The 288,358-nt window shown below is 47.5% G+C and overlaps 1 protein-coding gene across 1 annotated transcript; it reads left to right on the top strand.

The window, feature by feature from the left end:
- Positions 1-136,919: 136,919 nt before the first annotated feature.
- RBM41 (RNA binding motif protein 41) lies at positions 136,920-266,702 on the top strand. Its single transcript, XM_085607690.1, has 7 exons — positions 136,920-137,003; positions 175,926-176,042; positions 214,080-214,272; positions 218,887-219,091; positions 226,896-227,314; positions 230,742-230,889; positions 262,070-266,702. The coding sequence occupies exons 1-7, from the start codon at positions 136,996-136,998 to the stop codon at positions 262,183-262,185; spliced, it is 1,206 nt and encodes a 401-aa protein (XP_085463816.1). The 5' UTR covers positions 136,920-136,995; the 3' UTR covers positions 262,186-266,702.
- The last annotated feature ends 21,656 nt before the right edge of the window (positions 266,703-288,358 follow it).

Raw genomic sequence — 288,358 nt, 5'->3', positions numbered from 1 at the left:
AAAGCATTTCCCATTCTATACTATGGGCAAGATAGCCTTTCAATAGTGAAAAAACGAAATTGGTAGTATTTCACTATCAACAACAACAATATGACTTTATGCGATATAAAATGACATAAAAGTACACCAGTGTGGACAGCATAAATGCCATGCATTGTACATCATATGGCAATATAAAAAGATATAAAAAAAAGAGAATATATACATATAAAACCATGGATACAGTATCCACCATGCATACGGACTGGACCTTAACTTCTGGGAGCCTGACTCTTGAGGACATTAACATTTTAGTGCGTATCAGCCAAGCACACCCCAAGTATTTGGCTACCCCACATACTGTGGCAAGTACAGAAGCATCAGTTAAAATAAAACATAGTGCCACCCTATAATCCGCAAAGCCCAAATTCCTGCAGATTGGTCGCAACCACTTCCTCCTCGCTGTTTTATATGCCGGGCACGCGAAGAGAAAGTGGGGAATGGATTCAAGGTGGGCTGGGCAGCCAGGGCAATTAGTAGCTGTCACTCTCGAATTCTTCCAACTTGCTACAAAGATATTGAGCGGGAGTGTGCCAAACCTGAGCCTCATATAGAGCATTCTGTCTCGTGGAGATAGAATGAAATCGAGATATTGCTCAATTTTGGCCTCAAGCTTGTGCTCTAGAAATTGATCTGTGAGAGTTCCACGGTTAGTGTTTCTGGCTTCCACTCCCCAGACCCAGTCCCAGTATGCTTTCTTTATAATTTGCTTAGTAGGTGGGATCTGTCTAGACCAAGCCTCCCCGAATCCAATTTCTGTGACCAGCTGTTTTAGTTTATGGATCCATTTGATCTTGTTGCCTGTATTTATATGGATGATCTCATTCAAGGCATTGGCATAGCTGGCTAATTCAGGGGTTTGTCTCAGACGGACCCAGAATAGCAGCGGTCGCAGTCTGGCTATGTCTTTAATGGATTGCTTGCCCAAATCTTTCCGAAGTGGTGTCAAGGGGGTACAAAGTGGAAGAGAAACCAGACTTCTTTTTTTTTTTTTTTTTTTTTTTTTTGAAAAACCTTTATTTAAAAATCAGGACACAGCTATTCAGCCGACACCCCGAAGGTTCGGCAGCATCGATAATTAGAAACAGTGATGCGTCCCCAGTACAGTACAAAGAGAAGTGCAAAGGTTCAATTTTAAACAAACACAAAAAAGCACAGCAAACCCCAGCAAGGCAAGAACACTAAAAACCATGGTGAGAGCCCCCAGGGGAGGCCGGACCCCACTCATCTACCAGTTACAAGATAGTGTAAGGAGGAAGAGGGGGGACAGCAGAGGCCCAAATAGTTCACAAACCAGACTGTGCTGGAAAGAAGGTCAGGGGGAAAGCTGTTCCTCGGGCGGTTCCAGATCAGGGGCAAGACATATTCCCCCCCTGTATTGATTCCACCGCCCCCAGATGGCGCGCCACTTCCGGGGGCGGCCTCTAGAGCAATAGACCGTCTTCTCCCTAAACATGCTCCAGTCCATGTTCTCTTTCCACGCAGTCAGTGTGGGAGGCCCCGAGGAGCCCCACAATCGCGCGATATCCCTCTTAGCGACCATGTTACCCAGAGTCACCCATTGGGTCCGCGCCTCATCGAGATCAGTGGGCCCCCAGACATTCAGGAGACAGCACCGCGCCTCCGGCTGCACAGCAATGCCTGTCACCTCCCCCATAACTGCATGGACTCCCCTCCAGAATTCCACAATGACACCACACTCCCAAATGATGTGCAGGAAAGTACCCACCATACCACACCCCCTCCTGCACAGGCCGTCCTCCGAGAACCCCATGTGGACCAGCCTTGGCCCCGTCACATACACTCGGTGCAGTATTTTAAGCTGCACCAGCCTCAGACGCGACGGGATCGCAACCTCCTTAGGAGAAGAAACAGCTGACTGCCAATCCTCATCATCTAACTCGAGGCCATCCCTAGTCCACTGGTCCCTCAGCCCCAGAAGCATGTCCGCCCGGACGTTTATCAGTTTCTTATATATGAGCGAGATCGTGCTCTCGGGCATATGGCCATCAAGGACCCGGTCCTCCAAAGGAGAGGACTCAGGCACCTTCTCACCCTCCACGAGGACTGATCGGAGGGCGTGGCGCATCTGAATATACCTGAAATACTCGGAGGGCCCCAGCTCATACTCAATCTGCAACTCCTCAAAGGACTTCACCTTCCCCTTATGCAGCACATCACCCACCCTGGAGATGCCAATCAGATCCCACTTATCAAAGCCTTTTGAATGCCAAAGCCTTCCCAATCTCTCCGATTCAAACAACGGGGTAGCGAGGGTGAGCCTATCCTTCCAGCCCAGCGAGTCAGTTGCCATCTTCCACACCCGCACTGCCACACCGGTGGGCCCCGTGAGGGACGAGTCTAGGGACCGCGAGTACAACGCCCTGTAGTAGTTACCACCACGCAGCAACCACCTGTCCATGGCATACCCAGGGCTGAGGGCAGGGCCATAAAGCCCATGATTGATCGCGCTCAGCTGTGTGGCCCAATAGTACCGTCGGATGTCTGGGAGCGCAATGCCCCCGTCGTACCATGGAAGCGTCAGCTTTGCAATAGCAATTCGCGGCCGCCCATCCCACAGCAACGTCCGTTGGAGGCCTTCGACCTCCCGAAAGTATTTGGCCGGCACCCAATCCAAGGTATTCTGTAAGGCGTAGAGGAAGCGGGGAAGAGACATCATTTTGAACAGGGCCGCACGCCCAACGAGGGAGAGCGGCAGCCTCCGCCAGCCTTCAACATCGCGCCTCAGGCGTGCCAGGGGGGGGAGCAGATTCTTCTCATAGTGCACAGCAGATTCCATGGAGATAAAGATCCCCAAATACACGAAACCCTGCTGGGCGATCTGTATCGAACATGTTCTAGGGATCGGTGGAACCTCGCCACTAAGAACATACAAGTACGATTTGCTCCAATTGATGACGAGACCCGAGTTCCTACCAAAAGATGTGAGTACGTCACAGACCACTATAAGTGACTTCTTAGGTGAGGCAAGATACAACAGGATATCATCGGCAGACTTCTTAAAAAATTATTCTCTGATTTCTCCAGCTCGCTGATGTTCTCAAACCCCCATAACTCGGCCCCATATAATGCTGAGGGTAGTGCTTTCCCGTCATAGACTGTGAGTGCCGGAGAAACTAATCTGCTAAAAGAAAGACGCTGTTCGCGTAAAATAGCCCCCACCACCCTCTTGTGATTAATGAGCATTTTGGCTAAATGACTATTCCATTTCATCTTGTTATTGAGCCGGATACCCAAATAGTCAAAGGAATCGACACTATCTAATAACGTGCCGTTCAGTGTGATGTCATTCCTGAAGCGTTTCGATGGGGATAGTGCCATGAGCTTAGTTTTAGTAGTATTAATCACTAAGCCCTGTGCAGCACAAAACTGGCTAAACCTGTCTAATAGCTTTTGCACACCACTTGGTATTTTGGACATCAAAAGGGTGTCGTCGGCAAAGAGGAGGGTAGGAGATTTCTCTCCAGCCAGGAAGGGGCATCAGATGGAACCTCTTTTAAATAGTCGACTACCCCGTTTATAAAGTGGGAAAACAGGGTTGGAGCCAGCACACAACCCTGGCGTACACCCCTGTTCACTGCAACCCTTTCTGTCAACTGGCCCTGGTTTCCCCACCTAATTCTTGCGTAATTCTCCTCATGAAGACGCTTGATGATGTCAAGTAACATAGGGGGAAAACCCAAATCAGACAGTATCCGACAAAGTTTGGCACGAGGGACCAGGTCAAACGCGGTCTTGAGGTCAATAAAGGTCAAGTATAAACTGCCTTTCCCAATGACCACTGTTTTCCAGTAAGTCATATAAAACCGTAAGACCTGGTCCATCGTGCCCACCCCCTGTCTAAAACCCGCCTGGAAGTGCAAAAGCACATTATCCTCGTCCATCCATGACCTCACCCTCATAAGAAGGACCCTACCAACCACCTTCTGGATTACGTCAATTAAACTAATTGGTCTGTAGTTGGCAGGATCCTCCCTATTCCCCTTTTTGTATATGGTAACCACTTCTGCACCCTTCCAGGAATCTGGAACAGGGTGACCCCTGGCAACAAGATTCAGTATAGGTAGAATGAGGTCGGCCCATAATTTAGGTTTGTGGAGGAGGAGATCGCCAGGAATGGCGTCCGGCCCCGCTGCCTTACCAGGAGCTAACCCTTCAATTGCGGAGAAAACTTCGCTAAACTTGAAAGGGGCATTTAGGCTATCCACCTCATGGGGTTCGTCTAAAGGAGAGACCATCAGAGGTGGCGAGGGTCCTTCAAGATTTATAGACAAAAAGCCGTTACCCTCGCTATAAAGGGCAGAGAAATGTGAATGCCATTGTAGTTCCGTTATGTGGTTAGGTAACACATCACCCCTTTGACTGCCTTTGTGAATAAGACTCCAGAACAATGTAGCGTCCTTCCGAGAAGAAATTTTTTTTAAGATCTTGCCAGTGCGCTTCTTCCCAGAGTCGCTTGGCTTGCTCAATTGCCCTGGAATACTCTTTTCTGGCCAATCTAACCTGAAGAGTATCATTACTTTGGAGGGCTATAGACAGCATGCGTCTCTTTTCTCTACAAGTATTAGAGTACCATGGATTGGAAGGCCTAGGTGGCTTTTTAGAATCAGAATAATCCAGTGTGGTAAAATACGTTCCCAACTTATCGATGATTTTTTGGTAAAGAGATGGGAGTAGAGAACTCTGGGTTCCCTCAGCGGTTGCTCCAATCAAATTGATCTCCAGAGCCATCAGCTCTATAAGGTCTCTTATTTTGCACAATTTGTCTTCCTGGAAAGAGACCCTGTGCCATTTAAGGCGTTGTTTACAATTAGAGGGTACTACTTCTTCTGTTACCAATTCCATTTCATTATGTGACCTGGAGGCTGTCCAGTGGTTATTTAAAAGCATGCATAGCGGATTGTGGTCACTGTCTTGTGATGGTAAGATTTCCATATCGTCCAAGTCCTGCCAGAGCCGAATGTCCAGTAGGATATAATCAATCCTTGATGGACAATTGGCCCTATTGTATGTGTTGGCCCCAGACTTATCCGAACGTGTCCTACCGTTCACAGCTCTTAGATTATGCGCCACAGTTAGGGCATTCAGTTGTATGGCCCGTTGTGACCACTTCTTTATTGGGACTAGGCTGAGAGGGGGTATTGAGAATTTATTGTCCTGTTCACCCAAGCCCAAAACATCCTCGGAGCAAAGGGGTTCGAAGGTACAATTAAAATCACCAGCTACAATGACAACTGATTTAGGATTGATACTGGACAGCTCACTCTCTAAGGCTGCTATAGTGGAGGAATCTATCAAGACATGTCACACACACACACCAGTACATGTCCTACCTTTAACACAGACAGCATCCTGCCCAGGGGGTTACCTTGGGCCTACCATAGGGGTGCCTTACATGTGAGAAAAGGGAAGGTTAGGGCCTGGCAAGTGGGTGCTCTTGCCAAGTCCACACGTCAGTTAACAAACTGTGGACAGACACTGCAGTGGCAGGTCTGAGAAACCTTTTCAGGGTTAGTCATGTGGGTGGCACAATTAGTGCTGCAGGCCATCTAGTAGCATTTGATTTACAGGCCCTAGCACACTTCAGTGCACTTTACTAGGGACTTACCAGTAAATCAAATATGCCAATCAGGGAGAGCCAATTGTAACCACAATTTACACATGTGGCCTTGCACTTTGACACTGATCTGCAGCTTCAAAGTGCCCAATGCATCTAAGCCAGCAAATACGAAATCCAGCACAGCATCAAAAATACAGGAGGTAGAGGCAAAAAGTCAGGGGAAACCAAGCCAAAGATACCAAGTCTAACAGACCTGCATCCTTTAGTCACATTAGGGTTGTGTATCCTTGGACTGCCTGCATCCTTTAATCACATTGCGGGCTGTGTATCCCTGAAATGCGTAATATCCTTTATTCACTTTATGGGCACGTTATTTTGGTGTTGTTTGGGGATTGTGTATCCTTGGATATTCGGATTCCTTTATGCTCATGAACTGTGTATCCTTGGAATGCCCTGCATCCTACATTTAGGGGCTGTGTATCCTTGGACTGTCCTGTAGCATTTACTCACATCATGGGCTTTGTATACCCAGACAGCCCTGCATCCTTTAGTCACATTAGGCGCTGTGTATCCTTGGATTGCCCTATATCCTCTATTCACTTTAGGGGCAGTGTATACGTAGACTGCCCTTCATCCTTTATTCACATTAGGAGCTGTATTTCATTGGAATGCCCTGTATCCTTTAGTCACATTAGGGGCTGTATTTCATGGGAATGACCTGCATCCTTTATTCACATTAGAGTCTGTGTATCCTTGGACTGTGCTGCATCCTTTAGTCACATTAGGGGCTGTGTATCCCTGGACTGCCCTGCATCCTTTAGTCACATTGGGGTCTGTGTATCCTTGAAATGCCCTATATCCTTTATTCATTTTAGGGGGTGTGTATACTGAGGCTGCCCAGCATCCTTTATTCACATTAGGAGCTATGTTTCATTGGAATGACCTGCATCCTTTATTAACTTTAGGGGCTGTGCATACTTGGACTGCTCTGCATTCTTTATTCACATCAGAGGCTGGGCATCTTTAGATTGCACTGCATCCTTTATTTAGGGGATGTTTGTCCTTGGACTACTCAGCATCCTTTATGCACATCAGGGGCTGTGTATCATTGGACTGCACTGCATCCTTTGGCACATTAGGGTCTGTGTATCCCTAGACTGCCTTTTTATCTTCTATGTAGGCTCTTTGTATCCTTGGTGTATGCTTCATTTCCAGATGTTCTTCTACCCACTCGACCTCTCAGCCGCCTTTGATACGGTTAATCATGGGCGGTTACTCACTCGTATGCAGTGGCTGGGAGTAACAGGGATGGCTCGTCAGTGGCTCACTTCCTTTCTGGAAGATCGCCAACAGAAAGTCCAGTTGGGTGACGTCATGTCCAAACAGGGCACTCTTCATTGGGAGGTCCTGCATTGTTCGGCATTGTCCCCCCTGCTCTTTAACATCTACCTCAAACCCCTGATTGAGGCCCTGGCTAAGTTAGACTGCCAGATGTTTAACTATGCGGACGATACCCAGCTAATAGTCCGCATTAATCACATCTGTGACTCACAACGGAATGTTCAGAACATTCTTAGGTACACCATGAACTGGATGACCTTGAATTCTTTAAAGGTGAACCCAGACAAGACCGAAGTCCTGGTACTTTTTCCAGACTCCTCCCCTTGGTCCAGCTTGTACTGGCCTCAAGAGCTTGGCACTACTCCTACGCCAATGCCGACCGTGAAAAGTCTAGGTATAAAACTAGACACCGGACTGACCATGAAGAATCAGGTTTCCGCTGTGGTGGGAAGCTGTATCAGATTACTGCGTCAGCTCCGAAAATGATCGGTCCTTCTGTCATCCACTACCATGCAGGCAGTGGTAACTGCTTTAGTATTGTCTCGCCGAGACTATGGTAATGCAGTCTATATTGGCCTCCCTGCATCACTCTTGAGGAAACTCCAGGTGGTCATGAATGATGCGGCATGGTTGATATTTAAGCTGCCTCGAAAAACGCATGCTACTCCCTTGCTGCGCCATCTGCACTGGCTACCTATTAAACAAAGGGTAAGCTTCAAGGGTCTGTGCATTGCACACAAGTCCCTGTTTGGTGAAGCTCCCAAATATATTAAAGATCGTCTGAAGCCCTATGTACCGGGCCGTCATCTTCATTCCTCGCAAGCCAGTCTTCTTACCTGCCCCCGTTTTAGCATGACGACACTTGGTGGTCGAGCCTTCTCAGTCTCTGTACCCTAGATGTGGAACAAGCTCCCAGAGGATTTGCGCAGGGAAGCTAAACTACTCCCATTCCGGAGGAGACTGAAGACGATGTTATTTTTGGAGGCATTTGTTTAGGCTTATTGGGATTCGGCTAAACTTACTGTTGTTGCTATGTTAGATCTGTCGTTTATGAGGCAGCGCTTAGAGACCTTTGGTGATTAGCGCTATACAAATGAAAACAAACATAAACACTCCAGAGCTATGTTTGACTGAGTATAGCACTCAGACACCCACCACGTTTTTGTAATGTAAAAAGCTTCAAAATAAATGTGTCAATAGGAGCCCTTTGCCATGCTACCTATCCCTGTGTATTACTTCCACTATTTTCTCTCTCAGCCCTGGGATAATCAGTGATGTTTACATATAGAATTATAGATGAGTAACAGTGATTAGTGGGATGTTTTTCACCAAGGGGTTCTGAGTGACATCAAATAGACGAGAGCAAAGTTCAAGTTGTCTATTCACTCAGTACCCCAAAGGGAAAAACATCCCTGTAATCCACTTTTTGACCATCTATAATTTTATGTTACGTATGGCCACGGACCTAATCTGCCATGCTTTCAACTGCTACGCTGGAGCAGAGGAGCAGTGAGAGACCCATATATAACATGGACTCTGCTATGTATCCCTGTTCAAAACGTAAAACAAATAAAAACATACCCGCTGTCCTTGACCAACCAGCACCACCTTCCCTGCCGTCCTTCCCTCTGCTGCAGCTGTGCTTTCTGCTTTTGTTCAAAGCTGACACGCACAGCTGCGCTGACAGGCTCTAAGAGAGCTATTTTAGCATAGAAACAGTGGGTAACAAGAATTGTTATCAACTGCTGCTACATCATAGCAGTGAGTTATGACATTTGGAAGCTGAAATAAATTATAGCAGCTCTCTATTAGAGCCATACATAACAATGAAGTACTACCCCTACAGTGTTGTACAACATTACTAGCATCCCAAAGCGTATTACAGACACGCTTCGTAAGCACTAGAAGGGTTACACCAGCCCACGCCTTGATTAGCCTAATTAGGTAGCCTGCATAAGCAAGTATACTGTTAGTTATTTTAAAACTGTCCCTTAAAGGACATTCTTGCATAATTGTCACACAACTAAAGGTCACATTTGCACTGATTCAACCAAGGCTGCTTCTTTTGCCACCATAACTCACGAGGACATGTAATAGAGTGGTAACTGGAATTGATTCTCTCCATTCATTAAATGAGGCCCACCAGGGCCTTCACCCACCTTATGTGAAAAGAGAATTTTAGAATCACTGCACAACTGTCTCCTTCAAAGCCTGAAGAGGCAGAATGGGGAAGCTGAAGGTGGGAGGAGGAGGGTGGAGGGTTAACCGACTGTTACAGCCAGAGCACGACAAATATCAGTCTTTGACTATCTCTCAGAGAAATTGTGTGGTGCCTGGACTACAAAGCGCCAAACAACAATCTTTACAACGTGAGTTCAGTTATGGTACTGACGCCATCTTTGAGAGGGTACATCGCAAAACTAAGCGTCTCTGTTGTTGAAACCTAAAAGAAATGGAGTCTCTAAGAACGTGAACATCGATTTATTCATTTTATTTACTTACATAGCTAACAAAGTGTGAAGGTGTCTTCTTGGGTGCTGGAGCGCTGTACAGAGGTAGTGAACCACAAGAAGAACACACATACAAAGTTCAGTACAAATGACAGTGCCCAAGGGGTAAAAGAGTACAAGAGCCAAGCAGAGCAGATTAGCCTGCCCCTCTCTAACGTGGAGAGAAGCAGCCTTTATCATTCATAAAATTGCCCTCAAAATTAAGTAATTCGTGCAAAACAATTCCTGTCATCTTGCAGCACAGTCCAGGGCCCCACAAAACTGGTTTTCCCAATAGCACATCAATCCACTGATATTTCTGCAGCACAAGATTATTTCATCCTTTCTTGTCCTCCAGCAGTGAAGACTCCATAGCGACATCATCGTCAAGGGGCAAACAGCAGACCACCGCATGCTAAGATTCAACGTGTCTTGAGTACCTGCTCAGATATTGATCAATTTTCAGTTCATGGAAGTAAGTTCAGGAGGGCAAACATTTCAATAGGAGGTGAGAACAACTATTCCTGTGTCCCTAACACATGTGATGGGTGTTTGACTGAGCACAGCAGGCAATGATGCTTCCCCTCTCATTGGTTTCAGGTTTGATCTCAAGTTCTACAGGGTCACGTACCAGTTTCTAAAAGAGAGCTGCATTTTGCCATTGGTGGGTATCTTTAAATGAATCCCTAGAAAATTCCCACATCCCCAATCTGACTACTATCCTGGCTGGACATGAATGCTGCCTTATGACAGGTAGTATCTCCAAGAGCACCCTCCAGGCAAAGTCTAACATAGCAAGCCAATATCAAAAGCATATGGTATCACTGTAATTGTATAACATGGAAATCAAAAGCTTGGTGGATCACCAGTTCAAGAAAGCTAGGTGTCAGCATGGACTGAAGCCTGAGCTGAGGAAAATGGTCAACTGGAGTCATTTAAAAGTGCCAATGGGTCTGCTCTCCAACAGAGGAGATGTTGGTATTTCATTAATCCGCCCTGGATCAGAAAGGCACAGTAGCTTTTCAATCATGAAAGATAAAATACATAATCCAACTCACCACCGATTTTAATTTGGAAATAATTTATGTAGAGATCCTATACAAATTTCAATAAAAATTATAAGTAAGACTTTATTTAAACTTGTTAAAATGTGTTATTCTACTCGACCACCAACATGCTTGGATGTCTGGGAATTTCATCTGAGTCCAAAACAGCAACATATCAACCGAGTTCCATGACACGTTTCTTAGTTTAACTTATGCAAACAGTTGGCAATCAACATTGGAAGACAACATGCACCCAGTTGCTGGCACTATTAGCATTAACACGTAGGAAACAAACATGTAATCAGAGGAACTTCATCAATTCCCACAATACTGTATAAACATATGATCAAATGTGTATAAAATATTTTATTTACTGGCTTAGCCGACAAGTGGTTATCGTCTTTGCCGGTCATTTCGATGTCAATTACAGAAACTTTGAGTATGCAAACATCACCACTTGTAAATCTTTTGGTGTTTACATAACCCCTTCGCCGCGGCAGGAATTCCGCCGCGGCGCTGGGGGGATTTGGGGGCAGTTGCGGTGGCGCTGTGCTCATGACGGAACCACTCCGTCACGAGTCACGGGTGAGCTGTGCTCATGATGGAGTGGTTCCGTCACGTCTCCGCCCACTGCGCTAATCGCCCGCAAAGGCGGGGAATTAGCGCCGCGTGGGCGGAGCGGCTGCCAACGGCCACAGCATGACGGAACCACTCCGTCATGAGCACAGCGCACCCGTGGCTCATGACGGAGTGGTTCCGTCATGAGCGGGGAAGGGGTTAAAACAAGCTCATTCTTTGTGTTCAGATCTCTGTTTTAAATTTGCAAGAAGTGATCTGTATCCTAAGAAAGACTCTTACCTGATCTTACCTGAGCATTCTGCTATTGGAATACACTTGATTTTTATCGGTCTGAGGTCTGGGATCTACAAAATGTAACATCTTTCTCTGTCAGAGCTGGCCCTGCTAACACAGAACTGGTCTCACAGTGTGACACCTCAGTAGTATAGAAGTGGGAGGCTTCAGGTATCAATAACCGAGATTGCAAATGGGCTTTATTAGCACTGGCCAACCAACGTCTGATCATACATGTGCTTAGGTTATGAGGCTGGAAAGAGTGCAGCATTTTCTCTTTATAGGAAGACATCTGTCATGTTACTTTTTATGGCATGAAAGCCAGAGGCGTAGCTAGAGCTTGTGGCGCCCGGGGCTATCCCACAGATTGCCGCCCCTGTGGAGGGGGGGTTGCTGGGGAAAAAGGACGGCGAGCACTTGAAAGAGGTCCTAGAGACACGTAGTATCTCCGCTAATAGTTACCTCGATCATGCAAGTTACATGCACATACATGACACGGTCCAAGACTACACAGTTGAATACACCGGTGACTGGCAGTGACTGGCAGTCCAAAAGAGAACACACAGACTGCATGATCTATCTGGGGACTCAGAAAAACCGCATGTGACATCCATCAGAGGGCTGCGTGAATAATTACCTGGTAATCCCCTCAGCACAATGCAAACATGCACATACATGACACTGTTCAGGGATCCATCATCTACAGCTGACATTAAATGACCATTCATCATTGTCCCCCCATTAAAGCAGTGCACTTTGTGATCTGCATGGTACATGTTCTTTGCAGCAGGCACATTAACCCTCTGTGCTACCTTTCCAGGAGTCAACCCTTCCACTAGACAAAACTCTGATCTCTCTCTAGGAAGAACATTAATCACTGAAGTTATCATGACATTTTTATTGTTTCTGAAAATTGCTGGAGGCCAGGAAGGAGGCAGCAAGTTATTTTTAAACCATGATATACTTGCAAACACTACGCACCCACCCGAAATAGGTACCCAGTGCAGTCACACCATTCGCATCGCCCTAACCTGCTCAAGGTTCATGTGACCTCAATGACAGAGTCACAGCGACTGGATCACTGTTGCTCTAGGGTGTGCTGCTTCGTAGGCCTGCCTGCAAGACTGGAGATGTACTTCAGTATGGATTGTGGTGGACAGGCCTTCATGTTTAACCCACAATTGTCACCACTAGGGTACACCTGCTTGTGCTAAGACATCAAGCCTTCCAAGGTCTAGTGGGGCCTTCTAAGGTCTAGCATGGGAATGTGCTCCCTCAGTAGAGTGGGCTGATGGACTGGTCATGAAGGCTGAACCCGGTTCCCCAGTTCCAAATTCGACAGCTCTGGCCATAGTGCCACATCCTCTCCCCCACTGAACACCATACTTCCCCACTGAGAGAAACTCGCACTGCCTTCAGCTATAACCTAATTGTGCCCGCTATAAACACTTGGATGTGGCTCAATTCAAATTATGCACTTGATAAGAGTAATATGCTGCCTAAAAAAAAAAAGTAAAAGCAACCACTCATAGGGAATGTAAGATTAAGTAAAGCCTGTGAAATGTAAGCAGAAACAACATGGTTACCTTAACGATCTCTCACTCACTATTCAGAAATCAGCGAGTGGTTTTTCCTGAAAAGTTAAGGACATGACTAGAGGGCCCTTAATGGAATCGTTTCAAAGTCCATTGCTTTTATCCTTACAAAACGTAAGCAGTATGGTTTAACCCCTTCGGTGCTCATGACGGAACGGTTCCGTCATGAGCCACGGTTGAGCTGTGCTCATGACGGAACCGTTCCGTCATGACCACGCCCGCGCAAGAAACCGTCAGCACAGCGGCGGAATTTGCGCAGCATGGAAGGGGTTAAAAAGACCACATCCATAAACACAGAGCCATGGTACACATTTTGTTTTCCAATCCACCCATCAACCAGGTATTGCAGTACCTCCAGGAATGGTACACTTTCCCACCTGGGAACAACAATGCTGTTCAAAGAAAGACGAGAAAACAAAAGTAGCACTTCACTGGCAAACTCTGTAAAGTGATGCTGATGTATTTGGATGTAAATAAAACCAATATGGCCACTTTGCAACCACTCTGTCTTGTTTTATTTAGTTATGTATTTATTTTTCATATTTAAAACCTTCTATTTCTCTCTATCCCGCTGCACTTTGGAATAGAAAAATGTCAGAAAAAGGGCATTTCTTGCAAGAGTGTTTTTCTTTTTTGGATCCATTTCACAGGGAAGCAAATAAATGTAAGAAGGAAAGAGAGGTTGTGAACCGTTTCTTCAAGTCACGGTTTTCAGTAAGTGAGAGCAAGACAGAAAGAGAGGGAATAATAGGAAGAGAGGGGGGGACAGCTGCCATCACAAAAAAGAAGAGGACATTGCCCGAGTCCTATTCCTTCTCTGCCCGTCCCCGAACGTCCACGAAAGCAAGCCAAGCCTTATCTGAATGCCTTTGTCCTCCCCCAAAATAGTGCCGCCTGGGGCGGACCGCCCCGCCCTAGCTACGCCACTGATGAAAGCTGCAGGGATGCATCCACCTCCAACTTTCTCCCTGCTAAAAGGAAATGTGTTAATACAACTCAGAGTTACTCTCTAGCTTTCTAATTAGGGTGGAAACTTATGGGCTTATTTACAAGCCCCTTCCGCCACCAGCGGGTCACTTTTAATATGGGAAAAAGTGACGTACCGGCGGCGCATCTTAGTTTAAATGTAAAAAGTGTTCAGTCCTCTGAGACTCCTCGTTGGCCTTTTATGAAAAAATGCATTAGAGGCCATGCGTCCTGCATCCCAGTATTGCTGGCCCCAAAACCTGATGCATACCACAATCAGTCAACACCTTCCTCCCGAATATGACTCAAGCATGCAAACTCACAAATCTATACATCAGAGGTGCCCAGTGTAGATCCAGGGGGCTGGATCCAACCCAGATTTTCAGGATAACCACTGTCTGAGTAAATTAGCTCCATTTGGATTCATTGAATATAAACGAATCTGATGTGGACATCCTGAAATCTGGCATGGTCTTGGCACTCTTAGGCCAACACTAGGCACCCTTGAAATAAAGAGTGCTTTTTAAATTGCAGACACACTTTGGAATTAGATCACACATGTAGGCGTTCTGGAGCAGGGGGGGGGCGTTCCGGCGCATGAACGCCTCCTAAAAGTGGCTGAGTGAAATCTACAAGATTTCACTCAGTCACTTTTAAGGCCATGCTGCGCCAAAACCCTGCGCCTGCTTGAAGCAGGCGTAAGGATTGACGCAGCATGTAAGGGATAGGGCACCCCCGAGCCTTGCTAGCGCTGCATCGCGCTTGCGACGCAACTCCAGCAATGCGCCGCCTTTCCGACAGGAGATGCGTCACGCATCTGCCCATCCGTGTGCCACGGTGCGCCGCATTGTAAATGCGGTGCATCAATGGTGGCGCACGGGTGGGCAGATGCGTCGCAACTCTTCTGGCGCATCTCTGCTGATTAGCAGAGATGCGCCAGACGTCATAAATCTGCCCCTACGTTGTTTGTCTTTACGTTCTGAATGTACTGCTCGCCGTAGTGTTGGAGTGTTGCTCACGTTTAATAAACATGTACCAAAAAATAAACATTAATGCGTTTAAAAAGCTCAGCACTCCATTGATGGCACTTTCGAATTCAAATCAAGTGGACAAGTTTTTCCCCTCTTTGCATCCAAATGTTAAATTAGAAAGAATCTGAAAATGAGCCCTCTAGACAGCATCACTGTTTCTCATTTCCGGTGTGACATCCTTAGTATCAGAATGCTAGTGTGCAAAATTATACCAATATCTGATAGAATGTGCTTCGCAAATATCTGATTCACAAATATATTTTAAGCGCAACGCATTTGGAATAGTTAGTAGACAGTGCCCCCGGGTGGACACAATTATAGTTGAAACTCTCTTATGCTATCGCGTGGGGTCAGTCAACTTTTATGATACAAGTAAAATTTTCTAAAATATTCGGGACAGTTAAGAAAAAAAAACCCAATAAAATCTAAATTAGATCATTTTGACCGCCCAGTGATGTAGCAAGAATGTAAAGGGCCCTAATACAGCAAGCAAATAGGCCCCATCCTTCGTTTTGTACTGAAATACAGGGATTCAGAGGTCTGGAATGCCAGGAATGTGCTCCAACCCTTACTGCTGGTCGGTGCCCCTCTTACCTCAGAATCCCAGTACAAGTACGGCTGCTGCCACTGACAACCAGCGCTGTACCCGTCGCTGTGCGAAGAACAACGGTGTTGCACATCGCCATGGGCACTAGAACTGCGGCCAGTGATTGTAGGCCGGACGGTGAAATCACATATACTATCCTCAATATATGGAGCTGGCTTGTGCATCCGTAAACAGATAACATAAACAACATTCTCTAAATTATTTAACAACGTCTATGCTACGGAGGGAATACACTGCCGCAATAATGCAGCAAATGTATCCGAAAGCAAAAATCAATAGGCATGGAAAATGTGAAATGTGAGAGATGCATTTTTCTTTTTCTGTCTGTTTTAGTTTACGACTAGACCAGCACACTTTAGAAATAGTAAACAAGCACTGGCCTTGTTGAATGCACGTGCATACAAAAAGACGCACGAGCAACCAAGAAATGTATGTACATGACCCATGTACGCAGACTTCAGAGAATGGCTCTGAGAAGGACATTAAATCTTATCAGTCATGCACGCAGACCAGAGAAACAAATGACAAAAAACGCCGTGGGATTGGCGAGCAAGTGCCTGCAGCGGCACGGTTACAGAGAATCAAATTAATTATACGATACAAAGAACTCCCTCTCCCTGTTGGTTGAAAACGTGAGGAGCGGCAACTCGTCCACCGAAAGGGTTTTGGCGCCACCTCATGGTTTGAAATGATAAGAAATGGTAATTGCAAATCAATTCCTGCGGAAGCACCGTTTCGAAGCTGTAAACGATATTATGCCAACCTGACAAGCAAGCAAGTTGTGTTAAACGATTGGCTTCTGCTAGTAAACTCAGCCGTAAATAATTTCCAATACCTATTTCATAAAAACAATATTGATGTACTGGACTTAAATGAAAACTGTCTCACCTATATGTGAGGACCTGTAATAGTTGTGCCCCACAATCCACGAACATTGTTAAACCAAAGGAGGGGGCGTTCTGACGCTGATTTACTTTGAAAGTAGGGCAGGTTTTTAACAATGATATCTATGAGAAATTAGGTTGTTGGTTGAGGGGGGTGAGCCCCTACACAGGCAACAGCCACAAATCTTCTCAGTGTGAACCACAAAAATAGTCAGTAAATTACCCTCTGCTTAACCCTCTAGCAGCCTGGCACAAAAGCAGTCAAGCTTAACTTAGAGGCAAGGTGTAAAGTATTTATGCAATCCTTACACAGCAATAAAGTGAAAACACAAAACAAGAAAAATCCCACACCAATTTAGAAAAATAGAGTAAATTATATTACATTATTTGACACCAAAACAACAAAAATCCAATCAACAGAATCGGAGTTATTAATTTTGAAAGATTGAAGTGAAAAATTAGCTCTTAAAAGATGAAAGCCCCAACCGTGGGCATGTAATCACTGAGACCGGGGCAAAGTTGAAAGTTATGGTGAACCGCGATGGAGCATGGATACATCAAGTGGACAGGACCTGGTCTCCATTTAGAATTAGAAGAATTCTTGGGAAAAAATGTCTGAGAAGGTAAAAGTGCCCGAGAAGGAGGCGTCACCATCGAGGAGCCGCTGGGCGAGGTCACGGTGAAAGATTTCCACATTCAGATTTAGCCTCTTTTTTGGAAGTCAAAAATCTTCAGCAGGACGAAGCTGGAGGCTGTAGCCAATTAGGGCTTAGCAAGGCCAGATACTCTTCAGGACTGGAGCTGCTGAACAGAATTTGCAGTAGCTCCCGCAGAGAAGAACTCTGAGGGAGCTACTGTGATGTCAGGCCAACCAGGGATGCACATTGGGCGCATCGGCAAGAAGGTACGTCCCGGTCTCCTCTTCGTTGGCAGGGTACTTTTTGGCAAACACATTTCTAAGTTCAAAGTTTTCAATTTGGGATATCAGGACACTTTTAGCACCACTTTCAAGCTACAGGATTGGAGGGGCACCACTTGGAGGGTCAAACTCTTGCAGACTGGGTCCAGTTAAAGGTTTAAGATAGTTTGAGCCTTTTCTGCCCCTAAGGCTCTGCTTTGGAAGCCAGTCAACTAGAACTTGGAGTCACTCTGGAAGTTCAGGTTTAAGCAGAAAAGCAGGTTTCATGCAGCAGGGCAGTCCTTTGAAGGCACAAGGCAGGCTTTAGGCAGCCGGGCTGTCCTCTGAAGTGCACAGCATGCCACAGGCAGAAGGGCAGTCCTCTGAGAGTCCCCTCCAGGCTCAGAAGGGAACTGAACACTGGGTCTCAGGGTCCAAATTTTATACATGGTGCCAGCATTGAAGTGGAAGAAAGTTCTGGAGTCTTCACCCCCAACCTGCCCCTTAATACTCCCTACCCCATAAATGTCCTGAAATTCCTGCCTCCCTGTCCTGGTTCCAGGATATCTGCAGTAACAAAATGCTAGTATGAAGTTCTTTGTGTAAGAGCAGAGGTACAGTCTTTTAAGTAGAAGTGGCTCTGTGCACAGCTCCACCTTCCCCCATCCCTGCCAAAACACCTGGTTCACCTATTGTGTAGCTGTCTGGGATAAATAAATAAATGCTAGTTGCCAACTACACTAAGTCTTGTGACCCAGGAAGAGGCTGCTAGCACTAAATGGTTAGGACAAGAAAATAGCAAACTTCTTAAAGTTATTGCCAGAACGGGTGACTTTTGCGCCCCCTGCTGCTGCACTGCTATAATGAGGATGCTCCCCTCTTGAAGTAAACCAAGTTCACCACTTTTTACCAAGTAGTCCAGAGTAATCTGTAGTAATCCACAACATTAATCAATAATTCATCCATCCTTCTTTTAATCACTCCGGAGACAGCGATAATGACTTAGAATGTTTTATTTTAGTTTGCATTTTCAAATTAAAAGAAGAGAAGGTGTGCACTCGCTATTTCACATTCACTTGCAAACTTCTTAAAGTGGCATTTTCAGAACTGTGACTTAAAATCTGACATTTCAGTTAAAGAGGACTTTAAATTACAAATCTTTAGACACCAAACATGATATTTCTAGCTGCTCCCAAACAAAGGTTATCACTTATTAAATGTTTAGGAGGATTAGGCCTCACAGAAGTGAATAACAAATTTATTAGTTTTTCACTACCAGGACATGTAAAACTTAAAAGTACATGTCCTACCTTTTAAATACAATGCACCCTGCCCTATGGGCCATTTAGGGCCTACCTTATGGGTGACTTATATGTAAAAAAAAAGGAGTTCTATGCCTGGCAAGTGGTATTTTGCCAAGTCGAATTGGTAGGTTAAAACTGCATACAGGCTGCAATAGAAGGCCTGAGACACGTTTTAAGGGGCTACTGAAGTGGGTGGCACAATAAGTGCTGCAGGCCCACTAGTAGCCTTTAATTTACCAATCGTGGGTTGGTAAATGAATTGGGTAGACCAGTTTAATATAGACTTATAAGCAAATTAAATGTGCCTATCAGGTGTAGCCAGTTTTACCATAATTTAGAAAGTGAGCACAAGTACTTTAGCACTTGTTAGCAGTGGTAAATTGCACAGAGCCCTAAGGCCAACAAAATCAAATTCAGCAAAACAGGAGGAGAAGGCAAAATGCTTAGGGGAAGACCACCCTATCACTGACAGGTCTAACAATATTCTTTACTAAAATGTTCTGTGTTAAAAGTTCCCTGTTCACAAGAAGTTCATGGGATTGCCTTTTAGTTCATAGCCCTCTCCCCGGGGAGTAACACAGGCCCTTGCAGCCCCTGTGGTGCAGGAGGCCATAGTCCTTCAATGGACCCTCAGCCCTTCAGTGGGGCCCCATTTATTCCAAGATCAATGAATAACTGTGAGATATCGGAAGGCAAGGGGACTCTCTTTGCATTAATCAATTTGTGTTACACCACTGCCTCTCCGAGGTACCTGTCTGTTCAATATATGCCTTGGCAGTTCCCACCTCAGAGTCAACAGTACAATATTGCTTGGGGATTTAAACAGTTCTTTTGATGACATTCCCCTTCCCTTAAATGCCACTAGAGGGATGTTTCTCGACTATTCATTCTTGTTCAATGTAACACTGGATCCAAACCTTTGACATCGTCTGTACTAATATTGCAGCAGTACAGAGCCAAAGTGTTAGAAATTGAGGTTCCTGCATGGCAAAGTATACACTCTGGCCAAACAGGAGCCATAATCCTAATCAGGGTAAGTCAGATAAACACTCTACATTAACCTGTGCTCATCCTCCGGTAGCTTGACACAGAGCAGTGTGTACATTATTTGTGCAACACTTAAAATATACTATGTTTATTTTCTATTAGGGGAGATCCCATAGTTGGTCAAAAGATCTTCAGGTGACCCCTCATCACTTATAGACACGCTAAATCTATGTGAGACAATTTAGTAAAGAGAGATATTAAAGAGCATAAGCAACATGAGACATGGCTGTCACCTTCAAAGGGATTTGAAAAGTGCAACAAATGTAAAGACTGTAAGCTGGCAGTCAATATAACCACAGTTAAAACACCTTTTAATAGGAACATTAAGAATAGAGGTAGACTGACTTGTAAAAGTACACATGTGGTATATCAGTTGATGTGTCCTTGCCCTAAAATATACATTGGTAGTACCACTCTACAAGGGCATAAAATAAATTTACAACTTCTCAGGGAAATCAGAAATGAGGATTTCAGTTACCAAGTGGACATACATTTTAGCAGATTCCATGGAGGTGATGAGTTACTCCACGACGCTAAGGGAAATAACACCAGTGGAAGATTCTGGAAAATGGTTAACAATCTGCAGATCCCAAGAAGACCCAGTATCAACTCTCATCTAACTGAAGAAGTTTGGTATGATTACCTTTTGCTCCACTTTAACATGGTTCCAAAAAACACCACGACGAGGCCACCAGAATCTGACAGAAATACCCAAAATTGCTCCTCAACAGCAGAGACAACAACATTGGTCTTCACAGGAAAACAAATTACAAGTAGGATAGCGAAAGGTAAGACATAGGGAGCGCCGGGCCCCAATGGAATCCCCCCCATTCTGTACAAACAAAACCCGGAATGCTGGGCAGCGGCGCTAGCTCCACTCTGCAAACAGATTATAGAAACCAAAATAATTCCTGACTCATGGAAAAGCTCAATAATAGCTCCAATTCACAAGAAAGGCAACATAAACGATCCGAAAAACTACAGATTGGTTGCCTTAATCGATAATGAGGCCAAATATTATGCTGGCCTGTTATTAGAGGAGCTTACAGAATGGGCGAATAAAAATGCTGTGATTCCCATTACCCAGACAGGATTTCGGAAACACATGGGAACAATGACAAACATTCTGGCTTTATCACTTCTAATAGACGCTGTCAAACTCGCCAACTTGCCTCTTTTCGTATGTTTCATCGATTTTACTTCAGCTTTCGATAATATCAATAGAAAGCTATTATGGGAGAAGCTGGCCAACAGGAAAATACCATCAACCCAACTAGCACAACTGATGCTATTACATACGGATACGTGGAGACAAATTAAGCTGGGAGCAGGCGACTGCCTGTCAAGGAAAATACGGACGACCAAAGGCCTGAAACAAGGGTGTGTGCTAGTTCCAACACTTTTTAACATCTTCATGTCAGACCTTTCACAGAAGCTAGACAAAAGTAACGCACATGCTCCAAACTTAGGAGGACTCAACCTCTTGAACTTGATGTATGCAGACGACATTGTGCTTATTAGCCGCACGCCGATAGGGCTACAACGTCTAATCGACACAACATTTAATTATTCGGGAACGAATGGTCTCAGTATTACTCTCTCAAAAACAAAAGCCATGAGAATAAACGCAAAGACGTCTTCATCCAAGTTTTCCTGGCAAATAGGAGGCCTAACACTTGAAACTGTGGAGGAATATAAATATCTGGGCATAATTATTGACAGAAAAGGGTCATCCCAACCACAGAAAGAAGCAACACAAAGGAGAGGAACCACAATAGCGGTCGCACTGAGGAATCTCAAAAAGAAAGCTGCTGGTCGAAGCTTTACGCCACTATTACAAGTGATTAAAGCAAAATTAACACCGGCCATTACTTACGGGAGCGAATGCCTCCGAGGGAGGGACGCGCAGATACTGGACAATATAACAGCAAGGGCAATGCGAATGATATTCAACCTGCCTAATTATACCTCACAGGCCCAAATAAGGCTTGAATTTGGCCTAACGAATCAAAGAGTAGAAAGAATGGGCGCTTACGCCAAAAGCAGGCATAAAATACAGAGAGCCGAAGTCTCAAGCTTGAATCACCATCTCTGGAAGGAGTTAGAAAGAAAAAATAAGTGTGCAGCTGCAAATTATCTAAAGCACTCAATAGACTCCTTGAAATTACAAGAAGCCTGGAAGAGCATTGGTTCTCATAACACCTTCAAACGATTAGTAAATAAATCTGTAAAGGTAATTTCGCTAGTGGAAGACAAAGCAACACTAGCCAACAGGGCTCATGGCTGGATTGTCATCCAAAATTACACGAGCAGCACCTGCCAAAGCTACCTAGGAGTTGGTTATACACGGATTACAAAGGAGAAGTTCATACGACTAAGGCTGGGGATTCTTCCATCTCAATACCACCTTCCCCCGTGGAAACAACCCCAAACGACAACAAATTGTCAGCTATGCGGGGACCCAAAAGAGGATATCCTTCACCTAATATGCATTTGTAAAGGACTGGCAAAGGAGCGTAGACTCCATTTAAAACCAGCATTAAAGAAATTGGGAATAAGAACATGTCGGCAGGCGGTCAAAGCATGCTTTGACGGGAAAAACATCCAACTAGTAAGTCATCTCGTCAAATTTATGGAAAAAGCGGAAAAAAAGCAGAATGCCAGAAGGGAGAGTCCGGACGAAGTAAACCCATTAAACGTTTGAGCCCAACCGCCCCACTTGGCAATGTCAAGGAACAACTCTATGTAAAGCCTCGTAAGAAATGGCGGTGTTGCTCAAAACTGTCCCAAGAACCTGCAGGTGTGAACATTTTAATATAGACACTTTGGGCATATAACGTTTCATTTTTATCTGTTTCTTGGACAGTGCCAAAGATGCTTAATTTGATTTTTTAGAATGCACTTTCTTAACCTTATGAAATTTCGCTCGATGTTTTCTTTTTCTTTTTTAATGAAATTTTAACAAACTTATTATAAAAACTGTATTTTAAGGTTGTTTATACATATTATATGTAGCTGATTGCAATGGTTTTAATTAACTGAGCAATAAAAGAATTACTTACTTACTTAAAGAGTCTCTGTTCGGATATAGCAGTTTGGCACAAACACTGAAAAATGTGAGGGGATGATAGAGAGCGTGAATTAAGGCAATTGGAGACTAGGTATATCCTACAATTAGACAGCCAAGAACTGCATGGGCTTAACATTGATGAAGAGTTATATACATTTATTTGATAGACCTATTTGCAATATATATTTGTTGCCAGGTCTCCCACTGGACTGGAGACACCCTTATGTAAGTGTTTAAAGAACATATCATGTGAGAGATTAGTAATGTATATACAGTTTACCTATTGCTGTGGTTTTAAGAATTTCTTTTTTCCATTCATTTGTTACAGATGCCAATGCAGCTAAGGATATAAATTGTACTTTCAAAAGCAAGCACACTGAGGCTACATGAGAAACATAACAACTGAGTTACAAAAATGGATTATAGGATGAATTTGGACCCACATTGTCTGACTTAGTTTGGCTGATGTTTATGATTACATGTTGAATTATGATTTTGGCTTGTGCACTTTTTGATATTCATTTGAGAATTTAAGATGGATATACTATTTATTTAGGTAATGTGTAAGATGGTGCCCGGTTATTATGAGCTTGGTTGCATTTCAATTGCTTATTGCTTGAGGGGAGTTGATTGTTAGAAAAATGCATGCTCAATTAATTGACTTATTTAAAATGTATGGTGACATTTCTTTAGTTTTACAGCAAAACTGAAGGCTCATATTATCATTTCTAGTCTTGCCTTAATTTAAATAGCAGCAGTCAAGATAACTTTAGAAAACTACTGGTCTCATAAGACTTAGGAATAGAAGCCAATGGGAAAGCAACTTCAGAACAATCATTAACGACATAACTCTATAATTCCTATCTTGGCTGCAAATAGTCCTCTTTTCTTGCTGCTCGCAGTCAACATAAGTATTAATTATCTGTGTTGTCATTACTTTTCCGGCTGTGTGTATATATACATGTGTAATGGCTTTTATTGTTAGAAACTTTAGGTTTGATTCGTATAAGTTGGCTTTTCTATTAGTGAAAATTGTGGCAGCAACTGTTTTTCATATCATTCGACCCTTATTACCTGAAGGCTGTTTTTTCACTGTGTGCGTTCATTCCTTCTCCACTCTGCCTACACAAGGTTTACCACGTATGTCTTTCCTTGGCCCACTGCATGCAATATTTCCAACAGAGCATGCTCTGTAGCTTTTCCCTCTTCCGCGCCTGGTTTTTCCTTTTGCTGAGGAAAATTTCATTGAAGCTGGCTTTCGCTCTGATGGGAGACCTTCTTTTAGGTAGGTGATGCCTCCTTTAGGTGCAGCCTTATTGAGCACCACCCTCAGCCTCAGCAAGCACGGATGCTTTCTTCATTCTGTCATGGTTGCATTTCCCTCGGGGGACCAGCCTTTCCCCTAAGCTCAGCCCATTTCTTTCAAACAGTTAGTTTAACCCTTTAGATTCTGGATAAAACACAATTCCTATTCATTGTCCAACACATTTTGAATTCTCTTAGAGAGTACCAAAAGCAATGAGTGAGAAGAGTAAGGAATCACTATTCTTTCCTAATCAAATCTAACAAACCAATTAAAACGAGTGCTACCAAAGTTCAAAACATATTGAGATGCCCCTCACTCATGTGGGTTGGGAAACCACTTAGGTTTTTTAAAGCATCCTCACTCATGTTGGAAGTTGGTTTTTAGTAGGTGCAGGTAGGTACTTACGGCTAGTAAAAACACTACAATCACAAATATGGTCAAGTCAAGTCTCAATAAACTAATCCTTGGTCAATCCTTGGTAGCTTAGCTCACAAGCAGTCAGGCTTAACTTAAGAGACAAGTGTGTAAAGCATTCAATATCTCCAAAAAAGTAAATAAGTGAGATGCTACACAATATAAATCCAACAAAACTTTCTAAAAATATGAACCAATTTTATGAATAAAATGACACTAAAAAGACAAAAATACAATTTAGGGAACCAGAGATATGAATTTTGAAAGATTAAATGTAAACATGCTTTCTAGCGCCAAAACTTAAAAGCTCCAACCACGGCTATCTGGCCACACCTCACCAGATCAAGTTTTCAGGCAGGCCTCGATGGAGTTTATGTAGGTTGGTGGTTGGAGCTGGTTAAAATTTTACCTTCGCACTTAGTCACTTTTTTAGTTCTTTTTCCTTCGACTTCGAGCGATCCTCCTCGGCAAGCCAAGTTGCAGTTCAATGATGGTAGCCTGCTTTAGAAAGATGCTTCGTTGCCTCCTGGAGGCCTTTGTCTTTGGTGGCAAAGAGCTCTGGGACTTTCAGCGGGGCAAACCTGAAATGCAGACCGAGTCGTGCTTTGATGCCACTGTCTTGACTGTCGCCGTCAAGGTTGGTGAAGTTATGGAGATTTTTCACAAAAGTTGTCCAAATGTTTTAAAACTTCTGGATCTTCTTCCAGAGGTCTCTTAAGGGTCCTTGGGGTCCCACAGCACCAGCCAATGACCCAGAACCTCTGAGTTGCCTCTTGGAGTTTTGGTAATATAATTCCTACAATGCACCTGTTCAAATCCTTTAAGGTCCAGGTGAAGCTGGTAAACTGGGCTTGTCTGGGTGGACTTGTTGCAGGTGACTTCTTGAAGTTCTACCTGTTGCTTTCAGGGAGTACACTCCTTAATCTTTTCAAGCAAGGCAAACTCCAATTTGGAGGAACCCAGAGTGTGCAGCTGGTGCAGTGCTCTCTTGGTGCAGACCAGGGGCTAAGTAGGGCAGTCCTTCTCTTGATATTTCCAGGCAGGGATGTGAAGTGCTGTGCAGCTCTCCCATATTTATTGCAGTTTCTGGGCTGGCAAGGAAAGCACCCTCCGTTATTACCACTTCCTTAGAAGTGTGCCATATTTTTGTCCCATAATGCACTATTTACAGAAAGTGAAAATGGAGAAAATCTCTCCTGGAGGTTCAGGTCTAACCTTTCCCTACACTCTCCTTCCAGACCCTCTTTTAATTTGGCTGGGTGTGTAGAAAGTGGGGGTGGACCTTGTTCCTATACTATCCGTCTTTCTCTCTTTGAAGACGTTAGGCTACCCAGCCCCCTTCCTGTCCTGCCATCTGCAAATCTCCTGCCATCAGATGGCTTATTTGTTTCAGCCCAGGCTACTTCACCCCTAATCAGGAGTTTGGTTCAGCCTATCAAATGATGGCTGTTAGAAATGGGGGTCTCTAGTTGGCAGAGGTTTGCACCTTAGTCCACGTAGGGACCCTTCTTCCTAGTCAGGGTAAGGGGGATACACTTCTAAAATAACCCCTGCTCTCCCCCTTGGTAGCTTGGCACGAGCAAGGAAAAAAAATCCAGATTACAAAACTCCTTAAAAATAGTTACTGTGCAAAATAACCTTTAAATTGCAAGAGAAATGTGAAAATACAGTTCTTCCACCTCAGTAGCTCCGTCTGGGGCTACCGCAATACTGAATACGACAGAGTCTAATAATTCTAGCCAACCGCGTTGATACGGGTTAACTACAGAGTCGGCAAACTTGGAGACAGTACCTTTTGTTGTTGAGGCTGACACGATGGTACGAGCCGGTCCAGGGCAACCGTTGCGATGTGAGATGGAAGCGTTGCAGCATGCGGTGTCTTCACGGCTCGGTGCAGGCAGCGGCTCATTGCAGACTGAGACAGTGCTCGATGCGGTGCTGGCAGGTCACGATGCGGCGACAGAGCCGGTCGATGTTCGAGTCGGGCAGCAACAGAGTCGGTGACGTCAGTGCAGCGTGTAGTGAAGCGGTGCGGAGAGCAATGCTCACAGGACGCAGTGCAAGCAGCAGCTCGTTGACAGAGTCAATGAGACCAGGGTTGCGTTTTGAAATGAGGCAGTGCTCTCCACGGTGCCGTCAGGACATGAAATCCTGCGACTGACTCGGTGACGGAGTCAGTTACCGTTTCGTCTCTAGGCAACTGAAACCAGCGGTTCCAGAGACTGTGCCCAGAAGCTTGGTGAGATCTTTGATGTTGCTGAGACCTCGTGAAAAGGAGGCAAGCTCCACTTCAAACCCTTGGAGATCTTCCTCAAGCTGGGGACACAGCACACAGCAAAGTCCTTCTCCTTTCCTTGGCAGAAACAGCCACTGCAGGCCAACCCCAGACAGCACACAGCAAAGGGGCAGTGCTTCTCCAGTTACTCCAGCTATTCTCCTTGGCAAAGGTTCTTCTTGGTTTCCCAGAAGTGATCTAACATTCTGGGCCCCAATATTTAAACTACAAAACCGGTTCTGTCCTCACTAGTGCAGCTTCCTGGCAGGAGGTGGAGACAGCATGTAGAAGGCAGACCAGGCCCATTCAGGTGAAAGGAAATATCCTCCCCCTGGTCTAAATGCAGCCCAGGTCTATCAAGACCATCACTGACTCATCAGGCTCTCTGGAGCCACTGATCCTCCCCAGCTCCTGTCAGCCAAAAGCCAGACATGCAATACACAAACCTTGCAGAGGCCCACTGGATGGCTAAGCAAGAAAATACCTACTTTCTAAAATTGGTATTTTCAAACACAGAATATAAAAATCACCCTCACTAAAAGATGCATTTTAACAGTCTGAGTTCAGGCATACTAAACTTTATTTTCCTACCTTGTTCCCGGGGGTAGTTATGTTTATGAGCTGTTATAAACAAACTCCCTATTCTATCCTATGGGTACAGGTAGCCTTGCAATAGTGAAAAACTAAATTGCCAGTAATGCACTATCAGGGAATGCCACACACACCAGGGCATGTCCTACCATTCACATACACTGCACCCTACTCACAGGGGTACCATGGGCCTACCTTGGGGTGACTGACATGTAAGAAGAGGGAAGGTTAGGGCTTGGCAAGTGGGTACACTTGCCAAGTCGACATGGCAGTACTAGACTGCACACAGGCTCTGCAATGGCAGGCCAGAGTTACATTTACAGGCTGCTTATGTGGGTAGCACAATCAGTGCTGCCGCCCACTAGCAGCATTAGATTTACAGGCCCTGGGTAATCACAGTGGACTGTACTAGGGACCGACTAGTAAATCAAATCAGCCAGTCACGGAAACACCAATCCATAACAACAATTTACAAAGCGAGCACCTGCACTTTGGCACTGAACAACATTGGCAAAATGCCCAAAGCATCTAAACCAGCAAAACGGAATCCAACACACAGCAAAAACACAGAAGGCAAAGGCAAAAAATGCAGGGGAGACCCATTGTTAGACCTGGCACCTTGGCGTGAGTCTCCCTTCCTCTTTTTGTCGCTGTGCCTCATGTGCTTTTATGGTGTTGGCCGCTCAGCGCGCTGTGCCACTGCCAACCAGTGTCGCGGTGCGAGTGCTCCCTATGTAAATTATATATGTTGGTTGGATTCCATGATTGGATTGTTTGGTTTACTGTCAGGCCCCAGTAAAGTGCGCCAGGAGCGCCAGGGCATGTAAATGCAAACACCGCTAGTGGGCTTGCAGCACTGGTTGTGCCACCCACAGAAGCGGCCGGTAAAATATGTCTAAGGTCTGCCATCGCAGAACCTGCGTGCAGTCTGGTACTGACATGCTGACTGGCAAGTGCCCACACTTGCCGGTCCCTAAACCTTCCCTTAACTTCATGTTAGTCACCCCTCTGGTAGGCCCACGGGCAGGGTGCGTTGTAAGCATAAGGTAGGACAAGCCTGGATGCGTGGCATGTCCTAGTAGTGAATTACCGCCATCTTGTTGTTCACTACTGTAAGGCTACCCTGTTCTCATAGGCCAGCATGGGCGGCTAGGATTGTTACATCCTATGATCCTAACCGACCCAGGGAACATGGTAGAAGATCGAGTTTAGTATGCCTGAACTCGGAATAATAAGGTACATCTTTTCCCAAGGTTTATTTTAATATTCCGCGTTTGCAAATGCCGCTTTTAGAAAGCTGGCCTTTGCTTGCCTAAACATTTCAGCCCGCCTCTGCGTGATGTGTATCTGATGTCTAGCTGGTGTGAGTGACAGGGCTGGGGGAACCCAGATGGGCAGGGCTAGGTAGCCTGGTGGTGAATAGGACGATCGACAGGTAGATGGGTGGGAGGAGTACTCCTAGGCTCTGAATAGGACAGTGCTCTGCCACCACAATGCCGGCTCCGCCCCCTGTGGAGCGTCTGATGACTCTGCCCTGCACTCTGAAAGAAGAAGCCTGTATCACGTAAACAAAGTGCTCAGAAACCGGACTGGACAATCAAGGGCCCCCCTGGCTTGGGAGAACAAAAGATTTGCTGTATAAATGTAGGAGCCCTGCTCCTAAGAAACTAGATCCGCTTTTGACCAAGAATAATCTCTGCCTGAGGAGGAGGCACCGGGAAAGCTGTAAGGAGGAAGACTGTCCCTATCCGGGGGGACTGGCCTGCAGTGGTGACCTTGCTGCCAAAGGAGAGAAGAGGAACCTTTTGCTGAAGACTTTGCTTTATTTTTACTTTCAAGACTTGTGCTTTTCAAAACGATCTCCAAGGGCCTGAAACGAGCTTGTCCCCTGAATTGAGCCCCAGGACCATTGGGCTCTACCTGATCTTCACTCGCCTGCCGCTGGACTGTGGTGTCCTTTCCCTCGCCGGAGCTGTGACCCTCGTGCCCCAGTCCCTCCTTGAGCCGTGACCAGGACTGCTTAGCCGCCCCCGCCTTGGGAAGAGCCTCGCTCGATCTGAGCCGCTCCCCCTACGCTGTGCTGGGCTGCCCCTGTCACCTAGCTCGCCGGAGGCTCGCTGCGCACCTTCACCCTCCCGCCGGAATCGGCGGTGTGAGCATCTCCATGCCTCAGACGGCCCGGACATAACCTGCGTGCCCGGCTGCCCCGCTTTGTTCACTCGCCACCTGCAACACCCCGCTCTTGTCGTGAGCCTGAAGATCAGACCCCCATCGTGAAGTGTGGGAGCCCCGGACACCGCCTCGCCCTTCTGTCGAAGAGCCGCTGAAATCCCGCACCCGCCTTTGCGTCAAGAAACAAGGTACTGTACTTACGAACTCGACCGCGAGCTCGCATCGGATCCAGGGTCCGCAACGCTCTAATTTCCCTGTCATCTGCCGTGTGCTTCCCGGTCGCCGCCTCAGCACGAAGTGCGCTGAGGCCCACAGTTACATTGTGCCCGCCTAAGAACTTTCCGTAACAAAGAGAACTTTACCGTATTCCTAAGAGTTGTGGCCCCATCAGTTTAACGTTACTGGGCCTTGTATTGAATCTGCTGAATCTACATAAAAGTTTATTTTTATATACTTCCTGATTGGTGTCCATTTGTGGTGCATGCAAGGGGTTTACTGTATGTGTAATTGCACTTGTTTAACCGTGTACGCCTAAGACTTAGCCTAGACTGCTCGCGCCACGCACCTAGAGGGTGAGCAGGGGTTATTCTGGGGAGTCATCCTTTGCCCTGACAAGAAGTAAAGGGTCCCTGCTTGTTGTGGGTACACACCTGCACCAACCAGAGCCCCCTCATTTCTAACATTGGTGGCAGCAGTGAGGTTTTACGGATTTGCATTTGTGGTTTGCGTATAGTGAACCACTGATCACCACGTAGTGAGAGCAGACCAGTAACACAGCCACAAGACTAGTAATTGTTTTTGTTGTGCCAAGAATCTCCGTTGTTAAAAGCCATGCCTGGTTCACTCCCCGCCGGAAGGGCAGCCTCTATAATCTCTGGATTAGATGACATAGATTGGGGAGAAGGCGCACTTCAGAATCATACCAATGAAGAATTGAAAGATTTTTGCTCCAAGTTCAGAATTGCCCAAACTGGATTGAAAAACAAGGCCCAACTCGTGAAGGCGCTGAGGGCCTGGTATGAGTCAAAGGCACCAGAGAATCAGGTGGAAGTGGTTCCACCAGAAAGTGTCCATGAGTTTGGCAGAGGCCTGTCGCCAGAAGAGTTGGCAGACAGGGCAGCAACCCGGGCACATGAAGTGGAGATGGCAAGACTTAATGGGCAGATGGATATGGAAAAACAAAGATTAGTCATGGAAGAAAAGAAACTACAATTAGAGCATGAAATGAAGCTGAGGGAGCTGGAGCTGAAAGCAAAAAGATTGGAGCCTAATCCCTCTGGTGGCAGCACACCGCCAGTACCGGCGGAACCAAGAGTTTATATTCCCAAGGATGTAGTTAAGGAGTTCTTTAACAATGATGACATCGGGCAGTGGTTCAGAGCCTACGAGGTAGCCATGTCTTCCCACCGGGTTCCTGAGAGAGATTGGGGAGCGGGGTTGTGGGGACGGTTCCTGAGTGAAGGGCGGGACACACTGTTAGATTTACCTTCTGATGTTCATAATTCTTACGCCCATATGAAGGAAGCCTTGATGACTAGGTATGGGTTGACCCCTGAGTTATATAGACAGAGGTTCAGGGGTTGCACTAAGATTCCCAATAGTACGTATGTGGAGTATGTGACTTTCTTTTGCAGAGCGCTGGATGGTTGGGTAAAGGGTAGTAAGGTAAATGATTATCAAGGGCTTCTTGATTTAATGGCATGGGAGCACTTGTCCAGTAATTGTTTTCCTGAGCTACGCCAGCACCTGATAGATAGTAGGCTGACTAACCCTAGGAATCTTGCTGAGGAGGCGGACCGCTGGGTCAGTACCAGGGTCCACAAGGGTCACGTGGGAGATTCCGCCAAAGGTGGGCAGGGTCCCCAGCAGAAGAGTGGGGGGGACAGGGGTAAACGGAAAGAGTTCTCAAAAAGGCCCCAAAGTAATCCCCAAGGGAACCAAGGGAAAGGTTCTCAGCCTCCCCCACCCCCGAAACCGACCGGGGCCCCAACAGGTCCTCCTGTTCAGAAGGGACCCGTAAGATGTTACAGGTGTAACAATTTGGGGCATTTTGCCTCTGATGTAAAGTGTCCATTGTTTGGTAAACCAGCATCCACTGGTGCTCCACCCCGGCAGGTGACTAGTGTAGCCTTGGGGGAGGAGAGGGGTATCCAAGGTGGGTGGGGTCCCGCAGAGATGTCCCTTGTCTCGCTAGGAGACCGTAAAGTGGTCCCTCCAACCCAGCTGCCTGAGAACACTAAGAAGTAGAGGCAGTGGGTGACCATAAATGGCCATAGAGTGGAAGCTCTCAGAGATACAGGAGCCAGTGTGACAGCTGTCAGGTGTCACCTGGTGTCTCAAGAGCAGGTGGTCCCCAATGCATTCTATCCTGTTGTTGCCGCTGACAACACAGAGAGGCACTGCAAGGTGGCTCAGGTTCCCTTTGAGTGGGGGGGGGGTCTCTGGTACTCTTCAGGTAGCTGTGAGGCCTGCCATGCCTGTAGACTGTTTGTTAGGGAACGATTTGGAGAGCTCACCTTGGGCTAAGGTGGAGCGGAGTGCTCACCTGGAGATATTGGGTATGCCGGATTGGGCGTGTGTCACCACACGGTCCATGGCAGCCAGTAGAGGTACTCAAGAGGTCCTGGAGCCTGAGAGGGAGGCCCAGGAACCGGCCTCAGAGAGAAGGAGCAAGGGGCGTGGGAAGCCGGCCCCTGAACTTCCCACGGTCCAGGAGGAAGCAGACCTTGAGGGGGATGCCCTGGGGCCTACAGGGGAACAGATAGCTGAACTGGGAGACCTGCCGGAGCTGACCCATTGGCAGCAGGAAGGAGGTCCCACCAGGGAGGACTTTTGTAAGGCGCAAAAGGAATGCCCTTCTCTCGTGGGTATGCAGCAGCAGGCTGCAGACCAGGCCGCAGGTGATCAGTCAGAATCCCATTTCATTTACTGGGAGAACAACCTCCTATATACAGAGCCTAAGGTTGCTGAGCCTGGGTCAGCCCTTGCGCTGGTGGTACCCCAGGACTTCAGAGCCTTCCTACTGGGGCTGGCTCACGATGTGCCATTGGCAGGGCATTTGGGGCAGGACAAGACCTTTGAAAGGCTTGTCACCCACTTTTATTGGCCTCAAATGCGCAGGAGTTCAGATACTCACTGCAGGACATGCCAGACTTGCCAGGCAAGTGGAAAGAGTGGAAGGAAGCAGAAGGCTCCACTCCAGCCATTCCCTGTGGTCAGTACCCCATTCCAGCGAGTGGGGATTGACATTGTAGGGCCACTGGACCCCAGGACAGCGATGGGCAATAGGTTCATCCTGGCCCTGGTGGACCATGCCACCCGGTACCCGGAAGCCATTCCTCTGAGGACAGTGACGGCCCCCGTGGTGGGACGTGCACTGATGGGAATTTTCTCCCGAGTCGGATTCCCTCTAGAGGTGGTGTCTGACCGAGGTACCAATTTCATGTCCAAGTACATGAAATCCCTTTGGCAAGATTGTGGTGTAACCTACAAGTTCACCACACCTTACCACCCCCAAGGAAACGGGTTGGTTGAGAGATTCAACCGAACCCTCAAAGGCATGATAATGGGCCTAGAAGGACCCATGAGGCGTAAGTGGGACGTCCTCTTACCATGCCTTCTCTTCGCTTACCGTGAGGTGCCACAGAAGTCTCTGGGGTTCAGTCCCTTTGAGCTTCTGTATGGTCACCAAGTCAGAGGACCTCTAAGTCTGGTAAAGGAAGGATGGGAGCAATCTCCCAGGAAACCTCCCCAGAATGTATATAGTTACATGCTGGCCTTCAGGAATCAGACTAGGCGATTCAGGCAACTTGCTGAGGCAAATCTGGAAGCCAGCCAGGAGGAGATGAAGCGGTGGTACGACCAGAATGCCACTCTGGTAGAGCTTCAGCCTGGACAGAAGGTATGGGTCTTGGCCCCCGTGGAGCCGTGTGCGCTCCAGGATAAGTGGACCGGTCCCTTTGAGGTGGTGGAGCGCAATAGTCCTGTTACCTACGTGGTGGACCTGAAGCCTCCTAGGAACCCCTTAAGGGTCCTACATGTCAACCGCCTCAAGCCCCACTTGGAGAGGTCCCAAGTGGGCATGCTCTTGGCAACAGATGCTGGGATGGAAGAGGAGACAGAACCTCTTCCTGACCTCCTGTCAGCCAAGGAGCAAGATGGGTCAGTGGATGGTGTCATCCTCTCTTCCGCCCTGACCCCTGAGCAACAGAAGGATTGTCGCCAGTTGCTGGGACAATTTTCTGATCTGTTTTCCCTGGTTCCCGGTGTCACTGATTGATGTGTCCATGATGTGGACACTGGGGATAGTACACCTGTGCTGCACAAGGCCTACAGGGTGACTGACAGGGTGAGGACATGCATCAAGGAGGAGGTCTCCAAGATGTTTGCACTCGGGGTAATTGAGTCCTCCAGCAGTCCTTGGGCCAGCCCAGTGGTCTTGGTCCCAAAGGCTGCAGTGCCGGGAGCCACACCCGAACTCCGGTTCTGTGTGGACTACAGAGGACTCAATTCAGTCACTAGGACTGACGCACACCCCATCCCCAGAGCTGATGAGCTCATAGATCGGCTAGGGGCTGCCCACTACCTCAGCACGTTTGATTTAACGTCTGGGTATTGGCAGATCGCCTTGACCGAGGAGGCCAAAGAGAGGTCAGCATTTTCCACCCCAGATGGGCACTACCAGTTCCGGGTTATGCCCTTTGGGATGAAGAATGCCCCTGCCACCTTTCAGAGATTGGTCAACCAGGTGTTGGCTGGGCTGGATTCGTTCAGTGCAGCCTACCTGGATGACATCGCGGTGTTCAGCTCCACTTGGGAAGAACACCTGCGCCACCTCTGGGAAGTGTTGATGGCGCTGTGCAAGGCAGGCCTCAAGATCAAGGCGAGTAAGTGCCAGATCGGGCAGGGTTCCGTGGTGTACTTGGGGCACCAAGTTGGGAGTGGCCAGGTGGCACCCCTTCAGCCCAAGATAGAAACCATCCTGAATTGGGAGTCGCCCAAAACCCAGACAGAGGTGAGAGCCTTCCTAGGTCTCACCGGGTACTACAGGAGGTTTGTCAAGGGGTATGGCAACATGGTTGCCCCCTTGACAGCGCTGACTTCGAAGAAGCAGCCCAGGAAAGTGATTTGGACTGACACCTGTCAGAAAGCTTTTGAGGCCCTGAAAACTGCTATGTGCACGGCGCCCGTGCTCTTGGCTCCCAACTTCTCCAAAGAGTTTATCGTTCAGACAGACGCTTCAGAGCATGGTGTGGGGGCTGTTCTTTCACAGATTAATGAGGAGGGCCTAGATCAACCCGTAGCCTTTCTTAGCAGGAGGTTACTTCCACGGGAACAGAGGTGGAGTGCTATTGAGCGTGAGGCATTTGCTGTGGTCTGGGCGCTGAAGAAGCTAAGACCCTACCTGTTTGGGTCTCACTTCCGGGTTCAGACGGACCACAGGCCCCTCAGATGGTTGATGCATATGAGGGGTGAGAATCCAAAGCTGTTGAGGTGATCCATTTCCCTACAGGGTATGGATTTCACGGTGGAACATCGCCCTGGTACAGATCACGCCAATGCTGACGGTCTGTCCAGATTTTTCCGCCTTAGTGATGAGGAACTCCCTGGGGTAGGGTAGTTCTCCCCACTTTTCAGCTGGAGGGGACACGTGTTAGACCTGGCACCTTGGCGTGAGTCTCCCTTCCTCTTTTTGTCGCTGTGCCTCATGTGCTTTTATGGTGTTGGCCGCTCAGCGCGCTGTGCCACTGCCAACCAGTGTCGCGGTGCGAGTGCTCCCTATGTAAATTATATATGTTGGTTGGATTCCATGATTGGATTGTTTGGTTTACTGTCAGACCCCAGTAAAGTGCGCCAGGAGCGCCAGGGCATGTAAATGCAAACACCGCTAGTGGGCTTGCAGCACTGGTTGTGCCACCCACAGAAGCGACCGGTAAAATATGTCTAAGGTCTGCCATCGCAGAACCTGCGTGCAGTCTGGTACTGACATGCTGACTGGCAAGTGCCCACACTTGCCGGTCCCTAAACCTTCCCTTAACTTCATGTTAGTCACCCCTCTGGTAGGCCCACGGGCAGGGTGCGTTGTAAGCATAAGGTAGGACAAGCCTGGATGCGTGGCATGTCCTAGTAGTGAATTACCGCCATCTTGTTGTTCACTACTGTAAGGCTACCCTGTTCTCATAGGCCAGCATGGGCGGCTAGGATTGTTACATCCTATGATCCTAACTGACCCAGGGAACATGGTAGAAGATCGAGTTTAGTATGCCTGGACTCGGAATAATAAGGTACATCTTTTCCCAAGGTTTATTTTAATATTCCGCGTTTGCAAATGCCGCTTTTAGAAAGCTGACCTTTGCTTGCCTAAACATTTCAGCCCGCCTCTGCGTGATGTGTATCTGATGTCTAGCTGGTGTGAGTGACAGGGCTGGGGGAACCCAGATGGGCAGGGCTAGGTAGCCTGGTGGTGAATAGGACGATCGACAGGTAGATGGGTGGGAGGAGTACTCCTAGGCTCTGCCACCACAATGCCGGCTCCGCCCCCTGTGGAGCGTCTGATGACTCTGCCCTGCACTCTGAAAGAAGAAGCCTGCATCACGTAAACAAAGTGCTCAGAAACCGGACTGGACTAGGCAAGGGCCCCCCTGGCCTGGGAGAACAAAAGATTTGCTGTATAAATGTAGGAGCCCTGCTCCTAAGAAACTAGATCCGCTTTTGACCAAGAAGAATCTCTGCCTGAGGAGGAGGCACCGGGAAAGCTGTAAGGAGGAAGACTGTCCCTATCTGGGGGGACTGGCCTGCAGTGGTGACCTTGCTGCCAAAGGAGAGAAGAGGAACCTTTTGCTGAAGACTTTGCTTTATTTTTACTTTCAAGACTTGTGCTTTTCAAAACGATCTCCAAGGGCCTGAAACGAGCTTGCCCCCTGAACTGAGCCCCAGGACCATTGGGCTCTACCTGATCTTCACTCGCCTGCTGCTGGACTGTGGTGTCCTTTCCCTCGCCGGAGCTGTGACCCTCGTGCCCCAGTCCCTCCTTGAGCCGTGACCAGGACTGCTTAGCCGCCCCCGCCTTGGGAAGAGCCTCGCTCGATCTGAGCCGCTCCCCCTACGCTGTGCTGGGCTGCCCCTGTCACCTCGCTCACCGGAGGCTCGCTGCGCACCTTCACCCTCCTACCGGAATCGGCGGTGTGAGCATCTCCAAGCCTCGGACGGCCCGGACGTAACCTGCGTGCCCGGCTGCCCCGCTTTGTTCACTCGCCACCTGCAACACCCCGCTCTTGTCGTGAGCCTGAAGATCAGACCCCCATCGTGAAGTGTGGGAGCCCCAGACGCCGCCTCGCCCTTCTGTCGAAGAGCCGCCGATATCCCGCACCCGCCTTTGCGTCAAGAAACAAGGTACTGTACTTACAAACTCGACCACGAGCTCGCATCGGATCCAGGGTCCGCAACGTTCTGATTTCCCTGTCATCTGCCGTGTGCTTCCCGGTCGCCGCCTCAGCACGAAGTGCGCTGAGGCCCACAGTTACCTTGTGCCCGCCTAAGAACTTTCCGTAACAAAGAGAACTTTACCGTATTCCTAAGAGTTGTGGCCCCATCAGTTTAACGTTACTGGGCCTTGTATTGAATCTGCTGAATCTACATAAAAGCTTATTTTTATATACTTCCTGATTGGTGTCCATTTGTGGTGCATGCAAGGGGTTTACTGTATGTGTAATTGCACTTGCTTAACCGTGTACGCCTAAGACTTAGCCTAGACTGCTCGCGCCACGCACCTAGAGGGTGAGCAGGGGTTATTCTGGGGAGTCATCCTTCGCCCTGACAAGAAGTAAAGGGTCCCTGCTTGTTGTGGATACACACCTGCACCAACCAGAGCCCCCTCATTTCTAACACCCATGCCAATGGTGCCAGGTCTAACACATGTTTCCTCCAGCTGAAGAGTGAGGGGAACTACCCACCCTCTTGGGAGTTCACTTCACTAAGGCAGAAAAATCTGGACAGACCATCAGCATTGGCGTGTTCTGTATCAGGGCAGTGTTCCACCCTGAAGTCCATTCCCTGTAGGGAAATGGACCACCTCAACAGCTTTGGATTCTCACCCCTCATCTGAGGGGCCTGTGGTCAGTCTGAACCCAGAAGAGAGTCCCAAACAAGTAGGGCCTCAGCTTCTTCAGCGCCCAGACCAAAGCAAATGCCTCACGCTCAGTTGCACTCCACCTCTGTTTCTGTGGAAGTAACCTCCTACTAATGAAGGTTACAGGTTGGTCTAGGCCCTCCTCATTTAGATGTGAGAGCACAGCCCCACACCATGCTCTGAAGCATCTGTCTGCACAATGAATTCCCTTGAGAAGTTGGGCGCCTGAAGCACGGGTGCTGTGTACATGGCAGATTTCAGTGCATCAAAAGCCTTCTGGCAGGCATCAGTCCAGTTCACCTTCCTGGGCTGCTTCCTGGAAGTCAGCTCTGTTAAGGGGGCCACAATGGTGCCATACCCCTTCACAAATCTCCTGTAATACCCGGTGAGCTCAAAGAAGGCTCTCACCTCTGTCTGGGTCTTGGGGGGTTCCCAAGCCAGTATGGTATCAATCTTGGGCTGTAGGGGCACCACCTGGCCGCTCCCCACCTGGTGTCCCAAGTGCACCACAGAACACTGCCCGATCTGGCACTTACTTGCCTTGATTGTGAGGCCTGCTCTCTACAGAGCCTTCAACACTTCCCAGAGTTGGTGCAGATGTTCCTCCCAAGTGGCACTGAACACTGCTATGTAATCCAGGTAGGCGGCACTGAAATCATTCAGTCCAACCAACACCTGGTTGACCAACCTCTGAAAGGTGGCAGGGGCATTCTTCATCCCAAAGGGCATCACCCGGAATTGGTAGTGCCCCTCTGACCTTGAGAATGCTGACCTCTCCTTTGCCCAATCGGTTAAGGCAATCTGCCAGTACCCAGATGTTAAGTCAAAACATATTGAGGTACCGGGAAGGTCCCAACCAACATATAAGCTCATCAGCTCTGGGGATGGGGTGCACATCATTTCTGTTGACTGAATTGAGCCCTCAGTAGTCCACACAAAACTGGAATTCTGGCATTGGCCCTACGTGCAGCAGCCTTTGGGACCAAGACCACTGGGCTGGCCCAAGGACAGTTTGAGGGCTCAATCAACCCTAGTGCTAACATCTTGGAGACCTCCTCCTTGATGCAAGCCTTGGCCCTATCAGTCACTCTGTAAATGTTATGCTTCACAGGAGGACTGTTCCCAGTGTCAACATCATGGACAAACCACTAAGTTACACCAGCGGTCAGGAAGAACAGAGCAGCAAACTGTCCCAACAGTTGGCAACAGTCACTCTGCTGTTCAAGAGTCAGGGGGGTGAGTGTTACACTGTCCACTGACCCATTGTGCTCCTTTGAAGACAGGAGGTCAGGAAGATGCTTAGTCTCCTCCTCCATTCCAGCATCTGTTGCTAGGAGCATGCCCACTGCGGGCCTCTCCAAGTGGGGATTAAGGCGGTTCACATGCAGGACCCGCAAAGGGTTCCTTGGAGACTGCAAGTCCAGCAAGTAGGTGACTTTACTCTTGCGCTCCACCACCAAATGGTCCGGTCCACTTATCCTGAAGTGCACAAGGCTCCACTGGGGCCATGACCCACACTTTCTGGGCTGAAACTCGATCAGAGTGGCATTCTGATCATACCAACGTTTCATCTCCTCCTGGCTGTCTTCCAGATTCGCCTGAGCGAGTTGTCTGAAGTGTCTTGTCTGGTTCCTTAAGGCCAGCATGTAGCTATATACATTCTGGGGAGGTTTACTGGCAGCTGTCTTACAACCTTCTTTGACCAGACTTAGAGGTCCTCATACAGGAACTCAAAGGGACTGAACCCTAAGGACTTCTTCAGTACCTCTCTGTAAGCAAACAAAAGGCATGGCAAGAGGAAGTCCCACTTACGCCTCATGGGTTCACCAAGACCCATAATCATGCCCTTCAGGGACCGGTTGAATCTCTCAACCAGCCCATTACATTGGGGGTGGTAAGGAGTGGTAAACTTGTAGGTAACACCGCACTCCTGCCACAGGAACTTCATATACTTAGATATGAAGTTGGTACCACGGACAGACACCACCTCTCTGGGGATACCCATACGGGAGAAAATCCCCATCAACGCATGACCCACCACGGGGCCGTCACAGTTGGAGAGGGATGGCTTCCGGGTACTGGGTGGCATGGTCCACCAAGACTAGGAGGAACCTGTTACCCATGGCTGTTTTGGGATCCAGAGGCCTCACAATGTCAATACCCACCCTCTCAAAGGGGGTGTTGACCACAGGGGAAAGGTTGGAGAGGAGCCATATACTTCCTCCCACTCTTACCACTTGCCTGGCAAGTCTGGCAAGACCTACAATGAGTATCAGAACTCTTACGCATTTGAATCCAGTAAAAGTGGATGACATGCCTTTCAAAGGTCTTGTCTTGCCCCAAATGTCCTGCCAAAGGCACATCATGAGCCAGACCCAGTAGGAAGGCTCTGAAGCGCTGGGGTACCACCAGCACTTGGGCTGACCCAGGCTCAGCAACCTTAGGCTCGTTATACAGGAGACCATTCTCCCAGTAAATCCAATGTGATCCAGACTGATCACCTGCTGCCTGGTTGCAGCCTGTTGCCGCAAACCAACAAGAGAAGGCACTTCTGCTGCTCCTGGCAGAATTCATCCCAGGTGGGGCCCCCTTCCTGCTGTCAATGGGTCAGCTCAGGCAGGTCCCCAGTTCAGCCACTTGTTCCCCTGTAGGCTCCAGGCATCCCCCTCAGGGTTTGCATCGTCCTGGACCGTGGGAACTTCGGGGGCCAGTTTCCCACGCCACTGCCTCTTCTCTTTCTGGTAGGCACCTGGGCCACTCTTTCAGGCTCCAGGTCCTCTTGAATGCCCTTACTGGCTGCCATTGACAGAGTGGTCACAAACACACCCACTCAGGCAGAGCCAACATCTCTAAATGAGACATCCGCTCCACCTTCGCCCAAGGGGAGCTCTCCAAACCATTGCCTAGCAGACAGTCAACAGGCATGGTTGGCCTCACAGCAACGTTCAAGGTGACCGAGTCCCCCCCCACTCAAAAAGAACCTGTGCCACTTTGCGGAGGCACTCTGAGTTGTCAGCGGCAACTACTGGGTAGAATGTGTTGGGGACCACCTGCCCTTCAGACACCAGCTGACGACTAACAGCTGTCACACTGGCTCAGGTGTCTCTCAGAGCCTCCACACTATGGCCATCAATGGTCACCCAATGCCTGTACTTCTAAGTGTTATCTGGCAGATAAGCTCTTGGGACCATCTCAATGTCTCCTAAAGAGACCAGGGACATTTCTGCGGGACCCCACCCCTCTTGGGCACCCGACTCCTCCCCCATGGCTACACTAGTTATTTCCCGGGGTGGTGCATCACTGGGTGCAGTGGTAACCTTCTTGGGACAGAAGGATCCCTTTGGAAGTAACCCACCGGACCAAAACCAAACATGCCTTGGAACCCTTATGAACAGGCTTACCTTTCAGGACCCATGGCTTCTATTCAGTGGGAGGCTGGGAACCTTTCCATTGGTTCCCTTGGAGATTACTTTGGAGCCCTTTTTAAAACTCCTTTTGTTTACCCTTGTCCCCCCCCACTCTTCTGCTGGAGACCCTGCCTACCTTTGGCGGAGTCTCCCACATAACATTTGTGGACCCTTGTACTGACCCAGCGGTCCGCCTCCACAGCAAGCTTCCTGGGGTCAGTCACCTTACTGTCAAGCAAATGCTGGTGTAGCTCTGGAAAACAACTACTAGACAAGTGCTCCCATGCAACCAAATCATAGAGCCCCTGCAAATCATTTACCTGGCTTGCCTTCACCCAACCATCCAGTGCTCTGCAAACATAGGAAATGTACTCCACCCAGGTGCTTGACTCCAGTTTCTTACAGTTCTTAAATTTCTGTCTGTACAGCTCTGGGGTCATCCCATACCTCCTGATTAAGGCTTCCTTCATGGAAGTATAAGACATCTAATCTTCAGTGGTTAAGGCTAGCAGGGTGTCCCTCCCCTCTGAGATAAAGCGGCCCAACAACCCCGCTCCCCAGTCTCTCTCAGGGATTCTATGGGACCTCATTGCTACCTCATAGGCCTTAATCCACTGCCCAATGTCCTCACTCTTCACAAAGTGCTTAATTACCTCCTTGGGGATGTACACTCTCCATTCTCCAGGCACTGATGGTGTGCTGCCACCATGGGGATTGGATTCTATACTTTTTGCTTTCAAATCCAGCTCCCTCAAACCTCTCTCATGCTCAACCATTTTATTTTCCTCCATGGCCAATTTCTGCATCTCTAACTCCAACTTCTTATTCTCAATGTCACTCTCCTTCCTGAGCCTGAGCTTAGCAAACTCCAGCTCATGCACCGTATGTCTTTCTCTGTCCTCCACCTGCTCTGAAGACAGCCCCTTTGAAGAAACACTGGTGCCATCTCTGGAAGGTACCCTCCGCCCGGGCAGATTCAACAGTCCCTCCAGCTGCCCACCCAAATTCTCTGCATCCAAAGGAGGCTCCTAATCCTGCCCACTGGCATTTTTGGATTCCAACCAGGCCCTCAGCGCCTTTTGGTATTCATCTTTTCTGGTGAGGCCTTACACAGAGATTTAAAATTTCTTTCAGATGGCTTTAAGCTGAGACACAGTGTAGGTTTCCACCTTATCATCTTCAAATTCAATATCGATAGATGCGATGGATGCTGGCTTGGTCATGATGAAAAAATTGGCAGTTCTCAAGTTGCAGAAAATCCAAAAAGAGTTCAGTAATAGTATGTGGTTGCGTAATAGTCTGCACTATGCTAGTAGTGTACACCAATTACTGTATGTAAGGCACAAATGCAAGTCCAGATCCTCACCGCTGAACACCAATGTTAGAAATGGGGGTCTCTAGTTGGCACCTTTGACCAAGTAGGGACCCTTCTTCCTAGTCAGGTTAAGGGGATAAACTTCTAAAATAACCCTGGCTCATCCCCTTGGTAGCTTGGCACGAGCAGACAGGCTTATCTCAGAGGCAGTGTATAAAGCATTTGTGCATGCATACAGAAACACAGTGAAAACACTACAAATGGACACCACACCAGTTTAGTAAAATAAGCAAATGTTATTTAACCCAACAAGACCAAAAGCGACAAAAATCCACCATACAATACTCTTAAAAATAGTTACTGTGCAAAACAACCTTTAAATGACAGGAAAAACCTGAAAATACAATTCCTCCGACTCAGTAGCTCCGGGGCTACTGCGATACTGAATACAACAGAGTCTAACAATTCCAGCCAACCGAATTGTTACGGGTTAGCTACAGCGTCGGCAGACTCGGAGACAGTACCTTTTGCTGCTGCAGCCGACACAATGGTACTAGCCGGTCCAGGGCCACCGTCGCGGGTGTGATGTGAGATGGAAGCGTTGCAGCATGCGGTGTCCTCACGGCTCGGTGCATGCAGCGGGTTCATTGGTGGAGTTGGTAAGAAAAAGGCTTGCGTTGCAGGGTGAGAAGATGCCCGATGTGGTGCTGGCGGGTCACGATGCGGCAACGGAGCTGGTCAATGTTCGAGCCGGGCAGCGGCGGTGTCGATGATATCAGTGCAGCATGTAGCAAAGCGGTGCGGAGTGTGATGCCCACAGGAAGTGGTGCAAGCAGCGGCTAGTTGACGGAGTCGGTGAGATCAGGGTTGTGTTGCAATACCTTCAGGACACGGAATCCTGTGATGAACTCGGTGAAAGAGTCAGTTACCCTTTTCTTCTCAATGCAACTGAAACCAGCGGTTCCAGAGACTGTGCCCAGAAGCTTGGTGAGATCTTTGATGTTGCTGAGACCTCGTGAAAAGGAGGCAAGCTCCACTTCAAACCCTTGGAGATCTTCCTCAAGCAGGGGACACAGCACACAACAAAGTCCTTCTCCTTTCCTTGGCAGAAAGAGCCACTGTAGGCCAACCCCAGACAGCACACAGCAAAGGGGCAGTACTTCTCCAGTTTCTCCAGCTATTCTCCTTGGCAAAGGTTCCTCTTGGTTTCCCAGAAGTGATCTAAAGTTCAGGGATCTGGGCCCCAATATTTATACTACAAAATCTTTTGTTCTCTGGTGGCAGAGAAGCCCTGTGCTTGGTCAAAACCGGTTCTGTCCTCTCTGGTGCAGCTTCCTGGCAGGAGGTGGAGACAGCATTGTAGTAGGCAGACCAGGCCCATTCAGGTGAAAGGAAATCTCCTCCCACTACTCTAAATGCAGCCCAGGTCTATTCAGCCCAGCCCTGACTCATCAGGTTCTCTGGAGCCACTGCTCCTCCCCAAACCCCTGTCATCCAAAGCCAGACATGCAATACATAAAAATCACCCTCACTAAAAGATGCATTTTAACATTATGAGTTCAGGCATACTAAACTTTAATTTCCTACCTTGCTCTCAGGGGATGTTATAAACAAACTCCCTGTTCTATCCTATAGGAACAGGGCACCTTGCAATAGTGAAAAACAAAATTGGCAGTAATTCACTATCAGGGCATGTCACACACACCAGGGCATGTCCTTCCTTTCACATACACTGCACCCTGCTCACAGGGGTACTTTGGGCCTAACTTAGGGGTGACTAACATGTACAAAAAGAGAAGGTTAAAACCATGGCAATTGGGTACACTTGCCAAGTTGACATGGCAGTACTAGACTGCATACAGGCTCTGCAATGGCAGGCCAGAGATACATTTACAGGCTGATTATGTGGCTGGCACAATCAGTGCTGCAGCCCACTAGCAGCATTTGATTTACAGGCCCTGAGCACACACACTGCATTGTACTAGGGACTGAATAGTAAATCAAATCAGCCAATCATGGAAACACCAATCCATAACAACAATTTACAAAGGGAGCACTTGCACTTTGGCACTGAACAGCAGTGGCAAAGTGCCCAAAGCATCTAGACCAGCAAAACAGAGTCCAGCAGTCGAACACAAAGCAAAAACACAGTAGGCAAAGGCAAAAAATGCAGGGGAGACCCACCTCAATGGTGCCAGGTCTAATGCTGGCCAATCAGTAGAGGCTGTTACAGGGTTGTTTCTGGTAACTTCAGGAAAACAAGTTCTGTAACTTATTTCCTGCAATAGTTATATCAACTCTGACCCTGGCAAGCTGTTGGATTTATTTTAACTCTTATTTTGATACTTTGAATTATTGTTCTAGCTTACTCCTGTCAAAGGTTAAGCTTAATTAAAGTTTAAATTAGGCTCTCCAATGTTAGCCTTTGGAGCTAGCACACTACAATGGTGAAAATGAAATTGGCAGTTTTCCCCTCACCTGGGTATATAAAACATATGTTATAATGTCCCTGCCTATTAAAACAATGCACACTATCCTCGGAGCACCTAGGGTGGACCTTAAGGGTTACTTTTATGTAATAATAAGGTCGTTTTAGACTTTGGAAGTACTTTCAAAGTCGAATTTGGATATAAAGTTATTTTTAAAAAAAAGCAGCCTGCAAGCCAGGGCTGCCTTTAAAATGACAACAGACACTACAGTAGTGCACACTTAAGTGCATTACATCCACTGGGGTCTCTAAACCTACATGCCCTACCATATACTAGAGATTTAAAGGTAGGATGTCAGAATCAATTGTAATTATACCTAATTACCATATACCTTTTCAGCACTGGCCCTGAGCAAAGTTAGCAGAGCCCAGGGCATATTCAGAGTCAGAAAACAAGCATATAGTAGTCCAAATGGGGTCAAAAAGTGGAGGGCAGCTGCAAAAAGCCCTTTCTTCTTCCACCCACTAAAGCTAGTTATTGGCATGCTTCATCATAGGGTTCCCATCCGAGACAATTAGCTCATCGGGGTGTGCTTCAATGCCTGAATATTAGCAAAGCCGTGTTTTTTCAGTTTGAGTTAATTTTAATCCTCTGATCCGTGCATAATTCTAGAAAAAACCTGCTTCCCTGAAATTCTGGAGTTACAGCACACCCAGATGTGCTAGGTGTCTCAAGTGGGAACCATATGATAAAGCATGCCACTAACTAGTGTTAGTGGATGAGGGTTCTTTTAAAAACTTAAAGGGTTTCCCAACTCACGCGAGTGAGGGGCATCTCAAGATGTTTTGAACTTTGGTAGCAAGCTTGTTTTCATTGGTTTGTTATTCTCAATTATTCTAATATGTTTACCTATTAATATTTATAATATATATATTTTGTTATAAAGTTTACTAATACAACACTTTTCTATGATGATGAAAAGGGTGAAGATTCAAATTCTTTCATTCAATCCTCAGTAGAACACCTATGACTAAACAAAAAATATTAAAAATACTGTAAAAATATTATATCAAAAAATACTTTGGCCCATTCTGCGAGGGATGCAGAAAGCACAAGACACATGCTATGTTGGTTACAATAACTACTGTACAGAATAATTATTTCACTTCTAATTTGGGAGGATGTGCCTTCAAAAAAATCTAAGAATTGTTTGATGAGAATTCCTCGCACATGGTAGAGGACGATGTTCCCCCAGGGCATCCTTCAAAGGAGGTGAATTTATCTCCTATGATTAAAAATGTACCTCAAATTTTAATTAATGAAATACAGGATATAGATGATGGCCACTTTTGTCCTGACACAGATGATGATAATGACAAAAATGATAATTCAGATTTTTGGGTTGGTCCCAAGAAAAAGAAAGTCAAATCTCTTTTTCACCTAAAATCAATACCTTTACTTCAAAGTTACTGTTGGACACAGAGGGCCAACCAATGTTTGAACCTAAATTGTTTCACCAACCCAATTCTACTGAATGGTTACCTATCGACCACATAAGAGACTATAAAACAAGCATATAACATTTAGCCTTGGATAAACAGACCAGACCTAAACTCAAATCAGAATGTTCCCGGTCTTCATTACCTTCCACTATAACTTCCACCCCTTCTATTGACCTGACTATGTTAACATTCTTTTCAAAGTTTGGTAAGGATCCAAGAAAAGGCGTAGATATAGCCTGGTCTAATTGCCAGGCAAGATGCTAGACATGGTGGGTCCTCTTGCTCGTATTCTGCATATGGATGAGTTAGCTAGGTAGGAGTGTTCGATAATAGATACTGTTGACTGTCGAGTTATCCTTTTGTACTTAAAGGGCCATTTGTCTTTTGGGAAAGGCTAATTCTGCTATGACCCACAAAAGGAGAAAAGTACTCCTCCTAAAACTGGATCAGAAGTTGTCAAATTTAGGTTTGGTAGTTACCGTAGTTAAAGCAGGTGTACTGTTTGGGGATTCTTTTATAAAATAATTGAGTATGCCTGTTACTATGTTTGAATCTCTGGACAAAGCCTAGCAATCTCTACATAAGGTTTTCAGACAATGGGTTTTTGTCAACGCCAGCAGAGGTAGGAGCTGCTTTGCCTGCCGTTTCCACAGGAATCAAAATTTATGAGGCCCTCTCGACCACAGTTCTTAGGACTTCTGACCCCAATTCTACTCTCAACGAAGCAAAGGATTCCACAGTCAGAGTTTTAGAATTTATAAAGCCAGAAACCCAACAGGTAAGTTGAACTTTTGGCCTTCTTTCTGTTAGGGGTCATTTAAAATGTTTTATCCACAAATGGCAATTCATAACAGCAGATCCTAGGGTATTTGGACACAGTTCGGGGCTATTATATAGAGCTTTATACAATTCCTTGTCAGAAGTTTCTTCCTTTACCTTTAAAATATTGCATACCTTTAAAATTTTCCAAGGCAATCAATTCTCTATTAACCAATGAAATTAAAAGTCTTTTACACAAACAGTCCATTCAAGAGACTTCCTTACATCCAACAGGTTTTTAAGCACTATGGGGCCTATGCATCAACAATGCCATTTGCGATTCCTTATTAGCGAAAAATAAGGAATCGCTAATAAGGAATAGCAAAAGGCTATGCATGTAGGACTCGCTATTCAAATAGCGATTCCTTAATATTCCTTATTACCGAATCGGTAATACCGAATCGGTAATAAGGAATACCTACCCATTCATTCCTATGGGCTTGGAGGCCCGTAGGAATGAATGTAAAGCCAGTCTGTATTAGCGATTCGGTATTACCGAATCGCTAATAGCGGGAGCACTTTCAAGGGTGCCAGGGTGTCAAAAGGACACCCTGTTGCACCCCTGAAAATGATATGTGCACATATGTTGCATACACACATGCTCTAAGGGCATGTGTGTGCGCAACATGAAACTTTGAAAAATGCACAAAAGTGCATTTTTCAAAGTTTTTGCAAATTACCATGCAGTTCATCTTCATGGTAATTTGCTCCCCCTATTAGCGAAATCGCTAATTTTTTAACTTTGATGCATTGCATTTAAGGAATCTCACTTTGGGATTCCTTAAATGCAATCGCTATTTAAGGAATCGGTATTTAAGGAATCCCTATTTAAAGAATCGCTATTTAAGGATTCCTTAAATAGCGATTTCTGCTTTTGGGTTGATGCATTGGGATTGGGTATTTTTTACTTAATACCGGGAGCTATTACCGAATCGGTATTTTACCGACTGGATTTTGGGTTGATGCATGAGGCTGTATATTGTTAGTCCAAAAGAAAAACCAAAAATTGAGACCTGTGATAGTTCTAAGGAATTTCAATCAGTTTGTCGTGTATCATCACTTTAAGATGGAGACTATCATTCATCTCAGGGATTCACTGTTACAAAATGATTCGATGGCTCATTTAGATTTGCAGGGCCCATACTTAACCATCCCAATACATTCTCAATTCAGGAAGTATCTTAAGTTTCAATGGAAGGGAAAACATATACATTATCTGCCCTGCTCTTCTGTTTGTCGTCAGCACCTTGGTATTTCACAAAGGATGATGAAGCAAGTGGTTGCTCATCTTAGATGCTAAGGTGTATGTCTGATCATTTATTTAGACAACATTCTTTTGCTTGCTCAAAATATTCATATTCTCCACTCTCAGATTCAGTCAACATGTTCCCTTCTACAGGATATAGGGTTCATTATCAACAAAGAAATATCTATTCTCATTCCTTCCCTAGGTTTTCTAATAAAGTAAGAAAGCTCCACTCTTCATTTACCTGAGTCCAAGGAAAAGGTGATAAACTCAGAAATATTTCGGACTCTTCAGGTGTCTTCCATTTCTCTAAAAACTCTTGCAAGGATTGTATGTCTTCTTTCCCCAATTATACAGGCTATATTTATGGGACCTCTACATTATCGAGCTTTCCAGAGATTAAACATTTGACAACTTCACAGAGCTCTCACTTATTCGGACTTCATAGATTTCAATGGTGGATAGATCCCTTTGGTGCCTGGAATGGTAGAACAATTTTCGCCTTGGCCCCAGATCTTGTATTAGAATCAGATGCAAGTCTGGCAGGTTGGGGCGCAGAGTGTGGTAAGATCTCGCCTGGAGGTACATGGTCACTTTAGGAGTCGACAATGCATGTACCTTCTTTAGAGATGCTTTCACACTCATTTGCTATACAGAGTTTTTTCGAAAAACAAGGTAAGTTCTTTGTATGGACAATCTCACAGCAATGAGAAAAAATCATCTTGAAGGTACGAAATCCAGTCCCCTGGCAAAACTCGCAAAACGTTTCTGGGAATTTTGTCTTGCTCATAAAATTTTGGTAAGGGCAGAATATCTCTGAGGGTCTCTCAATACAATCACAGATTGGCATTCTCTGTACCTTCAAGATACGGGCGATTGGAGACTTCAGCCTTCCACATTCAAGAACTGTTTCTCAAAGGGGGTCCATTAGAAATAGATCTATTTGCTTCCATGTGCAATTCATTTCTCCAGATGTTTTTCAGGTGGGGACCAAATTTCTTACACCTAGCATCGGCGGCCTTCCTACAGGATTGGTCTCAAGGAATCAATTATGCCTTTCCTCGTGATCAACAGGGTCCTGTCTCAGGTAAAAACATCAGAAATCCTAGTTAGTCTTTAGTCTAATAGCTCCTCTATGTCAGTCACAGATATGGTACCCTTCTCTCTTGGAACTCTCAGTATATTTCCCAATGATAATCCCATCTTTTCCCACTCTAATTTTGAATCCAGGGGGTCACATGCATAGCTTAATATTGGACAACATTTCAATCCTTATGGCCTGGAAGGCAACAGGACAACCTGGGCTGCTTCAGACATTTTGTCAGAAGCTGCAAATTACATCAGTTAGTCCTGGCCTCTGGGAACTACAAAGGCATAGCAATCCGCTTGGACTGTTTGATCAAGCTGGTGTTTGAGAAAATTTGTCAATCCCTTTTCAATAGATGTCACCCTAATTGTTAATTTTCTGGTGCCATGAGCTAGTGAAGGAAAAACCTACAGAAGAGATCACATGTATCGCTCAGCAATTACAGTGACCCATACACATATTAATGGGAAACAAGTAGGAGAACATCCTCTGGTATGCTGACTTTTAAAGGGAGTGCAATTTTGTAATCCTCCTCTTCTAAAACATATTCAATTGTGGGATGTGAATTTGGTTTTTCAAATGTTCCTTAGTTGGCCAGAAGACCTTTTTCTATCTCTCAAAAAGCTTTCTTCAAGGTTAAGCAAAGTTAAACAATGCTACTATGTGTACTTTTTATCAAACGTCTTTCAAGTGTAAGAGCCTTAGATACTTCTTCCAGCCTTTTAAATCCCACACAGATTTTGTTTAATATAAGGAAACACACAAAACGTAATCTGATTACTCTGTGTTATCCCTATTTTCCAACTCAATCCAAATTGTGTGTAGGTAATTGTTTAAAAGTATATGAACAAAAGACCATGCATCTCAGTACATCCTCAGACACCCAACTCTTTATCTTTTTTAGGAAACTGCACAAACCAGTCTCTTCCCCCACGCTTGTTAGGTAGGTTAGATGGACTATTTCATTAGTGGGTATTGACACCTCCATCTTTGGAGCTCACTGTTCCAGGGGTGCTGTGGCATCTAAGGCCTTTTGGGCAGGTGCATGTTTAGAGGATATTCTGAGATCAGCTTACTGGTCAAATGACAGTACTTTTATTTGTAAACCTATTAATACTGCTCCTTCTCTGGTTGTCAACATGCATTAAACAAGAATCATATGAGCTTACGGTCCTGGCATAAAATGTATATGTTCCAAGTAATTCTAAAGGAAATTCTTAATTTTATTGAAGACACTGAGTTACGTATTATCCCACCACACAATTCTTGTGACTGTGTTTTCCCTCCCTCTAGTGTCAACCTCTGCAACGACTACCTCTACATAAGAAGTTTACAGAGGTATTCTACAATAACAAGCCTGGTTCATCTCCATCTTCTACGAGATTTTCGGATATTACAAGACAAACTGCGTTGTTTTCTCTAAGAACAGTTTCCTAGACTTTCCCCAAGAATTGTTTACATTGTTGTTAGCGGTTTATATTATTTTTTCTAATATAGCCTATGTTTCATAATTGTTTGTAAATTCTATACTTTTTCATGAATTCTCGCTGAAGAAAAGAGAGCTGTCAAGATTGGAATTATAGAGGTATCTCGTCTCTGATTGGTTAATGATTGCTCTAATGTTGCTTTACCATTGGCTTTTGATCCTAAGCCTTATACGAATTGTAGTTTTCTAAAATTATCTTGACTGCTGTTATTTAAATTAATGCAAAAACAACAGTTGATGGACAGAATGCAGAACAATGTCATACAGTCACCCCAGTACAGAGATTTGGGCCTAAATCCATTGTTTTTTTGCTCGCCATTCCAGTTTGAACCCAGCCATATGCAAATCAGTCTTGACCCTGTGCCTCATGGGAACAGTCCAGCCCGAACTGCCAAGTAAGGTCCTCCCTGGACTGGAACCAAGCAACCTAGGACCGGTTTCAGGGTTTCACCCCTCTTCAGCCAGGATAGCTTGATTCCAGTGGCATGGAGAGCACGGGACTCACGTCTGAGCATACCCGTAGCACTCGGGGTGACAAATGCAAAAACAACAGTTGATGGACAGAATACAGAACAATGTCATACACTCACCCCAGTATAGAGATCTGGGCCTAAATCCATCGTTTTTTTTGCTCACCATGCCATTCCAGTTTGAACCCAGCCATATGCAAATCAGTCTTGACCCTGTGCCTCATGGGAACAGTGCAGCCCGAACTGCCAAGCCAGGTCCTCCCTGGACTGGAACCAAGCATCCTAGGACCAGTTTCGGGGTTTCACCCCTCTTCAGCCAGGATAGCTTGATTCCAGTGGCATGGAGAGCACGGGACCCACGTCTGGGCATACCCGAACTTACACATACTTGCTACTTCTAGCATCAAACCACTGGTATGGCTACGATACATTGATGACATATTTATAATATGGAATGCAGGAAGTAGAACATTGGAACAATTTACAGCTTATATCAACAATATCCATCCTACCATCTAATTTACCAGCAGCAATACTAAACAGAAGCCTCATCTCCCTTTTCTGGATGTGCTACTCACCATTCATGAACACAAAATTACAACTGATCTGTACCACAAGCCTACAGATGCTCATTTGTATCTATACTGGACTTCATGTCACCCTAACCACACTAAACTGAGCATCATCTACAGCCAAGCACTCAGAATAAGACGCATCTGCAGCAATGAGGAAACCTGTAAAGACCATCTACAGGAGCTTGCTACATTATTTAAGAGGCGACGCTACCCTCTGCATATCATACAGCAACAAATTGACAAGTCTTTGCAGTTACCCAGAGAAGCACTTATTTGGAATACCAACGGCAGAAACAAAAGTGACAGAACTCCATTTGAAGTTGACTATCATCCATCAGCTCCTAACTACAGAAATATAATACAAAAAACATTTCCCTTACTATCCACTTGTGAAAAATTGCAAAAGGTTTTTCCAAAACCACCAGTCATTGCTTACCGCAGTGCTCCAAATTTACGATCTCTTATTGTGAGAGCTGAACTCAAGCAAGCTTTAACAAATGCAGGGGTTCATTGCTATGACTCTAAAAGGTGCATCGCGTGTGAATATCTTTTACAAACATCATCTGTAACTAGTTCTGTTACGAGAAGGACCTATGCAATAAGACAGCATCTTACATGTCGTTCAACATGCATTATTTATGTGATTCAGTGCCAACGGCAAAGCTGTAAAAAACAATATGTAGGCCAAACAGTGAATGACCTCCATACACGATTCAGGAACCACAAATCTGCAATAATTAATAAGAAAATTGACCAGCCTGTAGCGAATCATTTCAACCTTGTGGATCATTCACTATCAGATTTGAAGATTTTCCCCGTGGAACATGTTTCAAAGGAAGAACTACTAGACTCCAGGGAAAACTTCTGGATGTACCATTTTAAATCACTGCATCCAGATGGACTAAACATTACTGACAACACAACCTGATTACTGTATATCTCAAGAGCTCTCAGGACTGCATTGATTCCACATTCCAAATGGAATCTTCACTCATGATGCTTTTTGAAAATTCAGCTGTGTCATCTATGCAGCCACAGAGCAAATCATCTTGCACTATCTGAGGAAGGCGGAAGCTGAAACGTTGTAGTGGAAATATATTTGTGTTCTTTGGTGAATCTATCTGTTTGAGTCACTTCTTTCTTGAATATTTTATTTCTTTGTGACTCATTGTATCCTTTGGGATCCAGATTTTTGCACTGGCTGGCTTTGTTTTCTTGTGATCCTTCATCTTCAAGTATACTGTTTTTGGGATTGAAACCTGTATCCTCCCTGGATCCGATACTCAAGCCAGAAGCAACCACCATGTCAAGAACAAATATACATCCTAGATATGCGCTGTTCATCCAGGAGAAAATCAGTAAGTGCCAATTTACAATAGCACATTTACAAATCTATAAAAAACTTAACATCTATCCTATGGGGTTGGAGGTTAAATCTAAACCACCTTTTAAACTAACTAGTTGTGAATGGTCCTCCTATTGGTATCTATTAAAGTAACCATTAAAAAATGCAGATGCTTAACCCGTTCTGTGCCCATGACGAGCTGGACTCGTCATGGAGCACAGTTGCGATGTGCCCATGACGAGTCCAGCTCGTCATGACACCCACCCACGGGGGAAGCGCTGGCGCTCCCCCCGTGTGTGGTCGATCCTTTTTTTTTACTGGGAAGGCAGGGGAAGACCTTCCCCTGCCTCCCCCCGCCCACCCCCCACGTCATCAATGACGTCAGCGCGCGAGCCGCGCTGACATCATTAGAGGTTTCCCCTTTGTTCTCCGTCGCGCAGGAAGCCATTTGCTTCCTGCACATTGGAGAGGAAAGGTGAGTTTTGGGGCTGGGGAGGGGGGATTTTCGGTGATCAGTGGCGTAGAGAGGGTGGGGCGGTGGGGGCACTATTTTGGGGGAGGACAAAGGAATTCAGTTAAGGCTCGGCTTGCTTTAGCGGACGTTCGGGGACGGACAGAGAGGGAATAGGACTCAGGCAATGTCCTCTTCTTTTTTTGTGCTGGCAGCTGTCCCCACCTCTCTTCCTATTATTTCCTCTCTTTCTGTCTTGCTCATCACTTACTGAAAACCGTGACTTGAAGAAACGGGTCACAGTCTCTCTTTCCTTCTTTCATTTAGTTGCTTCCCTGGGAAATGGATCCAAAAAAGAAAAACACTCTTCCGAGAAATGCCCTTTTTCTGACATTTTTCTATTCCAAAGTGCAGCAGGATGGAGAGAAATAGAAGGTTTTAAATATGAAAAATAAATACATAACTAATTAAAGCAAGACAGAGGGGTTGCAAAGTGGCCAGATTGGTTTTATTTACATCCAAATACATCAGCATCACTTTACAGAGTTTGCCAGTGAAGCGCTACTTTCATTTTCTCGTCTTTCTTTGAACAGCATTGTTGTTCCCAGGTGGGGAAGTGTACCATTTCTGGAGGTACTGCAATACCTGGTTGATGGGTGGATTGTAAAACACAATGTGTACCATGGCTCTGTGTTTATGGATGTGGTCTTTTTATACCATACTGCTTACGTTTTGTAAGGATATAAACAATGGACATTGAAACGGTTCCCTTCAGGGCCCTCTCGTCATGTCCATAACTTTTCAGGTAAAACTACTCGCTGATTTCTGAATAGTGAGTGAGAGATCGTTATGGTAACCATGTTGTTTCTGCTTACATTTCACATGCTTTACTTAATCTTGCATTCCCTATGAGTGGTTGCTTTTACTTTTTTTTTTAGGCAGCATATTACTCTTATCAAGTGCATAATTTGTATTGAGCCACATCCAAGTGTTTATAGCGGGCACAATTAGGTTATAGCTGAAGGCAGTGCGAGTTTCTCTCAGTGGGGAAGTATGGCGTTCAGTGGGGGAGAGGATGTGGCACTATGGTCAGAGCTGTCGAATTTGGAACTGGGGAACTGGGTTCAGCCTTCATGACCAGTACACCAGACCACTCTACTGAGGGAGCTCATTCCCATGCTAGACCGTAGAAGGCCCCACTAGTCCTTAGAAGGCTTGATGTCTTAGCACAAGCAGGTGTACCCTAGTGGTGTCCATTGTGGGTTAACCTTGAAGGCCTGTCCACCACAATCCATACTGAAGTTCATCTCCAGTCTTGCAGGTTTTTTTTCCCCTTTTTTAGGTTTGGGGTTGTTTGTGGGAGCGGCCCCTTAGTCAAGGGTCGCTCCCCTTATGGCCACATTATTTTTTTAATATTTTAAAGTGCAAACAAAATCAAAGAGGTAGCAGACGATACGTTACAAGAGGAAAAAGTGATGTGTGCATGTTACAAAAGAGTACAAAATACAAGTAGAGGTAAAATACTGCAATAAATGGCAGACACTCAGAAAACAAGAGCAAACGTTACGTTACATGAGGCAATGGTGGTAATTGTGCATGTATCAAAAGCAAACAAAATGCAAGAGGTAGCAAACAATACGTTACAAGAGGAAAAGTGACATGTGTGCAAGAGTACAAAGTACAAGTAGAGGTATAAAAGTGCAATAAATGGTAGACACTCAAAACACAGGAACACACTGGGAAGGCACTTCTATAGGCATGGAGAACAGCATTTCCTATGATGTAAAGACTTCCTTCAGACAATAGAGAGGGCATGAATTAAGTTTGGAAGTGTCTTTGCAGGAGGAGAACTTTGAGGTCAGTTTTGAAGGACTGGGACGAGGGGGTGGTCCGGAGTTGAGGCTGAGTTCCAGATTCTCGCCGCGTTGCCTGTAAAGGATTGGGCCATCGATCTTTCCTTCTTGAAAGTGGGAGGTTCAAGCAATAAATTTTGCGCAGTATGTGATGGTCAAGAGCATTATATGCATATGTGACATTAATGTGTTTTTCTCCTTTTTATTCTAGTCTATTCTTTTGATTCCTGTTTCCGGTTTCGACAGTGGTTGTTCTGCAGTTTTGTGTAGTTGCATTTTTTTGGTAAGAATTTTTGTTGTTGTTGTATTTACTCCAAATGAGTAATATTGTAATGTTTGAATGAATTTTTTTGTAAGTGATGTCATAATGGCAGCATATTTAGTTAGTGGTTTGAGTATGAAATTCTTTGCGATGTGTTTTGTATAGTCTTATATGTAATTTCTTTTCTCTTTCTTTTTTAGTGGGATATTGTTGATCCATACTGTGTCTGTGCAGAGTAGGTGGTGGTGAGTAGTTTAGCTGCCTCTGGCAAGTGAGTGGTATTGTTTTGGAGTATATATGTGTTTTTGATAAAGGTGCTTTTTGTTTATTACTTATTTTACAAAGTGTTTGTTCTTGTTGACTTGTTTGACAAGTTACCTTTATTAGTAAGCATTATGGCTAGCCGTAGAATGACTGCTCAACAGGTGGTTGGTATGCTTCTTGAATCTTCCTCTGAGCATGATTATGAGACTGACAGTGCATCTGAGGGAGAGGAGGGAGGGGAAGATTCTGGCAGTGAGTTTTCTCTCAACATGGAATCATCGGATGATGAAGGTACTCTCAGTGCAGCTGAAGGTACTCTTGGTGTGGATGAAGCAACTCTCAGTGCGGATGAAGTGCCTGTCTTAGAGGAGGAAACTGCTATGCCGATGGTGCAAGAGGCATCTGGATTGCAGTCTGAGGCTGCTAGGCTTCCTACTGGAAGTGCTGAACTTTGGGTTGATCCAAACATGGTGCAGGCGTTGTTGCCTGCCTTTAGCGGTGATGCAGGGTGTAGAGTGGATTGTGAACATTTTTTGCCTATACAGTTTTTTCAGTTGTTTATGGATGATGTATTTTTGGGTGAGATTGTTGAGCAGACAAATTTGTATGCTGATCAGTTTTTGAGGGACAACAGTGACAAACTTAGGCCCCAGTCTAGAGCTACCCGGTTGACTCCGACAAATCTGGAAGAGATTAAGAAGTTTTTGGGTTTGACTTTATTGATGGGTGTGGTAAGGAAGCCAAACTTGGCTTCATATTGGTCTACTAGCCCCTTGTTGGCAACTGCCATATTTCCTGCAGTTATGACTCGTAATCGGTATTTACTTTTGCTACGTATGCTGCATTTTGTTGATAATTCTATGGCGTTGCCACAAGATCACCCTGACTGTGACCGTCTTTTTAAGATTCGGCCCGTTCTTGATCACTTTGTAGATCGATTTTCTGAGATCTATACTCCAGGGAAAGAAATATATATTGATGAGTCTTTGGTCTTGTTCAAGGGCCGTTTGGTTTTTAGGCAGTACATCCCTAGGAAGAGGGCACGCTATGGAATTAAGCTGTATATGTTGTCTGAGAGTAGGACAGGATATGTTTTTAATTTTCGTGTGTACACTGGTAGAGATTCTACTATTGACCCCCCAGGTTGTCCGTCCACTTTTGGAGTTTCAGAGAAAATTGTGTGGGATCTTGCTAGAAGACTGTTTAACAGAGGCCACCATTTGTACCTTGATAACTTCTATACTGCTGTGCAATTATTTAAGGAATTGTATAAAGTGGACACTTTTGCATGTGGCACAATCCGCTCTAACCGTAAAGGTTATCCGAAAGAGCTTGTTTGCAAAAAACTTCAGAGGGGGAAGTGCAGTTCCTTGCATAGTGATGAACTAATAGCTGTAAAATTTGTGGACAGGAGGGATGTGTACATGCTGACTACCATCCATGATGAGAGTACTTCACCTGTGGCTGTTTGGGGTCAGGTTGCTGAAGTGCGCAAACCTGTGTGCATTCTAGACTACAATAAGCACATGGGTGGTGTTAACAGAGTAGATCAGAGGTTGGAACCTTACTCTGCTATTCAGAAGGCTTATGTTTGGTATAAGAAGTTGGCCATCCGTTTCTTCAAATTAGCACGTTTCAATGCTTTTATTGTGTTTAAGGAGTGTTCTCCTACGTCAAAGTTGACATTTCTTCAGTTTCAGCACTCTGTGATAGCTAGCCTTGTTGTTGTGGAACAGGCAAGTGTTCCTAGATTTGGAGTGGTGGAGGATGTGGCTTGATTAAAAGATCAATTACATTATCAAGTAGTGAGATGCACACCATTCTTTCTTGCATTTCGAATTTTTCAAACTCTGTATTCTCATGCTTGTCCATTACGAATTTGTGAGGCGTGCAAGCACAGTTTGCGCCCTGTCCCCGTTGCGCGTATTCAACAAGACAAAATACGAAGGAACCAATCTCTGGAACCTATACCGGATGCACAGCCAATCATGGATTATGATGAATCCAATAAATCAAGTTTTCCGTTCCACCTCTTTTGATCTCTTCTTATTTTTTCACGTACCCTTTTATTCTTTGCTTTCTTTTTCTTCAATTTATTCTACTCATTGTTTTAGAGCGTACCACATGCAAAAGAAATTTTGGGAGCTTCCATGAGTGGTAAAGTGAACTGCCTGGTCTGTATTGTTTAAACAAATTATTCTGTTTCAAGGTTGGCATTAGTGCAATGTATTTAGTTTCAGATTTTGTGTTAGATGATTTGTATCTATTTGCAATTTGTTTGTGTTTTTTTGTATATAAAATCCTAAATGTGATGGTGGTGTGTGTAGGTTGGCACTTGGCTGGAAGTGTGCATGGACTGGCGCTTGGCTGGCGGTGTGTGTGTTCTGGCGCTTGGCTGGCGGTGTGCGTGGACTGGCGCTTGGCTGGTGGTGTGCGTGGAGGGGCGCTTGGCTGGCAGTGTGCGTGGACTGGCGCTTGGCTGGAGGTGCACGTGGACTGGTGCTTGGCTGGTGGTGTGCGTGGACTGGCGCTTGGCTGGCAGTGTGCGTGGACTGGCGCTTGGCTGGAGGTGTGCGTGGACTGGCGCTTGGCTGGCGGTGTGCGTGGAGTGGTGCTTGGCTGGCGGTGTTTGTGGACTGGCGCTTGGCTGGAGGTGTGAGTGGACTGGCGCTTGACTGAAGGTGTGCGTGGACTGGTGCTTGGCTGGTGGTGTGCGTGCACTGGCGCTTGGCTGGCGGTGTGAGTGGACTGGCACTCGGCTGGCGGTGTGTGAGTAGTGACTTGCTGCTGGTCACTACACACACTGCTGGCTGAGTGCCACTCCATGCAATCCATCAGTTTGTGTAGTTGCTGTGTCAGGAATGTGGGCATGTGGAAGTGAATAGCGCTGTCTGCTGGTGTGAGTGTTGTAATGTGATGGGCCCGCGGCTGGCGGCGTGAATGTTTTGTATGTGTCACATGTATGAAAGGTGTATGAATGGCCTGTAAAGAGGTTGGTGCCTTGTCGTGGCTTTACAGCTCACGAGCCGTGAGTCAATGGTTCAGTTTCTCGTCCTTTCAATTATTAATAGTGCATTTCATTTTTATGAAATCACTTGCTAATACAATTGTATATACTGAACCATTACTCACCCTCATGCCAAATCCAACCAGTATGTGTGTGTGCTTTAGGATTAGATGGCTGTGCAGTAATATTTGTATTTTTTGTCTTCCTGAAGCAGGGTGTACCTTGTCCCTTTTTGTGAATGTTGTGATGTGTTGGTTTTGTGCCTGGTGGTGTGAATGGTCTTGTGTGTATCACGTATGAAAGTTGTGTGAATGGCCTGTAAAGCAGTTGGTGCCTTGCTGTGGCTTTACAGCTCACGAGCTGTGAGTCATTGGTTCAGTTTTTTGTCCATTTAATTATTGACAGTGCATTTCATTTTTGTGAAATCTCTTGTTAATAAAATTTAATATACTGAACCATCACTCGCCATCGTGCCAAATCCAACCAGTATGTGTGTGTGTTTGAGGAATAGATGGCTGTGTCTTTTTAGTTTCTCTGCCAAGGTGTATGTTCCATGTAAGAATAACCCACCAACTGTAGATATTGTCGTAAACCCATGGGAGTTCATGGTGATGTCTCTCTTGTGAATTCCAAAAAGTTATTTTATCCACAATGTCCTGCAAACCTCAAAATGTCTGTCACATTTTCTTTGCCACCTCCCAGCGTTCCCCCGGGTCTCCCGGTACAAATGGTGCCTCACTTGTGTGGGAGGCCCAAGTACCCGCGACAGGCAAGGGCCCAAAACATTTTTTTGATAGGCAATGTTGATGTCGCCTCAGTACGTTTTGGGCCCTTGCCTGTCGCGGGTATTTGGGCCTCCCACACAAGTGCGGCACCATTTTTACCGGGAGATCTGGGGGTATGCTGGGTGGTGGGAAATTTGAGTGAGCCCAGTGATGCCACAACTTTCCCACACAAAAATGTGTGAAAAAAGTGAATTTTTCAGCTAAGATTGAGGTTTGCAGGGGATTCTGGGTAAGGAAACGTTGGGGGATCCACGCAAGCCATACCTCCCTGGAAGCCCCGGGTGTCTAGTTTTCAGGAATGTATGTGTTTGGTAGGTTTCCCTAGATGGCCACCGAGCACCGGGCCAAAAACCCAAGTGTCCCCCATTGTAAACCCAGGTGGTTTTGAGATAGGCAATTTTGATCTCGCCTCAGTACGTTTTGGGCCCTTGCCTGTCGCGGGTACTTGGGCCTCCCACACAAGTGAGGCACCATTTTTACCAGGAGACCCGGGGGAACGCTGGGTGGTAGGAAATTTGAGTGAGCCCGGTGATGCCACAACTTTCCCACACAAAAATGTGTGAAAAATGTAACTTTTTCAGCTAAAATTGAGGTTTGCAGGGGATTCTGGGTAAGGAAAGATCCACGCAAGCCATACCTCCCTGGAAGCACACAGGTGTCTAGTTTTCAGAAATGTATAAGTTTGCTAGGTTTCCCAAGGTGCCCTCAGAGCTAGGATTCATAAACTACAGCTAGGCACTTTGCCTAAAAAGGGTCATTCTTCACTGCGAAATTGAGGTGTGACCACATTGCGTTTTGCGCCGTTTCCTACCTTGCTTTGTTCGCCATAAGTTGGCAGGGTATGCTCAGACGTGAGTCCCTTGCTCACTTTGCCACTGGATTCAAGCAAGCCTAGCTGAAGACGGCTGAAATGCCAGAAACCGGTCCTAGGAAGCTTGTTTCCGGTCCAGGGAAGACATGGCTTGGCAGTTCGGGCTGGACTGTTCCCATGAGGCACAGGGTCAGACTGATTTGCATATGGCCATGTCTGAACTGGGGTGGCAGAGTGGGCTAAAGAACGGTGATGGATTAAACCCAGATCAGTTGACTGGGGGTGAGTGCTTGCAATGTTCAACACTCCGTCCATCATTTCCTTTGGTTTTTGCTTTGTTCGCCATAAGTTGGCAGGGTATGCTCAGACGTGAGTCCCTTGCTCACTTTGCCACTGGATTCAAGCAAGCCTAGCTGAAGACGGCTGAAATGCCAGAAACCGGTCCTAGGAAGCTTGTTTCCGGCCCAGGGAAGACATGGCTTGGCAGTTCGGGCTGGACTGTTCCCATGAGGCACAGGGTCAGACTGATTTGCATATGGCCATGTCTGAACTGGGGTGGCAGAGTGGGCTAAAGAACGGTGATGGATTAAACCCAGATCAGTTGACTGGGGGTGAGTGCTTGCAATGTTCAACACTCCGTCCATCATTTCCTTTGGTTTTTGCTTTGTTCGCCATAAGTTGGCAGGGTATGCTCAGACGTGAGTCCCTTGCTCACTTTGCCGCTGGATTCAAGCAAGCCTAGCTGAAGACGGCTGAAATGCCAGAAACCGGTCCTAGGAAGCTTGTTTCCGGTCCAGGGAAGACATGGCTTGGCAGTTCGGGCTGGACTGTTCCCATGAGGCACAGGGTCAGACTGATTTGCATATGGCCATGTCTGAACTGGGGTGGCAGAGTGGGCTAAAGAACGGTGATGGATTAAACCCAGATCAGTTGACTGGGGGTGAGTGCTTGCAATGTTCAACACTCCGTCCATCATTTCCTTTGGTTTTTGCTTTGTTCGCCATAAGTTGGCAGGGTATGCTCAGACGTGAGTCCTTTGCTCACTTTGCCGCTGGATTCAAGCAAGCCTAGCTGAAGACGGCTGAAATGCCAGAAACCGGTCCTAGGAAGCTTGTTTCCGGTCCAGGGAAGACATGGCTTGGCACTTCGGGCTGGACTGTTCCCATGAGGCACAGGGTCAGACTGATTTGCATATGGCCATGTCTGAACTGGGGTGGCAGAGTGGGCTAAAGAACGGTGATGGATTAAACCCAGATCAGTTGACTGGGGGTGAGTGCTTGCAATGTTCAACACTCCGTCCATCATTTCCTTTGGTTTTTGCTTTGTTCGCCATAAGTTGGCAGGGTATGCTCAGACGTGAGTCCCTTGCTCACTTTGCCACTGGATTCAAGCAAGCCTAGCTGAAGACGGCTGAAATGCCAGAAACCGGTCCTAGGAAGCTTGTTTCCGGTCCAGGGAAGACATGGCTAGGCAGTTCGGGCTGGACTGTTCCCATGAGGCACAGGGTCAGACTGATTTGCATATGGCCATGTCTGAACTGGGGTGGCAGAGTGGGCTAAAGAACGGTGATGGATTAAACCCAGATCAGTTGACTGGGGGTGAGTGCTTGCAATGTTCAACACTCCGTCCATCATTTCCTTTGGTTTTTGCTTTGTTCGCCATAAGTTGGCAGGGTATGCTCAGACGTGAGTCCCTTGCTCACTTTGCCACTGGATTCAAGCAAGCCTAGCTGAAGACGGCTGAAATGCCAGAAACCGGTCCTAGGAAGCTTGTTTCCGGTCCAGGGAAGACATGGCTTGGCAGTTCGGGCTGGACTGTTCCCATGAGGCACAGGGTCAGACTGATTTGCATATGGCCATGTCTGAACTGGGGTGGCAGAGTGGGCTAAAGAACGGTGATGGATTAAACCCAGATCAGTTGACTGGGGGTGAGTGCTTGCAATGTTCAACACTCCGTCCATCATTTCCTTTGGTTTTTGCTTTGTTCGCCATAAGTTGGCAGGGTATGCTCAGACGTGAGTCCCTTGCTCACTTTGCCACTGGATTCAAGCAAGCCTAGCTGAAGACGGCTGAAATGCCAGAAACCGGTCCTAGGAAGCTTGTTTCCGGTCCAGGGAAGACATGGCTTGGCAGTTCGGGCTGGACTGTTCCCATGAGGCACAGGGTCAGACTGATTTGCATATGGCCATGTCTGAACTGGGGTGGCAGAGTGGGCTAAAGAACGGTGATGGATTAAACCCAGATCAGTTGACTGGGGGTGAGTGCTTGCAATGTTCAACACTCCGTCCATCATTTCCTTTGGTTTTTGCTTTGTTCGCCATAAGTTGGCAGGGTATGCTCAGACGTGAGTCCCTTGCTCACTTTGCCGCTGGATTCAAGCAAGCCTAGCTGAAGACGGCTGAAATGCCAGAAACCGGTCCTAGGAAGCTTGTTTCCGGTCCAGGGAAGACATGGCTTGGCAGTTCGGGCTGGACTGTTCCCATGAGGCACAGGGTCAGACTGATTTGCATATGGCCATGTCTGAACTGGGGTGGCAGAGTGGGCTAAAGAACGGTGATGGATTAAACCCAGATCAGTTGACTGGGGGTGAGTGCTTGCAATGTTCAACACTCCGTCCATCATTTCCTTTGGTTTTTGCTTTGTTCGCCATAAGTTGGCAGGGTATGCTCAGACGTGAGTCCTTTGCTCACTTTGCTGCTGGATTCAAGCAAGCCTAGCTGAAGACGGCTGAAATGCCAGAAACCGGTCCTAGGAAGCTTGTTTCCGGTCCAGGGAAGACATGGCTTGGCAGTTCGGGCTGGACTGTTCCCATGAGGCACAGGGTCAGACTGATTTGCATATGGCCATGTCTGAACTGGGGTGGCAGAGTGGGCTAAAGAACGGTGATGGATTAAACCCAGATCAGTTGACTGGGGGTGAGTGCTTGCAATGTTCAACACTCCGTCCATCATTTCCTTTGGTTTTTGCTTTGTTCGCCATAAGTTGGCAGGGTATGCTCAGACGTGAGTCCCTTGCTCACTTTGCCACTGGATTCAAGCAAGCCTAGCTGAAGACGGCTGAAATGCCAGAAACCGGTCCTAGGAAGCTTGTTTCCGGTCCAGGGAAGACATGGCTTGGCAGTTCGGGCTGGACTGTTCCCATGAGGCACAGGGTCAGACTGATTTGCATATGGCCATGTCTGAACTGGGGTGGCAGAGTGGGCTAAAGAACGGTGATGGATTAAACCCAGATCGGTTGACTGGGGGTGAGTGCTTGCAATGTTCAACACTCCGTCCATCATTTCCTTTGGTTTTTGCTTTGTTCGCCATAAGTTGGCAGGGTATGCTCAGACGTGAGTCCCTTGCTCACTTTGCCACTGGATTCAAGCAAGCCTAGCTGAAGACGGCTGAAATGCCAGAAACCGGTCCTAGGAAGCTTGTTTCCGGTCCAGGGAAGACATGGCTTGGCAGTTCGGGCTGGACTGTTCCCATGAGGCACAGGGTCAGACTGATTTGCATATGGCCATGTCTGAACTGGGGTGGCAGAGTGGGCTAAAGAACGGTGATGGATTAAACCCAGATCAGTTGACTGGGGGTGAGTGCTTGCAATGTTCAACACTCCGTCCATCATTTCCTTTGGTTTTTGCTTTGTTCGCCTTAAGTTGGCAGGGTATGCTCAGACGTGAGTCCCTTGCTCACTTTGCCACTGGATTCAAGCAAGCCTAGCTGAAGACGGCTGAAATGCCAGAAACCGGTCCTAGGAAGCTTGTTTCCGGTCCAGGGAAGACATGGCTTGGCAGTTCGGGCTGGACTGTTCCCATGAGGCACAGGGTCAGACTGATTTGCATATGGCCATGTCTGAACTGGGGTGGCAGAGTGGGCTAAAGAACGGTGATGGATTAAACCCAGATCAGTTGACTGGGGGTGAGTGCTTGCAATGTTCAACACTCCGTCCATCATTTCCTTTGGTTTTTGCTTTGTTCGCCATAAGTTGGCAGGGTATGCTCAGACGTGAGTCCACTGCTCACTTTGCCACTGGATTCAAGCAAGCCTAGCTGAAGACGGCTGAAATGCCAGAAACCGGTCCTAGGAAGCTTGTTTCCGGTCCAGGGAAGACATGGCTTGGCAGTTCGGGCTGGACTGTTCCCATGAGGCACAGGGTCAGACTGATTTGCATATGGCCATGTCTGAACTGGGGTGGCAGAGTGGGCTAAAGAACGGTGATGGATTAAACCCAGATCAGTTGACTGGGGGTGAGTGCTTGCAATGTTCAACACTCCGTCCATCATTTCCTTTGGTTTTTGCTTTGTTCGCCATAAGTTGGCAGGGTATGCTCAGACGTGAGTCCCTTGCTCACTTTGCCACTGGATTCAAGCAAGCCTAGCTGAAGACGGCTGAAATGCCAGAAACCGGTCCTAGGAAGCTTGTTTCCGGTCCAGGGAAGACATGGCTTGGCAGTTCGGGCTGGACTGTTCCCATGAGGCACAGGGTCAGACTGATTTGCATATGGCCATGTCTGAACTGGGGTGGCAGAGTGGGCTAAAGAACGGTGATGGATTAAACCCAGATCAGTTGACTGGGGGTGAGTGCTTGCAATGTTCAACACTCCGTCCATCATTTCCTTTGGTTTTTGCTTTGTTCGCCATAAGTTGGCAGGGTAAGCTCAGACGTGAGTCCCTTGCTCACTTTGCCACTGGATTCAAGCAAGCCTAGCTGAAGACGGCTGAAATGCCAGAAACCGGTCCTAGGAAGCTTGTTTCCGGTCCAGGGAAGACATGGCTTGGCAGTTCGGGCTGGACTGTTCCCATGAGGCACAGGGTCAGACTGATTTGCATATGGCCATGTCTGAACTGGGGTGGCAGAGTGGGCTAAAGAACGGTGATGGATTAAACCCAGATCAGTTGACTGGGGGTGAGTGCTTGCAATGTTCAACACTCCGTCCATCATTTCCTTTGGTTTTTGCTTTGTTCGCCATAAGTTGGCAGGGTATGCTCAGACGTGAGTCCTTTGCTCACTTTGCCACTGGATTCAAGCAAGCCTAGCTGAAGACGGCTGAAATGCCAGAAACCGGTCCTAGGAAGCTTGTTTACGGTCCAGGGAAGACATGGCTTGGCAGTTCGGGCTGGACTGTTCCCATGAGGCACAGGGTCAGACTGATTTGCATATGGCCATGTCTGAACTGGGGTGGCAGAGTGGGCTAAAGAACGGTGATGGATTAAACCCAGATCAGTTGACTCGGGGTGAGTGCTTGCAATGTTCAACACTCCGTCCATCATTTCCTTTGGTTTTTGCTTTGTTCGCCATAAGTTGGCAGGGTATGCTCAGACGTGAGTCCCTTGCTCACTTTGCCACTGGATTCAAGCAAGCCTAGCTGAAGACGGCTGAAATGCCAGAAACCGGTCCTAGGAAGCTTGTTTCCGGTCCAGGGAAGACATGGCTTGGCAGTTCGGGCTGGACTGTTCCCATGAGGCACAGGGTCAGACTGATTTGCATATGGCCATGTCTGAACTGGGGTGGCAGAGTGGGCTAAAGAACGGTGATGGATTAAACCCAGATCAGTTGACTGGGGGTGAGTGCTTGCAATGTTCAACACTCCGTCCATCATTTCCTTTGGTTTTTGCTTTGTTCGCCATAAGTTGGCAGGGTATGCTCAGACGTGAGTCCCTTGCTCACTTTGCCACTGGATTCAAGCAAGCCTAGCTGAAGACGGCTGAAATGCCAGAAACCGGTCCTAGGAAGCTTGTTTCCGGTCCAGGGAAGACATGGCTTGGCAGTTCGGGCTGGACTGTTCCCATGAGGCACAGGGTCAGACTGATTTGCATATGGCCATGTCTGAACTGGGGTGGCAGAGTGGGCTAAAGAACGGTGATGGATTAAACCCAGATCAGTTGACTGGGGGTGAGTGCTTGCAATGTTCAACACTCCGTCCATCATTTCCTTTGGTTTTTGCTTTGTTCGCCATAAGTTGGCAGGGTATGCTCAGACGTGAGTCCCTTGCTCACTTTGCCACTGGATTCAAGCAAGCCTAGCTGAAGACGGCTGAAATGCCAGAAACCGGTCCTAGGAAGCTTGTTTCCGGTCCAGGGAAGACATGGCTTGGCAGTTCGGGCTGGACTGTTCCCATGAGGCACAGGGTCAGACTGATTTGCATATGGCCATGTCTGAACTGGGGTGGCAGAGTGGGCTAAAGAACGGTGATGGATTAAACCCAGATCAGTTGACTGGGGGTGAGTGCTTGCAATGTTCAACACTCCGTCCATCATTTCCTTTGGTTTTTGCTTTGTTTCCTGCCGCGGGCACTAGGCCGACCTGCACAAGTGAGGTACCATTTTTCTTGTAAGACTTTGGGGAACGCGGGTGGGAGGAAATTTGTGGATCCACGCAGATTCCGGAACTTTCCACCACAGAAATGTGGGGAAAATGTGGTTTTTTTGACAATTTTTTAGGTTTGCAAGGGATTCTGGGTAACAAACCCTGGTGGGAGGCAGTCAAGTCACCCCATCCTGGATTTGCCTGGGTGTCTAGTTTTTGAAAATGTATAGGTTTGCTAGGTTTCCCAAGGTTCCCGCAGAGCTAGGGTTGAAAAACTAGAGCTAGGCACTTTGCCTAAAAAGGGTCATTTTTCACTGCGAAATTGTGGTGTGACCACCTTGCGTTTTGCGCCGTTTCCTGTCGCGGTCACTGGGCCGACCCGCACAAGTGAGGTACTGTTTTTCTCGTAAGCATTTGGGGAACGTGCGGTGGGTGTAAATTTGTGGATCCACGCATATTCCGGAACTTTCCACCAAAGAAATGTGGGAGAAATGTGTTTTTTTTTAAAAGAAAATTAGGTTTGCAAGGGATTCTGGGTAACAGACCCTGGTGGTAGGCAGTCAAGTCACCCCATCCTGGATTCCCCTGGTGTCTAGTTTTCAAAAATGTATAGGTTTGCTAGGTTTCCCAAGGTGCCCGCAGAGGTAGGCTTCAAAAACTAGAGCTAGGCACTTTGTCAAAAAAGGGTAATTTTTCACTGCGATATTGAGGTGTGACCACGTTGCGTTTTGCGCCGTTTCCTGACGCGGTCACTAGGCCGACCCGTACAAGTGAGGTACCATTTTTCTCGTAAGACTTTGGGGAACGCGGGGTGGATGGAAATTTGTGGCTCCACGCAGATTCCGGAACTTTCCACCACAGAAATGTGGAGAAAATATGTTTTTTGGACAATTTTTTAGGTTTGCAAGGAATTCTGGGTAACAGACCCTGGTGGGAGGCAGTCAAGTCACCCCATCCTGGATTCCCATTGGTGTCTAGTTTTCAAAAATGTATAGGTTTGCTAGGTTTCCCAAGGTGCCCGCAGAGCTAGGGTTCAAAAACTACAGCTAGGCACTTTGCCAAAAAAAGGGCCATTTTCACTGCGAAATTGAGGTGTGACCACGTTGTGTTTTGTGCCATTTCCTGTCGCAAGCACTAAGCCGACCCGCACAAGTGAGGTACCGTTTTTCTCATAAGACTTTGGGGGACGCGGGGTGGGTGGAAATTTGTGGATCCACGCAGATTCCGGAACTTTGCAGCACAGAAATGTGGGGAAAATGTGTTTTTTGGACAATTTTTTAGGTTTGCAAGGGATTCTGTGTAACAGACCCTGGTGGGAGGCAGTCAAGTCACCCCATCCTGGATTCCGCTGGGTGTCTAGTTTTCAAAAAGGTATAGGTTTGCTAGGTTTCCCAAGGTGCCCACAGAGCTAGGGTTAAAAAACTACAGCTAGGCACTTTGCCAAAAAAGGGCCATTTTCACTGCGAAATTGAGGTGTGACCACGTTGTGTTTTGTGCCGTTTCCTGTCGCAAGCACTAGGCCGACCTGCACAAGTGAGGTACCGTTTTTCTCATAAGACTTTGGGGGACGCGGGGTGGGTGGAAATTTGTGGATCCACGCAGATTCCGGAACTTTCCACCACAGAAATATGGAGAAAATATGTTTGTTTTGACAACTTTTTAGGTTTGCAAGGGATTCTGGGTAACAGACCCTGGTGGGAGGCAGTCAAGTCACCCCATCCTGGATTCCCCTGGGTGTATAGTTTTCAAACATGTATAGGTTTGCTAGGTTTCCCAAGGTGCCTGCAGAGCAAGGGTTCAAAAACTAGAGCTAGGCACTTTGCCAAAAAAGGGTCATTTTTTCACTGCGATATTGAGGTGTGACCACGTTGTGTTTTGCGCCGTTTCCTGTCGTGGGCACTAGGCAGACCCGCACAAGTGAGGTACTATTTTTCTCGTAAGACTTTGGGGAACGCGGGGGGTGGAAATTTGTGGCTCCACGCAGATTACAGAACTTTCCACCACAGAAATGTGGAGAAAATATGTTTTTTTTGACAATTCTTTAGGTTTGCAAGGAATTCTGGGTAACAGACCCTGGTGGGAGGCAGTCAAGTCACCCCATCCTGGATTCCCCTGGGTGTCTAGTTTTAAAAAAATGTATAGGTTTGCTAGGTTTCCCAAGGTGCACGCAGAGCTAGGGTTCAAAAACTACAGCTAGGCACTTTGCCAAAAAAGGGTCATTTTTCACTGCGAAATTGAGTTGTGACCACGTTGTGTTTTGCGCCGTTTCCTGTCGCAAGCACTAGGCCGACCCCCACAAGTGAGGTACCATTTTTCTCGTAAGACTTTGGGGAACGCGGGGTGGGTAGAAATTTGTAGATCCACGCAGATTCCAGAACTTTCCACCACAGAAATGTGGGGAAAATGTGTTTTTTTTGACAATTGTTTAGGTTTGCAAGGGATTTTGGGTAACACCCCATCCTGGATTCCCCTGGGTGTCTAGTTTTAAAAAATGTATAGGTTTGCAACATTTCACTAGCTGCCGGCAGAGCTAGTGTTCAAAAACTACAGCTAGACACTTCGCAAAAAAAGGGTACATTTTCATTGTGAAAATGTGGTGTGTTCACGTTGGGTTTTGAGCCTTTTCCTGTCGTGGGCACTATGCCTACCCACACAAGTGAGGTACCATTTTCATCGGGAGACCTAGGGTAATTCAGATTTGTAAAGGAACTGTTATTACCTAATGACTTTCGATGCATTTCTGTCTTCCAAATGAAAGACATTGTGTAAAAAAGAAGTCATTCTAAAAAATGACTGATAATTCTCATGCTAGTATGAGTATTCCCAATTTCGGAAATGTGCAAATATCTACTGTTTCTAAACTCTATATTTTGTTCCCATTTCAGAAATACATAGGTGTCTTTCATACCGGTTTTTCCATGTACACATTTTTACAGAATAATTACTATATACCCGGTACATAATAAAAAACCATTGCAAGTTGTTGCTCAGTTTTTGGCTCTGGGTTCGTGGGGTTCTTGGTGAACCTACAAGTCCTATATATCCCCACAACCAGCAATGTGCAGCGGATGTAACGGTATATTGCTTTCAAAGAGCTGTCATAATTATAAGAAGTTACAGGTGAAAACGTTGACACAAAAGGCTGTTTTTTTCAACTAATTTTCAAATTATGCTATATTTAACTGTTAGTTTCTATAAAGAAACCTTGATGGATCTACACAAGTGACCCCTTGCTGAATTCAGAATTTTGTCTACTTCTCTAAAATGTATAGCTTTCCAGGATCCATTATTGCTTTTGTACCCATTTCTACCATTAACTGGAAGGAGGTCGAAAGCACAAAAATAGGCTATGTCCCAGAAAAATGCCAAAACTGTGTAAAAAATGTTGGGTTTCTGACAAAAGTCTGGTATCCCCTAAAAGCTGGGAAAATGGTGATTTCAACACATTTTTTTATTACATTTGCAGAGAAAAACCCAGATGGTTTCATTTGCAGCCCGTTTTTCCCATTTTTCGGAAAAAAAAAAAAATTGTGCTGTATTTTGGCTCATTTCTGTGACCCCTCCAGGGAAATCCACTAACCCTGAGTACCTTTAGAATCCCCATGATGTTGGAAGAAAAGGACGCAAATTTGGCGTGGATACCTTATGTGGTCAAAAAGTTACAGGGGCCTCATTGCGCACTACCCCAAATAGCCAAAAAAAGGCTTGGCATAGGAGGGGGAAAAGGCCTGGCAGCGAAGGGGTTAAAGCCAAGCTACAAAAAGAACTGGAACTTTTAAAGAACACAAAAAGTAACTCTGAAGTGGCACACATACTACAGAGGATTGCAGTAGTAAAAAAGATGACTGCCAGGAAAGCTATTGAAATTAAATCTGCAAAACTACAGAGAGATATGTTAAGATTTCATATACCTCCTCTTCCAAATCACCACTTCATAAATCATTCTGTTTTTGGAGATTTTCTTGTCAGTGAAAGCCCTGTGAGTAAACAGCATAAAAAGAATAGAATATTTATAAGACAAAAAAGGCTGCATAGCATCAGTCAGCTACAACCCTTCCAGACATCCAACCCAGTTATTGACTTGACTGGAGGACTCCTATCACCAGGCGAATTGAACCTCTTGAGCAAAAGCCTCTATTTCTGTCCTGCACCGAAGGTCCATAATACTGCCAACATGATGAGAGACCTAAAAACCTTCGAGAGAAGATGCAGACTTGCAGAATACTTTTACAATAATTCTAATGTTGATCTGCCAAGCTACCTTCCAGATCCATTTAAGAAGTTCCGCCATCCCAAATCATGGACTCCTCAATGTGGTAGAAATCCTGTCCTTGATACATACATTTTATCCATCAAGAAACTCATCAAGGAATCGAACCTAAAAGGATTTTTTATAACATCACCCGAGAAGAAAGACAAGCTCTCCACCTCCTTCAACAGAGAATGGATGTCATTATAAAACCAGCAGACAAAGGTGGTGCAGTGGTTGCCATGAAAATAAGTGATTATATTGAGGAAGGAATGAGACAACTAATGGATACCAACACTTACAAACCTTTAGAAACTGATCCCACAGAAGACTTGAACAAAGAAATTAAGAACATGGTTGTAAGATACAGTAGCTTAAACCTCATTGATGAAACAACAGCAGATATGCTTGTTCATCCCAAATCAAGACCGTGGAGATTTTATATGCTTCCCAAAATTCACAAAATGAACAATCCTGGCCGTCCCATCATCTCTGGCAATGACACAGCCACTGAGAGACTATCTTTATTTGTCAACCTGCACCTCCAGCCCATTGTACAGGAACTTCCATCATTTGTTAAAGATACCAGTCACTTCCTTCAGATTATTGAAAAATTAAACCAAACCTACACATTTGATGATGATACTCTTCTGGCTACATTTGATGTTACATCATTATACACCTATATACCACATGAGGATGGGCTTATGGCATTATCTGAAGCTCTTAATAAAAGAACTGTGAAAAAGCCATCAACAAATGTGCTTACCAACTTTGCAAGAGTTATCCTTAAATCCAACAATTTTACATTCAATGGTAAACACTATCTGCAGATAAAAGGGACTTCCATGGGCACTCGGATGGCTCCATCCTATGCAAATATGTTCATGGGCAAACTAGAGAACTGTATACTTGCTACTTCTAGCATCAAACCACTGGTATGGCTACGATACATTGATGACATATTTATAATATGGAATGCAGGAAGTAGAACACTGAAACAATTTACTGCTTATATCAACAATATCCATCCTACCATCAAATTTACCAGCAGCAATACTAAACAGAAGCCTCATCTCCCTTTTCTGGATGTGCTACTCGCCATTCATGAACACAAAATCACAACTGATCTGTACCACAAGCCTACAGATGCTCATTTGTATCTAAACTGGACTTCATGTCACCCACACCACACTAAACTGAGCATCATATACAGCCAAGCACGCATCTGCAGCAATGAGGAAACCTGTAAAGACCATCTACAGGAGCTTGCTACATCATTTAAAAGGTGAGGCTACCCTCTGCATATCATACAGCAACAAATTGACAAGTCTTTGCAGTTACCCAGAGAAGCACTTATTTGGAATACCAACGGCCGAAACAAAAGTGACAGAACTCCATTTGTAGTTGACTATCATCCATCACCTTCTAACTACAGAAATATAATACAAAAAATTTTTCCCTTACTGTCCACTTGTGAAAAATTGCAAAAGGTTTTTTTCAAAACCACCAGTCATTGCTTACCGCAGAGCTCCAAATTTACGATCCCTTATTGTGAGAGCTGAACTCAAGCAAGCTGTAACAAATGCAGGGGTTCATTGCTGTGACTCTAAAAGGTGCATCACGTGTGAATATCTTTTACAAACATCATCTGTAACTAGTTCTGTTACGAGAAGGACTTATGCAATAAGGCAGCATCTTACATGTCGTTCAACATGCATTATTTATGTGATTCGGTGCCAACGGCAAAGCTGTAAAAAACAAAATGTAGGCCAAACAGTGAATGGCCTCCGTACATGATTCAGAGACCACAAATCTGCAATAATTAATAAAAAAATTGACCAGCCTGTAGCCAATCATTTCAACCTTGTGGATCATTCACTATCAGATTTGAAGAATTTCCCCCTGGAACATGTTTCAAAGGAAGAACTACTGGACTCCAGGGAAAACTTCTGGATATACCGTTTAAAATCACTGCATCCAGATGGACTGAACATTACTGACAACACAACCTGATTACTGCATATCTCAAGAGCTCTCAGGAATGCATTGATTCCACATTCCAAATGGAATCTTCACTTATGATGCTTTTTGAAAATTCAGCTGTGTCATCTGTGCAGCCACAGAGCAAACCATCTTGTACTACCTGAGGAAGGCGGAAGCTGAAACGTTGTAGTGGAAATATATTTTTGTTCTTTGGTGAATCTATCTGTTTGAGTCAGTTCTTTCTTGGATATTTTATTTCTTTGTGACTCATTGTATCCTTTGGGATCCCGATTTTTTCACTGGCTGGCTGTTGTTTTCTTGTGATCCTTCATCTTCAAGTAATATATTCTCAAGGAATCGAAATCCGGCGAAACAGATTGTTCGAGCCCACACAATCAATTTCTGCAGGTAAGTTTATTCGATTTGCAGACAAGGATGATGCATTTCGACCACGTATATATATATATATATATATATATATATATATATATATATATATATATTATTGCTCCCAAGGTGCCCACGTGGCAGGAAAGCACTCCAGAACCAGCGATGCCTCTCGATGCCCCAGCAGAGGAACAATGCGGCCAGACGCGTTTCGAGTTCCTATCTCTTTTTCAATGGCCGTTCACCTGTGTCCTGTGGCCATGCCCCGCCTACAACCACTGCTACTGCCTCCTGATAGGCGAGTGTGTAACTGGCAGTTCCCACAGAATTGTGGTTAATGTAGTGCGGCACAAAAATAAAACCCTGAATGGGTGCCGAAGGATCAGGATCACTCATGCACGCCCTGGATGGGCTGACCCCTCTGTTGGCTTCTTCTCGGCTTAGGTTCCCTCGTGGAACTGGGGAGATCCCCAGCTGACGACCCGCTTGTGTTTGTGCGGTGGTGCTCTCCTCGCGGCTGGACTAGCCGCGTGTCAATTATTGCTCCCAAGGTGCCCACGTGGCAGGAAAGCACTCCAGAACCAGCGATGCCTCTCGATGCCCCAGCAGAGGAACAATGCGGCCAGACGCGTTTCGAGTTCCTATCTCTTTTTCAATGGCCGTTCACCTGTGTCCTGTGGCCATGCCCCGCCTACAACCACTGCTACTGCCTCCTGATAGGCGAGTGTGTAACTGGCAGTTCCCACAGAATTGTGGTTAATGTAGTGCGGCACAAAAATAAAACCCTGAATGGGTGCCGAAGGATCAGGATCACTCATGCACGCCCTGGATGGGCTGACCCCTCTGTTGGCTTCTTCTCGGCTTAGGTTCCCTCGTGGAACTGGGGAGATCCCCAGCTGACGACCCGCTTGTGTTTGTGCGGTGGTGCTCTCCTCGCGGCTGGACTAGCCGCGTGTCAATTATTGCTCCCAAGGTGCCCACGTAGCAGGAAAGCACTCCAGAACCAGCGATGCCTCTCGATGCCCCAGCAGAGGAACAATGCGGCCAGACGCGTTTCGAGTTCCTATCTCTTTTTCAATGGCCGTTCACCTGTGTCCTGTGGCCATGCCCCGCCTACAACCACTGCTACTGCCTCCTGATAGGCGAGTGTGTAACTGGCAGTTCCCACAGAATTGTGGTTAATGTAGTGCGGCACAAAAATAAAACCCTGAATGGGTGCCGAAGGATCAGGATCACTCATGCACGCCCTGGATGGGCTGACCCCTCTGTTGGCTTCTTCTCGGCTTAGGTTCCCTCGTGGAACTGGGGAGATCCCCAGCTGACGACCCGCTTGTGTTTGTGCGGTGGTGCTCTCCTCGCGGCTGGACTAGCCGCGTGTCAATTATTGCTCCCAAGGTGCCCACGTGGCAGGAAAGCACTCCAGAACCAGCGATGCCTCTCGATGCCCCAGCAGAGGAACAATGCGGCCAGACGCGTTTCGAGTTCCTATCTCTTTTTCAATGGCCGTTCACCTGTGTCCTGTGGCCATGCCCCGCCTACAACCACTGCTACTGCCTCCTGATAGGCGAGTGTGTAACTGGCAGTTCCCACAGAATTGTGGTTAATGTAGTGCGGCACAAAAATAAAACCCTGAATGGGTGCCGAAGGATCAGGATCACTCATGCACGCCCTGGATGGGCTGACCCCTCTGTTGGCTTCTTCTCGGCTTAGGTTCCCTCGTGGAACTGGGGAGATCCCCAGCTGACGACCCGCTTGTGTTTGTGCGGTGGTGCTCTCCTCGCGGCTGGACTAGCCGCGTGTCAATTATTGCTCCCAAGGTGCCCACGTGGCAGGAAAGCACTCCAGAACCAGCGATGCCTCTCGATGCCCCAGCAGAGGAACAATGCGGCCAGACGCGTTTCGAGTTCCTATCTCTTTTTCAATGGCCGTTCACCTGTGTCCTGTGGCCATGCCCCGCCTACAACCACTGCTACTGCCTCCTGATAGGCGAGTGTGTAACTGGCAGTTCCCACAGAATTGTGGTTAATGTAGTGCGGCACAAAAATAAAACCCTGAATGGGTGCCGAAGGATCAGGATCACTCATGCACGCCCTGGATGGGCTGACCCCTCTGTTGGCTTCTTCTCGGCTTAGGTTCCCTCGTGGAACTGGGGGGATCCCCAGCTGACGACCCGCTTGTGTTTGTGCGGTGGTGCTCTCCTCGCCACAGGACACAGGTGAACGGCCATTGAAAAAGAGATAGGAACTCGAAACGCGTCTGGCCGCATTGTTCCTCTGCTGGGGCATCGAGAGGCATCGCTGGTTCTGGAGTGCTTTCCTGCCACGTGGGCACCTTGGGAGCAATAATTGACATGCGGCTAGTCCAGCCGCGAGGAGAGCACCACCGCACAAACACAAGCGGGTCGTCAGCTGGGGATCTCCCCAGTTCCACGAGGGAACCTAAGCCGAGAAGAAGCCAACAGAGGGGTCAGCCCATCCAGGGCGTGCATGAGTGATCCTGATCCTTCGGCACCCATTCAGGGTTTTATTTTTGTGCCGCACTACATTAACCACAATTCTGTGGGAACTGCCAGTTACACACTCGCCTATCAGGAGGCAGTAGCAGTGGTTGTAGGCGGGGCATGGCCACAGGACACAGGTGAACGGCCATTGAAAAAGAGATAGGAACTCGAAACGCGTCTGGCCGCATTGTTCCTCTGCTGGGGCATCGAGAGGCATCGCTGGTTCTGGAGTGCTTTCCTGCCACGTGGGCACCTTGGGAGCAATAATTGACACGCGGCTATTCCAGCCGCGAGGAGAGCACCACCGCACAAACACAAGCGGGTCGTCAGCTGGGGATCTCCCCAGTTCCACGAGGGAACCTAAGCCGAGAAGAAGCCAACAGAGGGGTCAGCCCATCCAGGGCGTGCATGAGTGATCCTGATCCTTCGGCACCCATTCAGGGTTTTATTTTTGTGCCGCACTACATTAACCACAATTCTGTGGGAACTGCCAGTTACACACTCGCCTATCAGGAGGCAGTAGCAGTGGTTGTAGGCGGGGCATGGCCACAGGACACAGGTGAACGGCCATTGAAAAAGAGATAGGAACTCGAAACGCGTCTGGCCGCATTGTTCCTCTGCTGGGGCATCGAGAGGCATCGCTGGTTCTGGAGTGCTTTCCTGCCACGTGGGCACCTTGGGAGCAATAATTGACACGCGGCTAGTCCAGCCGCGAGGAGAGCACCACCGCACAAACACAAGCGGGTCGTCAGCTGGGGATCTCCCCAGTTCCACGAGGGAACCTAAGCCGAGAAGAAGCCAACAGAGGGGTCAGCCCATCCAGGGCGTGCATGAGTGATCCTGATCCTTCGGCACCCATTCAGGGTTTTATTTTTGTGCCGCACTACATTAACCACAATTCTGTGGGAACTGCCAGTTACACACTCGCCTATCAGGAGGCAGTAGCAGTGGTTGTAGGCGGGGCATGGCCACAGGACACAGGTGAACGGCCATTGAAAAAGAGATAGGAACTCGAAACGCGTCTGGCCGCATTGTTCCTCTGCTGGGGCATCGAGAGGCATCGCTGGTTCTGGAGTGCTTTCCTGCCACGTGGGCACCTTGGGAGCAATAATTGACACGCGGCTAGTCCAGCCGCGAGGAGAGCACCACCGCACAAACACAAGCGGGTCGTCAGCTGGGGATCTCCCCAGTTCCACGAGGGAACCTAAGCCGAGAAGAAGCCAACAGAGGGGTCAGCCCATCCAGGGCGTGCATGAGTGATCCTGATCCTTCGGCACCCATTCAGGGTTTTATTTTTGTGCCGCACTACATTAACCACAATTCTGTGGGAACTGCCAGTTACACACTCGCCTATCAGGAGGCAGTAGCAGTGGTTGTAGGCGGGGCATGGCCACAGGACACAGGTGAACGGCCATTGAAAAAGAGATAGGAACTCGAAACGCGTCTGGCCGCATTGTTCCTCTGCTGGGGCATCGAGAGGCATCGCTGGTTCTGGAGTGCTTTCCTGCCACGTGGGCACCTTGGGAGCAATAATTGACACGCGGCTAGTCCAGCCGCGAGGAGAGCACCACCGCACAAACACAAGCGGGTCGTCAGCTGGGGATCTCCCCAGTTCCACGAGGGAACCTAAGCCGAGAAGAAGCCAACAGAGGGGTCAGCCCATCCAGGGCGTGCATGAGTGATCCTGATCCTTCGGCACCCATTCAGGGTTTTATTTTTGTGCCGCACTACATTAACCACAATTCTGTGGGAACTGCCAGTTACACACTCGCCTATCAGGAGGCAGTAGCAGTGGTTGTAGGCGGGGCATGGCCACAGGACACCGGTGAACGGCCATTGAAAAAGAGATAGGAACTCGAAACGCGTCTGGCCGCATTGTTCCTCTGCTGGGGCATCGAGAGGCATCGCTGGTTCTGGAGTGCTTTCCTGCCACGTGGGCACCTTGGGAGCAATAATTGACACGCGGCTAGTCCAGCCGCGAGGAGAGCACCACCGCACAAACACAAGCGGGTCGTCAGCTGGGGATCTCCCCAGTTCCACGAGGGAACCTAAGCCGAGAAGAAGCCAACAGAGGGGTCAGCCCATCCAGGGCGTGCATGAGTGATCCTGATCCTTCGGCACCCATTCAGGGTTTTATTTTTGTGCCGCACTACATTAACCACAATTCTGTGGGAACTGCCAGTTACACACTCGCCTATCAGGAGGCAGTAGCAGTGGTTGTAGGCGGGGCATGGCCACAGGACACAGGTGAACGGCCATTGAAAAAGAGATAGGAACTCGAAACGCGTCTGGCCGCATTGTTCCTCTGCTGGGGCATCGAGAGGCATCGCTGGTTCTGGAGTGCTTTCCTGCCACGTGGGCACCTTGGGAGCAATAATTGACACGCGGCTAGTCCAGCCGCGAGGAGAGCACCACCGCACAAACACAAGCGGGTCGTCAGCTGGGGATCTCCCCAGTTCCACGAGGGAACCTAAGCCGAGAAGAAGCCAACAGAGGGGTCAGCCCATCCAGGGCGTGCATGAGTGATCCTGATCCTTCGGCACCCATTCAGGGTTTTATTTTTGTGCCGCACTACATTAACCACAATTCTGTGGGAACTGCCAGTTACACACTCGCCTATCAGGAGGCAGTAGCAGTGGTTGTAGGCGGGGCATGGCCACAGGACACAGGTGAACGGCCATTGAAAAAGAGATAGGAACTTGAAACGCGTCTGGCCGCATTGTTCCTCTGCTGGGGCATCGAGAGGCATCGCTGGTTCTGGAGTGCTTTCCTGCCACGTGGGCACCTTGGGAGCAATAATTGACACGCGGCTAGTCCAGCCGCGAGGAGAGCACCACCGCACAAACACAAGCGGGTCGTCAGCTGGGGATCTCCCCAGTTCCACGAGGGAACCTAAGCCGAGAAGAAGCCAACAGAGGGGTCAGCCCATCCAGGGCGTGCATGAGTGATCCTGATCCTTCGGCACCCATTCAGGGTTTTATTTTTGTGCCGCACTACATTAACCACAATTCTGTGGGAACTGCCAGTTACACACTCGCCTATCAGGAGGCAGTAGCAGTGGTTGTAGGCGGGGCATGGCCACAGGACACAGGTGAACGGCCATTGAAAAAGAGATAGGAACTCGAAACGCGTCTGGCCGCATTGTTCCTCTGCTGGGGCATCGAGAGGCATCGCTGGTTCTGGAGTGCTTTCCTGCCATGTGGGCACCTTGGGAGCAATAATTGACACGCGGCTAGTCCAGCCGCGAGGAGAGCACCACCGCACAAACACAAGCGGGTCGTCAGCTGGGGATCTCCCCAGTTCCACGAGGGAACCTAAGCCGAGAAGAAGCCAACAGAGGGGTCAGCCCATCCAGGGCGTGCATGAGTGATCCTGATCCTTCGGCACCCATTCAGGGTTTTATTTTTGTGCCGCACTACATTAACCACAATTCTGTGGGAACTGCCAGTTACACACTCGCCTATCAGGAGGCAGTAGCAGTGGTTGTAGGCGGGGCATGGCCACAGGACACAGGTGAACGGCCATTGAAAAAGAGATAGGAACTCGAAACGCGTCTGGCCGCATTGTTCCTCTGCTGGGGCATCGAGAGGCATCGCTGGTTCTGGAGTGCTTTCCTGCCACGTGGGCACCTTGGGAGCAATAATATATATATATATATATATATATATATATATATATATATATATCCCCCTCCACTGTAAAACTACAGTACAGACCAGCACTCGCCATGGTATTTAATCCAAGTTAGGATTTAATAGCGTGCACAGAATTCAATAAACAGATGCGTTTCAGCATAAGCCTTCGTCAGTGTCGACGGGCGCCGTAAAACAAACAAACATATAGTCGTTACTTTTCAATAAAACAAACATAGGACAAAATCATGAATGTCAACAGCGCTCCATTTTAGAATGTGCAAATTACTGCTAATATCTATTGGAGAAAGACATTTACACAATTCATCATGTCTTATATTCTCAACTTGACAATAATTTATTCATTATGTATGCATGAATTAATCGAATAAAGACATTAAATTCATCATGTCCCTATTTCCCCACAATTGAATCCTACGATACGGATAATCACTCGAAGCTCTCTACTTTTTACCATATAGGTAGGTCTGTAACTTCGATGTATGATATGCCCCTAATGTATCCAATAATGCTTTCCACCAACATGTCCTAAATGGGCAGCTCCAAATTATTATATCCAGGCATATTATCATAACTATTATACCGCCCTGTATGGGCCTTCTGCCAAATTTGGTGTAATTCCATTTTGAAGTTTTTGCAGTAGCATTGCCTAAAGAAGTCTATGAAAAATGCATGGGGAAATTTACTTTTGGGCCCCCCTTTTTTTCAGCCCCCACTTGAACGAGCACCTCAACACTTTGCAGGAAACAGCTGAAGTTAATTTGTGTTTTATGTTTTTTTATAAGGTTTCGCGAAGATTCGACAAACTATGCCAAAGTTATTAGCAACCCAAAAAACGCCTTCTCTATGGAAAAGCAATCCTAAATATAACTACCCATTGGCAACCCTTGGGGCACATTATGATCCCTGGCAAGCCTGGGTAGGGAAACATACGTTTGCTCCCTCCTGGCAGGGTGCATTTGGAAAGGAGAAACCTTGCTTTCCCGCCAGCACAGCTGTGCGGTTAGGAAAGGCATGTCCACTCCCAGTCGGCAGGGGAGTTTAAACATGGTTCTGCCGGGTGGGGGCAGAACTTCTGTTTCCCTGCCCGTACTCCTGCAGGCAGAGAAACAGAACAGATATTGCTCCTGTCCGGAGGGAGCATGCACAAACAGCTGCTCTTTCTGGGTATGAGCAATGTTAGCTCCCGCAGCATGCAGGGATCCAGGCAGCGGCTGCAGGGGTCCTTGGGCACCCCCCACAATGCTGATTGGTGAGTGTTCTGGTTGGGCACCCATCTATAACTAAGAATCTGGGGGATTGCATCCCTGGGGCCACAGAAGGCTCAGGGAGGGGGGTAGCAGCCCCATTCCCTATTTTAATGTCATGTGGCACCAGGGGTTAGAAACCCCAGTGCCTAAAAAGACTTGGGTAGTGGGGTTGTGGGGGCCCTCTCTTCTTTACAGCCCCGGAGGATGGGGTCCCGAAGCCTAATAAGGCTATGGCGGCGTCCCTAGCCCATTTTAATGTCATGACTGCCTGACCCACTGCTTCAGAATCTTGTGGCATCCAGGTAGTAATGCCTAAATAATGTATGTCTGTTATTCCATGTAGCAGCCCTCTATATCTCAGGTAAAGATAACCAGCAAACAACGTAGTAAAAGTGGCTACATTTCTTGTGGAGATTCTGCAAGCCAAAGGGCTATATTACTTATTGACAGAGCATGTCCCTTTCTTGAAGGTGCAAATGGGGTAAGGAGTTGATCAGACTTTCTGAATCTTTTAGTTCTTATGTATCGCCTGTCGTCCAAGGTATAAACTGTTCTTTCTGCTGCGTTGGTCGGATTTTTAAAGCAAGCCTTCAAAATTATCGGCTTACCAAGATGAAAGTCAGATGGGGATTTAGGGATAACTATCTTTGAATTGCATGTAAGGCTCCTTTATAGTAAAAGATTGAAATTCACTGATTCTTCTGGCAGAAGCGAAGGCTAGCAATAAAGCATCTTCTAAGAGAGATGTTTTAATTGTGATTTGCTAATAGGTTCAAATAGGCTTCTTCTTAGTTGTGCTAGGACTGCATTCAATTGCTAAGTAATAGAAGGTTTCTTAATCATAGGGAGACCCCGCTAATAAATAAATTCACCAACCTATTAGACGATAGGGATGTCTGATATAACGATGTATGAATTTGTGAAAATTATAGCGAGGTGGACCTTTACTGATTTATAGTAAAGACCTGATTGTGTCAGGTGCTGTAAGTATGTCAGAATCTGCTTGAGAATAAACCAGAGAGGATTAATGTCATTATGAGAGCACCATATGCCAAAACAAGTCCGTTTTGCCAGATATCTTATTTGTTTCAGCGCTTCCCGGAGCCAAAATTTCTATACATTCCTGAGAAATATTTAAGAGATGGAATTCACTGTAATCAGGAGCCATGCCAATAAATTGAGAGACTCTGGTTTTGGATGAACAACTTGGCCCTTGTTCATTGTCAAAATTCCTGCCTCTGGTCTGAGCGGGATGTGATGCTGTTCTGACAGGAGAAGTAACTCAGTATACAAGTATTGCCTAGGCAACATTGGAGCCACAAGAATAATCCAGCATAGAACTCTCTTTGTCTTGTTTAGGAGTCATAGTATTAATGGAAGGGGAGAAAATGCAGAAGCGAATATCCATGTTCATTCTATCTGAAAGGCATTCCACCATGATCCCTTGTGTGGATATCTGCTGGGGTAGAATTAACATTTGTAGTTGAGAGCTGTCGCAACGAAGTCCTGGTTTGGACTTACACAATACTGAAAGAACTTCAACAAGTTATTTTGATCCAGTTCCCAATATTTGCACACTCTTGATGTTCTGCTGAGAATGTCCTCACACAAGCTGCCTATACCGAGAATGCGGTTCACTTTCAAGGTAATTTAGTTTTGTAATATATATTTCCAGAACATTTGAGCTTCCTTTGGACAGCACTTGCAACTTTGTCCATCCCTGCTTGTTCAGGTAGTACATAGTGGTTATATTGTCATACGGACCAGTGCTACTGAGTTCTTTATTCTTGGGAGAAAGGATTGAAGACCTTAAGTGACTGCTATCAGCCCCAAAAGATTGATCTGCGTCTTTGTTTCCTGAGATAACCATGTTCCAATGACGTTGAGGTCTTGCAAATGTGCTCCTCATCCTTCTTGGGATGCATCGGGGATCAACAAAAACTGAGTAGAGAAATGGCAGGCCTGATGATACGTTGTTTTCCAGAATCCACCAGACCATAGCTCATTTCATTTCTGGAGTGATCCTGATGATGTCTTCAAAGAATCCTAGAGTCTGAATACACGGTTTGTCTATCTCCCCCTGCAATGGCCTTACACGGAGGAGACAGTTCGGTATAGGTACATAATTCCCAGCAATGATTTGTACATCCAAACTGACATGCAGCTTCTTTTTTGATCAGGAAGATGCCAAATGTTTCAGCCATTGAATCCTTTCTTTCGTGGGAAAGGCCTCGCATGAGACTATGTTCAAAATTGCTCCCAAAAATGTCATCTGTTAGCATGGTTGGCCACAGGGTTCTTCCTTGTTTAATTTTTGGCCTAGATCCATGAAAATCTGAAGACAGGTTCTTGTGGACTGCTTTGCTGAGTGGAACAAAGGACCATTCATGAGCCATTAATGGGAAGATCTGGTGACCATGTTTTCTCAAGTAAGTCGCTACTGGGGCTATACATTTGGTGAATATCCGAGGATTGGTCTTTAGACCAAAAGGAAGGACCATGAACTGATAATGGCATCTGGCCACCTCAAACCTTAGATGTTTTCTATGTTTTTCAAGAATAGGGATATGGTAATACCCCTCCTGGCGATCCAGGATTGTCATGAAATCTCCTGGGTTTAGTAATTGGAGTATTTCATGTAGGGTAACCATCCTGAACAATTACTTCTTTAGAAATGTGTTCAGCTCTCCTCAAATACAACATCTATCTCAATTTGCCTGACTTTGTCATTGTTAGACGGACCGGGAGGGTCGGCCGAGGACAAGGGGAGAGGTCTCCGGGGAGAGCCGTCTCCAGCGATCGTACAGACGAGTAACTTCCCCCCCACAGATGTACACCACACAAAGATAAGGTTTTGCCGTTCTTTATAAGCAATCTTTAGGTACGATAGAATGGTACAAGGAGGTCAGGACTCAGGGGTCCCCTCGATTCTAGTCTCTTGGTTGGGAAAGGGGGTAGCGTGACAGTCTTGTTACCAATCTGGTAGCTGAGATGGTATGATGGATAGCTCACAATCCTCGAGCTCGGCGTTCTAGATGGACGGGCCGCGGCGGCGCCAGCAGGTCCCGGTGAAGGTGGTAGTTACAACGGTCCACGGCAGTGCCAGCAGGTCCCAGTGAAGGTGGTAGTTACAACGGTCCGCGGCAGCGCCAGCAGGTCCCAGTGAAGGTGGTAGTTACAACGGTCCGCGGCAGCGCCAGCAGGTCCCGACGAGGATGGAGGATGCAGAAGGCCGCGGCAGCGCCAGCAGGCAGGACGATAGTTTGCAAGGCAGGGCTACGGCAGCGCCAGTAGTCCGTCAGGGATGAGTTCTTCACAGTGTCTCTCGACTCCAGGATACAACTGCCTTCCTGCTCTGGAGCTGCCCCAGTTATAGGTCTGGCGCCCTTTGATGTCCGGACCCTCGCACTTGGAGGTCGGGAGGTCCGGGATGAGGGAGTCCAGACACCCAGCAGGGGGGTGGAGCCAGCGCCCGGGGGAGCTGGGGGGCGATCGGCACCTGGCGGGGGAGAGCCATCGACACTTCTTTCTCCCATCGACCTGCCAAGTGGTCCGTTCACCTCCTGGGTGGATGGTGGTGCCGGGATGTCGGGGCCTGGCCAGGCCCAGGGTTAGGGTCGAGCCGGTAGTGGTTCGGCCCCATGATATAGAGATGTCCGGGGGCAGGAGTCCCGTCTGGAGACGGGGTGCGGGTTGTTTCTGTGGGTAACACCTGGAGGGCCAGGGCTCGGGCCCTGACATGCGGGGAGGGAGCAAGCCCTTCATGTGGCCTGTCCAACATGCGTCCCCCCAGCTGAAGGCGGGGAGAGTCACCCATCCTCTTGGGGACTCTCCTCGTCGAGGCGGAAAAAGCGTGACAGGCCATCTGCGTTGGCGTGGTCTTGGCCCGGTCGATGTTCCACAGTGAAGTCCATCCCCTGCAGGGAGATGGACCAACACAATAGGTTGGGGTTTTCCCCCCGCATCTGCATTAGCCACTGCAGGGGTCGATGATCTGTTTGCACCCGGAAGTGGGTACCGAAGAGATAGGGCCGGAGTTTTTTGAGGGCCCACACCACTGCGAAGGCCTCCCTCTCGATGGTGCTCCAGCGCTGTTCTCGGGCCAGGAGGCGTCTGCTGATGAAGGCCACCGGTTGGTCAAGTCCCTCGGAGTTCAGCTGGGAGAGGACCGCCCCGATGCCATGGTTGGAGGCATCTGTTTGTACGATGAATTCCCGACTGTAGTCGGGGGCATGGAGCACAGGGGCAGTGCACATGGCGGCTTTCAGCTTCTCGAAGGCCGCTTGACAGTCTGGGGTCCAGTTGATCTTCTTCGGGTGGTTTTTGGATGTGAGTCCCGTGAGGGGCCCCACAATGCTGCCATAGTCCCTCACGAACCGCCGGTAGTAGCCGGTGAGCCCCAAGAAGGCTCGGACCTCGGTCTGCGTGACTGGGGGCTGCCAGGACTGGATGGCAGCTATTTTGAGTTGCAGAGGGGCCACCAGACAGCTTCCCACCTGGTGTCCGAGATAGGTCACGGACCCCTGACCAATTTGGCACTTGCTGGCCTTGATTGTGAGGCCGGCCCGTTGGAGGGCCTGCAGGACCTCTCGGAGGTGGTGGAGGTGGTCGGACCAGTGGCGGCTGTACACAGCGATATCGTCCAGGTAGGCGGCGCTGAACTCCTCGAGCCCCGCCAAGACCTGGTTCACCAGTCGCTGAAAAGTAGCTGGGGCATTCTTCATGCCGAAGGGCATGACTTTGAAGTGGTAGTGGCCATCGGGGGTAGAAAAGGCGGATCGTTCTTGGGCCCGGGGTGTGAGACCGATCTGCCAGTAGCCCGCTGTCAGGTCGAAGATGCTGAGGTAGCGTTAGAGGCCAGTCCTCCTGACTGGCCTCTAACTCCGCGATTCTCTGTTCACTGTACAATAGGTCGTTGTCCCAATAGATCCAATGGGCTCCGGTGGTGTCCCCTGCGTTCAGGGCGAGGGCTTGCTGGCGGAGTCCCTCGAGGGAGGGACAGGTCTTCTGTTCTTGACGGAACTGTTCCTGGGTGGGCTCCCCTTCTTGACGCCACTGAGCCAGGTTGGGAAGGTCCTGGGGCTGAGTGAGCCCTTCGGGGGTTTGCTCTGGGGGGTCGGTATGGTCGGTGTCCTCTACTGGAGCGATCGGGGGAGGAGGTGCTGGCCATTCTGGTTCTTCTGGTCGGGGGATGGCACGGGCGGCCATGGACCGGGTGGTTACGCACGCCCAGTCCGGGAGGCCCAACATCCCCAGGTGCTCTCTTCTTTCTACGGCGGCCCACGGGGAACTCTCAAGATCATTCCCCAGGAGACAGTCCACGGGGGCATCATCTCGGACCGTCACCTTCAACATGCCGGAGACTCCTCCCCATTCGAAGGGGACGCAGGCCATCTGACATAGACTCTCCGAATTGTCGGCTGAACGGACGGGGCAGAGAATGTTCGGCAGGATCTGCTCTGGTTTTACCAGGTGACCGCGGACGGCCGTCACACTGGCCCCCGTGTCACGTAGTGCTTCGGCCCGGCGTCCATTAATGTTCACCCACTGACTATATTTTCTGGTGTTGGCGGGTAGGGGAGCCCGCGGGACCATGTCTCTTCCCCCTAGGCACGCTAGAACCATGGCGGCCGGTTCCCACTCTTGTTGTTCCTGCTCGTATTCTTCCTGTTCTTCGGAGATTTGTTCTCCCCCCAGGGCGGCGGCAGCTATCTGGCGGGGTCTCGGAGTTTGGTTCTGTGGACAGTTCGGGTCATTGGGGTAGTGGCCGACTCGCTGGCATCGGTGACACGTGACATTGGCTCGGAACCCCGGGCGCATCGGGGGGTTGCCCCGGCTGGCCGGGGGCGGGGTGCTGGCAGCGGGAGCGGCCGGGACGGTGTCTCTTCCTCGTCCCTGGCCTCCTCCTCCTCCTCGGGGACGGTGCTGACCTTGGTTGTTCCGGTTCTGTTCGTGCGGCCCTCTCCGGCCCACTCGGGTGCTTTCCCACCGGTCAGCTTCGGCGGCGAGTTGCCGTGGGTCAGTCAATTTACTGTCAAGGAGGTGCTGCCTGAGCTCGACGAAGCAGTTGTTAGAGAGGTGCTCCCACACCATGAGATTAAAAAGTTGCTCGTAGGTCGTTACGTGGCTTCCCTTGATCCAACCCTCGAAGGCTCGGCTGAAATAGTTGACATATTCCACCCAAGTTGTACCCGGGATCCGGGTGCAGTCTCGGAACCTCTGGCGGTACATTTCGGGTGTGAGCCCATATCGGGTGAGGAGGGCAGCCTTCATGTGGTCATAGGATGACATCAGATGGTCTGGGAGCTGTAACAGGGCATCGCGGCCTTCATTGACGAACCTCCCCCATAGACCGGCTCCCCAGTCACTTCGATCGATCCGGTGGGAGGTCATGGCGATCTCGTAGGCCTTGAACCACTGTTGTATGTCGTCCTCTCGGACATACTCTCGAACGACATCCTTGGGGATGTGGACTTTCTTTTCTGTCGCTCCCGGGGTGCGCGGTCGCTCGGGCACCTCCAGTTCTTTGTTCTGCTTCCGTAGGTCTATTTCTGCCAGTTTGCGCTCGTGTTCGTATGCTAATCTCTTTTCTTCGAGCTCTCTCTGCCTCTGTTTTTCTTCCCGTTCTTCTCGGAGCCGCAGATGCTCTAGGTTCAGTTTTTGTTCGGCTAATTTTAGTTCACCGTCCATTTTGAGCCGTGCCATTTCTAACTCATGTAGTCTGTTTTTTTCTCTCTCTTGGATCTCTTCCTGCGACAGGCCCGTTCTTCGCTCTTCGGGAGCCGTGGTGTTCCTCTCTGATGCTGCAATGTTTTGGTCCGGGGATCTGGCGGCCCCGGTTTCTGCCCACGACTCAATGGCGTGCTTGAAATCGTCTTTGGTACTCAGGCCGGTGGTAGCAATGCCTAGTTCAATGCAGAATTGTTTCAATTCACGATGGCTGTACTCTTCCAATTTCTCCATCTGGAATTTCTCGGTGGATCCGCTCTCTTTGGTTGACATTGTGGTTTCGTCGTGGGGTGAGCTACTCTCTGTACGATTACGCGTTGATTCGGATCGCGCCGCTGGCCACCAATGTTAGACGGACCGGGAGGGTCGGCCGAGGACAAGGGGAGAGGTCTCCGGGGAGAGCCGTCTCCAGCGATCGTACAGACGAGTAACTTCCCCCCCACAGATGTACACCACACAAAGATAAGGTTTTGCCGTTCTTTATAAGCAATGTTTAGGAGTCATAGTATTAATGGAAGGGAAGAAAATGCAGAAGCGAATATCCATGTTCATTCTATCTGAAAGGCATTCCACCATGATCCCTTGTGTGGATATCTGCTGGGGTAGAATTAACATTTGTAGTTGAGAGCTGTCGCAACGAAGTCCTGGTTTGGACTTACACATTACTGAAAGAACTTCAACAAGTTATTTTGATCCAGTTCCCAATATTTGCACACTCTTGATGTTCTGCTGAGAATGTCCTCACACAAGCTGCCTATACCGAGAATGCGGTTCACTTTCAAGGTAATTTGGTTTTGTAATATATATTTCCAGAACATTTGAGCTTCCTTTGGACAGCACTTGCAACTTTGTCCATCCCTGCTTGTTCAGGTAGTACATAGTGGTTATATTGTCATACGGACCAGTGCTACTGAGTTCTTTATTCTTGGGAGAAAGGATTGAAGACCTTAAGTGACTGCTATCAGCCCCAAAAGATTGATCTGCGTCTTTGTTTCCTGAGATAACCATGTTCCAATGACGTTGAGGTCTTGCAAATGTGCTCCTCATCCTTCTTGGGATGCATCGGGGATCAACAAAAACTGAGTAGAGAAATGGCAGGCCTGATGATACGTTGTTTTCCAGAATCCACCAGACCATAGCTCATTTCATTTCTGGAGTGATCCTGATGATGTCTTCAAAGAATCCTAGAGTCTGAATCCACGGTTTGTCTATCTCCCCCTGCAATGGCCTTACACGGAGGAGACAGTTCGGTATAGGTACATAATTCCCAGCAATGATTTGTACATCCAAACTGACATGCAGCTTCTTTTTTGATCAGGAAGATGCCAAATGTTTCAGCCATTGAATCCTTTCTTTCGTGGGAAAGGCCTCGCATGAGACTATGTTCAAAATTGCTCCCAAAAATGTCATCTGTTAGCATGGTTGGCCACAGGGTTCTTCCTTGTTTAATTTTTGGCCTAGATCCATGAAAATCTGAAGACAGGTTCTTGTGGACTGCTTTGCTGGGTGGAACAAAGGACCATTCATGAGCCATTAATGGGAAGATCTGGTGACCATGTTTTCTCAAGTAAGTCGCTACTGGGGCTATACATTTGGTGAATATCCGAGGATTGGTCTTTAGACCAAAAGGAAGGACCATGAACTGATAATGGCATCTGGCCACCTCAAACCTTAGATGTTTTCTATGTTTTTCAAGAATAGGGATATGGTAATACCCCTCCTGGCGATCCAGGATTGTCATGAAATCTCCTGGGTTTAGTAATTGGAGTATTTCCTGTAGGGTAACCATCCTGAACAATTACTTCTTTAGAAATGTGTTCAGCTCTCCTCAAATACAACATCTATCTCAATTTGCCTGTCTTTGTCATTGTTAGACGGACCGGGAGGGTCGGCCGAGGACAAGGGGAGAGGTCTCCGGGGAGAGCCGTCTCCAGCGATCGTACAGACGAGTAACTTCCCCCCCACAGATGTACACCACACAAAGATAAGGTTTTGCCGTTCTTTATAAGCAATCTTTAGGTACGATAGAATGGTACAAGGAGGTCAGGACTCAGGGGTCCCCTCGATTCTAGTCTCTTGGTTGGGAAAGGGGGTAGCGTGACAGTCTTGTTACCAATCTGGTAGCTGAGATGGTATGATGGATAGCTCACAATCCTCGAGCTCGGCGTTCTAGATGGACGGGCCGCGGCGGCGCCAGCAGGTCCCGGTGAAGGTGGTAGTTACAACGGTCCGCGGCAGCGCCAGCAGGTCCCAGTGAAGGTGGTAGTTACAACGGTCCGCGGCAGCGCCAGCAGGTCCCAGTGAAGGTGGTAGTTACAACGGTCCGCGGCAGCGCCAGCAGGTCCCAACGAGGATGGAGGATGCAGAAGGCCGCGGCAGCGCCAGCAGGCAGGACGATAGTTTGCAAGGCAGGGCTACGGCAGCGCCAGTAGTCCGTCAGGGATGAGTTCTTCACGGTGTCTCTCGACTCCAGGATACAACTGCCTTCCTGCTCTGGAGGTGCCCCAGTTATAGGTCTGGCGCCCTTTGATGTCCGGACCCTCGCACTTGGAGGTCGGGAGGTCCGGGATGAGGGAGTCCAGACACCCAGCAGGGGGGTGGAGCCAGCACCCGGGGGAGCTGGGGGGCGATCGGCACCTGGCGGGGGAGAGCCATCGACACTTCTTTCTCCCATCAACCTGCCAAGTGGTCCGTTCACCTCCTGGGTGGATCGTGGTGCCGGGATGTCGGGGCCTGGCCAGGCCCAGGGTTAGGGTCGAGCTGAGGCCACGCGGCCTCGTGGTGCAGTGTCCAAGATGGCGGCCGGGCCGGGCGAGGGAGCCGGTAGTGGTTCGGCCCCATGATATAGAGATGTCCGGGGGCAGGAGTCCCGTCTGGAGACGGGGTGCGGGTTGTTTCTGTGGGTAAAACCTGGAGGGCCGGGGCTTGGGCCCTGACATGCGGGGAGGGAGCAAGCCCTTCATGTGGCCTGTCCAACATGCGTCCCCCCCAGCTGAAGGCGGGGAGAGTCACCCATCCTCTTGGGGACTCTCCTCGTCGAGGCGGAAAAAGCGTGACAGGCCATCTGCGTTGGCGTGGTCTTGGCCCGGTCGATGTTCCACAGTGAAGTCCATCCCCTGCAGGGAGATGGACCAACGCAATAGGTTGGGGTTTTCCCCCCGCATCTGCATTAGCCACTGCAGGGGTCGATGATCTGTTTGCACCCGGAAGTGGGTACCGAAGATATAGGGCCGGAGCTTTTTGAGGGCCCACACCACTGCGAAGGCCTCCCTCTCGATGGTGCTCCAGCGCTGTTCTCGGGCCAGGAGGCGTCTGCTGATGAAGGCCACCGGTTGGTCAAGTCCCTCGGAGTTCAGCTGGGAGAGGACCGCCCCGATGCCATGGTCGGAGGCATCTGTTTGTACGATGAATTCCCGACTGTAGTCGGGGGCATGGAGCACAGGGGCAGTGCACATGGCGGCTTTCAGCTTCTCGAAGGCCGCTTGACAGTCTGGGGTCCAGTTGATCTTCTTCGGGTGGTTTTTGGATGTGAGTCCCGTGAGGGGCCCCACAATGCTGCCATAGTCCCTCACAAACCGCCGGTAGTAGCCGGTGAGCCCCAAGAAGGCTCGGACCTCGGTCTGCGTGACTGGGGGCTGCCAGGACTGGATGGCAGCTATTTTGAGTTGCAGAGGGGCCACCAGACCGCTTCCCACCTGGTGTCCGAGATAGGTCACGGACCCCTGACCAATTTGGCACTTGCTGGCCTTGATTGTGAGGCCGGCCCGTTGGAGGGCCTGCAGGACCTCTCGGAGGTGGTGGAGGTGGTCGGACCAGTGGCGGCTGTACACAGCGATATCGTCCAGGTAGGCGGCGCTGAACTCCTCGAGCCCCGCCAAGACCTGGTTCACCAGTCGCTGAAAAGTAGCTGGGGCATTCTTCATGCCGAAGGGCATGACTTTGAAGTGGTAGTGGCCATCGGGGGTAGAAAAGGCGGATCGTTCTTGGGCCCGGGGTGTGAGACCGATCTGCCAGTAGCCCGCTGTCAGGTCGAAGATGCTGAGGTAGCGGGCAGCCCCCATGCGGTCGATCAGTTCATCCACTCGGGGGATGGGATGAGCGTCGGTTCTGGTAACAGCATTCAAGCCCCGATAGTCGACGCAGAATCGGAGCTCAGGAGTGGTGCCGGGGGCAGCAGCTTTGGGGACCAGCACGACCGGGCTGGCCCAGGGGCTGTCCGAGGGCTCGATGACCCCGAGCGTGAGCATCTTTGATACCTCCTCTTGGATGCAGGCCCGTACCCGATCTGGTACGCGGTACGCCCGGTGTCTGATAGGGGGACTGTCCCCAGTGTCCACGTCGTGCAAGCACCAGGGGGTGACCCCTGGGGTGAGGGAAAACAAGGTAGCAAACTGCAGCAGGAGGTCCCGGCAGCCTTGGCGCTGTTCCGGGGTGAGGGCATCGGAGAGCCGGACCCCGTCCACGGAACCATCTTTCTCACGAGTCTTCAGGAGATCAGGGAGAGGCTCGGAGTCTTCTTCCGCTCCACTGTCTGTAGCCATCAGGAGGCTGAGCTCCGAGCGCACAAAGTGGGGTTTGAGTCTGTTGGTGTGGAGGACCCGGAGGGGGTTCCGTGGAGATTCCATATCGATGAGATAGGTGACGGGGCTCTTGCGTTCGACCACTTTGAAGGGCCCCGTCCACTTGTCCTGCAAGGCACATGGTTCGGTGGGGGACATCACCCACACTTGTTGGCCAGGTTCGAATTCGATGGAGGAGGCATTTTGATCGTACCATTTTTTCATGTCCTCCTGACTGGCCTCTAACTCCGCGATTCTCTGTTCACTGTACAATAGGTCGTTGTCCCAATAGATCCAATGGGCTCCGGTGGTGTCCCCTGCGTTCTGGGCGAGGGCTTGCTGGCGGAGTCCCTCGAGGGAGGGACAGGTCTTCTGTTCTTGACGGAACTGTTCCTGGGTGGGCCCCCCTTCTTGACGCCACTGAGCCAGGTTGGGAAGGTCCTGGGGCTGAGTGAGCCCTTCGGGGGTTTGCTCTGGGGGGTCGGTATGGTCGGTGTCCTCTACTGGAGCGATCGGGGGAGGAGGTGCTGGCCATTCTGGTTCTTCTGGTCGGGGGATGGCACGGGCGGCCATGGACCGGGTGGTTACGCACGCCCAGTCCGGGAGGCCCAACATCCCCAGGTGCTCTCTTCTTTCTACGGCGGCCCACGGGGAACTCTCAAGATCATTCCCCAGGAGACAGTCCACGGGGGCATCATCTCGGACCGTCACCTTCAACATGCCGGAGACTCCTCCCCATTCGAAGGGGACGCAGGCCATCTGACATAGACTCTCCGAATTGTCGGCTGAACGGACGGGGCAGAGAATGTTCGGCAGGATCTGCTCTGGTTTTACCAGGTGACCGCGGACGGCCGTCACACTGGCCCCCGTGTCACGTAGTGCTTCGGCCCGGCGTCCATTAATGTTCACCCACTGACTATATTTTCTGGTGTTGGCGGGTAGGGGAGCCCGCGGGACCATGTCTCTTCCCCCTAGGCACGCTAGAACCATGGCGGCCGGTTCCCACTCTTGTTGTTCCTGCTCGTATTCTTCCTGTTCTTCGGAGATTTGTTCTCCCCCCAGGGCGGCGGCAGCTACCTGGCGGGGTCTCGGAGTTTGGTTCTGTGGACAGTTCGGGTCATTGGGGTAGTGGCCGACTCGCTGGCATCGGTGACACGTGACATTGGCTCGGAACCCCGGGCGCATCGGGGGGTTGCCCCGGCTGGCCGGGGGCGGGGTGCTGGCAGCGGGAGCGGCCGGGACGGTGTCTCTTCCTCGTCCCTGGCCTCCTCCTCCTCCTCGGGGACGGTGCTGACCTTGGTTGTTCCGGTTCTGTTCGTGCGGCCCTCTCCGGCCCACTCGGGTGCTTTCCCACCGGTCAGCTTCGGCGGCGAGTTGCCGTGGGTCAGTCAATTTACTGTCGAGGAGGTGCTGCCTGAGCTCGACGAAGCAGTTGTTAGAGAGGTGCTCCCACACCATGAGATTAAAAAGTTGCTCGTAGGTCGTTACGTGGCTTCCCTTGATCCAACCCTCGAAGGCTCGGCTGAAATAGTTGACATATTCCACCCAAGTTGTACCCGGGATCCGGGTGCAGTCTCGGAACCTCTGGCGGTACATTTCGGGTGTGAGCCCATATCGGGTGAGGAGGGCAGCCTTCATGTGGTCATAGGATGACATCAGATGGTCTGGGAGCTGTAACAGGGCATCGCGGCCTTCATTGACGAACCTCCCCCATAGACCGGCTCCCCAGTCACTTCGATCGATCCGGTGGGAGGTCATGGCGATCTCGTAGGCCTTGAACCACTGTTGTATGTCGTCCTCTCGGACATACTCTCGAACGACATCCTTGGGGATGTGGACTTTCTTTTCTGTCGCTCCCGGGGTGCGCGGTCGCTCGGGCACCTCCAGTTCTTTGTTCTGCTTCCGTAGGTCTATTTCTGCCAGTTTGCGCTCGTGTTCGTATGCTAATCTCTTTTCTTCGAGCTCTCTCTGCCTCTGTTTTTCTTCCCGTTCTTCTCGGAGCCGCAGATGCTCTAGGTTCAGTTTTTGTTCGGCTAATTTTAGTTCACCGTCCATTTTGAGCCGTGCCATTTCTAACTCATGTAGTCTGTTTTTTTCTCTCTCTTGGATCTCTTCCTGCGAGAGGCCCGTTCTTCGCTCTTCGGGAGCCGTGGTGTTCCTCTCTGATGCGGCAATGTTTTGGTCCGGGGATCTGGCGGTCCCGGTTTCTGCCCACGACTCAATGGCGTGCTTGAAATCGTCTTTGGTACTCAGGCCGGTGGTAGCAATGCCTAGTTCAATGCAGAATTGTTTCAATTCACGATGGCTGTACTCTTCCAATTTCTCCATCTGGAATTTCTCGGTGGATCCGCTCTCTTTGGTTGACATTGTGGTTTCGTCGTGGGGTGAGCTACTCTCTGTACGATTACCCGTTGATTCGGATCGCGCCGCTGGCCACCAATATTAGACGGACCGGGAGGGTCGGCCGAGGACAAGGGGAGAGGTCTCCGGGGAGAGCCGTCTCCAGCGATCGTACAGACGAGTAACTTCCCCCCCACAGATATACACCACACAAAGATAAGGTTTTGCCGTTCTTTATAAGCAATCTTTAGGTACGATAGAATGGTACAAGGTGGTCAGGACTCAGGGGTCCCCTCGATTCTAGTCTCTTGGTTGGGAAAGGGGGTAGCGGGACAGTCTTGTTACCAATCTGGTAGCTGAGATGGTATGATGGATAGCTCACAATCCTCGAGCTCGGCGTTCTAGATGGACGGGCCGCGGCGGCGCCAGCAGGTCCCGGTGAAGGTGGTAGTTACAACGGTCCGCGGCAGCGCCAGCAGGTCCCAGTGAAGGTGGTAGTTACAACGGTCCGCGGCAGCGCCAGCAGGTCCCAGTGAAGGTGGTAGTTACAACGGTCCGCGGCAGCGCCAGCAGGTCCCGACGAGGATGGAGGATGCAGAAGGCCGCGGCAGCGCCAGCAGGCAGGACGATAGTTCGCAAGGCAGGGCTACGGCAGCGCCAGTAGTCCATCAGGGATGAGTTCTTCACGGTGTCTCTCGACTCCAGGATACAACTGCCTTCCTGCTCTGGAGCTGCCCCAGTTATAGATCTGGCGCCCTTTGATGTCCGGACCCTCGCACTTGGAGGTCGGGAGGTCCGGGATGAGGGAGTCCAGACACCCAGCAGGGGGGTGGAGCCAGCGCCCGGGGGAGCTGGGGGGCGATCGGCACCTGGCGGGGGAGAGCCATCGACACTTCTTTCTCCCATCGACCTGCCAAGTGGTCCGTTCACCTCCTGGGTAGATGGTGGTGCCGGGATGTCGGGGCCTGGCCAGGCCCAGGGTTAGGGTCGAGCTGAGGCCACGCGGCCTCGTGGTGCAGTGTCCAAGATGGCGGCCGGGCCGGGCAAGGGAGCCGGTAGTGGTTCGGCCCCATGATACAGAGATGTCCGGGGGCAGGAGTCCCGTCTGGAGACGGGGTGCGGGTTGTTTCTGTGGGTAACACCTGGAGGGCCGGGGCTCGGGCCCTGACATGCGGGGAGGGAGCAAGCCCTTCATGTGGCCTGTCCAACAGTCATGATAAGGAAAATATTTGATAGGAACCTCTGTTTAGATGAGCGTAGCAGCCTCTACATCTTGCTTGTGGAAGAGTAATAGAATTAACTTTTTTGACAGACAAAGATGTTGATGAGACTTCCGAAGAGTGAATTTCGAGGAGGTTTGTAACCAAATTCTAGGGTGTGACCATGCTGACTTAGACCTAACACCCAGTGATCTGAAGACATGGAATTCCATCTATTATAATAACTGGAAAGGCTTTCTCTTTCAAAGTGAGGTGTAAGAGAGGGGTTGACCAGTGCCTGAAAGTGGTCACTAGTGCCTTGATGATCCTTGTACCTTAGCGGAAACTGCAGATCTTTTTCTGGGAGGCTGTCTTGTAAAAGCAGGAGCTGGTGGAAGTCTGCACTGCTGCTGTGAGTATTGTTGAGGACAACTCTGTAGTGACCAAGAGGAAGATTGATACCTGTTAGTTTTTAAGTTTCCACTGTTTGTCTATCTCCCCCTGCAATGGTCTTACACGGAGGAGACAGTTCGGTATAGGTACATAATTCCCAGCAATGATTTGTACATCCAAACTGACGTGCAGCTTCTTTTTTGATCAGGAAGATGCCAAATGTTTCAGCCATTGAATCCTTTCTTTCGTGGGAAAGGCCTCGCATGAGACCATGTTCAAAATTGCTCCCAAAAATGTCATCTATTAGCATGTTTGGCCACAGGGTTCTTCCTTGTTTAATTTTTGGCCCAGATCCATGAAAATCTGAAGACAGGTTCTTGTGGACTGCTTTGCTGAGTGGAACAAAGGACCATTCATGAGCCATTAATGGGAAGATCTGGTGACCATGTTTTCTCAAGTAAGTCGCTACTGGGGCTATACATTTGGTGAATATCCGAGAATTGGTCTTTAGACCAAAGGAAGGACCATGAACTGATAATGGCATCTGGCCACCTCAAACCTTAGATGTTTTCTATGTTTTTCAAGAATAGGGATATGGTAATACCCCTCCTGGCGGTCCAGGATTGTCATGAAATCTCCTGGGTTTAGTAATTGGAGTATTTCCTGTAGGGTAACCATCCTGAACAATTACTTCTTTAGAAATGTGTTCAGCTCTCCTCAAATACAACATCTTTCTCAATTTGCCTGACTTTGTCATGATAAGGAAAATATTTGATAGGAACCTCTGTTTAGATGAGCGTAGAAGCCTCTACAGCTTGCTTGTGGAAGAGTAATAGAATTAACTTTCTTGACAGACAAAGATGTTGATGAGACTTCCGAAGAGTGAATTTCGAGGAGGTTTGTAACCAAATTCTAGGGTGTGACCATGCTGACTTAGACCTAACACCCAGTGATCTGAAGAAATGGAAATCCATCTATTCTAATAACTGGAAAGGCTTTCTCTATCAAAGTGAGGTGTAACAGAGGGGTTGACCAGTGCCTGAAAGTGGTCACTAGTGCCTTGATGATTCTTGTACCTTACCGGAAACTGCAGATCTTTTTCTGGGAGGCTGTCTTGTAAAAGCAGGAGCTGGTGGAAGTCTGCACTGCTGCTGTGAGTATTGTTGAGGACAACTCTGTAGTGACCAAGGGTAAGATTGATACCTGTTAGTTTCTAAGTTTCCTCTGTATGACTATTGTCCACTTCCTCTAGTGTCATGAAAGGGTTGATAACAACCCTGTAGTAACACTGCCAAAGATCTTGCCATCTCTATTCGATTTTATGGATTGGAGGGCATCATCAGTATGTTTATCAAACAGAGCCTTGCCATCATATGCCATCTCCAATATTTTTGTCTGAACCTCTAGTTGGAAGTTGCTTTGAGCCATCTTTGACTTCTTAAAACAGATGCACCAATAACCTGCAGAAACCCGGTAGAGGCAATGTCCCTGCCTTATCAATTATCATCCTCTTGTAAGATTGCTCTTGCCTCATTATTAAGGGTGGACGGAACTTGAAAACTTTCATTCTGCAGAATTATAGAACAAATCTGCGAGATTTCGCAGAATTCCACCAACTGGCTATAAATATGCAGCTTGTGCTGCTCGTTCTGTTTAGCGCTGGTATCTCTGAAAATCAGGGTGAATGGCACCATGAAGAATGGATTAAATTTAAGCGGCCCATAAAGGCACAGCTTTTGCCCATGCCAGGGTCAACAAGACTACTGATCCTCCTTAAACAATGTAAGCCACTCATGCCGATCAGCTATCAGAAAACATGTTTTTCAATGCACAGGCTGACAATTAATTAAACCACCGACTGTAGCAAGGCCGCCATCAGTCCCTTTGAGATACTTTATCTAGATCATATTGATCTACTTCCCCTGGTGAACCAATACCAGCACTCATTAGCTAACATAGACTGTGTAATTTTCCTCATACACAAATCTGCCTACTCACTATACGAGATAGTAAAGCAAATATACAGCTATAGCGCCTAACAATGTTGTTGTGTGCTTGTTTTCAAAATGATAATATGCGACGAATACAATGCTTCCATATCAAAACAATTGCTTACAAAAATTTCCATAACCCCAATTTAATATTTGTTATTAATGTGAGGTTCACCAACACCTTCAAAGCTGAGTTCTTGCGTTCTTGAAAGAAATCCTGAAGATGTCTAGCTGGCATTCCTCCTTGCAGTGCAACAGGGCATTAATCGATAGAGCACAGCAGCAGGTTACCAGTTGTGCGTCGATGGATCTAAATGCGAGATCCCTAGTGCTCCCATTTAAGTGCTCCTTATCGTAAAAAATTTCCACATCTGATGTGGCCTTCTGGGTTTGTCCTACTGTTGTCCCGTTAATGACTCACCATTGCATGGCCCTCACCCTCTCTGTGGCCCTGTTACAGATCAACCCCTGTCGCGGTGTCTATGGAGGCATCCCAGTCAAAACCAAAAGTACCCATCAACAAGCATTGTCATAGCCAATAGGTCTCGCTTTTGGGACCTTCTAAGTAATTAGTTATGCAGCACAATATCCTTGGTGCAACCACATCAACTGTTGCATGACTAAACACTTATAAGGTCCCAAAGGTGAGACCTATTGGCTATGCCAATGCTTAGTGTGGTTGTGTGTGTGTGGTTGTGTGTGTGTGTGTGGTTGTGTGTGTGTGGTTGTGTGTGTGTGGTTGTATGTGTGTGTGTGGTTGTGTGGTTGTGTGTCTGTGGTTGTGTGTGTGGTTGTGTGTGTGTGTGGTTGTGTGTGTATGGTTGTGTGTGTGGTTGTGTGTGTGGGTATGGTGTGGGTGCGGTTGTGAGTGCGGTTGTGGGTGTGGGTGCAGGTGCGGTTGTGGGTGTGGGTGTGTGGTTGTGTGTGTGGTTGTGGTTGTGTGTGTGGTTGTGTGTGTGGTTGTGTGTGTGGTTGTGTGTGTTTGGTTGTGTGTGTGTGTGGTTGTGTGTGTGGTTGTGGTTGTGTGTGGTTGTGTGTGTGTGTGTGGTTGCGTGTGTTGTGTGCATGGTTGTGGTTATGTGTGTGTTTGTGGTTGTGGTTGTGTGTGTTTTGTGAGTGGTTGTGTGTGGTTGTGTGTGGTTGTGTGTGTGGTTGTGTGTGGTTGTGTGTGTGTGGTTCTGTGCGTGTGGTTGGGGTTGTGTGTGTGTGTGGTTGTGTGTATGGTTGTGGTTGTGTGTGTGTGGTTGTGTGTGTGGTTGTGTGTGGTTGTGCTTGTGGTTGTGTGGTTGTGTGTGGTTGTGTGTGTGTGGTTTGTCTGTGTGGTTGTGTGTGTGGTTGTGTGTGTTTGTGTGTGTGTGGTTGTGTGTGTGTGGTTGTGTGTGTGGTTGTGGTTGAGTGTGTGTGGTTGTGTGTGGTTGTGTGTGTGTGTGTGTGTGGTTGTGTGTGTGGTTGTGTGTGTGTGGTTGTGGGTGTGTGGGTGGTTATGTGTGTGGTTGTGTGTGTGGTTGTGTGTGTGGTTGTGTGTGTGGTTGTGTGTGGTTATGTGTGTGTGGTTGTGTGGTTGTATGTGTGTGTGGTTGGGTGTGTTTGGGTGTGGTTGTGTGTGTGGTTGTGTGTGTGTGTGGTTGTGGGTGTGGTTGTGGGTGTGTGGGTGGTTATGTGTGTGGCTGTGTGTGTGGTTGTGTGTGTGGTTGTGTGTGGTTATGTGTGTGTGTGGTTGTGTGTGTTGTGTGTGGTTGTGGTTGTGTGTGGTTGTGTGTTGTTGTGTCTGTGGTTGTGTGTGTGGTTGTGTGTGTGGGTGTGGTTGTGTGTGTGGTTGTGTGTGTGTAGTTGTGGGTATGGTTGTGTGTGTGGTTGTGTGTGTGGTTGTGGTTGAGTGTGTGTGGTTGTGTGTGGTTGTGTGTGTGTGTGTGTGGTTGTGTGTGTGGTTGTGTGTGTGTGGTTGTGGGTGTGTGGGTGGTTGTGTGTGTGGTTGTGTGTGTGGTTGTGTGTATGGTTGTGTGTGTGGTTGTGTGTGGTTATGTGTGTGTGGTTGTGGTTGTATGTGTGTGTGGTTGGGTGTGGTTGGGTGTGGTTGTGTGTGTGGTTGTGTGTGTGTGGTTGTGGGTGTGGTTGTGGGTGTGTGGGTGGTTATGTGTGTGGCTGTGTGTGTGGTTGTGTGTGTGGTTGTGTGTGGTTATGTGTGTGTGTGGTTGTGTGTGTTGTGTGTGGTTGTGGTTGTGTGTGGTTGTGTGTGGTTGTGTCTGTGGTTGTGTGTGTGGTTGTGTGTGTGGGTGTGGTTGTGTGTGTGGTTGTGTGTGTGTAGTTGTGGGTATGGTTGTGTGTGTGGTTGTGTGTGTGTGTGGTTGTGTGTGTGTGTGTGTGGTTGTGTGTGGTTGTGTGTGTGGTTGTGTGTGTGCAGCTGTGTGTGGTTGTGTGTGTGCGGTTGTGTGTGGTTGTGTGTGTGGTTGTGTGTATGGTTGTGGTTGTGTGTGGTTGTGTGTGTGTTTGTGTGTGTGGTTGTGTGTGGTTGTGGTTGTGTATGTGTGGTTGTGGGTGTGGTTGTGTGGTTGGGTGAGGTTATGTGTGTGTGTGGTTGTGTGGGGGTGTGGTTGTGTGGGTGTGTGTGTGGTTGTGTGTGTGGTTGGGTGTGGTTGTGTGTGGGTGGTTGTGTGTGTGTGGTTGTGTGTGTGGTTGTGTGTATGGTTGTGTGTGGTTGTGTGTGTGTGTGTAGTTGTGTGTGTGGTTGTGTGTGGTTGTGTGTGTGGTTGTGTGTGTGTGGTTGTGGGTGTGGTTGTGGCTATGTGTGTGGTTGTGTGTTTGGTTGTGTGTGTGGTTTGTGTGTGGTTGTGTGTGTGGTTGTGGGAGTGTGTAGTTGTGTGTGTGTGTGTGTGGTTGTGTGTGGCTGTGTGTGGTTGTGTGTGGTTGTGTGTGTATGGTTGTAGTTGTGTGTGTGGTTGTGTGTGTGTGTGGGTGTGGTTGTGTGTGGTTGTGGGTGTGTGTGGTTGTGTGTGTATGGTTGTGTGTGTGTGGTTGTGGGTGTGGTTGTGGGTGTGGTTGTGTGTGTGTGTGTGTGTGTGGTTGTGTGTGGTTGGGTGTGTTTGTGTGTGTGGTTGTGTGTGTGTGGTTGTGATTGTGTGTGTGGTTGGGTGTGGTTGTGTGTGTGTGGTTGTGGGTGTGGTAGTGCATGTGGCTGTGTGTGTGGTTTTGGGTGTGGTTGTGGTTGTGTGTGTGGGGTTGTGCGTGGGGTTGTGTGTGGTTGTGTGTGGTTGTGTGTGTGTGGTTGTGTGTGTGTGGTTGTGTGTGTGTGGTTGTGTGTGTGGCTGTGTGTGTGTGAGGTTCTGTGTATGTGTGTGGTTGTGTGTATGGTTGTGGTTGTGTGCGGTTGTGTGTGTGGTTGTGTGTGGTTGTGGTTGTGTGTGTGTGGTTGTGGTTGTGTGATTGTGTGTAGTTGTGTGTGTGTGGTTGTGTGTGTGATTGTGTGTGTGGTTGTGGGTGTGGTTGTGGGTGTGTGGGTGGTTATGTGTGTGGTTGTGTGTGGTTGTGTATGTGGTTGTGGGGTTATGTGTGTGTGGTTGTGTGTGTGTGGTTGGGTGTGGTTGGGTGTGGTTGTGTGTTTGGTTGTGTGTGTGTGGTTGTGGTTGTGGGTGTGTGGGTGGTTATGTGTGTGGCTGTGTGTGTGGTTGTGTGTGTGGTTGTGTGTGGTTATGTGTGTGTGTGTGTGTGTGTGTGTGTGTGGTTGTGTGTGTGGTTGTGTGTATGGTTGTGTGTGGTTGTGTGTGTGTGTGTGTAGTTGTGTGTGTGGTTGTGTGTGGTTGTGTGTGTGGTTGTGTGTGTGTGGTTGTGGGTGTGGTTGTGGCTATGTGTGTGGTTCTGTGTTTGGTTGTGTGTGTGGTTTGTGTGTGGTTGTGTGTGTGGTTGTGGGAGTGTGTAGTTGTGTGTGTGTGTGTGTGTGGTTGTGTGTGGCTGTGTGTGGTTGTGTGTGGTTGTGTGTGTATGGTTGTAGTTGTGTGTGTGGTTGTGTGTGTGTGTGGGTGTGGTTGTGTGTGGTTGTGGGTGTGTGTGGTTGTGTGTGTATGGTTGTGTGTGTGTGGTTGTGGGTGTGGTTGTGGGTGTGGTTGTGTGTGTGTGTGTGTGTGGTTGTGTGTGGTTGGGTGTGTTTGTGTGTGTGGTTGTGTGTGTGTGGTTGTGATTGTGTGTGTGGTTGGGTGTGGTTGTGTGTGTGTGGTTGTGGGTGTGGTAGTGCATGTGGCTGTGTGTGTGGTTTTGGGTGTGGTTGTGGTTGTGTGTGTGGGGTTGTGCGTGGGGTTGTGTGTGGTTGTGTGTGGTTGTGTGTGTGTGGTTGTGTGTGTGTGGTTGTGTGTGTGTGGTTGTGTGTGTGTGGCTGTGTGTGTGTGTGAGGTTCTGTGTATGTGTGTGGTTGTGTGTATGGTTGTGGTTGTGTGCGGTTGTGTGTGTGGTTGTGTGTGGTTGTGGTTGTGTGTGTGTGGTTGTGGTTGTGTGATTGTGTGTAGTTGTGTGTGTGTGGTTGTGTGTGTGATTGTGTGTGTGGTTGTGGGTGTGGTTGTGGGTGTGTGGGTGGTTATGTGTGTGGTTGTGTATGTGGTTGTGGGGTTATGTGTGTGTGGTTGTGTGTGTGTGGTTGGGTGTGGTTGGGTGTGGTTGTGTGTTTGGTTGTGTGTGTGTGGTTGTGGTTGTGGGTGTGTGGGTGGTTATGTGTGTGGCTGTGTGTGTGGTTGTGTGTGTGGTTGTGTGTGGTTATGTGTGTGTGTGTGTGTGTGTGTGTGTGTGGTTGTGTGTGTGTTGTGTGTGGTTGTGTGTGGTTGTGTCTGTGGTTGTGTGTGTGGTTGTGTGTGGTGTGGTTGTGTGTGTGTGTGGATGTGGTTGTGTGTGTGTAGTTGTGGGTATGGTTGTGTGTGCGGTTGTGTGTGTGTGTGCGGTTGTGTGTGCGTGTGTGTGGTTGTGTGTGTGCGGGTGTGTGTGGTTGTGTGTGGTTGTGTGTGTGCGGTTATGTGTGGTTGTGTATGTGGTTGTGTGTATGGTTGTGGTTGTGTGTGGTTGTGTGTGTGCTTGTGTGTGTGGTTGTGTGTGGTTGTGGCTGTGTGTGTGTGTGGTTGTGGGTGTGGTTGTGTGGTTGGGTGTGGTTATGTGTGTGTGTGGTTATGTGTGTGTGGGGGTGTGGTTGTGTGGGTGTGTGTGGTTGTGTGTGTGGTTGGGTGTGGTTGTGTGTGGGTGGTTGTGTGTGTGTGGTTGTGTGAGTGGTTGTATGTGTGGTTGTGTGTGGTTGTGTGTGTGTGTAGTTGTGTGTGGTTGTGTGTGTGTGTGAGACCAGCCTCGTGGCGTGGGCCCTCCCGACCAGCAAGCAACCCTGCAACCGCACCTGATCCCCGATGTCACAGGCTTCCGGCCACCATGACCCAACGAACCCGATGGCCGGCCGGGGCCCCAGCCGAACCCACAACACTACCACGCATGCCCGGCCAAGGGAGCAGGAAACCCCCAAGCAAGACCAGGAGATGCCGTCTCGGTCACACCTCTGATCTCCTCCCCAAGGAGGGTTTCGATCGGCCACCAGGCCCCCGGTGAGCGGGCGCCTCACATGCTGGGCGTCTGGAGTCCCTCCCAGGCTAACCTGAATAGATCAGAGGGTCGAGCGGCTGGAAATCCCGACACACCGCCCCCAGGCTCCAAGACCCCTCTCCGCGAGGACTCCGGACTTCAAAGAGGAGGGGGAGTATAACAAGGGGTGCTGAAGGGACGGGAAGCAGAGAAGACCTGGACCTACATGAGCCCTGCTGACGCTGTCGCGGCTCCCCGAACTCTGAACCATCTGAGCCCTGCTGACGCTGTCGCGGCTCACCGAACTCTGAACCATCTGAGCCCTGCTGATGCTTTCGCGGCTCCCCGAACTCTGAACCATCTGAGCCCTGCTGACGCTGTCGCGGCTCCCCGAACTCTGAACCATCTGAGCCCTGCTGACGCTGTCGCGGCTCCCCGAACTCTGAACCATCTGAGCCCTGCTGATGCTGTCGCGGCTCCTGAGAACCCGAAACCACCTGTGCCTGCTGAGAGACTCGCGGCGCTCCTATCCAGAAAGATCGGCGGAGATTGCCGAGTGAACCCAAATCCCCCAGCTCGAGGATTGAGAGCTGTGTGAAGGATACTCCGCAGAGACACTGAACTTAAAGACTGTCCTGCTACCCCAATACCCCAAATCCCGAGACCGCCGCCGCTTGCGGCCTTGATCTACAGCTGTATCACGGGTCATAAAGATCCCCTGACCTTCTGATAAAGTATTCTGTCTTACTAAGAACTACTGTGTGGTGTCCCTCTGTCAGAGAGTGTAAGTTCAGCGTGTACGATCCTAGGACCGAGTCCCTTCCCGGAAGGGCCTCCCCGCCAGTGCTCAGCCTAACTCTGGGAGAGGTGGGTCAACGGGTGGTCAGGAACGTATTCCGAAGCCCCCCGGAGAACGCCCCTTCCAACATTTGGTGGCAGGCGACGGGATCCGAGCCGACACCTAGAGATCGTACAGTAAACGGCTGACGCACTACCAAAAGGAGATGGAAGGAGAACTCACCGTGAGTACCACAGGAACCAACACAAGCCCGTCGTTCCGAGAGGACCGGTTGGAATATTATACGCATCGAGAACTAAAACAGTTCTGCAAAGACCTTGGAATCGCTACCACCGGATTAAGCACGAAAGAAGATTTCCAGGAAGCATTGAAAACCTGGGTCGAGGCAGGAGCTTCCCTGCCCCAGACCGAAGGGGACGGCCAAGAAAAAGAACCACCAACCGAACCACGAAGCATCCCGGTAAGGAGCCACGCCCCAGAGGGGGCCCTATCCCCGGAAGAGCTAGTGGACCAAGAGAGGGGCCGCAACCATGAACTAGAACTAGCCAAACTAAAAATAGAGGGAGAGCTAAAATTGGCCGAAAAGAAGTTAGCCGTAGAACAATTACGCTTACAAGGGAAACTCGAGGAAAAAAAACACCAGCGAGAACACAAAGAAAGGAAACTTCAACTAGAACACGAACCCAGCCTAAAAGAAATCGAACTCAAGGCCAAGAGTGAGGAGTCCAGAACCACGGGAAACCAGCCGACCTCCTCCGCCATGGAACCAAAGGTCCACATCCCCAAGGATGTGGTGAAAGAATACTACAAAAACGACGACATCCAGCAGTGGTTCAAGGCCTACGAAGTCGCCATGACCTCCCACCGAGTTCCGCAGAAGGATTGGGGGGCTGGCTTGTGGGGTCGGTTCCTGAGCGAGGGGAGAGATACCCTGCTGGACCTGCCTTCCACGGTGCTGAATTCCTACAGCCACATGAAAGAGGCCCTACTAGCCAGATATTGACTCACCCCCGAGATGTACCGGCAACGGTTTCGAGACTGCAAAAAGATACCCGGTACTACGTGGGTGGAGTACGTGAACTTTTACAGCAGGGCCTTGGACGTGTGGATCAAGGGCAGCAAGGTCTCCACCTTTGAGGAACTGTTTGACCTAATAGCATGGGAACACTTGTCCGCAAATTGCTTTGTGGAGTTACGCCAGCACCTCCTGGACAGCAAACTCACTGACCCTCGGAAACTAGCGGTTGAAGCTGACCGATGGGTGAACACCCGGGCCTCCCGGGGTCCCGTGGGGGACTACGGTCGCAACAGCCAGGGACCCCCCCACCAGAGGGGCGGAGGGAACCAAGGCCGACCGAGGGAATTCCAGACGGGTTCCCAGCATAGTCCCCCCAGAGGCCAACTCCCAAACTTTCCAGCCCCGCCTCCAGCCAGCACAGGGCCCCCGGGGAGGCAGGGACCCCGAGTCAAGATCACCTGTTTCCGCTGCCAACAGACCGGACACTATGCCAGTGACCCCCAGTGTCCCATGTACCAACGACCCGCAGCGATGGCCCCTCCAGCACGACAAATGGCCTCCGTAGCCCTAGGAGAAGAGATGGAAGACTCCGAAGAGTGGGAACCGGCAGCCATGGCCCTGGTCTCCCTCGGGGACCGAGAGATGGTTCCCGGAACACCCCTACCCGCCAACACGGAAAAATACCGACAACGAGTGACGGTCAACGGCCACCGAGTCGAGGCCCTCCGCAACACCGGGGCGAGTGTCACAGCGGTCCACTGCCACCTGGTATCCGAAGACCAGATCCTGCCCGACGCCTTTTGTCCAGTCATATCTTCGGACAACTCCGAGAGCCTCTGCCGAATGGCCCTGGTACCCTTCAAATGGGGGGGAGTCACCGGTAAATTAAGAGTGGCAGTCCGAACCTCCCAGCCAGTAGACTGCCTCCTGGGCAACAACCTCGAGAGCTCCCTGTGGGGACAAGTGGAACGAAGAGCCCATCTGGAAATGATGGGCCTACCCGAGTGGGTATGCGCCACCATGCGCTCCATGGCTGCCCGCTCGCCGTCCCCCGAGGGGGTTGAAGCCTTACCCCTGAACCCAGTCGCTGTCCCCGAGGACCGGGACGCGCTACCCGAGCCCGACGACCCTCTTCCGGAAGAAAAACCCGTTCCCAATCACGGGTCAGTCCATCCAGACCCCGAACAACCGACCGAGCTCGGGGACCTACCCGAGATGGCTCAATGGCACTGCAAGGGAGGTCCCTCCTGAGAAGAATTCTGCAGGGAACAAGCCACCTGCCCTTCCCTCATTGGAACCCGACAGCAGGCCGAAGCCCAGGCAGCAGGCGACCAGTCCGGAACCCACTGGGTATATTGGGAAAACGGCCTCCTGTACAGCGAACAGAAGTCGGCCGAGCTGGGATCGGCCCGGGTACTGGTGGTACCCCTGCGCTTCCGAAGTTTCCTCCTAGGCCTAGCCCATGATGTACCCCTGGCAGGACACTTAGGCCAAGACAAAACATATCATCGCTTGGTGACCCACTTCTATTGGCCCAAGATGCGAGCGAAAGTAGACGCCCACTGCAAGTCATGTCTCACGTGCCAGGCCAGCGGAAAAAGTGGTGGGAAGCGCAAGGCTCCACTACAACCCTTCCCCGTTGTTAGTACCCCTTTTGAGCGGGTGGGGATTGACATCGTGGGAGCCCTGGATCCCAGGACCGCCCAGGGCCACCGGTTCATCCTCGTCCTGGTGGACCATGCCACCCGATACCCAGAGGCCATTCCACTCCGCACCGTGACGGCCCCCGTGGTGGGCCGGGCCTTGATGGGGATCTTCTCCCGCGTGGGGTTCCCTCGCGAAGTCGTGAGTGATCATGGCACAAACTTTATCTCCAAGTACATGAGGTCCCTATGGCAACAATGCGGGGTGTCGTACAAATTCACCACCCCCTACCACCCCCAAGGCAATGGCCTAGTCGAACGATTTAACCGGACCCTGAAAGGGATGATCATGGGCCTCGAAGAACCCCTTCGCCGGAGATGGGACGTCCTCCTCCATTGCCTCCTGTTCGCCTACCGGGAGGTTCCCCAAAAATCTCTGGGGTTCAGCCCGTTCGAATTACTCTACGGACACCCAGTCCGGGGACCCCTGAGCCTGGTCAAAGAGGGCTGGGAAACTTCTCCCCGAGGAACCTCTCCCGATGTCTTCGGTTATATCATGACGCTCCGCAACCAGACCCGGAAGTTCCGGGAGCTCGCCGAGGCAAACCTCGAGGCTAGCCAAGAAGAGATGAAGCGCTGGTATGACCAGAATGCCACGCTGGTCGAGTTTCAGCCGGGCCTACAGGTCTGGGTAATGGCCCCGGTGAAACCCTGTGCCGTCCAAGACAGATGGACTGGACCCTTCAAAGTGGTCGAGCGGAAGAGTCAAGTCACGTATCTGGTTGATGTTCAGTCTCCTCGGAACCCCCTTCGGGTCCTCCACGTAAACCGCCTCAAACCCCACTTCCTGAGGACGGAGTTGAGTTGGCTTCTGGCCACCGACGATGGGACGGAAGAAGACACAGAGCTCCTTCCGGACCCCCTGTGTGCTAAAGAGAAGGATGGCTCCGTAGAGAGAGACTGTCATCCACCCTCACTCCCCAACAGTCCGACGACTGCCGCCAGCTATTGAGACAATTCACAGACCTCTTCTCCCTCACCCCTAGAGTCACCAACTGGTGTGTCCACGACGTAGACACCGGCGACAGCCCGCCGGTGAGACACCGAGCCTACCGGGTCCCTGACCGGGTCCGGACCTGCATCCAGACCGAAGTAGCCAAGATGTTGGCCCTAGGGGTGATTGAACCCTCCGACAGCCCCTGGGCCAGCCCGGTAGTCCTGGTTCCGAAAGCAGCCGCCCCTGGTGTTGCCCCCGAACTGAGATTCTGTGTGGACTACCAGGGACTCAATGCGGTCACCCGAGCGGACGCTCACTGTGAGACCGGCCTCGTGGCGTGGGCCCTCCCGACCAGCAAGCCACCCTGCAACTGCACCTGATCCACGATGTCACAGACTTCCGGCCACCATGGCCCAACAACCCGATGGCCAAGAGAGAGAGAAACCCCCGAGCCAGACCAGGAGACGCCGTCCCTGTCACACTTCTGGTCTCCTCCCCAAGGAGGGTTTCGATCGGCCACCAGGCCCTCGGTGAGCGGGCGCCTCGCCTGCTTGGCGTCTGGAGTCCCTCCCAGACCCATCTGAACAGATCAAAGGGCCGAGCAACAGGAAATCCCGACACACCGCCCCCAGGCACCAAGAACCCTCTCAGCGAGGACTCCGGACTTCAAAGAGGAGGGGGAGTATAACAGGGGGTGCTGAAGGGACGGGAGGCAGAGAAGACCTGGACCTATGAGAGCCCTGCTGACCTGTTCGCGGCTCGATCGATCCCTGAACCGAAGAACGCTACCCGAACTCTGAACCACCTGAGCCCTGCTGACGCTGTCGCGGCTCCCCGAACTCTGAACCATCTGAGCCCTGCTGACGCTGTCGCGGCTCCCCGAACTCTGAACCATCTGAGCCCTGCTGACGCTGTCGCGGCTCCCCGAACTCTGAACCATCTGAGCCCTGCTGACGCTGTCTCGGCTCCCCGAACTCTGAACCATCTGAGCCCTGCTGACGCTGTCGCGGCTCCCCGAACTCCAAAACCACCTGTGCCTGCTAAGTGACTCGTGGCCCTCCCCTCCAGGAGAATCGGCAGAGATTGCCGAGAGAAACGACATCCCCCAGCTCGAGGATTGAGAGCTGTGCGAAGGATACTCCACAGAGACACTGAACTCAAAGACTGTCCCGCTACCCCCATACCCCCATCACGAGATCGCCGCCGCTTTTGGCACTGATTCAATACCTGCATTTCGGATCGTAAAGATCCCTTGAAACTATTGATAAAGTATACTGTCTTATGAAGAACTACTGTGTGGTGTCCCTCTGTCAGATAGTGCAAGCTCAGCGTGTGCGATCCTAGGTACGAGACCCTTCCAGGAAGGGCCTCCCCGCCCTTGCTCGGCCTAACTCTGGGAGAGGTGGGTCAACGGGTGGTCAGGAACGAATTCCGAAACCCCCCGGAGAATGCCTTTCCAACATTTGGTGGCAGACGATGGGATCCGAGCCGACACCTAGAGATCGTGCAGTAAACGGCTGAAGCACTACCGAAAAGAGATGGAAGGAGAAACCTCCCTAGGTGCCGCAGATACCAACACAAGCCCGACATTCCGAGAGGACCAGTTGGAATATTATACACATTGTTAGACCTGGCCTTGTGGCATGGCCATCCCTGACCCCTAGCCTCACCCCCTGACCCGTACACCTCATTTAGTCCCTCAGTACATGGCCTAGCTGGTCCTGCCCACCATGACCCACACACACCCGACCCGGACTCCCCTGTCCGTGCCCTCCATCTTCTCAGCACCACAGGGCCCGCGTGCCCACTTCATGCACCTACGATGGCCGCCCGGCCCCAGCACAACCCAGGCCTAGAGGCGACGCCCCGGCTGGCGAACATCGCGCTCCCATGGAGTGAGAGAGGGAGGAGCAGTTTCCATCGCACCTCTGGCCTCCCCTCGGGAGATGGGTTTTGATCGGCCCTCCGGCCTCCCTGAGGGCTGGCTCCACGCCTGCTGGGTGTCTGGGACTCCTCCCGACCCGGCCCTGAAAGGATCAAAGGACAACATGGCAGGAAACTCCAACGAGCGGCCCCCAGGCGCTAAGACCCCTGCCTACACGGACCCGGACTTCAAAGAGGAGCTGACCTATAACAAGGGGTGCTCTGGGACTATTAGGCAGATTCGACTCTGGAACGACGAGAGCCCTGCTGACGTGGTCGCGGCTCCCTTGCAACCTTGTGCTTGAGCCCTGCTGAGTGACTCGCGGCTCCCCTGAAGATCGTAAGACCTCTGAACTTGTGCTTGAGCCCTGCTGAGTGACTCGCGGCTCCCCTGAAGATCGTAAGACCTCCGAACTTGTGCTTGAGCCCTGCTGAGTGACTCGCGGCTCCCCTGAAGATTGTAAGACCTCCGACCTTGCGCTTGAGCCCTGCTGAGTGACTCGCGGCTCCTAAAGACTCCCCTGGTCCGGCTGGACCGTAGCGTGTGCCCCGGCTCGAGGATTGTGAGCTGTGCATTGGGTACGCCCCTGCAATTGATCCGGATCCCCAAAGACTGTCCCACTACCCCCTTTCCCTACCGAGACTCTCTGAGCCCGTGCTCTATTTGTACATATCCACCTTGGTGATCATAAAGATCCGACGAAGCTGAGTAGATAAAAGATCTGTTCCCAAGAACCTACCGTGTGGTGTCTCTTTGTCGTGTGGTGCCGTGTGTGCGATCCTAGATACGGGACTCTTCCCCTGAGGAGTCTCCCGCCAGTGCCCGGCTACGTTACCCCGAGGGTAGGTCTCATGGTGTTCAGGTAACCTCCCTGTCTCCCCTGGGGTCGCCTTCTAACATTGGTGGCAAGCGACGGGATTCGGGCCCATCATCTAGAGATCGTACCGTAAGCAGCTGACGCACTACCGGCAAAAACGGCAGAAGGAAACGCCATGAGTCTCACAGAAACCAACGCGAGTGCTGTATTCCAGGCGGAACAACTGGAAGAGTACACGCACAAAGAACTGAAGCAATTCTGCAAAGAACTAAAAATCGCTACCACTGGTCTCAACACCAAACAAGATATGCAGAAGGCACTGAAAGCTTGGGTGGAATCCGGAGACCCCCGAACAGAAGGAGCGGTGAAGCTCCACGACGAAGCTGGACTCTCCCCAAGAGAAAGCAGCAGCAACCAGGTACGAAGCTTCGTACCAGACGGGGTCTATCCCTGGAAGAACTCGCAGACAGAGAGAGAAGTCGTGATCACGAACTCGAACTGGCCAAACTGAAAATTGAGGTCGAGTTGAAATTAGCTGAGAAGAAGCTAGCAGTGGAACAGATGCGAGTACAAGGCGAACTGGAAGAGAAGAAACTCCAACGAGAGCACGAGGGACGAAGACTTCAACTGGAGCACGAACGAAGCTTGAAAGAAATCGAGCTCAAGGCAAGGAGCGAAGAAGGTCGACCCCCGGAGAACCGGGGGGCGCCACCACCGGCAGAACAGAAGGTCCACACCCCAAAGATGTGGTCAAGGAATATTACAAAAACGATGACATCCAACAATGGTTCAAGGCCTACGAGGTCGCCATGACCTCCCACAGAGTCCCGCAGAAAGATTGGGGGGCCGGGTTGTGGGGCCGATTTTTGAGCAAGGGGAGAGACACCCTGCTCGACCTACCATCCTCCATGAAGACCTCCTACAGACACATGAAGGAGGCCCTCCTCACAAGGTACGGCCTCACCCCGGAGATGTACCGCCAGCGGTTCCGGGACTGCAAGAAGATCCCCGGCACCACATGGGTGGAGTATGTGAACTTTTTCAGCCGTGCATTCGACGGGTGGATTAAGGGCTGCAAAGTAACCAACCTGGACGAACTAACCGACCTCATGTTATGGGAGCACCTGGCGGCAAAACTGCTTTGTGGAGCTACGCCAGCATCTGCTCGACAGCAAGCTCACGGATCCGAGGAAGCTGGCTGTCGAGGCGGATCGCTGGACCAACATCCGGGTCTCCCGGGGCCCTGTAGGAGAATACCCCCGAGCCAGTCAAGGACCACCCCGCCAGAGAGGGGGGGGGGAACCAGGGAGGGCAGAGGGAATCCCAGTCCAGTCCCCCGAAAAGCCAACCTCCGCACTTCCCGGCACCCCCACCAGCTGTATCCGGTCCACCTGTGAGACGGGGGCACCGGGTGACCATCACTTGTTTCCGTTGCCAGAAGCCCGGGCATTACGCCAATGACCCCGAATGCCCCATGGCCCTGCGCGTCCCCACTACAGCCCCCCCAGCCAGACAGATAGCCAATGTAGCCCTAGGGGAGGAGATTGAGGAGACCGTAGAATGGGAACCCGCCGCCATGGCCTTGGTATCATTAGGAGACAGAGAAATGGTCCCTGGGAGCCTCCTGCCCTCCAACACGAAGAAATACGGGCAGCTAGTGACGATCAATGGCCAACAGGTAGAGGCCCTTCGTGACACCGGGGCGAGCATCACCGGTGTCCTCAGCCACTTAGTACACGAAGACCAGATCCTCCCCAATATATTTTGCCCTGTAATTGCAGCTGACAACACTGAGAGTCTCTGTAAGGTAGCCCTGGTGCCTTTTGAATGGGGCGGAGTGGTCGGTAAATTGAAAGTAGCAGTAAGAACCTCCCAGCCGGTCGACTGTCTCCTGGGGAACGACCTGGAAAGTTCCCCCTGGAAGCAAGTCGAGTGCAGGGCCCACCTAGGGATGATGGGTCTCCCCGAGTGGGTGTGCGCCACCACCCGATCTATGGCGGCCCGACTGCCTCCCCCTTGGGGAAGTCGAGGACGCACCTGCCAACGAGGACAGGATTGTCCCAGCCGAGGTCCCCCACATCTCCCCACGTGGAGAATCTGTCGCCAGCGACGAACCCCTACCGTCCGACCCCGCACAGATCGCAGAGTTAGGCGATCTGCCCGAGTTGGCCCAGTGGTGCCACGAGGGGGGCCCCTCCCGAGAGGAGTTCTGCCAGGAGCAAGCTACCTGTCCCTCCCTGGTCGGACCCCGACAGCAAGCAGAGACCCAAGCCGCGGGCGACCAATCTGGAACACACCGGCTATATTGGGAAAATGACCTTTTGTACAGCGAGCAGAAGTCGGTGGAGCTAGGATCAGCCCGGGTGCTGGTGGTACCCCTACGCTTCTGAGACTTCCTCCTGGGCTTGGCCCACGATGTCCCCCTCGCGGGCCACTTGGGCCAAGACAAAACCTACAGTCGCCTAGTGACTCACTTTTACTGGCCTAAAATGAAAGCAGATGTAGAAACCCACTGCAAGTCCTGTCCCACGTGCCAGGCTAGTGGGAAAAGTGGAGGAAAGCGCAAGGCTCCCCTCCAACCCTTCCCTGTCATCAATACCCCGTTCGAACGGGTCGGGATCGACATCGTGGGGCCCCTGGACGCCCCAACCTCACAAGGTCACCGCTTCATCCTCGTCCTAGTGGACCATGCCACCCGATACCCGGAGGCCATTCCCCTACGCACCATCACCGCCCCCGTGGTGGGCCGGGCGTTGATGGGGATCTTTTCCCGTGTGGGTTTTCCCCGCAAGGTCGTAAGCAATCGCGGGACGAACTTTATCTCCAAGTACATGACGTCCCTGTGGCAACAATGTGGAGTGTCCTATAAGTTCACCACACCGTACCACCCCCAAGGAAATGGCCTAGTAGAGCGGTTTAACCGGACTCTGAAGGGGATGATCGCGGGCCTGGAAGAGCCCCTCCGGTGCAAGTGGGACGTCCTGCTCCCCTGCCTTTTGTTCGCCTACCAGGAAGTTCCCCAGAAATCCTTGGGGTTCAGCCCCTTTGAGTTACTCTACGGGCACCCCGTCCGGGGGCCCCTCAGCCTAGTCAAGGAAGGGTGGGAGGTGGCGCCCCGAGGCCCCCCCGAGATGTGTTCCGATACGTTCTGACCCTCCGAAACCAGACTAGGAAGTTTCGAGAACTGGCCGAGGCCAACCTGGAGGCGGCCAGGAAGAAATGAAGCGCTGGTACGACCAGAATGCTACTCTGGTCGAGTTCCAGCCGGGCCAGCAGGTATGGGTCATGGCCCCCGTGAAACCTTGCGCCCGCCAGGATAAATGGACCGGGCCCTTCAAAGTCGTTGAGCGGAAGAGCCAGGTCACGTACTTGGTGGACGTCCAGTCACCTCGGGACCCCCTTCGGGTCCTTCACGTGAACCGCCTCAAGCCCCACTTCGTGCGGACGGAGCTGAGTTTGCTGCTGGCCACCGATGACGGGGCCGAGGAGGAGTCAGATCCCCTCCCTGACCTCCTGTGTACTAAGGAGAAGGATGGCTCCATGGAAGGAGTGAACCTCTCTCCATCCCTCACTTCCCAGCAACGCGAGGACTGCCGCCAGCTCTTAGGGCAGTTCCCCGACTTATTCTCTCTCGTCCCCAAAGTCACCGACTGATGTGTCCATGACGTGGACACCGGAGACAGCCCGCCGGTGAAGCAACGAGCCTACCGAGTCCCTGATCGAGTCCGGTCCTGCATTGAGGCCGAGGTCTCGAAGATGTTGACCTTGGGGGTGATCGAACCCTCAGACAGCCCCTGGGCCAGCCCCGTGGTACTGGTCCCGAAAGCAGCGGCCCCCGGTGTCGTCCCAGAACTCCGATTCTGTGTGGACTACCGGGGACTCAATGAAGTCACCCGAGCCGGCGCTCACCCCATTCCCCGAGCAGACGAGCTCATTGACCGTCTCGGGTCGGCTCATTTCCTCAGCACATTCGATCTAACCTGCGGGTACTGGCAAATTGCACTCACAGAAGAAGCCAAGGAGCGGTCCGCCTTCTCCACCCCGGATGGGCACTCGCATTTGCGTGATGCCCTTCGGGATGAAAAATGCCCCGGCCACCTTCCAGCGACTGGTAAATAGAGTCCTGGCCGGGCTAGAAAAGTTCAGCGCCGCATATCTAGACGATATCGCGGTTTTCAGTTCCGAATGGAGTGAGCACCTCCAGCACCTCCGGAGGGTGCTAACGGCCTTGCGCCAGGCAGGCCTCACAGTAAAAGCCAGCAAGTGTCAGATTGGGCAAGGTTCGGTGGTCTACCTAGGGCACTGAGTCGGAAGCGGGCAGGTCGCCCCTCTGCAGCCTAAGATTGACGCCATCCTAGCCTGGGAACCACCCACTACCCAAACGGAGGTCCGAGCCTTCCTGGGCCTCACCGGCTACTACCGGAGTACGGCAGCCTTGTCGGCCCCCTCACAGAACTCACGTCCAAGAAACAGCCCAAGAAAGTGCAGTGGACCTCTGCCTGCCAGGAGGCGTTCGATGCCCTGAAAGCGGCCATGTGTACTGCCCCCGTGCTCCAGGCCCCCGACTACTCCAAGGAGTTTGTGGTACAAACTGATGCCTCCGAGCATGGCATTGGGGCAGTCCTGTCACAGGTGAATGACCAAGGCCTAGACCAGCCCGTAGCCTTCCTCAGCCAAAGGCTGTTACCCAGAGAACAGAATTGGAGCACCATTGAGCGCGAGGCGTTCGCCGTAGTCTGGGCCCTCAAGAAGTTACGACCCTATCTGTTCGGCACCCATTTCAAAGTCCAAACCGACCATCGCCCCCTGCGATGGCTCATGCAGATGCGAGGGGAAAACCCCAAATTATTACGGTGGTCAATCTCCCTCCAGGGGATGGATTTCACCATAGAGCACCGCCCTGGTACTGACCACGCCAACGCTGACGGCCTCTCCCGGTTCTTCCGCCTCAGCGAAGAGAACCCCCAAGAGGATGGGTAGTTCTCTCCCGCTTTCAGCTGGGGGGGACACATGTTAGACCCGGCCTTGTGGCATGGCCATCCCTGACCCGTACACCTCATTTAGTCCCTCAGTACACGGCCTAGCTGGTCCTGCCCACCAGGACCCACACACACCCGACCTGGACTCCCCTGTCCGTGCCCTCCATCTTCCCAGCACCACAGGGCCCGCGTGCCCACTTCATGCACCTACGATGGCCACCCGGCCCCAGCACAACCCAGGCCTAGAGGCGCCGCCCCGGCTGGGGAACATCGCGCTCCCATGGAGTGAGAGAGGGAGGAGCAGTTTCCATCGCACCTCTGGCCTCCCCTCGGGAGATGGGTTTCGATCGGCCCTCCGGCCTCCCTGAGGGCTGGCTCCACGCCTGCTGGGTGTCTGGGACTCCTCCCGACCCAGCCCTGAAAGGATCAAAGGACAACATGGCAGGAAACTCCAACGAGCGGCCCCCAGGCGCTAAGACCCCTGCCTACACGGACCCCGGACTTCAAAGAGGAGCTGACCTATAACAAGGGGTGCTCTGGGACTATCTGGCAGATTCGACTCTGGAACGACGAGAGCCCTGCTGACGTGGTCGCGGCTCCCTTGCAACCTCGTGCTTGAGCCCTGCTGAGTGACTCGCGGCTCCCCTGAAGATCGTAAGACCTCCGAACTTGTGCTTGAGCCCTGCTGAGTGACTTGCGGCTCCCCTGAAGATCGTAAGACCTCCGAACTTGTGCTTGAGCCCTGCTGAGTGACTCGCGGCTCCCCTGAAGATCGTAAGACCTCCGACCTTGTGCTTGAGCCCTGCTGAGTGACTCGCGGCTCCTAAAGACTCCCCCGGTCCGGCTGGACCGTAGCGTATCCCCCGGCTTGAGGATTGTGAGCTGTGCGTTGGGAACGCCCCTGCAATTGATCCGGATCCCCAAAGACTGTCCCGCTACCCCCTTTCCCTACCGAGACTCTCTGAGCCCGTGCTCTATTTGTACATATCCACCTTGGTGATCATAAAGATCCGACGAAGCTGAGTAGATAAAAGATCTGTTCCCAAGAACCTACCGTGTGGTGTCTCTTTGTCGTGTGGTGCCGTGTGTGCGATCCTAGATACGGGACTCTTCCCCTGAGGAGTCTCCCGCCAGTGCCCGGCTACGTTACCCCGAGGGTAGGTCTCAGGGTGTTCAGGTAACTTCCCTGTCTCCCCTGGGGTCGCCTTCTAACACACATTGAGAATTAAAACAATTCTGCAAAGACCTTGGAATCGCTACCACCGGATTAAGCACGAAAGAGGATTTCCAGGGAGCATTGAAGTCCTGGGTCGAGGCAGGAGCTTCCATGGCCCAAACAGAAGGAGAGCCGCCAAACGAACCACGAAGCATCCCGGGGAGGAGCAGCGCCCTAGAGCGGGGCCTATCCCCGGAGGAGCTAGCGGACCGAGAAAGGGGCCGCAACCACGAACTAGAACTAGCAAAACTGAAAATCGAGGGAGAGCTAAAACTGGCCGAGAAAAAGTTGGCGGTAGAACAATTACGCCTACAAGGAGAACTCGAGGAAAAGAAACGCCAGAGAGAACACGAAGAAAGAAAACTCCAACTAGAACACGAACACAGCCTGAAAGAGATTGAGCTCAAGGCCAAAAGTGAGGAGTCCAGACCCTCGGGAAATCAACCACCCTCCTCCACCGTGGAACCAAAGGTCCACATCCCCAAGGATGTGGTGAAGGAATATTACAAGAACGACGACATCCAGCAATGGTTCAAGGCCTACGAGGTTGCCATGACCTCCCACCGAGTTCCGCAGAAAGACTGGGGGGCTGGTTTGTGGGGCCGGTTCCTGAGCGAGGGGAGAGATACCCTGCTGGACCTGCCCTCCACGGTGCTGAACTCCTACAGTCACATGAAAGAGGCCCTAGTAGCCAGATATGGGCTCACCCCCGAAATGTACCGGCAACGGTTTCGAGACTGCAAGAAGATACCCGGTACCAAATGGGTAGAGTACGTGAACTTTTACAGCTGGGCATTGGACGGGTGGATCAAGGGCAGCAAGGTCTCCACCTTTGAGGAGCTGTTCGACCTAATTGCGTGGGAACACTTGTCCGCCAATTGCTTTGTGGAGTTACGCCAGCACCTCCTGGACAGCAAGCTCACTGACCCTCGAAAACTGCCCGTCGAAGCTGACCGATGGGTGAACACCCGGGCCTCCCGGGGTCCCGTGGGAGACTACGGTCGCCACAGTCAGGGACCCCCCCGCCAGAGGGGCGGGGGGAACCAAGGCCGACCGAGAGAATTCCTGGGGGGCTCCCAGCACAGTCCCCCCAGAGGCCAACCTCCGCACTTTCCAGCCCCACCTCCAGCCAGCACCGGGCCATCGGGGAGGTCGGGACACCGAGTCAAGATCACCTGTTTCCGCTGCCAACAGACCGGACACTATGCCAGTGACCCCCAGTGTCCCATGTACCAACGTCCTGCAACGACAACCCCTCCGGCTCGACAAATGGCCTCCGTAGCCCTAGGAGAAGAGATGGAAGACTCCGAAGAATGGGAACCAGCCGCCATGGCCCTGGTCTCCCTAGAGGACCAAGAGATGGTCCCCGGAACACCCCTACCCGCCAACACGAAGAAGTACCGACAGCAAGTGACGGTCAACGGTCACCGCGTCGAGGGCCTCCGCGACACCAGGGCGAGTGTCACAGCGGTCCACTGCCACCTGGTCTCCGAAGACCAGATCCTGCCCGACGCCTTCTGTCCAGTCATATCTTCGGACAATTCCGAGAGCCTATGCCGGATGGCCCTGGTACCCTTCGAATGGGGGGGAGTCACCGGTAAATTGAGGGTGGCAGTCCGAACCTCCCAACCCGTAGACTGCCTCCTGGGCAACGACCTCGAGAGTTCCCCTGTGAGGACAAGTGGAACGAAGAGCCCATCTAGAGATGATGGGCCTGCCCGAATGGTAATGCGCCACCACGCGCTCTATGACTACCCGCTTGCCTTCCTCCGAGGGAGTTGAGGCCATACCGCTGAACACGGTCGCTGTCCCCGAGGTCCGGGACGCGCTACCCGAGCCCGACGACCCTCTTCCGGAAGAAGAAACCGTTCCCGATGACGGGTTAGTGCATCCAGATCCCGAGCCACTGACCGAGCTCGGGGACCTGCCCGAGATGGCCCAGGGGCACTGCGAGGGAGGTCCCTCCCGAGAAGAGTTCTGCCAGGAACAAGCCACCTGCCCTTCCCTCATTGGACCCCGACAGCAGACCGAAGCCCAGGCAGCAGGCGACCAGTCCGGAACCCACTGGATATATTGGGAAAACGGCCTCCTCTACAGCGAACAGAAGTCGGCCGAGCTGGGATCGGCCCGAGTACTGGTGGTACCCCTGCGCTTCCGAAGTCCCCTCCTGGGCCTAGCCCATGATGTACCCCTGGCAGGACACTTAGGCCAAGACAAGACCTACCAGCGACTAGTTACCCACATCTATTGGCCCAAGATGCGAGCGAATGTGGAGGCCCACAGCAAGTCATGCCTCACGTTCCAGGCCAGCGGAAAAAGTGGGGGGAAGCGCAAGACTCCACTACAACCCTTCCCCGTTGTTAGTACCCCTTTTGAGCGGGTGGGAATCGACATCGTGGGACCCCTGGACCCCAAGACCGCCCAGGGCCACCGATTCATCCTCGTCCTGGTGGACCATGCCACCCGCTACCCCGAGGCCATTCCCCTCTGCACCGTGACGGCCCCCGTGGTAGGCCAGGCCTTGATGGGGATCTTCTCCCGTGTGGGGTTCCCTCGCGAAGTCGTGAGTGATCGTGGCACGAACTTTATCTCCAAATACATGAGGTCCCTATGGCAGCAGTGCGGGGTATCATACAAGTTCACCACCCCATACCACCCCCAAGGGAATGGCCTAGTCGAGCGATTTAACAGGACCCTGAAAGGGATGATCATGGGCCTCGAAGAACCCCTACGCCGGAGATGGGACGTCCTCCTCCCTTGCCACCTATTCGCCTACCGAGAGCTTCCCCAAAAATCTCTGGGGTTCAGCCCGTTCGAATTACTGTACGGACACCCCGTCCGGGGACCCCTGAGCCTGGTCAAGGAGGGCTGGGAAACGACTCCCCGGGGGAGCCCTCCTGATGTGTTCCGCTATATCCTGGCGCTCCGCAACCAGACCCGGAAATTCCGAGAACTCGCAGAGGCAAACCTCGAGGCTAGCCAGGAAGAGATGAAGCGCTGGTATGACCAGAATGACATGCTGGTCGAGTTTCAGCCGGGCCAACAGGTCTGGGTCATGGCCCCGGTGAAACCCTGCACCCTCCAAGACAAAAGGACTGGTCCCTTCAAGGTGGTCGAGCAGAAGAGTCAAGTCACATATCTAGTTGATGTGCAGTCCCCGCAGAACCCCCTCCGGGTCCTCCACGTGAACCGCCTCAAACCCCACTTTGTGAGGACGGAGTTGAGTTTGCTCCTGGCCACCGACGATGGGACTGAAGAAGACACAGAGCCCCTTCCAGACCCCCTGTGTGCTAAAGAGACAGATGGCTCCGTGGAGGGGGTGAGACTGGCAACCACCCTCATCCCCCAACAGTCCGACGACTGTCGCCGGCTACTAAGACAATTCACAGACCTCTTCTCCCTAACCCCTAGGGTCACTGACTGGTGTGTCCACGACGTAGACACCGGCGACAGCCCGCCAGTGAGACACCGAGCCTACCGGGTCCCTGATCGGGTCCGAACCTGCATCCAGACCGAAGTAACCAAGATGTTGGCCCTCGGGGGGATTGAACCCTCCAACAGCCCCTGGGCCAGCCCGGTAGTCCTGGTCCCGAAAGCGGCTGCCCCTGGTGTCGCCCCCAAGCTGAGATTCTGTGTGGACTACCAGGACTCAATGCGGTCACCCGAGCGGACACTCACCCTATCCCCCGCGCAGATGAGCTCATCGACCGCCTCGGGCCACTCGCTACCTCAGCACCTTCGACCTAACCTGCGGATACTGGCAGATTGCGCTCACTGAGGGAGCCAAGGAGTGCTCCGCCTTCTCCACCCCGGATGGGCACTACCGCTTTAGGGTGATGCAGTTTGGAATGAAAAATGCCCCGGCCACCTTCCAGCGACTGGTGAACAGGGTCCTGTCCGGACTAGAGGGGTTCAGCGCAGCGTACCTAGACGATATAGCAGTATTCAGCTCCCAATGGACCGAGCACCTCCCGCACCTCCAGCAAGTACTGCTGGCCCTGCGCCAGGCCGGCCTAACCATCAAAGCCAGCAAATGTCAAATTGGACAAGGCTCAGTGATCTATCTGGGGCACCAGGTGGGAAGCGGGCTTGTCGCCCCCCTCCAGCCGAAGATCGACGCCATCTTGTCCTGGGAACCCCCAACGACCCAAACGGAAGTCCGGGCCTTCCTGGGCCTCACCGGTTACTACCGGAGGTTTATTAAGAACTATGGCAGCATCGCAGGCCCCCTCACAGAGTTAACCTCCAAAAAGCACCCGAAGAAAATACAATGGACTCCCCCGGGCCAAAAAGCGTTCGACACCTTGAAAGCCGCTATATGTACTGCTCCGGTACTCAAAGCCCCTGACTACTCTCAGGAGTTTGTGGTCCAGACGGACGCCTCGGAACATGGCATCGGGGCAGTCCTCTCACAGTTCAACGACAAGGGCATAGATCAGCACATAGCCTTCATCAGCCGAAGGTTGCTACCTCGAGAACAGCGGTGGAGCACTGTTGAAAGAGAGACCTTCGCAGTAGTCTGGGCCCTCAAAAAGCTACGGCCCTACTTGTTCGGAACCCACTTCCGAGTTCAAACGGATCATCGACCCTTGCGGTGGTTGATGCAAATGAGAGGAGAAAACCCCAAGCTGCTACGATGGTCAATCTCCCTCCAGGGGATGGACATCACAGTGGAGCATCGCCCCGGGACTGACCACGCCAACGCGGACGGCCTGTCCCGATTCTTCCGCTTCAGCGAGGAGAACCCCCAAGTGGATGGGTAGTCCTCCCCGCCTTTCAGCTGGGGGAGGCACGTGTGAGACCGGCCTCGTGGCGTGGGCCCTCCCGACCAGCAAGCCACCCTGCAACTGCACCTGATCCCTGATGTCACAGACTTCCGGCCACCATGGCCCAACAACCCGATGGCCGGCCGGGGCCCCAGCAACACCCAAGACCCTACCACGCATGCCCAGCCGAGAGAGAGAGAAGCCCCCGAGCCAGACCAGGAGACGCCGTCCCTGTCACACTTCTGGTCTCCTCCCCAAGGAGGGTTTCAATCGGCCACCAGGCCCCCGGTGAGCGGGCGCCTCGCCTGCTGGGCGTCTGGAGTCCCTCCCAGACCCACCTGAACAGATCAAAGGGCCGAGCGACAGGAAATCCCGACACACCGCCCCCAGGCACCAAGACCCCTCTCAGCGAGGACTCCGGACATCAAAGAGGAGGGGGAGTATAACAGGGGGTGCTGAAGGGACGGGAGGCAGAGAAGACCTGGACCGACGAGAGCCCTGCTGACCTGGTCGCGGCTCGATCGATCCCTGAACCGAAGAACGCTACCCGAACTCTGAACCACCTGAGCCCTGCTGACGCTGTCGCGGCTCCCCGAACTCTGAACCATCTGAGCCCTGCTGACGCTGTCGCGGCTCCCCGAACTCTGAACCATCTGAGCCCTGCTGACGCTGTCGCGGCTCCCCGAACTCTGAACCATCAGAGCCCTGCTGACGCTGTCGCGGCTCACCGAACTCTGAACCATCTGAGCCCTGCTGACGCTGTCGCGGCACCCCGACTCCGAAACCACCTGTGCCTGCTGAGTGACTCGCGGCACTCCCCTCCAGGAGAATCGGCAGAGATTGCCGAGAGAAACGACATCCCCCAGCTCGAGGATTGAGAGCTGTGCGAAGGATACTCCGCAGAGACACTGAACTCAAAGACTGTCCTGCTACCCCCATACCCCCATCACGAGATCGCCGCCTGTGGCACTGATTCAATACCTGCATTTCGGATCATAAAGATCCCTTAAAACTATCGATAAAGTATATTGTCTTACGAAGAACTACTGTGTGGTGTCCCTCTGTCAGATAGTGCAAGCTCAGCGTGTGCGATCCTAGGTACGAGACCCTTCCAGGAAGGGCCTCCCCGCCCTTGCTCAGCCTAACTCTGGGAGAGGTGGGTCAACGGGTGGTCAGGAACGAATTCCGAAACCCCCCGGAGAACGCCTTTCCAACACTCACCCTATCCCCCGCGCAGACGAGCTCATCGACCGCCTCGGGGCCGCTCGCTACCTCAGCACCTTCGACCTAACCTGCGGATACTGGCAGATTGCGCTCACTGAGGGAGCCAAGGAGCGCTCCGCCATCTCCACCCCGGATGGGTACTACCACTTTAGGGTGATGCCGTTTGGAATGAAAAATGCCCCGGCCACCTTCCAGCGACTGGTGAACAGGGTCCTGTCCGGACTAGAGGGGTCCAGCGCAGCGTACCTAGACGATATAGCAGTATTCAGCTCCCAATGGACAGAGCACCTCCAGCACCTCCGGCAAGTACTGCTGGCCCTGCGCCAGGCCGGCCTAACCATCAAAGCCAGCAAATGTCAAATTGGACAAGGCTCAGTGATCTATCTGGGGCACCAGGTGGGAAGCGGGCTTGTCGCCCCCCTCCAGCCGAAGATCGACGCCATCTTGTCCTGGGAACCCCCAACGACCCAAACGGAAGTCCGGGCCTTCCTGGGCCTCACCGGTTACTACCGGAGGTTTATTAAGAACTATGGCAGCATCGCAGGCCCCCTCACAGAGTTAACCTCCAAAAAGCACCCGAAGAAAATACAATGGACTCCCCCGGGCCAAAAAGCGTTCGACGCCTTGAAAGCCGCTATATGTACTGCTCCGGTACTCAAAGCCCCTGACTACTCTCAGGAGTTTGTGGTCCAGACGGACGCCTCGGAACATGGCATCGGGGCAGTCCTCTCACAGTTCAACGACAAGGGCATAGATCAGCACATAGCCTTCATCAGCCGAAGGTTGCTACCTCGAGAACAGCGGTGGAGCACTATTGAAAGAGAGACCTTCGCAGTAGTCTGGGCCCTCAAAAAGCTACGGCCCTACTTGTTCGGAACCCACTTCCGAGTTCAAATGGATCATCGACCCTTGCGGTGGTTGATGCAAATGAGAGGAGAAAACCCCAAGCTGCTACGATGGTCAATCTCCCTCCAGGGGATGGACATCACTGTGGAGCATCGCCCCGGGACTGACCACGCCAACGCGGACGGCCTGTCCCGATTCTTCCGCTTCAGCGAGGAGAACCCCCAAGTGGATGGGTAGTCCTCCCCGCCTTTCAGCTGGGGGAGGCACGTGTGAGACCGGCCTCGTGGCGTGGGCCCTCCCGACCAGCAAGCCACCCTGCAACTGCACCTGATCCCCGATGTCACAGACTTCCGGCCACCATGGCCCAACAACCCGATGGCCAGCCGGGGCCCGAGCAACACCCAAGACCCTACCACGCATGCCCAGCCGAGAGAGAGAGAAGCCCCCGAGCCAGACCAGGAGACGCCGTCCCTGTCACACTTCTGGTCTCCTCCCCAAGGAGGGTTTCAATCGGCCACCAGGCCCCCGGTGAGCGGGCGCCTCGCCTGCTGGGCGTCTGGAGTCCCTCCCAGACCCACCTGAACAGATCAAAGGGCCGAGCGACAGGAAATCCCGACACACCGCCCCCAGGCACCAAGACCCCTCTCAGCGAGGACTCCGGACATCAAAGAGGAGGGGGAGTATAACAGGGGGTGCTGAAGGGACGGGAGGCAGAGAAGACCTGGACCGACAAGAGCCCTGCTGACCTGGTCGCGGCTCGATCGATCCCTGAACCGAAGAACGCTACCCGAACTCTGAACCACCTGAGCCCTGCTGACGCTGTCGCGGCTCCCCGAACTCTGAACCATCTGAGCCCTGCTGACGCTGTCGCGGCTCCCCGAACTCTGAACCATCTGAGCCCTACTGACGCTGTCGCGGCTACCCGACTCCGAAACCACCTGTGCCTGCTGAGTGACTCGCGGCACTCCCCTCCAGGAGAATCGGCAGAGATTGCCGAGAGAAACGACATCCCCCAGCTCGAGGATTGAGAGCTGTGCGAAGGATACTCCACAGAGACACTGAACTCAAAGACTGTCCCGCTACCCCCATACCCCCATCACGAGATCGCCGCCTGTGGCACTGATTCAATACCTGCATTTCGGATCATAAAGATCCCTTGAAACTATCGATAAAGTATATTGTCTTACGAAGAACTACTGTGTGGTGTCCCTCTGTCAGATAGTGCAAGCTCAGTGTGTGCGATCCTAGGTACGAGACCCTTCCAGGAAGGGCCTCCCCGCCCTTGCTCAGCCTAACTCTGGGAGAGGTGGGTCAACGGGTGGTCAGGAACGAATTCCGAAACCCCCCGGAGAACGCCTTTCCAACACTCACCCTATCCCCCGCGCAGACGAGCTCATCGACCGCCTCGGGGCCGCTCGCTACCTCAGCACCTTCGACCTAACCTGCGGATACTGGCAGATTGCGCTCACTGAGGGAGCCAAGGAGCGCTCCGCCATCTCCACCCCGGATGGGCACTACCACTTTAGGGTGATGCCGTTTGGAATGAAAAATGCCCCGGCCACCTTCCAGCGACTGGTGAACAGGGTCCTGTCTGGACTAGAGGGGTCCAGCGCAGCGTACCTAGACGATATAGCAGTATTCAGCTCCCAATGGACAGAGCACCTCCAGCACCTCCGGCAAGTACTGCTGGCCCTGCGCCAGGCCGGCCTAACCATCAAAGCCAGCAAATGTCAAATTGGAAAAGGCTCAGTGATCTATCTGGGGCACCAGGTGGGAAGCGGGCAGGTCGCCCCCCTCCAGCCGAAGATCGACGCCATCTTGTCCTGGGAACCGCCAACGACCCAAACGGAAGTCCGGGCCTTCCTGGGCCTCACCGGTTACTACCGGAGGTTTATTAAGAACTATGGCAGCATCGCAGGCCCCCTCACAGAGTTAACCTCCAAAAAGCAACCGAAGAAAATACAATGGACTCCCCCGTGCCAAAAAGCGTTCGACGCCTTGAAAGCCGCTATATGTACTGCTCCGGTACTCAAAGCCCCCGACTACTCTCAGGACTTTGTGGTCCAGACGGACGCCTCGGAACATGGCATCGGGGCAGTCCTCTCACAGTTCAACGACAAGGGCATAGATCAGCCCATAGCCTTCATCAGCCGAAGATTGCAACCTCGAGAACAGCGGTGGAGCACTATTGAAAGAGAGACCTTTGCAGTAGTCTGGGCCCTCAAAAAGCTACGGCCCTACTTGTTCGGAACCCAATTCCGAGTTCAAACAGATCATCGACCCTTGCGGTGGTTGATGCAAATGAGAGGAGAAAACCCCAAGCTGCTACGATGGTCAATCTCCCTTCAGGGGATGGACTTCACTGTGGAGCATCGCCCCGGGACTGACCACGCCAACGCGGACGGCCTGTCCCGATTCTTCCGCTTCAGCGAGGAGATCCCCCAAGTGGATGGGTAGTCCTCCCTGCCTTTCAGCTGGGGGGGGCACGTGTGAGACCGGCCTCGTGGCGTGGGCCCTCCCGACCAGCAAGCCACCCTGCAACTGCACCTGATCCCCGATGTCACAGACTTCCGGCCACCATGGCCCAACAACCCGATGGCCGGCCGGGGCCCCAGCAACACCCAAGACCCTACCACGCATGCCCGGCCGAGAGAGAGAGAAGCCCCCGAGCCAGACCAGGAGACGCTGTCCCTGTCACACTTCTGGTCTCCTCCCCAAGGAGGGTTTCGATCGGCCACCAGGCCCCCGGTGAGCGGGCGCCTCGTCTGCTGGGCGTCTGGAGTCCCTCCCAGACCCACCTGAACAGATCAAAGTGCTGAGCGACAGGAAATCCCAACACACCACCCCCAGGCACCAAGATCCCTCTCAGCGAGGACTCCGGACTTCAAAGAGGAGGGGGAGAATAACAGGGGGTGGTGAAGGGACGGGAGGCAGAGAAGACCTGGTCCGACGAGAGCCCTGCTGACCTGGTCGCGGCTCGATCGATCCCTGAACCGAAGAACGCTACCCGAACTCTGAACCACCTGAGCCCTGCTGACGCTGTCGCGGCTCCCCGAACTCTGAACCATCTGAGCCCTGCTGACGCTGTCGCGGCTCCCCGAACTCTGAACCATCTGAGCCCTGCTGACGCTGTCGCGGCTCCCCGACTCTGAAACCACCTGTGCCTGCTGAGTGACTCGCGGCACTCCCCTCCAGGAGAATTGGCAGAGATTGCCGAGAGAAACGACATCCCCCAGCTCGAGGATTGAGAGCTGTGCGAAGGATACTACGCAGAGACACTGAACTCAAAGACTGTCCCGCTACCCCCATATCCCCATCACGAGATCGCCGCCTGTGGCACTGATTCAATACCTACATTTCGGATCATAAAGATCCCTTAAAACTAACGATAAAGTATACTATCTTACGAAGAACTACTGTGTGGTGTCCCTCTGTCCGAGAGTGCAAGCTCAGCGTGTGCGATCCTAGGTACGAGACCCTCCCAGGAAGGGCCTCCCTGCCCTTGCTCGGCCTAACTCTGGGAGAGGTGGGTCAACGGGTGGTCAGGAACGTATTCCGAAGCCCCCCGGAGAACGCCTTTCCAACATTTGGTGGCAGACGACGGGATCCGAGCCGACACCTAGAGATCGTGCAGTAAATGGCTGACGCACTACCGAAAAGAGATGGAAGGAGAAACCTCCCTAGGTGCCGCAGGTACCAACACAAGCCCGACATTCCGAGAGGACCAGTTGGAATATTCTACGCATCGAGAATTAAAACAATTCTGCAAAGACCTTGGAATTGCTACCACCGGATTAAGCACGAAAGAGGATTTCCAGGGAGCATTGAAGACCTGGGTCGAGGCAGGAGCTTCCCGGGCCCAAACAGAAGGAGAGCCGCCAAACGAACCACGAAGCATCCCGGGGAGGAGCAGCACCCCAGAGGGGGTCTATCCCCGGAGGAGCTAGCGGACCGAGAAAGGGGCCGCAACCACGAACTACAGCTAGCGAAACTGAAAATCGAGGGAGAGCTAAAACAGGCCGAGAAAAAGTTGGCAGTAGAACAATTACGCCTACAAGGAGAACTCGAGGAAAAGAAACGACAGAGAGAACACGAAGAAAGGAAACTCCAACTAGAACACGAACGCAGCCTGAAAGAGATCGAGCTCAAGGCTAAAAGTGAGGAGTCCAGACCCTCGGGAAATCAGCCACCCTCCTCCACCGTGGAACCAAAGGTCCACATCCCCAAGGATGTGGTGAAAGAATATTACAAGAACGACGACATCCAGCAATGGTTCAAGGCCTACGAGGTGGCCATGACCTCCCACCGAGTTCCACAGAAAGACTGGGGGGCTGGTTTGTGGGGCCGGTTCCTGAGCAAGGGGAGAGATACCCTGCTGGACCTGCCCTCCACGATGCTGAACTCCTACAGTCACATGAAGGAGGCCCTAGTAGCCAGATATGGGCTCACCCCCGAAATGTACAGGCAACGGTTTCGAGACTGCAAAAAGATACCCGGTACCACATGGGTGGAGTACATGAACTTTTACAGCCGAGCCTTGGACGGGTGGATCAAGGGCAGCAAGGTCTCCACCTTTGAGGAGCTGTTCGACCTAATCGCGTGGGAACACTTGTCCGCCAATTGCTTTGTGGAGTTACGCCAGCACCTCCTGGACAGCAAGCTCTCTGACCCTCGAAAACTGGCCGTCGAAGCTGACCGATGGGTGAACACCCGGGCCTCCCAGGGTCCCGTGGGAGACTACGGTCGCCACAGTCAGGGACCCCCCCGCCAGAGGGGCGGAGGGAACCAAGGCCGACCGAGAGAATTCCCGGGGGGGCTCCCAGCACAGTCCCCCCAGAGGCCAACCTCCACACTTTCCAGCCCCACCTCCAGCAAGCACCGGGCCATCGGGGAGGTCGGGACACCGAGTCAAGATCACCTGTTTCCGCTGCCAACAGACCGGACACTATGCCAGTGACCCCCAGTGTCCCATGTACCAACGTCCTGCAACGACAACCCCTCCGGCTCGACAAATGGCCTCCGTAGCCCTAGGAGAAGAGATGGAAGACTCCGAAGAGTGGGAACCAGCTGCCATGGCCCTGGTCTCCCTAGAGGACGAAGAAGTACCGACAGCAAGTGACAGTCAACGGTCACCGCGTCGAGGGCCTCCGCGACACCGGGGCGAGTGTCACAGCGGTCCACTGCCACCTGGTCTCCGAAGACCAGATCCTGCCCGACGCCTATTGTCCAGTCATATCTTCGGACAATTCCGAGAGCCTATGCCGGATGGCCCTGGTACCCTTCGAATGGGGGGGAGTCACCGGTAAATTGAGGGTGGCAGTCCGAACCTCCCAACCCGTAGACTGCCTCCTGGGCAACGACCTTGAGAGTTTCCCGTGGGGACAAGTGGAACGAAGAGCCCATCTGAAGATGATGGGCCTACCCGAATGGGTATGCGCCACCACGCGCTCTATAACTATCCGATTGCCTTCCTCCGAGGGAGTTGAGGCCACACCACTGAACGCCATCGCCGTCCCCGAGGTCTGAGACGCACTCCCCGAGCCCGACAACCCTCTTCCGGAAGAAGAAACCATTCCCGATGACGGGACAGTGCGTCCAGATCCCGAACCACTGACCGAGCTCGGGGACCTGCACGAGATAGCCCAGTGGCACTGCTAGGGAGGTCCCTCCCGAGAAAAGTTCTGCCAGGAACAATTCACCTGCCCTTCCCTCATTGGACCCCGGCAACAGGCCGAAGCCCAAGCAGCAGGCGACCAGTCCGGAACCCACTGGATATATTGGGAAAACGGCCTCCTGTACAGCGAACAGAAGTCGGCCGAGCTGGGATCGGCCCGAGTAATGGTGGTACCCCTGCGCTTCCGAAGTCTCCTCCTGGGCCTGGCCCATGATGTACCCCTGGCAGAACACTTAGGCCAAGACAAGACCTACCAGTGGCTAGTTACCCACTTCTATTGGCCCAAGATGCGAGCGAATGTGGAGGCCCACTGCAAGTCCTGCCTCACGTGCCAGGCCAGTGGGAAGAGTGGGGGGAAGCGCAAGGCTCCGCTACAACCCTTCCCCATTGTTAGTACCCCTTTTGAGCGGGTGGGGATCGACATCGTGGGACCCCTGGATCCCAAGACCGCCCAGGGCCACCAATTCATCCTCGTCCTGGTGGACCATGCCATCCGCTACCCCGAGGCCATTCCCCTCCGCACCGTGACGGCCCCCGTAGTAGGCCTGGCCTTGATGGGGATCTTCTCCCGCGTGGGGTTCCCTCGCGAAGTCATGAGTGATCGTGGCACAAACTTTATCTCCAAATACATGAGGTCCCTATGGCAGCAGTGCGGGGTATCATACAAGTTCACCACCCCATACCACCCCCAAGGGAAGGGCCTAGTCGAGCGATTTAACAGGACCCTGAAAGGGATGATCATGGGTCTCGAAGAACCCATACGCCGGAGATGGGACGTCCTCCTCCCTTGCCTCCTGTTCGCCTACCGAGAGGTTCCCCAAAAATCTCTGGGGTTCAGCCCGTTCGAACTACTGTACGGACACCCCGTCAGGGGACCCCTGAGCCTGGTCAAGGAGGGCTGGGAGACGACCCTCCGGGGGACCCCCCCTGATGTGTTCCGCTATATCCTGGCGCTCCGCAACCAGACCCGGAAATTCTGAGAACTCGCAGAGGCAAACCTCGAGGCTAGCCAGGAAAAGATGAAGCGCTGGTATGACCAGAATGCCACGCTGGTCGAGTTTCAGCCGGGCCAACAGGTCTGGGTCATGGCCCCGGTGAAACCCTGCGCCCTCCAAGACAAATGGACTGGTCCCTTCAAGGTGGTCGAGCGGAAGAGCCAAGTTACCTATCTAGTTGATGTGCAGTCCCCACGGAACCCCCTCCAGGTCCTCCACGTGAACCGCCTCAAATCCCACTTTGTGAGGACCGAGTTGAGTTTGCTCCTGGCCACCGACGATGGGACTGAAGAAGACACAGAGCCCCTTCCAGACCTCCTGTGTGCTAAAGAAACAGATGGCTCCGTAGGGGGGGTGAGACTGTCAACCACCCTCACCCCCCAACAGTCCGACGACTGTCGCCGGCTACTAAGACAATTCACGGACCTCTTCTCCCTAAACCCTAGGGTCACCGACTGGTGTGTCCACGACGTAGACACCGGCGACAGCCCGCCAGTGAGACACCGAGCGTACCGGGTCCCTGATCGGGTCCGAACCTGCATCCAGACCGAAGTCCGAAGTAACCAAGATGTTGGCCCTCGGGGTGATTGAACCCTCCAACAGCCCCTGGGCCAGCCCAGTAGTCCTGGTCCCGAAAGCGGCCGCCCCTGGTGTTGCCCCCGAGCTGAGATTCTGTGTGGACTACCGGGGACTCAATGCGGTCATCCGAGCAGACGCTCACCCTATCCCCCGCGCAGACGAGCTCATCGACCGCCTCGGGCCGCTCGCTACTTCAGCACCTTCGACCTAACCTGCGGATACTGGCAGATTGCGCTCACTGAGGGAGCCAAGGAGCGCTCCGCCTTCTCCACCCCGGACGGGCACTACCGCTTTAGGGTGATGCCGTTTGGAATGAAAAATGCCCCGGCCACCTTCCAGCAGCTGGTGAACAGGGTCCTGTCCGGACTAGAGGGGTTCAGCGCAGCGTACCTCGACGATATAGCAGTATTCAGCTCCCAATGGACCGAGCACCTCCAGCACCTCCGACAAATACTGCTGGCCCTGCGCCAGGCCGGCCTAACCATCAAAGCCAGCAAATGTCAAATTGGACAAGGCTCCGTGATCTATCTGGGGCACCAGGTGGGAAGCGGGCAGGTCGCCCCCCTCCAGCCGAAGATCGACGCCATCCTGTCCTGGGAACCCCCAACGACCGAAACGGAAGTCCGGGCCTTCCTGGGCCTTACCGGTTACTACCGGAGGTTTATTAAGAACTATGGCAGCATCGCAGGCCCCCTGACAGAGCTAACCTCCAAAAAGCACCCGAAGAAAATACAATGGACTCCCCCGTGCCAAAAAGCGTTTGACGCCTTGAAAGCCGCTATATGTACTGCTCCGGTACTCAAAGCCCCCGACTACTCTCAGGAGTTTGTGGTCCAGATGGACACCTCGGAACACGGCATCGGGGCCGTCCTCTCACAGTTCAGCGACAAGGGCATAGATCAGCCCATAGCCTTCATCAGCCGAAGGTTGCTACCTCGAGAACAGCGGTGGAGCACCATTGAAAGAGAGGCCTTCGCAGTAGTCTGGGCCCTCAAAAAGCTACGGCCCTACTTGTTCGGAACCCACTTCCGAGTGCAAACGGATCATCGACCCTTGCGGTGGCTGATGCAAATGAAAGGAGAAAACCCCACGCTGCTACGATGGTCAATCTCCCTCCAGGGGATGGACTTCACTGTGGAGCATCGCCCCGGGACTGACCACGCCAACGCGGACGGCCTGTCCCGATTCTTCCGCTTCAGCGAGGAGAACCCCCAAGTGGATGGGTAGTTCTCCCCGCCTTTCAGCTGGGGGGGGGGCACGTGTGAGACCGGCCTTGTGGCGTGGGCCCTCCCGACCAGCAAGCCACCCCGCAACCGCACCTGATCCCCGATGTCACAGACTTACGGCCACCATGGCCCAACATCCCGATGGCCGGCCGGGCCCCAGCAACACCCAAGACCCCACCACGCATGCCCGGCCGAGGGAGAGAGAAACCTCCAAGCCAGACCAGGAGGTGCCGTCCGTGTCACACCTCTGGTCTCCTCACCAAGGAAGGTTTCGATCGGCCACCAGGCCCCCGGTGAGCGGGCGCCTCGCCTGCTGGGCGTCTGGAGTCCCTCCCAGACCCACCTGAACAGATCAAAGGGCCGAGCGACAGGAAATCCCGACACACCGCCCCTAGGCACCAAGACCCCTCTCAGCGAGGACTCCGGACTTTAAAGAGGAGGGGGAGTATAACAAGGGGTGCTGAAGGGACGGGAGGCAGAGAAGACCTGGACCACGAGAGCCTGCTGACCTGGTCGCGGCTCGATCGCTCCCCGAACCGAAGAACGCTACCCGAACTCTGAACCCCCTGAGCCCTGCTGACGCTGTCGCGGCTCCCCGAACTCTGAACCATCTGAGCCCTGCTGACGCTGTCGCGGCTCCCCGAACTCTGAACCATCTGAGCCCTGCTGACGCTGTCGCGGCTCCCCGACTCCGAAACCACCTGTACCTGCTGAGTGACTCGCGGCACTCTCCTCCAGGAGAATCGGCAGAGATTGCCGAGAGAAACAACATCCCCCAGCTCGAGGATTGAGAGCTGTGCGAAGGATACTCCGCAGAGACGCTGACTCAAAGACTGTTCCGCTACCCCAATACCCCCATCACGAAATCGCCGCCGCTTGTGGCACTGATTCAATACCTGCATTTCGGATCATAAAGATCCCTTAAAACTAACGATAAAGTATACTATCTTACGAAGAACTACTGTGTGGTGTCCCTCTGTCCGAGAGTGCAAGCTCAGCGTGTGCGATCCTAGGTACGAGACCCTCCCAGGAAGGGCCTCCCCGCCCTTGCTCGGCCTAACTCTGGGAGAGGTGGGTCAACGGGTGGTCAGGAACGTATTCCGAAGCCCCCCGGAGAACGCCATTCCAACAGCCACCCACAGGAGTAGCCCTAAAATGGTGTCAAAGGCCTGCCACCGCAGTGCCTGGGTGCAGTTGGTAACTGCCATGCTGACCTGACCAGTGTCCACACTACCAGGCCTAACCCTTCCCTTTCTGTACACATTGGACACCCCAATGGAAGGCCCTAGGTACCCCCCTGGGCAGGGTGCAGTGTATGTGAAAGGTAGAGCATGTATTGGTGTAGGTGGCATGCTCTGGTAGTGAATTACAGCCATTTTCGTTTTTCACTATTGAAAGGCTATCTTGCCCATAGGCTATAATGGGGAATGCTGAGTATAGTGTTTACCTGCATATCTTCCCATAGGAGCAAGATAGAAAATTAAAGTCTGGTATCCCTGAACCCAGAATTTAATAACACATCTTTTAGGAAAGATGGTTTTTAAATCCTGTGTGTGAAAACAGCACTTTTAGAAAGTGGCTGTTTCCTTTTCTGCCCTTTCTGTGTGCCTTGGCCTGTTTTCGAATTGACTGTCTGGTTTGTGAGTGACAGGGACAGGGGTGGCTCCCAGAGGCTGAATGACTCAGCCCAGGGCTGAATAGGGAAATTCTTCTGTAGATGAGTGGGAGTAGTAGCACCTGGGCCTGAATAGGGCTGTGCCTGCCTTCCACAATGCTGGCTCCACCCCCTGCTGGGCGGCTGACGACCCTGCCCCTCTCTCTCAAAGGAAAGAAGAAACCAAGTAAACAGAGTGCTCCAGGACTGGCCAGAACTGGTTCTGACTAGGCCATGGCCTCTCTGCCTTCAGAGGACAAAGGATTTTGGGGTATAAGTATTAGGACCCAGACTACAGAAAATGAGATCATCCTGGAATCAAGAAGGAACCTCTGCCAAGGAGAAAGCTGGAAGACTGAAGAAGAAGGACTGACCTGCTGTAAGGCTGACCTGCAGTTGCTTTGCTGCCAAGGAGAGGGGAAGGACTTTGCTGTGTGCTGTGTCCCATGGCTTGAAGGAATCTCCAAGGGCCTGAGTAGTGCTGGCCTCCTGTTAAGAAGTCCCAGGAACAAAAGGACTTCACCCCCCAGCTTCCCCCTGAACTCTGCTGTGTGAGTTCTGCCTTTTCTAGAGTGCTTGATCCAATTGTGGGGCCTCTGGAAGTGGTGCCTGCTGTTGGGAAGCTGACCAAGAGAAAAGAAGTAAAAGATCTGCAACTTTTTCACGCACCGCTGGCTTACAAGAAAATTTCCGTCGCCGCGAAGATCGTCGCAGCGCCTATCGCCGCTGCAACGTCAACGCCACGTTCATCTTCGGAGTGCATCGCCCCCGGAGTGGGAAGATTCCCGTCGCTGCGAGTATCGTCGCAAGGCCTGCTGCCGCTGAGTGAGATCGTCGCACCGCTCGTTAGCGGGCCGCATTTCGTCGCTGCGAATATCGTCACAGAGCCATCGAAGATCGTCGCACCGCTCGTTAGCGGGCCGTATTTCATCGCTGCGAACATCGTCGCAGAACATCGAAGATCGTCGCATCGTGCCTTTGCGAGTAAATTTCTACCGGAGAAGCTACGCCTTGGAATCCATACAAGTATCGCCTCACTCCCCATACAGGCCGGATTCGTCGCACACGCCTGCTGTGTGCAACGGGTTTGTCGCATCACCTCCCCTGGGTCTCAGGACTGACACTGTTGCTTGTTTTTCGACGCCTGAGCGCCGCTAGGAACTTTTATCGCATCACCAGGTACTGTTGGCTAAAATCGACGCTAATGTGGATTATTTTGTCGCTAAGCTAAGAACTCTTTTGAAACCATATTCTTGAACTGTGTATATTGGATTTTTGTCGTTTTGGTCTTGTGTAGTTTATATAAAAGTACTTTATTTATCTATACTGGTGTGGAGTCCATTTGTGATATTTTTACTGTGTTACTGTGAGTGTTGGTACAAATACTTTACACATTGCCTTTGATAAGCCTGTCTGCTCGTGCCAAGCTACCAAGGGGGTGAGCAGGGGTTATCTAAAGAGTGTATCCCCCTTACCCTGACTAGAAGTAAGGGTCCCTATTTGGACAGCGGTACCTACCTCTGCCAACTAGAGACCCCCAGATCTAACACATGCTCCCAAAGGGAAATGGGAAGTGCTGTTCATACCTGCACCCGTGCCAGGCACCTCAAGGTGCCTGGTGCAGTGATCAACCAGGGGGCACTCGGCTCCCAACCGGAGGCCGCACACACAAGGGGGCCCTGTTGGGGGCTCCCAAACACGCTTTCCTACATGGTTTCCATGTCGGACGGGCCGGCATTGAAACCATGTCAGAAACCGTGCATCGTAATCCCAAGGGCGGAAAGACCCCCCTTTGGGATTAAGAGCCGGTTTCGATTGGCCGACGGGCTCGTCGGAATCCAGCCAGAATGACTGGCCTGTTTCAATTCCGCTCGGCTGATAATCAGCCGGTTGGAATTGAAACCGATGATGGGGGTCGGAAAGCCTCCGACCTCCATTGTTATCAGCCCCCAAGTCTGAAGCTACAGACCGTTCCAAGCCAGGAAGATTTTGGAACAAAAGGAGGCCTGATGGCCCCTTGACTGCGACTTGAGTCTTTGCCCAGCACAAGGAGTAAATAAAAAGTCCCCTCCCTGCTTGCAAGTTGCTGTTGGGAATGGAAAGCAGACAACGTGCAGGCGCTGATGAATGTGTACCCACCGGGACAAGTTCATCATATTTTATGGGGCCCAGCTTCTTGGCACGGTGGACGCCGTGGGTAGACAGTGTACACGTGTGTACCTTAACTCCCGATTTTTGCCCTTGGCACCACCCATCCATCCCAAAATATTCTATGCAGAAAAAAATGGAATCTCCTGAGTGTGGACGATTTACTGCGAAGACAGACCTAATGAACCCGGAGGGTGCCATTTCTAGGTTGGAAGAATAAAGATGAGAGCCCAGCGGTAAATCGTAAATTGTAATCCCCATGTGAGAAATACAGGCATGTAAAGAAAATTAACAGTAAAATCGACCGCAATTCGTACAGAATTGTGCTTGAGCTGTAGATTCAACCACAATTTAAAGTACAGTTAATAAGGAGTTGCGACTTTCTAATAGTATTGCCTCCAGTCCGGTACCAGTTCGCGCGTAGACCTCGTCAGCAGGGCTTCCTACAAAACGTAAGATAGACTTGCGGTTGCAGAGGCAGTCCTATATTTGAAATGCGCATGCGCCCTACGAATAAAACGAGAGAACGCCAAACATGCCTCCTAATCATGGCCGCCAGCAAAGCGATTGTGTTCACCCAATATGGCTGTCCATTAGGAATAAAATATCCGTGTGTATTCTAGTGTTTCTTTCCCAGTACTTCCGGGACACTCATCGCCATCAGAATTATAGTAAACATGCGGAGGTGAGATGCTAGGCGAATGGGTTGGCGGAGTTCCCAAAGAAATTTCACGACCCCGTGTTGTTTGTTTGAGATCATGTTTACCTCCGCGTCTGTTGTATTCTTCTTTCACGCAGCACAGTATCTAGACAGCGATTTGGTCTGAGTTTAAATATCACCTACCCGCCCTAAGTATAATGAAAAGGGCGAATTTTAGAGCAGGATGTGGTTTTACGACTGAAATGGATGGCTAAGCATGGTTTTGAACAATTCTTAGGTGCCATACGTCTTGATGATTTGTAGAACGGACATTGTTTTGCATGTTGCCGGTTGCAAGAAATGGCCAACGAACGAACGGGTATTAATCCCAGGGTTTGCTACCTTTCCCTCAGATAAAATAGAAACCTTTATATAAAATCATCCATATTAATTTTTAACATGACTTTGATGTCTTTGTTTACTTCAGCTATCGGTCATGGATCATAAAGGCAGGTCTAGGACATATTTTAAAGTGTTATTTATGTTTACTGCTTATGTACTGACAAGAGAAAATAATTCCAACTTTATGTGATTTTCCTGCGTTTGTACCGGCCAGGATTGCTCATGCTGGGAAAAACAGTCAGATGCTAACCCTAGTTACCGCATGCATTAACGAACTGCTAGAGTAAGCCAAGTAGAATTTGTTTTAAATGATGCATTGATGCTAAGGTGGACAACTTTGCATGAAGTACCGTGTGCTTGAAACTCTTTGTGCAATTGTCGATATCGAAGACTGTTGTTACGGAGCGAGAGGCTATAAGCCCTTTGGCAGAGCTTCATAAAACAAGCAATACATCAAGGATAACGAGAGGGAATCAAAACTGAAATAAATAAAAATATCTTCATAACATATTCGAATCAGAAGTATGAGATTATATAGAAAAGAAGGGGTAAGGGTAAAGGGTATGCTGAGGTCATGACAGGTTTTTGGCATATCAGCCTATTCATATAGTCATCTGTTGAATCACATTTTAAGTAATACAAAGCAATACAGTAATACTTAGTAATACAGTAGTACTGTGATTAAGTGTCACATTCTTAATGTTCATATTATTTTTTATAGGCGTTATTTCGATCATTGTTTAATACAAAAAAGTATGATCTGTATGAAGTTTTAATTATGACTTGTGTGCGCACCAGAATAAACTGTCATCATGCTTTAACTTGAGCTCACAATCTATCGGTGATTGACTCTGTATTTACTTCACCAGTTTGGGGACGGTTAGGAGAAGTAAGTCTGGGAGAAACTTTTAGGTGACGGCTATTGTTGCAAATGCATATTGTATACCATAGATATTTGTGGTTTTACGGAGGTTCAAAGTGTGAAGAGGTGGTATCTAGCACATGTGTCTGTGTGGTTGACGCCACAGGGAGTTGGGTAGCATGACATTCCTCTAAGGAATGTTAACCATTACCACCACATTTGAAATGAGAGTATTTGAAGTTTTTCCAGTTATTGAGAATCAAGTTGCATGCTAGGGTCAGCATTAGGTCTAAAGTAGGCCTCGATTGTGGATTTTAGTTGTGGATCTAGATAGCCAAGAATTATATATTAGAATTCTCGGGTAGGGGAATTTTCCAAGGCTTCCATTATGAATTTAAATATATTGTCCCAGTACTCCTTAAGAATGGGGCAGTGGAAGAGCACGTGAGGTAAATCACTGTCATGTATTCCACAATTCCAGCATTTCGGTTCTTGAATGAGTTTTCGCTTATGGAGTTTATCTGGTGTCCAGTATGTTCTATTGATAATCATGTACTTGGTCTGGGACATAGCAGGGGATATTTTGTTTGTGAAAGCGGATCTATAAGTACGCTTCCAATCATATTTAATGTTGCTATGATTTGGTTCTGCTTCCCATTTTGTACAGTATGAGTATGGGCCTTGTGGGGACTAGGGAGAAGTATTTTATATATCCGGACACAATGTGCCCTGTTTTGAGAAGGTCATTAATCAATGTAGTGAGTGTAGGTTAGTTCCTTAGTAATGGATGCTTACAGAGATGGACTCTGTCTCAGTTATGTCAAAAGGTCCATATTGTCCAGTCCAAATCGTTTCTGTAAAGTGGGGAATGGTAGAGGTAGGTTTTCCTCTTTGCCATCAATTTTAATGTTGGGGTTGAGCTATATGGACGCCATATTAGAGTTGCTGAGTTTATTTTCTGACCGGTAGGCGATTCTTGAAATAGCTTTTTTGGTGTTGTGCATTCTGTATCTAGAATGGGGCAATGCAAATTGTACATTGTCAAAAAAATACCAATAGGTTTCCCCTTTGAGAGATTTCTCTAGTTTTACCCAGATTGTTTGGTACTCTAATCCATCAAGGAACTAGTTAGTGTCTTGTTTAAAGAGGTAGGCTGTTAGGTAATTTTAAAAATTTGGAAGCCCTACTCCTCCTTTGTCTTTAGAGAGTTTGAGTTTCTTAAGTGAAATTCTAGGCTTCTGGTTCTGCCACAAAAAAATGTTTTATACTCTTGTCAGGACGTCTTCAGTTAAGGACATGGGCAGCATGGCAATTAGATAAATAACTAAGGAGGTGATCATCATTTTAAGTTATTCGACTCTGCCCCACCAAGAGAGAAATTTAGGTGACCATCTGTCAAGGAGGTGATTAATCTTCTTGAGTAGTGTCTTTTCATTGTGGTGTAAGGTAGTGATGAGGTTGTTGGTCAATTCTATCCCTAAACACTTAATACATCTGTCTGCCATACCAGCCCAGAGTACCCATGATATCTTTGCTTCCATAGTTATTGAGGTGTTTAACTTCTGACGTATCTTTATTGAGAGTGTATCCCGATACTTCTGAAAACTCCTGAAAAGAGGTCATTAGGGCGGGTATGGATGTTTTGTTATTCTTAGTGGTGACCAATATGTCGTCTACGTAAGCCGCTATTTTCACAATGGTTTTGCCAAATGGAACCCCAGCAATATCTTTGCTCTCCATTAGGTGCCAAAGGAATGGTTCTAATGCCAGTAGAGATGTGGGGGAAGGGTGACAGGGGACAGTTGCTGGTTCCTTGTTTCATGGAAAATGTGGATCAGATAGCGCTTCCTGCTCTGACTTTAGCGACTGGTTTGTGGTAGAGTGCCCTGATCATGCAGATTAGGGGTTTGTCAAATGCAGGTATTTTGAATCTACCTTATCTAAAGCTTTTTCTTCCTCAAGAGTGATGGCTACAGTGAGAGATTTAGTTGTTTAAGCCTTTTCTGAACATACTGCACTTTTTCTTTGTATTTCCCGTAGCAGGCATCTGGTCTTCTTGTTTTCCCCTTGCCACTGTGAAAGTGTTACAGTGCAAAGCATTTTACATTTATTGTTATTTTGCTTACTATGCAGTACTTCACAGAAACATTTTATTCTCCTAGTTTTAAAAACTTTTAATACCAGTAGCCACAAGGTGGCAATGATCTTATTACAGCAACTCCCGTCAGAAAGTATATGTATGGCTGTAATTTATTTTGTTGAAGTAGTTTTTTAGATCAGAAAAGAGCAGGGTCATGAAATTGAAGTTGACTATTAAGTCTAGAGCATATATTTTGTATGAAGTTTTATTGTTTTTATTGATATTTTAATCTGTTAGTAATTTATTTCTTTTTGTATGTTTATGGCTCGTTATTAGCCAAATAAAGCACTTTGAAGAAGATTGTAGGTGACATTCACAGTCATTCCCCAAAATATTAACATTAGTCTTTAACACTTGAAATACATTCATACACTCTCCAGTTGAGTATCCTGGACAGCACTGTCATGCATATAGACTCTTTTCTAAGATTATGGAAGGGCTAGGAAAAGTGTCAGTTTATTTCCAAATCAGTTTCTTTTTTAGGTCTCGGCTAGACAGGGCATGTGCTGTCTCGACGAGACGTGTTGTGTTCTGTCTGTGTGCTTACAGGCTGCCCATCTTCTACCATTGGTAAACTTCAGCGTTGCTCTTATTTTCTTTGATGCCATTCGTCATGGCATGCAGGCGTCATGCCCTCTTCTTGTGTTTGGCCCTCCCATAACGCATGGACCAAGTACATGTCTCCTTACACTGCTCTCGGTTTGCGGGAGACAGTGGGGTGGTGGGGGCTATTTCTTTGTTTTCAAGTGTGTTTTCAGGCCGTCACCCTTGTACACACACCACTAAAATGCATGTGTGTGTACATAAGCAAATGCATTTCTTAAAAAGTTGTTAAAACACGAACAGCACTTGTTTCTTTTTTTTGCATGATCCGATGCGAACAAAAGGCAATGATATTTGAGCGCTTTAAGTGCTCACCAGTTACATTACACAAAGACACATTCATTTTTATCACTGATCCTACTTCAATTAAGGTTGTTTTTTTCCGTTGTTGCTTGCCCATCTCCCCATCCCCTCCTGCTTCCTTGCTTGACCCGTTTACCTCATCGCTGGTGCTTTTTAGGTCTCACCTGGCCAGCACATGCTCTGTCTCTTCAAAACATGCTGTTCCTAGAATATGGGCTTTAAGCACCGCCCATCTTTTCAATTGGCTCCTCTCACTGTCCTTTGTAAATGCAGAATTTTGATTTGTGAATAGGTTTAGTAGTCCCTCTTTTTGGACTTTTGTATCCTCCCATGAGGACTTCCCCTGTTACATGTGCTTTTACGCTTCACGTTATTTCTGAAACTTCAAGAGCACTTTTTTTTTCTTGGCCTGCCTCTGCTCATGTTAAGTGTTTTTTTTGGGGGGTATTTCCTGCATGAAACCTTCGTGGCTGCTTCATTTTACAACTTGGCCTGTCACTCAATCTCTTCATCTCTGTGCGCCGTTCCCCACACTACCTCAAGAGGTCGCTGCTTGTTCCTGTTCGTGTTGGTGCTTCTGCACTGTCCCGTCCCTGATAATAAGGGAGCAAGATCCCTGGCGTCTGTTGTTCCAGAGCACCACACCCCTCCCCTACCCACTTATGGGGACAGGAAACCGCTACAAATCTCAGCAACCAAAAGACACACAATTGATGTCCGAATGCAGAACACATCAAAACGTTCACCTCCAGTCAAGAGATCTGGGTTAAATCCATAATTCTTTTGCTCACCATGCCACCCCAGTTTAGACCTGGCCATATGCAAATCAGTCTCGACCCTGTGCCTCATGGGAACAGTCCAGCCCAAACTGCCAAGCCAGGTCCTCCCTGGACCGGAAACAAACATCCTAGGACCGGTTTCAGGTTGTTTTTCCTCTTCAGCCACAAATCTCAGCAACGGCATCGCTGCCCGAGCCGCTGAGACGAAGTCTTCACTACTGTCTCCCAGAAGGCATTTAAAGAGAGGGTGCTTTTGAAGACTGGGTTCTTCGTTTGTTTTAATATTAAATATGTTTCCCATTTGCAAAATGGAGTTTTTGAAAATACGAACGGTGAATGTTGTTGTTAGAGGCTCTGCTGCTGCATGTCATTGTAAAACAGCGCTTTGTTTCTTAGCCTGCCAACGTGCTTTTATAAAGAGTAGAGTATTGCTTTGAAGTGTCGTTTGTGGGTTGGGGCTGGTATCAAGGTCTCGATCACGCACCAGTTTAGGCCATTGGGGGTGGAAAAACATATGTAAAAAAATATTTCTATTACAGCGCCAATAGTTCCAACTCCCCCCAACCCCCCCAAAAAAGCGAGATCTATTGCATTGCAAATGCTTGTTTTCGTGTGTGCACAATCCGATGGTATTAAAGCACCATGTTCCTTCCTTCATCTTGCTAATATCTGCCGATGGTATTGGAGCGATTTAAGTGCTCACCGGTTATATTACACAATGACACATTCATTGTCATAGGCAGGGAGAAGCATAAGTTATTTGCCCCGAATCACAAATTGTTCAGCCGTCCCAAGATTCGAACCTGGTTCCCCAGTTCCCCTGTTGGTAGCTGAGGCCATTACGCCACATCCTCGCTTCACTCCAAAGGTCCTGAAACTGTTTCTCACTATCACTTCCACATTTGCTCAGCAAGACTCCGTCAACACCAAACGGGGATTGGCAAAGCCAAAAGATATCGGCAATGCCTGTGCTTTTGTCTTGTCAGTTTGAATGTCTTTTAGCCACGTTGTGTAGCAGCACACCTGCTGTTCAGCATCGCTAAAACTCCCTGAAGAAAGTGTTAAGATGCAGCCAGTGCAGGCCATTTCATAGCGCTTTTTTGTGTTAGGAGGGGCAGGACAGTAAACTCAACTTGGAGGACAAAGAGACTCTGTGTTGGCTCAACATTCTGTGATTCTGGGCTTTCAGTAACTTTCAGCCATGCTGAACAGCAGATGTAATGCTAGACAAAATGGCTAAAAGACATTCACATTTGACAAGGTCAATAGCTCGAGCATTGGAGAGACCTTTTGGCTTTGCCAATGCTTGTTGTTAAGTGCTAGCCATACTCTGTAACTAGAAACACGAGACCTAAACACACAAAGGTACCACTCCCATTTGCCTGTTATTCTTACATTTCCTGTACCCTGAGTGTCTCCTCCTTTTGCACCTGAAGAATCCCTGCTGTGGCTATTTCCAATTTGTTCTGCCAGTCCACTTTGTACAACACACACGTTCCTATCACTCAACGTAATTCTTATTCCTTTCTGCCACTGAATATATCGAGTACCACAGACTCTGGCTGTTGCTATAGTTTTCTGGTGACGTGGGCCCAAATGTACGAAAAACCAAAATTGAGACTCGCAAACGGTGATTCTGTAAAAATCGCTATTTCCAAGGTGCAAATGGGTATGTACAAAAGATGCGAGTCCTTATTAGTGATTCCTAGGGAGTCGCAATCGCTATTTCGAAATTGGTATTTAAATAATTGCAAATTTGGGATTCCTTAAATAAGAAATCTGGCCCAAATTGCTGCTGAGATCAAATGAAAGAGGTCAGAGGTCAGGTGGAAGCTGATTACAGGATGTGGTGCAGAGGCTCCACACACCTACAGGAAGCAGGGACTGACAGGAAAACCTCAGTTCACCACAGCATGGCTGCAGAGGAAGAAATGGAAGCTGGGAACCCCAGCAAAAGCAAAATCGCATTTTCTGAGAGAGTGCTGAAGGTGTTCACCAAGGAGTGTGTGGAAAAAATTGACCAGCTGTTTGGGAAGGTGTCCTTTTCTATCCCAGATGCACAGAAAAACAGCATTTGGAAGTGGATTTTGGAGAGATTAATTCCCTGGGGGTTATTAAGCTGACCATCCTTGAAATCAGGAAGAGATGGTGTGACCTTTGCTCCAAACAAAGGACAAGCTGCCCAAGAGGAAGGCAGATGGACAGAAGACCGGAGGCGGATCACCCCCGCCCCTTTCTGGCATGGTGAGGCTGATTGAGGGGACCCTTTAAATAGTGTGTCAGTGGGCTTGGGAACATCAACACTTCCATTGCAGCGGACACCAGCCAAGGTAAGTCATCTGTCTCCAGGCCACAAACGAATCCAAACCACAACACATATAGCACAGCTAGCAAAACTATTGAGGGACTTGGTCCACCCAGGCAATGCATCATGGGAGTTGTAGTGCACTCAATCAATTTGTAGTACTGAGTGCTGGTGACCAGACCAAACACATGTTCACTTTACGAACATATCGGGCACACATGCAGCAGATTCACAACATCATAGTGCCAAAAGTGTATCCCATTTATTTACAAATATCTCCCACAGATCACAGCCCGGATGAGACTGCACCTGGGACAACTGAAGGGGATGCAGAGACTGTCACCCAGCCAGACCCAACCACACCAACATCACCCGCACCCTGCACTTCAACACCAACCTGCGGGATAGCCGCCACCACCCCACTGTCTCCCCATTGCAGATAGTGAAGGCAAGCAATCCACAGTAGTAGGCCCCGGTGCAAAGATGCCATGCTTGTGAGCAGCCACACGGACACCATGGCAGGAGCTGAAGGAACACCTTCCATCTATTGTGGCCTGGAGGGATCCATCATGCGTACTCAGCATCTACAGAATAAAACAAGCATTGGCATAGCCAAAAGGTCTCGCCTTTGGGACCTTATAAGTGTTTAGCCATGCAACAGTTGCATAACTAAATACTTATTTGGTCCCAAAAGTGAGACCTATTGGCTATGCAAAGCGGCCGTGTGGCCGCGAAAGTAATCGCGGTAAAGCACGGCGCCCGCGCACAGGCACTGTAGCTCTAGGCTGGCCTGGTAGCACTTTTTGGAGCCCTCTCAAGAAGTCTCGCCAGACCAGCGCATGCGCTGGGTCAGGCGAGACCTAAAAATAGGTGGGGTAGTCCGAGAACTGAAGCGCCTGACCAAAGCAGTTGAGAAGGGGCAAGAGGGAAAGCAGACGTCAATTGAACGTGAGCACAGGGCACAGCGTATACATCACAGACAATACATAAGGCACATTGACAATACATAAGGCAATCAGCCACCTAGCAACCCCTTTCAAGCCTGGCCAGGCATACCGTAAACATCCAAACAAACATGTCCCACTGTTGCCTGTGGCCTGGTGCAAGTCACAACAGCACTGAAAAGTATATAGACACACAACCTATGTCTGCCTCTCATTACCCCACCACCTGGGAGCGAGGAGGGACTAAGTATTAGCGGTGTCTCTGCAAAGGAATCGCAATCACCTAGGCAAACAGACCGACATCGATCGAGGTTGACACCTGCCACCCAATCCAGCTCAACTGAAAAGACCACCCACAGAACAGGGCGCAAAAAAGAACTCCAAGAGTTTCTAATGTGTGTTCTTTTTAGGTCTCGCGCCTAGCGTTGTAGTGCGTAGCATTGCTCGCGCAGCAAGAGACCTCATGTAGGGGTTTCAAAACTGACCTAAGAATCGCACACGTTCATGCTTTTCGTTTCGCCCCACGCTATTGGCCTTTGCGTGCGTCTTTTTAACAAAGATAGCACGCAATTGGCCAAAGGCGGGCACATTGCTTCGCCCATGGCCTTTTGGTGTTGGTTACCCGCACTGCCGCCATGTGGTTTCAATTATCGTGCCCAGAGACGGGCGCGATAATTGAAACCACGTCTCGCTGTGGCGCTGTCGCGCCTAGCGTTATTTTTTATCTCCCAGTCAACGCACCAGCGCGAGGTATTCCAATGTTTATTTACCTGCTCGGGTTAAACGATCGCCTTACATGGACCCTTGATTCACGCAGTATCACAGACCGGTCTAATGCCCTACTCGGGGTCTCCGAATGCAGCCGTCTTCCTTCATCTGTCATTCCTTACTTTCATCACCTTCTGCATGCATAAATCCTTTGTGGTGGTTCCATCTTCACCATTGCTTTATTCCTTCTGGAGTACTGACACCATGTGCACACGTCTGCACTCCTGTCCCTCCCTACCTCTGTTGCTTCTCCCTTGTTTTGACATAACAACACCTTCACTTCCGTATTCCTTCCTGACCGCCATCTTCTCTTTGTTCCAATGCACAGGATTTGCCTTCTCCTGTGGGCTCCGGGTTCAACCTCTTACTCCTGTACATTCTGCTCTACCCCATCCCTCATTTTCCATGCACACATGTTTCCTCCTGTGCCCTGAGCCGGTACTAGCCGTTAATCCGCGACTGTCAGGGCAGGTCTATCCCGTCTCAGCGCTTCTGTCAGCCCTCTCAGTGCCACAGGGAGGCCATTAATTCACATTTAGGATGTCTCTAAGGTGAGGGGAGAAGTGCCTACAGGGAGATTACGAAGCGTACTTTGGCGGGATTATGAGGGAAGTGCGGGGTGTTAATGTATTCAGGATAATACATCATCATATCATTCACAAAGCCGGGCTAGTCTGACTCCTTATCTCTCAATCTCACAGCTGCTCGCGCGCATGGGCTTCCGTGACCTGCCAGCTGTGTGTCAGTGTGTGATTGTCTGGATGTGTGGGCCTGTTTCTATCTGTGCATGCCTGCCTTTGCCCGTCTCTCCCTCGTTGTGGGCTAGCAGTGATGTACCCACTGTATTGTGTGGTGTTGGTTTAAAACTCTATTAATAAAAGCGGCATGGATGTATTACGAATGGAAGTGAGTGGATGTGCCTTTTTATAGTTTATCCTCGACCTTGTGCTTGGATTGGAGGTGTGGGTCTTGATGTCAGTGTGGTTGAAATCTGCATTTCTACGAATGTGTGTGTAGTAATTAATGCTGTGTGTATACGCACTCGTAGTAAATATGATGGGCCCAGACTATTTTTACCATCTCATTTCCATATGCAGTAGCCCTCTAATTTGATTTCTTTTGATAGCCTAATTCAGAAGACATTAGCATAACTTCATTTTGAAGCATTAATGCTCATTACTGCTTGGCAGTCTTCTTGTCTTCATAATAGGGTTACACTACTCAACAAAGCCGATAAACAAGTGGCTTTTTTTAGCCACTTCACTATTATGCAGTTCCTTTGAACAAACACAGAAACAGTACTTCCCAGCAGTAAGTGGATAAAATTGTCCACAAATTAGTTCTACTCTGAAAATATATTCATGGGAGAAAGTAGAATCAGGGCACAGCATAGTAAGGAATACAGAACTGTGCAAGGATAAGTATGTTTCACAAGTAGATAACCAGAAAAACAAGCATTAGCAAAGACAATAGGTTGTGGGATTTACCGGCAGCTGCTTGACTTTGCCAATGCTTTTTTTGTTTTGTCATGATGCTCAGCCTTCATTAATCTAAAAAAATGTCTAAAAGCTAGAGTATTGTTTGGTATTATGAAACACATATTCCCATAGTAGTCCTTGACTCTGTGTGGATTTGCTCCTTGTGAAAGGCCAGAAGGTTGTCACTCGTATAGAAGTTAGTCAATGGCTGAAGTGGGCTGGACCACTGCCCCATGATGTAGTGGAAGGAAATAACATGTGAGTAATACAATAACAGACCAATAGATGAAGTGCACTTGCTGAAAACTCCTAAAAGTAAGTATATCATTCATATAATTTTAGTAAAATCAAAAGGTCTTGGTTGTCGACTGACCTAACAAGCATTTGCAATGCAGTAGGTCTCGCATTTACGCGAGTTTGAGCTATTGACATTGCAAATAACAATGCCTTTTATTTTTTGTTTTTAAAACATAAATAAAAGGCATTGTTATTTACAATGCCAATAGCTGAAACTCTCGTAACTGTGAGACCTATTGCATTGCAAATGCTTGTTTTCTTTGGTCATACTTTTTTGCATTATGTAGATTTATGTTTATCTGTTAATCTAGTTGTGGTAGCCACCTGAATAAAAGGTGGTAACTGAGTTGTGCAACAAGCAACACCTCTTTATGTCGCCTCTTTCTACAGTGTCATGTCTTCACTTGCCTCTGAAATAGTTGTGTGTACTTTCTATGCTTTGTGCACGTCCCTCAGTGGCATGGGCTCCATCCTGCTGCCCCTGCAGTGGTTGCTTATCATCCGAGTCATCGCCAGAGTCTGGCTCAAAGGTTACATTGTTCAGTCCCCTTCTCATGACAACGTTGTGCAAGATGGCACATGTCGCTATGATCTTGCAGCATCTGTGTGGCATGTAGAGGCGTGCTCCACCGGTCTTGTGTATGATGCGGAAACTGGACTTCAGGATGCCAAATGTGCACTCAATGAGTGAGCGTGTTTCCCTATGTGCCCTGTTGTAACATCCCTCACTTGGTGTTCTTGAGGTCACCACGTAAGGTGTGAGGATCCTGGTTCTTAATTCTTAGGTGCTGTCACCTGAGGGTATGAGGGGGAAACCGTTAGGTCACACCACACAATCCCACATACACTCGTAACCAGTGCATTTGTTGTTTATGTGAACACCTTACCTAGCAGGAAGTGATCCCCTAACGTGCCATGTGCTAGCCGTGTGTGAATTCCACAGTGGTGGAAGATGAAGGTGTTGTTGTTAATATTACTTTGCTTTTGTGACCCTAAACCATAATTTTTCCATTGTTATGGTAGCTTTTTTCCAATTTTCTCCTTAGTAGACTTGGTTGGATCTAGTCCCAATCCCCTACAGTTTCCTATTACCCCATTTTCAAACTTGGTCCATAAAGGTTTCTCTAACGCCATGTGTATTAGGTACTTTAGTTGCACTAGCTGGAGGGACAGCCAGTAGGATTCCATATGAGGTCAAAGGAGACGACCATATCCTGTGGAGGTTGGACATTTTAAGTCTGGGCCTTCTGCCTTGCCAAAGAAGATTTACATAATTTGGAAATCATGACATTCCTCATTTATAGTCCCCTCATGCAACTTCCCGGTGTCAATTGTTTCATAATATGCAGTGGGATTTGTATTGGTTCTTTTTTGGTGGTCATTTGCGTCAACACCATCTCTGTCTTTGTGGCACATACATGGTATGCTGATGAGATGTGCATACAGTGAGGCTGGTTTATAGGCGTATTCTCAATTCCCTCAATATCAACAATATATGATTTATATCTTTGTATAATCTTCATCCTGACTTGCTTGTCAGGCACATCATTGCCATATGTGCAAACCGGTTCCTTTAGTCAGGCAAACAAATTGTCCAGAATTTCACCCTCCAGCTGAAGAATTTGACACATGACAGACAATTAATAATCAGAGCATTGAAGGCTGATATCTATGTCATAATCACCCCCTCCCCCTTGCCTGGGAAAATATAAAATAATGTATATATCTCTTCCTCCTCATACAACAACACTAGTAATCTTGTCTCTCCAATTACATCATTCCTCATAGCTTTCCAGTATATATTTCATCTACCCGATCATGCCATCATTTGAGGGGCTGCATTTCACAAGGCAGCGCAGCCCAGTGGCGTAACAAAAGTTGAAGGGGCCCCCCTGCAAGGTACACAGAGCGGGCCTGCTCCGGATTTAATCTGGAGCTCTCCGATGTGAGTACAGTGCTGAGGGAGACCCCTGCAGCTCGGGGGCCCCCCGCACTGCGGGGGCCTGTGTAAGGCCCTTACGCAGCCTATCACAGAGCAAGTTACAATGGTATATCTTTCCAGGCTGCCACCCTGACAGATCAATGTATATCTCCTTCCAGCATCACAGGCATGTACGTGTATATAGTTTGGTCGTATTTACATTATTTCAGTGACAACAAGTGTCAAAGATGTATCTGTGTGACCCACTTTTAGGGCATTCCAGTAAGGTGTGGGGAGACAACACTAACATTTAGGGATATTTACAATTTTCAGTTATAGGTTGACACTGTCCCTTTTTTATGTACAGTAGTCTACAGCACCATTTTGGTACTGTAGAGAGGGGCAGCACACCCATCTTTCTCTGGCACACAGAACCGTCACACAAAGGGCCCTATTACGATGCAAGTCTGAAAGCCTCTGACCACAGGTCGGAGGCTTTCCGACTTAAACTGTTAATTTCAAATCCGGCAGCCTTATTACTATGAAGAAGTCTGTCTGATTTGAAACCGGTCAGTCAGACAGACTGGCTTCCTAAGGGCTCAAGAAGCCCATCAGCATGTTGGAGGTCGTTCATAATCCCCTATGTATGATGTTTACGCCGTGGGGATTATGATCTTGGTTTCCGACAAGCTTTTCATGCCGAACTTTCAATATGAAAAGTCTGTCAGAAAGCGACTTTGGGGTCCCCTAGCAGGGTCCACTTGCCGTCGCGGGGGCACCTATGGTTCCCCCCTGTTAATCCCTGCACCGAGTGGCAGGCACCGTCAGGTACCTGCCACGTGGTGCAGGGATTAACAAAAACACCCATTTCTGTATGGGAGCTTGTGCTATAGCCGGTTTATGGCTGCAGCACAAGCTCCCATAGAGAAATGGGAGTGTGAGACCGCACCATGTGCGGACGCATCCTAATAATGTGATCGGGACTGCCGACCGGAGGTCAGTCGGTCCTGATTCCGCAACCGTCATCGCAATGAGGGCCATAATGTTTAAAGTGGGAGACTCTAAACAGTTTACCTTGTAACTAAATTATGGTGGGCAATAGAAAGCAGTTTTCTGGTAGAACAGTGCATTTGTAGTCATTCAAATATATGCAGGGATAAAGTCTTCCAGTTGGCCCACGACTGTCAAAGTTGACACACCAGGCAGCATGAAAAGGTAAAACATCAAGGCACAAGAAGGAACATTAGAGATGTTATTGCACCTTCATTCATAATGTGACTTCCAAAATGGGAGGGATGGTATTTAAAACTGGGGTGCTTCTTAATAAAGCTGGTACAAGATAAATAACTTCTTGAACATACATCATTTTCTTACATGTTTATTTTAACAGAATTATAGAAGTATAGATGCGAACAAACTGGGTTGGAAATTTCAGGGAGTCCTCAATTTAAGAAACTGACAGAAGAACAGTTCATTTGTCTATTACTTAGTTCTGGAGATATAGGCACATTTATTTTGGGCCTCCTCTACTATTGCTAGATATCCGCACAGAGCAGAACCTTTTTCATCTTTGTACTCATTGTGTTGCATATAAAGATAAAGGTTTCCATAGCTGTTTTGTCCAGCAGCATGACACCCAGTCCTGGTGCAGTCTTTAGGATGATTTATCATTCTACATAAGTATGGTTTGCTACTAGCTTTGAGAATTTTCGTTCAATTTGCTCCCCTGCCTGCTTTAATATGACTTAAATGGCTCTACGAGATAAGCTCAGATATGCAACACTGTACAAACGATCTGTATATCTGTGCACATACATATTTGACTGTATAGTGTGTATGTATTCACACACAAAAAACATTGCGCATGCATGGCCAGCATCACAAGCATTTATTGACTGTTATTTAAGAGAATAGTTAAGCCAGCGAGTAGGAGATTGTTAAGTCTCACCTGAGACAGTGAATGCGCTGTTTCTTGCAAGTCTATTTAAAAACAAGCATTGGCATAGCCAATAGGTCTCGCTTTTGGGACCTTATAAGTATTTAGTTATACAGCACAAATCCTTGGTGCAACAACATCAACTGTTGCATGGCTAAACACTTATAAGGTCCTAAAGGCGATACCTATTGGTTATGCCAATGCTTGTTATATTTCACCTAGGAACAATATACCTGCTCAGTATTGAAAAGGGCCAATTTCATTCAGGTTCGACCAGCCCTTGTAAATCTGCAAATGCTTCCGGGAGATATCATTTTCAACTTCTCACCTCCCTAAAATTTGCTGAACCACCAACAAATGAGGAAGACAAACGCAAACATAAGGCAAATCACAGTAAATGGGAATAAGGAGAACCTAGTTTGCAAAGGTGTCATCACACATGACTAAAATAATTTCAAAGTGTCTACCCACTGTCCAATCCATGCAGGCTCCTTTGGACCTGTAATAAGCGCTTACCAATAAGAGCAGTTACAGCAATGAAAATGTATATATTGGCATAGGTAACAGAAACTGGATACGCACAAGGAAACACAAAAAAGTAGATCTTAGTAAATAAATCATAATTCACTGAACACTGACCGCAAAGTATCCCATAGCCCTAATCGTTCTTATGTCTGATTCCGCAGTCTTTTACATCATAATGGCTACAACACATCTTCAAGATGGCAATAAGAAATCTACAAGACGCTCACTAATCAGAAGTCGCTTTTACTTCCAAGCCTTTGAAATGTGTTTCTGTTGGTGCACCATAGTGCAACACAATCACCTTAAGTCGGAGGGCAATGTCAACATTTTAAGTATTGCACTGAAAATTGCAATAACAGTGGAAAGTGAACTGTTAAGCAAAATTACCATATAAAAAGTATTTTCTGCAATGTTCAACCCTAGCAAACTCCTGGAAAATAGTTTAAGACATCACAACCGCAAGTTACACCTCAGCCACTTAATTATAATGTTAAAATCTGTGATGCCCTTTGTGAAGTACATCTAAGATTCAGATCTATGCTGTTATGTAGAGCGGCCTACACAAGTGGTCACTTTTGTCGAGAACAGCTGATTGAGCAGTTTTTTTTTTTACACCTCAACTATTCAATTCACTGATAAATCACGTTTGAATGAAGCTTTGTAAATAATTGTTAACACGCGAAGCTCTCATGAATCAGCCCTTTTAGCAAGTGTATACATCTCCAACTAGCTTAGTACATACAAAGCAAGATTTGTGGCATAAACTGAACATATAACACTTTCACATTTTAAAAGGAAACCAATTTGAATCACTGACAAAGTTTAAACCTAGCATGTGGCAAAAAAAAACACCTTATTAGATCAATGTGACGAAAACACCAAACATTCACTGGGAAGACATGCATTTTTAAAAGGAAACACAATAAACTAATTTGCAAATTAATCACACTGTCACTAGCGTTCCAAAACTGATCACACTCATTTTACAATGCTTGCATCTGATTTGAAAAATGCCCTGTTATTATTTTTTGCACTAATCTTGGCAATTATTTTAGAGCTTATATAGCCTACCTTAGTCTCCCGCATTTTTTTGCTCAACATTGTAAAGTTCTGCCTCATCATAAAGTCAGGCCAGACAGCGAGACGTGATTTACTATCTCTGGGCAGAAAAGAGTAACAGAACCGAAAGTATTTTGGTAGGTTATGTGCTGTGAGTTTGGAAAAAAAGGGAATGAAAGCTGATCAAAGGACGGATGGGCACAATGCTATAATTTGTTTCAGTTTATATTCAATCCAGCTCAGCAACTGGATACTTTGAGGTTGCCTAATTTAAAAAAAAAAAAAAAGAAAGTTTTATTATTTGCAGACAAGCAGAGCAGTATCACTACTATTGTGCCTGGGACAGTAAACAGCAGCTGACGAAGATGTTGGCAACCCCCACAAGAAGGCCTCTCAGGCGATTGCTGCCTTTCTTCAACTCCATTGTTTATGTAGCACCAGTGAAGTCATGTTTTACAACAAAGTGCACATGGCAGTAACCAACGAATATCTCTAGATATTTATAAATACAAATACACGCGCATGTAAAAACTAAAGTGCCTTGCCTGCCTCTCCTTTGATGCCTGTGACTTTATCATTACTGGAGATGGCATACACTGCAGGCAATACCCCTCCCCCGAGGGGTGGGGCCTCAGGCCAATCTGATTGGCCGAAGCACTTTCAGTTCCAGCAACTGGCTGATCTAATTGGCCCGTGGCACTGAGGAAACGTATACTTTATTTGGAAAGGTCAGTGGACAGGGGGAGGGGAGGGAGGCTTTGTTAGAGTGAAGTGCATGCGTAAAAAAAGAAATATAAACACGGGTGCCGTGCAGAAACATGAAGCGCGGCCGGCGCCCGTGTAAATAAAAGTGAACTTAGAGGGGAGGGGTGAGGAGGTACAAGGGGGGGGTTTGTTAAAGTGAAGTGGATGCGTAAAAAGATAAATATAAACACGGGCGCCGTCCAGGAACATGAAGCGTGGTCAGTGCCTGTGTAAATAAAAGTGGACGCATAAAAAAAAGAAATATAAACGAGCACCGTGCTGTAACATGTAGCACGGCGCCTGTGTAGATAAAAGATATGTGTGGGCGGCCCGTGAAGCGGTTGCGGTAATAAATAAATAAAGAGCAGCACACTATATGAGATGGCGAAACCTAAAAGAAGGGCACAAGTGGTGCGCGTGCATAGCAAGCATTGGAGAGGCGGAGCGAGGCCCGCACGCTTGTGCGCATAACCGCAAGCTGGTGGCTGGCTAAAGCCTTTGGTAGCACTTTAAAAAGCTGCTTACTAAATGTCTCGCAGCGCATGCGCTGGCTCAGGCGAGACCTAAAAAGTCTAAAGAAGGGCTCAGAGCCCACACATTACTTACCATTGGCTTGCTCGTCATTCTCCTTACTCTTGTTTTATTGATCAGAAGTAGCTGGTTTCATTTTGCCCCGCTTACTTGCTTATGACGGCTTTGGGAGCATTTTGGTTTCAGTTCTTCGGATTCTACACACCATCAAACTATAGATTTCTGCGGAAGCAGCATTATTATTAGTATTATTATTTTTAACAAGCCCCTGCTTTAATGCTGCATATGAGAACTGATTCCATTGGCTCATTAATTATAATGGCTAGTTGGCTCAACAAGAACACACTTCCAACTTAATGGAAATAAAACTTAATTCCATGTGCTGTTCTCCGGGAAACTACAGTATCAGCTCCCAGGGGATTTCTGTCCTACAGATCTGAAGACAGCACAAACAGTTTGTAATCTTGGAGTCCAAATTTATGAGAAACTTTCCATGGAGGCATACGACAATAAAACAACGGCCACTTGCCACGGACTCTTGAGATACCGAAAGAAATTATCCCCCTTCTATCACAACTTGCTAGGAAGCTGGTGGTGCAAGGTACTGTGCTAAGTAGAGTCGATTATTGTAGCTCTCTTCTTATAGGGATTCCAGGATATCTGCTTTACCAGCTCCAGAGGATAGTGCTGGCCCTAAAGTTAGCGCTAAACAAGGCCAGATTTGACTCAGCGTCTGACATTCTGAAAGAACTTCACTGGTTACCAGTGAAGGAAAGATACTTTTTAAAGTCCATGTGCATGCACAGAGCCTTGAATAGAAGTTGACCCAGAACTGTACAAGAGAAATTGTGATACTACAAACCTTGCATGGTCCTTAAGATCGTCTTCAGCTAGTTTGGTCTGTGTGTCCTCTTTTAAAAAGACAAGACTTGGTGGAAGGCCATTTCAAGTGAAAGCAACACAAATCTGGAACACACTACCAGTTACTTTTAGAGTTAACACAAACCTGGTAAGTTTTAGGAGTAGTTTAAAGACATGGCTTTTTCCTAGTTACAGTGATGATATAACTACAGCACCCCCACTTGCAATGCGTCAGAAAATCTTTTATGATACTAGCACCAAAATGTCCGCTGGGTGAATGTTGTGCTTTATAAATGTTTAAATAAATAACATTTGGAAACAGGAAATACAGAGTGTGGAGATACATAGCTTCTGTGACAGTTCCTGTCCTCTGACTGACAAAAAAGAAAACAGTGCCAAAAGCTTTCCAGGCGCCGCTCGTTTGCATGAGAAGTTGATATCAACACCCGAAGATTCACAAACTTCAAAAGGAGGTTGACGTCAGCACTGCCTTCGTATTTTCACGCATCGTTGTTTTGCTTCCCCCTGATAATGTGCATGCATCCCGGCATTTCCAGTTCAACATTTCTAGTATCATAAGAGAAAAACACCACTTGCATTAAAAAAAAAATATATATATATATATTCACTGAAAAAACCATGGGTTTCACACACGTTATAGTTAGGAATTAGCATTTAAAAAACCTTGCAAATTCAATGAAAAAACCAAAGGTTTCAACATGTTATAGTTAGCTGGACATTTCACTCGTAAAAAACCAATGAAATTCCCCCGTTATAGTTAGTTCAGCTAACTATAACTCGCGCGCCCGCAATGCACTACTGATGACGTCACATATTACATCACTCATGACATGGTCACTGACATCACTCATGACATCACTGATGACATCTCAAATGACATCACTGATGACATCATCCTTGTGATAGAGTGGCAGACCTCCTCTTCCCCTAATATAACCTTTGATACACACATTCAAAAATAGAGACTAAAATTTTTAAAACAATGGACATACAAATACCAGTTACAAGAACCTCTTAAGTAATTCTAAGAACCACATACACATCCACTCATTCACCAACAGTCCTATACAGTCACTCATACATGCACTCACTCATCATATGTACTAATACACCTATACATCCTGTTACACAATGCCACTCATCCATAGAGTTACTCACACATACTCACTCATGCTAATAAAGAAACAAACATACATTTATTAGCTTATACAGTTATACACACACCACCACACTTACTTCTACGGAAACTTACACATACTTAGTCTTATAAACAATCACTTATAGAAACACATACTTATTCATACAGGAACTCTTTCAATCTCTCACTCTCACATATACTCACTTATATACACCAATAGTCACATATACTAGTTTAATAGATATGTAGTTACTCATAAAGACACTATTGAGACAGTCATTCACTCACTAACACACCCATACACACACTCATCCACCCATACAGTCCTGCACACATGCTGTCTTCAACACATACAAAGAGTGAATCACTCATTCATGCACCTATGCACTACATAATACCCCCCACCGAACCATACAGACACTCGGACTGATACTCAAAAAAACAACTAATAACCTATATAGACACCCATGAAGCTACTCACCAACCCATGCAGCCACTTCTACACAAAGTGAGAGACTGATACAGATATTTTCATATTTAAACATTACTCAGTAAGCCATGTATTCACTATGATACACTTAATCAGTCAGTTACACAATAAATTTTTCAAAAACAAAGCATCCATTTAGACACTTATATACCCATTTATTCTTTCATTGACCTTGAGATATACATATATAAAACATATTTAATTTTCAGAAAAACACACATTCACTGGATGATGTCATCAGTGATGTCATCAGTGATGTCATTTGAGATGTCATCAGTGATGTCATGAGTGATGTCAGTGACCATGTCATGAGTGATGTAATATGTGACGTCATCAGTAGTGCATTGCGGGCGCGCGAGTTATAGTTAGCTGAACTAACTATAACGGGGGAATTTCATTGGTTTTTTACGAGTGAAATGTCCAGCTAACTATAACATGTGTGAAACCTTTGGTTTTTTCATTGAATTTGCAAGGTTTTTTAAATGCTAATTCCTAACTATAACGTGTGTGAAACCCATGGTTTTTTCAGTGAATTTGCAAGGTTTTTTAAATGCTAATTCCTAACTATAACGTGTGTGAAACCCATGTTTTTTTCAGTGAATTTGCAAGGTTTTTTAAATGCTAATTCTTATTTTTTTATTTTTTCCAATTTTTTTAACATATTTTTATTTTAATTTTCTATCCTTTTTTAAAGACTATGGTTAAATTTTAAAAATTCTACAATATATGTTTTTTTTTAACCATTTTTTTAAACTAAACAGGTAAGATTTATTAGTATAACATAGTGTTTTTTTTTCCCCTTTTTTTTTATTTTTATTTTTTTAACGTGCGCGTACGGTAAGCGCACGTCTTGCTTTCATTACGTTAGATTTCTACGCTGTTTGCGTTCATTTACGCAATTTGCGTAGACGTACGTCACGCGCGCGCAGCGCGTAACGCGTACGCTGCACGCGCATGTTACGCGGAAGTGAAGGGGCGTGCCTGTTTTGCGCATACTCGCGTGCGCGTGTCTTTTTTACGCGCATGCGTACTTTTACCGTAAGCGCTCCGTAAGCGTAACGTACGCGCACGGTGGGTCATGTGATCATGAAACACAACTTTTGATTGGTTGAAACTACTTTCAGTTCTAGAACTCTCCTACACCACACCCATTCCCCTCATTTCTGCTTGTGATCCCTTAGGAGAAGGAGCTGAGTTGTCTTTGTGATACGATGGCAGAACAGCAGAACTCTTCTGAGATTGAGGCTAGCAGCACTACCTTGAGGCAGAGAAGGAGGAAACAAAAGAGCTCTTTCATATGGGAGTATTTTTCTTTTCCAGAGGGCAAGAAAAAGGTAAATGCACCCTTAGTGACTTGTAAGCTTTGTGGCCGTGTACTTTCAAGAGGGAATCCCAACAAGAAGTATTCCTTCGGGAATCACACCATGTTGAGACACCTTCAAGATGTACACGGTAGGACACATGCTCGACATACTGAAGGTAACCCTTCAGTAAGTCAACCAAGCACATCCACAGCAGCTCAGCCTGGTCCATCATCTGCAGGGCCGAGTCCATCTTCGGTAGGTCAGCTGAGCCCTTCATCTGTGGGGGGAGCATCTCCTTTTTCTCGTCCTCTGGAAACCAACCATCGGTTTGCGAGTGTTTTAATTCGGTGCGCCACTTGTCATGATCTAATTTGTCATAGGGAGACCAGTGTTGCCCTGGTGAACAATTTAATAGATCAGCACATTTGTCGTACCGACTAATATTCCCATTCTTTCTTTCCTCTGTCCCTGCATGAACACAACGGCTCTTTTAAGAGCCAACCTTACCTTTTAACTTTTTTTTATATATTTTTTAAAACTTTTTTTTTTTTACCGTACGCGTACGGTACGCGTAATTTTATTTTTTTTAAAAAAAAAAAACTAAAAATCAATTATCACATTACAAGGTCCTTGAGAGACTACAATGAAAAACTGAAAATGTGATTGTGGAGAAGTGGAAAAAAGGGACCATGAAATTTTTGACTTACCATATCCATTCAAAAAATTATTTATTAATTTAAATTTAATTTTAATTGCTTTAAAAATGGTTCAAGTTTTCGAAAATTTTCTATCTCAATCTGAAAAAAAAGAAAAAAGTATTAATATGTTATAAAACATTTTATAATACAGTACACATATTTACATATTTTCCTAAAAAAAAATTTGCCTTTTTTTTGCTGTTTTCAGAATATATTGCATTTCACTATAAATTGTGAAAGCAATTGCATTCATCATTTAACAGCGGGCAAAAAAAAAATAACAATCTCAAAGATTGTTTTAAAAAAGCCCAGAATCTCTTTTAACTTAAACATAACATTATAGAAATGCATAATATTCTTAAAAAATATCATCTAATATCAATACTTATTTCTTTAAAATACCGTCTGACATTTTTGTTTCAGAAGTATAATCACAAAAATATATCTCAAATAACTCCACAATACATCTGGTTCCATTTCCTTTAGGCCAAATAGTAATTTTAAAATTCTTTTTTGATTAAATTTCCAATGTTAATCCAATAAAAATCTAAAGTTTAAATTGTACAGATCTCACCGATTCTCTGTAACATTTTGGTTTCCGAAAGATTAATTAATAATTAAATAAGTCCACAATACAATTGTTTACCTTTCCTCATGGCCAAATAGTAATTTTAAAAATCTTTTTTGAATAAATTTCCAATGGCAATCCAATAACATTCCAAAATTTAAATTGTGCAGATGTTACCGATTTTGTCTAAATTTTTGGTTTTCCAAAGTTTCATTAAAAATTTAAAAAGTCCACATTACAATTGGTTACCTTTCCATTAGGCCAAATGATAATTTGTAAAATCATTTTTTTTGAAAATTCCAATGGTAATCCAATAAAATGGTAAAATTGTTTTGTACAGATCTTGCCAAGTCTCTCTAAAATTTAGGTTTCAGGAAGATTAGATAGGAATTTGCTAAATCAAAAGGCAAACGTTGCTTGAAAATCAATTGGGAATCATTACACAGTGTCCAGCCTTTTTCACATTTAAGATAAACTGTGTAATGTCCAGAAGTAACAGTAGGTCCTTCATGGAAAATTATTGCAACTGTTACAAAAGTTTTTCCAGAAATTGATAATTGCTGTCCTGTAAACTTCTTTATTAAAGTATCCAATTTTGAACCATCAGCTTTACATCGTTGCATCATTAAAATTACATACTGTCCGTATTCCTTTAAAATTAACGTTGAAAACATTTCAGATTGACACTCACCGCATTCCATGCTATGATTAGCATCTTTAACTAATTTAGCAAAAGTGACTGTTTTACTTTCTGGCAATGTTAAATAAATAAATCTTTCAGAATCAACATTAGAGCCACATGTATTGTAACAGTTTTCACAACTATGTTCCCATTTATAAGAGACACCAAACATATTTTCAATGGGAACCCCTTCTTCTTCCAGTACCTGAAGAAAAAACATCAAGAATTCCTGTGCGTCTTGCTGTACATTTGCTGTACATTTTGAGAAAACTGTGTTCGTCCTGAACATACATCTAAAAGTTTTCTAATTTCAGTAGCACTTTCTATTTGAGTTTTATCATTACTCAGCTTTTGAAAAAGGAGACTCAACTCAGAACAGAATCTTTTTCTCTGATTTACTATTATCTGCTCTTGCACACTTTCCAGATAAAATGCAACATTCAGCACTACATTAGCGTAGCAGTTGACACCAGAGCTATTTTCAAAATGACATCCTACAACCTCTTCTTCATTTTCCTTTTTCTTTTTGCTTGCAATTACATCACTCCTCTTTTTTTTCCTCCTCTCTACATCTTCATTACAGATATTCTCATTTCTCCTTTTACGAGAAACTACACGTTTCTCCAACACAGGATACTGACCTAAATGAGGAGCATAGGTTCTTCTTAATCTATTATACTCCTTTACACAATTTGTATCAGCACTAACTTTTGAGTCATCAAAGTCTATCATGAATAAACCAGATAATGTTTTCACTCGTGACAAAGCTACATAAGCCATACCTTCTTTGAACACAGTTGAACCAATGTTCATAAAAGCACAATCTACAGTCAATCCTTGAGACTTGTGAATAGTTACAGCATATGCTAGAGAAAACGGAAACGGAAACTGCTTCCTACGTACATATAAGTCTTTCACAAGCATGAAACAAACTGAACAACGACAAATATCTTTAACTTCTTCTATCTGATCAAATTTTATTTTTAAACATTCAATTCCATCTTTTTTCTGATAATTAATAAAACCCACAACTCTTCCCATAGCTCCATTAACTAAACCTTTTTCAACATCCAAATTTCTCCTTAAAAATACTCTACAGTTCATGCAAACATATAGATTTTTTTCTAATCCAGCTGTTTTGGAAATGTTCTTCTCTAGTGAATCCAATTTATTTTTCAGTGTGCCTGTTAATGTGATAGTAATTCTTCCATCCTCAATTTTGTCCACTGCTTCCAATTTCCTGATATCTTCCTTTTCCAATTTTAAAAGCTCCTCATTGAATATTGAGCATTCACGTAGAGTCGGCATTAAGCAGATGACACTTTTCTTTTCTGCAATGTTCTTGTATATCTTCTCTGCAACTATTTCTTCCTTTGGAAATAAATTATGTAGCAGCCGACTCTGTAATGCTTTTTTGCCAACTTCTGTGAGTAGTCCAATCCTGATATCTTTCAGAATACTTCCATATTCTTCATCGTTTGCTTGCCTCATATTAGTAGTAAGTTCCTTGTACTCAAAGAAGGACCAAATATTTGCATTACCGATGCTTCCCAATGACTTCTTTGTGTCTTCATGTGTCACAGTATTAAACACTGGTTGTCCTTTAACTGGAGTAAGTTGTAGAAGATCCCCAAAAACTATGACATGTTTTCCACCAAATAACACGTCATAGTCTGTCCTTAGAATTTGCTGCATTCTTAAATGCACAAAGGCAAGCATTAAGTTTGATACCATGCTCACCTCATCAATAATGAGAACTTGCATCTTCTTCAATACTCTTGAAACTTCCAAGCATGCTTCTCCAGTTAGCTTGTTGTATTGTATTTTGTTCTCATGCTCCACTGGTAACATTAGCAAACGATGTAAGGTGATTCCTTTTATGTTATATGCTGCTAACCCAGTTGGAGCAGTAACCACACAAGACAAAGTAGAATCCGTTTTTTGCTGTAGGTAGCTTCTGATGACTTTTATTAGGAAACTTTTTCCAGTTCCAGCTTGTCCGCTTACATACATCCTGTTTGGATGAAATGATGTGCATGAGCACTCTTTTTTTTCATGTAGAAATCCGTGATCAATTTTGTTTCTGATCTCTTCATAAATTTGTTGCTGCTCTTCATTCAGTTGTCTTTCCAAATTTTGTAAGTCTATAAATTCTTCTTGAGCTTGATTCATAGCCGTTTCCACTTCATTCATGGCTATTGATGCTTCATTTTCAACGATTGGTTGTCCTAGGGGATCTTGACTGAGTGTTCCTGAACTTTGGCTGTCTTGAGAACTGTCTCTAGCTACTTCTGCTGCAATTGTAGTTTCCTGTTCAATTTCTTCATTTAACATTTGCAGATAAGTTGTGAATGTACTGCATTGTATGCTGTCTTTGCAAGCATTAAATGAATCTTCATAGCTTTGAAATTCTCCCAGTAGTTCATCCTCTGTACGCCATGGTTTAAACAGCTGTAAAAGAGCCAAGTAGTAAAATTCCTTTTTGTCAGTAGTGTCGCAACTCAGCTTCCTGTGATTTATCAAACTTCCTTTTGTTTGCTTCACCAAACACCCTTCCTCACCAATGACTTTATATTTTCCATTGTTGATGTCTTCTGCGGCTTTCCGTGAATAAATGTAGTTCTGCAGCACTTCATAGAGACACATGTTCTCCAGATGATGACTTCTCTTGGGATAATATGTGTCCAACATGTTTGATTTCAAAATATCTGTACTTTCTGGGTCATTCTCGGCCAAATATTCAATTTCTCCAACAGATTTCAGTACCCGATTTCTCATTGCTGCAAGGCCTAAACTTGCCCAAATTATTCTTCTTGATTTCGAGTAGAGACTTGCAGAAGATAACCTATCTGAACATTCGTAGGATCCAATTTCTCGATGCGATAACATCTTTAAACTGAAACTGTACAGCTTCTTACTGACAGTCTTCTCATGAGAAATCTCTTCCCACATTTCTTTCAATTCAGTTTTTTCAGGTTTAGTAATGTAAGACGTTACATATCGAGCAACAGCAATGGAATTGTCAGCTACATACTGTATATCCATGTTAGCATTCCACATGGATAAAATGACTGGGTTGTAGTCATTTATATTTTTTGATTCTTCTTTTCTTTTTAGGTTGTAGGTATTCTTAGGTGATTTTCTTGTGATAGTATGTCTCACAGATGACATAAAACTGTTTACTCTTCCATTTGAAAGAACAGGTCTAGGAAATCCAAATCGACATTTAGTGTAGTATTTATCTTTGCTCTTGTATTTCCGTCGACAGTATTTTCCACACCGATGACTTTGGAAACGTAAAACTTGCTCCTTTAACTCTTTCTCTTCTGTGCTTTTTGCTATAGCACATGTTGCATATTCTTCAATGTAAGATAACACTGCTTCATCAGTATCTGTTCCAAACTTTGGGGCATCCTTGATCCACAACAGCATATGAATATGAGGAGCACCTCTTGCCTGGTACTCTTTTCTCCAAAAGAAATCCACTACTTCTCCTAGAGGTGGATTTTTTTTATTGCAGATGAAGGACATCATAGCCTCAAATCTATGATTGAAATATCTGCAAACATTAACCGGATCCAATGAGCACAGTTCTCCTGCTGTCTTGTATTCGATGTTTTTAATGTTTGAATTTGCCTCTCGTAGAAAATCCAGTAAATCATCCCAAGCGTACTCAGCACAGCTTAGGGTAAGGAACCATGTTGGTGTTCCTAAATTTCGTAACATGCATTTTAATTCACCATGGCGTCGGTACCAATATTCATTTGTCCCACGCTGACAAGCCATCAGATTGATCAGTTGTGTTTCCAAATGATCATCTCGGTGCTGCACTTTCTCCATAAAATCCTTAGCAGACACATTTTGTAAATGTACTCCACTTTTTAAAATGTGATTTACTGCATAAGATAGTGCAGACAAGTCGCTTTCAAATAAAAGATGGAACAAATAAGGAATACTTTGTCGAAATCTGGGATCTTCTGCATATAGTCTTGTAGTCCGATACTCAGAAGCTGGAATCTGTTCTGGACGTTCATCGTATCGTCCTCCTTTTCCTTTAGGAAACAGCTGGGGAAAACATCGAGCTTCCAAGCTCTCCTCCCATACACTCACGGGAGTTCCTTTTGCTTTCTTCATCTGAAACAGATCAATATTGTCTCCCATAACTTCTTTTAAATGAAGAGGATGTATGCTAAAATGTTCATAAATTTCTTCTTCCTTTGACTTGTCCACTTTTTCAATTTGTCCAGTTGGTGTTTGTGTCTTCTTGTAAATCTTCTTCTTCTATATAAATTGATTCATACCATTTGTTATTCCTTTTCAAATACAAATTTGCTCTTTGTACTTTCCGTACATCTACCACCTCCTGCCAAATCTTCTTATTCTTTGTAGGTACACCATTAACCAGAATAACTAATGGTTCAGTTTCCAAAGTATCTGCATCAATAGTTTCCATATTTTTTTTCAAATCCAAGGGCAAATACACCACTCTACCTTTTAAACCTCTCAGTAAATCTGAAGGAGGTAATTTATCAGTTTTGGGCTCCATACGTACTATGGTTTGGAACGGATGAACACATTGAATAAGTATAGACTCATATGTATTTAATTCAGAAAGTTCGGCAGGAATAACATCCAATTCTAAATTATTATGTACAGCTCTGGTTGGCATTCTATTTTCCTCTAACTTGTTGTAACAGTATTTACAAATACGCTGATCTTCACCCAATTCAAAAACATTTTCAAGAAATATATATGTGGCAAAATCCTTCCACTTATAATTATCTTCATTTTCACTCTTTCTGTAGAGATCAACATTCCTAGTTTGTTTTCTATAATGAGTTCTGCGGCAACAAATACAAGTTATATTTGGTCTTTCATTAGAGATTATTGCAAATTTTGTTATGTGATCATTAAATGTCTTACTTACAGAGGGTTCTACATTCTCTTCCACTTCTTCCTCATTTACTGTGTCCTTTTCTGCACTGTCTTGTTCAGGACCAAAGTAACAAAACTGAATTTCATCAACAACCTTCTCTACATCTGATACCGATCCACGGAACAGAGCCCTATTCAATTCATCTAACTTTATTGCTGGACTTTTAGCAAAATACAACCGTCTCACAAACTTTCTCATTTCAGTATGATGAACAGCCAGCATCCTAAAATGATCGAAAACACTATTACACACTTTTCTAGATAGACAAGCCAGAGAATGACCCTGCAAACCAGTATTCTCTCTCACTCTACATGGATCTAGACTTTGAAGCACCTTAATCTTCTGTTTTACACTTTTTTTTACTATATTCTCTTAGAAACTCACGAAATTTATCAATAGATTCCTGACGCACAGTGCAAATACTACTACAATTCCAAGTGTACACTGGGGCTTTAGGACGTCTCCCCATAGCCTCATCCGCCATCACTTGTACCTCATCTCTTGGAACCATTTTCTCCTTCTCCATTATGCAACCATTCTTCACTTCATAAGCACGACCTCTGGTGTCAACTGCATGCAGCAAACTATTACTTTGAAAATAACTCTCTTCATTAAAAAAAGGTTCACTACTTGAACTATGCATCCATTCTCCTAAAACACTTTACAAAAGTTTGTTCTGTTCACTACTCTTTTCCTTTTGCTTTGTGATTTCAGTACATTAACCATTTTATCTAATGTACGCATCCTATTCAAAATTAAAATGAATAGTTTCCTTTTTAATTCTAATGCCTTTGCTGCAATGGCTTCAATTTCTTTTTTTCTCTTGTAATATTTTGCCTTTTTCTTATATTTCTTCACATCCTTTATCAAATTGGACATAACTCTTCTCTGAAACATTTTTCTACGTATCTCTTTAAACGCTGTTTTTCTGTTTAAGTTAATCTTTATTGTTGCAGAAGGTATATTTGCATTAACTAAATTCTCAATTTTTTCCTGTTCTTTTCTATTGAAAACATTCTTTCCAGTACAGACATTTTGTACATTTTTCCTTTTTTTGAAGATGTTCTTTAAAAAATCTTTTGTCTGCTTACCAGAAGATTTTCTCTTTTTCCCAACATGAGCATCTCCAACTAACTTAGGTCCTCCAGTTGTCTTCAAATATAGGTTTTTTTTGTGGTCTTTCTTTAGTCTGGATTTTGTAGGCATCTTAAATTTTGTTCACTGCTCTTCAGCAATACCTGAAAAAAACTAAAAAAAAAATTCCTTTATTTTATTTAAATATATTACTACATTTTTTATGATCTTTTCAAATCTTAAAATACTATAAACCCCTTTCCTATAAATGAAAATCACAATAACACCTTCACAAATTAAATATCTAAAAACAATTCCTGTGTGCACACAGAGTCATGCTTTGAAATTAGGCAGAAAACGAAATTTCTTTGCCAATTGCAAAGCATACTTTCTACTACTTTTTTGGCAAGTGATAAGTACTTTTACAGTCTGACACATTTTGAATCCACTTTTCAGATTCTGAAAACAGCACATGTCCAAACAGCTTTTTCAGACCAGCAACATGTGTAACCTCGGTGACTGACTACACTCCGGCAAGGGCAACCAGCCTTAGTGATGCTGAATGTATTTGCATTACTGATTGAAACCTCAAACCCCACTCGGTTGTGAATACTGTGCATGTTTCCACAGGATAAACAGCTGGTGTGTGCTAAGAGTTTGCTTCTGCACAAAAAAAATAGGTCCCCCTTTCCATCTAATGCAAATGTAAAATCACCAGAGCAATACGCAATAAATCTCTGCCTGTAATTCCTCTTTGCACACAGAGTCATGTTTACATATTAGTCAGAATTCGCAATTTCTTTGCCAATTTGAAAGCACACTTACTACTCTTTTTTTGGCAAGTGATAAGTACTTTTACAGTCTGACACATTATGAATCCACTTTTTAGATTCTTAAAAAAGCACATGTCCAAACAACATTTTCAGACCAGCAACATGTGTAACCTGGGTGACTGACTACACTCCAGCAAGGGCACCCAGCCTTAGTGATGCAGAATGTATTTGCATTACTGACTGCAACCTCAAACCCCACTCGGTTGTGAATACTGTGCATGATTCCACAGGATAAGCAGCTGGTTGTGTGCTAAGAGTCTGCTTCTGCATAAAAAAATAACACCCCCTTTCCATCTAATGCAAATGTAAAATCACCAGAGCAATACCAAACAGCTTTCTCTGACCAGCAACATGTGTAACCTGGGTGACTGACTACACTCCAGCAAGGGCAACCAGCGTTAGTGATGCTGAATATATTTGCATTACTAAGTGCAACCTCAAACCCCACTCGGTTGTGAATACTGTCCATGATTCAACAGGATAAGCAGCTGGGTGTGTGCTAAGAGACTGCTTCTGCATAAAAAAATAGCTCCCCCTTTCCATCTAATGCAAATGTAAAATCACCAGAGCAATACCAAACACCTTTCTGAGACCAGCAACATGTGTAACCTGGGTGACTGACTACACTCCAGCAAGGGCAACCAGCCTTAGTGATGCTGAATGTATTTGCATTACTGACTGAAACCTCAAACCCCACTCGGTTGTGAATACTATGCATGATTCCACAGGATAAGCAGCTGGCTGTGTACTAAGAGTCTGCTTCTGCATAAAAAAATACCTCCCCCTTTCCATCTAATACAAATGTAAAATCACCAGAGCAATACGCAATAAATCTCTGCCTGTAATTCCTATTTACACACAGAGTCATGTTTTCACATTAGTCACAAAACGAAATTTCTTTGCCAATTTGAAAGCACACTTACTACTCTTATTTTTGGCAAGTGATAAACACTTTTACAGACTGACACATTATGAATCCACTTTTCAGATTCTGATAAAAGCACATGTCCAAACTGCTTTTTGAGACCAGCACCATGTGTAACCTGGGCGACTGACTACACTCCAGCAAGGGCAACCAGCCTTAGTGATGCTGAATGTATTTGCATTACTGACTGAAACCTCAAACCCCACTCGGTTGTGAATACTATGCATGATTCCACAGGATAAGCAGCTGGCTGTGTGCTAAGAGTCTGCTTCTGCATACAAAAAAATGGCTCCCCCTTTACATCTAATGCAAATGTAAAATCACCAGAGCAATACGCAATAAATCTCTGCCTGTAATTCCTATTTGCACACAGAGTCATGTTTTCATATTAGTCACAAAACGAAATTTCTTTGCCAATTTGAAAGCACACTTACTACTCTTTTTTTTGGCAAGTGATAAACACTTTTACAGACTGACACATTTTGAATCCACTTTTCAGATTCTGAAAACAGCACATGTCCAAACTGCTTTTTGAGACCAGCACCATGTGTAACCTGGGTGACTGACTACACTCCAGCAAGGGCAACCAGCCTTAGTGATGCTGAATGTATTTGCATTACTAACTGAAACCTCAAACCCCACTCGGTTGTGAATACTATCCATGATTCCACAGGATAAGCAGCTGGCTGTGTGCTAAGAGTCTGCTTCTGCATAAAAAAATACCTCCCCCTTTCCATCTAATGCAAATGTAAAATCACCAGAGCAATACCAAACAGCTTTCTGAGACCAGCAACATGTGTAACCTGGGTGACTCACTACACTCCAGCAAGGGCAACCAGCCTTACTGATGCTGAATGTATTTGCATTACTGAGTGCAACCTCAAACCCTTAAAGTATTCCTTATTTTTACCAGTACACCTTAATTTATCGTGAAAACATAGTCCATATTATTTTACATGTTCCTCACATTTAAATTTCTCCCAAAACAGAAAATAATAAACACAACTTCAACAAAAGGAATTCCAATTCTATTATTCATTTCTTAATTTACCATATACATCCCCTCTCAAACTCTAAACTCACCTTTAAAATTAGTTAGTTGTGAAAGAAATGTGGCACTCAAACAGCAGATTATCAGAGCCAGGATCTCTGTTCTGTACACCTCTCTCCTCTCAGCAGAACCAGATAATGGCAAACTTTCCCTCTCTTTTTCCACACATATACATGTAAGTTTCAAATCTCAGTGCTTCCCCCTTTTTTTCAAATGTAATCACACATTTCTATTGGTTGAAAACCAACCCTTTTCCAAAAGTACCCTTCCCCCAACTTGACTTCTGCCTAGTACCCTTCCCCCAACTTGACTTCTGCCTGCTACCATAGCAACAGCTCATGGAACACTGCTGTGTGGAGTTAGGTCAGAAGTTCGCCACACAATGTTTCATTTCCAAAGAGCAGGAGTGCTTGACTTTTCAAACCTAACAGCAAATCCATAGTACTGTTCTTTGGTAACACATTTATCTGTACCAATACAAAACATGCTTCTATAAATTTACACATACAGCCTAGTTTTTATTCTAGAATGGTATGAAACAGCCAATCAGTTCTTTTTTTTTTATAAAAAAACAAATGTATGCCTCCATTTCCAAACTGTCTTTCATTTCTTTTTACCATTCTACTGAATTACACCTCCTGAGTGCATCCAGTTCTCCTTTGAAGATGTTCACAGTGTGGATTGTAGGGCACAGCTATGTCTTCTGGAGTGAAAAGTATGCAGAGAAAACAGATATGGTGAGAGACCTTGCTTTGCCAAATGTAGACATTAAATGGATTGGTCAGAGAGGGTTAAAGTGGCACCAATTGATGCCATTGGTGAAATCCTTCATGCAAATCCAACACCCTGCCCTGACCTCATAATAGTGCACTGTGGTGGCAATGACCTAGGCACTTTGACTGGGGTAGGTCTGGAAATGCTTATGAAGGAGACCTTTGCACAACTGTTTTCACTTTTCCCTAAAACTGCCTTTGTGTATTCTAACATATGCCAAAGGCAAAAATGGAACTGGTCCAATCATTTTTGTCCACAGATTGACAAAGCAAGAAAGCACGTCAACAAATCTGTTTCTGCTTTCCTCCGTGACTATGGTATGGGTTCCATTTACCACAACAACTTGCGTTACGACATGCAAGACATTTATAGAGGAGATGGTGTACACTTCACTGATGAAGGGAACAGAGTCTTCCTCTTGAACCTTAGACTCTGCATCGGTACTTACTTGTAGGTACCACTAAAAAAACACTTAATAAACACAACGGCTCTTTTTAGAGCCCCCTAATATCTAAACACTTAAATCTGCATTTCATTTTTTTTTTTTAAAAATTTTTTACCGTACGCGTACGGTGAGCTTACCGTACGCGTACCCCGCGATTTTTTTTAAAAATCAATAAATGTTTTTTTGTACTTTTCTGTCCTTCTTTGACCCCCTTACAAATGTTAGGGGGTCTGTAACTCTCTTCCTTGCCCCCTTTTCAAGTTATCACCCTTTTTTTTCTGAGTGAAATACACAAAATGGCGGCCGCCGCTTCCTGGTGTCGACCGATTCGAATGTTTACTAAGATCTAACAGCCAATCAGAATCGCGCTCGCGCACGCCACCGTACGCGTACGGTAAGCGCACGGTAAGCGCACCGTAAGCTGGCTCAGATATATATATTGATTTTAAAGGCTATTTTCTCAGAATCTACTGAACAGATTTACACCAAACCTATAAAAGGCACTTCCTTGACCTGTGGACTACCTCTCTGCCAAATTTCAAGTAATTCTGTTCAGCCGTTCGGGCTGTAGCTGTGTCTAAAGGTCCTATGGAAAAATGCATGGGAAAAACGCGTTTTGGGACCCCCCTTTTATCTCAGCCCCCACTTGACGAATCCCCCCGAGACTTTCAGGGTAGGAGCGGAGCGTAGCGCCCCACCTATTTTGAAAAATTCGCGAGGATTCGTCGACCGGCGCCAAAGTTATTCAAAATAGAATGTTGCGGATTTCCTATGGTAAGAGGGTCCTAACTATAACTACCTACTGGCGACCGGCAGTAGGTAATGCAGCTGACCTATGAAGTCACCCCATTGTTTGTCCACACCCACCAAATAAAGAAGCCTGCTAACATGCGTCACCAGCAATCCTTTAACCTAAAACCTACCTGCACACACTTCTAAGCCTGTTCTTCTGCTGTGTATGCACTGGGCGGATTTCTGAAGTCAATAGATTTCCGCATCCTCTCTTCCTTCTTAACTGTATCCCTTCTAGTGGATTGAAATTGACAAGAAATATCTTCCATATTCTGCTTTACCACAACTGAGAGCAAGACCATTGCAAAGACAGAGGCTCACCTTTGCTGCCGGATTCATTTTGTACAATTGGATCTTTCCTATTCCAGTTTGCCTCGCACACAACCCAACAAGCAAAAGGTCACGCCTATGCGAGATCTATTGAGTTTGTCAATGTGTGATAATTTAGCCATATTGTACAGCAGAGTTGGCTGTTGTGCAGCATGGCTGAAAAAAAAATACAAGAGCTATACTGTCAGTGCTGGATGCTTACGGTGCTTTTTTTCTTTACTTAAAGCCATGCTGTACAGCTGCTGTGAAACATAGCTAAAAAAACATTGACATAGCTAATAGATGTTGCATAGGTGAGACCTATTGGCGTTGCCAGTACTTTTTATTTGGGCATTCAGAGTTCTAGTTTTGCTTCAGTGGCATCAGAGAAAGTGTATGTAGTATCCTAGTTTCCTGTTCATGTTAATGTATGCCATTTTCCATCACATGCTCAGCCAGTGGAATGTTACAGTGATAATGTATTTTGGAATGTTGGTACTCTGTGAAGAAATGCTACAGTTGAGATGGGGCTGAGCAGCTTGCTGGCTGCTCCTGGTGGGGCTCACCTACATATCTACAATAAATCTTACTGAACTACATCAGTCTGTCTGGACTTCGTTACTACAATTTTATGGCGACGAGGATGGAGACTTACCCTCGTTCTGTATGCTCAACAAAAGAATTCAATGTTCACGAAGTCAAGATTTTAAAAGAAGCAACAAGAAACTACAAATGGAACAAGGAATCTGGCACCCTGAGCCCCACCAGTGGCCACTACACCGGTCACCCCCAACCTGGACATGCCAGATCCTACTTCACACAATCCTGGTGAGCTATGTAATGCTTGTGCTTGACAGCCATGTTGTATTCTATGTTGAATGTGCATGGACTTTGCCTTGCTTCCTCACCGCACTGTGTTTCCTGTGTGCCAAATAGTGAGAGAAGTGAAAGGTTCGCACTCCAGCTGATGGAGGACCACATCAGATTGTGTGTCCCTGTCTCTGTGTCTCAGTAGAGCAACACGCATGAGCAGTTCATTCCTTTCATGTCAAGAGTACCTACATACATGGGACAGCGTCAGTCTAGAGATTTTGATTTCCCGCCTTCTACTGCTGTGGTGTGGTGCTTTTTGGAGGATCTTACTGAATTCTACATTTGCGCAAGTACTGGTACTGTATTTCACACTGATACAAAGAGAAGTGATTTTTGTCAGCTTTTTGGTACCAGCGGCTGAAACGTGTTGTCTGTGCTGAGACATTTTCTGTCTTTGATTGATCTCCACTTCTGAGACCTGTTAATCTCAGTTTAACTGATGCGCATAGTTTCTTTTTTAAAAATTATGGCACGAGCCGTTACAGCACGCGCAAGCTTACCCACGTCTGAGGGAGTCGAGTGAAACCTCTTGGTATCTCGGAATCCTCTTGAGGTGTCCGCTTTCTTTACGTCATTTGTTCAATGCAGCTCTGCTCTGAAGAGGTACGCTTGGAAGCTCTAATACGCTATGAGCTATCCGGCGCGATGTACGTGGCGTGACGCCATCTTGTGGTTGGCGGTTTCCTTCTCTGGTGATTCCTGTTTACTTTGCCAGCCGTGTGTAGCTTACATGCGTTATTTGATTCTCGTTTGGCTGTCACGATGTCCAACTGTCTGCTGTTCGCGTTGAGAAACAAAAGGAGGAACTTTCGTTATAGAGTTCATTTTTCTGTTGTTCCTTACGTCCTTTGAATCTGTTTGCCACAAGACCACGAAATTACAGGTACTCTGTTTTCTGTGTGCATATTCATGATACAAATCTTGTACACAGTCGAGTGTCCAAGAAAAATAATTGTTGATTGAAGCAGCCACAGCTGGGGTCTATTTATGGCTTACTGTGTTCCCTGCCGGTTTCATTGCTACTTTCACCGCTGCTACATTTATGAATAGTAGAGTATGGTTTTGTTTTGTGTATGTAAAAACACTTCGCACGTTAAGAATTTGTGAGACATCTCTCACATGAGCTCTTGCTGCGTCAAAATGTGGTTACAGTGTTGTTAAAAAAAAAAAAAGACTTAGTTAGCAATTAAATGTTTTTGCGATTCAGTACCTATGCTTATTGTATGCTTGGCTATGATTATGCAGCTTATATTCTTGTTTTTGCATATTTGTACACTGTACAATGGAATTGCTTATATCCAGATTTATTTGTCTGTGCTCAGGAAACTCGTTTATTATAGTCCGCTCCAGATTATGTTTTTTATGTGTGTTTGTGCAAACACTGGTGTGTGTCACATGGATAAGGTGACACATACACACGTATTTGTAACTGTCTGCAAATGAAATGTTAATGTCCATTGTATTTTAAGCCTGTTTATACTGGTTGTGTTTTACCATGGCTTGTAGTACATTTCATGAAGTTATTGTTCTTCACCATGTTTATCCTTCATAGGATTGTATGATGGGTTTTGTACTTACTCACATGGACTCTTAGGTACACACCGTTAAGAGTTCATTATTTTAGTGTACATGCGCATTTTACATTTTATTATTTTCTACATAGGTATAGCAATGGGTTCTAGTCCCATTTATTTACGTACGGTCATGGACTCTAGGTACACGCTGTCTAGAGTTAATCATTTCTGTTTTACATGGACCCTAGTTATACATCGTCAAGAGTTCATTTTTTCAGTTGTTTCCGTACGTACATGGACTGTAGGTACACGCCGTCAAGAGTTCATCATTTCTGTTTTACTTGGACGCTAGGTACACGCCGTCAAGAGTTCATTTTTTTCAGTTTAAATGTATGCTATCTACATTTTATTCGTCCCTACATAGGGATAGCAATGGGTTTTAGTCCCATTTGCTCACAATACACTTGCCCTTTTTAGTTTTTTTTAAACGTTTTTCTCTCTCTTTCACGGCATTTATGCATGGGTGTTAGTCCTTCTGCATTCATTAACCATTTCTATCCTTAGGGACTAGTTATGGGTTCCTACCCATCTGATGTTGTTTTTACAAGGGCTATTATTTCTTCTGTTATAGTCCTCCCATTTTTACATACGTTGGTTACGTCTTTACTCTTATTTAGAGTGTGTCTCTTGGGTCCCAGTCCCACTTGACTCAACGTGATGTCTTCATTTTATCATTACTTTGTCAATTTCGCAATGCAATGTTATGTTTATGTTGTCTTGCAATGTTTATTGTATAACGGGGAAGTATGAGTAAACGTATTGTATTTTCTTCTACTTCTCTGTTTTCTCGCTTTTTCAAATCTCCTTGTGATGTCTTTTCTCCATGTCATCCGTGGATTCTTGTTTCTTGTTGTTAGTTTTTTTTTCTTCTCCGTTTTTCCCTTATTGTAGTGCGCCTTTCGGGTTCTTCCTTCCTCTTCTGTTTACACTTCCTTCACCACGTTGTGTGTGTCTGGATGTTGTCAAGTCTTTTGTTGTGTTGTGCTATGCTTTGCCTCCTCTCATGTCTGCCTGGCCAGTAGGTGTGTTTTGGGGGGTAGTGATTGGTGCTTTCACGTCTATTGTTTTTCTCGTTGTCTTCTTTCACTGTGTCTTTCTTTTCTTTTCTGTTGTTTTATATGGAGGGCAGGATGGGTTATAATAATCTGTTTTTTCTTCTGTCGTTTTCTTCTACTCCCTGTTATCTTTCTGTTCTTTCCTTGCAGTTTATTTCTTTATTTCACTTTGCTGTTTCTCTATTTCTCTGTTTTTCCTCATTTATGGTTCTCTTTCTCATCTCATTAATGGTTCTCCCTTTTTGGTTTCTATCTTATTTGTTTTTGTTATATAAGAAAGGGGGATATGTAGTATCCTAGTTTCCTGTTCATGTTAATGTATGCCATTTTCCATCACATGCTCAGCCAGTTGAATGTTAGAGTGATGATGTATTTCGAAATGTTGGTACTCTGTGAAGAAATGCTACAGTTCAGATGGGGCTGAGCAGCTTGCTGGCTGCTCCTGGTGGGGCTCACCTACATATCTACAATAAATCTTACTGAACTACATCATTCTGTCTGGACTTCATTGCTACAATGTATATGTTTAAAAAAACTGCATTTGGTCGAAATAGTTGTGTACGGTAATATCATATTTGAAAGAATAAAAAAAAGTAAATAATTGTTCATTTTAATTGAGACCTACTAGCTCAAGTTACACACTCTATATGGAATATTACCTGAGAAGGTATGGGAATTTGCTGTCCTTATTATCATTAATCCAATATTCTAATGCCCTTGATGCCACATAAGTGTGCCCATTTTTCATTCTTTAGCCATGTGCATTTTAGATTTTCGTTCAGTTAAGTGAAGGCAAAGAAACATTGGCTAATATTTTTGAGTGGTTAACAGCGCTAGATATTAATCCTCACCTTGTTTTTATGCCCACGCTTCAGGCGGGGACGATAAGGTGCAATAGCCATTGCTATTTACTGGCGCCGAGGTGATTAATAATGTGTTTTTATATTTTACCTCGCTCTCTGCCCAGGGTTAATAGCAGCATTTCCAGCGATGACTTCATCTTGGAGGACTTGGAGACAGAAGGACAAAGACAGCTTAAGAGCCTCCTTCAGCACCAGCTTGATACTTCGATCTCTGTGGAAAGGTGAGTGTAAAAGTCCAGCAGCATACACAGTGCTGTTAATTCACATGTATTATAGAGGGATTGATAACAAAAATGTATAGCAAGTTCTTTTTGTGTTCAAGTAGTTTTTATTAGTTAGAAATAAAAAAGAGGCACACATTCAGAAATGCATGCGACACAGGTAAAATCCATATAATACAAAAGGCGCTTGAGAATACTGTTGATTACATAGAACAAATTGCTACGGCAGAGTTAAAGAAGTGGAACAGATGAGCAAGGACACAGCAGAGAGATGCGTCCGCAATATAAACAGTTAGCACAAATGTGATCAAGAGCACGAAAATAGCCTTACAACCAGTGAAAACTAAGTATAACGTAAAGCAGCACCACTAGAATGAACAGTGTGTGTATCGCCTATGATACATATAAAGCCAGGGGGGAAAATAGCAAGTTCTAAACACATTCAGCTTCTTAGTCACACCCACAAAACAATCATTTTGACTCTTATAAATATTGAAAAGGTTTTCTTAAGCTTTGACCACGTTTCACGTGTATCGTCCTTAAACCTTGGATTCACTTATGCATTGTATGCTGAGAAGATAGGTTTTCAGGTCTGTCTGTCTATCTGCCTATATAACTATCTATCTATTCACTGAAAAAACAAAGGTTAAAGTGCTGTTCTATTAAGGTGAAAATGCCAGTTAAAAGGTAACATTTTAAACAAAAAATACACTGAAATTCACCAGTTATAATTAACTGAAGTAACTACAGTTCGCACCCCACCATGCACAGTGAAGCAGTGTATGGCGATAGTGCGAGTTATAGTTACTTCAGTTAGCTATAACTGGTGAATTTCAGTGAAATGCTTGAGGTAAAATAAATCTTACATTTTAACTGGCATTTTCACCATACTATAATGTCACTTAAACCGTTGTTTTTTTTCCAGTGAACTTCTAGGGTTCTTTTAACATGAGTAATATTTTTTTTTACTATACCTAACTAGCCAACCCTTCAACACGCATGACCTTATTTTTGGATCAATGCAAAAACAACAGTTGATGGACAGAATGCAGAACAATGTCATATTCACCCTAGTACAGAGATCTGGGCCTAAATCCATCGTTCTTTTGCTCACCATGCCATTCCAGTTTGAACCCAGCCATATGCAAATCAGTCTTGACCCTGTGCCTCATGGGAACAGTCCAGCCCGAACTACTAAGCCAAGTCCTCCCTGAACTGGAAACAAGCATCCTAGGACCGGTTTCGGGGTTTCACCCCTCTTCAGCCAGGATAGATTGATTCCTAAGTGCGCCAGGTATGCCCAGACGTGGGTCCTGGGCTCACTGTGCCACTGGAATCAAGCTATCCTGGCTGAAGAGGGGTGAAACCCCGAAACTGGTCCTAGGATGCTTGTTTCCGGTCCAGAGAGGACCTGGCTTGGCAGTGAGAGAGGGTAGGTTTTGTATCATAGGGGGCCCCTGGCCCGTTCTGGCCACACCTGAATTATGAGACCCTTGTCCTTGCCCTTCCAGCCTAATTTGTAGGCCATATTAAATTGACCAGCGGGTCCTGTGTTACTATATGACAATTACCACTCAGCCAGCATAAAACCCCTGTGTAGGCCCTTCTTTGTTACATTGACCATAGGTCTGCCATTTTGCTGTATAGCAGGCTGATGGCAGGTCTGACCCAAATTATATTCAGCTTCTCTTTCTGCAAGGCACTCTGCTCCAAACCAGTAGCCCCCACCCTACCCGAGTGCTCAGTTCACTGTATGAGTTCAACATCCCCCTATTCTTTCGACATACAGTAGGCGGCTTCCTGGACTGGTACATGCTTTTAAGGAAGTGGCCACCACAGATGTCTGGAAACTATTGCAGTTTTAAGGAAGTGGCCACCGCAGATGTCTGGTAACTATTGCAGACATAGCTTTTTTGGGTAACTTACGTAGGTAGAAGTTGCGTGCAAAGAACCCCAAAAACAGTATAAATAGGGAGCACTCACAAACATCAAGCGGACTACCTCGCTGTCTGTATGTGGGTTACGGACTGCGTAGAGTTTTCCCCAAGAGCAAAAGAAGCTCTTGCGTCTGCTTAGCATTATGTTGTATTTTACCCATATGAAATGTCTTGTCATGTTTAATCATTGTTCTCTTTATTTGTTTCGGGCTGGACTGTTCCCATGAGGCACAGGGTCAAGACTGATTTGCATATGGACAGGTCTAAACTGGGGTGGCATGGTGAGCAAAAGAATGATGGATTCAACCCAGATCTCTTGACTGGGGGTGAATGTTTTGATTTGTTCTGCATTCCGTCCATCAATTGTGTGTCTTTTGCTTATTGCACGTGGCCATCCTCCCTTGGCCTTAAAAGGCCCTGGTCACTAAACCCCCAGGTCTGTTTTAAAAAAAAAAATTATTATTAAAGGGGAGGTGGCCGCCCTCCCCTGCCCCTCCTCCCCAAGCCTTTTACAGCTCCGGGAACCCGGTCTCCTGGGCCCTCACTATTCAAAATGGGTGCCCACCTAGAGCACCCACCATACACTTGTTGTGGGCTGACTCCAAGCTTGCTGCGTGAGCAGCCATTGCTCTCGCCTGCAGGTAGCAGCTACTTATTCTGCTCCCTTTGCATGGGAGCAATATTTTGATCCGTTTCCCTGCCTGCATCAATGCAGGCAGGTAAACAGACCAAACATCTACTCCCAGCTGGCGGGAGCATTTTCAGAACTCCTGCTCACTGGAAGCAGGCTTTGTGTTTGCTCCTGCGTGGTGGATGAATGAAAAATGCTCCCAACAAGCAGGAGCAAACATAGGTTTCCTTCCCATGCCTGGACGGCCAAGGAAACTGCTGTGTCCTGGGGGTGGGATCCCCAGGACATTGCTAGAGAGCCGACCCTGGGGAATGGGCTCCCTGTGGCAAAATAGCAGGAATTCAATTAGGGCCAACAGAGATGATGTTTTAAAGATATAAGTCCATATAGTAGACCAGCCTCAATGTTCGCCATAGATCTGGAGCTAGGCATGATTTAGGCAGACTGTGATGCAGTGCGGGTCATAGAGACCAAGAATATTGGCTCTACTAGGGCCTGCAAGTTGGAAAGTTCTAAAAAGCTTCTGAGTCCTAATCTGAAAAGGAAGTATGTTATTTTTTTAAAGAAAAACTCCTTTATATGCAGGACAAACGTAAAAGTCAATCTAATTTTTTCGAACTGCGGGTCTATTTTTGCAATTAGTCCCCTCAAAGCTCTGCAGCAAACGTTTCCAAACAATTCCAAAACTTGTTTTGGTTTCCAAACAGCCACAGTAGTACACATCAATGGCCACCAGGACATCATGGAGTGCACTTAGAGTCTCATGGTACCAGGCAGAAGGCAGCAGCAAAGTCCAGTCCAGGTCCAGCCACTGGACAAATGGGATTCTTTGTAGGAATGGCCTCTTTAGCTTTTTCATGTTTTTCTTGTCACACTATTGGATGGCGCAATACGTGCTGCACTCCACAATTGACATTTAACTTTCCAAGTCAAGGGTGCATTTTCTACACCATATGCTATGGCCTTAAGGAGAGTGAAATGTGCCAATCAGGGGTTATCCAATTTCTATGCCATCACCATCAAATAACTTTGTTACGGTTCATTGAACCTTAAAGGTGCACAGTGCAAATATAAAATACCTAGTCAGTTGTTTAAAATAACGATAAAAAAAAACATTCAGTTAGATAAAATTACTTTTAGACCTAATACGTCCCTTGGCACTAAGGTACCTTCCAGCTGAAAAAGAGAACCAAAATGACAAAAAAAAGGGAGCCGCAGCGCATTAGGAGTCAGCAAGGGGAGTTTGACTCGTGGCATCTGCACCTGGAGGACTACAGGCACCAGGCACCAGGGGCTCGAGGGGTAGCGTCACCGGCAGCGGCCCCTCCCTCCCGCACCGGACCTTGTAAGACAACCTTGCGCCTCCCGCTTCGCGGGAGACGCAGCGCATTAGGAGTCAGCAAGGGGAGTTTGACTTGTGGCATCTGCACCCGGAGGACTACAGGCACCGGGAGCTCGAGGGGCAGCGTCACCGGCAGCGGCTCCTCCCTCCCGCACCGGGGGCGTTATCTAGGGCCCACCGTCGCCGCCACGCGGGCGGCGCCGGGCTAAGCCCGGGCAAAGGGCGGGCCATCATGGGGCCAGAGGAGGCCAGGCCGGGCCATCTCTCTTCCTCGTTGAGATCAAGGTTCAAGAATGGGTAAGCGGAAACTCCTTACCACACAGGACCAGGGGGGGCTAAAGCTAAAGTCCCTAGAAAGTCAGCCACTATTATATCATATCTAACTTCAGCAGTGGGGGTTTTAACATCAGAAATCGCGCAGGCTGAGAGAGAACTTGGACTTAATACCATCGAAGCCCAACAAACTGGTCCTTTGCAGCTTCCAGGGAAAAATCCTGTCCCACTAGAGCCTGCTGTTATTGTTGGTCCCCCAGCCCAGGCTCTGGAACAACAAAGTGCTGCTGGAGAAGATTTGATCCCCGTTCCACCAACGATTACCCCTCAATTTACGCTCCTTCAGGTCCCTGTAAAAAAAAGGCAATTTAAGTCCCAATCAAAGTGTACAAGGAGAACGAGTAAAAAGCCAAATAAGCGGGACCCTACACCTAAATGTACCTTATCGGACCCCAGCCCAGTGACTATCGACTCCCTTCACTCCTCTGTTCGGGATATGGTGGAGAACTTTTTTTCTACCCGGCTTCAGGAGACCCTAACCAGTATTGCTAAAGATATTATTGACACTTTGAACTTGTGTGTTGCTAGCCTACTAGAGAAATGTGCTCAGATTGATTCCACCCTCTCAGCTATAAATAAGGTCCGTAATCCCCCTCAAACTAGTACCTCTCTTGGATCGGCTTATCCAACAATAGCCGATCCAAGTAGTAGGACAGTGGGGGATTCTTCTAGGACCTCGAGCCCAGCTGTGTCCCAAAAGTCGAGCACCAAAATAACAAACCTAGAGGTAAGGGACGCGGAGGGGTATCCGAGTAGGAAGACTAGGTCTTTAGCCCAACTTAGGTCTCAGGACAAACCTGTTAGCGGGCATATTCCATGTAACATATTAACTCAACCTTGCATTAATCTCCCTCCCGAGGCCGATCCGTTGGTGGTTATTCTGGTTAGAGTTCCGCCATTAGTGCACGGTAAGGTTGAATCAACCGAAGCACTATTGTCAGTTTCCAGGAAATGGTGTGACCAGAACTGTTCGGGCGATGCCAATATCTCACGCAATGTCCTAACAGCTAGGCGGGTTGGATGGATAGGAGGTGCTAAGAAAAAAGTTAGGGGGACTGTGTGGTGGTTAATTTTAATAACCCCTATGTAGTAACATGTATGCTATGGGATGCCTCAGATATGGTCGGGGAGGTTGGTGACATTAGGGCTGTCCCTTTAAGTTTTTTTAATCCATCGCCCCTTAGACTTTTTAATGCCCGAGGGAGATATCGTCCTGTACCACGACCTGAGACCCCTTTGGTATCTGTGCCTCGTGCCGTATTTAGTGAAGAGCCTGCATCCTGGAGTTCCCCTAAAGTTTCTTTGCAGGTTAACCCCAGAAACAATAGGATAGATAGGACTACAGATGTTATTGTCACATCCAACAGGTTTCTACCCTTGTCCCAGCTAGATGTAAATGACTGACTAGATCTCCCAGTCCCCAAATCCTGTAGCATTGGAAATGAAATAGTTAGTTCAGGGTGACAATGTAGTCTTTGTTAGGCTCATGAGTTGGAATATAGCTGGGTTATGCTCTAAACAAGAAGATGCAAATTGGTTAAAGTTTGTTGCTGGTTTTGATATTATAGCTTTACAGGAGACATGGGCTAGGGAAAACAACCTGTGGATTGATGGTTTTAAATCTTACTTTCAGCCTGCCCTACCATCGGTAGCAGGCAGAGCAAGGGGAAGGCTGTTGTTTCTTTTCTCTATAAAACTTAAGGCTAAGATTTCCCAGATAGACACAGCCTCCCATAACTGTCAAATGGTGGAATTCATTACTGAGTCTCAATTCAAAATATTGTTTATAAATGTTTATAATGCTGGTGATTGTGTACCTAAGAATGAGCACTTTAGTTTCTTATCAAAATTTCTAGAATTGTATAACGCTCGTCAAACCACTTTTGTACAAATTATTTTTATGGGTGATTTTAACATTCATCTTTGTGATTTTAATTGTAAGATTGTTGATCCTCATGGCCCTCCCCACTCTGCCCCACCACACTTTGACGATTCCACCAAGAGTGAGACTCTTGAAGAACTCCTTCAATTGGCGGATCTTTTTGAGCCATGTTTTTTAACTAAGAGTGAACGGGTAGTGACATTTGAAGCAAGGGATAGTGAATCAATTATCGACTATATTTTCCTATCCCCTGCTCTCTTAAGGTTGGTCCATAGGTACAATGTTTTTCGCTCACCATTCAGTGATCACAATCCTGTGATCTTAGAACTAGACAAGAGTTTCTGTCCTAAGGAGGTCCTATCGGCCCCAGTTCCCCCTGTTACCTTGGCCTCTTGTAACCAAGGAAGGAAACTAAAGTGGGCCAAAGTAGTTCCGGAGGATTTTATGGAGAATCCAATTGTGAAAACCAGAGATGAGTTTAGGAAGTGTATGGACCCTTCTATATCGGGTGGAGAGATAATTTCTGCCTTTGATTCTATCTGTAAGCAGGTTGCCTCAGACCTAACCATCACTAGCAAACCGCATCCTTTACAGGGAAAAAAGTGGTTTGATACTAGCTGTTCCAGGGCTCATCAAAATGTATTAACTACCCTAAAAAAGCTACCCCAGGACAAGGCCCTAATAGCTACCCTTAGGAAAGATTACAAATCTATTATCCAGGGTCGAAAAAACGAATTAAAGAAGGAGGCCTGGGATGCCCTAACCTCTGTAGAGGTTCTTAAGGATAGCGCAAAGTTTTGGAGTATAGTTAATAGTCCACTCTTAACGGGGAAGGAAAATGCCCCACTCGACATTAATATTCCAGAGGGGGAGTGGCTGACCCACTTTGAAGGAATTTATGCAAGTAATCTGATTCTTGACTTTTTTAAGGCTCCTGAAACCTACTCCCCCCTAAATCTTTTGATATTCAACAAGAATGATGTGGGGAAGGCCATAAAAGACTCTGCCACTAATAAGGCCCAAGGACCAGATGGTGTCCCGCTGGATCTTTACAAAGGGGACATTGACCTCTGGAGCAATATCTTAACTAATGTTTTTAATGCTAGTGTTGTGGATGGGTTTCCGGAGTCTTGGTCTAAATCACTCATTATACCGGTTTTTAAAAAGGGAGAGAGGGGTGACCCGAGATGTTACCGACCCATCTCATTAATTGGTTCAGCCGTCAAAATCTTGGGTAAAGTGATCCTGAATAAAATCTCAGATTGGGTGACGGAGAGAGGGATTTTATCGGAGGTTCAATACGGTTTTAGATCAGGCAGAGGTACCATGGACCAGTGCCTTAACCTGTACTTGTTAATTAACAAGTATACAAAAGCCACTAAAGGATCCATATATTTGGCATTCATGGATCTATCCACAGCCTTTGATCTGGTGAACAGATCGAGGCTGTGGATGATCCTGTTGGATCTGGGGATTGATCCTTGTCTGGTCCACTTTTTAGCGGAATTGCATAAAGATTTGCACGCTGCAATAAGGGTGTCCCATGAGGGCAAATGTACACGCCACTTTAAATCGGTCAGAGGGGTACGCCAAGGATGCATCCTGGCCCCCTTACTTTTCACTTTATATATTAATAGGTTAGATTTAACCTTAGGTAAGGCCAGCCTGGACATTCCGCGTATAGGGAACAGTATCCTCCCTGTTCTTCTATACGCGGACGATGCTGTCTTATTGGCTCGTACCCCTCTGGGATTACAGAGACTACTGAACTCCTTTGGGGAGTTCATGAGCGCATTGGACTTAGTGGTGAATAGTTCTAAATCGCATGTTATGTCCCTGGGTACACGGAAAAATAAAGTTAAACATTTCTATTGGAGAGGAGTGGAGGTCACAGGAGTAAAGGTATTTACCTACCTGGGGGTCTTATTTGATGATAGATGTTCGTGGGCCCCACAGCTTATAGCAAAAAAGAATAGCGTAGGTAGAGCATCCTCTGCTATATTAAGTTTTGCCCGACGTTTGGGTGGTAAACCATGTGATGCAGTTCTTGCCATCTATAGGGCGAAATGTTTAGCTTTAGCAGTCTATGGTGCTGCAATTTGGGGGTACAGAAAAGCGGAGGGAGTCCAGATGGTAGAAAATAATTTTTTGCGTTCACTTCTCTCCACCCCCCAATCATCCCCAACCTTTTCAATACATCAAGAATTGGGGATGGATTATGTGTCCGATCGTATAAGTCTGGCCCCTCTAATATTCTGGTTGAAAATATGGTTGAACCCTGAACTCTCCCTAAACCGAGTGATTTTAAAAGACTGCATTGGATTAGATAGAGTGGCCGATATCCCTTGGCTCTTGTACATCAGGAAAATGTTTTATAATTTAGGGCGCCCAGAGATTTATGAGAACCCAGAAGTGATCACAAAGGGGGACATTGGCTGGGTTAAAGTCCAGTTTTGGAATTTAAGGTCTCAAGAGCGGGAGGGAGAGGAACTAAAAAAAGCGTCGGTAAGGGCTCACTTTTCACTAATAACCTCACCCCAGATTGAGCCTTACCTTAAGTTGGTCACGAAACACTATCACTGCTGGTTGTTGACCAGATTTTGTTTTAATTTGATTCATTTTACTCTAGGGAGCGTTCAAGGCTGGAGTAAACCAGAAGATGCTGCTCTTTGTAACTGTGATGGTAGCTCAATTCAAGATACTGCGCACTTTATTTTATTTTGTAAATATTATGCTGAAAGCAGAAAGAAGTACATTATACCATTGTTGCAAGGGAGAGGATTTTCTCAAGTTAAACCTGCACTGATGTACTTGCAATTACTAGACTGCCCATGGAATATTTTTACCATTGCTAACTTTCTGGTTGCCGCGGCGCGGTCAAGGAAAAAACTTGATGCCCAGCTTAGATTATGATTTTAGTGATATTTGTATTTGTCTGGATGAATTTGTAGGATGTTTGTAACACATTGTATTATCATAATGTATTTAATTATTAGTATGAATTATTGTGATGTACTTTTATGATTTTAATTAATCGATTAAAGTGGCTTTGACTGACTGACTGACTGACAAAAAAAACTCAAGGAAAGCCCTTAATAAAAATGGGCTAAGAAAGAGTCTATCATGCCATCTGAGAAATCTACCAATTTCAGGTGCCTTAGGGAGAGAACTAATAGCTTTAATGTGCACTGTGCATCAGGTAGGAAGCGTCAAGGTGGCGCCATTACTACCGAAGATTGACATCATATTGCCTTGGGCACCCCCAATACCCAGACAGAGGTGAGAGCCTTCTTAAGTCTCACCGGGTACTACCTCTAATTTGTTGAGGGGCAGAATTGGCATAATTGTTGCCTCCTTGACATAGCTGACTTCAAGGAAGCAGTCGTGTCTGATGATCTGGACTGAGGCATGCCAGACCACTTTTGATACCATAAACGAGGCCATGTGCACGGCACCCGTTCTCAAGGCTCCTGACTTCTCCCAGAAGTTTGTGGTGCAGACTGATGCCTCAGAGCATGTTGTGGGAACCATTCTTTCACAGCTGAACGAAGTGGGCCTAGATCAACGTGTAGCTTTCGTTAGTAGGAGGCTACTTCCCCAAGAACAGAGGTGGAGTGCAATTGAAAGGGAAGATTTTCCTGTGGTCTGGGCACTGAAGAAGTTAAGGCACTACTTGTTTGGGACTCACTTCTGGGTTCAGACAGACCACAAGCCCCTCAGATAGTTAATGCAAATGAGGGGTGAGAAGCCAAAACTGTTGAGATGGTCCATCTCCCTACAGGGAATGGACTTTATGGTGAACTCCGTCCTTGTACAGAACACCCTAATGCTGATGGTCTGTCCAGGTTCTTCCGCCTTAGTGCATACAACTCCCATGAGGTTGGGCCGTTCTCCCCACTTTCAGCTGGGGGGACATGTGTTAGACCTGGCTTCTTTGGCATGTGTTTCCCTGTCTTTTTTGCTGCTGAACTCCTGTTTTTGACTGTGCTGCATTTCAGTTTTTCCGGGTTTAGGACCCAGGGCACTTTACCACTGCTTTCCAGAGCTAAAGTGCAAGTGATCCCTGTGTAAAATGCATCTGTAATTGGTTTATCCATGATTGGCATGTTTGATCTACTAGTCAGTCCCAAGTAAAGGGCACCCGGTGTGCCCAGGGCCTGTAAACCACATGCTACTAGTGGGCCTGCAGCATTGATTGGCCCACCCGCAGGAGTATCCCTGCAAACATGTCTCTGGCCAGCCATTGCAGTATCTGTGAGTGCAGTTTAAACTGCCATGTCGACCTGGAAAGTGCGCCCACTTGCTATGCCCAAACCTTCCCTTTTACTAAATGGAAGGCACCCCTCAGGTAGGCAGGGTGCTGTGTATTTAAAAGGTAGGACATGTACTGGTGTGTTTTACACGTCCCGATAGTGAAATACTGCCAGTTTCGTTTTTCACTATTGCAAGGACTATCTCAGCCATAGGTTATCATTGGAGTTGCCTTGTAACCTCTCACAAGTGTAACATCTAATTGGGAAGAGCTATAGATTTGGACTTTGGGGTATCTGAATTTATAATTTAAAAATACATCTTTTAGTGAAATTAGTTTATAAATTGCGTGTTTAAAAATGCCACTTTTAGAGGGTGGGCATTTGCTTGCTTTGCCATTCGTTGTCTCTGCTTGCCTGGGGGATCCACGTCTGAGGGAGGGTAACAGTTGAGCTGTTTGTGCATTCACTTTAGACAGTCACACAAAGGGAACTGAGGTGTGTCCTGCATATGCTGATGGCACATCACCAGGCTGATGGGTCTTTCTGAGCTAGAGTTGTGGGATGAGTTGTCACTGACACCTAAATTGGACTGTGCCTGTCCTTCCACAAAGCTGTTTCCACCCCCCTGTAGTGTGTCTGGACCCAGCTCAGGGAAAGGCAGGGTCTTGTGCACTACAAAGACTTTGGTTTGAATTTTGCCTACTTCAAAGGCAGAAACTGGTATAAGTACTGGACCTGTAACAACATAACGCCAGAACACTTCTGGACTAAAGACATTCTGCCAGGTAGAAGAGCTGGGTGTTGTAGGAGGGACTGACACTCTGCTTGTTGATTTGTTGTGCTGGCCTGCTGCTTGTTGCTTCTGTGCTGGAGTAAAAGGACTGGACTTTGCTTTCTACATTCTGCTTTCCAAGGTTCTCAAAGGGCTTGTGCAAGCTTGCCTCCTGTTACGAGGTCGCAGGGCCATTAAAGGCGTCACCTACCAGTGCCTGGGATTTTCTTCTGAGAGCCCTGACTTGCCAAGTGGTTCCAAATCCGGTTCTTGGGCCCTTGGAAGTGGAATCTGGTAAATCGTAGAAAAAAATCCAAGCATCGACTCTCAGCACCCGTTTTTCCGACGCAGCACTGCTGTGCGGTTGAAATACCAACGAATCGCCGCTGTGCGTCCGAAGAATCGTCGCAGCGCCTGTCATGCGGTTGAGCGATCACCGCAACCTGAGCACTGTGTCACCGACATCCGTGGCACACTCGTCGACTCCGGCACCGGCCCTGCTGTGCGGCTGAAAAAATCGTGGCTGTGAAATCGACACAGCGCCTGTTCTGCGGCACAGCGCGTCTGGATTTTCTACGCCTTGTCTCTGGGCGCCATGTTCTTCAGCAACGTTGCCCAGCAGTAATGAATGAGGCCGCATGTCCGGAGATGGACTCATCGTCTCCCCTCACAGAGAGAACGCATCAACTCCCCTGCTCTGCAGGTAGGAACCGATTCATCACCTCACCTGGTAGTAAGGAACCGACGCATCACCTCCTCGGGAGTAAGAAACTGATGCATTGCTTTGCTATTCAGGCGCCTCATCTCCCCTGCACCTATTTTCGTCTTTTTGTACCATCCCAGGTACTTAGTGCTAAAATTGACCCATCCATAGATTCCTATGGACTGAACTGTTCTTAACCTTTTTAGAGTGATAGCCTTAATTGTGTCCGTTGGATTTTTTTGTCGTTTTGGTCTTGTTTTAGTCAGATAAATATTGGTTATTTTTTTAAACTGATGTGTCCTTTTGCAGTGTTTTTACTGTGTTAGTGTGTGTGTGCCTCTGAGATAAGCCTGACTGCTCATGCCAAGCTACCAAGGGGGTGAGCAGGAGTTATCTTAACTGTGTGATCCCCTTACCCTTACCCTGACTAGACTGAGGACCATTACATGGACAAGGTGAAACGGCTGCCAACGAGAGACCCCATTTCTAACAGTGAGGCAGAGAGATGTATAATGAAAACGGTTGAAAGCAATAGTTATGATGAAGAGGGTGAGTTGAAATAGAGAAGGACATCCAAGGTCAAATATGTGTTTGTGTGTGTGAGAGATATAGAGAAAGGGATGCGGAAAAGGGTAGATAATAGAGAACAAGAGCTAGAAAAATAGAGGTAGCTGCAAAGGAGAATGATATCCAGCAAGGTGAAGTAAAGAGAACATGGGCAGTATGAGAGAAAGAGAAGGTGTATAGGTGAGGTAGTGAAATAATAGTGAGGTAAAGTTAGTGGTTACGTATTGCATGAGAGAGCACAATGTGGTATATAGATGAACTAGTGAGGGAGATGTGAAGTAGAGAGAAATGAGATAAAGTAATGAGGTGAGTTTGCGATGTAGAGAAAGAGCTGTGAAAGAAGTGAAGTAGTACAGACAGGGAGAGATAGGTAAGGGAAGGATAGAAATGAGGTTTTGTGAGAAGTGAAGTAGATGGAGGAGAGATACAGGGAGATCAAATAGAAAATGTGCGGTGAGGTAGGGAGAAAGGGACGAGCTAGAGGATGTAGAAGTACATACAGGAGATCAAGAGTGATATATATAAAGATAGGCGCAGAGTGATAGAGAGGTGAGCAAGGTGAGAAGAGTAATTGAGAGATGTTTTTGAGTGAGGCATTTTGGTAATACTGATAGAGGCAGGTCATGTTGACAAAGGTGAATTGGAGAGCTGGAAAAGAGAGATGATGATGCTACACAGAGAAGTGGGGGGCAGTTAGATAGGGGAGGTGAAATAAGGAGAGCAAAATGACAATGAAAGCCTGAGAAAAGCCACCAACTGCCTGCATGTGAGGGTTATGGCCAGGCATGCACCCAGAGGGGCAGATTAGTATTTGTGCAGTTCAGGCAATCAACCAAAGTTGCTGAGTTGCGTAAGGGAGAGAAAGCAGTGCAGAGCAAATATTATTAAAAATGGCCTGCTGCTGCTCACTACCCCTATTTTAGTGACCAAATTGTGCACGATGGTGTAGAGAGGTGTGCGTGTGCTTTCAAGCATAGGATTTGTACAGGAAATATACTCTTTCAGTACAAAATCATATGCCTAGACAAATTCATAAACATGCAGCACACTGAATACGTGCTGTACAGTACAGCACACATGCAATATGTAGAATGTTTGCAGAAATTTAAACCATTCTCCATGTTAGTACCTGCTTCAAGAAATCATTATTTTGTATGCAAAGCCCGGGATGGCTAGCTTTAGTAATCTGGTTTGCATAAAAATTAAAAACCGATGGTTATTTGTGTTAATTCACTCAAGTAATGCTCCCTTGATAAAAAGTATGCAAATCACTATTTCCGCTGAGAAAAGGGCATCTTCCCAGTGCAAAATAACTCATGCTCTGGAATGTAAAAACCCTTACGTTGCTATGCGTTGCTTTGCTTTGCATGGCTTTTTCATGATGCAAATAGTTGGCAAATGTAATTTTATGAGAAATATTATTGTGGCAGGAGTTTAGATTTTTCCACCCACCTTTGTCGGGGGCTCTTTGGAAGTTGTGGTCCCTGGGCAGTTCCACACTTTGCCCATGCTTTAAAAGGCTCGGCCAGGTTTAAGAATGGGTGGTGGCAATATTGGAGTAGTGTTGGGTGCCTAAAAGTTAAGGGACCTCGAGAACGATTAAGGAAAGCATGTATTTATTTTTAAGAAAGAGTGGGTGGCAAACGACAGTGCTTAGAAGTGAAAAGCAATACTGAAGAACTGTATGGTAGCCATATTGAAAGGGGATAGGTGTGAAAGTGCATAGTATAAGCGGAAAGGGGGAATATGTCTGTTGTGTTAGAGCAGGCTACAAATATACTACTTCTAGCTCTAGTGTAGTAACCACTTTTGTGTGTAGTACTGTTTTACGTACTATTTTACGCATTTCTGAATTGTTTCTAAAACATCTAGCATAGTAGGAATTGACAAATATTGATATATGATAAGTGCAAATGGAAAGAACTGAGCCCTCTTAGCACTTTAACTGCTAGGGGTTTGGACGTTTCAGGGCAGATTCACAGAGCCAGGTTAGAGTACACAAAAAAGGTATTCTTTTCCGTACTCATAAATGCTTTTGTGAATCGGCCCTCTGAATACTTCTGTTTATTTGCCAATGCTTACTTTGACAGTTCTTTTTCAAACCAATCAAGGCACACTTATAGTTCTGTAGTAGAGGAAGAATATTCATCCTCGTTTTTAGGTCTCGGCTGCGAAGGCTGCGCTTGCGCAGTCTCGCTCCGAGATTTAATGACTTTGAGTGACTTTGAGAAGAGGGGCTTGCACCCGCCCCTCTTCTCTCCTGTTCTCCATTGGCTGGCCTCTTAAATGCTGGCCAGCCACTGGAGAAGAGGTCCAGTCACTCCGTTGAAGCCCCGTCCTTTTCGGATCGGGGGGCGTGTTTTTTGCTCCGAGATTTAATGACTTTGAGTGACTTTGAGAAGAGGGGCTTGCACCCGCCCCTCTTCTCTCCTGTTCTCCATTGGCTGGCCTCTTAAATGCTGGCCAGCCACTGGAGAAGAGGTCCAGTCACTCCGTTGAAGCCCAGTCCTTTTCGGATCGGGGGTCGTGTTTTTTCGTTGCTTTTCGCAGGGCGTGTTTTTCTCTCCTCCAGCCAATGGCAAGAGGAGAGAAAAAGAAACACGCCCCCGAATCCGAAACCGAGGCTGCGTTTCTCCGAGGCAGTTCTTCTCTGCCTCGGAGAAAGGCGGTGGTGTCCCGGCGTTGCTCCCTCACCTGATCTCCTTGTTGTGAAAAAGGGGCCCCGGACAAAAGCACTGCCCGGCTGGGGGCTGCGCTGCCCCAAGGATGCGAGCCCCCCTCTCTGCACAGTTTACCATTCAAAACCAAACAAACGGGGCCTGCCCTTTTTAGTGCCAATGCAAGAACATGCGGACGTGGAAGTATGGGGCGGCTTAAAGATGGCGAGAGATACACTCAGATACACATATTCATTTGCATTTTTTTTTAAGTGCCAGCAAACACTCCCTGCGCCCTTTAACGCTGTGCGGCTCCCGGTGGAAGCGAGCGCGACGCTGCTATCTGCATTGTGCGGCGGGAAACTTCCTGTGTGTATTGATCCCTTGCTGAGAGCACTGTCCGTCATGGGGCTGCTTTGTCTGGCAGTCACTTCCATTTGAATTTGACTGACTGAGGGAGCCTGGTTTATTTATTTGTAAAGGACAACAAGGCTTTTCATTCATAATTCCGGCAGCGGGGACGGGTGCTAATGACAGAGCCCTGAATAATGAGGGCGCGCGGTATTCAAGGCAGGAAGGAGCGCGGCCGGGGGTTGCCAAATGAGTGGAAGAGCGGGAAGTAGGTGAAAGTGCCGGTGTGTGCGTGTGAGAGGGAGATGGCGTGTAAAAAGGCCCACAGTGTGGGGGAACGAGATCACAGGCGTTATACAGACATATAGGGGGTCCTTAATAGGTGTGAGACAGAACAAAAGAAGAGGAAACAGGAAGAAAGGTGCAAAGCGGCCTGCAATCCAATAATTAATTCTCTGACGAATTTACAGCCTCCTAAAGGTCACAGAGGCCTTCCAGTTACTAAAGAGAGGGAGGGGGGAGGTCAAACCAAGTATAGGCCCTGGTGTGTTTTTTTTGTTGCAGTTTTTATATGCGGCGAAGTTGGCCCAAGAGCGCGACAGCGCTTTATACAACCACCCGTTAATATTACAAAAAGTGAGGTTATCATTATTATTATAATTGTACTTGCAATTTTTTATTATACAGCTTGTTCCTCGAAGCTGGGAATTTCCTTTGGTAGGACCTCTGGGAAAACACAGAACCCAAAAGATAAAATACATTTAAAATTCTTCTTATTTTAGCTACTCAAATAAGAGCTATCAGTTGCTAACGTCCTGCACCCTGTATAAGTATGTCATACGAACAGCTGAACGTGGGGTCTGGCTGATTGGAGATGGCTCTAAAGAGATTAAAGGCCTCTCTTCTCGCGAGACTGTTGTATTAAATCACCGCGAGCGCCCCATTTTCAAGCCAAATGGAATGAGCCCGAAGACAATGCCACACAACATGGGGGCTCTCTTGCAAGCCATACCCAATTAAAAGGTGTAGGCCTGTTAGTTGGATTATAAATAGGTAGCAAAACCCCTTCCGTATTATAAACCCAATTACATGTGGATAGTAACACCTCGATAGCGCCTCTTTCACATCAGCCTGCTGCGAAGCACATGCATGTTTCATTAAAACAGCTACACAGCTTACGTTAAAACCAGTAATGGCTTCCTAAACAAGCAGCACAAAGTGCCTGACGTCGACAGTGACGTGGTCCCCGCTACAGAACACCTAAAAAATATAAACAAAGAAAATATCCAAGTTCAACAGTGGCATCAGCGTCCCAGAGAACAAAGGAGAGAAGCATACACGTCCCGAACAGCAGGCCTTTAAGTCGGATGAACAAACTGGGGGGGAGGGGGTGGTCTCTCAAAGGGGCATGGCCTATGTAACTAAGGTGGCTTAAAAACACCTAAACTAAAAAAAAACCCTGTGCTTAGCATATTGGGCCGCCCGACTGGTATTTTGCTGGTTCTGTCATTGCATTCAGATATATAATACAACAAGTAAAATTATACCCACTATCCAAGCCTATTGGCTTTGTCATTGGTTGTTAGTTGCATAAGATAAATAAGCAACAACTATGGCTTCGTTGTATTTAACATTGAAAATCCTTCAGTTCTGAAATGATGAGACTGAAAGTCCTACAATGAGTCTCTTCGAAGTTGCATCAAAGGCAGTGAAGGGGGGTACTGCTGCAGAGTTAAGATTTTTTTTTCACCCTGAGGGTGAGGGCAACAATGGAGAGCCCGATAGAGACCCATCTCAGTATGTGCTTTGTAGAACTGCCCGTGCTGAGCACCCGCAGGACCCTGCCCACATAAAGTGCTGCTGAACAGTCTAGCATATTCCTTGGATTTCAAGGTGAATTTAGTGAGGGTTGCATGGCAGTGAGTGCACAGAGTGAGTGAAGAGATGCATGGCAGGGAAGGCACGGAGTGGGTGAAGAGTTGCATGGCGGTGAGGACACGGAGTGAGTGAAGGGTTGTGTGAGTGAAGGGTTGCATGGCGGTGAGGACACGGAGTGAGTGAAGGGTTGCATGGCGATGAGGACACTAAGTAAATACGTGGGGGGGCAGCTTGGAGCTGGGTCTGCATGGGGGCTTCGGCCGGGACTTCCTCAGAGTGAGAATGCATGTATGTGGGGACCGGTGGAGAGGGTCGAGGGGGCACCTTTCATCCATTTGTCAGCGGCGGGAGTCCGACCCCTCCTCTCTTTGAATATCTGGGGGTTGTGTGTAGGGTGGGATTACAGGGGTGCGGGTATAATTTCTCTTCACACCTGGGGCTCCCTCTCACAGAGGTGACCGCTGAGGTGGGCGGGGCTTTGAGACGGCTTTCACTCTGGAAGGCGAGACATCCCTAATCCGACACAAATATGTGCTAAACCCGCTCAGAGCTGCCCGCTGACCAGGGCGATTAGACCTTTGTCCTAGTGCCCCACATTTACACACAGCCTTGGTTTACACAGGGGTTACCAGCCTTTTCTGTGCCCCACACACCCTAGGAAATGTTTGATTAATGTTCGCATCGCACCTCCTACAAAAGTAACATCACATTTCCTATTATGCATAGAGTGTCGCACCCCTTGAAATGACATCTCGCACCCCCTGGGGGGGGGGGGGCATGCCGGGTTGGGAACCCCTGATTTAGCAGAACATCTCTCCCTCACTGCCCTTAGCGAGGTAAAAGGTGTATGGGCCATGGCAAAAGGGGCTGGGGAGGGGGGAGGGGGTGGAGGGCAGGAGCGATTCAGAGTGAGGATTGGGGCGCCCATCATACATGTGCCCACCCTCAGTACTTCCTCAGTGGTCGCCAAGATGTTGAAGCTGGCACCCCATAGAGTGATGCTGTGAGTGAGTGCCTTGGGTGCTGGGGGTGGGGTGCCGTCATTCCCCAAACGCCTCCGGTTCCAGTATTGTTTAAGGGTTCCTATATCTTGCAGGGTGGGGTGCCCTAGTTTTGCAATAGAAATAAGGTGACTTTCTTTCACATCTGGATGAAAGAGCCCCAGATCTCGGGGTGGGGGGAGGGGGCTTTGCTGCACATATGCGTCACGTCACAGACGGTATAACTCTGCAATGGAGCGGATGGGGCGCAGAGCGGCATGTCTGGAGTATTGCTAGTACTGGGGTCTGTGTACCCCAGAATTGGCCTAAGGTGGGCATAGGGGGCGTTGAATCATTCCCATACCTAGTCTAAAGCCATGGCAAGGGGGGATGTATCCCATATCCGTCCAATCCCAGTATGGGGTACATATCATTCGCACGAGTCTATAGCAATACAAAGTCCGTCTTCTGCTGCTCGTCTTCCCCTTCTCTTTTTTAAATATTTATTTATATAGTTCTTGTCATCAGGAAAGTTTCATGGCACTGACATGCCAGGCGAGGGCCATATTAAGATTTCACCAAAGCTTAATCGGAATAAATACATTACTGTAGCCCTCTACAAGACATATAGGGGGTCATTAGATTTCTTCTGACAGGTCTCCTGTCTTAGCACTAGACAGGAAAAGGTGCGTCTCCCTGTCCACTCTTTCTTCATTCTGGAGATAGAGAATTTCAGGTCTGTCTTGGGATGTAGTGCACAATAAGGGAGAAACTTACATTTAAGATTAGCCATGCCAGATTGTATGGCCTATGGAGAGACATTTGGACTGTGCACTTTTCTCTCTTTCTCTTCTACTCTCTTTCTTACTCCATACCCATTTCTCTCTCCACTTTTCTCTCTTTGTCCTTTTATTCCCATCTCTCTTTTACTTCCCCCTCCTACCCCTGCCTCTCTCTATTGCCCCAATTCCACATGGTTTTAGTTTAGACCACTGTTTAGATAACACCAGTTTCTGTTAGTAAAGTGCAAAGGTCATCAATTCATGAATTTAAACGAAGCACCAGACGGTGCCCTCCGTGACATGTAGGTTGCAGTTTCCGGGGAAAGGCCAACTACCACTGAAATCGCCCTGATTGGTTAATAATACCCCTTTTACTAATTTTGAACCCAAATAGTCAGAAAACTGTTCACTTGGAACAGCCCTAAAAGCCCCCATATTGCCATAAAACGTACAGTGTCGAAACTGGGAAATGTGAAAGGCTGTTGTTTTCTCGAGTTGGGAGTCCACTGATTTGGGAGCAGCGGCCCTTGCAGCTCCCCTGCCTAGTGTGTGATGGGACCAGTGGTGGGTGGAGAGAGTGAGCATTCACGAAACCCCGCATGCCAGCAAGAGAGCTCATAGTTGTGTTTAAAGGCAGCAGCCTTGTTCTTTTATTATTGCCTGCAGACTGGGAGGGTGTTTATTGTGGAAGGTGAAATGGTGATTTAGTGTGATGTGACTAATGGGTTCTCGTTCGGAATTATGTTAATCACGTATGGAGGGATGGATACACCCCCAGGATAAATCACAGAGCAAGTGGTAGGTGAAAATGTAAATAATTGAGAGGATGCATCTGCGAGGAGCACACTAATGTATGCATGAGTGATTTATTACGAGAGGCATGTCTGTGCCAAGACCGGAACACAGAAGAGGCGCTGCACACGGGACAACAGGAAGGGTTGTGATTCCAATACAGCACCACCGTAGTAACAGGATGGGTTAGTCATGCGTAGGATCCCACAATCCGGTCAAGTGAGGACAGCCAGGATAACAACACAGGTCTTCTTAATCCGACAGGTGACATATCCACTAAAGCCCATCATAGATTTCACAACCATCTGAAAGGGGAAAACTGAACACACTCAAGAAAACTGCCTGAACACAAAATGAAGGCTGCTTGTATTTTCCTCTGCGGAACATGTTTTATTTAGTTTTTAGGTCTCGGCTAGCGAACAAGCATTTACAATGCAACGGTCTCGGCATTGTTAAAGTTAGAGCCATTGGCATTGCTCATGACATTTTTTTGTTTATGTTTTTAAAACATGTAAAGAAACGGCATTGTTATATACAATGTCAATAGCTTAATCAGTGTGTGTGTAGGTGGCTCTGTGTGTGGGTGCAAATGCAATAGGTCTCGCATTTGAGAGTGATTAAGCTATTGACATTGTAAATAACAATGCCGTTTCTTTAAATGTTTTAAAAACAAAAACATAAACAAAAATAATGTCATGAGCAATGCCAATAGCTCCAACTTTACCAATGCCGAGACCATTGCATTGTAAATGCTTGTTTTTATAGTAACAAAGTAAAGGATTATATAGCATATGGTGACTTCTAAATACAAGACTGAGCAGAAGATACCTGTTCTATGCAAAGCATTTTAATGATACAGCATTCTGTTAAGAATAACTGAAAATGTTAAAAGTATCATACATTTCTAGTAGAAATTGGGTTGGTGGTTGACTTGAGGTATGAGCCCTAGTCAAGCAGTAATCACAATGCTAGTCAGGGTAAGAAGCAAGCAACACCTAAATTAACCTATATGAACCCTCTGGTAGCTTGGCACAGAGCAGTCAGACTGAACTTTAGAAGCAATGTATAAAGTATTTGTGCAACACTTCAAATAGTAAAACTGTGGAAATACCACTCAAAGATTCCACGCCACAATCAAAAAGTAGTGCTTAATTTAATAAATAAAACAAGCTAAAAATGACAAAAATCCCAAAAGTAGAACTTGAGATATTGAATGCATTTTTTTTAAAGGTAAAATAGAGATAAGAAGGGGCCAAGTAACCCATCATGGCGGACGTGCTCTTAGAGAGCTCCGCTGGCCCATTAACCATCCTTTCATAATTCTGCCTGTGACCACCTTGGAATTGTCGCCCAGACGACAATCTCGACTCTGCGAACCCCAGGGCAGCCGAACAAGCCAGTTCCCGGATCTTGAGGCGTGCACTGGATCAGCTGCTCTTTACACCGCTGCGGCCGGGCAGGCGTGGTCGGCCGCGTATTGGCAGACTGGGTGCTCATCAGCTGCTGAAGAGGCGTGTGGCGGCAGGCCGGAGACCCTGGACGCCTCCAGCGGCTGAGGCGCAGCCAGAGCCATAGCTGGAACGTACCCCATTGCAAGGCCTCCTCTTCTGAAAGCTGTGGCCGGGACGCGACCTGCGATGCAGTGAGGAGCCGGGGCCTGGAGTCGTGAAGTGACGCGGCCTAGTAGACATCGCGGTGGCCCGAGCCAATGTCTTTGACTGCGGGCGCAGCCTGGGCAGGCTGCACTGGGCCGCAAGGTACATTGTGGACTAAGTCAGAGCGCTGCGAGTGCAGCTGAGCTAGCCCCAGAGCCTGCAACAAGCAGAGCGAACCACAGGCTGCCAGCAGCTTGCTCACCTGCGAGCAGTACAACTGCTGGTAGTGGTATCCCTCATGTGCTTTGACTGTTGGTGGATCATGCTGAATTAGCTTAGTTTATGTGTTTCCCCTTCTAACGGACCTATCGTGCTTCCCCTCACATTTAAGTATTTAGAAGTGTTCAAACTTGCCTTCACACTTACCGTGTTCCGTAATTTCTGAGAATCATTCAGTAATCGTTGTACCCACACTGCGCCAGACGCTCAACACCCATTGGACTCACAGGGCTTCATGCACTAGTTACTCAGTGCGCTAGCAGTTACAGGTGTGCCGCTGTTACTCTATTTTAACTATTAGCTTTTAACCAAGTGTTTTTAGCTTCCTCGCTTTAAAAAATTTGTAATTTTACCTCTCTGTGTGCTCGTCACGCCGCTCCTACACCGGTCCACCACGGGCTTGCCCGATTGTTGTGGAGGGTAGGGCGGCCAATCACCACGCGGGGAGGGTGGAGCCAGGGGTCAGCGCGTCAGACATTTAAGGAGATGCACTTCCGAACGTACAGCGGACGCGCGCAGCGGGCGAGCCAAAGGCACGCCAAAGGCAAGCCCGTCTGCACACGTCCGCGCCTGTGCCGCGACCAGCGCTGGGAGGAATACCGGTGGCCCCCCTACTAGGCATATTTGCTTATCAAGTTTGCAACTGTCTGCATTGAGACCATCGCCCTGTCATGGCAATATCAAATGCAACTCTTCACTATTACTCACGAAGCACTTTTCTTGCCAGAATTGCCCATTCTCGCTTGCCTCTGTATCTAACGGTTCGCGAGCTCACAGTTCAGTGAATCCCCATCTAGTCCCTCCCAGGAAATTAAAAGCCTGCCTTCACAACTGCCGTTCGCTCCCAAAACACGCGTGCGATATTTGGTTATCCCTTACTTCTCACTGTTGGGACCTGATGTTTCTAACTGAGACCTGGCTTAAAGATACTTCCAATCCTGATATCACCCTAGCTATTCCACCGGACTATCACTTTACAGGACTCAGTAGGCCAGGTACAAAAGTAGGTGGGGGGATCGCCATAATATTGCGAAAAGAGTGGAACGTCACATCTAGGAAACTAGCTACTTCTGGCCCCATTGAAGCCATGTACTTTAGCATTTCAGACGATATACATCTGATCCTGGCAGGAGCCTTGATCTACAACCCCCCTGACACACAACCATCTCATCTCTCGGAGCTTCTAGCGACCCTAGCCGACCTATCCCTGAAACACCCCCACTTTACCGTTTTAGGCGATTTCAACATACATGTTGACGATATATCCTGCACGAAAGCGAGATCACTATTAGAAACTCTTGAGGGTATAAACCTAGACCAGAGAATCCTTGGTCCCACACATAAAGCAGGTCACACCCTAGACCTTCTATTTACGAACCTACCGGCCCTCGTAACCCTGCAGCCACTTCCCGTGACTTGGTCTGACCACTTTCTTATCCCTTTTTACCTGTCCCCCAACCTCCAGCCGTCCAACAACAGTATAAAGGAGGCCTTGGGAAGAAAATGGTTTAAAGTCACATGTAACAAAATCAAGCCCTTACTAGACAACCAGAAATGGCGTACCTCGGCGGACCCTAACTCCGATATTGAGAAGTTTAATCGATACCTCTCCGCAGCAGTGGACACTATCGCCTCCCTACAACCCCTCTCCTCGGCTCGGTTTTCACCCTCTGCCCCTTGGTTCTCCCCAAAGCTTCGTGAGGAAAAAAGCAAATGCAAATAGCTTGAACGCCGTTGGCGTCGAACCTATGACCCCTGCCAAGGTTATCTATAGAGCGGCGGTGAAAAAATTCCACTCGCTAAAAAAGTCCACTATGAAAGATTATTTTGCTGATAAAATTACTACTGCAAAAAACTCGACCAAAACATTATATCAAATTGTAAAAAGCGTTACTAAACCTTCTGCCCTGACCTACCCTACAAAACCCAGCCAAGATCTCTGCGATGGTCTCTCCGACTTCTTTCATAATAAAATCATTGATATATTCTCCGCCTTCACTCCGTCGGATAGGGAAGCTGAGGGTACTTACTCTCAAGATCCTATACCTTCTAATGCCATATTCTTTCATGCCTTCAAAGAAATCACACTGGACACTGCCTTAGGAAAAATACAACAGTGCAAATCAGGCTCACCTCTCGACCCGGTCCCGGCCCAAGTGTTCACGACCCTTGCCCCTGTCATTGCTCAACCTCTTATCTCTATCTGGAATTCCTTTCTCTCCACCGGCCAATTCCCCATAACTTGGAAACAGGCCATGCTGATCCCTATTTTAAAAAAGGCAGAAGCTGATCCAGCAGTCTACTCTAACTATCGTCCGATATCACTTCTCCCCAAACCAGCCAAAATACTAGAAACAAGCATTGGCATAGCCAATAGGTCTCGCCTTTGGGACCTTTATAAGTGTTTAGCCATGCAACAGTTGCATAACTAAATACTTATAAGGTCCCAAAAGCGAGGCCTATTGGCTATGCAAAGCGGCCGCGAAAGTTAAAGTGATCACGATCGGGATCACGATCAAACATCAAAGCGGCCGTGCGGCCGCGAAAGTGTAAGTAATTACGGTCAAGCGAGGCGCCCGCGCACGTGCACTGTAGCTCTAGGCTGGCCTGGTAGCACTTTTTGGAGCCCTCTCAATAAGACTCGCCAGACCAGCGCATGCGCTGGGTCAGGCGAGACCTAAAAATCGTACAGGAGCAACTGGCCGACTATTTAGAGACCCAAAATCTCCTCCATGACTCACAATCCGGTTTTAGATCTGGCTACAGCACGGAGACAGCACTTTTGGAGGTCTCTGAAACTATTAGGGAAAGCGTGGACAGAGGCGAGGTTGCCATATTGGTACTCCTCGATCTGTCCGCTGCTTTCGACACCGTGTCTCACTCTATACTGTTAGACAGACTCTACAAAATAGGGATTCGTGACACGCCTCTGGCCTGGATCTAATCCTTTCTTACGGACAGAACGCAACAGGTGTGGTGTCACCCCTTTATGTCCAAAGACAAAAAAAGGCTCACTTGCGGAGTCCCTCAGGGATCAGCGCTCAGCCCCCTCTTTTTTAACGTCTATCTGTCACCATTGGCTAGGGTGGTGGAGGCTTCTGGTGTCAGAGTGGTCTCGTATGCTGATGATACTCAGCTTATCTTCTCCTTCAAAGACCACTCTGACAAAGGACTCTTAAACTTTAAAACCTGCCTCTCCAACATCGTATCCTGGATGACCTCCAACACTCTGAAGCTAAACACCGACAAAACCGAGGTGCTTTTTTTTTAACCAAAAAACTCCTTTACCTCCATCATCTTGGTGGCCGTCGGAACTTAACCCCCCCGTACCGGTCAAGACGGCCCGTAATCTGGGCATCCAAATTGACAACGAACTGCTAGGTAAAACCCAAATTCTTAAAGTCACTTCTGCCTGTTTTGGCAAACTGCGCATGATAAAAAAGATCTCCCCCTATCTGCCCACCGATTCCTTGAAAACTATTGTACATGCTCTCATCACGTCCCACCTGGACTATTGTAATAGCCTCTACGTGGGAACACCTGCATATCTCCTTCATTGACTTCAAATGGTACAAAACGCAGCGGCCAGGCTGATCTGTAACATCCCCTACCGCCATTCGATCTCCCCCCATTTGAAAAACCTTCACTGGCTTCCTATTTCTTCCCGCATTCAGTTTAAAGTCCTGGTCCTGGCATTCAGGGCCTTGAATGGCAAGGGGCCAGGCTATCTCAGACAAAGGCTGAAGCAAGTCCATTCCTGTCGCACGCTCAGATCTAATCACCTCCGCCTTCTGCGCCCCCCCAGGTAATACAGATCTAGAAAAGGTGGCAGAGCATTTGCAGTGATCACGGCAAAACTATGGAATGCTCTCCCACTTAACATCCGTATGATCGACTCATAATCTCAGTTCAGATGTAAACTGAAGACCTGGTTATTTGCAAGCTGCTAGTCTCTCTGTCCGCTACTGTCGCTGTCCACAGCGCCGGGACACCCCCGTTGGGGGTAGCTGTGCGCTTAATAAATTTCATAATAATAATAATAATTATTAACACCCGCATTTCTAGAGCTCCGCAGGTGCGGGGGCCGTAGCGGCAGTACACCCCCGCGATAGAAAGAAGGAAAAAGAGCTTGAAGTGCCATTGTGCCTGGAATCTCAGTGTGATGCCAAGGTCAAAAGCTCACACCAGTTAAAACAGGGCGACATTATCGCGGCCCGATCGGCGGCAGCAGAAGACGACCTCCCCTGGGACTTTCCAGAAGAATAAGGTGGGGGACCTACTGGGGGGGGGGCACGCTCCCCGTCAAAGAAGTAGCCAGATTAGGACTTGGTGTGGCTTGCTGTCGGGAGGGGGCCCTCCCCCGGCCTCCAATCAGAGAACATCGCTGGGGGCATGGTCTGGATGTGGCCCTGGGTCCCCTACAAATTGATCTGATTGCAGTGGATTAGGCCCTGCTGAGCGGACTTACAAGCAAGTGGGGGGTTGACATGGACCGTGGAGCCTGGTCCAGATCTCACATTCACCCCCTGCCACGCAGTGGAATAGTGAGCCTTGCAGCCAGGACATCGCTAGGCCGCATAGGTGCATGCATGGTGCCCGGCCCTGTGGCGCAGCTTGGATTACAGGGGGACCCATGGGACCGCTCGGGACCGTGAGTTTGGGCATCAGTGACCCAAGGCCGTCATGGTCTGCGGCAAGGGGACGCCAGGGCCTACCCGGGCAAACAGCTGAGAGTACTGTGGGTGTCAAGTGTTCAGCGGAACTTAGTTTAACAGACCCCCACGAAACAGTTATACACCATGTCTAAGGACAAAGAATCAGGGTCTGGCCTGAAGCTGAGCACCATGGACTGGTTTGCTGCCACGGCGGCACAACTCATGGACAATCCCGATGCCGCACCGGTCTACCAGATAGTGCCGCCCTCCTGAAAGCTATCACTCAGTCTAGGCAGGCCTTGGAGATGCCGATCAGTGCCTTGGGCACTGAAGTCACCCTCCTGCACCAAAACCTCCGCAATTCAGGTGACCGCATAACAGAAACGGAGACAAGGGTCTCTAGGGTTGAGGACGCTGTGATCACACTGCAACGTAAAGTTACTTCCCGGAGAAACTGACCAAGGGCCTGGCCTAGTGGGAGGAAGACTCAGAGAGACATGCAAGGAGAAACAATCTCCACATCGTGGGCTTCCCTGAGAACTGTGAAGGGAATGATGTAGGGAAATTACTCACAAACTGGCTCATTTCATGAATCCCGAGTGATGTCCTCTCGTTGTGCTTAGTGGTCGAACGTGCTCACAGGGCCCTGCGACAAAAGCCTCCGCCCGGGGCCAGACGGCAGGTCTTCAATACTCGTACTATCTTTTTTGATACCCTGGAATATGCCTTCGCATGGACAGATGAACAGCATCTCGTCAAACCACATACCCCGCCACATAGAAACTTAAACTTCTTGACTGGGGACTCAAGTCACACACAGCCGCAGCCCAAAGACAAAAGACACCACAGATCCAGATCCACATGGCGATCCAAGAACAATAAACAAGATCCGGTAAACATGCCACCCCCGAAGAAATAATGTTACTGTCTCTATGGTCTGGAGCCTGGGTTTTCCTCTTGCTCTTCCACTGGTTTTCAGGTAAAATATGGGCCGATTGCATGGGTTTGCTCCAGTCCCCCAGTAGGGACTCAAGGGATCCATTGGGAAGGCTGTACTCCATCTCCCTGTTGGGTGCGGGATGCAATATCCACGGTAGATACTTCTGCTTTTTTGAGGTATTTCGGTGGGATGGGTCGGGATAGGGGTATTATGTGTGCGCTTGTTTGCCTTAGTTTCTTAGTTAAGTGCTGTGTAACTAAAAAGCTCTTAGAATTATATAGTCCAGGATTGCTTGACACAATGCTTCACCTTCCCATGACACAGCAACGGCAGAACCTATAGTAAATTTTTCGGGGCAGCTCTACACAGTGAGTTAGATAAGATCAAAAGGTGTGTGTCCTTCGTCAGGCCAAACACATTGGTGCTGATGTTTTCCTGTTATAGGAGACACATATGCTCGGTACTAAGGCCCCTTATCTAACCCAATATGGATTCATACACGCTTTTCATGCAGGATTCACTAGAGGTTCCAGGGGTGTCACTATTCTGATTCACCGCAGAGTCGCGTTCACATTGATACTGAAGTGGCCCGATATACATGATTGCTACATTTTCGTTCAAGGGACGGTAGCCGGGGAGCACATTGTGTTGGTAGTGTTTATGCCCCCCGCCCCTTGGTCAGAGTTTTGTGGACCACATAGTGTGGGTGTCGGGTGCTCTGCCAGAGGGGCTCACGATGGTGGTTGGCGACTGGAATGATGTCATATCCCCTGTCATTGATCGATGGCGCCTGAAGGGTGTGGCCTTCGGGAACCCGATTTCAAGTTACGGACCCTAGCAGAAATGGTGGGTGGGTGGACACATGGCCGGTACATAACCCCATGAATGCCAGCTACACATACTTCTCCCACACCTCATACTCTAGGTTAGACTAACTTTTTGTTCCAGACTCTTTTGTTCATAGGGTACCGGCGGTTGCAATTCTACCTAGGGGTTTGTTGGATCACTCTCCTGTGGCCATCCATCTATTGATAGGCGGGTCTCGACTTGGAATTTGCAGAACCCAGCATACCGTGTTCAAATTCATGGCTCGCTCTCAGATTACATTTCTCATAATGAAGGGTCGGTGACTTTGGCGTGCACCATTCGGGAGGTCATGAACCCACGTTGCGAGGGGTTGAGATTAGCTATTGCACTGCTGAGCATAGACAGCGGAGACAATCACTCATCCAGCTAGAAGCACAAATCATGGCCATGGAACTTCAGGAGTTGCGTCTCTTTCAACTACAGGATCATAGCGCCTTGATGGATGAGGCACGGGTAGCCTGGCTCGCCACGCAAAGCAGGATTTACCTGTGGGGTGATAAGTCCGGTAAACTCTTGTTTAGACTATGTCAACAAGCACATGCACATATCCCACTTCTTGGACTCTGAGATTCGGTAGATGGGACTCTCAGATTCGGTATATGCGTTGGTGACAGACCCAGCGGTGCTCGATGACAACTCTGTGCGCTATCGGTCTTTGTACACGGCCCGTGAGGTTCTCAATGCCTCCGAAATTGAACAGTTCTTTACAAACCTTCCCCAGCGTGCCCTCTCTGAGGAGGCTCGCAACTTGCATGATGTCCCTCTAACCCTAGAGGAGCTGGCAACTGCCAACTTACATTCGGGAAAAGTGCCAGGCCCTAATGGCTTCCCACGCAAATTCTATAAAGCTTACAGGTCCCTGTTCGGCCCACAGCTATACAGGAAGCTGCCCAGACCAAATAATGCCTCCCGATTGGAGGCATGCAAAAATTGTGTTCCAAAAACCGGGTCGTCCACCCGAACTCCATTCTTCCTATCGACCAGTCTTCCTATTAAACATAGAAGCAAAACTCTTGGCCAGAGCGTTTGCCACCTGACTACTGGCACATCTCCCCGACCTGGTCCAACCAGATCAGGCCGGATTCATGCCCGTCATGCTACATGCCGTAACATTTGTCTGGTTCATAACGCAATTGCCGTTGTGGATCGTCTTGGTGGCCCCGCAGCTCTCCTTTTGGCTGACATTGACCGCGCCTTTGATTCGGTCAGTTGGACGTAATTATTCATCCTTCTGGAGCATCTCAATTTCGTCCCCAATTTTATCTCATACATCCATATGTTATAGCATGGGCTGACCGCCTCCGCACGTACAGCAGGCAGAATATCCCCACCGTTTCCAATAAGTCGAGGTACCAGACAAGGGTGCTCACTCTCTCCATTATTGTTCGCCCTGGCTATTGAGCTGCTGGCAGCGTGGGTAAGCATGGATGCTCAGATCAAAGGCTGCGAATGGTCTGCAGAGGTCTCCCATAGAATCGCGTGATAAGCGCATGACGTTCTCTTCATCTTGAACGACACCCAGAGATCAGGACCTGGCATTCTTCGAATCATGAACATTTTTGGTGAGACATTGGGGATATTTATGAATGTTAGTAAGTCCACACTATGACCTCTGCGCTGGTCCTTGTATGGCCATGCCAGCTCCCTTGCTCTTTGCCCGGCTACCAAGGTGGTACTGGCACTATGGCGTCAATCTCTTCGCTGTATCGGCTGCTGAACCGTCTTACAGGTGAGGCCCCGTTATGGTGTAATCGTCTTCTTCCACAACTGCAACAGTTACAGGGGTTCCGAGGTTGGGACCAAATCTGTATCTCCACACTAGCGTACGTTCTCCAGGGTCTCTCTCTCAAATCTTTCTTGGACCTTCAAGATGAATCCTCCATACCACGCAACCAATTTTACCAATATCTGCATTTCTGTCATGCAATTACTCCATATCTCAGGGATCTTGCCGCTCTTCCTGAATTTAGCCCATGAGAAGGGAAGCTCCTCATGGGATAACAAAATATCTAAAATATATCAAACATTAGTCACCCACAGTGCATCAACACTGGAATCCCTTAGGGAAGTTTGGCAAACAGACCTAGGCCCTATAGACAATGATGATTGGAGAGAGGCACTGTAGTCCCCTCAAGGGGCTGCCGTCTCCTCACGACTACGGTTAATTCAGTTGAAATACTTACACAGAACATATTTTACCCACTTGAGGCTTCATAGAGCTGTACTTATTGCCTCCCCAATGTGTCTCCGCTGCAGAGCGGAAGAGGCTACCTTTATACATACAGTGTGGACATGCCCGGGTCTTGATAGATTTGGAAGGAGGTGCATAGATGTCTGGTTCAAGTGCTGGAACACCACGGTTAGTGTTACTGCACGTCACAGAAGACATTGGGGGTAACCGATATAAACAACACCTATTGTTCCTGGGTCTTACTGTGGCTAAATGCAACATAGCCTGTTCCTGGGATGCACCATCGCCACCCCTTTTGGGGGTGTGGAAGCGTGGAATAGATTTCTGCATGGGTTGGAGGAGCCGATCTTTAAAGCTCGAGGTTGCTCCCAAAAACACATATGCATATGGCAGCGCTGGGCAGATTACAGAGGAATCTATATGGCACAGTGATCACAGCCCACACCATTAGATATAGAGGTTATGCCCCACAACTAAATTGGTTCTATTTATACTGCCATTAAACTAATGATGGGATGGTACTCTCTGAACAGCAGGTGGAGACCAGGACATTTCATAAGGACAATTCTCTTATTGCCTTCATCCCAGCTGTTTTTTTGTTATATATTCATTTGTTTATTTTTTCTTCTTTTTCTTCCTGTTTTATTTCAGTGGTTCAACATTAAATGTACAACATTGCTTAGACATGCCAATACTGTATCTCACTTTATATGTATATACATAATATTGCTTTTTTAATTTAATGTTGGCAAGAAAATCACCAATAAAGTTTGCTATAAAAAAATAAAGCTAAGATGCAAAAATGCCCTATTTGGGATAGCTGGTCATGCCGGACTGGAACAAAGTGAAAAGTTCAGGCTCACCGCGATGGAGCACGAGTCGGCTACAGGAACCCAGTTAGGCCCGCTCACCCAAAGTAATTTAATCCTGGTCGCTGAGCATTGCGTGGATCCATTTGGAAGATGATTCACATAGTTGAGACAATGCATTGGATCCGAGAGGCTTCTGTGCAAGGTCGTAATGCGCCAATTTTAAGGATCCTGTCGACGGTGCTTGCAATGTGAAGTACGGTATCGGGGATGCGAGACGCAGCAGAGGCGATGCATTGGTTCCACTGAGCCATGAATCTGCGATGCAGAGATCCAGCATTGTCGCCGAGGCTGCTGCCGCCGCCGAGAGATGCAAGGAGCTTGCGCCGGGGAAAGAGTCATGCAGCGGCGGTTCTGAAGGAGATGCATCGGACTCAGATGGGGGAGACTGCGGCGATGCAACTCTTTTGCGATGGGCCCAATCCATGCAACAGCTGCAATGCATCTGTTCTGCTCGAAGATGCGTCGCTCAGTAGAGGAGATGCATCGGTACTGCTCGGGGATGTGTTGCTCAGCAGAGGATGCATCGGTTCTGTTGGACAACATCTTAGGCCCACTTCCAAGGGTCCAGGACTGGGGTGACACCACTTGGCAGGGCAGATTCTCAGATGGCCGAGTCAGGATATAGAAGAGCTACCCAACCCCTTGGGGGTTCTCTTCACTAAGGTGGAAAAACCTTGACAGACCATCAGCATTGGCGTGGTCTGACCCTGGACGGTGTTCCACAGTAAAGGCCATTCCTTGTAGAGAGATGGACCGCCTCAGCAATTTTGGATTTTCACCCCTCATCTAATTGAGCTACCTGAGGGACTGTGGCCACTCAGAACCAGAAAGTGAGTCCCAAACAGGTATGGCCTCAACGTCTTCATTGCCCAGACCACAACAAATGCTTCTCTCTCAATCACACTCCATCTGTGTTCCCGTGGAAGTAGCCTTCTGCTAATGATGGCTACCTGTTGGTCTAGGCCCTCTTTGTTCAACTGTGCTAAGACCACCCCTATGCCGTGCTCTAAAGCGTCCGTCTGCACTATGAATTGCTTGGAGAAATCAGGTGCCTTGAGTATAGGTGCTGTACACATTGCTTCTTTGATGGTACCAAGGGATTTCTGGCAAGCCTCTGTCCAGATTACCAATCTGGGCTGCTTCTTCGAAGTCCCCTCTGTTAAAGGGGCAATAATTGTGCCATATTCCTTAATGAATAGTCTGTAGTAATCCGTGAAACCCAGAAAGGCTCTCACCTATGTCTGAGTTTTAGGTGGTTACTAGACCATGATAGACTGGTACACCACGGACCCCTGCCCTATCTGACACTTACTGGCCTTTATGGTCATGCCTGCCTGTCCTGCCTGTTGCAGGGCCTGAAGCACCACCTGGAGGTGATGCAGGTCTTCCTCCCAGCAGGAACTGGAGACAGCAATGTCATCTAAGTAGGCAACACAAAAGGCCTCCTTACCAGCCAGGGCCCTGTTAACCAACCTTTGAAACGTTCAAGCCAAAGACCATCACCCAAAATTGGAATTGGCCCTCTGGGGTTGTGAAAGCTGACCTCTCTTTGGTCCCCTCAGTCAGAGCGAACTGCCAGTACCCTGATGTCATATCAAAGGTACTGAGAAATGTGGTAGCGCCCAGCCTGTCAACGAGCTCATCAGCTTGGGATGAGATATGCACCAGTCCTGGTGACAGAACTGAGTTCCCAGTAGCACACGCGGAACCTGAGTTCAGGAGTGGTGCACCGTATGGCAGCCTTTGTTACTAGCACCACAGGGCTGGACCAGGAACTATTGGAGGGCTTAATCACCCCTAACCCCAGCATCTTGAAGATTTCCTCCTTGATACTGGCCTTCGCCTTAACTGACAACCTGTTAATGTATTCTTCATAGGTAGGCTGTCATCAGTGTCAATAACATGGATGCACAGCTGTGTGAGTCCAGGGGTGAATGAGAACAGAGAGGCAAACTGTCCCAGTAACTGGTAACAGTCGTTTTGCTACTCTGGCGTCAGAGAACAACAGAAGTTGACACCATCCACTGACCCATCGTGTTCCTGGGCAGAGAGGAGGTCAGGGGGAGACTATCACCGCTTCCACTCCCTCATCTGTCACCAGGAGCATGCCTACTTTGGACTTCTTGAAATGAGGCTTAAGGCAGTCCACATGGAGCACCCTTATGGGGTTCCTAGGGGTCTCAGAGTCTACCAAGTAGGTGGACACCCCCTTTGACTCCATTACTTCGTATGCTCCGGTCCAGCGATCCTGGAGAGGCCGGGGCTCTACTGGCGCCATGAACTATACTTTCTGGCCAGGCTGAAATACCACCAGAGTGACCTTCTGGTCAAACCAGAACTTCGACTTCTTGACTAGCCTCCAGTTTACTTTTTGCCTTTTTTTCCAGAAGTGGTGCATCTGGTTGCGGAGTGCCAGAATGTAACTGACCACATCCTCGGGTTGGTTTCCTGGGAGCTTGCTCCCACCCCTTCATGACAAGGCCCAGAGATCATAGACTAGTTCAAAGAGAGTTCAATGAGTCTAAACAGTACTCCTTTCTGCGGCACGTCCCTGAAGGCAAAGAGAAGGCATGGCAGGAGTACATCCCACCTACTCCTCATGGGCTCAGGAAAGCCCATAATCCTGCTTTTCAAGGTTTTGTTGAATCTTACCACGAGACCCTTGGTTTGGGTGTGATACTATGTAGTGAATTTGTAGATTACGCCACACTCATCCCACATGGACTTCATGTACTCAAACCTGAAGTTAGTGCTTCCTGCAGCCACTCCCTCATTAGGGAACCCCACATGGGTAAAGACCCCATGAAAGCTCTAGCCACATCAGGTGCTGTCACAGACCTCAGAGGTATGGCCTCTGGGTAGCAGGTCGCATGGTCCACCAAGACCAGGACAAACGTGTTGCCTAAGGCTGTCATGGGGTCCATGGGTCCAATGATGTTTATGCCCACCCTTTCAAAGGGTTTGGCAATGACTGGTAATGGGATGACAGGATCTTTTTTGCTTTTTCTCAGATTTTCTCACTGGCCTGTCAGGTGGGACAGGACCTATAGAACCCATCTGAGGCTGTCTTCATTCTTCGCCAATAGAAGTGGGAGATAAGCATGGCGAATGTCTTGTCGTGCCCTAATTGTCCTTCCCGGGGTATGTCTTGAGCCAAACCCAGTATGAAGGTCTTGTAAGACTGAGGGACCCCAGCACATGGGCTGCCCCAGAACCAGGAGCCTTAGACTCACTATATAGGAGATCATTCTCCCAGTAGATTAGTTGATCCCGCAGAGGCTTCACCTGCTTCTTTGGCTGCGGCTTATCGCCTCAAGCAGTCAAGAGTGATACGCTCATTCTGCATCCTGCAGAATTCCTCCCTGGTGGGCCCATCCTCAACTTGCCAACCAGCAAGCTCAGGCAGGACACCCACGGTGGCAGTGTCCTCGCCTGAATTGCTTGGGAGGACCTCCTCCTCAGGGAACCCTCAACCTCAACCGTAGGAACTTCAGTGACAACAACACACCAGATTAGATAAATAGAGCTTAACTTAATAGATAAAACAGGACCAGAAACGACAAGCATCCAATAAGCAGAACTTGAGACATTGAATTTCAAAGTTTTAATGTAAAATGGGACCTAGAAGCAAAAAGTGTTTTTGGGACATCTAGTCGCTACAGACCGGGACAAAGTCAAATGTTCAGGCTGACCGCGATGGTGCTGGCCGGTTACACGGAACCAAAGCACCTTAATCCTGGTTGCTGAGCGTTGCATGTATCCACATCGAAGATGCATTGCACAGCTGCCTTTTGTGTGGGGACAGGACGCAGCCTATTCAGGGGTAATGTGGAACATCCAGCCTACAAGTCAGTACCAGGGGAAAATGGGGCTAGAGAGGAGAAGAGGAAGTACTGGCTCATCCCATAGGCATTTAGATGTTTTGCGGCTCATGCTTGTACTATCTTTTTGTTGCAGTAGAAGCCTTAAGTGGGATAGGTTCGCCGAGAAGTGGGTTCCATGCTCACTGTTCTACTGCACAACAAAGTACACTTCACTAATGAAGTCTGAGTATGCCAAAATGGATATATGGTTGCTTGTGTTTCCTTTTGCAGGTGACTTTGTCTGGCAGTTTAGGCTGGACTGTTGCTATTGAAACTTATTTACAGATTACTGGTCTCCGTTTCAAGTTGCAAATTGAGCTGACCGGAATTGGATTATTATTTTTGATGGCACGACCCCTGAGAGCTTAATAAAATCAACCTGGTTAGGCCAAAAGGTAGTTCTTATAGAATCTCTGCTCAACCCTGGTACCGGTTGCATAATAAGCAAGCAATCCCCAGAGAAGGGGCTGTAAGATCAAGCAGTATCAGTGGTTTTAAGGTAAAGCACATAACACAATAGAAGTCTCCAAAACGATTTAGAAAATAGAGAAAATGTAACTTGCAAAAAGACTAGACAATCAGGAAAATTGGATAAGTGTAACCAGAAAGAATAATATTTAAGTCTTTATCGCAAATGAGCACCATTGAAGGGGAGTAGTTTGTGGTTGATCTGGACCTATGCATGATATTGGGTCAACGGGAGCATAGATTGGATACACCTAGTGGGTTATCTGGGTAGATGTTTTTACCTTCTGACTTGGGAAGTTAAAATCCCAGCAGGGCAAGTTCCAAGGTTGTAGCAAACAGGGGTCACTCAAAGTCAGATATGTTATCCCCAAATCAATTCAAGGGTAGTAGATTAACATAGCCTTACTGTTAAGAAGAATAGAATCAAAGTAAATTATCCAAATGGATTCTTGTTAACCGAGATGTTTAAATATGAATGAAAAAGTATCAGTCCACTTAGGCAAGACCTGTTGAAGTTGGAAATCTGCTTTAAGTAATGCTTTATGAATTTTTTAATTCTTTTGATTTTAACAGCTCTATATATGTTTTTACTTTAGTTTTTTTCATCAGTAGTGTTGATCTGATACATAAGCCCACAAATAGAAGTAACACATGTTGGGTCATTGTGGAATTGATCAGAGGACCAGTTGGGGCTCTTTTGTAGGTGAATGCAATATGATTAGGAGTTAACCAGATGATATAGTTAATTGAACTGTATTTAAAAGATGAAGTTGGAGAACATGCAGCGTAATGATCTTTTGTATTGAGTAATGTGAAAGCATTATTCGTTCTTCTTTTTTGACTCGACAGGCGCAAGGAATGCGTTAGCATACGGCTGAATTAAAATTCAAATATAATGTGCTCAATGGGATTATGTAGCCTGGTTTCATGGTTTAAACAAGGAACTTAAGTAGATTGAAGTTGCTATGTTCTATGTGCATTATTAATAGAAATGGTACCATTAGATTAAATTAGCATTTCTAGTTCGTAGTTACTCATTAAAGCGTGGAAAACACACTGAAAGTTTGTTAAAATGTGAAGCCTGATAGTTGGCCAGTAATAGGACTGGTTTAGACCGGCACATGAGCTGGCAACGGAAAGTATCTTTCCTATATCTATTATACATATGAATTAAATACTTATTAGTGTCTAGACGACTAGCTTGCCTCACTGAATATTAATATTGCATATGGAAGAAAAGTACTCCCGTGGGCCGCCAAATAATAATTTACATGCTGTACCCCATGGATAGTATTTTTTCTATGTTAACGAAACAAGATGACTGTAATGACCAAATTATTCTTTTGACGAATTGAATAACACTTAGAAGTTATAAGTTTACTAAGTTACATTTTACAGAATATATTTCCTTTAAATCCATAAATTACAAATATTTGTACTAGTCTTTTTACGGTGTGTATAGCATGTTTTAGATAAAGATTCACCGTGGGCAAAGGGTAGTCAGGTGATCAGGGCATCAGCTGAAATGTGTTCTCTTTTCAACTGATGTCCATAAATGAAGGACTTTCATGGCCTTTAGAGCCTATATTATGTGTGGGGCACACGGCCCTTTTTTGCTCCACTGCGCACCTTTAACCCCTTCAGCGCTGCGCGGATTCCCCCGCGGTGCTGAAGGGTTCGAGCGCGGGCGGGGCCATGACGGAACGGTTCCGTCATGAGCACAGCTCAACCGATGCTCATGACGGAACCGTTCCGTCATGGGCATGGAAGGGGTTAAAAGGATGCACCGAATGTAAACAGAGACAGAGTGCCTTATTACAATGAATGTGCTTCCTTCAGGGTAGCCCCTAGCTGGGTGCATCACATTCAGTGATATATGGGGAGGCTGCTTCAAAGCTGCTCCATGTTTCACTGTGAAGGTGGCAACCCACCATATTCCCCTTCCAGATGGCTGCCCTCATAGGATGCACTGACAGTGCACCACCATTTTCTGGCACACTGTCAGTGCGCTTCCTACGGGCTTCTGCGCCCACATCCATAATGTGGCATGGGCGCAGAGTGAAAGTCATTTCCTCATTTGCATGAGGCCACACCCCTATGCAAATGTGGGAATGTCCTCTGAAAATAGAGCTGGTGCTACATGTGCGCCAGCACTATCATTACTAGGGCTGTACAAGCGTTTGTGGCCCCCACACACTTTGATTAGTGTATATGGCTTTTGTATTGTCATGTGTGTCTCAGTGTACCTCCATTGATAATACACATAGAATTTGAGCAGGTGTAAAAGAAAGGCCATTCTCGTTACTTAAATTACATAGTTTTACTTCTTTGCATAGTACTGGTCACTTTGTTGCGTTTAAGGCATTGCTTAGCACATAGCTTAAAAACAGTTGAATTTTCTCAGTCTATAATTCTTAGAACTGTGAGTTTCTCCACTTTGATTATAGGTGCCTGTCTAAGAAAAGATGCTTTGCACCGGCTACAGTATACAAGCCTTTTGGCGAGGAGGCAGCAGGTACTTTGACTTTATCCCAGTTCCAGCACATGCAGGAGAGCGACCGGGAAACTGCTTCTCTGAGGGAACTTGGCCTTACAGATTCAGAAATTGTGCTTTGGAAAAGCAAGGACTCCGCTAGAAAGGTAAGACATTTTTTGCACATAAATTGGGCATTTTTTATTTACAATATTGTAAGCCTTTGATAGCTTATTTCCCACTTGCATAGGCCTGGCCCTGTGCTTATAACATAAACAAGCATTGGCATAGCCAATAGGTCTCGCCTTTGGGACCTTATAAGTGTTTAGCCATGCAACAGTTGATGTTGTTGCACCAAGGATATTGTGCTGGATAACTAAATACTTATAAGGTCCCAAAGGTGAGACCTATTGGCTATGCCAATGCTTGTTAAACAAGGATGGAAGAATGTTCGACTTTTCCCATTACCTGAAGTTACAAAAGTTGCCCACTAGCCCTGACTTTAAGACTCATTTCCTCGTCTTAAACCATGGTGTTTACATGAAAAGCTGAAACATTCGGGGCATGCGGAACGGTGTTTCAGCCTGGCTCCTGCTCACATTCTGTTACCGATGACCGGAGCATGTTCCTTGGTTTTTATATTTCTCCCAAAAAAACAAAAAACATACCTGAAAGGCTGAACTTGGTATAGGTGCACTTAATGTGTTCGAGGACAAACAGGATATTGGATAGGTTGTGGTAGGCTTAAGAGGCAAAGTTTTGTTTTTATTGAGGATTTGCTTTATCTTTTTCTTTTATATGTGGCTCAGTCTGACCATTTAGTTTATTTTTATACAATTGTTGCACAGGCTACAATATGACAACTTTCTATCAGGGTCTCAGGAATGTGCTTAAGGTTGTCATGGACTATTTTGAACCGTAAACCAGGCAGTGCATAGGAGGACCCTATGAAAAGATCACTAGCATTCATTTGTCTTCACTGCGAGCCTCTTAGAATCTTCTTCGCCCTACTGAAGTTTCAAGAATTTCTTGTGCTGAGGCGCATCGCTGAGGTGACACTGGTCTCTCTCAACTTTAAATGGCCTCCTACATGACTCTTGCTACATCAGACTGGCTGTGGGAACCTTCAGCTTACCTGTGAAGCAGAGTTGTGAGTTCCAAGAACCGACTGTATTGAGTGATCCAATGTTTGGGCTGCACACATCTTAATTTAACTTGAGGAAGGGCCCACGCACAAGAATTTTAGCACCTCTCTGGGATTATGTAGTCTTTCCTCCAAGACCTCATAGAATCTGTTGAAATACTAAAGGCATCTTTCCTAGTCAGCTGCAAACCTGGGGCATATTTTTCTCACTTCAAACACCAATATTGTGGTTTTAGTATTTACTTGATAAGTAATTGCCACCTAATTAGGATTTACGCACCTGGGAACAAGGGGTAATGCACTAACAGCAAGTGTTCCATGGTGGACAAACACAGAATTTGCAGTTTGCTACACAGTTTAAGCCAAATTTCCAGGGGCGTAGCTTGGTCAGTAAGATTGGAGGGAGGGGGAGTTTCATGTTTCCCAACCATCACGCTGGCACAGAATGTTAAAGTACATTACATGACAAGCAAGGCGCACCAGAGAAGCTTAAGGGCAGCAGAAAGGGAGAGGTATGCGGATTGGTAGGGGCACTAAGTGGGAGAAAGAACATTTTTTGTGTGAAATAACCATAATTTTTTATGTCTTTCCAAACAGAGGTAGGGAGAGTGTGCGAGTTTTTGTCCGTGTGTGTAAACCTCACCATAGCAGACTGAAAGCACGTGCACCCAACTATTTATCACAAAATACATTTATAACGCCTCAACCACTCCCTCCCCCTGTGACCTCTCAAGGTTACAATGGAACAGCTCTAAGTCATGCTATTCCCTAGAGAAGTGCTCCAGAGTGGTCAGGCATCTCAATACCGCCCAATATTCTTCAACTTAAAAGATTGGAACTAGAGAGGTCGGCAGTTATGTTGCAAGCGAGATACAAACATCTCCTCTACTCGGGTCTTCCAGTATATTAGGTTTAAACTGCAGCAGGAAGGTGGGAGGAAAGCAGTTGGAGACAAGGCGGCAATCTTTTACCATGGTCTGTAAGCTCATGATACCATGTGTACTGAGCACCAGCTGCCCAGCCGTTGAAAGACATTTCGGGCCCCATTTTTCCGGGCAGTCAATGACAACTTTTCCTGCATTCCCCTGAACCCATTTAAAGCAACGATTCATTTTGCGACTTCCGTGCGATAACGGGTGCCGGATTTGATGCAATTTTTACTCTTGCATGCAGCCTGTCAAGGAAAAAAACAGGTGATGCCCAGCCGACAGGACATAAAGAGCCAATCAAAGTGGCCAGGGACCATTTACATTCAGACTGGGTAACCATTACACCGGATGTTAGTCGGCGCTTTGGGCATCACTGAGAATATATGGGTCCAATTCAGCCATGGCTCTCGGAAAAGGCAGAAAACTGTTGAAAATCAAGGAAAAGGTTCCTGGGCTCCTAGAGTGGCGATTAAGATGTTTATTTGCCGGTCTCCTTCGAACTAGCCCCAAAATTAGGCGATGAACATCGACATCTTTCTGGTTGCGCCCCCCTGCTACGAGATGTGATCGCCTATGAATCGCTATTTGCATTAGATCATTTCAGTGCCCTTTGTCTGAGGTTAGAATTAATTATGTATACTATAATTTGTCTGCTGTTAGGAGCCGTTTGTGTTATCAGAATTACTCGTTTTTTCTAATGAAAGTCGTAGACATTTCTGCTGTGACAAGAGGGTTTCTGCGGTTAGAAGTGATTATTTCTGGTCTGAAGAGCACCTCTCTGTACTGTTTGGGTTGTACGTGTGCATGAAGCAATTCCGCTGCCTTGTGCAGCCAACAAAGACGCATTACCATAGCCGTGCCAGTCATGTCCTTGGGAATGTGTCCTTGTGTCGTCAACAGGTGCCGACAGGAAGTAAAAACCTGTTGATTGCAAGGGCTGTTGCAATACACTGGAGGTTGGGGTGGGAAGGGAGAGTGGTAATGTCGGGTTTGTATTGCCAAAGGTGGCAAAGCATTTACAGGCTGAGCAGACAAAAGCGGGGCTGTATGAGTAACACGGCGCACACACACCAGCAAAGATTAAAACAAGCGCTGAAAGACAAGCGCAGCCCGTGGCCGCGAAAGTTAGAGAGTACTCGTGCATGCAGAGCATTTGCCTTGCGGGAGCAAGCAGCAGCAGGCGCGATAATTGCAAACAGATGGCGCCGCTGCCCACTCCCGCAAGGCAAACGCTCTGCATGCATGAGTGCTCATTGGAAACAGTGCAAAACATGCACGAGTTTCCAACTAAGTACAGAGCGATTCCAAGAGGTCATCTCCTAAGCCGCGCTTGCGCGCTACCTAGGCGAGACCTAATAATAACGGGTTCAGTCATCCTTAAATTGAGGGCTTAGACAAAGCTGTTCTTAATAGATTCCTGATTTTTTTCTAGTGTTACATGATATCTACATATTTCACCATCCTATAAATATTTTCAGTATACCAATGGGTACACTAATTAGTTTTAGAAAGCAAAAAACCAAACCTCAACAAACTGTTTAATGCAACCATGGGTTGCAAACTCAGTAACACTTCATATTAGTAGACAAAGAGTTTCAAATGTATTTTACTCTATTTTACTTTTGTAATATATTGAACTAATGAAAAGGGCTGCACAAGGCACAACAAGAGGCATCTAAAGATGTAATTGGTTCATTATCCTGTTCTGTAGGATCATTTTTGAGAATGATGATTTATGGGCTCCCTCTACCAGAATACAATACACAGCCAGACAAATCAGAATTAGCCATACCCAATTTTTTCATAGTAACCTAAACTACAGAACTGAAAACAGTATACCCTTCTGTGCATTTTCTGTAGACTTCTTTCATATGAGACAGTGGTAGTCCATGCAACCACTGAGGCCGAGTTGGAAATAACCTGTGAAAGACTAGTGGCATTGTGATTCTGGACAGATTCACCTGACCAGACTGACTTTCGAAGGATAGTACAGGACATCCCAAGACAGAGGGAGTTATAGTCCCAGACTGAGCAGAAGATGTAGGTTTTCAGCCTTCTCTGAAACCTCAAGAAATATTTTTGAAATTTAGCTGTGATAGCAGGTTCTTTCAAAATAAGGACACTTGCACATGAAGTGATATGTGCCTGAATCCTTCGTATGTATATTGTCGAGCTGCAAGAAGGTAATGATTAAAGGACCTCAGGCTCCATTGATGTTGGAGTAGCTGTAAGATATTGGATTGGTATCCTGGCTTGTGCAGTGCTACATCGTGTCAGCAAGGCACCATGTTACCTGCTACATGAACAGCTTTGCCTGTCCCTCATTCAGACCACCTGCTTCGTAATCAAAGCCCTTCAAGAGAGAGCAACTCAAAGGAAGAAATGCACCACTATGCCATACCTATTTATTTTGTACTTGAGAGACTGGATGGGGCACTGGTCACCAAATATAACTTCTTTGTTTCAATCTGTGTAGGAGGGTACCAGTCCTGGGCCCAACATGTTGGGAATTTTCCCCTCCGTCGCTGCATCCAGGAATTATGGCTCTTTCGGGAGGCTTTGACACTATTACCCTGAGAGTGGTGAGGCCATCTTTGTCCACTAGCGGCCACTCCATCTACGTTTGCTTTTCTTACATTTAGTTTCTTCACTTTAAATTGCTACAAAAGATAATGTTTTTTCTATATTTTCTTTTCCTCTATTTTTAGGGATCAGGGCTTGGGGCTGCCCCATATGCGGTTAATGAAAGGTTGAGTGCTATTGAGGAGAAGATCTCTGAACATAGGCGGATATTATCTTTGCCCCAGAGATTTGCAGGAAGCAAACAACTGAACCGGCGGGAGATGGAGATTGAAAATGCCTTATTTCAGGGAGCTGATCGCCATTCCTTCCTCAAGGCTCTCTATTATCAAGGTATGACCCAAAATAAATAATACGATTCTTGTGTTTTCCACCTTTTAAATCTATCCGACGTTGTTAAATTTGGGTATTTTAATTCAACATATTTTTATGGAAGCCAAATCCCTGATTTTGGGACATTGAGTTAAAACTCTTTTCAACGTTTGTTGAATAGATTACATATTTATTAACAGTTGCTTGTTTTGAAATAATGTATTCTCCTTATAATAGTAGAGATTGGCCGTTGTGATCTGGGTTGATGCTTCATATTGAGTACGATATACTTTTTAAGATTTGAGGCACCGGATCATCACGTGGGCTCAGGCTTCACCATGACCTGAATGGGAGAGATTATCAATCCTCACACAGTGGTCAAGGCCTGTGGTATTATGCGATTCTGTGGCTGTGATGTTTACCACATAATTATAGATTTCCATATTTGCAACATAATTTGCATATTTTGCAAGTTTCACAGATGGCTGTATCTAGCTGAAAACGGATGAAAATATAATTTGTGAAAATTCATTAAAAAGTTTCTTGGTCAAATTGTTGAAAATAATACTGCTGGATAATATGCTGCCTTATTTTTTGTTATTACGTTACTGTGCCACATTATTCAGATAACCTTGCCTATTTGGCCCTGTCAATGGCAAAGCTCTGCAGATGGGGGGCTGAGGACGATGAATCCTGTATTTCAAATAGAACAGTGAAATATTTCCCATATCTTATGGTTCTCTGTGAAATATATGCTTCTATACCACTGCAGTTTGTGCAGTGAAAACCTTAAACATGTAATAAAAATATATCTAAGATGTCACTTTTAAGCAAAGACTATCTCCGTAGTTCTCCTCTGCTCATCTCCCTTTCCCTCCAACAATTCAAATGTTGCCACAGTTGCGGTTACCAAGCACAGTCTCCTCCTCCAAGCCCCACCCTCACCCCTCATCTGTGCTACCTTACGTGCTTGTTTTAGATTGACTTGTCTTTGGGAGGTCCACATTCTTAAAGGAACAGGTTATTAGAAGAGTTACTTAGTAAAAAAGAGAGCTTGGATGTACTGGAGAATATTTTCCCTCTTCTCCCGAATCCACTGTGTAAGGCATATTATTCAGTTGGCTCTTAGCAAACGGGGGGGGATTTGGTGTGAATACTGGGAGGTTAGTTGTGAGGAATGTGAGTGAACCTATGCTAAAAATATAGAAGAGCTTTAGGCATATCACATTTTATTATGTAAAGCACGGTTAACAGTGATGGGGATGTAAATGTAATTCTTTCATTTGTTATATTAGCCGTAAGCTATGAATTGAGTAGTATTTCCTTACACAATTTAAGAAAAGGGGCTTTGTGGTTCATTTCAGTATATAAGCAGACCGTACAGTCTGCTGTATGAAACATGGGCTATTTAACTCGTTGGGCGGTATTGACGTTCACAGAAAGATCGCTCATGGCCAGGCACTGTTGATGTGGAGGTCTCATCAAAGCACCCAAAGCAAGGAACCCCTCTGGTGCTGGTATATCAGAGAGATTTTATTTTTTTCATTTCAAGTCGGGCTGCTATGGAAGAGCTTCCTCAGTAGCATAAGGCAAAATGCCAACTGGAAACCAGGGAATTTCATTTTAAAAGGGTTTAGGCAGCCCACCATGGCATAGGATTATTCCCCCACCACAAAAAGGGAAATACATCCTTTCTTCCTCCACACTGGCACTAGTTGGCCCCAGTCTGCCCACAGAGGGGTGTAAAAAGTTTACTAGATTCCAGGGATTAATTTTTTAAAAGAAGGGGGCGGGGCCATGCACCCACCCCACAGAGGGCACTATAATCTTACTGTGAATGTCAGCCTATTTAGGTCGTGCATGAGCCAGCGTGCAAGCGCTGTCTGCGAAGAGCTGTGGTAGTTGAGTACGGAGAGAAGCTCCGCCCACTCCCCCGCCCTTATTTTTCATTGGCTTGTGTGTTTGCCTTTTGTAAATGCTGGCTTCTGATTAATTATGAGGCTCTCTGTCAATCAGGACAAGGTTGTCCTTATATGATATAGTGAAGCTGTTTTTATGGAACTTAAACAAAGGAGGATGGTGTGATTAAATATGAAGTAAATATTAATACAATATGAGAGACTAGACAGAAGAGTTAATAGTGAGACAAACCGGCATTGTGGATGTATGTATTTGTGTATAAGACATCTAAAGCACAATTATAGCTACAAAGCACTATAGAACTGTGCAAGAGAGACGTTTACAGCAGGCCGGTGTGAGAAAGTGGCTCTGTATATACTGTTCCTTAATAGGTACAGGGTGTACAGAGTCCACCGTCCCCAAGGGTTTGACAGAGGCTAAAGTTAGATATAACCTTACTCTCTAAAGTGGTAGCTTGGTCGAGCAGTAAGGCAGTATCAGAGGACAGTGTAAAGCATTTGTTAACACACTCAGTCAGCAAATGGTCTCACACACTCAATAACTGAACTCTAGGCCAATGGTTTATATATAAAAAATATATGCTTGTTTTATTTTAGAACCAACAATTGGATTTAAAATATACTTTCTCAGAATGAGATGCTTTATATAAATACTTTTGCAATATGCAATTGACTTTTGTAAACAGTTACAAGTGGTTGCAATAGGCAACTCTATTTTAAACACAACAATGCATTGAGCTCAATGGAAATTTCAAGTTATTTGCAACAGATTACTTTTAGGATTACTTTTGGAATTCCAGGACTGGATCCTAGATTCAGTCCTGGGTCAGTACTTAGAATCAAGTGATGAAAGTCGACGTAATTACTGTGATGATTTTTAAACAATATTTAGCTATTTTAAAAGTTGACACTTAGAAAATATTTCAAAGAAAACAGTCAATGAATCCCTATGGAAGAAAATTCAAGTTGCAGGTACAGTATGTTCTCGTTACTTTTGTAATCCAGTACTGGGTGCCTAGACTCAGTACTGGGACCTTTATCCAAAACAGGTAAGTAATTACGTTTTCAGATATTATACGATTTTTAAAGAATATTTAAAGATTGCAGAAATTGACACGAAATTTCACAGAAAAACAATGATTTCCTATGGAAGAAAATTGGGTTACTGGTAAGTACAGTTGTAAGTATTTTTCAGAGTCCGTGCTGGGCACCAAGATCCAGCACTGGGAGCTCACCTAAGAGCAGGTGAGTATTACTCGGCCGATTTTTGGTGAATATTTTAAGATTTGAAAAGTCCACACTTAGAAGAAATTTCAGGAAAAAGCCAGTCAATGTTACCCTATGAAGAAAATAGAGTTATCGGTTTAAAGGTAAGTACTCGACTGGCAGAGTTGAGGTTCTGGGCATAGACTCAGGGGTCCCCCAGGGTCAGGTAGGTACAGTTGGTTCACCCTCAGCAACTCTAGGGCGGCCGGGTGCAGAGAGAGTTAGGCCCAATGTTATCCTATGAGGGATAGGGGGGCCTTGGTTGGTGGCTGCTGACTAGCAAGCCACGCGGCTGTGGGAGCTGGGCTCCTGGTCACTTACTCAGGGCAAGTGGGGAAGTAGGTAGGTGTAGAGTTTGCACTGCCAGGGTCACTCGGGCGGCTGGGTGCAGGGTGCTTTTGAACCTTCGGGCGCTCAGTTGATTTCAATGGGAAATCTCCGGTTTAGAAAAAGACTGCAAGCTCAGGGACGAGGATTCTTCAGGTGCCACCACCACTTCGAGAGGTAAGTTGGGTAGTTGGAGGATAGGTAGGTACCCCGGGATTGGGCACAGGGGGCTGCGGGGCGCCGCGTGCAGGGGTGCCTTTTTGTGTCGGGAAATCTTACCCTCTGTTGATCGAGGTAGGGGGGGCACCTTGTTCTGAGGCTGCAGGCTTCTTCAGGAGTGTCGAGGGAGGTCCTTGGGTGCCGGACTCGGGGTCACAGTCGCCGTGGGGTCGTCCTCGTGGTCTTTGTTCACTCCGGCCCTGGCCAGGCTTGGCTGGTGCAGAGTGTGCTGGGTCGCGGTTCCGGGCTGCTGCCAGGGATTAGAGGTAGGTTTTGAGTAGAGCCTCTACTTATGGGAGTCCCAGGGGCTTAGAGCCAAAAGGTAGCCAGGTCCTCCGGGGTTTGTGTGGGTTTAATGTGCTGAGAAGTTTGATACCAAACTTCTCAGTCTTCAGTGTTGCCATTATGGTGCTGTGGAGTTTGTGTTTGACGAGCTCTCAGCACCATGTACTCTTAAATGGCAGCACTGCACTTACAGTGCTCAGGAATGGACCTGGGTACTGTAGGGGCACAGGGCTCCTGCTCCTGTGCCCACACCATTGGCACAAGGCACTGAGCTAGAGGGGTGGCTGATGTATGCCATGGCAGTGTAGGTGGTGGGCATGGCACACAGGGATGTGTGTCATGTCGACTTTGTTTTGTCTTGCACCCAGACACTCAGCCTGCAAAGGCAGTGTGTGTGTGTGTGTGTAAGGGTACAGGGCCTCTAAGGGTGGCACAATGAGTGCTGCAGCCCTTAGAGGCCTTCCCTGGTCACAAGGCCCTGGGTACCTAGGGTACCATTTACCAGGGGCTGACATGTGGCCAGGGTTTGACAATTTGGGTTTTGTGTGTTTTAGGGAAGGAATAAAGGCCCTGGGCACCTGATTGGCAGGAGTCCAGGGCACACTCAGTCAAAGTACATTCAGCAAAAAGTGGGGGCATACCATGCAAGAAAGATGGCACTTTATCACAGCCGGCACTGGGTGCTTTTGGTAATAGAGGACATTGCAGAAAGTAGAATAGGAAGGTGAATTCTAGCTAGGCCAGAAAGAGGGACAGATGTGGGAGGCAAGAGAAATGGTTGTAAGGGAGTGAGGACTCCTTGAGAGATCAGCAGTTTGAAGATTATTTTGTATAAAAGTGTTGCTTGTAAAGGTGAGTATTCAGTTCTCTCCAGAAAAGAAGAAGGGATTGACCACCCACATTTGAACCGACATGAATTTCCATAAATTGTTTTGTGTAGCAACAGGGGTAGGCTTAGTTCCTTGTCTTTTCCTTCTTGTGTTCCCTTACTTCCATCCTGGTAATCGTTCTGCTATGTGTTTTGTGCAAATAATGTTGATCATTGTCACGAGGTATTGTGTGTTAAAAGGGTTGACTGCCTTGTGAAGGATGCAGCAGGTCTTGAATGTGATGCATGCTGGCAGTGGAAACCAGGAGAGTTCTCGAAGTATCAAAATAATTGTATTATGTTTACAAAGGCTTTTAATTAGACGGACTGTTCCATTGACAACACTATTCAGTGGATCTCTGGGTTGCTAGTTCAATGGTATATTCTGTGCGTCATACATGCATTGGCAGATACTGATGTCCTTGCCTTTAGATGGACTCTCAGTGACTTCTTAATAAATGGAAGATCACTGGTGAGAGGATAAAGCTTTGGGCATTTCCACTGGTGACAAGGATGGCTTCAGGATTATAGACATCTCAAGTGAACCAATCCATGATTCCTGCTGCCTCATCATCAGCAAAAAACCAAATCAGTTTTGGCCTTTGCCGAGTCAGCGCAAAAGTTCAGCTTGTACATGCCTGACCCCTATACTTTCTGACTCAAATAAAACACTGGCTTTAAATAGAAGCCACCCTCCTGTGTTCCAGCCAACTGTTTGGATTGGACTCCGACTGGTGAGAGGATAACACTTTGGGTATTGCCACTGGTGACAGGGATGGCTTCAGACTTGGAAACATCTCAGGTGGACCGGCCTGGTTATGTTCTTTAGGTAGGATGTGAACCACTGAAGGATAGTTGTGGGCTTTGGTGACTTCTGGTGCTATTGTGCTTTAGACATGTGGTTGGATTTTCTCCTTGAAGTAGTGAGTGATTGCTGTGCATTTCTCCTCTGACAGTGATGGGTGGTTGATCAGTTGTACGGTTTACACTGTGCTGAGCTATGGTGAAAACTTTGTTGCTTCTACTGGAGACTTTACTGAAGATGGTTTTGTACCGATGGCCAGAGTCCCTGCATGAGCAGCCTACATGTGGAATGGAGACTCTACTTTTGCCTGGCCTTTCTGAATTTGCATTGTCTTTTGTCCTCTGCACGTGTGTTTGCTGTGAGTAAGCTTATAGCTGTACCATGATGTGGAGTGTTTGGCCTTCATGGAGCCAGATGTGCTTGTTGCCGAGAAATCTGCCTTCCTCTGGAAAGTGTTATTAAAGTCTTTTATTAGGTGTTCCACAGTTCAAAAGCTGGTGTAGTATATTCACTCCAGTTCATGTACTGTGGTGGGTGGCAAGTGAGGTTTGTTGAGCCAATGCAGATGAAGTCCAAGATGTTCCCATTGTATGAGTATGCAGTGTGATGACCTGGGCGATGTGTGAATTGGTTTGGATGTTGAGAGAAGCATCCTTCATTTCCCTGATAGGTGTTCTTTGTGGGAGGTTATAGCCTCTTAGGAAGATTTTATTCTTGAAGCTACTGGGGTGCTGCAGTGATGAAATCAAACATTTTAGACGCTGATGTGCTGCCATAGGCGGGTGGATAAAGTGGAGTGTGATGCCTTTGTGGCTGACGGAGTGAAATAGCCGGGTAGGAGCTTCAAGCTGATAAAAGCTGGTTAATGCTAGACTGTAAAAGGACAAGATGAATGGTGGATGACTATAGCTCCCTTTCCACCATTGTTTTTGCAGTTGATGTATTGTATGTTATAGTCTTGTATTTACCAGGAGATCAAGGGTGTGTTGTTGATTGAAGTGAGCCAGAGCGCTGTGATTATGGTGGCATTGTGCTTGCTAATGGCGATAACTGTCAACTTTGACTGCTGTGTGCCTGATTGCAAAGTGATCTTTAATTAGCATGCAGTGCAGTTTATTTTTAGTGTGTTTGTTTTGAGAGGTGCCAAGTATGATGTGGATATTATGTTTTTTGAGCTGTGTGTGTGTGGAGTATGGGTTTTGGCTGGTAGCCTGTGTCTGTGATGGAAGAGATGGGACAGATAGCTATGGTTAGAAGACGCTTAATGTATTTCTGTTGAAGTGCAGCGGAATGAGTTGTCGGGAACAGAGGCTATAGCTGGTCGCATTTAGCAGACCAAGACAGACCTTGTATATGTACACTCCTAGCTGGTAACTGAATGAGGATACATTGGAATTAGAAGTTGGTGAGCCTAGTTTAACTCTCAGTTGTGGGTGAGCATAAGGACATGTGAGTTGCCTCAATTTGAGACTGCTGATGAGGAAGAAAAGCTACCCTAGCAAGGATTGACTAGTGGAAGCATAGTCATCAGATCCTGTGATGTCTGAGTTGTATGTGCTTTTGAAGTATTCCTTTCTTGTGCACCCCTTTGGTTGGCTGAATTTGAGCCCACAACTACTTAAGGAAAAAAACACAGCAACAAGCCATGTACCTCTGGGCCACTCTATTTTTCTTAAGAAAAGATTTCAGTGGGTATTCATGTAAACAGACTTTAACTATATAATTCAAATGACAAGTACATTGATCTGCTCTACCTGAAAGGCAGGGAGGAAGAAAAAAGGGGTCTGGTGAAACATTGCAATAAAATCACTTTTTCCTCCATTAACTGATGAATGTGTAATGCCCCCCCCCCCCCCCGGAAATTATTGCATTGTGAATATAAATGATTGTAAAAAATGAATATATTCGTATATTTGTTGATCTATACCTAAGTGTATATTATTGAATATGTAAGGTGTTTTTAATGTGTTTTATATAAAAAAAACATATTTTGCTTAATCTCACTCAGAATGTATCTATATAGCATTACTAAAAGTGAAACACAAGACACTACAATTAGCCTGAGCTGCTACACTCAAATGCTATGCCAGGCTGATAGACATAATCCTCCCATATTTTTGTTACTTCTTGAGTCAGATGAAACGGTAAACCCAACTGGAACTGATCCTCGCCAAGGAAGCTCTATTGATGCAGTTTATAATGAGATCATCAAGCCTTCCTCGGTTGGGAATCCTCAGCTTGACAAGAGCAATATCTCATCAACTACTTGCACAGTCCCAGACTCATCTGCTGCAGTTCATGATGGAGAATATCTTAACACTGGCCTGAACGCATCTCATCACATTCAGAAAGAAACAGAATATGAGAAGGAATCCATCAGCCTCGCTGCAACTGAGACCACTTGTGGTTCATCTGTAGGCACCAAAGGGCCTGTGGTGGTCACAGAACATGTGGAATTTGTGACAGAAGAAGAAATAAAAAAAAATCGCCTTAGTGAGGATGAAATCCGGAAAATCCCTAGATTTGCTTCTTACAGCCCTGGGAATCCAAGTAAGGTACAGTTTAATCATTCGCAAAATTAGAAATGAAAGATATGTTGTGTGTATGCATGTGTATGTATTACTGTGATGGTATGTGTGTCTCGGTAGTTAATGCTGATACAACTTTCCCAAGAAAACCCAATTTTCTGGCGGATACAATTAACTGCAAATTCCTCACTTGTTAAATATCCCTAGGCTGTATCCAGAAGATTTTTCAGCATAGCCCCTAAGTGCCAGTAGATGGCATTGTGCGACTCTGCTTTGACTGCACTCTACTCTGGAAATGATGACTGGAGTCGCATACTGGCAAAACCATTGCATCCTTTCTATGCACACCTTTTTACTTGGATTAGGAACTAGCACATACTTTGTGTAGTGTTTTTCTCCTAAACTCTTTTCCTGTGTGTGAGGGAATATTTTCCCATCTAAAACTACAGGGCTCAAGCCTTGTAGGGGCTGTCGCAAACCGATCCCCATGAGGTATGACTCGGGTGTTTCGGGTCATGCAAGGAGTGCAGCCTGATGCTCCCGAAAAGGATCCAGGACTGCAAAGCCAAGCTATATGTCGCTGGGCACCGAAGGAAGTTGCATAAGGGCCGTTCTCATTCGCAGTCATGGGCATGGACCTGTTTTCATTACACAGGTGTGTCCTTCTACAGGTCTTCATCTTGTTCCAAGTTTTCTGGTAAGGATTCAGTAGTTCTTGAATGCGATGCGTGCTGGCAGTGGAAACCAGTGGAGTTCTTGAAGTATCAGAATACTTCTATCATGTTTACAAAGGCTTTTAATGAAAAAAGGCTGTTTTATGTACAATACTCTTCAGTGGATCTCTAGGATGCTGGTTCAATGGTATATTCTGTGCATCATACAATCATTTGCAAATACTGACTGATGTCCTTGCCTTTAGTTGGATTCTCAGTGACTTCTTAAATGGAAGATCACTGGTGAGAAGATAAAGCTTTGGGCATTGACACTGGTGACAGGCAAGACTTTGGACATGGAGACAACTCATGTGGAACAATCCATGATGCTGCCTCTCTGCCAACACCAAACCAAATCAATTTCGACCTTTGCCAAAGCAGCACAAAAGTTCAGTTTGTACATGCATGACCCCCATACGTTCTGACTCTGATAAGACACTGTCTTTGAATAGAAGCCACCTTCCAGTGCTCCACCAACTATCTGGATCGGACTCCGACCAGAGCCAACCAGCTTTTAGGGTTGAGGTGATGGTGGGGAGGAATTCTCCTCACAGTATGATGACGACACGTTTTATATGCACCTGCAAGAGGACTGGTCTCTTCCCACAGTCCTTCCTCAAGAGTCTGCTTCTTTCACTATGATCATCAGTCTGGCAGTTCAAGTTTGGTATTTACAATTGCCTTCCAATGAGGTACAAGCTAATGTAACCCGGACATGTCTAATCTGAGTCCCTACTGCCATTCAAAGAGATCCAGACCAACACACTCATTGGCCCTTGGGCCAAAACCTGTTCCTGTCAACCTGTAAATAGACAAGTGGCATGTTGCCACATTCCTGTCCAGCCTGGCATGTAGCAACATTCCTCTCCAGCCATGATAACTGGCTGTTGAAGGCGGGCTCCCACAGTTACTCGCGGACCACCTCAAGACGATGGCAAACCTCCTTACATCCTTGGGTTTCACTATTAACATGCCATAGTCACACCTGACTCCTTCGAAGAGTCTTCCTTTCATCAAAGCCATCTTGAATACAGTGACCTGTAGGGCATTCCCTCTGAAACAGCAAGTCCAGGAGATTCAGGCTATGATCCGGAGGTTTCAACCTTAATTTCAGGTCTCAGTGGGGATGTTCCTCAGGCTTCTTGGCCTATTGACCTCTTGCATTCTGCTTGTCGACTCTGCCCGCTGGTATAAGATGTCTCTGCAGTGGGATCTGAAGTCTCAGTGGGCTAACCACTAAGCAAACCTGTTGGACTCCAACCAGGTTTCGAAGGAGACTGCAAAAGATGTGCAGTGGTGGCTGCTCGATTGCAATTGGTCATCAGTGAAAGGTGTAAATTAGCAGCCTCTAGTCTCTGGGGGAGACCCACATCCACCTGTGGGAGGTGCAAGTCATTTGATTGACACTGAAAGCGCTCCTGCCATCCATCAAGAAGATGCTGGATCACATCCTCACAGATAACACCATCTCCATGTTTTATTGCAAAAAATCAGGGCAGGGTGTGGTCATGGGCTCTGCGAGAAAGCTTTGCACCTCGGGAAATGGATCCCTGATCCTACACCACCTGACAGGATCTTTAAACACCTGGCTGGACAAACCTTCTGAAGTAGTAGATGTCATCCTGAATGCCAGGCGGTCTGCAAAATCTGTTTATGCTGGATGCCGGGACAAGTTAGTGACTTGGTGTGGCACCTGTAACCCGGGCCCATTGCATGCTAAACTGTTGGGTGTCTTACTTTTGTTTTGTCTTTTCCACAGCAATTTCTTGCAGTGGAACTATTTAAGGGCTCATTTTTGCTTTGACATGACCAACCACCCTTATTCAAATCACCTGCTGTAATGCGCATTCTCAAAGGTTTGATCTACATATGACCCCCTTAAGCCTTTTGTGATTTGGTCCTTACTTGACCTTTGAGTTGTTAAAGAGCTGCTCCTTACATTTCCTGATCCTGAATACGGTCTTTCTCATAGCATTAATGTCAGCATGTCATACACGTGAGCTTTAAAGCTTTGTCAACCCAGGTGCCCTACACCACCACCTTTCCGAACATACTGGTGCCAAGGACTAGAGCAGTCTTTGTCCCAAAGGTTATGACTTCATTTTATGTCAGACAGTTCATCACTCACCCCTTCAAAGGAGAGGCGAGACTCCACTGTTTAGACACCAAAAGAATGCTCAGCTGTTACATCCAGTGTACCAAAGCCCATCAGGTGGACAATTAGCTCTTTGTGGGGTTCTCTGGTCAAAGAAAGGCAAAGCGGTACAGAATCGTGTCCAGAGGGATAGTTTTTGGAATTCACTTCTGCTGCACGATGGCAAAGAAGCAGCCTCCAAAAGGGTGCATGCCACTAGGGCCAAGGGGACAGAACTGCTTTGGCATGAGGAGTGCGTGTCCTGGATATCTAACAGGCTGAAACATGGGCATCAGTGCACCCGTTTTGCACTCGCAATTTAAACTGAAAATATATTCACAATCAGCCGAGTGTATCCCAACAAATGTACTAGAACTGATCGCAATTGGTGTTCATTACACTTTTGAAACCAGGTCGAAGGGTTAATGTAAGTGAGGGACAAGCTGCATGGATGGCTCAGATTTCATAATTGCAACTTCATACCCATTTGGTTGTGCCTTTCCATACTTCAGATTGTAAAATTAGAGTGTCATGAAATGGCCTACATGTTTTGGTGTTTTTTTTTATGGTTTACCTGCAAGAACTAAAATCATTCAACTTATTTTAGGTGCTCTATTTGAAGAATCTCAGCCCGCGGGTGACACCCAAGGAACTATTTTCCCTGTTTGCTCGTTTCCAGCAGAAAAATGAACCCCAAATTAATTTCAGAGTGTTGACTGGACGTATGAGAGGCCAAGCCTTTATAACATTCCCTAGTAAGTATGAAATGAAGGAAACAAGGTACATGTTTGTACACCAGTTTCTAGATATGTATATTATTACATGACTCTTTTCTTATTGTAGGTGCTAAACATTGACATGTGTGGGGCAGTACTTTGTCAACAATAAATAGAGGATTTTGGGCCATATCATGATTGTGATTAGTGCCCATGCTCAGGCAAGAACTGAGACATCTGTATTCAGATTTAGTGTATGCTTTTTAAGCAGGACAATTTCACTGACAATGGATGCATGTCTCACGTCTTTGCTACTAATTCTGAAAGCTACAAGTATGTGCATGAGTTGCAAATGGCACAACTTAAAAATCTGGAGCAGGTACCACCTCCACTGTCAGCGCATCCTGTTGTAAGGTATTTGTGTACTGAATGACCCAACCAAATGAAAACCCTTGTACTCATCGCCTTAAACAACAAACTGATCCTGTAAAACAAAGTCCAGGGCACACGTAAATAGTATCAGTATGTGGTTCCGTGAGGATTTGTGTTCAAAACTGAATCTGTGATCCACACCAGAGGAATAGTTTCACGTGTGTTTTAATTAATGAAAAAGTGTGAAAGCAACCAGCCGACACGTGTTTCTCCACATCCGGACAGTGATACGGCAACAGTGTTCACCTCTACTTCTCATCCGACAGGATTCGCCCCGGCTCAGGTGTATCCGCCTTTTCCCCGGCCGAACACTGGACTGCTCCACATAGATTGACATTGGCGAGATACCCCCATGCCTTGAACTGCCTAGATGTTAGCGCACGCTATTTAGCCCTGAAGAAGTCACAGGATCACTCTCTCATTTGACGAAACACATGTCGGCTAGTTGCTTTCGCACATTTCCAGAATGGACATCCACACCACAACATTTTAAGTAATCATATGAGCTCTGACCTACCCAGTGTATTAACCTAATCTATCACATACGCACCCACACTTGTTTAAGGACTGCACATACATACTTTCACTTAGCCCACCATTCAGAGTAATGCATACCTCCCTCCTTATACTCCGTACAAAACAATGAAAAACAAAGAACTAAGGGCATAATTAGAATGGCAGACGGACTTTGTCCGCCCGCCATCCCGACGTGAAGAGGGACCGCTCACCAGAAGGGCGGGGGCCCGTGGGGACAATTAGGATGCGCCCGCCACAATTGTGGCGGGCTCATCCCGCATATTTAACAGTAGGCACACACCAGCGCACACATGCGGGGCAGGAAATCTGCTGGGCCTCTAAACCTCCATGCTCTATTATACATGAGTGACTTGTAATTAGATTGCACAATGCTAAAAATGCATGTCGCACATTCCAATGTACAACGTGACAGGCACTGCACGGTGCCTGCCACATTGTCTATAGAGTCCCTGGGGGCCCGCAACGGGCCCCCGCAAGCAATTCCTGCATGCCTTTCCGTGGCGGCAATGCCACCATGGAAAGGCATGTTTCCGCGCCCATAGTAATATGGCTGGCGGTGTCTCACAGACACCATATTAAACTCTTTCCCGCCCGGTCGACTTGTTGACCGGGCGGAAAAGCGGCGGACGGTCTTTCCTTCCGCCTCGGTCCCCCCCGCCATAGTAATATGGCGGTGGGGGAAATGGACGGCGGGCGGGCAGGAATCTCAGGCGGATCACCACCGCCATGCGGGCGGTGGCGATCCGCCCGAGATCCTAATGGGCCTCTAAGAATCAAATCATCCATATTCTTTTAGATATAACAGCTTCCTCCTCACATATCGGCTCCTGAAATCAAGAGTATTTCTCTTCTCCAGGCAACTCTCAGGATGCTACTTACACGCTGCCACCCATTTCTCAGTCTTTTTTTTTCTCCTCACCCATAGTTGCTGTAAGAAAGACCTCTACGGTTGGAAAGTGGGTTATTGGTAGGGGGAAGTATGCTCCTACCACTAGTAATAAGGCCACCATCACAGTATGGGGTCGACTAAAGGTCTCAGTAAATTAGCCCCTGGCTTAATCCTTGGTAGCTGACAGCGAGCAGTCAGGCCTAACTTAGGAGACGGGAGTGTAAAGCTTTTAAAAACACCAATACATCAAATTTGTAAGACAAAGCACATAATAAAAATCCCACACAATTTATAAAAATAGGAAATATTTTTATGAACAAATTGACACCAAAACCGCAAAAGTCCAATGTAGAGAACCGGAGATATGGATTTTGAAAGATTAACCACTTTATAGTGATTAAAAACTGATAGCGCCAGTATGGGGCATCTGGTCGCGCTTGACCTGGACAAAGTAAAAGTTTGAGGCTGACCACGATAGAGCCCTGGTCGGATACAGTAAGCGGGAGGCCCCAGTCAAAATTTTACCTTCACACTTGGAAATGTTTCTGGAGCTTTTTCTTCCTACGTCAATTGTCCCTCCACAGCAGGCCGGTTTCAGTAATGGTTCGCCAGCTTGATTTTATGCAAGGCCACGGTCAAATCCGGGATGTCTGGAGCTCCAAAGCATTTAGTGGGAAGAACCTGAAATCCAGGCTGGGTCGTGGTTGATGGTAGTTGGCTTGACTCTCGAGGTCACAAAAGTTCTCCAAACTTCTCCAAACATCAGGGGGTGCTTTCTGGAGGTATCCTTGTAGGTTTCAAGTGTCCAAAACAGCAGTTTTAAGGTCTGGAATCTCCTACATGGTCTCTGGGTTGCCTGGACTACAATTCTCACACTGCACATGGCCAATCTTTAATTAGTCCACTGGACACACTCCAGGATGGGGACTCTTGGAGATGATGCAGGTGCACTCTGTCAACCTGTTGCTTGCAGGGAGCCTTTCTTGAAGCAAGGCATTATTCCCAGGGCTGTAGTACCAGATTGAGCAGCAGGCACAGTCATTCAGAGTGCAGGCCTTTGGGTGCAGATCCAGATTCCAGCAGGGCATTCCTTTTGCTCCTTGTAGTTTCAGACGGCAGATCTGAGAGACTATACAGCTCTCACATATTTATTCAGTGTACTGGGGTGACAAGCAGTAGGGCACCTCCATCCAATGAGATCAAGGGTGCCACCCAAACGCATGACAACTTCTTCTAAAGTGTGGCATCTTCCTATCTTACAAAGCACTGCACTTACAAAGTCCAACTTGGATGATTTCTCTACAGAGGTGTAAGAGCTGGCTAAACCAACCCACAGTGTGGCTCATTCCATTAGCTCTCCTCCCCCTGACCTCTGCAAATCCCTGTCCTAATCCTGCAATCGGGCTGGAGGCACAGGATGTGGGAGTAGGTACACCTGGCATTCCTTATTGATCTGCTCTCTCTTTGGACTGTTTTATTTACTTAGCCCCCTTTTTATGACTTATCTTCCTTATCTTAAGAGCTCTCTCCATCAGATAAACTCTACTCCGGCCAGGCCACTTATTACCTAATCATAGCAGCCTGGCTAAGCCTGTTAAGGCTGACCAATCAGCAGACTCTACTAGAAGGCTGGATTTTGGCTTACATTAGAGAAAGTTCTATAATCTATCTTCTGTACTAGTTATGATAAATTCAACCGTGGCAAGTTGTTGAATTTATCAATACCAGTCTTTTAAGTCTTTGAACGATATCTGGACTCCTTTCCTAGCAATAGTTATACCTAATCAAAATATTGCAATGTTAGCCTATGGAGCTAAGTATCTTGAATTTGGAGAAAATTAAATTGGTAGTTTTTTCCTCACCGGGGCATATAAAACATCTTTTATCAGGTCCCTGTGTATAGTTACCCCTGGGACACCTAGGGGAAACCTTTAAAATGACAGCAGGCACTCAGCAGCGCACACATGCAAGTACAGGAAATCTGCTAGACCTTTAAACTTTCATGCCCTATTATATACAAGAGACATATAGGTAGTTTAAACCTCCCAGCCGTAATATATACAAGGGACTTATAGGGTCCGTCAATACCAATTGTGAGAATTCATTTTTAAAGACAGGATGCAAGGCAGGACTTCCTTTAAAAGGACAGTAGGCACACACCAGCGCACACATGCGGGCAGGAAATCTGCTGGGCCTCTAAACCTCCATGCTCTATTATACATGAGTGACTTGTATTTAGATTGCACCCCCAGCCCTATTATCTACTAGGGACTTATAGGGTCTGTCATTGCCAATTGTAAGTGGACCCTATTACATATATCTTTTTAAACATAGCACTGACCATAGGCCTGGTTAAGAGAGCCCAGGGTGCAGTCAGAGAAAGTTACCACCAGTATCATTCAGCAAAATATGGGGGTATTCAGGGCAAATCTATGACTTTCTAACATCTACTCTTATTTAATATACAAAATATCTTAAATTGCATTGTTTAGTTAACCTTGCAGGTTTAGAATGAAAACTTTCCTCGCTATTGTAACGGAAAGTTTCAATTCTATTAAGGACTCGGAAGCGAGGATTATGCCTTCTCTCTTCACTTTATTAACAGCAGCTAACTTTAATAAACAAAACTACATTTCCCATGAAACCTTGGGGAAAAAAATTTAGTAAAGAAAATGTCCAATTAAGAATAGTCCTGAGCCCTCCAATCGGGGGCACTCCAGCACCAACATAGTCTGTCCTTACTGGCCCTTCATCCTCTTTCGTCACGCGAAGTCAGCCGTTGTATCCTTTTCATGAGTCCCGTTTATTCGCATCCGGACCTACAAGGACAAAGGTACATTGTCACTTAATGAAAAAATTGTCAAGCCTGCAAACGAATAGTAGTGAGGCAGATATTCCACAAAAGAAATGATAATAATCATTATTCGTAACAGTCTAGAAGACAAACTGCATTACTTACTCCAATACGGGGTGGGTACCATCATCGAAATCCTAGGGTGGGATAATCCTCACCTGCGAGTCCTTAATAGAATTAAAACTTTCTGTTACGATAGCTAGGTAATTTTTCATTCTATATCAGGACTGGAGGCGAGGATTATGCTAGTTCAAAGCTTGCTCACCATGAGGTGAGCCATGTCCAGCACTGGCTTGAAGTAGAACCTTTTAAAGGTAGAGTCCGAAGACCAATCCGCCGCGTTGAGGAGATCCTCCAAATGGGCACCTAAGCCAAATGCTTTCAAGGCCATTGCACCTTGTGCTGAATGAGCTCCAAGATCCTTAAGGCTTATACCAGCCTCTTGCATAACCCACCTTACCCATCTGGCAATAGTGGGCGAAGAAACTGCCTTTAACGGTTTACTTAAGGCGATAAGGAGTTGTCGTCCACCAGGGGGACGAAACTCCTCAGTCAATTATTCATAAGCTTTCAAACAACAGACTACACACAATTTAGGGGAATCTGGAAATGCTGGATATGAGATTGTCCTTGTGTGACATTAGTCCTTCTATGCAGAGTACACGTGCCATTTGGATTAAAAATCCTGGCTGTGATATCCAAAGTTCACACATCAGAAATTCGACGGCAGGAAATGAGGCACAACAACATGGCCAGCTTGGCCCACAGCTCCTTCCGTGACACAAAATGGTTAGGTTGCCAAGATAAGAACAAGTTAAGAACCTGGTTGACATCCCAGAGGGCCGAATACTGGGGTTCCGGAGGCACATCTTGTCTGGTGCCTCGAAGAAGCCTGCAAACAAGGGGACGTTCCCCAACTGCCACATTGTTAAGTGGCATATGGCCTGCTGAGATGGCTGAGAGAAAGGTGTTTATTGATCTGTACGCTAGGCCACTAGAAGCTAAGTGGGTCAGTGGGTCAGAAAATTCAAAATGTGGACCACATCGGCATCCAAGGGTTTGAGACTCGGTCGCACACACCAGCAGGACCATCTGCTCCAAGCAGACCTGTAACGTTTAACTGTGCTGTCCGCCCAAGCCTTGGACATGAGCTCTTCAGCCTTTTCCGAATGGCCCGGGACTTCCCATTATCTCCTGTAATCCTCCACGCCATGAGCCACAAAGAGTTCCCCTGAATCAGGGGATGAGGAGCTAGGTCAGGGCTCAGGAGGAGATCCGGAAAGTGGAGGAGTAGGTTTGGAGAATCTCAAGAAAGTTCCAAAAGAACCGGAAACCAGACTAGAGATCTCCAAAAGGGGGTAACTATCACCACCTCCGCTTGCTGGCTTCTTATCTGAGCTGTCACCTTCGTGATCATTGCAAAAGGGGAAAAAGTTGACCCTTTCTTCTGACTCCAGTCTTGGAGGAAGGCATCTGTGGCCACTGCCAACGGATCCGGCCTCCAGCTGTAAAACTGAGGGAGTTGGTGGTCGAGCCTCGAGGCAAAAAGGTCTATCGAAAGGGGACCCCAAAGGTCGTTTAACCTCCAAAAAACATCTGGGGCCAGCTTCCAGAGGCTGGATTCCCTGAAATTGCGGGATTGAAAATCCGCCGCCTGGTTCTATCGACCCGGGAGGTACTCCGCCATGATCGGAGATGGCTTTGGACCTCATGCCCTCTAAGTGATTGACATAGCAAACCGCGGATATATTGTCCATTTTTAAGAGGACAGATGACTGGATGGAATCTCTCGTTCAACAGCAGACGGCAAAGGAACCTGCTAGAAGTTCCAAGCAGTTGATATGTAATCTCCGTTCATCTGGAGACCACAACCCTCCTATAGAAAATTCGCTGCACCTGGCTCTGCAGCCCACAGTGCTGACGTCGTACTCTATCACCAGATCTGGGGCCGACCCAAAAATAGCTAGACCGTTCCAGGCTTCTATGTGCTGAAGACACCATTGAATTTCTTCCCGTGTCTCCTCGAAAAGCACCACCTTGTGGGAGTAAGGACACCCTCTGCGCAAATGCCAAGCTTTGAGGCGTTGCAGAGCTCGATAATGGAGGGGCCCCAGGAAGATGGCCTGGTTGGAGGCCGAAAGAAGGCCCACAATCCGGGCTAAATCCCTGAGCGATACCTGCTGTTTGGATAAGGGTCGTCTCCGTTCATGACGAATCTTCGAGACCTTCCTGGCCGGTAGACTGTGAGTGGAGGAATTGGAGTCTACTACGAAGCCAAGAAACGTAAGTAACTGGGAAGGAGTGAGAACCGATTTTGTTTTATTGACCACAAAACCCAGGCTCTGGAGAAGATCCACCGCCATCCGAAGATGACGCAGTAACTGAAGAGGGCATCAATCCATAAGGAAGAGATCGTCCAAATAAACTGCCATCCTCACCCTGAGCTCTCGAACACTCCACCACTGGTTTGAGGACCTTGGTGGAGGACCTTGGTGAAGCACAAAGGGGCCGATGACAGACCGAAGGGGAGGAATGCAAACTCGTACGTCTGACATCGCTAGATGAACTGGAGGGAAGACCGGAAACACTAGGTAGGCATCTTTTAGATCAAGACGCACCATCCAGTCTGAAGGACGCAAGACATACCTGGGGAGATTAATGCCTTCCATCTTGAAGTGGTGATAGACTAGCCACTTGTTGAACTCACTGTGGTTGATCACAAGACGTTTGCCCCCATCTGGTTTGTCTACCAAAAATATGTTGTTTATGAATCCCCTGAGATGCTGAGAGGAGGGAAACTATAGCCCCTTTGGCTAGGAGGGATGAGACCTCCGCATCCACCAGGGCGGATTCTTTTTCGGAAAACTGGATGGGACGAGGACTGCCCAGTTGGACAGGATCTCCCACGTACTCTATGTGAAAACCTAGAACCATTTGCAAAACCCATGCGTCGCCCGTGATGGAAGTCCAGGCCTGGAAAAAATTTCTCAGCCTCCCCCCTAACTTTAACCAGGAAGAAGGGAGAACACTCACCGGTATTGGCTGGGGGCGCAACTCCTCGGTATCCTCTGCCTTTGCCGCGCCTGCTACTTGCAGGGTAGAAGTCGCCAAAACAGGACTGGTCCTGATATTGACCCTGTCAGGAGCCGGTCAAGCGGCCCCTACCTTGACCGGCCCAGCGGAAAACTCAAGGAAACCTCTTCTTGATTGACAACTGCGCCTTTGTGTAGGGAGGTAAAAGTATTAATAAATTTACCCAGCTCCTTGACAAAAGGCTCACCAACAAGGCCTCCTTGTGCCACTGCTCCTGCCTCTGAGTCAGCGAGGTCCCCAAGATTGGGGTCTACTTTAACAAGAAGGGAGCGCCTGCGCTCAGTGGAAAGGGCACAGTTGGCATTGCTCAGGAACACGATGGCCCTTTGTGTCCCCCTGAAAGGGACTCTGGGGAAATCAGGGAACCTGACGTCTTGGCCTCCTTGGCCATGTCCAAAATCTTTGTGAGGGGCCCTAAAAACGTCCAAGAGCTTGTCCTGGCACATTCGCCAGGACCTCTCAATTCCTTTCTTAGGATCTCTCATGAATTTTTGTAGGAAAGTGGCCATACAGGAGTCAATTTCCGGCGTGAGGGAGACCTTACCCTCCAGAGAAGGTCGCAGGCATTCTGCTCGTAGGCAGTTACGGACCTCTTTCTCTAAAGGCTTTCGGATACGCATTGCCACATAGCTGGCAACTTTATCTGCCGGAACCCAATCCGAGGAACGGGGATTGATTATGTTGTCGGAGTCAAACATGTCTGAGCTGTCCTGAGAGGGGCGAGAAAGGAGTCACGGTCTGGAGGGGCGGGGTTCAGTGTTAGCGTTGTCAGTGGGTAGAGCATCTTGTGGGGTCGATAAACCGTCTTCTGCAGGTGGTAGAAATGGCTGGCTAGCCAGAAAGGCCTGTTTAAGCCTCTCAAAGGCACTAAGATCCACCCCCGAATCGCGTGCGTGCGTGCGTGCTTGGCAGGGGGGGAGTGGGATCTGAAATCAGGGAAATCCCTGGGGGTCCGGGGGGGGGGGGGTCGGGAAGCATAGGGAGAGTAGACAGACGTGCTAGGGCTTGGTCAATCTTCTTAGAAAGTCTCTCCTCTAGGGGCGCCATGGCTTCACCCACCGCTCTGTATATTGACGCATCTACTGCGTCATAGAACTCATCGTCCCAAGGGAGGTCTGCCAGGGTATATTCCCCTCCCCGGGAGTCATCCTCATAGTCTCTATCCATACTCATTGGACTATAGTGAGGGAAGATGAGTGTAGATAGTGAGGGTCTGAGTGACAGACCGGGTGACCTGTCCATAATGAGGGTTTACCTTGCCGGGCTGGGTGTCCGCATAGAGTAGAATGCGAGGATCTCGCTGACTCGTAGAAGGACCCGGCCCTGGGCACAATAATGGCTGGTGCACTCCCCCAAAATATTTTGCCATTGCCTACATGTGAGCAGTCACCATTAAAGAATCGAGAATATATGCAGCTGTTGGCTCTTCCTCATTGGGGATTACCTCACTGAAAAAACCATAGGTTTCAGGGGCGTTATAGTTAGCTGGACATTTCCCTCGTACAAAACCCTAGAAATTCCCCCGTTATAGTTAGTTCAGCTAACTATAACTCGCGCCCCCGCAATGCACTGCTGATGACGTCACATATTACATCACTCATGACATGGTCAGTGACATCACTGATGACAACTGAAATGACATCACTGATGACGTCATCCATGTGATAAATTAGTGCATCTTCTCACACCCTTTGATATACTCAATCAAAATTTCAAACGTCCATTCTCAAAACCATAGATACTCCAATACCAATAACTACATACCCACTCATTGACTCTTACATCTACACACACATCCACTCACTCACCTGTACAGTCACTCATACTTACGGTCACTCAGTACAGGACTATCATATGCATTTATACACCTACATAGACACACACACACCACCAATCATCCATAGAGGTACTCTCACACCTAGTCAGTCATGCAAATAATTAATCACACTCCCATTTACTCACCTATCCAGTTATACACACACAAGTTCACTTACTCATAAAAATAGTACCACATTCTTACGCTCTTATACAATCACTGATACAAGCACACACTCATCCATACAGTCACTCACAATCACACACTCTCACATATACCCACTTATACACTCTTACACACATATATACTGCCTTTCACATATGTAGTTACTCACACATGTACCACTGAGATATACATTCAATCACTAACACACCCATACATACACTCACCCAACCATACAATCCATCACAGATGTACTCTTAAAATCATTCACCCATAGAATCACCCACTCACACATGTATGCACAGAGTCACACACACCCCACCCACACAAACACTCAGGAGGCACCCAAACAGATACTCAGACAACAAAACAATAACCCATAGAGACACTCATTTTTTTGTTTGTTTTTGGAAGACCTTTATTTTGCACAGCTGCGTTATCTTACTGTACACATTCGCCAACCATGGCTGCTAATCAAGGAGACAGTAAGCAGTTAGTTCCAGACATTAGAACACAGCCATTCAGCCGGCAACCCGGGGGTCCGGCGGCGTTATACACACTAGAATTGTTACAGTCATCAGGCAAGTGCCTTGAGAAAGTACAGGTCCATGGTTTGCGTTTTTATGTTTTCCTCCTTGTTTGGTTTGTGTGGTTCTGTATGCTTAGTGTCAGCAACGGAGATGACGCTGCACTCCAGCCCGCATTGCGGCCAGTGTGGTCGTCACCCAGGCCCTCGTTGGGAAGCGCCCCATGTGTCGTGGTGGCTCTTGACCGTGGGGGTCCCCGGGCTGCGCAGTGTCAGCATCGTGTGTGCAATGCTGGCCGGAGCACGGCAGTAGTGTGTCGGTATAGCTCACTGTGACATGAAAGCTATCGATTAAAGTCGGCGAGTGCAGCCTACAGCTGCAGAGTTAGGGTCTATGCGCGGGTTGTGAGGCGCTCGTCCGTCCCCCCCGCGCTGCACCCCCAGGGTCGCTGGTCGTCGGGGCTATGTCCAGTATTCACCCCAATGAGTCCTGGTCAAGATCTCACCGAGAGCCCTGAACACACCCATCCGTGATGGGGTGCTTGTGTCATCGCATCTCTGCTGCCAGAGAGCGGTGTATGCCTAGTAGGGTATCGCTCCGGGGAGATCGGACGGCGCGCCCGTCCACTGGTATCCGCTATAAGATAGGAATCTGGTCAGGGAACATGACCAGTAAACAAACCGTCCCCCACGCGTATACGGCGTTAGGGGGAGATATTCTCCGAAATAAAGTTTATTTGACTGACTGACTGAGTAGGGGCTGAAATTGTAAATGCAGGTGAGGTCAAGGGGAGAGGGGGGAGATCATGGTGTGCTGTAGCGGGAGGGGTTGGCAGCTGTCCAATGGGGCACAGCGGGGCAGTGCAGTGTGTGCAGAAAGCAGCAGGTGGGAGGGGGGGGAGGAGCCCCCAGGCTGGTTAGGAGCCCAAAGCTGTGACGCCCACATGTATTTTTTCGGCACGCATGGCGCCCTACTGCGCCCGGGGGAGAAGGGCAAAGCGCGGCGGGGTGGCTATGTCTTCTCGCCGGCATGCCCAGCCAGGTGGTGTGCGTGCAGCTTCGAAGCTTGGCAGCAGTGATCGGGTAGTGTGTGTTATCTGTGCAGTGATGTAGCGCAGGCGCCGGCCACCTGTAGGACGGGAGCAGAGGCCACCAGAGGAGAGCAGGGGGGTCGGGAGTTGTCTCCGCCACAGCCTTAGGTCCGTCTCTACTTGGCTGCAAGAGATCGGGTGGGCCCATGGTCTCAGGTTATCCCTCGGTCCCGGCAGGCCATCTGGAATGCCTTAAGGAGCCCCGCGGTTTCCTCCCGAAGGAGCACCGTGCTCTCCGCCTGTGCCCAATTAATGAAGGAGGCTTTCCAGTGCCTAGCGTGCGGGGGGGTCGTGGCCCTCCAGTGTTTAGTGAGCAGGCGCTTGGCCGTTATAAGCCCCATGTCCCAGAAGCGTGCCTGCACTTTGTTAGTTTTCGTGCGCTTATACAAGCCTAATAAGCATGCCTCCCATGTGTGTGGCAGTTGCTCGTCGGTGTCGCGCGCAAGTAGGGTCAGTATTTCATCCCAATACGCCCGTATGTCAGGGCAGTGCCACAGCACATGTAAGAGGTCCGCTCCCAGTAGCGAGCAGCGCTGGCAAGCTGCGTCCGTCAGTGAGAAATATCTATTTATCTTGTCAGGCGTGAGGTATGCACGTTGCAATATATTGTATTGTATAATTTTAAAGCGGGGGTTACGTGGGATGATGGTCGGGCTAGCCAGAATCATTGTCCATTCTTTATCTGTCCAATGTCTACCCCTGTCTGCTGCCCATCGTTCTCTCAGCGGTAGTGTGGGTGGTTGCGAGTGTGCCTATAGAGCTTGCGCCAGCCAGTGTATGATATGCGAGCCATTGCCCATAACATGCAGATATTGCATGAAGCTGTGTATCGGGAGTTCCTCTGTGATGTCGCCCCAGGAAGTAGTGAGCGTGTGCAAGAGGGACGCATGCAGTAGGAACTGCCCCATCGGGAGAGCTGTGCCATCGGCCAGGTTTGCGAAGGTAAGCAATTCACCATCTGCGTACAGGTCACTCAGCGTGTCTACACCCGCACGCTCCCAGCTGGCTAAGTGGGCGTCAGTAAGCGGTCCCGTCGGGCCAGGTGTGCCCAAAAGCGTCAAAGTCGGGGCATATGGCTTAGTCGCTTGTGTGAGACGGAGGCACCGCAGAAAACACCTGCGCGCCACCGCCAAGTATATCTGGGATGGGCATTGCGTGCGGGTGATCGGGTGGAACAGCGTGTTGATTTGCATTCGCATCCAGGCAGCTGCGTTCGAGGCAGTATCCTCTAGGTGCTTGCCGCTCAGCCATCCCGCCACCCATTGCATCTGTGCTGAGAGGTAGTATAGCTCCATATTAGGAACCGCCAAGCCCCCCCAAGGCTGTGGGCATGTATAGCTTGGTCAGCGCTACTCGCGGTCTCCCCTTTGTTCCAGATGAGGCCGCGCAGCAGCACCTCTAGGTCGCGGAATAGTTTGGTGGGAACATACGTAGGCATGTTTGCAAAGTAATAAAGCAGGCGAGGCAGCACTATCATCTTAGTCAGCGCAATACGGCTAGGGACATTAAGGGGCAGGGTGTTCCAGAAGCCGATTTGCGCTCGGATGGAAGCTATTGTGCGGAGGAGGTTGCCCTCCAAGACGTCTGTTGGGTTTCTGTATATCCGTATCCCCAAGTAGCGAAAGGTAGTGGGGTACCACTGCAGCTTGTCCCCGCCCAGGCGGATGTCGCATTCAGGCGTGTCCGGACTGAAGGGGTAGGCTCCCGATTTGGACCAATTGACTCTTAAGCCCGACAATTCCCCAAAGGTGCGAAAAATGTCTGTGAGGGAGGCCGGGATGTCAGTTATATTTCTGACGTATAGTAATAGGTCATCCGCGTACAGTGAATACCGCATGTAGGCCGTCCGCTAACGGGATCCCCCATTCCAGCCCGTGTGCCCTGAGAGCCGCGGCCAGGGGTTCCATGGCTAGGGAAAACAGCAATGGTGACAATGGGCAGCCTTGTCTAGTGCCTCTGCGGACCCGGATGGCGTCCGAGAGGAGCCGGCCCGTGCGGACTCGGACTATCGGTCTGTCATATAGCAGTGCGACCATGGCTCCGTACCCTTCCCCTAGTTGGTACTTCTCCGTGACTGCTCTCAAGTACGGCCACTCGACCGAGTCAAAGGCCTTCTCCAGGTCCAATATCAGGCATCCCGCTCTGGGCCATTGTTGAGTGGCGTACTCCTGCACCCGAAAGAGGCGTCGGATATTGTGAGAAGTGTGGCGCGTGGGAACAAAGCCATTTTGGTCCTGATGTACCAGGTGAGGCACATGAGGGGCCAGCCTCCTGGCTAGTGCAGAGGCTAGTATCTTGTAATCCATATTTAGCAGCGCCAGGGGGCGATAAGAGCCCACCCGTGCGCTATCTTTGTCGGGCTTGAGAATAGAGACCAGAGTGGCCTCGTTTAACGTTGGGGGTAAAGCGGCGTCTTCTACTGCCGCGTTGTACATTCGCAGAAGTTCCGTGACAAGAATATCCGAGCCGGCCTTGTAAAGCTCAGCTGGCAGCCCGTCCGCGCCCGGGGATTTGCCATTAGACAGGTTAAAGATGGCTTCTCGGAGCTCGTCTGGTGCGAGCGGATCTCCCAGCTCAGCCTGCTGCGCAACAGTCAGTTGTGGCAGTTGCAGGGGGGAGAGATAGCCAGCAATATCAGGGTGGGGGACTGGCAGGCGGGAGCGGTACAACGCGTCATAGTGGGCGGTGAAGGCATCGTGTATGCGACATTGCGTGTATACTAGTTCCCCTCCCTCCGCCCGTATGGCCGCCACTGGGGCTGAGCGGTCCTCCTGGGAGATCAGCCAGGCCAAAAGTTTGCCAGGCCTGTCGCTTAGGTGGTGCGTTCTCGCCGAGTGTGCAGCGTAGTTGATGTTTCGGAGTCGCTCTAGTAGGCGCTCGTGTTCCGCGTGAGCGTCGTGTAGCGGGTCCTCGTCGCCATCTATAGCCCCCTCCTCCCTAGCGAGCAAGTCAGTCTCCATCCTGGTTAGGTCCCTCTCCAACTGGTGTCTCATGTGGCCCTGTGTGTGCAGACAGTGCCTGCGGAGCACTGCCTTGAGGGCGTCCCACTCCACCTGGGGGGTGGATGCCGTGCCTGCATTGCCTTCGAAGTACTGTGCGGCACGGGCGAGTAGGGAATCGTGGAAAGCCGCGTCTAGTAACAATGCAGGTTGCAGGCGCCACGTGGGCACAGGGGGGTGCGGTTGTTCCCAGGCGATGGACAAAAAGTGTGGGTTGTGGTCTGAGTGTGTGCGGCCCATGTAATGTGTATCTGTTACGTGGGGTAGAAGGCCAGTGGATGCCATGAACCGATCCAGGCGGACGTGCAAATCATGAGCGCCGGAGTAGTAGGAATATGCCCGCGTCCCCTGGTTGCGCGCTCTCCAAACATCGTGTAGGTCCCACTGCGCGGCCCACCCCTGTAGTGCTTTCGTGGCTCCCCGTGTGGAGGCGTTAGCTGGGGGTGGGGAGGAGCGATCCAGTATTATATCTAGATTGCAATTATAATCGCCCCCCAGTATCCACGAGGTTGCATGCCAAGGCGCCATGGTCGCTGAGAGACGCGCCAGGAAACTGCCCTGATCAACATTGGGGGAGTAGAGGGACACTAGTGCAATGTGCTGTCCATCGAGCCTGCCTCGTGCAGCGGTAAATCTGCCCTCCCGGTCTATTGCAGTATCCGTGACCTCCCAAGGGGTCCCCGGACGGATCCATATCAGCGTGCCGCGAGCATATGAGGAATAGTCCGTGGCATACAGTTGCCCTCGCCATCTGTGGTGCAGCGCCCGTACCTCAGCCTTGTTTAAGTGTGTTTCTTGGAGTAGCGCTATGTTGATCTTATGCCGCTTTAGATATGAGTAAATATGATAGCGTCTAGCCGGTGTGTGCATCTCCCTGACATTCCAGGTGCATATTCTCACATCAGCCATAGCAGTCATATGCGTGTGCGTCTCCCGCTCCCTCCCAAGCCGGAACGCTCTACACAGTGTTCCCCCAAGTCCAGCGTTTCGCTCCCACCGCGAAGGTATTGTTGATGCCGTGTGTGTAGTGCCATGATCTCCAGCAGTACATGGGGGTAGGGAAGATAGGGAAAACATATAAACTCAACGTAGCAACAAAGGTAATAATACCAAAAGGTCGGCTGCACAACATGTCGCCGTCCAAACGCTCGAGTGAGCTCGTAAACTATACAGTCTTAAGGGGCACCTTGTGGCTTATATTTCAGCAGTAAACAGAACTATGTAGTCTTTGGAAAGCTCGGCGTCCCTCCCGGGTGAGGTGTGGAGGCCGCTGCTGCCCGGCGGACGTTCAGTGTCTGCCGCTCAGTACCGCATCAGCGGCCCCTCCGGGTGTCAGTGAGGCATGGGCAAAGGTCCCAGGGGGGGCGTACCCCTCTTTGAGCGTCTCTCGTGGTAGCAGATTGATGGGGTAGTGTCTTAAGTGAGGCGTTTGTGCCTGTGTTGTGGGCGGGTGAGTCGCGTGTCTACAAACAGAAAAAGTACTCACAGTGTCTCGCTCCACTCTCTAGTCCCCGGAGCAGCGGTGGTCTGGACGCAGAGAGGCCCATGAGTCTCCCAATGGAGGGCGAGGCAGCCAGGCAGGAGCCGGGGTAGGCCCACACCGCGCCGCAGGGGGAACACCGTTGCCGGTCCCCAGTCAGCCAAAGAGATCCACGGTCTGCGGCGTGACGTCCGGGGGTTCCCCCGAGCACTGGGTATCCGGGAGGCCATAGATCGCCTCATCGTCCGTCAAGGACACGGAGGGGCTAGCGCCCGGATGAAGTGATTGCGCCGGGGAGTTACTGATTTCCGCTACCTTGCGTAGGGCATCTCGCTGTCCGTGTTGAATCAGGTCCTCCGACGGGGGGTGAATCATCGCATCTCTGGCCAGTGGAGGCGTGGGCGACCTGCGGCGGCGCCGTCGTCGTGGTCCTCGGGTCCGCACCGTGGCGGCCGTCCCCAACACTCTCCTCGGCACCTCGGGCATTCCCCCATCCAGCCAGGCCTCCGCTTCCTCAGGGCTTGCAAAGAAGTGGGTCTTGTCTCGTGCTACCACTCGCAGTTTGGCGGGGAAGAGTAGCGAGTACTTGAGGTTTGCATCTCGCAGTCGCCTTTTGACCGCCAGGAAGGAATGCCTCTGTCTCTGAACTTGCACCGTATAGTCCGGAAAGAACATCACCTGGGCATTGTCTATTCTGATTTCCCCTTGTGTCCTGGCTGCTCGCAGTATGGCATCGCGATCCCTGTAGTTGAGGACACGGAGAATAAACGGTCTAGGGTGAGAGCCAGGGGGGAGCGGTCTCGTGGGCACTCGGTGGGCTCTCTCCACCACGAAGTAGGGGGAAAGCACGCCTGCAGGCAGCAGTTCACTCAGCCAGTCCTCCATGCGGCGAGCCGGATCCGCTCCTTCCCATTTCTCCGGAATGCCCACCAGGCGGATGTTGTTTCTGCGCGCCCGTCCCTCCGCATCCTCGGCCCGGTCTTCCAAGAAGTCCACTCTGTTCAGGAGGTCTTGTACTCTTTTGTCTGTCTGCGCCACCTGAGGTTCAATAACTGCCATTGTAGCTTCCAGTGTCTTGGTGCGGTCTTGTAGCTTCTTATGGTCGGCTCTGAGGTGGGTTAGGTCTATCGCCACGCCATCGATCCTGGTTTCCAGGGAGGTGCGTGTCTGTTGGAGGGATTCCTCCATCCTTTCCATGGCTGCTAGGACGCTGTCCAGCTTCGACGCCACTTGGTTAGCGTCCATCCTCGCCGTCGCTTTCGCTTGCTTTCCTTTCGCCGACGCGGTCCCTGTTCCGGTGCGTGTTCGCACCCCTCCAGGCATGGGGCTGGCAGTGCATGCGAGGTACACCCTCCTATCACAGGGGGGTGGAGGCCCGTCCCGCGCGGCGAATCACCCCGGCGCCGCCCAGACCGCCGCCGCGGGTCGGATGCCACCTCCAGGGAGAGGGGCAGCCCACACACCGGTCCTAGCGCGTCTCCAAGTTCCGCAGCCGTGGGCCTCTCGGCCCCGCGCAGCGCGGCCTGATCGTCGCAGCTCCAGGGGCACCAGGCCGCGAAGGGCGACCCGTCTGGTAATCGGATGCCAGATGTCTCCTACCCGGTTGAACCCATAGAGACACTCATATAGCTATTCACAAAACCATGCAGCCGCTTATACACCAACAGACAGACAGATACAGACATTCACACAGTTTAGTCACTAGTCTGCAGTAAGATATGTTTAATGACTCACTTATAGAGTCAGTCACGCACCTACTAAATCATCCATTCACACAGTTATACCCCCACTCATTCTGCCATAGGTTTTTCCCTATATATATATTAAACATATTTAAAATTTACAGAAACACACACTCACTGGATGACGTCATCAGTGATGTCATCAGTGATGTCATTTCAGATGTCATCAGTGATGTCACTGACCATAACTATAACGGGGGAATTTCTAGGGTTTTGTACGAGGGTTTTGTATGAGGGAAATGTCCAGCTAACTATAACGCCCCTGAAACCTATGGTTTTTTCAGTGAATATATATATACATACACGCACGCACGCACGACTTCAGGTCAAACTGCTTTTAATTTTCCAATTGGCTTTGCATGACGCATTTCGCTATATTAGCTTTCTCAAATGCTGCCAAACAATTCACGGTTCTCCTGCCCTTCCTTTAAGCTGCCTGCTTCATTTTGATTGGTTGAGGCAGTACGGACGTTGTGCCACAGGGAAAAGCCGAACCCAAGAGTCCAGTTCCAAGCAGAGCAGACACCAACGTAAGTACTTGCCCCAGTGGGCGGTGTCTGCTCCCGTCTCCCATGGCCACCTAGTTTGTGAAGGCTTCGGTGTTAATGTGAGCGGGGTAGCAATGTCCTGGTTCCTTCACCCCACCGTCAAGAATCCCGATGCTCGCCTGTGCACACCGCCTGAGTAAGCAGTGTGTCCCCTGCGAAGTTGCCGTCCATCAATGATAGCCAGGCAATATTCACGTGAGCGGTGTTCTGGCGTATATATATCCTCATCCTGCTTTAACTGGCCAGGGAATGTGCCCAAACTGACGTCAGGCACCAGAAATACAGACACACGAGGGCGTCTTATAAGTAATCCTGACTCTGCTGCCTGTTTGATAGCAAAAAATGTGACTGGGCAGCAGAGCGTTAAAGAATACACCGATCGGCTGGAAAACATCCTTACAGCACGATTGCTACACCAAATGGTGCCCCCCTCAGGCCAGAGCTTGTTAAACGACGGCGCACCATTTAATCCCCTCAGCGGTTTGAAATGCGTGCGCCGCGTCCCCCTGTCTACCACCCCCCTGGTGGCGGAAGGACCGGAACGAGCGCACCAAGGCAAGCCGCCGGGTAGCAGTGTAGAAACACTCCAGTAGCTTTACTTTCTAATTAGGGAAAAGAAAAAAACACACTCAGACGCGCTGACCAACTGTAAAGAAGGTATCAGAAAAACACATCGGCAGCGCATCTGGAGCGAGAGACAAGTCTGCTCAGAGGAATAAAACCTCCGTCACCCACTGAGAACGCAGCTGAGATAATAAGCAGTTAGTCACAGCAGGTGCATGAGGAAAGAAAACCATGAGCTGAACACAATGGAAAATTAGTTAAGAATATAAACACCCGTTTTCCAGAAACAATTCCACACAAATGAACATAGCAATCTAGGGAAAGCATATAACCACACAGTTAAATCCAACAGTATACAATACAATTGAAATAAGACAAATATTCCCACAGAGTAGGAAAGGCACGGGCGAGTAGGGAATCGTGGAAAGCCGCGTCTAGTAACAATGCAGGTTGCAGGCGCCACGTGGGCACAGGGGGGTGCGGTTGTTCCCAGGCGATGGACAAAAAGTGTGGGTTGTGGTCTGAGTGTGTGCGGCCCATGTAATGTGTATCTGTTACGTGGGGTAGAAGGCCAGTGGATGCCATGAACCGATCCAGGCGGACGTGCAAATCATGAGCGCCGGAGTAGTAGGAATATGCCCGCGTCCCCTGGTTGCGCGCTCTCCAAACATCGTGTAGGTCCCACTGCGCGGCCCACCCCTGTAGTGCTTTCGTGGCTCCCCGTGTGGAGGCGTTAGCTGGGGGTGGGGAGGAGCGATCCAGTATTATATCTAGATTGCAATTATAATCGCCCCCCAGTATCCACGAGGTTGCATGCCAAGGCGCCATGGTCGCTGAGAGACGCGCCAGGAAACTGCCCTGATCAACATTGGGGGAGTAGAGGGACACTAGTGCAATGTGCTGTCCATCGAGCCTGCCTCGTGCAGCGGTAAATCTGCCCTCCCGGTCTATTGCAGTATCCGTGACCTCCCAAGGGGTCCCCGGACGGATCCATATCAGCGTGCCACGAGCATATGAGGAATAGTCCGTGGCATACAGTTGCCCTCGCCATCTGTGGTGCAGCGCCCGTACCTCAGCCTTGTTTAAGTGTGTTTCTTGGAGTAGCGCTATGTTGATCTTATGCCGCTTTAGATATGAGTAAATATGATAGCGTCTAGCCGGTGTGTGCATCTCCCTGACATTCCAGGTGCATATTCTCACATCAGCCATAGCAGTCATATGCGTGTGCGTCTCCCGCTCCCTCCCAAGCCGGAACGCTCTACACAGTGTTCCCCCAAGTCCAGCGTTTCGCTCCCACCGCGAAGGTATTGTTGATGCCGTGTGTGTAGTGCCATGATCTCCAGCAGTACATGGGGGTAGGGAAGATAGGGAAAACATATAAACTCAACGTAGCAACAAAGGTAATAATACCAAAAGGTCGGCTGCACAACATGTCGCCGTCCAAACGCTCGAGTGAGCTCGTAAACTATACAGTCTTAAGGGGCACCTTGTGGCTTATATTTCAGCAGTAAACAGAACTATGTAGTCTTTGGAAAGCTCGGCGTCCCTCCCGGGTGAGGTGTGGAGGCCGCTGCTGCCCGGCGGACGTTCAGTGTCTGCCGCTCAGTACCGCATCAGCGGCCCCTCCGGGTGTCAGTGAGGCATGGGCAAAGGTCCCAGGGGGGGCGTACCCCTCTTTGAGCGTCTCTCGTGGTAGCAGATTGATGGGGTAGTGTCTTAAGTGAGGCGTTTGTGCCTGTGTTGTGGGCGGGTGAGTCGCGTGTCTACAAACAGAAAAAGTACTCACAGTGTCTCGCTCCACTCTCTAGTCCCCGGAGCAGCGGTGGTCTGGACGCAGAGAGGCCCATGAGTCTCCCAATGGAGGGCGAGGCAGCCAGGCAGGAGCCGGGGTAGGCCCACACCGCGCCGCAGGGGGAACACCGTTGCCGGTCCCCAGTCAGCCAAAGAGATCCACGGTCTGCGGCGTGACGTCCGGGGGTTCCCCCGAGCACTGGGTATCCGGGAGGCCATAGATCGCCTCATCGTCCGTCAAGGACACGGAGGGGCTAGCGCCCGGATGAAGTGATTGCGCCGGGGAGTTACTGATTTCCGCTACCTTGCGTAGGGCATCTCGCTGTCCGTGTTGAATCAGGTCCTCCGACGGGGGGTGAATCATCGCATCTCTGGCCAGTGGAGGCGTGGGCGACCTGCGGCGGCGCCGTCGTCGTGGTCCTCGGGTCCGCACCGTGGCGGCCGTCCCCAACACTCTCCTCGGCACCTCGGGCATTCCCCCATCCAGCCAGGCCTCCGCTTCCTCAGGGCTTGCAAAGAAGTGGGTCTTGTCTCGTGCTACCACTCGCAGTTTGGCGGGGAAGAGTAGCGAGTACTTGAGGTTTGCATCTCGCAGTCGCCTTTTGACCGCCAGGAAGGAATGCCTCTGTCTCTGAACTTGCACCGTATAGTCCGGAAAGAACATCACCTGGGCATTGTCTATTCTGATTTCCCCTTGTGTCCTGGCTGCTCGCAGTATGGCATCGCGATCCCTGTAGTTGAGGACACGGAGAATAAACGGTCTAGGGTGAGAGCCAGGGGGGAGCGGTCTCGTGGGCACTCGGTGGGCTCTCTCCACCACGAAGTAGGGGGAAAGCACGCCTGCAGGCAGCAGTTCACTCAGCCAGTCCTCCATGCGGCGAGCCGGATCCGCTCCTTCCCATTTCTCCGGAATGCCCACCAGGCGGATGTTGTTTCTGCGCGCCCGTCCCTCCGCATCCTCGGCCCGGTCTTCCAAGAAGTCCACTCTGTTCAGGAGGTCTTGTACTCTTTTGTCTGTCTGCGCCACCTGAGGTTCAATAACTGCCATTGTAGCTTCCAGTGTCTTGGTGCGGTCTTGTAGCTTCTTATGGTCGGCTCTGAGGTGGGTTAGGTCTATCGCCACGCCATCGATCCTGGTTTCCAGGGAGGTGCGTGTCTGTTGGAGGGATTCCTCCATCCTTTCCATGGCTGCTAGGACGCTGTCCAGCTTCGACGCCACTTGGTTAGCGTCCATCCTCGCCGTCGCTTTCGCTTGCTTTCCTTTCGCCGACGCGGTCCCTGTTCCGGTGCGTGTTCGCACCCCTCCAGGCATGGGGCTGGCAGTGCATGCGAGGTACACCCTCCTATCACAGGGGGGTGGAGGCCCGTCCCGCGCGGCGAATCACCCCGGCGCCGCCCAGACCGCCGCCGCGGGTCGGATGCCACCTCCAGGGAGAGGGGCAGCCCACACACCGGTCCTAGCGCGTCTCCAAGTTCCGCAGCCGTGGGCCTCTCGGCCCCGCGCAGCGCGGCCTGATCGTCGCAGCTCCAGGGGCACCAGGCCGCGAAGGGCGACCCGTCTGGTAATCGGATGCCAGATGTCTCCTACCCGGTTGAACCCATAGAGACACTCGTATAGCTATTCACAAAACCATGCAGCCGCTTATACACCAACAGACAGACAGATACAGACATTCACACAGTTTAGTCACTAGTCTGCAGTAAGATATGTTTAATGACTCACTTATAGAGTCAGTCACGCACCTACTAAATCATCCATTCACACAGTTATACCCCCACTCATTCTGCCATAGGTTTTTCCCTATATATATATTAAACATATTTAAAATTTACAGAAACACACACTCACTGGATGACGTCATCAGTGATGTCATCAGTGATGTCATTTCAGATGTCATCAGTGATGTCACTGACCATAACTATAACGGGGGAATTTCTAGGGTTTTGTACGAGGGTTTTGTATGAGGGAAATGTCCAGCTAACTATAACGCCCCTGAAACCTATGGTTTTTTCAGTGAATATATATATACATACACGCACGCACGCACGACTTCAGGTCAAACTGCTTTTAATTTTCCAATTGGCTTTGCATGACGCATTTCGCTATATTAGCTTTCTCAAATGCTGCCAAACAATTCACGGTTCTCCTGCCCTTCCTTTAAGCTGCCTGCTTCATTTTGATTGGTTGAGGCAGTACGGACGTTGTGCCACAGGGAAAAGCCGAACCCAAGAGTCCAGTTCCAAGCAGAGCAGACACCAACGTAAGTACTTGCCCCAGTGGGCGGTGTCTGCTCCCGTCTCCCATGGCCACCTAGTTTGTGAAGGCTTCGGTGTTAATGTGAGCGGGGTAGCAATGTCCTGGTTCCTTCACCCCACCGTCAAGAATCCCGATGCTCGCCTGTGCACACCGCCTGAGTAAGCAGTGTGTCCCCTGCGAAGTTGCCGTCCATCAATGATAGCCAGGCAATATTCACGTGAGCGGTGTTCTGGCGTATATATATCCTCATCCTGCTTTAACTGGCCAGGGAATGTGCCCAAACTGACGTCAGGCACCAGAAATACAGACACACGAGGGCGTCTTATAAGTAATCCTGACTCTGCTGCCTGTTTGATAGCAAAAAATGTGACTGGGCAGCAGAGCGTTAAAGAATACACCGATCGGCTGGAAAACATCCTTACAGCACGATTGCTACACCAAATGGTGCCCCCCTCAGGCCAGAGCTTGTTAAACGACGGCGCACCATTTAATCCCCTCAGCGGTTTGAAATGCGTGCGCCGCGTCCCCCTGTCTACCACCCCCCTGGTGGCGGAAGGACCGGAACGAGCGCACCAAGGCAAGCCGCCGGGTAGCAGTGTAGAAACACTCCAGTAGCTTTACTTTCTAATTAGGGAAAAGAAAAAAACACACTCAGACGCGCTGACCAACTGTAAAGAAGGTATCAGAAAAACACATCGGCAGCGCATCTGGAGCGAGAGACAAGTCTGCTCAGAGGAATAAAACCTCCGTCACCCACTGAGAACGCAGCTGAGATAATAAGCAGTTAGTCACAGCAGGTGCATGAGGAAAGAAAACCATGAGCTGAACACAATGGAAAATTAGTTAAGAATATAAACACCCGTTTTCCAGAAACAATTCCACACAAATGAACATAGCAATCTAGGGAAAGCATATAACCACACAGTTAAATCCAACAGTATACAATACAATTGAAATAAGACAAATATTCCCACAGAGTAGGAAAGGCACTTATCTTGGCTGCGCAGCAGCGAAGAAAGAGGATGAAGGGCCAGTGAGGACAGACTAGGTTGGTGCTGGACTGTCCCTGATTGACGAGCTCAGGATTATTCCTTAATGGGCATTTTCTTTACTACATTTTGTTTTCCCCAAGGTTTCATGGGAAATGTAGTTTTGTTTGTTAAAGTTGGCTGCTGTTAATAAAGTGAAGAGAGGAGGCATAATCCTCTCCTCCAGTCCTGACATAAAATAATCAGACAGTCCTTTCTTGGGGCAATGAAGCACCTTTATCTTTACTGATCCCCATTTTTAAATTCATATTTTCTCATGATTTATGTACTTATTTTCACTCTCTTCCTGTTCTTTCACACTTTCTTTGTCTGCTCTATTATCAGTCATGTTTGCCCTTTCCATTCATATAGGGAATACAGCAATATTTAATTTTCTCTCTCCAAGAGGCTTATGTGGACATATGCAGCTTAAATTAACATTTAAATCCTGCAAGTCTCAAGATTTAAAAAACACTCTGCGGACATTTAAGAAAGTCTGAGAAGAAAGGGAAAAAGATGAGGCAAGGCTTAGGAGGATCCTGAAGCAACAGGGAATGTTAAGGACAGCAGAGGGTTCTGGAAAGTAGTGAACTTCTCTTTTTTCCAGACTATGCAGCTCTCAAGTTTGAGTGGTTTATTCCCGTTAACATTTGGATCAATCACTTTTCTAAGGTCTTTGATGTAGATTATATCAATAAACAGTCATTCATTGAGCATATGCTCATGTCCAGCTTTTGAGTGTAATGCTTCACTCAAGTGTTAGATATGATTGCTTGCTCCTATCACTACTGAAATCACAATTTCACTGTGAAGCGTCTGACACCCTGTCACATTTGCACTACATAAAACACTAAATAAATAAATAAACTAATTTGGCAGCTGCATTTGTATTATGTCAAAGTATTGACATTAAAGAAGTTACTTTAGCAATCAAAAAGAGCCCCTCAGTGAAGATGCCAGGACCTGATGGAGTTCCAGTGGACATTTTCAAATAGAATATTCCACTTTGGGCTTCAAGAATTACTAACGTTTTACGAGCTGATACTGTTGGCCCAATAATAGCTTAATGGAAAGAAGCAGTGATAGCACTCATTTTTAAAAAGGGTGATAGAAACTAACCTAGTTGTTGTTGACCTGTCTCTTTAATGGACAACGCAACTAAAATCTTGGGCTGAGTCCTTCTTTCTAGATTGGAGGTTTGAGCAGAAGACAATAAAGTCTTGTCAAATATGCAAACTGGATTCTACCCAGGCATTGGTACAGTAGAGCAATGCCTCAGTGATGCATCCTAATTAAGGCTCCCAGTGTTCTAGTTTTACTGATGTTTACCAGATAAATACAGCCAGAAAACATTGTGTTTCCTGTCTGCATTTATTTTTAAATGCAGAAAAATACTGAAAATTGTGCTTCTTGTGAGAGACTCTCAGTGCCATCTTTCATGAATTCATGGCAAAAGCTACACAGATAGTCAGCATAAGGAGTTAAAGAACAGGACGAGAATTCATTAGAAACAGGCATATGTTAACATACATTTGTTGTATAACGCTAATATGCACCTCTGGGTGTAGTGTTTATAGATATATGTGGCTTCTTAATTTGCTCAAACGCAGCAGACATCCGCTTATTAGTGCACATTTAAGAATTAAATAAATGTGGGAATATACCATTTTACGGCTCCATTTATATCCAAAACACAAAATAAATATGGATGAATACCAATAAGATGGCCCAACATAAATATGGATAATTACAGATGGAAATGTTAAAAAAAGAAAAAATTACATAACGCTGGGAGTCGTACTCTTAATAGGGAAGTACATAAAGGCCAGGTGAAGTGCCATATATAATAGCTTTCATGAACCTCTCCTGTGCTCTCAACACTGTAAATTGTTCAAAACTGTGGACTCTAATGAAAAACATGGGAGTTGAGAATGCACTTGTCATGCATCTTAGGCGCCTATATTGGGGAACGTGTGCAAAGTAGTGCTTAATTTGAGCCTGTGGTTTCCAGTGCTTAGCACTGCTTGCACTTATTCATCAACACTAACGCTATTCATGAGCACCCGTTAAGGACACAGTAATCTATGGTAGGCACAGGGATGTTAAGTAATTTTCCCAGAATCACAGGATGTTTTGCTGACGCCGAGGCTGGAACCTGGTTACCCAGCTCCGAAGTTAGTAGCTCTTCCCATTACGCTACATCCTCACCCCACTTTCATGGTTAGTAGATGGTTCTGTTTTAAGTGGCGTTACCAGGAGAATTGGACTGGTGCAAGCTGCCCCCTTACGAAAGCCCCAGCACTTTTTTTTGTGCAAATTAACCACTGCTGCAAAGGTACGATATGGGCAAAATGGAGAGTGTTCATCACTAAATGTTTTAAATGTTGTGTATGATAGTGCTGCATCTTGGCCCAATAGTTGTTTCAGCAGCTGGGGCACTTAATGGTCTTGAGAGGTGGTGTTGAGAGGTGGAGCCTCAGCAGCAACTTGTTTATAGCCTCCGAGCACAGTACCCGACGCACCCCAGCACTGTGATGCGAAACTGGAAAGTGAGACTTGATAAGCAGCAGAGCACAGCTGTTATTTCATTGTTGTAACTTTGCTGATGAACAGGATCCCCAGGAATGATTGGAATACCTGCATACCAGCAAATGTACAGCAATGAAGGAAACATCCATGCCTGGACTACCTGAAAACCCTAAAACCCCCACAACAGAAGAAACAGCTGAAGTGGAGCTGCTTCTATGACATCAAATTTGCTTTCTGTTCCTGGTGTTATTTGGAAGGTTCTGCAATAAGAAGCATGTACAGTAAGTCCCTGCTGGAGCAGCTGCATGCCACCTACAGCCCAGTCATGGATGTAGTCCATCAGAGGGTACTGCATCCCTCGTAGGCTTTGCTGGGCGCACTTCTAAAGAGAAAATTGTTTCTACCAAACAAACTGCCTCACAATTCTGTGCACAGTGTATCCCTACCAATGTGGCACTACAGCCAATCCAAGATTTTTAGAAAACACTTAAATGCTGATATATTTAAATCCATGCTTCTTGTCCTAATTACTGGACTACACATCACGGAATGGAACATGCTGTTGGCTAAAAAAAGCTGACATATAGGCTGCCAAGTGGCCACGTCAGACATAACATGAGGCCACCTGGCAGTTATTGTCTCATTTGTATTTGTGGACCTCGGTAATATTATATCTGTCTAACCCCACTTATTTATATATTTATCAACTTAACCACGCTGATTTTCTTGCCCATTTGCCCTAGCTTCCACCCACCCCATACCTATGCTTTTCTTCATCTTTTCCTCTGCTTCTACTTATGCATACATGCATTTCACTGACCCGCGACATTGCAGATATCATTCACATTCACCGATGTTTTCATCATCCATTCATCCGTCCTTTTCCCATTATTCACACATCCTCACCACTTGCATGCATCTAGTTATGCGCACACACCCATCCATCTGCCCAGCTATCCACTGTTGCATGCGCATCTACTTCCTTTCTTCTATTCATCCATACACACACCCACTCACTTTATTTGATAATTACTTATGGAAACTGTTTAATTGTTTGTTTAATTATATTATATACATCTGAGTTTATACACATCTAATAAAAGCAGAATCAGTTTGTTACCAGCTCTAGTCACCAATCCCAATAGGGCCCCCACTGAGTAATTGAAAGGGGACACTGATTGGAGATGCAGGGTAACCAGCAGCCACAGGAATCAAAGGTTACACCTAAGTAAGAGAACTCGCTAACATGTGTAATATTTTGCCCCTTAATTGAAATGGGTCCAGGTTTTGCATTGTTTCTTTCCACATACCATATAATGCGACTTTGCTATATTAACTTCTAGGTCTAAATCACCCATGAATTTAACAAAAGCCTCTATAAGACCACAAAGACCATTTGGTGCGTGCAAAAGCAAGACTGCATCAGCAGAATAGAGTAAGACTTGCACATATTTAGCTTTCGCTTTCAGTACGTCCTTCCCCCGTCTTACTAAAAAGGAGTGCAACCCATTAATAAATAAAAGAAATAAAATGGAGGCTAAGACACATTACTGATGGACACCTGTCTTGACAGATTGAAAGGTTCCGTACATTCACCCTCTGTGTCATATCTAACTGAGGCACTGGCCCAATCATGCAAAGCCTGTAGAAATATAACTAGTGAATGGGGCAGGCCTGTCTTGAACAGAATGCATCATAGTTTGGAGTGATTTACCTTATTAAAAGCACTGCTAAGATTCATTAAAGCAAGGCATAATGGACCTTTCTTTACAATCACGTACTTCCCTAGTTGCTTCTTGGGTTTGTAGGGGAATAGTGTGGGAAAGTATTTAAAATATAAGTATTTGGGTTTTTTCACAATTATCCTATGTTAAATGAATATTTAATTGGTAATTAATAATGTTAGTTATTTGGATTATTTGTTAAGTAAATTATCGGTTGCAATTTAATTGTTAATTCATTGATAAGTGTGTGTGTGTAATGAACTTTGTAAAATGTACTTTATATTTATTATTTGCTTTAATTTAGTTTTATTTAATTACTATTATGATTTCTTTATCATTTATTTTAGTTTTTGGGAATTGGTGGTTTTGTTTTGGGTTGTAGGAAGGGGAGCGAAGTGTATTTATTTAAAATTATTGAATTTGTTTTTAATTTTTTTAATTAGTTTGTATTATTCGTTTTCAGATGCATTTAATAATATGTATTTATAAAGCATATATTTTTATCTTGAATTATTGTAATAATTTTATGTTGCTAGATGTTTAAATGTTCCCTGCTTTTGCTTATGTTGAAATACGAATAGTCAATGTAATGCCTTCAAAGTCCAACACTTTCCCAACTGTTGTCTAGACTGGAGTAGAAATAGTAAACTTTTGCTTAGACTCGAGCAGAAATAGTAAATCTAACCCCTCCAAATCCCGGCACTTTCCTTACTGTTGCTTAGATTGGATTTGGAATGTTAAATCTCACCTCTGCAAAGCTGAACACTATACATGATTTTGCTTACATGGAAGTAGGAATAGTAAATCTAACCCCTTGAAAGTCTAACACTTTTCCTCCTGATGCTTAGATTCGAGTGGGACTAGTAAATATAACCTTTCAATAGTCCAGCACTTTCCCTACTGTTGATTATATTGGATTTGGAATAGCAAGACTAACCCCTCGTCAATCAATCAACACTTTCCCTGATTTGAGTCCCACACTTTTCCTGTTTTTTTTACGTTGAATTGGCAGTAGTAAATCTAACTTCGCCAAAGTCCAACGTTTATCTTACTTTTGCTTAGATTGAAGTTAGAAGATACAATGTGACTCCTTTGAATCCCAAAACGTTTGCTAGTATTGTTTTTTTTTTTTTAAATTGATATTTTATAAAATATTTTTTTTGTAATGTTTATATAATTTATGAAAAAATAAAAAAAATTATTTATGTTTATATTTTTTAGTTAAGTGGTATATATATGTTTGTTCATATGTTTAATTTTTAAGATATTATTAAAATTAATGTAATTATTTTAAAAATTAGTAAAATATTTTCATATTTTTATACTATACACACATTTCATAAACAGATATACATGTGCGAGAATTTATATAATAATTTTATTTGTATATTTAGTTCACAGTATTAATTATAACTGTTTTTATATTGTATTGAATATTTAAATTAGATTACATTTATGTTTTGGTTATATATGTGTTTGTAGCTTTTTACTTTTAGGTTTTAAAATGTTTTTAAAAATTGTTTAAATATTTTATTTGTTAAAGAATATATATGCATATATTTAAGTTGAATTACTTAAACACTTTATTTTTAATTATACTACTATTTAGTATTTTAAATAAATTATAGAAAATGGTATAAATATGATTTTTTCTACATAAATATGAACTCTTCCATATACTTACCTCAATGGTGACAATATTGTGTTCTACAATATTTATGACATATTATTTTGGTACTTTACCTACAAAATATGTAAACTCTACATTTTTGTAGATTATATTTTTTACACAATATCTGGTACGTCAACATTATTGTTCTTACAATCCACATAGCCCTCAATACTGTGAGATGTACATTTATAAGACGTAGGATTCTGCAATTCCTGTATAACAACACTTCTCTAATTTCTTTATAATAGGTGATTATTGACACATCCCATCGCCTATCACAAAGAAATGATGTAGCCGCACAACTATAATGTATTAGACTTGAGTTCTGGCGTCACAATTTCTGCTGCCAGAGCCAGCAGCTAAGGGGAAAGGTAGTGCAGGTCACGGAGCATAATTAAAGCTGCTGTGTAAAGAACGAAAAGGAAACATGGCTTTTCTTTCTTCTGCTTTGTGTTTCTAGCTAGACAATGATACGCAAAAAATAAATATTTATGGCAACATTTGCACTTCCAGGGTAATTATAGAAAAGTTAAAACATTTCTGCATGATTCTACACATTCTGAGCTACTGCACCTTTTTTTAAAACTGACTTGAATAAAGCTGTTAAACTGATATATCTTTTTGCAACACATATCTACAGCTTTTTTGATTTGTTAATTTTTGCTTTAGAAATTCTATTGTATTCTTCATGTTTACAAACATGATCTCTCTTTAATTTAAAAGAGCTACACGCCTAGGATTTCATTAATTTGTGGGAAAGGTCATGGTGTAGCCATGTATTATAAGGAATAAAGTACCCCTTACCACACATCATAAGGGTATTAAAAGTCACCTTGGAGTTCCATTACTTTATACTGTCATGGAACTCCTTGATCACTTGCACAATCATTATAATGTATGGCAGTGGGTACTTATTCCCATATGTCACTAACTTACCCTTGTCTCACAGAGTCAAGGTACAATTTTAGTAGACTACAGTGTCACTAAAGCTTTCATTATGAGTGGCCACTTAATTCCACTTGAGTAGACAGCACTTACTGGCCCCATCAGAATTAGGAAATCCACAGATCTGTTTGCTTTCATTTCTGTGGGAACTTCCAATTAAACCTGTAAACCCTGTCTTCCCCCACCACAGACTTTTTCAGTACACCTGGTATCAGTAATTCCATGTTGGAGAGTGGATTCAATAGGAGAAATACAATACACTCGGAATGGGGGCATAAGACATTATATTCAGGAACTGCGCAAGTTGGGTCTATGATCGCCGCCCCCATCTGCCAAAATAGTAAGATTTTATATTTTACTCTGAGTTCCTTTTATCAGGGAGTATAATGTCTGGGATTTCACAGAAAGAGGAGTTAGAGATAGAAATGCTGGATGTGCTCAAGCAAGCAACCTTGATGATGTTTGGTAAATGATTCCAATAACAGGGTTAAACAGGCTAAATGGTAGTCAAAAGCTGAGTTTGTGTTATGTCTTTTCCAGGTGTGGCTGTGGCAGAGAATGCCTGGTTGCTGGTAAATGGATACAATCTCCTCGGAAAACCTCTGGTAATTGAGTTTGGGAAAAACAAATCTGAGGCATCAGACCTGCATTCCTGATCCGTACCTACTTCCGGCAAAGAAGAACTCAGAAATGTGTAAATCTCAGAAGCCTGTGGCATCCCTACACAGTTGCAGATGCAATTGGGGTTTCTAAAACCTGAATTCCAAAGCTTCCCGCCAGGTTTGGTGCAAAGTAGAGTTACTGGAGGAATGATCAGTACTTTTGTATTAGGTGCAGAAAGATGCCTTAGCACTGGTCCGTGTAACCTCAAATATTTTACAGAAATATCTGTACAGGCTGAAATCCGTGCAATTAAACACATCTTTCTTCTGAGCTGTGATAAGTGATTGCTGTAAAGCACACAATAAAATATTAAATTAAACAGCATTGAGAACAGAAAGGTCTAAAAATAAGTGGACAAGTAAAAATGAAGATATTAGAACATTAGAATGTTGAGAGCTCCATTGAAGACAATGAAGCAGCAGCGGCCTAGATAAACTGTATTGGCCCACTGCTCTCAACTTTTCAATGTCCTAATACACAGCCTCTGCTTTTCTCTTTCCCCTACCTCTCGAAAATATATTAATCAGGCAGAAGAAAGCAAAAGGCAGAGGCTGTGGAGGATACACGTAGCATTTACCCTTCCCTCCTCCTGTAGGCCAGTGTCACTAGGGCGTCAGAAGGAGGGAGAGGTTTATGTTGCTCAGCTCCTGGGTCTACCTAGCTTGGCTGAACTACAAAAAGCAGTTCAGCTAAGCCGGGGAGAACCAGGGACTGACTTCAGGCCCCTTTCACTGCTCTTGCTATGAATGTTCAACATCTACAGACCTGCCTGCAAATGTTAATTGTAGAACATTCACAGCAAGATCTGTGAACAAAGGCATGGGAGGCGAGGGGGACTTCAGTCCCCTCGGTCTTCGAGAAGCATCTGTTTTTCTAATTAGAACATTCTGCCCTTATGGGGTGGAATTTTCTAATAGCTTTATATCCTGCCTTAGATAGGCCGTACCTGCCATTAAAGGCCCTCGCCGAATGCTGGAGCGGGCTGGTATACTCCGCTACAGCGGGCTATAAATCTATCTTAAAGCTACCTTTCCAGGGCAATGGCAGAGATGAACTACATAACACATGTGCCGCTATGTCCTCGGTTTTCACATATCAAGGGATAAATATCACATTCTACCAAGCTTCAGTGGTACTCTTGCCATAATAAACTATTGCTTGAGTGGGAATTCGTTTCAATTACAATTGTGGTTTACGATCATCGGGGCTAATCTCCACTGTCTCTGGTTTGATGGACCTTAGACTTTAAATGAGATTAATGAGGAGCTTTACATCATATTTATTTATTACAGCCTCTATCTATATTACACAATAATGAGAGTCTGGTATGAGCTAAAGGGTTTTATATTTTAACTTGTTTAGTAAGTTATCTTTATTAGGTCACAAGTAGAATAAATCCATCAATCTTAGTCATTTGAATCCCATTAGAAATGAATAAGCAATCTCGATAAATCACATTAATGTCTGTTAAGCATGTTTCATAAAGGAAAAAAAATCCCTAGTCTAAAAGTGAGAAGACCGTAATGTGTCAGTCAAAACCTATTTGAGAGAGTGAGATTACAAGCATAAAGCTTTAGCATTAATCATCAGATCACTAAATCAAAAATCGATCCAAGCAGAGTTTCCCATAAGGAGAGGGTCAAGAAACTGAGTTTCAAAGCATTGTGGACTGGGGTAAAGAGTGGTAGACTCAGGGATAGTGTTGTAAAGAATTTATCCTACTTTAGGAACACACACTATTATAGAAAATTGTCTCAGTCTACATGTTGTTTCTTCTGTCGACCAATCAGCTTCCGTTGCACTCATGGGAATGCATTTTCTCCCCATCTACTCACAGGGATACAATAGTCTACAAACAGCAATGTTGAGTGAAATATTTCTTATCAAATACAACGTTAACTCTCTTTGACTTTCACATCATTCATTCACTTTAGAAATGCTGCATCTTCATATGTGAGCTTCTTCATTCCCTCACAAAATGACAAATTTCTAATCATTTGTTAACAGTAGTCTTTGTGTAAGTAGAAACATTTTGCAGAGTTAGATGAAAACATTTATTTCAGCAATTATTCATTATGCAAAACATGTCCATGAGAAAGTCAAGAAATTCACTCTTTATGCACATTTAAGCATTTTCTAGTCATGTCAGCTTGTCAGACACTGTTGCTTCAGCCATTTGAGACCTAGTTCGAGCAAATATGGGGAAGGATCACGCTCCTCGCAGCAGTTCACCCATGTTTACAATTTTCTTGTGCACACAATTTTACAACTCTGAGTGAACATAAATAAACAATCTTTGTCTGCTCCTCTAAAGAAAACAGAACCAATTCAACATTCAGAATATGAATATTTTGACGCCCTCTGACTTATCCATACACAAAGGTTTTTCATACATGCAAATGATATCTCGACTAGTCGGAAATCACTGTAGTCAATGTAGCTTCACCTTTGTGCAATAGGTTCTGTCAACACCAATCGATATTAGTACATTCACCACAATTTGTTGTAATCCCTGTGTCAATTGTGCAGTCTACAGTACCTAATGACCTACACCACAAATCTTTAGCAGACAAGAAAACCATAACTCAACTCTTATTTATCTATCCCGGGATCTTAGTCTACTTCGCAGTCCGATAACCTCTTCAACATCATCATAATAAGCACATATACATCACTAATTCAGTCAACACTCTTCTTCAACATGTGAACAAAAATCAACAACTGCATCAACAGTGACGCATAACCCTATTGATACTCAATCCTTCAATAGAGCAACTGCCTTCTAAACTGCACCTTGTCAATCTTCAAAATTTGAGCTATGGGACTCCGGCATTACTCTAACTTCGGGTAGTTATTTACAGCTCCTATTCTCATAATGTCAACCATTAATCTGCAACCAATTCTACTGGAGCAGGAATTTGTTTCAATTACAATTGAGGTTTACAATCATCAGCCCTGCTGTCTCTGGGTTGATGGGCCTTTAACATTGAGTGAGATTAATCAGGAGCTGTACATCACATGACATTATTACAATCTCCATCTGTATTAGACAGTAATGAGCGTTTGGTATGAATTAAAGTGTTTTATTATTCAAAATTGTTAGTAAGTTTTCTTTATTAGGTAGCGAGTTAAATTCATTAATCTTAGTCATCAGAATTTAATTAGAAATCAATTAATCAATAAGTAATTAATAACTTGCAATAAAATGCATTAAGAGTGTTCTATAAAGGTTAGAAAATCTCTATTCTAATAGTGGGAATAAAGGGTGTCTGTCAAACCTCATAAATATTTCTACTTTGAGCAAGATAGTGAGAGTACCAGCATGAAGCTTCAGCATTAATAATAAGCTCAAGAAATCAATAATCAATAATCGATCAAAGCAGAGATTCCTATAAAGAAAGGTTCAAGAAACTGAGTAGAGTCTCAAAGCAGCATGGACTAGGTAGAGTGGATAAGTGTGAGCGTTGGACAGTGTATTATAGAGCTCTCTGAGTAAATGAGGACCTACTCTAGGCACACGCGTTATTATAGACAAACAAAAATATTCTTGCAGTCTTCATGTTGCGTCTTCTGTCGACTAGTCTGCTTCCGATGTACTCATGGGAACACATTCACTCCCCACCTTCTCACAGTAATACAATAGTCCACAAACCGCAATATCAAGTGAAACATTTGTTATCAAATACAGTGTTAACTCTCTTAAACTTTCACAGAATTCATTACCTTTAGAAATCCTGCATCTTCATAGGTTAACTTCATTACCTCACAAAATAACAAATCTCAAATTATTAGTTAACAGTGATCTTTGTGTAAGTATAAACATTTTGCAGAGTTAGATGAAAACCTTTATGCAACTATTACTCATTATGAAAAACATGTCCTTGAGAAGGTCAAGAAGTAAACCGTGTATGCACATTTAAGCATTTCTAGTCCTGTCAGCTTGTCAAGCTCTGTTGCTTCAACCATTTGAGGCCTAGTACAAGTAAATATGGTTGCCTGTTACAACTTTTGCTTTTAAATGCTTTTTTTTCTTCAATACATTCTACACGTTAATTCTGCTTATTTATTTTTAACTGTATTATTGTTCTTGATATTATTAAATGCTTCTTCACCATAAAACTGCCTTCAAGAAAATGTACATAAAGAATATTCTATTTTCCTTTTAGACTACTTGCCATAACTTAGGGAAACCAACTGTAAGAGGATAAGATTTCTGATGGGCATGAAGGGCTCCAGCTCATGAAGTAATTTGTGTATTCAGTAGTAAAGTCTAATAAACGCATCAGAGCAAGAGCTTATTCGATTGGACCCATCATTACACATAGTTATATTTTTTTCGCTTGGAAGATTATCTGTTTAAAATGCACTGTAAAGTATTTTTCACTGTGAATTGTTACATGAAAATGTTTGTTGACATATTTTGGTGATTTTCCTTTGTACAATTGCTACAAAGCTTTTATTTGATTGCTGTCATTTTTATACAAAAAATAAAGATGTGAAAGCCAACTTACCAAATATTTTTTATTCTAGACTTGGATATTTTGGTTAAAGGCAAGGACAAATGTTGGACCCCACTTCTTTCCGAAGGAAATTAAAGCGGGTCTTGTTTTTAGTTTTAAAGACATGAGGGATAACATGAGTAGATAGTTCACTTGAGTGCTGCAGCTCATTTGATTTTGTCAAGGATTCCCATTGCATTACTTTAAATAGCTGAGCTCAACTGTAGAGTTGGAGTTATGTGTAAAAGGATGTATGTGCATTGTCTCTCTCCACATTCACACTGTAGTTCTAAAGCAGAAAACAAATTCTAAATACACAGGGGCCTATTCTCAAAGGCATTTTTGGGTACGTAAACGAACATTTCCGGAATCTATTGGGAGCCACTCCTTTCCCACCAGTCAGCGTTTCCTCAAGTCTCCTAATAAAAATGATATCTCGCTTATGTTGGTAGGCCTAATTCACGCGACAGGAAATGGCCTAAAACGCTGCATGGGTATTTCACATTTTTCCACATAAAAATGACTGAGTCACAATTCACTTCCAGTGCTCTCATGTCCCCCACCAGGGGGCCCACATGGGGAACTTTCCAATGTTCATATAAGCTTTTGGACCTTCTAATATACCCACATAGTGATTTCCAGGCTCAAGTGTGCTATTCAGAAATTCTCATACATGCTAGATTGATGCCGGGTTTGTGGAAGCCAGTCTGCTTATTTAATAAATTTAAAAAGGGAGAGGAGTTGGTCTATCAGCTAGGGCGCTCGACCTGGGACCTGGGAAACTGGGTTCGTGTCTCGGCAATGACGCTGCACATCCTGTGATTCTGGGCAAATCACTTAGGGCCATATATAGGTAATTTCTATTTACCGATTCCTAAATACCGAATTTTACCGATTCGGTATTTAAGAATCGGGAAATAGAATGTAGGTAAAAAATCGGTAAATTTTACCGATTCGGTAATATTCGTTATTACCGATTCGGTATTTACCGAATCGGTAATAAGGCATACCTTCCCATTCATTCCTATAGGCCTGGAGGCCCATAGGAATGAATGGGAAGCCATTCACTATTACCGATTCGGTAAATACCGAATCGGTAATAGGGGAAGCATATTCAAGGGTGGCAAGGTGTCACATTGACACCCTGTTGCACCCCTGAATCGTGCATGTGTGCACATGTGGCGCACATACATGCCCTAAGGGCATGTATGTCTGCCACATGGCACTTTTAAAAAAGCACAAAATGGCTTTTGAAAAGGTATTCGGTATTTATCATCAACTTGTAGTTGGTGGTAAATAATGAATCCTTAAACCACAAATGCACTCACTTGAGTGCTCCCTACATAGGATTTAAGGATTCGGTAATTTACCGATTCGGTATTTAACCGATTTCTGAAAATACCGAATCGGTAAATTACCGAATCCTTCAATCCAGCCTCCTACATCTCAAAGGGCTAAATACCGGTCGGTAACAGAAAATTTACAGATTTTCGGCCGTTACCGACCGGTATTAGCCAACCTACATATGGCCCCTAATCTCCCTGTGCCTAACAGAGAATTAATGTGTGTCTTAATGTAACGTAACTGGTGCTATGTAAAGCGCTCTGATACCTGATTGGATTCGGGTCAAGTTCGCTCTATATAAAACTATGCAAAAAAAAAAAAACTCAATACCTAGAATTCCCATCTCAATGCTTTATCTCCACCCCTGTAGGCCAAGGATGGGTGGAGGAATTCTGCACACCTGTGACTGGTGCTTGTCTGGTTATCACTTGATACATGCAAGTATAATGAGCTCCTTTAAGCCCCATTTCCCTTCAGTTCAGCATTGGTCTTCGTAACAGTGTTCCTTTTTGACTGACACCTTGTTTCCTGAGTTCCTGAAATGTAACTAATCTTGATTCCTGAGATGTAGCTAATGTCTTGTTTCTTGAACCATTACTGACTGCAGCGATACCTTGCTTCCTGGTCCCTGAGCCAGCATTATTGTAGTGCATCCTTGATCCTAGCACTTTTCCTCTTTTTCTAGTTACCTTTTTACCAGTCCCTGCCTTTCTTTCTATTTACTTTAGCCCAAGTTCTAGTTTTCTACCTGCTTGTTCCTACTGTCTTAGCTTTCAGTTCCCTTGTGTGGTTTGTTGCTTACCTTCTGGCAAATGTACCCTTCTTTTCCCTTCTTTCTGGTTAAGCACTCCTCCTCACTAGCTCCTTTTCTATTGTGGCTGTTTATTTTAGTCCTACATCCATGTTGCTGCAGCATTGGCTGTTCCGGTTTGATCACCAGGATTCTTGGGCTCAGCTAACAACTTGGGTGGTGTTTCTTGCCCGCTATGAGTATTGTCTTTGAGTTACTCTCATAATATCACCAAAGGTATCAACTCCACAGACCTTGCTTGTTGGGATGGAAAAGTCCTCTGCATGGTAATAAACATGCTCAACTGTACGGATATCTGGATCCCTAATGCTGATTTTTGTTGTCATTGGCAAACACTGATCTTGCATGTGCACCATGACATAGGCCGGCCTCCCGAATTGTGGTCTTGTTGGACCGGAAAGGGCTCCCAAGGTGCTACCTTCATGGTGGTAGAAGATGTTGATGCTGTGTGTGAAGGATGCAGTGCTGGGCACCTGCCCCCCCCCCCTGTACACTTCAGAAAGTTTTCTTTGATTCAGTGAGCGGTCACAAGGCCTGGGTACATCTCCGAAGGAGATAGGGCTGGTTAGAGAATCAGTAAGAGTAGGACTCGGACCTGGGCTTACCGTTTGATGCACATATCACTGTGGCTGTGTTGTGGACTGTCAGCTTTGGAGACATCCCTGCTGTGACAGACAGCTTTTCAAGAGGGAACAGAAGAGTATGCACTTCAAAAGAAGCAGGATCCCGGCATAACACTTCAAAGATACAGACCCTAACTTACATTTGGTGTCTGAAAATGGACTATAAGAAAGAGAGGTTGAGAGCCCAAAAATTGTCATCTGCCAGGCATTCATGCAGGTTATGTGAGTAGGGTAAGCTCTGCAAGACTTCTTCCTGTGACCAGGACTGGGGGCCAAGGCCCGCTAGTCTTTCCGCTGAGTGAGGGAATATCACGCAGGGAATCCAAGACCACCTGCATGGAGTACAAATGCATGCCTAGTTACCAAGACCAGTGTGCCCTGTGAGGAAGAGGAGAGTGTTGGAGGGAGCAATGTCCAGTGGGGAGCCCTGTTGAGTGGACTCCCAGTGTGAGGTGTGAGGTAACAGGTTATGCACTGATCAGGTCCTTGCCAGTGTGCAGAGCTTGGTCGGCAACCCTTGTATGCCAGGTGAGGGCTGCAAAAACAACAGTTGATGGACAGAATGCAGAACAATGTCATACATTCATCCCAGTACAGAGATCTGGGCCTAAATCCATTGTTTGTTTGCTCACCATGCCATTCCAGTTTGAACCCAGCCATATGCAAATCAGTCTTGACCCTGTGCCTCATGGGAACAGTCCAGCCCGAACTGCCAAGCCAGGTCCTCCCTGGACTGGAAACAAGCACCCTAGGACCGGTTTTGGGGTTTCACCGCCAGTACTAATAACAGATTGGAATATTGAGCCCATTGCTTAGTGTTAAGCTTAGGCCGTGACAAGGTGCCCGAATCTTTCAGTACTTTAAGATCCTTTTGCACGTCTTCCATGCACGCCCAGCAAAGCCATTTGTACCACCTGCCATGGACACAACACATACATCAACAAACATTTGCCATTCAAGGGCCCATCACATTCATACAGGACTGAAACACCAGTCACACTGCCAGTCAACAACTCATCAGTCAACATTATAGAAAGGCCCCTCTAGCAAGCCAATATTCACATTCCTCCAGCCAACAGCCATATATTCTGCCGGTCAATATTCACACAATTTGGCGCTACACATATACTCCCAGCTGTGGTTGGGTTAGTGCCTTGAACGGTTTAAATTCCACCATGAACATCTGCTTCTACCTACACAAGATCCCTATGAAACTAAACCTAGGTTATGGTTTGACTTCCTGTTCATGTACATCTCACCCACAGTCCTAATACTCAAGGGTGCTAGGTGCACCTTCTCTAAAGCTTCATCATGGAAGCCTAGTAAGGCTCAGAATGACTTTTCTTTCATGTGCCTTCACCTCACAGAATTATCTGAATCTTACTCCTTCCAGTGTGTGGAGGTAAGTTGGGTGTGTCTGAGGACGCATTTTTGGCCCATTCCTCTGACAGTGTCAGCAAATCTACCATTGAAAATTGGTCTAAAGATTCTGAAGCAGACTCTACTAAATTCCCTAAAGAGCATTTCTGGATAGACCAAGGGTCTTAGGGTTTGGTGAACAGAACACACAGTGCAAACATGGTGCATGTCCTATTGCCCATTATGTGCAGTGCACTCACTGAAATGCACTTGTAATACAGTGGGCAGAACGTCTGGCACATTTTTTATGAGAAATGAAGGTGACAAGCAGCCAAAAGCAGGACCAATGTGTTCCTCTTTACTGGTGTCACTAAATACATGGTGGCTCAAATCTAATTGAGAAGGAAATAAGCATAGAGTTGTTCTTTCAAAATTAGATTTACTCATTTCCAAGGCTACACACCTACTCATGTAATGGCCCATGGAAGAGTATGTATGTACAGGCAGTCATTTGAGACAGAGAGTAACTCCTGATCGATGTGCTCCACTCCCGCAGTTTCCCAGAACATCATTTTTGTGTAATACAAGATAAGCAATTTGGCAAACAGGCTAGGCTGAGATGGGCATTTGGGACAGTAATATCTACTCTCCTACTTCTTCATTTTCCAAGCACAAGCTCTGCATCGGTGATATTGGTTACTCTTCAGCTCTGTTGGAAAAATGCGGTCAGCAATGTGCCAATCCTGTAGCCTTGCAAAGGTCTCCAAAACAGACAAAGTAGAGGCTGGTGCTTCTACAGCAGTATGACTTTTAATAACCATCAACTGAAAGTCACGGAAGGACATCAATATTCCTGTGGTGATCTGCTGATGGACAGTATACACATTGTAATTGTATGTTGCCAACTGAATCAGGTGAGTAGCCAACATCTTATAACGTGCAAGTTTTACGACTCTCATTATATGGTTGGAGAACTTGAGCATTTTTGTCCACTCCACCCTTCTACTTGTAATCAGTATACAGTTGGGCTTGTTGACTTCTGCCAACTGTGACGGAAGAAGTGCTCTTGTTAAGTGTAATGCAGTTTGTTGCAACCTTTTTGCACGAGAACCCTTAACTGACATCTTCCGACTATCTCTCGGTTCTTAGACTGAGTGTCTGATACCATCTCTTTAACCTGAACCATACCTCTGTTTCCATAGGCCAATCCACCTTGATAAAGCCACAGGCCTTCACACCACAAGGGATGAAACAAGTGTTGACTGGCTCAGTTTCACAAACTATTGTGAATGTCAACAATAAGAATAAATTGTTATCTAGAATAAAAACCCACAGACCCATCTCCCTGCTCCCGTTCCCAGCGAAAGTCATCGAGAAAGCCATCAACAGCCAACATGCCGCCTTCATCTAAGAACACATCCTCGACCTGTCACAATCTGTCTTCAGAAAAAACCACAGCACAGAAACTGCCCACCTCTCCGCAACAGACGACATCCACTCCCTACTGGACAAAGGAGAAACAGTAGCCCTCATCCTCCTTGACCTCTCAGTGGCCTTCAACATGGTATCCCACCGCACCCTAATACGCAGACTCCACGACGCAGGTATCCGGGGCAAGGCCCTCGACTGGATCTACCCCTTCCTCTCCGGCAGAACGCAGTGGTTCAGACTCCCCCGTTCCTCTCGGACCCTACACCAACCACCTGCAGAGTCCCCCAGGGATCCTCCCTCAGCCCAACGCTCTTCAACAACTACATGGCTCTCCTCGCCCCTATCATCAGAACCTACGGACTCAACATTGTTGCAGACGACACCCAACTCATCCTCTCCCTGTCCAACGAAGCCAAAGCAGCCAAACACAACTTCCAAAAAGGCATGGAAGCTGTTGAAAAATGGATGAAAAGCAGCTGCTTACAACTCAACACCAACAAAACAGAAGTACTCATCATGGGCCCACACCCCGATGCCTGGTACAACACCTGGTGGCCCACCGCCATCGGCAGCCCACCCGCCCCCACGGACCACGCACGCAACCTTGGAATCATCCTAGACTCCAAACTCAAAATTGACCCCCAGATCAACTCCGTCACATCTTCCTGCTTCCACATCCTCTGCCTCCTACGTAAGACCTTCAAATGGATCCCCTCTCGAGCGCAAAAAAAACGTCGCCCTCGTCACCAGCAGACTCGACTACGGCAACGCACTCTATGCCGGAATAAATAAAAACCTCACCCGCAAGCTACAAAACATCCAGAACGCCACCGCAAGACTGGTCCTCAACGTACCACGACACTGCCACATCTTCCAACATCTGCGCACACTCCACTGACTTCCCATCGAGGCAAGAATCACCTTCAAGATTCTCACCCACACACACAAAGCCCTCCACAACACCGGACCAGCATACCTCAACAGCCGAATCAACTTCCTTGCACCCCAAAGAACCCTATGATCAGCCCAGCTCTCCTACGCCACGGTTCCCCGCGCCAGAAAGACCAGATCAGGAGGCCGCTCCTTCTCCGTCCTCGCGACCAGTGCCTGGAACGCCCTACCGCTCCACCTCAGGCAGACAACATCACTCCCCATCTTCACGAGAAAGTTCAAAACCTGGCTCTCCGACAGACCCCCTCCTTGATGGACTGGAACCTGCATCCCCCCTCCCCCCAGTGCCTTGAGACCCCTACGGGTGAGTAGTCGTGCTCTAACAAACCCATGATTGATTGAAAGCTATCTGATTCTTGACTCCAACTTAACATAATAAACCTAATGTTACTCGGATGAGAGCACACACTTTGCCTTTGATTAAACCTATACCCTTATTCATTGCTCACGATTATTTTGTGGGCCCTTAGTGCTGTGGTTCATCCATTGGTCTAGATATATATATACTTTCCTGTTTTCAGTTTCTATTTTTGGTCAATTGTGGTGGGGGGTGTTCAGTGTTTTCAGAACCTTAAAAAAACAGTGGTTATCAGTGGTTACACATTTTCGAGCCATTAAAAACAACAGAAACAATGTTTTTCTAGTGTTTATGGAATGTTTCGCTTTTAATTATTGCTTGCTTTCTGCACTGATAGTGCATGTATATAGACAGCGTGTGTACAGGGTATATGAGGTCCAAATAAATTTTTACAAATCAAACTTATTGTAGTACACTATACAATACTTCTTTAGTGAGTCTTTGGTCATGCACACTTGCTCTGTCCTTCCTATGTGAATGTTTATATGTGAAAAGGCCCTCTCAACATTGGCACTTGAAACGGGCAATGCCAAAACAGCCAGTACACAATGACATAGCTTTCCATGCCAATACTAGTGCACCTGAAGATTGTGATTCTCTAGGACATGTTGTGCAACATATGCATTGGATTTGGCGCATATGCCCTCAGTTATTGAAGCAGTCAAAAATAAAGCAGAACTTTCCAGAGCCTGGAGAAAATTCAGAAGGGTTCTAGAACTTGTGCAGAGTACCTCAGTGAGGCTTTGTTAGACCTGGGATTTCTGGTTGGCTAAGGCGTGCGCCAAAGCCAGGCAGAAACCACCACTCTAGTCAGGGCCAGGAAGTTACACGCCAAAGATAACCCCTGCTCACCCCCTTGGTAGCTTGGCACGAGCAGTCAGGCTTATCTCTGAGGCGATGTGTAAAGCGTTTGCGCGCGCACCCAGCAACAACACCCAAGGCCCACCACAAAGGAAACTCCACACAAGGTATTCTATAAAAATAACCTTTGTATTATACACAACACATTAGATAAAAACACACACTTTACAATGTGCCAACAGGCACGGGCAGAATTTACAAGGGATTATGTACAAGACAGGGCCACCTGGACCACTGTCAGGAATTAGCACTTTTAGATATTTAGCACATAAAATATATAAAATCACTGTAGCACAAAAATAATCTGTATAGCACACAACCAGTACTTACTGGTATCGGGGAAGTACCACCTGCGTAACCCTAACTACCTTAGGAGACTGTCACGCAGGGAACTAGAACCTCACTAGCACCACCTGTACTAGGAGAAAGCAAACAACCACCTACGTATCACAATACCTGTAGGGGTAATAGAACGTTACACATGATGCATCACATTCAGAGGTGTAGGGAAGGAAAACACATGATGCCTAAAAACATTCAGAGGTGTAAAGCAATGGCACATGACGCATAAAAACACATTCAGAGGTGCGAGGAAGGAACACACATGATGCATAAAACATTCAGAGGTGTAAAACAAGGCACATGATGCATCAACACACATTCAGAGGTGCAAGTAGGAACAATTGCGCACAAACTCGTATGCCACCACCTGTGGCAGTCCCTGGCCAACTGGCCTGGAAGGGGCTAGGACGCCCTGCGTTCAGTCAAGCTGCGCCAGCTGCGCAGACTAAAACGAAATTATCCCCAACCTAAACGTCGCAGCTGCCCACTAAGTGCTGGGCAGCTGTAGAACTGGGCGTGGGCACCACTGTGCCCCTCAAAGCAAATCCGCCACTCTCGTGGAGCCTCTCCTGGGCTCTGGCCGCACAAACTGCCCCCTAGAGCCTTTGTGGCTCAAGATCAATGTGCCCCCCTCGTTGGAGTCTCGCAGACTCTGGGACACTAGAATGCCCCCTCGTTGCGGGAGCCTTGCTGGTTCTTTTACAGAGGTGGGGGCCACGTGGGAGCGGCCCGCTGCCTTCCGGGGCCGCTCGTTCCTGTCCAACAAATGCCTCCTCTAGGCTGAAGCGCACTCGCTCTCTGGCACCCCAGAATGCGGTGATTTCGTCGGAGCCTCACAGGCTCGAGAAGCACTGCCTCCCCCCCAGGTCAGAGCCCCACTCACCGGACCTCGTCGAGGGAGGCTCTCATTGGCCGGCAGTCCTTCTGGGTTGAGGGAGCGCGGGGTAGGCTCCCGCCCGCTCCCGCTGGCACCTTCTTTCAGCGGCGTTCCTTCTCCCAGCGCGGGGCTTCCCTCTGACCCACGGGAGCCCTGCGCGGCGTCGAGTCGCTGGCGCCACTTCCTGATCTCCGTCACAGGAGCGCGGGGTAGGCTCCCGTCTGCTTCCTGTTTCTAGCAGTCCCGCCCACGTCCCAAGCAGGCTGCCTGACTTCCTTGTTCCTCGGCCGCGGCGGTGATTTCCCAAACGGCGGCAATGAGGGGTGGGCTCCCTCAAGGAGGACACTACAATCAGCGGGGTGGGCACCCGCCCTCAATAATGATTACATAAGCGGGGTGGGCACCCGCCAACACACCACAATGCGGGGTGAGCTCCCGCCTGACCTGGCACACGAGGGGGGGAATCCCTACGCCGGGGATTCCCTCGTTTGCCCGGAGGATACACAGGAGCGCGCTAAAAGTGCCAGGCCACCAAATCAAGCGCTCCTACAGCTATACAGCAGATCCAAGCGCTCCCAGGCGCTGCCAGCAAAAGTCCAGCAACCAAAAAGGTCCTTCAGAGAGCAGGGGGCAAAGGCTGGGCCCAGAGCCAGCTCACAGGGCCCTCCAGCAGGGAGGCAGTCCCCAGTGGCGGTCTCTCCTGGCGCCCAGCAGCAGCAGGCCCCCCCTCAAGTGGATCCTGCAAGAGAACACAATGTAAGGGGACACAGCCCCTTTTTATACAGTACAAGGCTTTGTCTAAGGTGCAGGGCAGGGGCGAACCAGTTCCAACAGGTTCCTGAGCACTTTGTTTTGCTCAGCCCCTCTCCCTATTCACTGGCAGGGCTAGGGTCATTAGACGCACCACAGGGGCCGGCGCCAGCATTGTGTGGGGGAAGCCCTGTTCTATTCAGGACCCAGGTACACTCCTCCCCAGCCATCAACATGCTAACTCCCCATTCACCACTGGGTGACTCCTCCTGACTCTGGGGAATTCCCTAGTCCGTCACCTGACCTCACCAGCCAATCGCCAGACAAGCCACACATTTCAGACTGCACACTGAAGTGCCCACTTCTAGAAGTGGCACTTCCACACCAGGTACATGCACGCCGCACACATCAACGCGCAGCATTCACTCACACGAGTCCGCACATACCAAACACGGGCCTGCACACCCCACGCATCAGGAACTACCGGGACACATACATTCCCCCATGCATTCCTATGGGAGGGCAGGCCAACCTCACAACACGCACGCACTTTACCCTGGGACACAGCGGTAAAGTGCGCCGAAGTCCATAAAATCACTAAACCAAGTCATCAATGAAAAGCAAAAAGTTTTGGGGTGAACCTGCCAGAAGGGCCGGATCCAACAGGCTTCATTAACTTCAAATGCCATGGTTGGTGAAGGGACATTTCTATACATCATTGCAAGCCATTTCCTATAAACTGTAAATTGAAATTTCTTGAATTGCTCCTCAACATTTCTTTGCTTACCAAGTGGCAAGAATTCTAACATAGAACATGTTAAAGTGCCAAAGTCACTAAAAGTGTTACCCAGCCTACTCTCTAGGAGATGTTTCACTTCTACACCAATTACACTGAGCACTTGGTAGGCAAGGGTGTTTATCAGACTCTAGTAGTTTGATTATGTCCACTACAGCTGTCATGTTTTCCTGTAAAAACCTAAGCATGCAGTAGACTGTACTTTTTCACATCACTATCAATATGTGATCAAAGATCATCACATTTCTTACTTTTGGCATTATCATGAAGCAAAAATTCTGTAAACGGTCGCCACATGGATAATAGTGCATTCACAGCCTCTAGGACTGAGAACCACCGGCTAAATAACACAGTTGGGATGACTGTCTCCTTGATGCCACACAAAGCGCAAAATTCGAAATATTAGCATCTTAGTTACTGGGCATTACGAAACAGTTCACCAGAATGGACTACAAAGTCAGTAGCATTCTTCATTAACTGAAGATTGTAAATATGCTTTTAGCATACCATATAGCAAGTGGCAAGGTTCTCTTACAAGGAAGCACTTCAGCTCAGGTATCGATTTTTTTGAGAGGTCATCACACAACTTTTTCATATAAGTAGCTGAATTACTGCAAATACAATCTTTATTGAACTTGGTAGGAACTTTTTGCAGCAGCATTCCAAGTGACACTGCGTTCCCTGTTTACCAAACATCTGGTGTCATGTTTTTACCACTATCTCAGATGCTTGGTGACAACACTCTTTTCACATATACCTGTCAGTACACCTTGCATGGAATGTTTAAAGCCTGGGATGTTTGGCAATTCACCTTCAATCAATACTGACTTGCAAGAAAAGGGTGCTGATGTATCAAAGGATTTCACCCATTCTCTCTCTGTGGTAAATGTGATGGTACATATTGGGAAAGATTCTTATGAAGCCAGCCATTTTACCGATCAGTGAAATTAAATGTAGCCAAAATATCAAATATGATTTTAATATCTCCTGATTCGCTATAGTATATAAAATAACTAAATAAGACCTAAAACATGCTTCTGAACACTGAATTTTAGACCAAACACCACAGACCTGAAAAAAAATCAGAAGGAAGAAGAAACAATAATCATTGCTGCCAAGGTTTCAGATTACTATGTGTGACATTTTCATAATTTCAGAGTAATCATGACTGACATTTCAACGACTATGAATGACATGCTCTCGCAATCAAAATCAAGCAAAGAAGACGATGGAAACGTAAATATCAGAAATTACACCCATTTGAGCAGCAAAAAACTCTTAGAACAACTTAAAACTGCAACAAAGCACCAGAAAAGGAAGGGCACTAACCTAGTGTCCTTGTAACCTGATTGTAGTGTTAAACAAATGTGTAACCATGATATTAAACATTAAACAAGTCTTTCAGTGGCAGTTCTTTATTAAAGGTCTGTGCACATATCCAGACACACGTGCAGTTAAATACAAAATATAATACTTACTGGATGCAATAGATTTTCATTTGCATTACAAAATAAGCACTATACTTTAAAGTCCATATGTTTGGGGGGGGAGTGTTGCGGTTGATGGGAGCCACCGCACGCCTAAAACCTCCCTAGAAGCCTAAAATCTCCCTAGATACTTCTCGGTGATGATGAGAAATTACTAAACAGCTCACTGGCCTTAGTTCCCATAATTGGCATGAAATCACACTATCTTCTGTGATTTTAGTGCGAAACTCCTAAGTGAAGTAGTAAATTGTAAAATACGTTTTTTCAATTTCCTTCTGCTGCATCCAGAGGAATCATCTTTGTCTCCTACAATGGACAGCTAGGGTGTTCCCAGCAGGAAACCTCAGAGGGTTGAGCACTTGCTGGAATGATGTGTGTATTCCATGACCTGGCCTTTTGGGCCTGCTAATGTAAACAGGTGTTGGTGGCTGCACTTCAGTGATGTGGCTTCAGATGCAGAGTTATACTCGGGGGTACGTGGCTCGTGCATCATCAGTAACACAACTGGACATTCAAAAGAAATGTATGCCTTAAATATCCAAACTTAGTTAAGACACAAAAAAGCACTACTTTTTCATTCTTCCAGAGCATCCCTTTGATCTGCAGATTATTAAACAACGGGGTAAAAGTTAGCAGAATAAACCAAAAATACATAATTACTGCACACACGGGTCACATGCTTGGAGACTGTTCTATAGCTATGAGTATGGCGTAGGTTACATTTTCTGAGATTATAAATACACCCGCGAGGCAGAGGAGACATGTCTCTTTTTCTGAGCCTTTTACTGCACACATGGGCCACCGAGAGAAATAGGTTCCGTAAGTACTCTGTTTATATAATTGCACATGGGTCACCCACAGAAGGGGCAGGGGTCTTGTCTGATTTCTGACCCTGTTATCACACACGTGGGTTAGTCGGGAAATGCCTTGTGTGGTGCATGTTTTACAACTACGGAATAGTATGCAAAATAATTCAATTTTTGCTTCCCAGATAATTTAATCAACTCTACCAAATGAGCCTCCATTACCTAAGGGTCCTTGACACCAGATGCATGCAGCACGGGCATGGTGACCTTGCACCTGTTTGTATTAAGCGGCTCAGAGAGGCCTGTGGAGGCTGAAAGATGGGACACTGCTTGCAATATTATTACATAGAACAAAAGCATCTATGTTGTACCTTTGATCTTTAATCCTGCGAAAGCCTGCACTTGTTTGTCGTTATAGGGTGTGGGACGTCACGCTAGCTTCCCTCTTACTGGAAGACCGGGAGAGAAGCCCAGCAGTGGATGCTTAAAGGAACCAGCTAATCAACCGAACCTCCAATGAAATCTCCAGTTAGGACTCCACAGTGTGGCGCCTATTTTTAAACGTGCATTCGCTTCACAATGAGGGATTATGAGGTGGATTTGTAAATAACTGCTGATAATGGGAACAAAACACGTGAGGATGGAGGTGGGATACGGGTACACTAAATGCGTGTGACTGCAGATCTTCAGTTGTGACAGGGCAGACAGCTGAAGATAGATGACCGCGGAGCGCGCTAAGCTGAAAAGCTACTAAAATGTATAAAACACATTGAAACGGAGTGAGATACCTTACGGTCGGTGGATTATGTAGGGTATTGGCACTCCTGGGAAATACGCAGTGGGTGTTTACTAGTGAAAAATTGGGATTGCGGTGCAGAAGGGTAGGGAGAGCCACCCTCCTCCCCACCGTGTGGATAACCACTGATAAACCAAAATAACAATCCCTGGCACACGCTAATAGTGTATGTTATTTATAACAAACACTGTTAGCGTGTGCAAGGGATTGTTATTTTGGAGTGAGATACCTCACTCCTGGCACATCTTACTCACTTAATACTGGGCTGCAATGACTCCCGCTGCAAACGTGGTAGTCGCAGGCCAAGGCATGATTCAGAGACCCACACAGCAGGTGCCCGGGGGCTTCGGCAGGCGCTGCAGTCTGTGGATTGGGTCGGGTCTGATTATTAATTTTTTCAGATAAACCCGATGGTGCCAGCAAAGCTGGCTGCCATTGCCACTACTGCAGCCTCCTGCAACTTAATAAACTCAACTTCAGGCACCGGATCGTGCGGCCGCAGGTCGTTGCGTCCCGCCTCAGCCTATTGAAGTGTGATGCTAAAATGTCTTAAAAAGTTGCATGCGGTGTCCAAAATCATTCTAACATTGTAGCAACTAGCTCAGCCTGCTCCCCCGATCCTGCCGGGAGCAGCGCATAGCACGCTGCCACTCCAACTTTAGTTTAGCATTGGTGCATGATTAGCAGCGCTAGTATGACTTGACAGCTGACAAGGCGCTATGCCTAATATGCTTGACTTTGCAATTTAGTGCGGTGATGCAGATCACCACACCGAAATGCGTTAGTCTCACGCCTGATGCGTGGTACTTGACGGAGCTGAATAATTTAGTGACATCCCATAACAACAAAACTCAAGCAGAATGTTAGCCCAGTCTTTCTTGCTGCAGCCTTGTATAACAAAATTACATTTTTTTGGCCCCTTCAGGAAGGAATAAAAATGACTCTTTCACTCAGCTTTTCCTTGTTTGAATGGCACTTAGTTTGTCGTTGTGAAAGTGTTTCTTCAGTGTTTATATGTTTACACTGGTGATGGCTATTTTCCTTTTGGTGAGGTTTTATCAGTTATTTTAGGTTTAAACCTAAAAGCAGATAGCCTTTTTATATATCACATATAGCCCTGTCCAGAGGACATAGACACCTCAGATTATTACCCCTACCCTCATTATACACATGTTCACATAACTAGTAGATGTCTTGGACCTGTACATCTTAATACCATAACAAGCTCTTTTACTAGGTATGTACTATCTATACAGCAATCACCCTTGGTACATTATTAAAGACTCAACTACTGTATTCTTTCCAGGAGTATAAATCTCTGGACATTTGGCAGACAAACATTTTCAGCGACAGGAAGAATACTGAATAACCTGTTATGGTGTGGTTGGTCCCGTGGAAATACAGCAGAATTGTCTTTGTAAAATATTTTATAATCTCTGCTCATGAGCAGTGCAAAACATGGTGTTACCCAAACCGCACGAGTAGACCAGCAGGACTGTACTGTTGGTTTGTGGACTATTCCCTCCTTCAACATTAGGCCCAGAAATTGTTTTTCAGCTCTCCAAAGGAAGAGGTAGTTCAGAGGTTTGTCTTGAGGGAGTGCTACCTTGCTCCCTCAGTAGTCAATAAGCAAACAATGTATTGTTTTCACCTTACATTCAGCATCTCCAGTAAATGGGGAATTGCTGGCTGAACTAAATTAGGAGTCTGCCAAGTGAGCCCTCTGTGCCATTTCTGCCACCACTCTACATTGGTCTACCCTGTCATGAGTTCTTCACTGTACATCTAATGCTTGTGAAGGGACATTACGACTACCAGGGCCATGTTCCTCTGTATCACTGGAAGATGAGGTATTGGAAGGACATAACTTAGACAAAAAAATCACTCCTAGATCTTGCTCCATGACCCTCTCCTTCTGATGCTGTCTCAATATAAAACCCTGCCTCAGAGCTCTTCTCCATTATTTGAGTTAGAGCCTCAGAACTAGCCATCCAACGAGACGCCATCTCTGTTTCCAAAGTAAAACTTTCTGGCTTAGGTAGTTGTTGACATGAATGGTGTGTAGAGAGTGAGGGGTTGAGGTTTGAACCGAAAGAAAGTCATGCAATTCTGTGTGACTGTAGTAAAGTGTGATTGGTGTACTATTTAGAATTTTGTGTTCATGTATTGTTCATTATGTGTTTAATGTATTGTTGTTCATTTTATGTTTAATTAATGTCAAGTATTGATTTGAAACAAAAAGTGTTTTCTCAATATCAGACATATATGATATTTGAAAAACCAGAAAAAATTAAATAATTGGTTAAATAACCAGGAACAATGAATTGAGGTTGAGTCCTTTGTCTTTTGAGTAGAGAACAGCAACAAAAGTGGTGGCTAGATTTCATGTTGCGTACTTTAAACTAGGCCCTATCTAGTCACTGATTCTTGGGCTTACCCCCTTCTATTCGAACTTTTAGAAAGTTGGCATTTTTCTGCCTTAGCCATTTGGTGCCTGCAGCCCATCTCTGGGTCACATGACTGGGTGTAGTTGACAGTCGGTCTTCATGTATTCCTCTTGGCAGCCGTGCACAATAGGGAGCTTAAGTGTGCCTGGACAGGCCATCACTGGTTGGATGGAAGGGAGGAGCTAAGCTCAGCCCCACTTTTACTTGAATTGGCTATGTCCTGTCTCTACACAAAGCTGATTTCCCCTGTAGTTAGTCTGGAACTAGGGCCAGGAAGGCAGGGCACCTGTGTACTTCAAAGGCAAGCCTCTAGAAGCTTCTTCCTACTTCAAAGTAAACAACTGTGTATAAATACTGGACCTCAGACACTACTGGACCTGTTGATACTTTGCCAGGAAGTAGAAGCGTTGTGCTGCTGAAAGGACTGCCACTGCTGGACTGCTGCTCTGAAGGAACTGCTGCCCTGCTGTGCTGACCTGCTGCGCTCTTGCCTGGGTAAGAGGAACTGGACCTGCATCTGTTGAAGCCTAGTCCCCATTGTGACTCCAAAGGCTAGGTGGCTGGCCACCTGACTTGATCCTCAGGAACAGAAGGCTCAAGCAACCTCGACCACAGGACCTGGACTCTGGGATCTGTGAGTCTACCCTGCCAAGTGGTCCTATCCCAGTCCTGTCCCCTTGGAAGTGTCCTAAGGTGCTCTGCCTGCCTCTGTGGATCCAGCAAGCCCGACTCATCTCCTCTGCTGAGCAGCGCAACCCTGAGCAGAACCGACGCATCGCAGCCACTGTGCAGGTCTCCTCCATCTCAAAGACCCTTGTCCCAGTCTGCTGCCTCATCAGGACTGCGGCTGACACATCCTCGGTGCAGGCCTTCACATCCATTATCGATGACAGTCTTGACAGCAACGGCAGATACCTCATTGCAGCTCCTTGGAACCAACTTATTGCCCAGAGTGTGCTACACATCCTTAACACCAGACATCACATCGTAAAGCCCTCATCAGATCTCTGTACCAATGCAATTCTTCAGCTGTGCAACACATCTTCGACTCTATCCACAGTTGGCACTTTGTCCTTTTTTTATGCTATTTTCACTGAAATCTTTAAACTTTCACATCTCCGGTTCTACTGATTGGAGTTTTGTTGTTTTGGTCTTGTTTTGTGTATTAAAAATAACTCTATTGTTCTAACTTAGTGTAGGATCCATTTTGTGTGGTGTTGTACACTTTCTTACTGTTCAAAGTGTTGCACAAATACTTTACAATTTGCGTTTAAGTTATGCCTGATTACTCCGTACCAAGTTACCAGAGGTTTGAGTACAGGTTAACGTAGGGTTGGCTTGTGCCTCCCCCTGACGAGAATTATGGTTGCTACTTGTACGGGGCTCCCACCTGAATCAACCAACAACCCAATTTCTTACATTGGTGATCAGTGGTGAGGATTAGGACTTGTATTTGTGCATTCCCTTACATTGATTTTGTGTACACTACCATCCCATATCTGAAACCAATTCAAGTTTAAATTCCCCTTGATTGGCCTTTTCTAAATTCTCTCTCAATTTTGTTCCTGAACCCACACCTGCAAGTACGAAGTTAAAGCTGGTGAACATGGATGTCCACACTGTGGCCCAGCTCAAAGAGTTCTGCACAGAGAGGGGACTTCCAATCAAAAGCAACACCAGATAGGTGGAGCTTCAAAAAGATGCTGGGGGCCTGGGCGAAGGTTCACCGGTCACTGGTTACAGCAACAGGAGATTATGATGTGGACAGACAAGGGAAGGATCTGGATACTTGTCCTGAGAGGCAGTTGTCTGCTAATGGGGATGACGTACCTACTGAGTTGGAGAGCAAAGGGTATTGTGCCTTCTCATGACCTGTCCCCAGAGGAGCTGGTGGAGAGGAAGGCAGGAAGGGAAATCAGACTGGAGATGGCCAGAATCAGGATGGACGAAAGGAAACTGGCCATGGAAGAGAAACTAGCCTTAGAGTGACTGCCTTATGAAGGGAGCCTCAAAGGGCTGGTCCTTAGAAGTATATGAAGTAGCTTTGCAGATGATTTGAATCCCTGAGGAGGATTTGGGGGCTAGCCTCTGGGTAGATGCCCTATTAGCTCTAGCTAAGGGGGACAGGATGAGGTATCCCTATGAAGGACACCCTTGTCAAAGTATGGACTAATCCCAGACAAGTACTGGTAGAAGTTTAGTGATAGCCGTAAGCTGGACCAGCAGTCCTGGGTGGATTGTGTGGACTCCTTTTGCAAGACCCTGGTTGGTTGGGTGAAGGACAGTGAAGTAAAGGATTATCAATGGCTGTCCAATTGGATTGTGAGAGAGCACATGTTCAGGATTTGTTATACAGATCTATGCCAGCACCTTAGTTCGTTGACAGTAAGCTCACAAACCCCAGGGAGCTTGCTAAGGAGGCGGTCTGCTGGCTCAGCACCAAGGTCCACATGAAGGTATCTGGGAGGTATCATCACAAGGTAAAACAGGGTCCCCACCAGAAAAAATAGGGAGTTCTATAAAGCCTCCCCAAACTAGTTCTAAGGGTTGGGACTCTCAATCCCCCTCCTGGACAGAAGAAAAATGGTTCCCTGATAGTTAGTCCTCAGGGAAGGCACCCTCGAAGTGCTATGGGTGTCAACAGGGTGGGCAGTATAAGAGGAATGCTAAGTGTCCCAAGTGGGCATAGCCCCACACTAGTGGGCAGACAGAGGGGTTGGTTATTGTAGCGTTTGGGGAGAAGCTTGCTCCCAAAAGCATGGGGATAGCATAGAGCTTACCCTAGTGTCCTTAGGTTTGGAGAGATGGTACAGAGAATTCACATGCTGAGCAACACTAGGAAATACAGGCAGTGGGTCACAATCAATGGCAAGAGGGTGGAGGCTCTGAGAGACACCGGAGCAAGAATGAAAAATGTCAGATATCATATGGTGACCTCAAAGCAGACAGCTGTTAATGTATTCTTCCCGGTTGTCCCTGGTTCAATTTGAGTGGGGTAGTCTCAGTTTACATGAGGGTAGCTGTGTGTTCATCCATGCCTGTGAAATGTCCTCGAGAAAACCATCTGGAAAGAGGTGGAGCTCAGGTTGCACTTGCAGATTTTAGAATTGTGCTTGACCACATGGTCCATCGCCTCCCGAGAGGGTAGTCAGAAGGACCTGGTGCCTGGAAGAACGAACCAGGTACCTGCCAGAAGGAGGAAGGGCAGGGGGAGCAGGAAAGCCATTCCTGAGACTCCCGCAGTCCAGGAAAAGGGTCAGCCTGAGGGTGACCCACCCATAACCTACAGAGGAGGACATAGTCACTGTGGGGAACCTGCCTGAGCTGATCAATTGATGGAAGGTAGTCCCATCAGGTAAGTTGTCTGTAAGGCTCAGAGGAGTACCCTACTCTTAAGAACCTACGGTAGCAGGCCGGAGCTCAGGCAGCCAGCGACACCTCTGTTGATCACATGATTTACTAATTTATTTGAAGAGTTTTATACAGCGCTGGCGAGACCCGGAGGTATCAGAGCGCTTTACATGAGGAATCATAAGTTACAAAATTACATTCGTTACTGGAGCCTAAAATGCCAATAGGAAAAGACAGTGTTACACAGTAACATGAGTTCTAAAGTAAAACATAACAAAGACAAAACGTCTGAAGGGGCGTAGAGGGGGAGAAATAAAAAAGGGATTGGAAAGACGATCGGATCAGGCAGATCCCGAGGGTGAAAGTATTTCAGAAAAACCCAAAGTCAGAAGAGAAAGTCAGACAAACCGGCAGGGGACCAGCATTCACCACATCCAGTGTTGCGGTGGCTGAACAAGTTGAGACGGGTGGAGGGGACCTGAAGGTGGGGTCCAAAAGAGGAAACAGACAGTCCAGTGACACAGGGAGCAGTCCAGTGGTGGACGTCGTTGTTAGACCTAGCATATCTTGTCGTAATTACCCCTGACTTTTTGCCTCTGCTCCTTTGCAATTTAGATGCTTTGGGTACATTGCCACTGCTGACCAGTTTCAAAGTACAAATGTTCCCTATGTAAAATGTAATGGTGATTGGTTGGCCATGATTGGTATGTTTGCCTTACTAGTAAAGTCCCTAGTTATGTGCACTGTGTGTGCCAGGGCTAGTAATGCAAAGGCGCGCGGAGAAGGGAACTCAGGCCTGCAGTGTAGTGCCTGCGCTCAGAGTGCTAAGTTAGCATGTTGTCCTGACGAGTGCAACCACTTGTCAGGCCTGACTTTCCCTTTTACATACACATTGGGCACCCCTGTGGTAGGTCTTAGGTAGCCCCTGAGCAGGGTGCATTGTAAGTAAAAGGTGCAACATATACTGAGGTGTGTGCTATGTTCTGACAGTGAAAAACACTCCATTTCGTTTTTCACTGCTGAAAGGCCATCCTGCCCATAGGACAGAATGGGGAAGGCTGGGTGTTGTGTTTGTTAGCCTAGTTTCTTGTCAGTTTATAATGGATAGGTGAAGTTTAGTATGTATGAACTCACAGTGTCATAACACATCTTTCTGTGAAGGTGGTTTTGTCACTGTGTGTTCAGAAACCACTCTTTTAGAAAGTGGCTGAGTTTTGTGCTCTAGGCATCTCTGTGTGTCTCTGGTGAAATGTGGATTGTCTGTCTGCAACTGAAAGGTGAGAGGAGCTGGGAGAGAGGGTCTTGACCGAGTGAGGGGTTGAGATAACACCAAGCTGCCCTGCATCTGGAGAGTAGGGGCGGGAGAAGCCCGGGAGGTGAAAAGGCCTGGGCTGGTGCTATAAACCAATTTTCCCATCTCCTGCTGAGTGATAAAGGATCCAGACCCCCAGTATCAAAGGGAGAGAGGTGGCACTGGGAGGGAGACACTCAGAACTGATTTAGGGAGGGGTCAGGGATCCCTGAGCACAAACGAACTTCAAAGACATTATGGGGTATAACTATGAGAGCTGAAGCCCCTGAACGTTGGAATGAAACAGATATGGATTGAGACTGAAAAGGCTTGGACCCATTCTGTGGTCAAGTGGAACCTCTGCTAGAGAAGGAGCAATTGAAGAGACTGCTGTGGAAAGACCAATCCTTGCTTCGTGATCTGGGGCTGGTCTGCAGTTTGCTGTTCTAACTAAAGGAGAGGCTGTTGGGACTGTGCTTGGAGGCGATGGGTCTCCCTGCTTGAAGAAAACTGTGCTTTGTGCTGTGTCTTGTAACCCCAGGAGCCCGAGGTGAGCTGGCTCCCTGTTTGGAAATAAAGGATCATAAAGGTTTCCGGAGAAGTCCCAAGCAACGCGGTGTGTTTGTGCTTTTGCAGCTTGAGACACTCAGAAGTTGTGCCTTGTGATCGTGGGCACGCAGGAGTAAGCTAAGTCTCGGCCGCGCTGGGTGCGTGTCGTAGTGCAGGCCAAGGCGTTGTTGAGGATCGCCTGGTCGTGGTGTGCACGGGGACGCGAAGTGAGACTCGGACATGCAGAGTGTGTGTCGTGGTGCAGCCGGGGCGTTAGTGAAGAGTGCTTGGGTATCGTGTGCACCAAAAGAAGTGAGTCTCGGATGCGCAGTGTGCGTGTTGTGGTGCAGCAAGGGCGTTGGTGAAGAGCGTCTGGACATCGTGTGCATCAGGAGAAGAGGTGAGACTCGGACGCACAGAGTGCGTGTCGTGGTGCA

The sequence above is a fragment of the Triturus cristatus genome, chromosome 5_2 (genome assembly GCF_964204655.1).
Source record: "Triturus cristatus chromosome 5_2, aTriCri1.1, whole genome shotgun sequence".
Taxonomy (NCBI): Eukaryota; Metazoa; Chordata; class Amphibia; order Caudata; family Salamandridae; genus Triturus; species Triturus cristatus.
This window is presented reverse-complemented; position numbering and strand designations above follow the sequence as displayed.

Excerpts from the sequence above, each read along its gene's own strand:
- RBM41 (XM_085607690.1), top strand. Across the intron at positions 176,043-214,079 it reads ACTTCGATCTCTGTGGAAAG|GTGCCTGTCTAAGAAAAGAT; the intron begins GTGAGTGTAAAA and ends CTTTGATTATAG. Across the intron at positions 230,890-262,069 it reads AGCCTTTATAACATTCCCTA|GTGTGGCTGTGGCAGAGAAT; the intron begins GTAAGTATGAAA and ends TGTCTTTTCCAG.